The 288358-nt window shown below is 42.9% G+C and overlaps 1 protein-coding gene across 7 annotated transcripts; it reads left to right on the forward strand.

Annotated features, from left to right (window-relative positions):
* Positions 1-11224: 11224 nt before the first annotated feature.
* On the forward strand, positions 11225-195736 carry ZNF438 (zinc finger protein 438). Of its 7 annotated transcripts, none has more exons than XM_061126348.1 (8): positions 11225-11311; positions 68736-68793; positions 102278-102355; positions 116531-116802; positions 162333-162400; positions 181286-181369; positions 191694-193476; positions 194802-195736. In XM_061126348.1, exons 5-8 carry the CDS (start codon positions 162364-162366, stop codon positions 195418-195420), a joined length of 2523 nt encoding a protein of 840 aa, XP_060982331.1. In that variant the 5' UTR covers positions 11225-11311; positions 68736-68793; positions 102278-102355; positions 116531-116802; positions 162333-162363; the 3' UTR covers positions 195421-195736. The 7 variants fall into 7 exon arrangements, with proteins under 7 accessions (XP_060982331.1, XP_060982324.1, XP_060982325.1 ...); XM_061126342.1 differs by lacking the exon at positions 116531-116802 and adding an exon at positions 11829-11931 and having other exon boundaries at positions 11297-11311; XM_061126341.1 differs by lacking the exon at positions 116531-116802.
* The last annotated feature ends 92622 nt before the right edge of the window (positions 195737-288358 follow it).

Consider the following 288358-nt stretch of genomic DNA (forward strand, 5'->3'; position numbering starts at 1 on the left):
TGTTAACAAAAAACCCAGGATTTAATTGAAAAAAACCCTCTCATTATTGGTGTCATTTGAAGCACTACAATTTAGTTTTGCTTGAAGCCCCCTAACTTCCAAAGTTATTTCCTTTCCATGCAGTTATATTTTTAATGTTATCTGGGAGTTAGAATAGCTTAGTTACTGAAAGTAGCAGGGAATCCAAACTCAGTGTTAAGAGGTGAGGCAAATTTGGGGAAAGAAACATATTCTTTAGTTTTCAGTTGTTTAGAACCTTGTTTTCAGATTCCATTTTCACAATGTAGAATCTACAATCTCAACATTTACTTGTAAAGAAGACAACAATTCCAACTTTTTCAATGACTGCCTTACTGTTTTAACATAAGGATTTTGACATAATCTTTAAATATTGAATTTTTGAGTCAGAGATACAATACTTTTTACTTTCTTTTTTTTTTTTTACCTTGTTTTTACCTTACCAGAAAGAAATAATTTTGTTTTTGTTAGGTTTTCATGCAGAACAACTATTCAATTTCTATAAAGATAGATTCATGTGTTTTGAAAAAGGCTAAAGATTATTTTCATGCATAAGATAAATTCTTGGAAGAGACAGTAAAGATTTCAAAATGCACTTCATGTTCTACCAGAGCAAAATCCAAATCCTTCTTCCCTACAGTGAATTCATGGTTTCCTGCAAGATAAGATCTCATCCTGTTAACGACTTCATCTTTGAAGAAAAGAGAACATCATCTCTCAAGGGAACTCCAGGATCATAATTCACAAAATCAAATATATCAATAAACATAACTCTTACTTTAAAACAGTCATCCAAGTCTCTGGAACCTAAGAGTCTAAACTATTGATGTTAAATTATAATATTATAATAACATAAAGCTGTAAAAGAGAACAAACAATTGTTTAATTATGTAAAAGTTTTTGTTTTCATGAATAAAATTTAAATGCTCAGCAATCCTTAATTAATACATTTCCAATCCTTTTCTTAGCGACAAGAATTAACTTTGCAGTTTAATTCACCACTTTACCATGTGAAAAAGAAAGATAAAAAATAAGCCTCTTGGGAATGGGAATAAAATTTCTAGTCTCTTACCAGCCAACCAACTTTTAATGGGCACTCGCTGCCATCACCCCTTCTCCTGAAATCGCTGGCATTTCTACACCATTCCGCCCCAATTCTTTTTTACAAACATAAAACTAACTACAGATCTGAGGTTTGGATTTCATTTCACCTTCAAGTGTTTGCCTCAATTTGTTTTACTGGTCCACATAGCTGTCTAGAACACACACACAAAAAAAGATTTTTAAAAAATTATAGATTCTGCTAAAGAAATACATTATATTCTAAATAGAAGATGCCAAGAACCAAGTATAGCAAAAAATTTTTTAGTGTTTAATACTTTGCTTTTTACAGTGCCTGGGTTATCCTTGTATTTATTATTCATTCATTCACCAAAAATGTGTTGAAAATCTAAAATCCACTGAAGATGGCATACAGACCCAGAATTTAGTCTTTGCCTAAAGGAACTCACAATTTAGTAGGAGGGTCAAATAAAGTAAACAAGTAAGTTTCAAGACTAGATGGTAAATTTTCATCAAGGGTTGCATGGTGGTGTTGGGGAAACAATGAGAAGACTTCTCAGAGGAGCTGATATCTGATCCAAGGCAGAACAGAAGGATAAGCAGAAGGTGGGATATTTATCCTGGGAAGAGAGATGATCACACCCAAAGAAGGAATCTAGAGAGCTTGAGGATACAGATACATGTTGTCCAAAGGGCCGAGTCAGTGGTGACAGAGCAAACTGAGGACAGAGAGATGGATTGGAACCAGCCTAGGAAAGCCTTTGTAGGCCAAATTAGAGTTAATACTTTAAAAAATATATATTTTTTGGCTGCATCACATGGCATGTGAATCTTCATTCCCCAACCAGGGATTGAACCTGTGCCCCCTACAGTGGAAGTGTGGAGTCTTAACCACTGCAGGGACTAAATGGTCTGGAGGCAAAGAATTTTAAGCAGAGGAATGACATAATCAGCTTTAAGATGATCAGAGATAGACTCCCCTAAGAAATAGTCACCCAAACCCTGAGATTTGCATGCAGCATTCAGCTGGGAAACTGCACCTGTAAGAGAGTGAAGTGGAGGAGGGATGGGAAGAGGGGGTGTTGAGGAGCCAAGCAGATTCATCCCAGGCTGCAACTGACCCCATGGGGAGTTCGGGAGCTGAAATGCCTATTCAGGGTTATCACATCTTTTTGTTTTAAAAATTTTTTTGGCATGCCCCATGATATGTAGGGTCTCAGTTCCCTGACCAGGGGTCAAACCTGCACCTTCTGCATTGGAAGCACGGAGTCTTAGTCCTACCAGGTGGCCAGACCTCCTCACTCACAATAAGAAGTCATGGGATGTGAGCTGTCTCCAAGGAGAAGACTAGGCTTGAGCAAGACTGATTCCTGCAGGTAAGGGAAATTCCTGGTGAGGGATACAGCTGGGATCCATCCCAAGCTCGCATGTCTGGAAGCTGGATGAGTGTCTCCATCCTGCTGCTGCTGCTAAGTCGCTTCAGTCATGTCTGTGTGACCCCACAGACGGCAGCCCACCAGACTCCCGTCCCTGGGATTCTCCAGGCAAGAATACTGGAGTGGGATGCCATTTCCTTCTCCAGTGCATGAAAGTGAAAAGTGAAAATGAAGTCGCTCAGTTGTGTCCGACTCTTTGCGACCCCATGGACTATAGCCTACCAGGCTCCTCCGTCCATGGGATTTCCCAGGCAAGAGTACGGGAGTGGGTTGCCATTGCTTTCTAAAGAGGGAGCTAAGCGATGTGTCACAGAATTCACTACAGGGTTTTTCGGTTCAGTTCAGTTCAGTTGCTCAGTCGTGTCCGAGTTTTTATGACCCCATGGACTGCAGCACGCCAGGCCTCCCTGTCCATCACCAACTCCCGGAGCTTACCCAAACTCATGTCCATCGAGTCGGTGATGCCATCCAACCATCTCATCCTCTGTTGTCCCCTTCTCCTCCTGCCTTCAATCTTTCCCAGCATCAGGGTCTTTTCAAATGAGTCAGCTCTTCAATCAGGTGGCCAAAGTATTGGAGTTTCAGCTTCAATATCAGTCCTTCCAATGAACACTCAGGATTGAGTTCTCCTTTAGGATGGACTGGTTGGATCTCCTTGCAGTCCAAGGGACTCTCAAGAGTCTTCTCCAACACCACAGTTCAAAAGCATCAATTCTTTGGTGCTTAGCTTTCTTTATAATCCAACTCTCACATCCATGCATGACTACTGGAAAAACCATAGCCTTGACTAGATGGACCTTTGTTGGCAAAGTAATGTCTCTGCTTTTAAATATGCTGCCTATGGACTTTTAAAAGTTGAAATATAACTGATTTACAATGTTGTTTTAATTTCAGTTGTTACAGCAAAGTAATTCACTTATATAAGTTAAGATTCTTTTCCCTTATAGGTTATTTCTACTTTTGCTTCATTGACTACACTAAAGCTTTTGACTGTGTGGATCACAAAAAATTGGGGAAAATTCTTAAAGAGATGGGGATACCAGACCACTTTACCTATCTCTTGAGAAACCTGTATGCAGGTCAACAAGCAACAATTAGAACTAGATATGGAACTAGACTGGTTCAAAATTTGGAAAGGAGTACATCAAGGCTGTATATTGTCACCCAACTTATTTAACTTATATGCAGAGTACATCATTCAAAGCGCTGATGAAGTACAAGCTGGAATCAAGATTGTGGGGAGAAATATCAACAATCTCAGATATGCAGATGACACCACCCTTATGGCAGAAGGGGATTCCTTGGTAGCTCAGATGGTAAAGAATCCTCCTGCAGTTCAGGAGACCCCAGTTTGATCCCTGGGTTGGGAAGATCCACTAGAGAAAGGAACCACTGCCCACTCCAGTATTCTGGCCTGGAGAATTCCATGGACTGTACAGTCCATGGGGTCGCAAAGAGTTGGACATGACTGAGCAACTTTCACTTTCATTTTATGGCAGAAAACGAAGAGGAGTTAAAGAGCCTCTTGATGAAGGTGAAAGAGGAGAGTGAAAAAGCTGGCTTAAAATGCAGTATTCAAAAAATGAAGATCATTGCATCTGGTCCCATCACTTCATGCAAATAGATGAGGAAACAATGGAAACAGTGGCAGACTTTATTTTATTTTTGGGGGGGGGGGGGTGTTCCAAAATCACTGTAGATGGTGACTGCGGCCATGAAATTGAAAGGTGCTTGCTCCTTGGTAGAGAAGCAATGACAAATTTAGACAGTGTATTAAAGAGCAGAGACATTACTTTGCCAACAAAGGTCCATATAGTCAAAGCTGTGGTTTTCCCCGTAGTCATGTACAGAGGTGAGAGCTGGACAATAAAAAAGGCTGAGTGCTGAAGGATCGATGCTTTCCAACTGTGGTGTTGGGGAAGACTCTTTGAGAGTCCCTTGGACAGCAAGGAGATCAAACCAGTCAGTCCTAAAGGAAATCAACCCTGAATATTCATTGGAAGGACTGATGCTGAAACTGAAGCTCTAATACTTTGGCCACCTGATGTGAAGAGCTGACTCATTGGAACAGACCCTAATGCTGGGAAAGATTGAAACAGGAGCAGAAGGGGACGACAGAGGATGAGATGGTTGGATGGCATCATCGACTCAATGGACATGCTGCTGCTGCTGCTGCTAAGTCGCTTCAGTCGTGTCCAACTCTGTGCAACCCCCATAGATGGCAGCCCACCAGGCTCCCCCATCCCTGGGATTCTCCAGGCAAGAACACTGGAGTGGGTTGCCGTTTCCTTCTCCAATGCGTGAAAATGAAAAGTGAGAGTGAAGTCGCTCAGTCGTGTCCAACTCTTAGCGACACCATGGACTGCAGCCCACCAGGCTCCCCCATCCCTGGGATTCTCCAGGCAAGAATACTGGAGTGGGTTGCCATTGCCTTGTCCACAATGGACATGAGTTTGAGCAAACTCTGGGAGTTGGTGACGGACAGGGAGGCCTGGTGTGCTGCAGTTCCTGGGGTCCCGAAGAGTTGGACATGACTGAGTGACTGGACAACAACAATAGGGTATTTCCTGCACATATTTCAACTTTTTTCACATCCATAATTTAGTCCCATGATACCCAATTCACAAGAACTACCACATTTCTTTAATTTTTCTAAATTAAATCCAATCTGACTTAGCTTCTACCCTAGAGAGGCAGAAAATGCTACCATCAATCTACTTTCCTGGTTCCTATTCCCTCCCTTGGGTTGTACACAAACCACAAAACAATGGGGAACCATCTCTCTAGACTTCAGTGCCATGTGGCTGCCACACCTGGTCACCCCTGCCCATGGGTCTGTGCAATCCTTTCACAGATATAAAGCCTCATGCCTCTGGATCAAGTTTAACCCAAGTTTAATCCTGGGGTTAAATGGGGTTAGCTAGATATTTCCAAATTGAAACACCTAGCTTCCTTGAACACACATACTCCTTGGGGCCCTGTGTATAGGTGAGCCATTGATGCAACCTACAACTCATGTGGATCCCCCCCCAAAAGCTCCCCTCCAGCTCCCCAACTGTCAGTCCCTCTTTTGCCTTTGCAACTGTTCTTCGAGCATGGATCCTGGACCAGCTGCATCACCTGAGAAATGCTTTATGTTTTATTATTTATTTATTTTCATTCTCATTTGGCCTAGTGGCATGAGGGATCTTAGTTCCCCTCAGCAGGGATTGAACCCTTGCTCCCTTCAGTCGAAGTGCAGAGTCTTAACCACTGGACCACCAGAGACATCTCTGCTTTATATTTTAATAATTTTATTTATTTACTTGTTTTTGTCTGTGATGGATCTTTCTTGCTGGGTGGGCCTTTTCTCTAGTTATGTCAAGTGGGGGTTGCTCTTCTTTGCAGTGTGCTAGCGTCTCTTGTCATGAGCATGGGCTCTAGCATGCAGACTTTAGTAGTTGTGGCAAGTGGGTTCAATAGTTTTAGTTCCCAGGCTCTGGAGCACATGCTCAATAGCTGTGGTCCACAGGCTTAGTTGCTCTGTGGCATGTAGGATCTTCCCAGATCAGAGATCAAACCTGTGTCTCCTGCATTGGCAGGTGGATTATTTACCACTAGACCACTCGGGGAAGCCCCCCTGCTTTACATTTTAAAGTTTACACAGCTTTCAAATGTCACCAAGATGGAGAATCACTGTCCCTAGATTTAAGAACAATGATGATAATAGACATGTTGGGAATGCATATACCATGAATGCATTTTAAAGTATTTCAATGATTGACATCTATTATAAGTAGGTTTTAATTGAATTGAGAAATTATCAGTCTAGTTGCTTAATTAGCTGAGAAAATCTTCTTGGGAAAAATGACCTTTATGGAGTATAACTGCTGTATATTCTGAATTTTCTTCCTGCCAACTGGCAGGGAGGTGGGGGGGGGGGGGGGGAGGCAGTCCTGTAGCCTGGCTGCCATTTTGGATGATAACTTTGGGAATGTAGGTTAAGTATGACTGAGCAACAAAATGTGAAAAGCCTGAATCCCTGTCACCAGCATGGGTGAACTGGTCCCACTGGACTACCTACATCCAGACATTTTTACACCTTAAGAGATTATCTTCAGACTTGTTTAAACCTGTTATATCAGAGGTTTTATCTTGCAACCATACCTAATCCTGACTAATGTCAATGGCAGTCATTATCTAATCCTGACTAATGTCAATGGCAGTACTTAGCATATGATTGACTTCTCTGGTGGCTCAGATGGTAAACCATCTGCCAACAGTGCAGGAGACCCAGGTTCAATCCCTGGGTTGGGAAGATCTTCTGGAGAAGGAAATGACAACCCACTCCAGTATTCTTGCCTGGAAAATCCCATGGAAGGAGGAGCCTGGTAGACTACAGTCCATGGGGTTGCAAAGAGTCGGATACGGCTGACTTCACTTTTCACTGTCACCATATGACTAGACAAGAGAACCTCTCCCAAATAATAGACTAATTAAATACCCACATTCTATACAGCCTCAGAGCTCACTTTTAAGTATAACTTAAAGGTGATGAGACTACCATTTGTGGTATAGAACAAAATGTGAACGTGATAACTAACAAGATAATTAATTTTCCTTTTCCCATGTTGCTACCTGAGAACAGAGGCCAAGGGAAGGAAAGAAACTTCTGTGACTCTCTGCTGGGTAAGCCTGTGCGTTCTGTGAATGCAATCAAGACCACAGTCCCATACGCCCGGCCATAGTGTGCACCCAGTCTTCTATTTTGCACTTCAATTTTTCTTAAGTATTTTTTGTTGTTGTTTTAATACCAAAAAGATGTATCTTTTTGGAAAACTCTCTAATGTACAAAAAGTTTATTCTCTAGGAGACACATACAGACACAATGAAAAAAATATAGCTACTGAAAATTATTAATTCACTTAGAGCATTACTGGGTTTCTGAGCAAAGTTGCTTATTTTGCAGGTTTTATGGTCTTTCTTAACTCCAGGATACTGAGGGACAGGGAGGTCTGGCATACTGCAGTTCATGGGGGTCACAAAAAGTCAGATATGACTTAGCAACTGAACAACAACAGTAACAACAACAGTATCTTTCTTAAGCTAAAGACTTCACTCTCAAGATCTTCATAAACTCAAGTGTCTTCAGGGCCATGTGGTAGGTTAAATAGCAACCAAGTGAGGAGATGAGAAAACAGGAACCATCTATATGTCTTTGAACTGGGTTGACTGGGGGACTAACATCATCAGAGCCTTTTGATTTTTTTGGAAGAAGTCAAAATATTTGCTTTTCTTTTTCTTTTTAAATTTTCTGGTAATTAAAATTTTTAAGTAATTTATTTTAACTGGCTGTGCTGGGTCTTAGTTATGGCATGTAGTATCTTTGATCTTCCTTGTGGCAGGTGGGCTCTTTCTTAGTTTCAGTATATGGGGTCTAGTTCTCTGACCCAAAGAGCAAACCCTGGACCCCTTGCATTGGGAGTGCAGAGTTTCAGCCACTGGACCACCAGGGAAGTCCCAAGACTTGCTTTTTGAATGTTATCTTCTGATATCAATTCAAAAATTTATAAATATTTAAATCGAACCAAATGGAACACCTCAGTGAGCTAAGCCCTATCTCAGGTTTTAGGCCTAGATGCAACTGGATCTGAGTTTGTGAAATCAGATTTTAAAATCTAACTTTAATTTGGCCTTATTATATTGCTTTAACTGATTACAAATTGCCTGAACCCAACATTACAGTGTTGGGTTAGCTTCTGCTGTACAGCAAAGTGACTCAGCCACACATATACATATATTCTCCCTTCCTTGGATTTCTCCAGGAAAATATTTAACGCTGAAATTGGGAGTCAGATAACTTTAAGCTTGTGACCTGAGGCAAATACTCAACCTCACTTTTACCCTCATCTTTAAGCAAGTAAAAATAGTACCTAGATTGAAGAGTTTTTGTGAAGAGTAAATAAAGATTTCACATAGAGTACTGACCAGTGATTTAGATCTAAGTGCCAAGAAAGGCTGGCAGTTATTAGCAGAGGCAATCAATAATAGAACTTGACTTGAAGAGAGACTAGATCTTTTTTTTTAAGAGATGGGCTTCCCACCTGGCACAGTGGTAAAGAATCTGCTTGCCATTGCAAGAGACACAGGAGACTTAGGTTCAATCCCTGGGTCAGGAGAAGGAAGTGGCAACCCACGCCAGTCTTCTTGCCTGGAAAATTCCATGGACAGAAGAACAAAGGTATTTTGTATTGTAATATTTTTAGTGCATTTGGTATGTCTTCTTGATCATTTCCACTCCATCAAGACAGATGATGTTTACATATGGTACATGCCCATAGGTGTATCTTGAATCTCATTAAAAAAGAATTCCATATATATGCGTTAGTATACTGTATTGGTCTTTATCTTTCTGGCTTACTTCACTCTGTATAATGGGCTTGAGTTTCATCCATCTCATTAGAACTGATTCAAATGAATTCTTTTTAATGGCTGAGTAATATTCCATGGTGTATATGTACCACAGCTTCCTTTAGAATTTAGAAAGATGGTAATGATAACCCTATATGCAAAACAGAAAAAGAGACACAGATGTACAGAACAGAATTTTGAACTCTGTGGGAGAAGGCGAGGGTGGGATGTTTAGCGAGAACAGCATTGAAACATGTACATTATCAAGGGTGAAGCAGAGCACCAGCCCAGGTTGGATGCACGAGACGAGTGCTCCGGGCTGGTGCACTGGGAAGACCCAGAGGGATCGGGTGGAGAGGGAGGGGGGACGGGGGATCGGGATGGGGAATACATGTAAATCCATGGCTGATTCATGTCAATGTATGACAAAACCCACTACAATATTGTAAAGTAATTAGCCTCCAACTAATAAAAATAAATGGGGAAAAAAAAAGAATTCCAATTTTGGGATGATATACATAAAACATTTTATAAGCATGTAATTAATGAAATTAACAACTGAAAGTTTTCTTAAATTGTTGTTTAACAAGGAAAAATACAAATATTGCTATTTTTTCAATATGTAGAATTTTAGATTTTTTTCTAATATGTGGAATTTTGAAAAGTGCTAATTTTTCTATAACTCTGCTCCACAGAACAAAAACCTTATTTTTGTTAAAATTTCTATCTACAAACTTTATAAATTTCTTTCATGTTATGATATTGATCATTTAAACTTGTGTGTTTTAGTCCCTAGTCGTTTCTGACTCTTGGCGACCGCATGAACTACACCCGGCCACGGTCCTCTGTCCATGGAATTCTCCAGGCAAGAATATTGGAGTGAGTTGCCATTTCCTTCGCCAGGGGATCTTCCTGACCCAGGGATCGAACATGGGTCCCTGATCCTGCATTGCAGGCAGATTCTCTACTGTCTGAGCTACCAGGGAAGCCCAATTAAAACTTTGTATGATATAGTAAGGTAAACCATACAAATAATATCCAAGTCAGAAACTTTTTTAAACTTTAATTACTTAAGTGTATTTTTCCTGAATAATACGTTTATTTTTAACCAGCCCAGATGTCAAGAGTTAAAGGCTAACAGTCCCCGTCATCGTCATCACTCTTTCCTATGAAAATACTACAGTATTTTCAATGAGAGTGTAAACAAACCATTGTTTCAGGTTTTATTTACACTGGAGCTGTCTGGCAAAATTCCACGCTTGATCTAGCTATTTGTCCTGATTCCAAGTTTTAAAAAGTGATCCTTTCTCTCTTCCGTACTTCCTCCTTGGCATCTACTTCCAAGACCTCTTTTCCCCATTCTTTATTTCTCCCCAAGACGTAGTTGTTTGAGCCACTTTTTAGGATAAAGTGTTATTATTATTTTTCTTTCTGACTGTAAGACTAATAGAAAAATCCTACAAGGCAGAAATAAATGTTTAATATATTGCTGTCGGTTCTTCGAGCCTTCAGTTTTCCTTTGACTAAGCCATCTTTTAACCAGAAAAGAGCATAAAATAGCAGAGACCCGGGTTGGCGCAGGAAAATGTCACCTGGTGAGGAAGAGGTGGAAAGTTTACACGAGCGAAGACGTGTAAATATTTTGTTTATACAGATCATCGTCTGTTAAAGCCAATATAGTGGAACCTGTGCAAAAGTTGGAAATCTAGTAGGAAAGGGAAAGACTAAAAACTCAAGGAAAACGTTAGAACAGCCGCCAGGACAGGGCGGGGTCGCGCGGCGCCGGTCCTGCCTCCAGTTGGAGCCGGAAGGGCGGACCCCAGGGGGCGGGGCCAACGGAGGGGGTGGTCTGGTTGGGGAGGAGCATACTCGGCATGGGCGGGGCCGAAGCCTTGGGGCGGAGTCGGGGCGGGGCGGCATAGGAGCAAGGGCTGGTGGGAGACCTGAGCGCTCCCGGCGAAGGGGGCCGCAGCACCTGATGGAGAACAAATGGCTGCTTCCGCACGTGGAGAACTTTTAACGAACACGTGAGGGAAGAAAGGCAAAGTCTGTGGAAAATTTACTTCACAACTCTGGCGCCCAGCCCCTTGGCGACACCCTGTTTGCTGTGTTCCCAGGGTCTTTGCCCACTCCCATTGTTGCCTCGCCCCCGGCCCCACGGCTAGAGCACAGCTCTCTCAAGCAGCCCCCGCCCTCGGCGGCCTGGTTTGGGAAGCCCTCCCGGAGGCAGCCACGCGGGCCGTCTGCGCCTGCTCCGCGCCCAGGGCCCCGCGGCGGGGCGGGGCCGTTGAGGAAGGGGCGTGTCTCCCGCCGTTGCGCGGGGGGCGGTGCCCCGCGGCCTGACCTGCCCAGGCGCCGGGTCCTCTGACGTCACCTCGCCGTGACGCGTACGCGGTAGGAAAACTGTAAGTTTCTGAGGATTCCTGAAGCTGCTTGGGCCTCCGGGGCTCGCCCAGCTGTCCGCACCCCAGGAGTCGGTGGTGGCCTTGGGTTCCGCCCCTGGGGCGGTCCGGGGAGCCGCCGAACGCGGTGACGGGACAGGTACCCGCCCGGGGCGGGAGCGCACTCTCCGTGGCAGGCTGGGCGGCAGTGCGAGCAGGCGAGGCCGCGCCCTGGGAGACTCGCACGGTCTCCCTTGGGACCACAGTGGAGGCCAGAGAACGGGGAGTCCAAGGGAAGAGCCTCTTTCCTTTCTTCCTCGTAGAGAGGACTGAATTCCATCTGCCCTGGAGTTTGACATGTTGAGTCAGCGGTGCAGGGTTCCTGCAGAGACCCCCGCACATCTGGGCTTCCTTTGGGGTCCCCGCAGCTTCCAGATACAGAGGGCGAGCTGAAGGGATGGCCACTTGCTGCCTCAATTTCCTTTTTTTGTGTAAAATGAAGGCATAACGATCTCTGACCTCCCTAATGGGTATTTCCCAGGGCCGGGAGCGTTGTGAGAGGTAGCCTTGCCAGGAGAAGACTTAAGCCAGTCGGTTATTCTGAGAATGTGGTGACCAGCGGCCATCTGACAGAGGTCTTGTAGGTAGGGGAATGTTTTCAAAATTTTGCCTTCTCTCCTTCTTCCGCCCATCTAATCACGGACAACACTTGAACCGGACCACAGATCTGAATTCTTGTCTCTGAGCTTGGTGGACAGGGGTCAAGAAATCACTGGTATCAGTATCAGAATGTTCTCAGCAATTAAAACGCCCTCTTGTCTGGTGTTGTAGAGAAAGCGTCCTGGAATGAGCACAGTATACTCAACACAGACACTCTGTGTTTTAGGGATTGTTGATCTGTCAGTTTGGAATATCACCTCATCATATGTTACTGCTTGACTTTCTTGGCTTGCCAGAGGTTGGTGCATTTTTGATGAGTTAGTGTATACTATGAAACTTCTCTAATTCAGGAGCAAGTGTTTGTTAAGAACTTTGAAAGGAAGACTATTGGGCGCCCCTAGGGTGTATTTATTCAGGAAATTGAATACAAACACTTATGTAAATTCAGCTCAGGGGCCCAATACCCTTCCATCCAAGTTTGAAGAGCCTTAGAAAGCAAGGGTTCTGATTTTTGTTTCTGATTGTTACTAGCTTGTGTCCAAAGAGAAGTCACCCAAGCTGGGAACTTTCTTTTTCTCCCTAAAATGGGAGATGATAGTATATGTACTGTTTCTTTTTTGAGGCTCAGACGCAATCACGAAAATGAAAGGCTGGCTAAGTATTGTTATTAAGAAACTCTGGCCGGTCCACTGACCTGTATAGGAGATGTGTATTTTCAAAGTCAGGTTCTGAGTCAGAACTACAGATAGAGCAGCAAGTAGACAAAGTCGCCAACCTGGTGGAGCTCATGGTCCAGGGGGTATCAGGCATCAAAGAATAAGTACATAATGTTATTTCAGATGGTGGTAAGTGCAGTGAAGTCAAGGAAGATAAGAACAACAGTGGGAGTACAGAGCAGGTTGTTTGACATGGGGTCCATCAGGGAATAAATTTCAGAGGAGGTGGCTTTGAATTGATGGAAGTGAGAGGAAGAACCTGAGGTAAGAAATTTTCAGGCAGGCATAATCATAGCAGTAAACCCTAACCTAGAGCTAACTATGTGAGGCATTCTTCTAAACACTAAATTAGATTTTTACAAACTTCTGAGATGTGTGTTCATATCTCCATTTTTTGTTATAGATGAGGATACCGGTGCACAGAAATATTAGGGATATGCTCATGGCTTCCCAGGTGGCTCAGTGATAAAGAACCCGTCTACCAATGCAGGAGATGTGGGTTCTTATGCTTGGGTTGGGAAGATCCCTTGGAGTAGGAAATGGAAGCCCACTCCAGTATTCTTGCCTAGAAAATTCCATGGACAGTGGAGCCTGGGGGACTGCAGTCCGTGGGGTTGCAAAGAGTCGGACACAGCTGAACAACTGTGTGCTTGCAGACAGAGCTAAAATGTGATAGGGACAGTATTTGAATGTGGGTAGCTCGACCTCTGAGTCCAGACTTCAGAGGATTGTATGGTACTGTCTTGCGACAGGAGCAACAGCAGTGGTCTGAGGTGGCCAAGACATGGCAAGGGGAGAGTGTTTAGAACAAGGCAAGGAAGGGAGAAGGTGGTGGCAAGTGATACTGGAGGGCCAGCAACTAGGGGGACCCTTGTGAGCTAAGGGGGCAAGGGTGTGTGAAGACGCTACTCTGAATGTGATGGGAAACTACAGGGAGCCTTGCATCAAGGGAATAGCATCTGATTGCAGTTTTCTTGGAGGGAGAATTAGCAGTAGGGCTGTGGAGTGGGGAGTATTGAAAGTGGGGAGATGGGCATTTCTTACTGTCGCCTGGGGAGAGATGGCAGGGGTTTGGGCTAGGGGAGATAGTTGGCGGGATGATGGTATATGGTCAAAGTCAGTATACTTTTGATGCTAGAAGCTGGAGTGTGAGAAGAAGGAGAAGTAATGATTTCTCTGGTTTTAGGCTGAAACAGCTGGATGGACAGTGGTGCTGTTTTCTGAGAAGGGAGGAAGGGGTTTGGGAGGACAACCATGAATTCTGTTTTGGGCAAGTTATAGATGCTCCATAGACACAGTAACAGGCTTCCCAGGTGGCACTAGTGGTAAAGAACCCGCCTGCCAGTGCAGGAAATGTAAGAGATGCGGGTTTGATTTCCTGAATTGGGAAGATCCTCTGGAGGATGAGATGGCAACCTCTCTCCAGTATTCTTGCCTGGAGAATCCCATGGACAGAGGAGCCTGGAGGGCTGCAGTCCAGAGTGTTGCAAAGAGTTGGACACGACTGAAGCGACATAGCATGAACTTGCATGCAGACATAGTAACAGCAGTCCCAGTGCTGGTAATGGCAGTAAGCTCCATGTCAGTGTGAACTGTGTGCTTGGCTGGGTTTTAAGCACCTTTACACATGTGCATCCATATAATTCTTACGACAGTTGTGTGTGTGTGTGGAGGAGCCACAAAAGAAGCCGGCTGTCTTCTAGCTTGGGAGTGATGGAGCTGGGATTCAGACCCAGGCGGTCTTGTTTTAGAATCCGTGCAGTTCATCCCTGTAACTCCCACCAGATTGACACATTGAACAGGCTCTTGGATGTAGGAATATGGAACTCAGAAGAATGGTCAGGGCTGAAGATACACATTTGTATTTCTGAAAAGAAAGTCTGCTTTTGTTCCTCTTTGTGTTTATTCAACATCACATTAATCCAAGGCTATGCCCCAACCATTAATGCCGAAGAAGCTGAAGTTGAACGATTTGATTCTGGGAAGATCTACAAGACCTTCTAGAATTAACACCAAAAAAAGATGTCCTTTTCATCATAGGGGGTTGGGATGCAAAAGTAAGAAGTCAGGAGATACCTGGAGAAACAGGCAAGTTTGGCCTTGGAGTAAAATGAAGCAGGGCAAAGGCTAACAGAGTTTTGCCAAGAGAATGCACTGGTCATAGGGAACACCCTCTCCAACAACACGAGATAGCTCTACACATGGACATCACCAGATGGTCAATACCAAAGTCAGACTGATTATATTCTTTGCAGCCAAAGATGGAGAAGCTCTGTACAGTTAGCTAAAACAAGACCTGGACATGACTGTGGCTCAGATGATGAACTCCTTATTACAAAATTCAGGCTTAAGTTGAAGAAAGGGAAAACCACTAGACCATTCAGGTATGACCTAAATCAAATCCCTTGTGATCATACAGTGGAGGTGACGAATAGATTCAAGGGATTAGATCTGGTAGACAGAGTGCCTGAAGAACCATGGACAGAGGTTTATTGTACAGGAGGCAGTGACCAAAACTATCCCCAAGAAAAAAAAATGCAAGAAGGCAAAGTGGTTATCTGAGGAGGCCTTAGAAATAGCTGAGAAAAGAGAAACAAAAGGCAAAGGAGAAAGGGAAAGATATACTCAGCTGAATGCAGGGTACCAGAGAAGAGCAAGGAGAGAGAAGAAAGCCTTCTTACGGTGAACAATGCAAAGAAACAGGGAAACAATAGAATGGGAGAGACTAGTGATCTCTTCAGGAAAATTGGAGATACCAAAGGACAGGGAAGCCTGGCATGCTGCAGTCCATGGGGTCGCAAAGAGTCAGACCCAACTGAGTGACTGAACAATAACCACCACCACCAAGGGAACATTTCATGCAAAGATGGGCACTGTAAAGGACAGAAACAGTAAGGCGCTAATAGAAGCAAAAGAGATTAAGAAGAGGTGATAGGAATACACAGAGGACCCTTGATGCAGCCCTCAGGTTATATGAAACACCTCACTTCTGGAGGATCCCAGGGGACCCTCAAGAACCTTCCCCCCTCAAGGTTACTGTAGTCAGATGGTATCAACTTCCCTCTGAGGGCCAACGTTTTTATGTGGGAAGATGCTGTTGTCAAAAACTGGTTATGCTTTCTGGCAATGCACTCACCATATAGAAATCCCTATATGTAAATCCCATGTTAATTTATTAAATTTCAGTTGGAAAGGAGGCATTGTGTATGATGGAATATATGTAGGGAGTCAGGCTGTCCAGTGTGCAAACTGCAAGGCAGTTGATGTAGTTGGATTCAGAGACTAGATGAGGCATAGAATACTATTGGTATGTGTGCAATTGCATAAATATTAAATTATGTTTTTGAAGTCCATTTTCATTCCTGGAGCTCAGATTTCATTTGCTATTGCTGTATACTTTATATACCCAAGGACATCGCCTCAGGGTTGCAAGCTCTTTAAGGAGATTTTATGCTTATATCTATATTTTATATAGAAGAATAAAAATTCAGTTTACTTCAAAAAAAAAAAAAAAAAGAAAAGAATACACAGAGGAACTATAAAAAAAGGGTCTTGATGACCCAGATGACCATGATGGTGTGACCACTCACCTAGAGCCAAACATCCTGGAATGTGAAGTCAAGTGGGCCTTAGGAAGCCTTACTACAAACAAAGCTAGTGGAGGTGATGAAATTCCAGCTGAGCTATTTCAAATTCTAAAATATGATGCTGTTAAAGTGCTGCACTCAATATATGAGCAAATTTGTAAAACTCAGTAGTGGCCACAGGACTGGAAAAGGTTAGTTTTCATTCCGATCCCAAAGAAGGGCAATGCCAAAGAACATTCAAACTACTGTACAATTGTACTCACATGCTGCTGCTGCTAAGTCACTTCAGTCATGTCTGACTCTGTGTGACCCCATAGACAGCAGCCCACCAGGCTTCCCTGTCCCTGGGATTCTTCAGGCAAGAACACTGGAGTGCGTTGCCGTTTCCTTCTCCGATGCATGAAAGTGAAAAGTGAAAGTGAAGTCGCTCAGTTGTGTCCGACTCCTAGCGACCCCATGGACTGCAGTCTACCAGGCAAAGAATTGGACACGACTGAGTGACTGAACTGAACTGAACCAATCTAATGGCAGAAAGTGAAGAGGAACTAAAGAGCCTCTAGATGAGGGTGAAAGAGGAGAGTAAAAAACCCAGCTTAAAACTCAACATTCAAAAAATTAAGGTCATGGCATCAAGTCCCATCACTTCATGGCAAGTAGATGGGGAAAAAGTGGAAACAGTAACACTTTATTTTCTCGGGCTCCAAAATCACTGTGGATGGTGACTGCAGCCTTGAAATCAAAAAAGACACTTGCATCTTGGAAGAAAAGCTATGAGAAAGCTAGACAGAGTATTAAAAAGCAGAACCATCACTTTGATGACAAAGATACATAAAATCAAATCTGTTGTTTTTCCTGTAGTCATGTATGAATGTGAGAGTTAGCCCATAAAGAAGGCTGAGTGCTGAAGAATTGATGCTTTCCAACTGTGGTGCTGGAGAAGACTCTTGAGAGTCCCTTGGACAGCAAGAAGATCAAACCAGTCAATCCTAAAGGAAGTCAACCCAGAATATTAATTGGAAGGACTGATGCTGATGCTGAATCCATAGTACTTTGGCCACCTGATGCAAAGAGTCAACTCACTGGAAAAGACCATGATGCTGGGGAAAAAAGATTGAGGGCAGGAGGAGAAGGGGGTGACAAAGGATGAGATTGTTAGATGGCGTCACTCACTGGACAGGAGTTTGAGCAAACTCTGGGAGATAGTGAAGGACTGGGAAACCTGGTGTGCTGTAGTTCATGGCATCTCAAGGAGTTGGACAGGACTTAGCAACTGAACAACAACAGCAAGCCTTGAATGGCAAGAGGAGAAAGAAACACAGGCTAACTGGCCTTTCATTACTTGATTCTGTTCAGGCAGCCTGTATCCCATATTCCCTTTCTGTGAGTTTCCAGAGGGTGAGGTCTGTATTTCTTCTCCTTCTCCATCTCTAGTCCCTGCCGTGGAGTAGATATTAGGGATGACTTTATATGCAGAACATTGGCTAGGTGTGAGGAGTTCAGAAATGAATAAAACATAGCTCTCCTCTGGAGGAGCAGAGTATGAGGAAGGACCTGTGGGAATACAACTAGAGGAGGCTAAATGCAGAAATGCATGCCGATGAGTTCATCCTGGAACATGCGTGAGGGGTGGGGTGGGAAGGGGTCAGAGGAGAGAAGGAATGCCTCAGCAATCACAGGATCAATTCGAGGCTCCCCAGGAGTCTGTTTCAAGAAAAGAATGACTCGAAGCCTTGTCTAGTGTACTATATTTGCGTTAGTTTTATTTGGCAACCGTGTAATTATTGCCAAATGAAATACAATTTGATATTTGAATATCACGGTGGAGTGATGAGTTTTTCCAGTTCTATTACCTCAGTGTTGACAGGGCTCACTAGTGAATAAAGGAGTTGGCCTGAAATGTTGCAGCTTGCATAATAGAGGACCACAGAGGGGTTGTGTGAAATATTTAGGCAGGTTTCCACGGATTTCGGTGAATTGTGCCAAAGTTCTGCACATTGGAGTAAGTTTGAGTTTCTCTGCTGATCCTCTTTAACATTGAGTTATATTTTTTTGTCTGAGAAAGAGAATCTGGTGATATTTGTCATGAACAGAATTATAGATTACATCTCTTATATGTGGAACAATGTGGAAACATAGGAATTTGAACAATACACACAAAAATAGGTATCTTATTTCCATGAATCTCTTTCAGGGCATACTATAACCTACACGCATTTATCACAATTGTATTACTTCCTAATATGCATATTTCAAATTCAAACTATGAAAGATTGTATAAATTTACACCATTGTAGATTTCATGATTAATTTCCGAGCTTTTCTGTTACAACATGTACAATTATATTTTGTTTAGCTTTTTTAGCTTTCAGCAGCAGAGTTGATCTGAACAACGAAGTCTACCAGAACTCTAAACAGGAACCTGCCACAAGTTTTAAAGTGAAAGATGTGCTGTTTCATGTTGTAGCTCACAGAATTTTAACTCTGCTATTGCAGTGTCTCTAAATTTAGTGGAGTTGACATGATTATTATTATTTTTCACCACAATTACAATAGCTTCCTTTAGAACATTAGACATGGTATAAAGTAGAATTGTGTCTACAGTGACCTATTGATGGCTCATGCTTTGTAAAAGTATGAGTACTTTTTTTGAGTTCAGGCTCTGGGAGAGCAGGCTGTGGGTGCATGCTAAGTTGCTTCAGTTGTGTCCAACTCTTTGTGAGTCCATGGACTGTAACTACCAAGGTTCCTCTGTTCTTGAGATTCTCCAGGCCGGAATATTGGAATCGGTTGCCATGCCCTTGTTCAGGGGATCTTCCTGACTCAGGGATCGAACCTGCATGTCTTACATCTCCTGCATTAGGCAGGCAGGTTCTTTACCACTAGTACCACCTGGGCAGCCCCAGAGAGCAGGCTGATGGTTATTTGTATCAGGTAGCTCCCAGCAGAGGGGGAGTGGTGGTCAGCTCTTGTGTTTGATGACAACAGAAGTCACTCTCACACTGATCAGGTGAAATATATGTTTACCTAGGCAAAATTAACGGGCATCTCTGGTGGTTCAGATGGTAAAAAATCTGCAGTGCGTGAGACCCAGGTTCGAGCCCTTGGTCAGGAAGATCCCCTGGAAAAGGCAGTGGCTACCCACTCCAGTATTCTTTCCTGGAGAAGTCCATGGTTAGAGGAGTCTTTTGGGCTATAGTCTGTGGAGTCACAAAGAGTCAGACATGACTGAGTGACTGACACTTTCACTACTATGTTATGAGTACCAATGTAAGTATATGGAAATTATTTCTTGTAGAAAACCATGTGTCACACCTAGTGATGGTGTATACTAGGCATTTAATATAATTCTCAAAATTCTACTTCTTATGGTTTCTTTTTGCATTTTACCATCAACGGATATGTATTAAATATCTACAGTAATTAGCTGAATACTAATTTGTGTACTTTTACTTAATATTTTAAATCTTTGACTATGTTTAATAATTTAGATAGATAAGTAGCACTTAATTTTGATTCATTTCATATGTGATTGCTTAGAAATCAAAATCTTGAGGCATGATTTTTTTTTTTTTCCATATAATCACTAATGAATAATAATTAGTAAGTCTGGTAGAGACTAAACTTTGGTGACTGGTTAACTAAGTTGTTACCCCAAAAGAACTTCTAAGAAGGAAATTCTTAGAATTAAGCAAAAACAGAGCATGTTGATGGAAGAGAATTAAACCATAACTCCCTCCTGTACCTATAATTCTCCTATAGACAGCATTCTTTTACTGAGCTCTTATACTGCAAAACTGTTAGCTCCCAACTGCACTCTAATCTATCAGTCTCAGAATGTGGTCCACTGGAGAAGGGAATGGCAAACCACTTCAGTATTCTTGCCTTGAGAATTCCATGAACAGTATGAAAAGGCAAAAAGATAGGACACTGAAAGAGGAACTCCCCAGGTCAGTGGGTGCCCGATATGCCACTGGAGATCAGTGGAGAAATAAATCCAGAAAGAATGAAGGGATAGAGCCAAAGCAAAAACAACACCCAGTTGTGGATGTGACTGGTGATAGAAGCAAGGTCTGATACTGTAAAGAGAAATATTGCATAGGAACCTGGAATGTTAGGTCCATGAATCAAGGCAAATTGCAAGTGCTCAAACAGGAGATGGCAAGAGTAAACATCGACCTTCTGGGAATCAGTGAACTAAAGTGGACTGGAATGGGTGAATTTAACTTAGATGACCATTATCTACTACTGTGGGCAGGAATCCCTTAGAAGAAATGGAATAGCCATCATGGTCAATAAAAGAGTCCGAAATGCAGTACTTAGATGCAGTCTCTGAAATGACAGAATGATCTCTATTCATTTCCAAGGCAAACCATTCAATATTATGATAATCCAAGTCTATGCCCTGACCAGTAATGCTGAAGAAGCTGAAGTTGAATGGTTCTATGAAGACCTACAAGACCTTTTAGAACTAACATCTCAAAAAGATGTCCTTTTCATTATAGGGGACTGGAATGCAAAAGTAGGAAGTCAAGAAACACCTTGGAGTAACAGGCAAATTTGGCCTTGGAGTACAGAATGAAGCTGGGCAAAGGCTAACAGAGTTCTGCCAAGAGAATGCACTGATAATAGCAAACACCCTCTTCCAACAACACAAGAGAAGACACTGCACATGGACATCACCAGATGGCCAACACTGAAATCAGATTGATTATATTCTTTGCAGCCAAAGATGGAGAAGCTGTATACAGTCAGCAGAAACAAGACCAGGAGCTGACTGTGGCTCAGATCATGAACTCCTTATTGCCAAATTCAGACTTCAATTGAAGAAAGTGGGGAAAACCACTAGACTATTCACGTATGACCTAAATTAAATCTCTTATGATTATACAGTGGAAGTGAGAAATAGATTTAAGGGACTAGATCTGATAGAGTGCCTGATGAACTATGGATGGAGGTTCATGCCATTATACAGGAGACAGGGATTAAGACCATCCCCAAGAAAAAGAAATGCAAAAAAGCAAAATGGCTGTCTGAGGAGGTCTTAACAAATAGCTATGAAAAGAAGAGAAGTGAAAAGCAATGGAGAAAAGGAAAGATATACCCATTTGAATGCAGTGTTCCAAAGAATATCAAGGAGAGATAACAAGGTCTTCCTCAGCGATCAATGCAAAGAAATAGAGGAAAACAATAGAATGGGAAAGACTAGAGATCTCTTTAAGAAAATTAGAGATACCAAGGGAACATTTCATGCAATGATGGGCTCAATGAAGGACAGAAATGGTATGGACCTAACAGAAGCAGAAGATATTAGGAAGAGGTGGCAAGAATATGCAGAAGAACTGTACAAAAAATATCTTCACGACCGAGATAATGATGATGGTGTGATCATTCACCTAGAGCCAGACATCCTGGAATGTGAAGTCAAGTGGGCCTTAGGAAGCATCATTACGAACAAAGCTAGTGGAGGTGATGGATTCCAGTTGAGCTATTTCAAATCCTGAAAGATGATGCTGTGAAAGTGCTGCACTCAATATGTCAACAAATTTGGAAAACTCAGGAGTGGCCACAGGATTGGAAAAGGTCAGTTTTCACTCCAGTCCCAAAGAAGGGCAATGCCAAAGAATGTTCAAACTACCACACAATTGCACTCATCTCACACGCTAGTAAAGTAATGCTCAAAATTCTCCAAGCCAGGCTTCAGCAATACATGCACTGTGAACTCCCAGATGTTCAAGCTGGTTTTAGGAAAGGCAGAGGAACCAGAGATCAGATTGCCAACATCTGTTGGATCATCGAAAAAGCAAGAGAGTACCAGAAAAACATCTGTTTCTGTTTTATTGACTGTGCCAAAGCCTTTGACTGTGTGGATCACAATAAACTGTGGAAAATTCTGAAAGAGATGGGAATACCTGACCTGCCTCTTGAGAAACTTGTATGCAGGTCAGGAAGCAGCAGTTAGAACTGGACATGGAACAACAGACTGGTTCCAAGTAGGAAAAGGAGTACGTCAAGGCTGTATATTGTCACCCTGCTTATTTAACTTATATACAGAGTACATCATGAGAAACGCTGGGTTGGATGAAGCACAAGCTGGAATCAAGATTGCTGGGAGAAATATCAATAACCTCAGATATGCAGATGACACTACCCTTATGGCAGAAAGTGAAGAACTGAAGAGCCTCTTGATGAATGTGAAAGAGGGGAGTGAAAATGTTGGCTTAAAGCTCAACATTCAGAAAACTAAGATCATGGCATCTGGTCCCACCACTTCATGGCAAATAAATGGGGAAACAGTGGGAACAGTGGCTGACTTTATTTTTGGGGGCTCCAAGAGCTCTGCAGATGGTGACTGCAGCCATGAAATTAAAAGATGCTTACTCCTTGGAAGGAAAGTTATGACCAACCTAGAGAGCGTATTAAAAAGCAGAGACATTACTTTGTCAACAAAGGTCTGTGTAGTCAAGGCTATGGTTTTTCCAGTAGTCATGTATGGATGTGAGAGTTGGACTATAAAGAAAGCTGAGCACTGAAGAATTGATGCTTTTGAACTGTGGTGTTGGAGAAGACTCTTGAGAGTTCCTTGGACTGAAAGAAGATCCAACCACTCCATCCTAAAGAAGATCAGTCCTGGGTGTTCATTGGAAGGCCTGATGTTGAAGCTGAAACTGCAATACTTTGGCCACATGATTTGAAGAGATGACTCATTTGAAAAGACCCTGATGCTGGGAAAGATTGAAGGCAGGAGAAGGGGACGACAGAGGATGAGATGGTTGGATGGCATCACAGAATGGACATGAGTTTGGGTAATCTCCAGGAGTTGGTGATGGACAGGGAGGCCTGGTGTGCTGTGGTTCATGGGGTCACAGAGTCGGACACGACTGAGCGACTCAACTGACCTGAGAGAAAGAGAGAGTGAAAGTGAAAGTCACTCAGTTGTGTCCAGCTCTTTGCAACCCCATGGACTATACAGTCCATGGAATTCTCCAGGCCAGGATACTGGAGTGGGTAGCCTTTCCCTTCTCCAGGGGATCTTCCGAACCCAGGGATCAAACCCGCGTCTCCCGTATTGCAGGCGGATTCCTTACCAGCTGAGCCACAAGGGAAGCCCCAGATATGAAGTAAATACTGGAATGTTGTAATGAGGCTATAGCTCAGTGAATCTCAGCTGGGGATGACTTTGTACCTTCCCCCAACCCACCCTGGGGACATTTGCAAAGGCTGGAGGCATTTTTAGTTGTCCCAAATGTGTGTGTGTTGGTGGGGTGGGGATGGGGGCACATTGCTCCTGGCATCTAGTTAGTGCAGGCCAGGGAAACACCTCAATAACCTACGGTACCCAGGGCGACCCCAACATCAAAAAACTATTTAGGTTAGGAACTTCCCTCGTGGTCCAGGGATTAAGAATCTAACTTCCAATGCAGGGGACAGGGTTCAGTCCCTGGTCTGGGAACTAAGAGCCCACGTGCATCGGGGCGGCTAAGTTCACAAGCCACAATGAAGATCCAGTGCAACTAAAATAAAGTAAAAAGGGCTTCTTTTTTTTTTAAATTATCTGAGTTAAAACGTCGACACTGCTGATGTTGAGAAACCCTGCAGTGTATAGCTTGCTTTCTTTTTCTCTTTTTCCTGTTGCTTTAGAAATTGAAGTAGTAGTTGTAAATGGCAAACACCTGACTTGAACAAAAGATGTTGTTGAACTGCTTTTAGTTCTTTGGAGAGCTGAGGTCATTTGATTCATTTATTGCATGGAAAAGAATTCTTGTAGCTAACAGCCATGTAGTGGCCAGTGTGTCTAGCATTTGGGGTATGATTTTAGGCATGACATTTTTTTCTTACTAAAATTAATTTGATTGGGGTATTATATAATCCTGGTTTATAATAGGTTTGCTCGTATGAATCCTCTTTGTTTTTGTATGTATGGAATTAATTATCTCCCAGTTACACAGGTTTTTGTACATTTGACCAATCCTTTTCAGATTCATTTTCATATGTGATGGTTATAAATACTCTAGGAAATGTGTTAGGGTATACATTCCCCAACTGTTTGACAGATGAGGAAACAGATTTAGATCAAATGACTTGTCATGTATGTTCTTGTGTGTTAAATAGCAAGTTAGTGACCAGATCAAAGTAAGTAGAGGACTCAGAGATCTGGTTGTTAGGACCGTTTTTTTTAAATGACTAGGAATGTACATTTTTAATTAATTAATTTATATTTACTTATGTTTTGGCTGCACTGCATAGCCTGTGGGATCTAGTTCCCTGACCAGGGATAGGACTTGTGCCCCCCACGTTGGGAGCTCAGAGTCTTAACCACTGGACCACCAGGGAAGTCCCCTTAGGACATTTAAAAAATTACTAGTTATGTTTTATCTCTTTTAATCTTTCTGATAGTCCTGTGAAATAATTCCTGTTTTATAGAGGAGGAAATGGTGTTCAGAGATACTAAGGAACTTATTCAGGGTCACCAAACACATCATAGACTTTTTACTGTTTCCACCGAGCTGTGCTGCCTCTCCTTGGATTCTTCTCTGTAAGTGAATTTGACAGTTTCTGGATAAATTCACCAAGTCTCTGCCTAACCTTACTAAATTAGGCCTCTTGACCCTGCAGGTGAGGGAAAATTCTCCTCCACCCTCTTTGGGTTTCTGGCTGGGCCTGAAGATTAAACTGACGTAAAACAGATTAACAGGAGAAAAACATACACATTTTGTTAAACTTTGACATATACACAGGGGCCGTCACAAGAGAATGAAGACCTGAAGAAGTGACCAGAGCTGGAAACTTCTGCACATTTTAGACACACGATAAATTTGTGAAGAATTGACAAGACAAAGGGGGTGTGGGGCAGAGATAGTGAGTGGTGAAGAGATAATGGCAAGATAAGGGTTACTGTCATAAGATTTGTTTGTACAGCTTTCCCAGCCCGCAGTCCCCCGCCTCTGCTGATAAGAATGTCTTCCTTCCTCCTGCTATGGTGAAGGTACCTTTCACTTGGGAGTTTTATCTCTTGCTCTCAGGAAGGACAAAGGAGTCTCAGAGTGTCCTTCTGCACCTGCTATTTCTTAAATGTCTTTCATTCAAAATAATGTGTCTAGATTATTTTGGGGTGTGGTTTCCTTCAACACATAGTCAAATGTTCATGTTGGCACTTGAATCAATTAGTATTTCAGTGTTTGTAATCCTACTCTGATCAGACTTGAGTGGATGCTTCACTGAGCTTTGGGAAGCCATAAGGTAGCAGTACTGGTTATTTAGAATTTATTTTTTGAGAACACTAAGGCCAAAAGCAGCACAAAGATAGCTCTCAGCCGTATTTGAGCATACTTGGGTCATGCAGCCCTCTTGCACAATTCACTTTGCCTATCTGATTAGAGGGATTTCTATTTGGGATAGGATTCCCATTCATTCTAATAGTCTAATTAGAACCCTTATTAGTCTCTTTTGTTGTTGTTGTTCAGTCACCAAGTCGTGTCTGACTCTGCATCCCCGTGGACTGCAGCTTGCCAGGCTTCGCTGTCTTTTACTCTTTCCCCAAATTTGCTCCACCTCAACATCCATTGAGTTGGTGATGCCATCCAACCATCTCATCCTCTGTCTCTTCCCTTCTCCTCTTGCCTTCAGTCTTTCCCAGCATCAGGGTCTTTTCCATTGATTCAGCTCTTTGCATCAGGTGGCCAAAGTACTGGAGCTTCAGCTTCAGCCCTAGTCCTTCCAGTGAATATTCAGGGTTGATTTCCTTGCAGTCCAAGGGACTCTCATGTGTCTTCTCCAACACCACAGTTTGAAAGCATCATTTCTTGATGCTCATCAGCCTTCTTTAGGGCTTCCTTCATAGCTCAGTCAGTAAAGAATCTGCCTGCAATGCAGGAGACCCAGGTTCGATTCCTGGGTTGAGAAGATCCCCTGGAGGAGGAAATGGCAACCCACTCTAGTATTCTTGCCTGGAGAATCCCACGCACAGAGGAGCCTGGCAGGCTATAATCCATGGGGTCCACAAGAGTCAGACACGACTTAGCGACTAAACCAACAGCCTTCTTTATGATACTGATGTCTCACATCAGTACATGACTACTTGAAAAACTATGACTATACAGACCTTTGTCAGCAAAATGTTAGGTTTGTCGTTTTTCATCCAAGGAGCAAGTGTCTCAATTTTGTGGCTGCAGTCACCATCCACAGTGATTTTGGAGCCCAAGAAAATGAAATCCAACACTGTTTCCACATTTCCCCTATTTATTTGCCACGAAGTGATGGGCCAGCATGCCATGATTTTCGTTTTTTGAATATTGAGTTTTAAGCCAAGTTTTTCACTCTCCTCTTTCACTTTGATCAATAAGTTCTTTAGTTCTTCTTCACTTTCTGCCATTAAAGTGAAACCATCTGCATATCTGAGGTGGTTGATATTTCTCCCAGCAATCTTGATTCCAGCTTGTGAGTCATCCAGCCCAGCATTTCCTGTGATGTACTCTGCATATAAGTTAAATAAGCAGAGTGACAGTATATAGCCTTGATATACTCCTTTCCCAATTTGGAACCAGTTTGTTGTTCCCTGTCCCATTCTAACTGTTGCTTCTTGTTCTACATACAGGTTTCTCAGGAGGTAAGGTTGTCTGGTATTCTCATCTCTTTAAGAATTTTCCAGTTTGCTGTGATCCACACAGTCAAAGGCTTTAGTGTAGTCAGTGAAGCAGAAGTAGTTGTTTTTCTGGAATTCCCCTGCTTTTTAATACTCTGTCTAGGTTTGTCATAGCTTTTCTTCCAAGTTGCAAGTGTCTTATAATTTCATGGTTGCAGTCACCATCCCCAGTGATTTTGGAGCTCAAGTCTGTTACTCCTTCCACTTTTCCCCCATCTGTTTGCCATGAAGTGATGGGACTGGATGATCTTATTTCTTTGAATGTTGAATTTTAAGCCTGGTTTTTCACTCTCCTCTTTCATCCTCTTCTAGAGGCTCTTCAGTTCCTCTTTACTTTCTGCCATTATATTGGTATCATCTGCTTATTTGAGGCTGTTGATATTTCTCCTGGCAATCTTGATTCCCATGTGATTCATCCAATCTGGCATTTCACATGATGTACTCTGCGTGTAAGTTAAACAAACAGGGTGACAACATAGAGCCTTATTGTACTCCTTTCCCAACTTTGAACCAGTCCATTGTTCCATGTCCAGTTCTAACTGCTGCTTCTTGACCTGCATACAGGTTTCTTGGGAGACAGGTAAGGTGGTCTGGTATTCCGATCTCTAAGAATTTTTCAATTTGTTGTGATCCACACAGTCAAAGGCTTTAGCGTAGTCAGTAAGCAGAAGTGGATGCTTTTTTTGGAATTGCCCTGCTTTTTCTGTGATCCAGCAGATGTTGGCAATTTGATCTCTGGTTCCTTTCCTTTTTCTAAATCCAGCTCATACATCTGGAAGTTTTCAGTTGAGGTACTGTTGAATCTTAGCTTGGAGAATTTTGAGCATTACCTTGCTAGCCTGTGAAATGAGTGCAGTTGTATGGTCATTTGAACATCCTTGGGCTCTGCCTTTCTTTGGGATTGGAATGAACACTGACCTTTCCAGTCTTGTGGCCACTACTGAGTTTTCCAAATTTGCTGGCTTATTGGGTGTAGCAGTTTAACAACATACTCTTTTAGGATTTGAAATAGGTCAGCTGGAATTTCATCACCTCAACTAGCTTCGTTCGTGTTAATGCTTCCTAAGGCCTATTTCATTCTCCGGGATGTCTGGCTCTAGGTGAGTAACCACAGCATCGTGGTTGTCTGGGTCATTAAGAGCTTTTTTTTTTGTACAGTTCTGTGTATTCTTATCACCTCTTCTTAATCTCTTCTGCTTCTGTTAGGTCCTTGCCATTTTTGTCCTTTATTATGCCCATCTTTGCATGAAATGTTCCCTCTTTAGCCATTTTTTATGTCAAATTGAGACAGTTCCTCTTACTTTTTCTGTATGGTGACCTGAACCTCAAGGTGACTTGACTTTAGCAACAAACAAAATGACAATGTAATGGTTGGGCTTGTTTTCCTTTCTGAAACATTTAGAGTTCATCATACTCTACATGAGTAGATACAACATTTTTGTGAGGTAGTAGGAGCTGGGTATAGTCACTTTATTTTCTAGATTGGAAAATTTAAGAAGAGATGATCCATTTACCCAGATAATTAAATTGCAAAGGTAGGATTTAAAATTTAGGTTTTCAGATTTAAAAAAACCAAGCCACACTGTCATTTCTGTTAGATCAAAGCGAATGTCTACTTAAGTTTTTGATCACTTATCTTTTTATTTGAAGACTGTTTGATGATATTCACTCCTCTCTCTGTGTTTTTTTTTGTTGTTGTTGTTGTTTTTTTTTTTTTTTGGCTACACCATAGGATCTTAATTTCCCAATCAGGGTTCAAACCTGCATCCACCCCACTGCAAGGCTTATTCTTAACTATTGGACCACCAGGGAAGTCCCCATAATGATATTCAATTATTGATACACGTTTGACTAATTGGAAATACTAGTGTTTCATAAATTCATTGGCTGGATTTGGACCATTGATGGTATGAGATTATTGGTCTGGCAATCAGAGAAGGAAAAGGATCCCTTTGCTAGTACAGTTGTATATTGGGCAAAAATGATTATATTTAGACTTAAAAGGTGAAGAGTCTCAAGTTTCCATAAAATTGAATTATTATAACAAAAAGATTTTTCTTTCCTCCATGAAGAAAAATGCTAATAACCAAGTAACCCTCATATTTATTGTATTATTGAAGGAAGAGACCACACCCAAATGTAGCTAAATGAAAGCTGAATTTCATGCTTGCTTAACAAGGGAGAACTATGCTAGCAGAATGTGGTTCTCAAGACAGGCAGAGACTTAGGTAGGATTTTGAGTAAACATGGAGTTTTAGGATTGTTTCTTTCCAAAGTGAGTTTGAGGATTGGTTGACCTCTAAACTTGGAGCTCAGGGACTTGCAAGCTATGAAGGAGTAAGGGTCTTGTGGTTCTCAAGACAGGCAGAGACTTAGGTAGGATTTTGAGTAAACATGGAGTTTTAGGATTGTTTCTTTCCAAAGTGAGTTTAAGGACTGATTGACCTCTAAACTTGGAGCTCAGGGACTTGCAAGCTATGAGGAGTAAGGGTCTTGAAGTACATCTAGATTGGAACTGACTGTCTCAGCTGTGTACTTAAGTGGAAATATTGATTAGCATTTAAGGATTGCTTGATGGGGCGTTTTTAAAACCCCTTTTTTGTTTACTTGTTTCCAGCTTAGGACAAGAGCCAAACAATAATCTTTTCCTTTCTTGAAGTTGGAGGATAGTTACTTTACATTTTCTGTGTTTATGTCAAACCTTAATGTTACCAGTTGTGCTACTGATTGTGCTTTTCTTCTGAAATTAAAAAAAAAAAAAGTGGAATGACTATCATTTGTTTCCTGCCTACCAGTCTCAAGATTCTGTGATATTTGGGACCCAGGCAGTCTCAAGTATTTGTTTTTTATATAGTTGAAAAGGCAATAGTGATTTATGGATTACTTTAAGGCTTTAAACATTATGGTGAAAACTGTGTTAATTTTATGTTTATCTTTCTCTCGTGGGGGTGTGTTGTGTCATATATCTGCCAAAATTAGTCTTGATGGATGCTGAATTATAGATCTAAAGTTTGTTGTTTTTGCTGTTGTTAGAGGTACATCTAGAAGGGATTACCTTTTGAAAGTTAACTAGCAATTATTCTTACATTTTAGAATGTTTAGGATTATATTGCATGCCTTTTCTATAAGGTAGGCAGAATCATGTTAGTGTCTGTGAATCATTTTATCACAACTACTATATCTTAGTACCATTTTTATAAAGTATTTTGGTTTAATGTTTATTTTAAAATATTCTTCAGAATGAAATAAAGAGCTATTTATGAATATTTTCAGGAACTGTGACAAAAAAGTAGGCCTTTTTCTGAATTGATCTCTCATAGTAATATTTTAGTTTTAAAAAATGTTTTCCTATGAAGATGTTAAAGTCAGAGGGCATTATTTTTCCTAGAAGTTCAAGAAGGCAAAATAAGTTGTTGGTATACTTTATTTTTTGTATTGAAATTTTATTTAAAATATCCTACATGCTGTAAGCTCATCACACTTAAAAAAGAATGGATGTTGTGTATATTCTGTTTATATTCTGCCTATATTTCCATCCTTAACCTACAGCTTTTGTGTCTTACTTCTGCCTTGCAGATAGATACTATCCAGTGCTAAAGCAATATTTGTGATTTAGATAAAGCATATTAATGTGAAAGCTCTTTGAAAACGTCAAGCATGGTCCTTGTTTTTGTTTACAGTCCAAGTTTCTGACCTGCTGTGAGAGCTAACCTTAAGAGGTTAATCTTCATCCAGTATCAAAATTGATGTTATGATATTCTTTATGAAAGAGCTGTTGATTAACTACTAAATGATATTCAGCCATATTCATTCTCAACATTTCACTTTATAAATTTATTCTAAATAGGTATTTAAGTTTTCTGGCAGAGTCTTCTGTGCCTGGCTGTGGATTGATGTTTGTTGTTTAGTCACTAAGTCATGTCTGACTCTTTTGTGACCCCATGGGCTGTAGCCCGCCAGGCTCTTCTGTCCATGGACTTCTTCCCAGGCAAGAATACTGGAGTGGGTTGCCATTTCCTTCTCTGGGGAATCTTCCCCATCCAGGAACTGAACCCATGTCGCCTGTTTAATGGGCTTCCCTGGTAGCTCAGTTAATAAAGCATCTGCCTGCAATGCAGGAGGCTCCGGTTCAATTCCTGAGTCTGAAAGATGTGCTGAAGAAGGGATAGGCTACCCACTCCAGTATTCTTGGGCTTCGCTTGTAGCTTAGCTGGTAAAGAATCCTCCTGCAATGCAGGAGACCTGGGTTTGATCCCTGGGTTGGGAAGATCCCCTGGAGAAGGGAAAGGCTACCCACTCCAGTATTCTGGCTTGGAGAATACCATGGACTACAGTCCATGGGGTTGCAAAGAGTCAGACACCACTGAGCGACTTTCACTTCACTTTCACTCCTGCTTGGCAGGCAGATTTTTTTTACCACTGAGCCACCTGGGCAGCCTGCCTGACCATGGTTATTGGGATTATTCCTATAGTGTCTATAGTATGAAATAGTGACTTTGAAATGTGGTTTTTCTCTCTGCACATGCAGTGAATAGTTGGGCTTTTATTGCCTAATAGTATGGTCAAAAAAAGAATCTTAAGCTAGGTGATCTTTTCTAGTAAAATTGGGGAAAAAAACAGGTTTATGTGCTCTTCAGTAAAAGCTTTGTTTTCTGGATTTTGCTAACATAATGGTTATAAAATGGTTTGTCATGAGTTTAATTTGCCTTTTTTGATTACTAGTGAGGCTCACCTTCTCTTCATTCACTTGCTAGCCACATGGATTTCACCTCCAGTTGCCAGATTTAGCAAATAAAAGTACAGGACACTCTATTAAATTTGAATTTCAAATAACAGTTTTTTAGTGTAAGTATATACTATGTAATTGTCAGGACATACTTATACTGAATTTTTTTCATTATTTATCTTTAATTCAAACTTAATGGGGCATCCTGTGTTTTATCTGACCACTTTAATTTTGTTTATCCGTGAATTGTCTCCTTGTCTCTTACCCAATATTCAGTTGCATGTCCTGTCTTTTTATTGTATTTTTCAAGAGTTCTTGGTGTAGGTAGGCTATTAAATCCCCCCCACCCCTTTTTTTTAGATGTTGTGAACACGTAATCCCAGTCTTTGCCTGTTTGTTAGTTTTGTCTAGAATGTCCTTTGTTGAATTTTGAGGTCCTTAATTTTGAGGCACTTATTGTTATTACTTGTTAAATTCCATCAAAATTTCCCCATGGCCAGGTAAAGGTACACTTTAAAATACAAAGTCTTGGTTCCCTACAACAACAAAGGTTCATTTCTTGCTCATGACATGGCTGTGGCTGTGTTCCACATCCTGTGTTACATAAAGCCAAAGGAATAGGCTTTTTGGAGACATTGCTGTTCTGTGGCTGAAGGGACAGCATGTGGCAGAATCAGGTGCTGGGACATGGCATGTGTTATTTTTCTTCATACTTTATTGGCCAAAGCAAACAAAATGGTTGATGCTTGAAATCAGTCAGGCAAGAAGAATGGTCTGAAGTCACATGGCCTATCCTGATGTCATTGGGGTCTGGTGGTGGAATCTTCCTGTCTTGAGTCACATGACCTCCAGGTAGCTCACCTTAACTTGAGGGAGAGAAGGATGGACCTGCCACAGAACCCAGCAAGGGAAGGAGGAGGAATGACAAGCTTTGTATCTACGACCAGAGAAATGTGGCTGCTTTCATGTGGTGCTGACTGAAGGCAAACAGGCCTGTTGCATTTTTGAGAGGATTGTATTGTGGCATTGTCAATGATGCCACAAGTTTGACTTAGAAAACCCTGTGCTGGTTTGACATTGACACCTAAAGCAACCGTTGACCTCCAAATTGGCCAACAGCTCTTTGCCACATTTTTGGAGCACTTGCTTTCCTATACCTATTTCATATATGGCTAGAAAGGATGGGGAAACAATGGAAACAGTGACAAACTTTATTTTGGGGGGCTCCAAAATCACTGCAGGTGGTAACTGCAGCCATGAAATTAAAAGACACTTGCTCGTTGGAAGAAAAGTTACGACCAACCTAGACAGCATATTAAAAAGCAAAAGACATTACTTTGCCAACAAAGGTCTGTCTAGTCAAAGCTATGGTTATGACTATAAGTATAACTATAGTTATACTATAACTATAACTATACTATAACTATACTATATAACTATAACTATACTATAACTATAAGTAGTCATATATGGTTGTGAGAGTTGGACTGTGAAGAAAGCTGAGTTCCGAAGAATTGATGCTTTTGAACTGTGGTGTTGGAGAAGACTCTTGAGAGTCCTTTGGACTGCAAGGAGATCCAGCCAGTCCATCCTGAAGGAAATGAGTCCTAAGTGTTCATTGGAAGGGCTGATGCTGAAGCTGAAACCAATATTTTGGCCACCCGATGCAAAGAACTGACTCATTTGAAAAGACCCTGATGCTGGGAAAGATTGAAGGAGGGAGGAGAAGGGAACCGCAGAGGATGAGATGGTTGGATGGCATCACTGATTCAATGAACATGAGTTTGAGCAAGCTCCGGGAGTTGGTGATAGACAGGGAAGCCCAGCGTGCTGCAGTCCATGGGGTTGCAAAGAGTCGGACATGACTGAGCAACTGAACTGAACTGAGAAAGGATCGTGGAAAAAAAGAAAGAATCTTCCAGAGGCAAAGCCAGGCTCTGTAAGACACACTGACAAGAGAGATCCTCCCTTCTCCCCAGAGAACAGGACTGAGTTTAATTGAGGGCCTGGTTTCCCTGGTGGAGTGGGGAGTCTTTGCCTTTCCTGTCTAGCTGTATCTCATCATTGGTAGGGATATGTCTTTGCTATTCTTTTCTTTTCAGGTTGGGAGACTTAACTGCGTTCATCTTATTTTTGGTCCACTGTGTATTGGGTGTGATGGTGGTAGTGGAGAGCGAAGGATACCTGGTCTGTTAGTTTGTGGATCACTGGGTTGGGCTGGAGCCACTTTGATATCTGTTGAAGATTATGCGTTGCTCAGAGATTGTAGACTGAGCTGAATCCAGCTTATCCCTTTAGGAAGATGACTGCCCGGAGGGGAAGAAGGTACTCTCCCACCTCTTGACTTTTAGCCTGGCCGGTAGTCCCTATGTAGAAATCGTGTTTCTTAGGCCTCTTGTGGGCACATGAGACCACATGTCTGAATTTTGGCCAGTGGATGGTAGTGGAAGTAACATGTGTGACTTCTAAATCATACTTGTATTCCAGTCTGCTTTAGTCATATTCTTCTCCCCACCTCCATGAGCAAGGTGTTGTGAGTCAGCTTCTGTCACAGAGACCGAGGCAGTGTTCCCAGAAGTGGGGGGACTAGATAGAAGGAACCTCAGTGTCTGGACCTTTTTGGGACCACAGGTCTGTCCTGAGCTGTTACATGAGAGAGAAACTTCTCTTTCATCTGAGCCACTGTATTCTTGGTTTTGTCACAGCAGATTAACTTATAGCCTAGTTAATACAGATGGCAGCGAGATAAACAGGAAACAAACAGGGAAAGTTAGATTTGAAATTGTTCTTAGTGACTTTTTTTTTCAGTTGAAGCTTTTCATTAATGTATTCTTTCTATGAAAATTTATTTTTCAAATTGTTTAGCATGGAGTTTAGAAATAAGCTCTTAACTTGAACATTGTCCTCTGATGGTTATGATATATTCCTTTTTATTTCCTGTGCATATGTTTTACATATCTATATACAATTCTGTATCTTGATATTTTCATGTAATACTTGTTGCCTCTGTTGCTTTAGAGTTCTTGTACTTGCACAGTTATTGTGGTGTTCAGTTTTACTGTGCTTTAAAGTAATTACTGTGGGCTACTGTGGACTGAATTGTGTCTCCCCTCCAAGTCATGTGGAAGGCCTTAAGCCCCCATGAGACTGACTGGATTGGAGATCGGGCTTTTAAGGGGTCAGTTAGGGCTAGATGAGGTCTTCAGCGTGGATTCTGATCCTATTGAACTGGTGCCCTCACAGGAAGTGGAAGAGACCCCAGAGCTCTCTCTGCCGTGTGACAGCAGGATGGGAGGGAGGCTCTCTGGAACCCAGGGAGAGAGCTCTCACCAGGACCCACCATGCTGGGCTGTGGTCAAAAAAATACTCAGTGATGGAGGGGGGGTGGTGAGTGATGTGGAGCTGTGATGGGCTGGCGGCCTCTTCTGGGGGAGGGATAGGGTCCTACTTCTCGAAAAAGTTTCAGGTTACACAGGTGTATGCCCTTGTCAGAATTTATTAACTAGTACACTAAAGATTGGTGCATTTCATTGCATGTTCAAAAGAGGAAAAAAAAATGTAATACTCAACTTGAGTTAGGAGTTATGTGAGTGCTGAAATATTTAGAGGGAAGAGAAACATTTGCAACTTAGCAATGTATAAAATGGATAAAAAAATTCTGAATGACTTTGTAGCTCAGAAGTCACCAGGATTTTGGGGAGAACAAGTTTATGTTTGCAGGCAAAATCCAGATCTCAAAGGATCGAGTAGTCAAAGGGAGTTGTAAAAATAATGAGTTGAAGCTGTATTACTAGACACTTGGCTCTGAAGAGAAAGGGGCAAATAGGACTGTGGCAGGAGAGAGGCAGATGACTGGGGAAGAATATTAGTTTTCTTTGTTCATTTGTTTTCTTTCTCTTTTTAAAAAATAATTTATTTGATGCATTGGGTCCTAATTGTAGCAAGTGGGATCCTTGTTTCAGTGTGTGGACTTAGTTGCCCCATGGCATGTGGGATCTTGGTTCCCTGACCATGGATCAAACCTGAGTCCCCAGCATTGGGAGGCAGATTCTTAACCACTGGACCACTAGGGAAGCCCCTGTTCATTTGTTTTCTGATGGGAGAGATTTGAGCGTGTGTGTGCTGTGGAGGAAAAGCCTGATGAGAAGGGAAGGTGAAGATGAGTGGGGGGAGCTGGATCAGGGATGGGGAGATCCCTAAGGAGAGGGGCTAGATGGTGTGTTTTAGAGCTCTGGTTCAAGGTTACCTTTGGACAGGAAGAGGTACATCCTTCCTCCACGCTGCCAGGAAGGAGGTAAGAGCGGGCGTGTGGCCGTTGTTCAGGGGGATGGAGGAAGCTGAGGGAGTCTGACCTAATGACCTCTCTTTTGTTCCTGTGGAGGTGATGTCATTTACTGAGTGGACCAGAGAGTAGGAAGTATGAAGACATTGATGAAATTGTTTCTGTGGGCGGAGAGCGAGGGCCCGGATTGGGAGCCCTAAGAAATGGATGGGCTACGGATGGGGGACTGGATTGGGAACTCCGAAAAAATGAATGGGCTCCTGATAGGGGACCGTGTGTTTGCGGAGCCCCCAGTCAGCACGGCTGGGGCTTTTCATCAGACTGATTTCTGGATGGCTGGGGTGTGGGAGTAGAGAAGTAGATCCTTTGATTCGTTTAGGGGAAGGACAGGCCAGCAAGAAAGTTCAGAGTTTAGGCAAAGGAGTGGCTGTAACATGGGGTGATCGGATCCAAGATGACAGTGAACAAGAGGTAAAGCTTGGGGCATGGTTGGTGGGTCAGGAATGAAATCAGAGAGAAGTGTGGGGAAAAACTGGAGCCCTAAACATACTTCAGATCAACTATGACTTCTTCATTCCTTCATAAATATTGAACATTTTTCTTCCAAACATTGTTCTCGGTGGTCTGGCTCCTGAGATCAAAACAGAGATCAAAACAAAGTCTGTGCCCTGATAGAGCTTCCTCCTGGAAAAGGAAATGGCAACCCACTCCAGTGTTCTTGCCTGGAGAATCCCAGGGATGGCAGAGCCTGGTGGGCTGCTGTCTATGGGGTCGCACAGAGTCGGACACGACTGAAGTGACGTAGCAGCAGCAGCAGCAGCAGCAGCAGAGCTTCCTCCTAGCACGGAGGTAGAGAGAGAATTTTGGATAGTAAGACAGTATTAAAGAGAAAAATGAAGATGGGTCAAAGGTCAGCAGGTGACAGTGTGAATAGGAAGAGGTGACCTCTGAGCACCTCTTGAGGACACAGCGCGGGCAGAGCCCTGGCCAGGGTTGGGGAGCATGAGTGGAGCGCAGAGAAGTGACCAGAGAGGTGTGGCAGCCAGACTTCGGTGTGGATTTAGGATTTGATTCAGGTGTCCTGGGAAGGAGGACACCACCAATCAGAGGAGGGACCGTCTGCTTTCTGAGGGTTCATGTTGGCTGCTTTTCGAGGAATTGTTGGCAGCGGGAGGCAAGGAATCTGGGGAGCAAGAAGGAGGAGAGCCTGGACCCCGCAGGTAGCATGTGGAGTTGAAGGTTTGAGTAGCCGCGTGCTTCCAGGTGAAGGATCCCAGACTGCTCCTTTAAGCAGACGCGCCTGCTCCACAATAGGCATTCTTTTCAGTGGAGAAAGGCCTGACCCTGACCCTGACCCTGGCTTATTCCGCACCCTTTCCTGTTTTTGACTGCTCCCCGGCAGCTTCATTATTCATTCTCCCCTTTTGTCCTCACCTCGTCTTTCAGATCTGATGCACATTGTTGTCTGCTTGGCCAAGACTTCCTCTAGACTTAGGTGGTCACACGTTTTCGTTGCAGTCTGATTTCAGGCTTCAGAAGACGTCCGAGGAGGCCTAGCATGTAAGACAGGTGAAGTGCAGCGCCCGGCCCGTTCACAGCTCTTCTCTGACCCCTAGAGCAGTCCTGAGATGCCTCCAGAAAATGCCTGGCCTCCCCTTCACAGTGTGGAAAAGCCCTGCCTTGAACCGTGGTGCTGCCTCTTGCACAGGCCCTCCCTGGGGTCACCTGGGGTCATGCTCCCGGCTCAGCTGTGCCTTCTTAATCCTTAGGCAACTCCAGCCAGAGGGAGTGTGAGGACCTCCAGTTACAAAGTGGCGTGCTGAGGGCACTCAGAACTATCAAGCGGGCATGGGTGTCTTCCCAGTGTTAGTTTTACTTGCTGGCTGTTACTTGATTTACTAAATTTGCACAGTAAAGATGGATGGAGTTCTAATAATAAGCCATGAATTCTGTCTTGCCTTCTCACCAAATCCTTATATTGACCCTAATTAATAGAATGGTAAGTGCCTTTTTATAATAAAAGATCACAGACATATTATGGTATAGAATATACCATTAGTGGGAACTCTTCAGGAGAAAAAAACACCAGTTTGAGAAATTTAAAGTTTGCCTGGGCTACTTAGGGGCTGGACTTTCAGTCTTGTGAGGATTTTTTGACCCATCTGCTCTGCATTGGGAATACTTTGGTAGGCAAGGCTAGAACTCCCTTGGTTTGGTGGTGGATTTTTGTGCTGTGTTTTTGTTTTTATTTTTAATAGAGCTATCATAACATTTTTGTTTGGTATGGAGTAGGAACTGGTCAAGATAGAGTCTTGGAACCTTCAGGTTTTTCTGATTGAAGGTAATAAAAGTATGAGTATTTTCCTCCTCTAGTCAAGTTTCATTTTGACCAATATCATTAAAGTAAGCATTGCAGCATTATAAAAAGGATTTGAAAGTGATGGCCTTATTAAGGCCAGTACTCAAAACAAGGTCTATCTGAGGCCACAAAATAGTTTGGCTCTTTGGATTATTTTAAAAACCAGAATATCACCTACTTTAAAATCTGTCATGTTTCTTCTGAGTTGAGGGTGGATCTTTAAGCGTTAAGATGAAAAATTTTCTTTCTTTGGATCATTTGCTGTTAAGAAATTGATTTTGGGGAGGGATTTTTCATCGTCCTGCCAAATTATCAGGCTAATGAGGACAAAGATTTGGTCTCATGTTCACAAATGCATTCTGAGCTAGGAGTCAGTTATTGTGCCTGCTACATAACACTTCATAACACTGTACCTTTGATATAACTTGGAGATCATATTGTCTGATTATCCATACAAGATAGCATCAGGGTTGAACTGGGAGAGACTCCTTGGATGTTCTGCCCCAGTGTTGTTATCAGTATATGACCTCCTTAAGTTAATAAAAACAGGAGCTCTTGAGTCTGATAGTTCTCAAGTCTGTTTAATCCCATGACATGCCACTTCTATCTGTATAGTGGGAATAGCAACACAGCATCTGTTTATTTAGTGCAAATAGCTGCACTAAGATGAGATAAAGAAAAATTATGTATCTGATAATCTACTTGTACTCAGAATTTATACAGAATGCTTATAACTCAGTAATAAAAAGGACAGATAATCCAATTTAAAAATTGGCAAAGCTGAATAGACATTTCTCCAAAGAAGACTTACAAATGGCTAGAAAGCACATAAAAGATGTTCAACATCATTAGTCATGGGGTATGCAAATCACCACAGAAGATAGCAGCCACAGCCACTACCTGACTATAATCAAAGATAGGTGATGAGAAGGGTTGATAAGAATGTGGAGAAGTTGGAATGTTCATACATTGCTGGTGGGAATGTATAATGGGGCAGCCACTTTGGGAAACAGCATGGTAGTTCTTTAAAGGTTAAAATGTGGAATTACCATGGTTACCCAGCAATTCCATTCCTATATACCTCAAAGAAATGAAAACATACATTCACACAAATACTTGTACATGAGTGTTCATGATGCAATTATTCCTAACAGTTAAAAAGTAGAGACAACCTAGATGTCCATCAAGTGATGAATAAACAAAATATATCATGCAATGGAATTTTATTCAGTAATAAAAAAGGAAAAGTGCTGATACATACTGCAACATAGGTGACTCTCGAAACATCATTGTATATTCCTTGATTCTGTTTATACGAAATGTCTAGGATAGGCCAATCATAGGGACAGAAAGTAGATTAGTGGGCTGGGAGGCTTGAAGCAGGGTGATGTGTAAGGAGTTTCTTTTCGGGATGTTGAAAATGGTCAGGGCTTGTGGTAATGGTTGTACAACTCTGAATATACTCAAGTCAATGAAGAGTGTACTTTTAAAGGGTGAATTGTAGAGTAGGTGAGTTACATCTCAATAAAGCTGTTAAAAAAAGAATAAATGAGGTAATACGTAGGGACATACTTTGAGCTATTTGAGAAGATACTAGTAATATTATAGTTTGACTGTAAGCCTTTTAAATAGTAGCAGGATGACTTAGTTATTTTTCATCACTTGCAGGTCTGTGATTTTAGGCCATGACTCAACTTTATAAGGCCATAACTCAGCAATATAAAATGTTGAAAATGTTGAAGCATAAAATGAAAACTGCTTGGCTTACTATTTTTATTTAATAGGATTTTCTGAATCAGTTAATTGGCAATAAGTAGAATGTATCATTAAGGAATTAGGTTTTAGAGTCATAAAATTTTAGAGCTGGAAGAAACTTCAGAAGTCATCTATTTGAGCTGCCCTTATATTGTTTCGCAAGTAAGAAAACTTGAGTCCTACAGAAGCTAACTGAGGTATCCGGTCACAGAGTTGACTAAGTGCTAGAACTGAGTCACTGTTCTTTGTTGATTATTGTTGTTTAGTTGCTAAGTCATGTCCAACTCTTTTGCGACCCCATGGACTGTAGCCCACCAGGCTTCTCTGTTCTTGGGATTTCCCAGGAAAGAATACTAGACTGGGTTGCCATTTGCTTCTCCAGGGAGTCTTATCAACTCAGGGATCAAACCCCTGTCTCCTGCACTGGCAGTTGGATTGTTCACCACTGAGCCACCAGGGAAGCCCTCTCTGTTGATGACTATTGGTTTTAGTGCTACTACAGTATGAGCAGCAGCTATTTAAATGCTTTCTTTGGTGACTTCCTTGGTGGTCCAATGTTTAGGACTCCACACTTCCACTGCAGGGAGCAGGATTTGATCTCTGGTCCTGCAGAGCCTTGGCAACCAACCCCCATACCCTCTTGTACATCAAAAAGCAAAAGAAAAAAAAAAAAGAAAAAACCCGTAAATACTTCCTATTTATGTACTTTGCATTGTTGGGTACTTTATGTGTGTTATCTTGGTTAGTCTGCACAACAGTCTGTGAAGATGATTTGTTTCACCTGTGTGTGAGGGTCCTGTTGCTGCTATAACAAATGGAACAAAAAACATAATGACTTGAAACAGTGCAAATGAATTTTCTTCCAGTTCTGGAGGTCAGAAGCCTGAAATGGGTGTCCCTGAGGGTTGCTAGGGCTGCTTCCTTCCTATGAGGCTTTAGAGGAGGTCCGTGTTCATGTCTTTTCCATCCTCTAGAGGCTGCCCGCACTTCCTTGGAACACCTCCTCCGTCCATCTTCAGCATCAGCAGGAACGGGTCTTTTGAACACGGTCCTCAGGTTCTGACTCTTCATCCCTCTTCCTTTTCAAACCCATCTCAATCACCCAGGATACTCTCCTTATTTTGAGGTCAGTTGTTGGGACTTGCGGTCTTAGTTCCCCCTTGTTATGTAACCTACCATCTTCACAGGTTTCAGGGATTAGGATGTGGAAATTCTTGGGGGGAGGTGTCATCATTCTGCCTCCCACAATCTGTTACGTAGAGAGATTGAGGTTCAGAGACGTTAGGTAAATAGTCCAGGGTCGCAACTCTTGTGTATGAAAGAGCTCAGTTTAACCCAGTCTATTATGTAGCATATCTCTCACAATGACATGGTCTTTTCCAAAAATGCCATTGGATCCTTTTCCACAAATGCCATTAGGGTAAGTAGGATGGCTGACAGTTTTCAAAAGGTAAATAGCTATTTTTTCTTAAAATCAGATTTACTTTAGCAGTATCAAGAAATAGGTTGTATTACTATAAAGCAGGTAAAAGTGTGGGAAAGTCTTTATGAGTCCTCGAGACTTTCAGTTCATTACCCCGTCTCCCCCCCACCATTTCTCTGTATTGCTGAGTTCCCTCGGTCATCAGTCCTTCCTTATCCAGCCTTCTCCCACCCCAGTTCAGTTCCTTACCTGCGGATGCCCAGCATTCCTTTGCAGTCCTTTGATCTCCTCCTGTCTGGTAATTGCTCAGGACTGGATGAACCCCACTACCTGCCTGGTTTCGCATTAATGATCCACTTGGCTGCCTCACAATTGCCAGCAGTCTTCCCTGGTGTCTTGTATCTCCCTGCCCACAGCGTCCGTCCTCCGGGCTTCCAGGCCTCTCACCCTCCTGTGCTGCTAGGCGTCTGAGCAGTTCTCCATGCAGGGACCTCAGCTGCACAGTGCTTCCTTTTGGGAACCCTCTGCCTTTGTCACACCAGCCTTTCCTGCTTTCCTCCTTTTCCTTTCTGGCTGGTTCTTCCACTTGTGCTTCACTTCTCAATGGAGTTCTTCAAGGGTTAGTCCTCTTTTTTCCTCATCTTGCCCTTTTGGTTTAAAAATGATCTATTTGAGTAAGTCTTCCGTATTTATGTTTCTCACCCTCGGCACTAGTGACATTTGGGGTCGGATGACAGTCTGTTCCACAGCTGTCTTGTGCATTGCAGGATGTGTAGCAGCATCTCTGGCCTCTCCCCACTAGATGCCAGTACACCTCCCTCTGTCCCGGGTGTGACAACCGGAAATGTCTCCACTCATTGCTGAGTGTCTCCTGGGGGACAGAATCACCCCTAGTTGAGAATCACTTATCAAGCCTGAAGTCCCTTCTGAGGATCAAAAGATAATGCATTTTTGGCAGCCTTGTGCCTTTTGAATTCTCATAACAAATTTAACAGAACCAGAATGGACTCTTGTTGTTTCTGTGGATTTCCTGTCCTCTAGCTTTCCTCATTTCAGATCATTTATGACCTTGCAGGGCATTGGAGGTGGTTTGGCTTTTGTTCTGAGTGAACTTGTAAGCCCTCAGAGAGTTTTGGGCTAAGAAATGGTAGGATCTCACCTAGGTCAGACCTTTGTTGAGAGTAGACCGTGAGTTGGAGGGTTGAAGCAGGAAGACTAGTTCAGAAACCACCATGGTGATCCAGGTGAAAAGGTGGCAGGAGCTTGCACATGGTGGTAGAGGACATGGTAAGAAGTGGTATCTTCTTACATGCACCCTGATGTTCAAAGCAGAACTGTTCACAGTAGCCAAACAAGGAAGCAACCTAAATGTCCAACAACAGAGGAATGGATAAAGAAGATGTGGAATATATGTATGATAGAATATTACTCGGTCATTAAAAAGAATGAAATAATGCCATTTGCAGCAACATGGATAGACCTAGAGAGTGTCATACAGAGTGAAGTAAATCAGAGAAAAACAAAGTCAGAAAGTAAATTATCAGTTGTATGTGGAATCTAGAAAAATGATACAGATAAATATATTTGCAAAGCAGAAATAGAGATATAGAATAGAGAACAAATTTATGGTTGCCAAGGGGGAAGGGGGAGTAGGATGAATTGGAAGACTGGGATTGACATATACACACTACTATGTATGAAATAGATAACTAATGAGAACCAACGGTATAGCACAGCACAGAGAACTCTACTCAATGGTAGGGTGGTGACCTAAATGGAAAGGAAACCTAAAAAAGAGGGGAGGCATGTATACATACAGCTAGTTCAGTTTTCTATATAGCAGAAACTAACACAAACATTGTAAAGCAACTATACTCCAATAAAAATTAATAAAAAAGAAGTGGTATCTTTGGTTGAAGCCTTAAGTACCAGTAGCCTTGAGAAGAGGAATGCATTGTGTCATCATGAGATTAATATCTTCATGTGATTTGTATATCATGTTTTCTAAGATCTCAGAGGAAGCAGATGTTGGTGGATCAGAGTGGGAAGAGAGTAGCAAGAGCCCAGGCACTTACATATTTACTGTCCTTAACATGTACCTTAAAATATTCTTAATTCTGAATTCTGTTATAGAGGGTGTGGCTGTCTCAGGGCCATCTCTTAAGAGAGTGCAGAGGATACCTGCTCCAGCCGCTCCTGTCCCAACCTTGTGATGTGGTGGAATTTGAATTGAAATGGGTGAGGCATTGGGATGAAAGGGAATTCCCTGGCTGCATCTTAGCAAAGGGATGGGAGTAGGACTGGAAGAGGGAGGTTAATGATTTATGTGAATGTTTATGCACATCATGTCTTTATCAGGTCCAGCTAGTATCAAGAGCTAAGTAAGTTTAAAATCACATTTTATGACAGACCCACGGCAAAAATTATCCTCAGTGGTGAAAAATTGAAAGCATTTCTCCTAAAGTCAGGAACAAGACAAGGGTACTCACTCTTACCACTAGTATTCAGCGTAGTTTTGGAAGTTTTGTCCATAGCAATCAGAGCAGAAAAAGAAATAAAATGAATCCAGATAGGAAAAGAAGAAGTAAAACTCTTCACTGTTTGCAGATGACATGATCCTCTACATAGAAAACCCTAAAGACTCTACCAGAAAATTACTAGAGCTAATCAATGAATATAGTAAAGTTGCAGGATATAAAATTAACACACAGAAATCCCTTGCATTCCTATACACTAACAATGAGAAAACAGAAAGAGAAATTAAGGAAACAATACCATTCACCATTGCAACCAAAAGAATAAAATACTTAGGAGTATATCTGCCTAAAGAAACAAAAGACCTATATATAGAACACTATAAAACACTGATGAAAGAAATCAAAGAGGACACAAATAGATGGAGAAATATACCGTGTTCATGGATTGGAAGAATCAATATTGTGAAAATGACTATACTATCCAAAGCAATCTATAGATTCAATGCAATCCCTATCAAGCTACCAATGGTATTCTTCACAGAACTAGAACAAATAATTTCACAATTTGTATGAAAATACCAAAAAACCTCGAATAGCCCAAGCAATCTTGAGAAAGAAGAATGGAACTGGAGGAATCAACCTGCCTGACTTCAGGCTCTACTACAAAGCCATAGTCATCAAGACAGTGTGATACTGGCACAAAGACAGAAATATGGATCAATGGAACAAAATAGAAAGCCCAGAGATAAATCCACATACCTATGGACACCTTATCTTTGACAAAGGAGGCAAGACTGTACAACGGAAAAAAGACCACCTCTTTAACAAATGGTGCCAGGAAAACTGGTCAACCACTTGTAAAAGAATGAAACTAGAACACTTTCTAACACCATACACAAAAATAAACTCAAAATGGATTAAAGATCTAAATGTAAGACCAGAAACTATAAAACTCCTAGAGGAGAACATAGGCAAAACACTCTCTGACATAAATCACAGCAAGATCCTCTATGACCCGCCTCCCAGAATATTGGAAATAAAAGCAAAAATAAACAAATGGGACCTAATTAAACTTAAAAGCTTTTGCCCAACAAAGGAAACTGTAAACAAGGTGAAAAGACAGCCTTCAGAATGGGAGAAAATAATAGAAAACAAAGCAACAGACAAAGGATTAATCTCAAAAATATACAAGCAACCCCTGCAGCTCAATTCCAGAAAATAAATGACCCAATCAAAATATGGGCCAAAGAACTAAACAGACATTTCTCCAAAGAAGACATACAGATGGCTAACAAACACATGAAAAGATGCTCAATATCACTCATTATCAGAGAAATGCAAATCAAAACCACAATGAGGTACCATTACACACCAGTCAGGATGGCTGCTATCCAAAAGTCTACAAGCAATACATGCTGGAGAGGGTGTGGAGAAAAGGGAACCCTCTTACACTGTTGGTGGGAATGCAAACTAGTACAGCCACTATGGAGAACAGTGTGGAGATTCCTTAAAAAACTGGAAATAGAACTGCCATATGACCCAGCAGTCATATGGCACTCCTGGGCATACACACCGAGGAAACCAGATCTGAAAGAGACACATGCACCCCAATGTTCATCGCAGCACTGTTTATAATAGCCAGGACATGGGAGCAACCTAGATGTCCATCAGCAGATGAATGGATAAGAAAGCTATATTACATATACACAATGGAATATCACTCAGCCATTAAAAAGAATACATTTGAATCAGTTCTAATGAGATGGATGAAACTGGAGCCCATTATACAGAGTGAAGTAAGCCAGAAAGATAAACACCAATACAGTATACTAACACATATATAAGGAATTTAGAAAGATGGTAATGATAACCCTATATGCAAGACAGAAAAAGAGACACAGATGTATAGTACAGACTTTTGAACTCTGTGGGAGAAGGTGAGGGTGGGATGATCTAAGAGAATAGCATTGAAACATGTATATTATCAAGTGTGAAACAGATCGCCAGTCCAGGTTGGATGCATGAGACAAGTGCTCAGGGCTGGTGCACTGGGAAGACCCAGAGGGATGGGAAGGGGAGGGAGGTGGGAGGGGGGTTCAGGATGGAGAACACATGTAAATCCATGGCTGATTCATGTCAATGTATGACAAAAACCACTACAATATTGTAAAGTAATTAGCCTCCAACTAATAAAAATAAATGAAAAAAATAAAAAATAAAATCACATTTTAGAAAAAGGAATAGAGTGTACTCTTTATTGGATTTGTGAAAAAAAATCATTAACTCAAAAATTATAGCAATGACAAACTCCCCATAGGAAAGATCACCAGTTTGAATATATAAAATTTAATTCTTCTTCACAATGAAGAAAATAATATAACAGACAGGAGGAAATGCCCATATCAAGTGTGACTGAGGGCTAATATCTGTAATACCTGAAGGATTCTGTCAAACTTAAAGAGGAAAAATAATGTCAAGATTTAGTATATTAGTGGATAGAGAATTTTAGCAGATTAATAAGAAATACAGTTAGTGATAAAAATGGGTAATCAAAGAAATGCATTTTAAATCAGCCTTGAGTTATCCCTTCTTATCTCTCAGGAGTACTGGAAGTTCAGATAACTCCCTGTTCTAGTGAGGTTTTAAGGGACTGGGGCCATTTGCTTTTTGCTGTTTCTTGTGCTGTAGCTACTACCTGCTGCTGCCTTGCCCTCAACATGACACAGTGATTTCAGACTCCTATCTTGTCCTCTCTCGTGCCTTCCTCCTGAGCTCTTCCCTGGAGAGCAGATGGGAGAGGGGCCTCCCACCCTCGCCAGTGCTGCTGCTGAACTGCCCTCTGAGTGGGCTGTGTGAGTCACCCCTGTCACTTGTCTGGGGTTTCTTGAGCTTAGGGCTGGGCAGTTGTGCCTCAGAGCCTTGTACACAGTAGTTGTTCAATAAAGGGTGAATGAAAGGATTGAAATTTGGTGAATGTTTTATTGGACTACAGTTTGTTTTAATGGACAGTCGTGTTAGTTCCATCATTCTAATATGGTCACTGTAATTATGAGTATAATTTATGGCCAAATTTTGTAACCAAATGCAAAATGGTATATTTAGCGTGATTTCAGCTGCATTTGAAAGCTATTATAATATGGGATTACCATGTACACAATAGGCACACATTGTTATATATAAAAGAGGTACTCACCAAGGACCTACTTTATAGCACAGGGAACTCTACATCAATACTCTGTAATAACTTATATGGGAAAGGAATATGAAAAAGAATATATATATTATATATATCTGAATCACTTTGCTGTGCATATGAAAGTAACACAACACTGTAAATCAACTATCTTCCAGTATAAAATAAAAAAATTTTTAATGCTTTAAAAAAGTAATATACAAAATGAAAATGGAAAGATTTTAAATTGTAGGTAAAATTTAGTTTTTTATTTTCTATATAAAGATAACTCTTTGATCTTTATGACAAGATGCATAATTTTAAAAAATCAGCTGGCTGACTTGAACCCCTCCTCTCCCTGTCAAAGGCTAAACTCTTCGTCCTGTCCCATCATCTAGTCTATGTATCAGGAAACAACTAGGCCTCCTAGGTCTCCAGACATATTTGAACTCTTACTGTGCCTGGATGTATACAGCTTGAGAGAGATTTTCATTAAAAATTAAAAAAAGATTCCTTCTTGTCAGTGTATATATGGTACTTAGTACTTTGTAGTTTATAAAGTATGTATTTGCATTATCAATGACCAGTTTTATAGCTTTTGATGATGTCAGGTGTAAATGGCAATTGACTTTTTTTTTTTAACAGTTTAAGAAATCGTTTTATTTATTTATTTTTGGCTGTACTTGGTCTTTGTTGCTGTGTGGGCTTTCCTTGAGTTGTAGCGATCAGGGGCTACTCTCTTATTTGTGGTGCACAGGCTCCTCATTGCCGTGGCTTCTCTTGTTGCAGAGCACAGGCTCTAGGTCATGGGGGCTTTAGTAGTTGCAGCTCCTGGACTCTAGAGCACAGGCTCAGTAGTTGTGGTGCTTGGACTTAGTTGCTCCGAGGCATATGGAATCTTCCCGGATCAGTGTTTGAACCCGTGTCTCTGGCATTGGCAGGGGGACTCTTTACCACTGGACCACCAAGGAAGCCTGGCACTTGACTTCGGTAACAGGTTTTGAGTATCTATTAATGCTGTCTGCTAATGCTTGAGATACAGGATGCCTTTAGGGAAGCCCCTGTCTGGCAGGAAAGATAGACAGCCAGCATCAGTATGGAGATTATGACAAGGAGACAGGAGAAGGGTAGTTCTCAATCTTCTATTTATTTTTGCATCCTTTCCCATGTGACCCTTTCTCTGATCATCCCTAGATTATACATTGCAAAATAGATAAGACAAGCTTTACATTATGTGCAGCTCCACCCAACCTGCCACATGGTCTGTCTCAAAATTCATAGCTGTACAACTGAATGTCTCATTTTATATTCTGGGGGACAGTTGATGGTTAGAGGAATGAGATGGGCTAAGAGGTCATCACAGTGTTCTAGACAAGAGGTGACGGCTTACATTAGAGCAGAGATAACAGAGATGGATCGGAGAAGACAGTGGCACCCCACTGCAGGACTCTTGCCTAGAAAATCCCATGGATGGAGGAGCCTGGTAGGCTGCGGTCCATAGGGTCGCTAAGAGTCGGACACGACTGAGTGTCTTCACTTTCACTTTTCACTTTCATGCTTTGGAGAAGGAAATGGCAACCCACTCCAGTGTTCTTGCCTGGAGAATCCCAGGGATGGGGGAGCCTGGTGGGCTGCCGTCTATGAGGTCGCACAGAGTCAGACATAAGTGACTTAGCAGCTTAGCAGCAACAGACATAGATGGGAAGGAGTGTATCTGGGACACGTTCCTATGTAGACTTAGTGACAGCTTTGATATGTGAGGGTAGGGAGAATGAGGAATTGTGGATCAGTGCTTCTCAAATCTTAGTGTGAATGTGAATTGCCTGGGGATTTTGTTGAAAGGTAGATTCTGATTCAGCAGGTCTGAGGTGGGGCCACAGATTTTGGGTTTCCAGGAGATAAGCACCATTGTTGGTCCATGGGCCAGTCGTTAAGTGGCAAGGGTGAGTTAACTTAAGTGTCAAGCTCCAGTGACTGGAAGATGATGTGAATATCTCAGATGAGAAACACTGGAGGAAAGAAAGGTCGAGGAGGATCTGGAAGATGGAATGAAGTCCTTGTGGGACATTCAGGTTGAAAATTATAGATAGCTGAAAATTTGGAGCTTCAGGATAAGAGAGAGTGTTAGGCCTAGAGATACAAATTTGGAAATCAGTTACAGTTAAGTAAAGGCACAAGAATGAACATTACCTGCAAGAAAGAGATAAAGGTATTATTAGAAAATGTGCTTATTCCTGTTTGCTAGAATTTTAATGTTCCATTTAAGTTACTTTATTAACCAGCAACGGGAAAGAAATTAGATAGCTGAGCCTCCTGCATGTGAACCAGCTGTGGGTATAAATTCAGAAGTGGACAGATCTTCTTTGGAAAACCCCTTTAATCCTCTGTTTTGACCGTAGATCAGGTTAACTCTTGCTTGCTGTGCTGCTTCTGTTTAGTTGCTAGGTCACGTCTGACTCTTTGCAACCCCATGGACTGTAGCCTCCCAGGCTCCTCTGTCCATGGAATTCTCCAGGCAAGAATATTGGAATGAGTAGCGTATCCTTTCTCAAGGGGATTTTCCCAACCCAGGGATCGGACGCAGGTCTCCTGCGTGGCAGGCAGATTCTTTACCACTGAGTGGGAAACATGAAAAGTGGGTAGAGTGCATTGTGATTAAACAGTGGTGGGGAGGGGTAGCAGGGACCCATGACTCAGTGGGAGGACACAGGACAGCTTTCCTGTGGAAGTAGCATTTAGACTGAGACCAGCAGGCTGAGTGGAGGTGATCATGAGGAGGACAGGAAGGATATGACAGCGGTGACTTGGAGGGGAGAAGACCCTGCAGGTTGAAGGAGCACGGTGTGTCTGGACCGCAGACAGATGAGGCTGGAGAGGATCCACGACAAGGCCCATTCCCTTGGGACTTGGTTGAGGGAGGGTGGAGGGAGAAAATGATGTATTTTCCAAAGGAAAAAGTGGTTCAAACAATAGTCCTATGCATATGGTTTTATAAGGCTTTTATGGACTGGCCTAGTAATGGAATGACTCATAGAAACATGGTTCCCATTGGAAAATGTTTTTGGCTTCAAAAATTTAGTTTAACTTGCAATTTTTTTTTCACTGTTTGGAAACTACTTGCATAGGCACATACCTAGTGCTGTTTGTTATTTGTGTTCCAACCTGCTTTCTCTGGTATTTATCTGTATGGCTACAGTGTTGACTTTATACCCTCTGATAGGAATCAAAAGTATCATTCCACAGATCAAGGAACAGATTTAGAAAATATATGGAAATAAAAATAGAAAGCTTATTACAAATTGTTTGGTTTTCAGAGTTTGTCCTTTAAAGTTAAGGATTCCTCTGTAAACTGTATTTGTATAGTGTTGTGTATACGAAAATATGAAAAGTGAAACTGACATGAAAAGTGTTATAAACAGAAAGTAAGAGAGATTGGTATGGCTTCTTTATTGAAGTCAGATGGAATGCTGAAGGTAAACAGTACATGGGTAAAATACCTACCTTTTAAAAATACTTTAATAACCATGAACTTTAGCTTATCATCATCAAAATTATCATCATTATTGTCATTACTGGCTATTGTTATCACTAGAAATACTAGATTTTTTAAAGCAGAAAAGAGCTGTTAAGGTCAGTCCCTTTATAAACTAGAACTAAGTGAAATTTTAGGCTGAAACTCCTTCAGATTCCCAGGTCTTCAATTGGCTAAGACAGTAAAGAACCTGCCTGCAATGCAGGAGACTCAGGTTCGCTTCCTGGGTTGGGAGGATCCCCTGGAGAAAGGAATGGTCTCTAATAGGCAAAGTTAATTTCATTTATACCCATCTTGTGAAAATCTTTCTTTCTATATCAGAATGCTTTCAGCTGGTAAATAACAGGAGACTCAGTTGTAAATGGCTTAAAAAATAAGTAATAATCTCATATAAATAGAACTCTGAAAGAAAGATGATTTTGTAGGTTCATGTAGCAGCTAACTGCTGTCATTGGGCTCTTGGGATGTTTCTGTCTTTCTGTTCTGCCATCATGCATGAGTTAGCCTTTGTCCTCTAGCTAACTTGTTCCTTTCTGGTCTCAAGGTGGCAGACAGCTTTAGCACCAAGATTTACATCTTTGTATCAAAGTATCCAAGACTGTAACAAGAGGTGTCTCTTGTCTTAATTCTGCTGCTATAACAAAATGCTGTGTAGTGGCTTAAACTACAGACATTGTATGTCTCACAGTTCTAGATTCTGGAAAGTCCAGGATCAAGGTGCCTGAAGATTTGACTCTTCATGAGCTTGCAGACAGCTCTCTCTTTTCTAGTTTCCTCACATGGTAGAGAGGAGAAACACCTCTCCACCTGGTCTCTTATTTTATATGGACGGTGAAATTAAAAGACGCTTACTCCTTGGAAGGAAAGTTATGACCAACCTACACAGCATATTAAAAAGCAGAAACATTACTTTGTCAACAGAGGTCCGTGTAGTCAAGGCTATGGTTTTTCCAGTAGTCATGTATGGATGTGAGAGTTGGACTATAAGGAAAGCTGAGTGCTGAAGAATTGCTGTTGTTGAACTGTGGTGTTGGAGAAGACTCTCGAGAGTTCCTTGGACTGCAAGGAGCTTCAACTAGTCCATCCTAAAGGAGATCAGTCCTGGGTATTCATTGGAAAGCCTGATGTTGAAGCTGAAACTCCAATACTTTGGCCACCTGATTTGAAGAGCTGACTCATTTGAAAAGACCCCGATGCTGGGAAAGATTGAAGGCGGAATAAAGGAATGACAGAGGATGAGATGGTTGGATGGCATCACCGACTCAATGGACATGAGTTTGGGTAAATTCTGGGAGTGGGTGATGGACAGAGAGGCCTGGCGTGCTGCGGTTCATGGAGTTGCAAAGAGTCAGACAGGACTGAGCGACTGAACTGAACTGAATATTATTATGGGACTCCATGCTCATAACCTAATGAACCCTGATAGCCTCCAAAGACCTCACTTCCACATACCATTACAGTGGGGATTAGGGCTTTAACATATGGTCTTGGGGGGACACAGACATTCAGACCTTAGCATCTTTGTTTCTTTTTTGAAAAAAAAAAAAAATTATTGGAGTAAAGTTGCTCCAGTGGTCATGTACATTTGTGAGAGCTGGACCGTAAAGAAGATAGAGTGCCAAAGAATTGATGCCATTGAACTGTGGTGCTGGAGAAGACTCCTGAGAGTCCCTTGGGCAACAGAGAGATCAAACCAGTCAATCTTAAGGGAAATCAACCCTGTATACTCATTGGAAGGATTGATGCTAAAGCTGAAGCTCCAGTATTTTGGTCACCTGATCTGAACAGATGACTCACTGGAAAAGACCCTGATGCTGGGAAAGACTGAGGACAGAAGGAGAAAAGGGCGTCAGAGGATGAGATGGCTGGATGGCCTCACCAACTCAATGGACATGAGTTTGAGCAAACTCCAGGAGACAGTGAAGGCCAGGGGACCCTGGTATGCTGCAGTCCATGGGATTGCAAACAGTTGGACATGACTGGGCAACTAAACAACAACATAGTTGCTTTACAATGTTGTGTTAGTTTCTGCAGTAGAGTAAAATGAATCAGCTCTATGTTTACATATACCCCCTCTTTTTTGGATTTCCTTCCCATTTAAGGAATGACCTTTGTTTTTGTTTTTTTAATTTATTTTTAATTTGAGGGAAATTGCTTTACAATATTGTGTTGGTTTTTTCCATGCAACAGCATGAATCAGCCATAATTACATGTATATCACCTCCTCTTTGAGTCTGCCTTCCCTGCCTCCATCCCACACCTCTAGGTCATCACAGGGCACCAGCCTGGGCTCCCTGTGTTATGTAGCAACTCCTCACCAGCTATCTGCTTTACACATGGTCATAGCATCTTCCTTATGTCTTTTTCATTGTTACTGTTAAAATATTTATTTGCTGTGCCTGGTCTTAATTGCGGCACATGAGATCTTTAGTTGTGGCATGTGAACTCTCAGTTGCAGCATGGAGGATCTAGTTCCCTGACCAGAGTTCAAACCCTGGGCCCACTGCATTGGGAGCGCAGAGTCTTAGCCACTAGGTCACCAGGGAAGTCCCTTATGTCTTTTTATCAGAGTGAAAAAAAGGAAGCCTCCCTGAAGACTTGACTTTACTAGCCAAATCTACATCCTATATCCCATTTCTAAACCAGTCAGTGGCAGGGGGTACAAAAGTCCTGTGATTGGCTTTGGCTACTCAGGATTCATGGTCCCCCCGCCCTCCACCCCAAGAAGAACACAATTAGGATTCTGTTATCCCAGATGGAAAGAGGACTGGGAGGCAGCCCCTCTTGTCCACCATCCCTTCCAAGCCTGGCTTCTTTGCCTGGGCTCTGAATCTGTTCCTGCCTCTTGGAGGACCTTATTCTGTTGATCATTTTTTACTCATCTTTATTTCTAGTCTGTATTCTCTTTGTCTTCAAGCTTATTGGAAGAAGGGTCTATGTGTGCTGTCTCCATTTCTTTTCCTCCAGTTTATTCCTTAAATCTTCTGTAACCTGAGTTCTGCTGCTCCTCATAATAGACCTCCCCCTTGTCATGATCAGTGCCCACCCATTGCCCAGGCCTTTGCCAGCATCATTAACTAGTGTTGGGTGAGACCAGAGCTTCTCCAGATTCTCCAGGTTTAGTGTGTAAACAGAATCATTTGGAGGGTGATGGAAGTACAGACCCCTGGTTTCCATCCTGAGTTTCTGAGTCAGTTAAGTCTGAGCTGGGGCTTGTAGAACTGAGCTTACTTAACCTCTCTGGTGGTTTTCCGGTAGTCATGTATGGATGTGAGAGTTGGACTATAAAGAAAGCTGAGTCCCAAAGAATTGATGCTTTTGAACTGTGGTGTTGGAGAAGACTCTTTAGAGTCCCTTGGACTGCAAGGAGATCAAACCAGTTCATCCTAAAGGAAATCAGTCCTGAATATTGATTGGAAGGACTGATGCTGAAGCTGAAACTCCAGTGCTTTGGCCACCTGATGCGAGCAGCTGACTCATTGGAAAAGACCCTGATGCTGGGGGTAAGATTAAAGTTGGGAGTAGAAGGGGACGACAGAGGATGAGATGGTTGGGTGGCATCACCGACTTGATGGACATGAGTTTGAGTAGGCTCTGGGAGTTGGTGATGGCCAGGGAAGCCTGGAGTGCTCCTGTCCTTGGAGTAACAGAGTTGGACACGACTGAGTGACTGAACTGAACTGAACCTCTCTGGGGACATTGATATGGATTTTACTAACTACTGCCTTCTTTCTGAGTTTCAGAACTCAAAATGACTCTCAGACCTACAGTTCTTATTCCTCCTGTGTTCTCTTTCTCTTCTTAAAATTGATGAATGGCAGTGTTCTTTTTCTCAAGGAGGAAACCTGAAACTCATTGTAATTCTTTATTCTTCCTTACGCCCATCTGCAGTCAGTTCATGTTCCACACTCTAAATATCCCTTGAGCGCATCCTTTTGTCTGCCTCTTTATTGTCTCTGCTTTAGTTTGAGCCATTTCTTTTCACCCGTGTTGCTATCATGCTCTCCAGAAGTGCTTGTCTAGCTCCAATCTCAGACTTTCTGGTATTTATACCTCATACTTTTGCACAGTGAGTTTTTAAAAAAGATACAAGCCTAATCACATTATTCCTGAGCTCAAAATTCTCTGGCCTCCTACACCTTGCAGATAAAATCCAGACTCCCTCCCATGCAGGCTGCTGCTGCTAAATCACTTCAGTCATGTCCGACTCTGTGCAACTTCATAGCAGCCCACCAGGCTCCCCTGTCCCTGGGATTCTCCAGGCAAGAGCACTGGAGTGGGTTGCCATTTCCTCCTCCAATGCTTGAAAGTGACAAGTGAAAGTGAAGTCGCTCAGTTGTGTCCAACTCTTAGCGACCCCATGGACCACAGCCTACCAGGCTCCTCCATCCATGGGGTTTTCCAGGCAGGAGTACTGGAGTGGGGTGCCATTGCCTTCTCCGCCCATGCGAGCAGAGGGCTTCAAAACTGGGTCTCAGCCTGCCTGTCTAATGTTTGCTCCTCTTCCTTCTCCACTCTTCCTGGGCTTTAGAACTGAACTGGCCTTGATTCTGAGTTCTCTTGGGCTTTTGGACCTTTGCCTGAAATACTTCTTTTTCTCCCTTTAGTGCTTATCTTCCAGGACTTAGCTCAGGGTTACTTCTCCTATCGCCCCACTTCCCTGGTCCCTTTTCTGTCCCTGGAAATTAGATGCTCCTTTTCTCTACAGCCATGAGGTATGTAAATTGTACTCATTTAGCTGTTAAACACACTACTCAGTTCTGGAGGTTTATTTGGTGCTTGTCCTCCTGTAGACTACGATTTCTTTAAGGACAAAGATTGTACTTTTCTTGTTTCTTAATATAGCTTCTAACATCATAATTAATCAATGTTTGTTGAGTGATTGAATGTTAAAGACTATTTTCAGTGATAGAAGCTGGTCATAATACCCAGTCTGGAAAAGTTAGGACCCACTCTGGGGAACACTTTGAGGGTGACAAAAACACTGTAGACTGCATATCTAGTTGGATTTGTTCGAGATTCTGGAGGAATTGGTATTTCTTAGAGTCTGTGACAGAGTGGACATGGGAGTTGGTGATGTATTACAGCAATCACTTCAGTGATGTTGGAACATCACTTCAGTGATGTTGCCATTTTCATTTCCTTTATAACTTGGGTGAAATCTGGAAATAAAATTGTTCTTAAGAGATCTTTAGCATATTCAGAACTCTGTCCAGTAAGACAGAAAAATATGATTCCAAACTTTCCTCTTATACCTATGTCTGTATCTGTGTTTATTTATATAGACATATTTCTTTATTTCCTTGTTCTTTGAGAAGTTTATGCAAACTTAAAAACAAACTGTGGTTGTCACAAGCTGCCATCTTTGTGATAGATAAATTTTGTTTCTAAGTTTTAGATTACACCACCCTTATGGCAGAAAGTGAAGAAGAACTAAAGAGCCTCTTGATGAAAGTGAAAGAGGAGAGTGAAAAAGTTGGCTTAAAGCTCAACATTCAGAAAACTAAGATCATGGCATCTGGTCCCACCACTTCATGGCAAATAATTAGGGGAACAGTGGCTGACTTTATTTTTCTGTGCTCCAAAATCACTGCAGATGGTGATTGCAGCCATGAAATTAAAAGACACTTACTCCTTGCAAGGAAAGTTATGACCAACCTAGACAGCATATTACAAAGCAGAGACATTACTTTGCCAACAAAGGTCCGTCTAGTCAAGGCTATGGTTTTTCCAGTGGTCATGTATGGATGTGAGAGTTGGACTATAAAGAAAACTGAGCGCAGAAGAATTGATGCTTTTGAACTGTGGTGTTGGAGAAGACTCTTGAGAGTCCCTTGGACTACAAGGAGATCCAACCACTCCATCCTAAAGGAGATCAGTCCTGGGTGTTCATTAGAAGGCCTGATATTGAAGCTGAAACTGCAATACTTTGGCCACCAGATTTGAAGAGCTGACTCATTTGAAAAGACCCTGATGTTGGAAAAGATCGAAGGCGGGAGGAGAAGGGGACGAGAGAGGATGAGATGGTTGGGTGGCATCACTGACTCAATGGACATTGGTTTGGGTGGACTCCAGGAGTTGGTGATGGACAGGGAGGCCTGGCGTGCTGCAGTTCACGAGGTTGCAAAGAGTCAGACATGACTGAGTGACTGAACTGAAGTTTTAGAAATTGAATATTTAATTGACCATAAATGTATTATGGTTTTCATTTGTATTTCCCTAGTGACAAATGACATTGAACATCTTCTCATGTGTTTGTTAGCCATTTGTAAATCTTCTTTGGAGAAGTGCCTATTCCAATCCTTTGTTAATTTAAAAATTTTAAATTAGGAAAATAATTTTGATTATATAATTGTTTACCTTTTTATTAAAGATTTACAAGTTCATTATAACTGATACAAGTCCCTCTTCAGGTATGTGATTTATGATTGTTTACTCCTGTCTGTGTTTTTTCCCCCACTTTCTTTATAGTATCATTTGCAGCACAAAAGATTTTAATTTAGATGTGTCCCAATTAATCTATTTTTTTTGTCACTTGTACTTATGTTATCATATTTAACAAACCATTGCCTAACCCAAGACCGTAAAGAATTACTGCTCTTTTGTCTTCTCAGAGTTTTGTAGTTTTAGCACTTAATTTGAACTCTCAGACTTATTTCTAATTAATTTTTATGCAAGAAAATGTTCAACATTGTTATTATTTTTTGCATATGGATACTCAGTCTTCCCTACATCATTTGTTGAAGAGACTGTACTTTGCCATTTAATTGTTTTGGATGGCACAGTTTGTCAAAATAGATTATAAATATAGGAGTTTATTTCTGAATTCTTAATTCTCTTCCATTGTTTTATATATTTGTCCTTGTGTCAGTACCATACTGTATTGATCACTGCAACTATATAGTAAGTTTTCAAACTGGGATATGTGAATCTTCCAACTCTGTTCTTTTTTTAAGCTTGTTTGGCTATTCTGAGTTCTTTGCATATCTGAATTGGTTTTTGGATCAGTTTTTTCTTAAATAGCTGCAGAAAAAGGCAGCTTGGATCATAGTAGTAATTGTGCTGAATATATAAATGAATTGGGAGTATTGACATCCAAACAATATTAATTCTTAATAACCCATGAATATAGCATGTTTTGTCTATAATTTCCCTGAAATGATTTGTAGTTTCCAGTTGAGTGAGTCTTATACTATTTTTGTTAAATATATGCCTTCTGAGTACTTTATTCTTTTTGGTGTGATTGTAAATGCAGCTGTTTTCTTAATTTCATTCTTTCACTTTTGATTTGGTCATTAATGTTGTATGCAAATAGATTGAATTTGTATTTTATTCTTGGATCCTGCAACCTTGCTGAACCTGGTTACTTGTGTTTAATTTTTTATAGTAGATTCCTTAGAATTTTCTACGAAATCATGTTATCTCTGAATTGTTGTTTAGTCACTCAGTTGTGTCTGACTCTTTGCGACCCAATGGACTACAGCACGCCAGACTTCTCTGGCCTTCACCAACTCCCAGAGCTTGCTCAAACTTATGTCCATCGATTCAGTGATGCCATCCAACCATCTCATCCTCTGTCATCCCCTTCTTCTCGCACCTTCAGTCTTTCCCAGCATCAGAGTTTTTTCCAGTGAATCAGTTCTTTGCATCAGGTGGCCAAAGCATTGGAGTTTCAGCTTCAGCTTTAGGCCTTCCAATGAATATTCAGGACTGATTTCCTTTAGGATTGAATGGTTTGATCTCCTTGCAGTCCAAGGGACTCTCAAGAGTCTTCTCCAACACTACAGTTCAAAAGCATCAATTCTTTGGCACTCAGCTTTCTTTATAGTCCAACTCTTACATCCGTATATGACTACTGGAAAAACCATAGCTTTGACTAGACAGACCTTTGTTGGCAAAGTAATGTCTATGCTTTTTAATATGCTGTCTAGGTTGGTCATAGCTTTTCTTCCAAGGAGCAAGCATCTTTTAATTTTATGGCTGCAGTCACCATCTGCAGTGATTTTGGAGCTCAAGAAAATAAACTTTCTCACTGTTTCCCTTGTTTCCCCATCTATTTGTCATGAAGAGATGGGACTGGATGCCATGATCTTAGTTTTTTGAATGTTGAGTTGTAAGCCAGCTTTTTCTACGAATAGAGATAGTTATTCTTTTCCAACTCTGGGTGCTGAGTTTTTTTTTTTTTGTTTGTTTGTTTTTTCTTACCTAATTGCATTGGTTAGAACCTGCAGTGAAATGTTGAGTAGAAATGGTAAGAAATAGGACTTTATTTTCTTATTCCTAGTTTTAGGAGGGATTCATTCAGTGTTTTTCTATTTCTGGTTTGTTGAATGCTTTTTATGACAAGAGGGTATTGGATTTTGGAAAATACTCTTTCTGTGTGTTGATATGATCATGTGGTTTTTAATTTTTATTTGTATGGTTGATGGAGTGATTTTTTTGTGTTTGTTGAACTAGCCTTGCATTCTTAGGGTAAATCCCACTTGGTTGTCTTCTATAATGCTTCTTTATATTGCTGGATTTTAGTTTGCTAATATTTTGTTGAAGATTTTTGCCTCTGTAGCCATAGAGAATATTGGTAGTTATTGTATGATATCTTTTTCTAGTTTTGGTATCAGAGTACTGCTGGCCTCATAGAAGTATTATCTCCTCTTTTTTTTTTTTTTTGGAAGAATTTATCAATGATTGGTATTAATTCTCATTTAGATGTTTGGCAGAATTCACCAGTGAAGCCTTCTGAGTTGGAAGTGTTTTTAATCACCAACTCAGTCTCTTTACTTGTTATAAGTTTATTCAGAGATTCTGTTTTTCCTTCAGTTAGTTTTAGTTGTTTGTGTTTTTCTAGAAATTTGTTCTTTCCTTCTAAATTATCCAATTTGTTGGTTTACAGTTGTTCATAGTATTCCTATGTGATACGTTTTATTTCTGTATGGCTAATAGTAATGTCTTTTTGTTCATTTCTGATTCTGGTAATTTGTGTGTTCTGCCATTTTTTTCTTGGTCACTGTAACTAAATGTGGGAGACCCAGGTTTGATCTCTGGGTTATGAAGATCCCCTGGAGAAGGGGATGGCTTCCCACTCCAGTATTCTTGCCTGGAGAATTCCATGGATAGAGGATCCTGGTTGGCCATAGTCCACGGGATCACAAAGAGTCAGAAATGACTAAACAACTAACACTTTCATAACTAAAGGGTGTTAATTTGGGGGATCTTTTCAAAGAGACAACTTCCATTTTCATTGATTTTCTATCTTGTTTTTCTAGTCTATTTCATCCATTGGCACTTTGCTGCTGCTGCTGCTGCTAAGTCACTTCAGTTGTGTCCAACTCTGTGCGACCCCATAGATGGCAGCCCACCAGGCTCCTCCATCCCTGGGATTCTCCAGGCAAGAACACTGGAGTGGGTTGCCGTTTCCTTCTCCAGTGCATGCATGCATGCTAAGTCGCTTCAGTCGTGTCCGACTCTGTGTGACCCTATAGACAGCAGTCCACCACTTTAATCTATATTATATCCTTCCTCCTGCTTGCTTAGGTTTAGGTTGTTTTTTCCTTGGCTCTTAAGATGGAAGATAGGTTATTGATTTAATAAGATCATTCTTCTTTTCTAATATTGACATTTACAGCTATAAAATTTCTCTAAGCGTTGCTTTCAACACCCCATGAATTTTGGTATGTTGTATTTTAGCTTTCATTTGTCTCAAGGTATTTTCTAATTTCCTTTATGATTTCTTCTTTGTTTCATTGGTTATTTACCAGTATATTGTTTTATTTTCATGCATTTGTGAATTTCCAGAATTTCCTTCTGTTACTGATTTCTGATACGCATGCCATCGTGGTCATAGAACATTCTTGCCATGATTTTAATCACTTTAAATTATGAGGGTTGTTCATGGTCTAGAGTATGGTCTGTTTTAGAGAATGTTTAATGGACATGAGAGGAATGTATATTGTGTTGTTGGATGAAGTGGACAGATGTCTGGCAGGTCTAGTTGGCTTATAGTTTTATTCCAATCTTCTATTTCTCTATTGATTTTCTTCCTGGTTGTTCTATCTAGTATTGAAATGGGATAAAGAAATCTCTCATTATAATTTTTGAATTGTTTATTTATTCTTTCAGTTCTTCTTCGTTGTTGTGGTTTTAGTCTGTTTTGTCTGATTCTCTTATGGTTGCTTCCCTGGTGGCTCAGAGGTTAAAGCGTCTGCCTGCAATGCGGGTGACCAGGGTTCGATCCCTGGTTCAGGAAGATCCCCTGGAGAAGGAAATGGCAACCCACTCCAGTATTCTTGCCTGGAGAATCCCATGGACGGAGGAGTCTAGTGGGCTATAGTCCAAGGGGTCAGCAAAGAGCTGGACACGACTGAGCGACTTCACTTTCACTTTCATGTATCTTTTTACTTTCATCAAACCTAAAATGTGTCTCCTATAAACAACATATGGTACAGTTTTTAAAAATACAATCAGATAATCTCCAACTTTTGGTTGGATTGTTTAACCTATTCACATTTAATATTATTGATATGGTTTGATTTAAACCTGCCATTTTGCTTTTTGTTTTCCATAGGTCTTATTCCTTTCTTTGTTCTTTTTTTTTTCAATAAGTGAATCTCTTCCAGTGTGGTATCTTAGCTCCTTTAATAATTTTAAAAGTATACATTTTGAATTATTTCATTAGTGTTTGCTCTAGGACTTTCTATACAGATCTTAAAAGAATCTCCTTCTGATATTTACCTAGTTTCAGCAAAATAAACTTCTATATAGCTCTGTTTCTTCCCCCCTTTTTTGCTACTCTTGTTATTCATATTATGTCTGTATATTGTAGAAACCCAACAATATATTGTTATAATTTTTTCTTTATGTAAATCTTTAAAAAAAACTTAAGTCTTTTAAAGCAGCTAAGAGAAGGAGAGTATGTACATATTTATTGAGTCAGTAATTTTTCTATTTTTCATTGCTTCATGTATTCTGTGGATTTAAGTTACCATCTGGTGTTATTTCCTTTTGTAATGCAGCTTTGCTCTCATCTGCTGCTTCTTTTTTTTTTTTTATCAAATATATAAAACTTTATGTCTTATTAGCCCAACAATATTATTGTATGCTTATTGTTTTATTGAGTTGCTCTTTAAATCAGTTAAGAGAAGGGGAGGAAATATATAATTATAGGTTTTACATAATTACCTTTATTGGCAGTCTTGTTTTTTGTGTGGATTCAAATTACCATTTGGTGTCATTTGCTTTCAGCCTGAAGAATTCTCCAGTATTTCTTATAAAGTAGATCTTCTAGCAACACATTCTCTCAGTTTTTGTTTTTCTGGGAATGTGTTGATTTCACCTTCATAGATGAGAGATAGTTTTGTTAGACATAAGATCTTAATTCACAGTTTTTTATATTCAGCACTTTGAATATTCAGTCCTACTGCCTTCTAGTTTCTTCTGCTTCTGATGATAAGTCAGTCAGCTGTTAGTCTTATTGGTATTCCTTTTATGTGATGAGTCATTTTTCTCTTGCTAATTTCAAGATTTTTTTCTTTTTCTTAACACTTTGGTTATATTTTGTCTGCATGTAGATCTCTTTATATTTATCTGGTTTGGAGTTTGTTGAACTTCTTAATGTATAGATTACTAATGATGATTTCAGCCTTTATTTAAATCTTTTTTCTGCCCCTTTCTCTTTTTCTGTGGTGGCCTGTTCACTCTTTTCATTTTTTTCTCCCCATCCTTCAAATTGTACAATATCTATTGACTCATATATGTTGTTGAGCTCCTATAGTGAATTTTCCACTGCAGTTATTGTACTTCTTCAGTTATTGTACAATTTCAGATTTTCTATTTGGCTCTCTTTTATCATTCTTATATCTTTATTGATATTCATTGTACTTTCCTTTAATTCCTTTTACATGATTTCCTTTAGTTCTATGTGAAAGTGAAAGTCGCTCAGTGGTGTCCTACTCTTTGCGACCCCATGGACTATACAGTCCATGAAATTTTCTAGGCCAGAATACTGGAATGGGTAGCCTTTCCCTTTTCCAGGGGGGTCTTTCCAACCCAGGGATCGAACTCAGGTCTCCTGCATTGCAGGCAGATTCTTTACCAGCTGAACCACAAGGGAAGCCCAAGAGTACTGGAGTGGGTATCTTATCCCTTTTCCAGCACATCTTTCCAACCCAGGAATCGAATGGGATCTCCTGCATTGCAGGCGGATTCTTTACCAACTGAGTTATCAGGGAAGCCCAATTTATTTATAATAGATGATTTGAAGTCTGTATCTGTTAAGTCTAACATCTAGCCCCTTTAAAATCAATTTATATTGCCTATCTTTTTTCCTGCAAATGGGTTTTCTGTTTCTTTGCACATTTTGCCATATTTGTTGAAAACTGGAAAATTTAAATAACATATAGCAACTCTGTAGACTTACCACCTTGGAGCTGGGCGTTAATGTTGTTTGTTTAGTTATTTATGTATTTTTTAGTGACCTGGCTGAACTGGCAGTGTGAAGGTGTTTCCCTCAGTGGACAGCATTGGATGCCTGTACTCAAATTTATTTTCTTGTTTTTTTCTTTTACCTTCACTACTTAAGGGTCACCCCTTGGTTAATATAAACCACTTGTTGTTTTAAAGCTGTGCTTATACCCTCCTAGCCAGTTAGACTTTTACTCATTACCATTAGATGTGTGTGTTGCGAATGCTATCCTAGTTGAAAAAGTTTAGGTATTACAGTTCATAAAGGAAAGGCAGGACAAATTCTTGAGGTTTTTCTTTGACTTAATTGTTTTTAAGATAATTAATTGGTTCTCTATCATTTCTTGAAGGTGACCAAATTTTTAGAAAAATCATGAATTCTTAAATTAAACATATTTGATGAGTTTTAATCCATTTCAATTATTGTCATTAATGAAGCTCAAATTATTCCATCTTTGGCCAGTGGGAGCCTTTTGAAATTGGCTTCTGAGTCCCAGAATTAGCCATTTCTCTAAGAAGCTCTGGTCTCTAAGGAATGCTCAGTGATGCTGGTTTGGTCTTTGTAGGCCTTTTCTGTCATCAGGGCTCAGAAATATATGCACATATTTAAGATACAATAAAATACCTCACATGTTCATATTGATGCTTCCAATTAAAACTCTAGACTACAGTGCATTTGAATCTTCCTTTTATATCTCCTTTTATCTGTGCCAAGAATCCTGGTTTTGAAAGACTCAAGTGATTATAGAATTAGAAAATTCGATAATTATTCATTCATTTTTATCCCATATTACACATACAGCAATCTCAGAATGACAACAGTAATACTACTGAAAACATGATTATTGAAAACATTCAAAAACATATTTTTTATGTTCTCTCGCTATCTTTATAGCAGTTAGGACTCACAATGTCTTCTGAGACATTGTTTGTCTAGCAAAATGAAATGTTTGCCAAGCAGCACTTTAGAACACTTTCTCTTAATCAGACTTCCTGTTAGAATGGTGATAAAAAAGAGAAGGAAGACATAACCTTGTTCCTTAAAACCTGGATTGTTGGGTTATCTTATCTGGTATCATTCTGGTATAGAAAGATGTGGCCGTAAAATCTGAGGTTTTATTCTTCTTTAAAGATACTGTTAGTGATTTGACTGCATGCTTCCTGAGATGAAACTGATTCATTTTCTACTTTTATCAGGGAGCAGCTTCCATGGGGTGGAGGTGCTTGATACTTCTAATGGTCTCTTACCTAGTGTATTAGGTTGTGCAGAGAAATACAAGTAGCAGGAGATATAGCTATCTATGCTATCATAGCTTTTGTAAGTGCATAGATAGATAGATGATAGGTAGATAGACTGATAGACAGACAGACGATAGATAGGTAGATAGGTAGATAGATACACAATAGAAAGGAAAAGAGAAAGAAAGGACTTCCCTGGTGGTTCGGTGGTTAAGAATTCACCTGCCAATGCAGGTAACACAGGTTTGATCACTGGTCCAGGAAGAGCCCATATGCCACAACTGGAGTTTGCATGCTGCCACTGAAAGACCTCACATTCTGCATCTAAGACCCAGCACAGCCAAATAAATATAAAGAAAGAAGGATAGGGAGAAAGAGATTTTATGTTAAGGAACTGGCTCATGTGATTGTTGGAGCTAGCATGTGTGATACTTGTAGAGTAGGCCAACAGGCAGACATTTTAGGTAAAAGTTGATGATGTAACCTTGAGTCAAAATTTGCAGGGTAGTTCAGCAGACTGGAAACTCAGGCAAGGTTTCTTTGTTGCAGTCTTGAGACAGAATTAATTGCTTCTTCCTTGGGAAAGTTCAGTCTTTGCTGTTAAGGCCTTAAACTGTATGGATGAGGTCCCCCACGTTATGGAGAATAATCTGTTTGAAGTTAGCTGACTGTAATTTTTAATCACATCCACAAGGACCTTCACTGCAGCATTGTAGACTAGTGTTAGATCAGACAGCTGGGCATTATAGTCTAGCCAAGTTGGCACGTAAAGTTAACCACCGAAGTTGGGTTAACCATCCATTACCCAAACTGAAGATTCTTTTTTTGAAAATAAGTACTAAAAAATAATGAAATAATATGATTTTATTTGTTGATTGACAGATTATTTTTATTTTTATTTGAGTCCCATTAAGAAGTTATTTTTAAATTTATTTCTGAAAAATATTAACATATTTCCATGTTAGTATAAAAAACCCAAATCATCAGGATAAATATCAAGCAAAACAAAACTGTTTCATGTTGATTTTTTTCAACTTTAAAAAGAACATAAATAGAATTCTCAGTAAAAGTTCATATACATTATTTAGTTTCTTCATCGTAATTTGTTTGTAGTCCTGGGTCTCTGTATTTTTCTGAAAGAAATGTAGTTTTGAAACATGGTTGTATTATTTTTGTTTCCTAAAATTGTAGTCTTCACAGTTTCTTTTTTGATTACTAAACTTGAAATTGTTTATTTTTTTCAATAGTTATTACTTGCTGTAAATCATAAATTTTTTAATTTGAGAGTATAACATCTGTGTAGGTACTAAGGTACCTGGTAAGTTCAAAGCAAATTCTACTTTATTGAGGTCATTGTAAATTTTGATTTTTTAAAATAGTTTAACATGAAAATATTGTAGCCCATATATTTTCATAGGCACGGTCTCTTTTTACTCTATTTAGAGTACCTTTATTCAATGAAATTTTTACAAGAGAAAACTTGTCAGATAAGTTGTATCTATTTAGAAATCTTTTTTGAACATTTTACCAAATTTAGATGTTGCTGTTAATAGATTGTCAGCATTTCGAAATCCATTTTATCCTGGTACAAAATATAAACTTATCTAAGTAAAAAGCCCTGGTTCTCTGTGTAGATTAAATCTGAATTAAAGATTTCCAACTAACTGAACAAAATGAAGCCAATATTTATTTTTAAAATTTTTATTGGAGTATAGATGCTTTTCTGTATTGTTAGTTTCTACTGTACAGCAAAGTAAACCAGCCACACATGTACATACATCCCCTCTCTTTTGGATTTCCTTCCCCCTTAGGTCACCACAGAGCACTAAGTGGAGTTCCCTGTGCCATGCAGCAGGTTCTCATTAATTATTTTATACATAGTAGTGTATATAAACATCAATCCTGATTTCCCAATTCACTCCACCCCCCTTTCCCTCTCGTCCATATGTTTATTATGAAGCCAATATTTAAAGTGCTCAACTGAAAAAAATTCCACGCTATTGATGATTTTACTGAGTCTTAAAAACCTTAAAGATTTCTAAGATATATAGCAAAATCTGGGAGTTGGTGATGGACAAGGAAGCCTGGCGTGATGTAGTCCCTGGGGTCACAAAGAATCAGACCTGACTAAGCAACTGAACTGATAGCAAAAAGAGAAAATATGTACTGCCACATTGGAGTAGTTTCTATTCAACATCATATTTGTCAAAAAATATTCTGGTTCACTTTCTTTAACTCTGTGTGTGTGTGTGTGTGTATAAATATTTGTCAGTGTTGTTTGGTAGACTGTCCATCTTTGGTGAATATAATTGCGGGATGTGTTTGCATCTACTTAAACATCATATATTGCTATTTACATGGTATGGTTGTGAATTAGGTGTTAATCACAACCATGTTCAAGCTAATTTCTTTTCTGTGCTTTATAAATTAATAAGAACATTGATTTTTACTCTGTGATACTGTGCTCAACTAAAGTTTGTGTTATCACTGTAAAGTCAAATATAATGTCTCCTCATTATTTACAAATTCCATTTTGTGAATTCTCCCTACTCACAAAAAAATTAATTAAAAACCTCAAAGCCGTATTCTTGGCCCTTTTCTAGTTATTTAGGGCCATAGTAACAGAAAATTTGAGTTGCTCAACCTACTTGTTCCCAGCTGAGGTAAAGCAAGGCTTTTTTTCAGCTCTCACACTCTCACAGTATACACCTTTCAGGGTGCCACTTTTTTCTTTTATTTTTTTGGTGATTTCACTGTTTACAGTAGCTCCAAGGCATATGTTGAAGTGCTATATATAGTGTTCCTAAGTGCAAGAAGGCTACGATGTGATGTATTTTACAGAGGAAATACATGTCTTAAATAAGCTTTATTCAGGCACGAATTAGTGCTATGGACTGTGAGTTCAATGTTAATGAATCAATAATATATATTAAATATAGTGTCTTTATACAGAAACATGTAAAACACAAGGTTTTGTTGATCAGTTGATAAAGCTGTTGTAGCCAGAGGCTCACAGAAACCTAACTCTGTGTTTCCTCTAAGAGCAGTAGTTTGGTGTTTGCTAATTTGGTGTTCATGATGACTTTGTAGAACTTAATTGCTGTGACAAATGAGAACTAACTATAGTTTTATCTTTGTTTTTGAACTTCTTAACTAAACTGAATTAGCTATACAGTGTCAGGTGTACTACATAGTGCAGAATAAACTTATAAAAGCTCTATGTTGATTCCATAAATTGGATGAAAACAGTCAAACCATCTTTGGAATTAACTGGTTTCTTCTATTTGATGTATTAATATCTCCTGACAACGGATAGAAAGCTGGCATCATTTAACTGTGAATTTCTTCTCTATTAGAGCCAAGAGAATAATACTTGTCACTTAACTTTGTAAACAAGATACTTTGTAATCAGATCTAAGCAGGATTATCTCAAGACCAGTCATTTGATCTAAATGAAGAGTCATGCTTTGTAGATCAATATTGTATATAAAACATTTTTTCCATCTGCTATTCTTAAATTAATACCGTCAAGCTTAGTTACAGCTGGGGCAGCAACATTGACTGTTTCTCCCACCTCCACCCAAGACTGAAGGAAGGATTGAGCTATCCCTTGGCTACTGCTGTCCAAGTGCACTTCCCTTTTCTTCTCATGGTTCAGATGCTGACTTTGTGAATGAGATGTCAGTTACAGCCCATCCAGCGATGGGTTACTGCTCAGGGTCTTCACATTTAACCACAGGCTAAATTGACAACTAGGTTAACAGCTCAGGCATCTCACACCGCTCAATGAGATCAGGGCAGAGCCTGGAAGTAAATGTTCTGGCTTACTATAATGCTGTCATTGAAAATCACCAGGAAGTGGAAAACCCAAGACAAATAATAAATTGGATGGGACATTGCAACAGTGGACATAAGTTGGGACTGTCTCAGTCAAAATGACACACATAGATGCTTTACCAGGCACGTGTCTTCTCAAAAATCTCCTAACCCCCAACTCCTGGTTACTGTTTTCCCCTCACCAAGGCTGTGCCCTCAATGTGATTCACTTGTTTGTGACCAGTTAGTAATTTCCACAGCATTATGCACATGGAAAAGAATGTGAAGCATTCTTCTTAGTCAGTTTTATTCATTGTGGTACTCCTTTTTTTTCTAGAACATTTTCTATTCATCTTAAAACTTGTATTAAATTTTGCATGCCTTCATTTTTAAACTAAAGATGTAATACATTTATGAAATTGTTCCTCACATTAGTTCTTTTGTTACCTTAAAAAAATACCATACAATAATTAAGAGTGAAATTTGGGGATGAAAGGAATACAGTTGTTGCATATATTTGATAAAAATGGATTATCCGAATATGATTGTGATAACATTTTATATTTATATTATATTTAATATTTATATTTGATTTATATTCTATTACAGGACTAATGAAAAGGATTCACCATGTCTTAGGACTTTTTACTGGAGCCTTAGGACATAGGTAAGTGCCAAGCATTTTTTGAAGAGATATTTCTGAAACATTAAATAATTTGATTGCATTGGTTCGTGACAAAAATAGGCAAAGGAGTATATTTTTCTTAAGAGATTTACCTTTTATTCTTCTCAGTAAAAATATTATAAATACCATGTTTACATGAATTTAATGTAACATTCTCTGGTGTCCAATAAATCACACTTTCCAGGGAGCCTTAGATTTATTTTCTGTAATAATTATAATGAAAACATTGTTAATACGATGAATGAGTTAGGCATATTTCAAAACTTAAAGTCCTAAAAAGAAATTATTAAATGCAAAGTGGTGCCCTGGCTTGGATCTCAGGACTGAAAAAAGATATTAGTGAAAAAACAGGTGAAATCCAAATAAAGTCTGTAGTTTAGTCAATAGTAATGTACCAACATCCTTTTCTTAGTGGTGACAAATGTACCATGGTAATGTAAGATGTTAATTTTAGGTGGAATTTGGTGAAAGGAACATGGAAACTCTATAGTACCTTTGCAACTGTTCCGTAAATCTAAAATTATTCCAAGATAAAAAGTTTTAATTAAAGCCAAAAAATCATGATTTATTTGAAAATTATAGTTTAGGAGTAGCTTTTCTGTGTAACAGTTTGAAAAATCAAAATGGCTGCTTTTAGAAAAACCCAGATTCCATGCAATAGAGATGGCAGGGAAATATGGGACTATAGGTTTCAGTTTACAGTTCATGGGAGGTGTGAGATTTTGTTTTCTGGACATTGACCTGGTGTCCGTGAACATCTCCTTGAACTCAGTTATAGACTTGCTGTTCAGTTCCTTTAAGGTATGTGTGTGTTCTTCAGTGGTTTAGTACAGCTCTTTCTGTTAACATAAGCAGGCCCCTTACATGGTTCACAGAGTACTACGTTTCTCTTTTTCTTTTCTTTGGTATATCTGTTAGAAGTAAAAACACCAGTGATATGACTCAGTGGTTTGGAGTTGAGATCCTTTTAGGGTGGTTTTGTTCAGTCACAGCTACTTGAGTTTCTAGGTCAAGTGCTAGACATAGTTGACCTATCATGAAGGAGTATGAATAAAGATGAGCATAACTCTTACATAGCCATGTCTGTAGTTGAGCTGAAATAATTGATTGCTGTCAGATAATTGAAATTCTCAGTTTCCAAAATGAACTCTAGCAGTATAACTCTTTTAAATTTCTATAAATATTAAAAGACTATAAGAAAGGAGCTCTGTAGTTTGCTGAAACTATTATATAACTTTTCATTAATAAAATTAAATAGCCCTGCTGGCCTTATAAATGGTCTCCTGCTGCTGTTGCCAACTTTAGTGATTTTAGTTAAACTTAAATTTCATCAAGGGAAATAGAAATATATTGTACTTAAAGGATATAGACATTTAAAACAACAGACCCAGGCCTGAATGACTTTTGCAGAATAATTGTTGGCCTTGAAGAGTTTTTTTGCTTGATGATATTTTTCAGAATTGGTGTCATCAATATCATATCAATAGAATTTGCATCTTTACTTCCTAATTATATAACATACTTGTGCCAGCCTTGGTAGGAAAGTTTTTAAAAAGGGAAGAAAATTCTTTTAGGACACGTTGAAATTTCATTGATCATATTATAGTCCACACAGACCAAACAAACAAAAAAGTCTTTTTATTGTTCTTCTGTGCTCGAAGAGCATTAAAAGTGTTGTTTCTGGAAACATGCTTTACCATTCAGCTGGCTGGCTGTCATTTTATAGTCACCTAACATATAAATGAAGGTAGCGCATAGGTACTGCATACTTTCTATGTACGCTTTGTACTTTTTGTTTACAGTGGTCTCATTTAATCTTCACAAACACCTATGAGCTAGTTTGGAATTATCGTAGATGAGGTCAGAGGATAACAGATGTCTCTAGGCCAACCCTGAGGGTGTGAGGAAGAACGACTTGGTGCCCACAGTGTTCAGTACCTACAGTCTGGTTCCTAATGTTACCAGCTTCCAGGGAGCCCTGAGTCTAAGGACACGGGGTAAACTTCCCATTACTGCAACTCATCTGGGTTAAGGATGTCTGATCCCACTGGTGACCTAGAGCAGAATCCCCCAGGCTTACAGGCGTGGAGCGGAGTCTGCTGGTCCCCGGTCCAGCCTTGCCTTGGCTCATCCTCTGGCTCCTGAGCTTGTCAGTCGTTGTTCTCTGTCACCTGATTAATTGCCGAACACTCACTCATTGTGTGCTCCATTGATCAGATGCCAAGAACTCTTGGCAGCTCTGCGGAACATGATCTCAGTGTGCCTCCTGGTCAGTGCTGGGCAACTTGAAGTGGTTAGTGGGGGTGAGAACTTGGATTCAGAAGCCAGGACCCACGCCAGAGGCCAGGGATGGGTAATTGAGTGGCTGGCATGTGAAATTGAGCTCTCCAGACTCATCAGTAGTCTGGGAGGCAGAAGGGGAGCTGCACATGACTTTGAAAGGTGGTCTTTGAAGATCATGATGGCTGGCTGTGGATTTTGTAGTTTGTAGATATAAAATAATTCTAGTTGCTTTTTGAGGAGGAATGAGAATGTTGCCAGCTTATTCATTATACTGCTCATTACACTGGGCAGAGATCTGTCTGTAACTTTTCCCCATCAGTTCCAGCTGTGTTCTTCTGTGGTTCTAAATCTCCAGTCTGACTTACACTTGACAGCATAGCATAGAAATACAATTACAAATCTCGTTTGCAGTCTCCTCTTCTTCGTGGTCTCAGGAAGTTGGCTTTCTTCAGTCAGTCCATGACTGCTTTCTCCATTTTTTCTCTATATGAACTCATGTATCCTTCACTCTAAATATCATCTATCCCCCTCATTTATTTCTTTACCTCAATCTTTCCCATGAGCTCCAGGCTCCTATCTATGTCCCCCTGTCCAACATCTCTATTCAGAAGTATAATAAAATTTCAAACTTAATGGATCTGCATAGAACTCTTAGACCGAGACTCCTGGCTGCTGCCAATGACAGTGGGTTCTGTCACTGACAGTGTCAGGTTGAAGCTTATCAGCCTCAGCTTTTCAAACCCCAGTGTGTATGTGAGTCCCTTGGATAGTTTGTTAAAATGTAGATTTTGATTAAGTCCGTGGTGGGGCCCAAGATTCTGTACTTCTAACAGCTCCCAGGTACTGCTGATGCTGCTGATCCATGCCCCACTCTGAGCAGCAGGGAATGTCAGTGCATCAGAGTAGATGCTTATCAAGACAGGTCTGGGGCTGGGGGAGGTGAGTGGAGTCCTGCAGATCCTTCCCTCATCTCACCATTATCCCGTCCCCAGTTAAGAATCATGTTATATACAGCAAAAACTAGCACATATTATGAAGCAACTATACACCAACAAAAGATTTTTAAAAAATAAAAGTAGAATCATGTTTCTAAACACACAACTCTCAGTTATGCTTATAATTAAAAGGAAATTTAAAAAGTGGTATCCATACTATTATTTCAATTTAAATTAACAAAGATGTACGTGTATATGTGTGTGTGTGTGTATGTATATACATGTATATGCTTAGCCAAACTCTATGAGGACACATGCCAAATGTTAACAGTTTAAGTTAATCTTCTAAGTGATAGATTTACAGATGGCATATATTTTCATCTTTATATATGTGGCCTTTTCCAATTTTCAGTAGTGAGCATAATTTTCTAGATATAGTTTATGATGATTAATGTTATTACAACTGTCACGTATACCCCAGCTTAGTTCATCACAATGTTGCCTTGGAGGAAACATTTGCCTCCTACCACTCACTTACCTCTCTTCAATCTCCCCCCAAACATCTGCTCTTTTTTTTTCCTCAATAAATGTATTAGCTCTCTAATGGTTTAGTGGGGGCTTCATATTAGGGCTTTAGTTCAGTATCTACCAACACAATTAATAGAATAAGGGTAATTAAATAAGTACTTTTTTATATTCAATTTTTGTAAATTTTTTTTGTATTCAATTAAAAAAAAAAACTAAAGAAATACCTTTTTCTCGCCTCTCCCTGTCCTAGGAAGGTATGCTTAGCAGGTTTCTTAGAGGGAGCTTAGTTTTCCTTTCAACCTTAATATTCAGTAACCAAATTTAAAAGTGAAGTACCTGTCTCTTGCTATGGAACAAGGAAGGAAGTAACAAAGGTACAGGATAGAAAAGCCTGATATATTTAAAGTCTCTCCTTCTTAAAAAGGTGAATGTTGGACAGAGAAAGAATTTCTGAAATACACATAAAGGTGCCCCCGCAGGTCTGATGAACACCAACCGTGCATGCATAGGGTAAAACTTGCAAAAGCTTGTAAGGACAATCTCATGAGAAATGAAAAATTACCAGGTCACTGTAAGAAAAGCCCTAGAGTAAAGGTTCCTCTATACAAACCCTAAAAGAACTTAAAACTAAGCCTCAAAAGAATCATATTAATCCTCAATATCAACTGTCTGCCAGAAATCCAACACTCTTTAAACAAATACAAGAAATCCAGCATTCAGCCACATAAAATTCACAGTGAATTTCATCCAATCAAACATCATAGATAAACAAAGAAGCAGGAGAAAAATCCCATAACTAGGAGCCAATAGAAATAGACCCTGAAATGACAGATGATAGAACTAGCATACAGGTCCTTTAAAATAGCTATTGTAAATATGGTTCATGTATATAAACATAATGAGGAATGAAATAAAAGATAGAAAAAGAATATATTGGAACATTAGAGATTTTAAAAAATACAGTATTGGAAATGAAAATTGTACTAGTATGGGACTAAGTACAGATTAGATCTTTCAGGCGTAAAGGTCAGTGAACTTGAAAACATGGTGAGAATTTAACCAAAAGCATCGAGAGAGGAAAGTTTGAAAAAGTATGCCCATCTCCACCATGTTGCTGCTGCTAAGTTGCTCAGTCATATCCGACTCTTTGCAACCCCATGGACTGTGGCCCATCAGGCTCCTCTGCCCATTGGATTCTCCAGGCAAGAATATTGGAGAAAGCCATGCCTGTCTCCAGGGATCAAACCCAAATCTCCTGCATTGCAGGCAGATTCTTGACCATCTGAGCCACCATCTAATTCTATAATGGAGAATTATTACATATTGTATTGCCTGTTACCCAGCCAGTGTAACAGGCAATACAAAGAAGCAAATGGCATGCATATTGGCAGCATAGAAATAAAAGATCTTTATTTGCAGACAATATGATCACATATAGAGAAAATGCTAAGAAACTCCAAAAAACCACTAGTATTTGTCATTGAATTTAGCAAACTTGAAGGACACAAAGCAGGTACACAAGTGAAGTGAAAGTTGCTCAGTCGTGTTTAACTCTTTGTGACCCCATGGACTATACAGGGGTATATATAGTCCATTGGGACTGTGTAGTATGTGGAATTCTTCAGGCCAGAATACTGGAGTGGGTAGCCTTTCCCTCCTTCTCCAGGGGATCTTCCCAACCCAGGGATTGAACCCAGGTCTCCCGCATCGTGGGCGGATTCTTTACCAGCTGAGCCACCAGGGAAGCGTAAGAATACTGGAGTGGGTAGCCTATCTCCCTCTCCAGTGGATCTTCCCAACCTAGGAATTGAACCCGGGTCTCCCGCATTGCAGAAGGTTTCTTTACCAGTTGAGCTACCAGGTATAACCGAGATACACAAAATCAGTTGTAATTTTACATACCAGCAATGAAAAATTAGAAATTGAGAGTTAATATTTATATCAAAATACAATGGACCTGAAAAAAGAAAAAAAAATTTACAAGAACAGTTTTGGAAGGTTTCTAGTATCTAATCTCAGGACTTCCTCTGCATTTTAAATGTCCTTCTTTAAAGCTACAGTGATCAAGGCGTGTATATATATCAAGGTAAGCATATATATCAGTGGAATAAAATAGAGAATCCAGAAGTAGATGCACACTAGTAATGGTCAGCTGACTTCTGACAGTGATGCCAAGTTAATTCAAAGGGGACAAGGTAGTCTTTTTAACATATGGTACTAGAACACCTGAATATTCAATGTAAAAAAGTTAACCTCAACCCTTACTTCTTCTGTATATAAAAATAACTTGAAAAGAATCATGGATCTAAATATAGAAGACTAACACTATAAAACTTCAAGAAAAAATTGCAGGAGAAAATATTCGTGAACTTGGGATAGGCAAAGATTTTTTTGGGCCCAAAATGCATGAACCATAAAAGAATAATTGACAAATGGGACTCTATCAAAATTTAAAACTTCTGTTCTTCCAAAGACATCGTTAAGAAAATGAAAAGGCAATCTTTAAACGGAGAGAACATATTCACAATACATATACCTGACAGAAGACTTGTGGCCAGAGTATATAAAGAACTCTTAGAGCTCATTAGTAATATGACAGCCCAGTTAGAAATCTAGGCATAAGAAAATAACAAATGGCCAGTTTTGCATAAGAAAAGGTCTTCAACATCATTAGACATCAGAAAAATGTAAACCGAAACAATGAGATACCATCAGATATTCATCGGAATAGCTAATACTCAAAATTAAAAGAACAAATGTTAGAATGGACGTTTCATATATTGCTGGTAGGAAATCTAAATGATAAACCATTTAAACAGTTTGGCAGTGTGTTATAAAGTAAAGCATTTTAATATTGCATGATCCAACAATTTTCTACTAAATGTTTACCTAAGAGAAATGAAAACATGTTTAAACATGTTACTTGTACAGGAATGTCCAAGCGGGTTTATTCATAATGGCCTCAAGCTGGAAGCCACGTAGATGTCCATCAGATAGTGAATAGATGAGCATGTTGTGGCATATCTGTGCAGGGGTATACTACTCAGAACTTAAGGTAGTGATACATTTAGCAACATGAATGAATCTCAGAAACATTATACTGAGTTCAATAAGCCAGATGAAAAAGAATACAAGCTCTGTGATTCCATTTACTACCCACAGCTATTATACCAGAAATGCTAGGAAAAAAAATTTAATCTGTTGTGACAATAAGCAGACACATTGTCATTTGCAGCTGAAACTGGAGTGTGATTGACTTGGATGAGGCGCAAGGGGACCTTTTGATTTGGTCAGTGTATTCTATATCCTGACTGTGGTGGTAATTATATGGCTATGTATGTGTTTATAAAATTCACTGAAATGTACACTAAAAATGTAAATATTTTATACCTCTATAATGTTGTTTTGAAAAAATTCCAAAAATTTGAAAGTTATTTTACTAACAAAATGTTGTTGGTAGTAGTTTAGTTGCTAAATCGTGTCCGACTCTTGTGACCCCATGGACAGCAGCCTGCTGGACTCCTCTGTCCATGGGCTTCTCTTTTTTTTTTTTTTAATTTATTTTTTCAGTGGGTTTTGTCATACATTGACATGAATCAGCAATAGATTTACATGTAATCCCCATCCCGATCCTCCCTCCCACCTCCCTCTCCACTCGATTCCTCTGGGTCTTCCCAGTGCACCAGGCCCGAGCACTTGTCTCATGCATCCCACCTGGGCTGGTGACCTGTTTCACCATAGATAATATACATGCTGTTCTTGCGCAACATCCCACCCTCACCTTCTCCCACAGAGTTCAAAAGTCTGTTCTGTACTTCTGTGTCTCTTTTTCTGTTTTGCATATAGGGTTGTCTTTACCATCTTTCTAAATTCCATATATATGTGTTAGTATGCTGTAATGTTCTTTATCTTTCTGGCTTACTTCACTCTGTATAATGGGCTCCAGTTTCATCCATCTCATTAGAACTGGTTCAAATGAATTCTTTTTAACAGCTGAGTAATATTCCATGGTGTATATGTACCACAGCTTCCTTATCCATTTATCTGCTGATGGGCATCTAGGTTGCTTCCATGTCCTGGCTATTATAAACAGTGCTGCGATGAACATTGGGGTGCACGTGTCTCTTTCAGATCTGGTTTCCTCAGTGTGTATGCCCAGAAGTGGGATTGCTGGGTCATATGGCAGTTCTATTTCCAGTTTTTTAAGAAATCTCCACACTGTTCTCCATAGCGGCTGTACTAGTTTGCATTCCCACCAACAGTGTAAGAGGGTTCCCTTTTCTCCACACCCTCTCCAGCATTTATTGCTTGTAGACTTTTGGATAGCAGCCATCCTGACTGGCGTGTAATGGTACCTCATTGTGGTTTTGATTTGCATTTCTCTAATAATGAGTGATGTTGAGCATCATTTCATGTGTTTGTTAGCCATCTGTATGTCTTCTTTGGAGAAATGTCTGTTTAGTTCTTTGGCCCATTTTTTGATTGGGTCATTTATTTTTCTGGAATTGAGCTGCAGGGGTTGCTTGTATATTTTTGAGATTAATCCTTTGTCTGTTTCTTCATTTGCTATTATTTTCTCCCAATCTGAGGGCTGTCTTTTCACCTTACTTATAGCTTCCTTTGTTGTGCAAAAGCTTTTAAGTTTCATTAGGTCCCATTTGTTTAGTTTTGCTTTTATTTCCAATATTCTGGGAGGTGGATCATAGAGGATCTTGCTGTGATTTATGTCGGAGAGTGTTTTGCCTATGTTCTCCTCTAGGAGTTTTATAGTTTCTGGTCTTACATTTAGATCTTTAATCCATTTTGAGTTTATTTTTGTGTATGTCCATGGGCTTCTCCAGGCAAGAGTACTGGCGTGGTTGCCATTTCCTTCTCTAGGGGATCTTCCCAACTCAGGAATCGAACCCAAGTCTCCTGCATTGCACACAGATTCTTTACCAACTGAGCTACGAGGGAAGCCCAACAAAAGGTTAACTTCTGTCTAATGTTAGAAGACCTCTGTGTAAGGCTGAGTTGACCCAAAAATTCCATTTAGATAAACTAGTATACACTATATAAATAATAATACATGAGTTAAATATCCTTAAACATGAAAAGAGAGTAGATGAATCCGTTAGTTAACCTATGATTTGATACATTGGAATGGGACCCTAGCATCCTTAGAATTCTTTGACGTACCTTTTTAATTTCTTTAATTGATATTTGGTAATATCTTTGGCACTAAGAAGAATCCAGCTGAATGAAGTAATTATGAACAATCCACTCTTGGTTTTCTTTTGTTGTTCTTTTCATTTTTTTTAAAACTGATAAGAATATGTAGAAGATACTCCAGTGTCCCTTAGAATCTGTTCTTGCTTTTAGGAATAGAACTCCTAGATTTTACCTGAGCACATACATGGCTGTCCTTCTAAAATGTCCACATACATTTCTCTCCTTCTCTTGCAGCAGGGTATGGCTTTGGACTAAGGAGAGGTGACTGGTGATGTGTTTAAGGTTACCTCATTAAGGACAAGCCGCTTAACCTAGGTTTTCTCTTTTCCTTTCCTGCTGGCTAAGATGTAACATCAGGCATAGCAGACTATGTCCGTCCAGAGACAGAAGCCACGTGGAAGTTGATAGAGTTAGCCTGGGTCCCTGAATGACCTTGTGACACGTACCTCTCCCTGTACCCCACACTGGGACAGGAAAAAGAAAAGTCTCTAATTTTGTTGTATTTTTGAGTCTTTCTGTTATGGCAGAAAGTTTATTCCCTTGGACAAATTGGAAAGCATTTAAGATTTTTAAGTTTTTCTCTGTGTGCTGTTTGGTCATAGCTAATATATTTTGGTATGTATTTTCAAGTAAAATAATTTCTAAAATAGTATATGATTTCATGCCAATAGTTCTTTTTGACCTAGTAGTTATTTAGGAGAGTGTTTCTCAAGTTTATGAGTTACTTTTAAACTTTAGGTACTAATTATTAGTAAATGGAGACACAGCATTCAGCTTTTCTAATTTTTAAATGTCTTTATGGACTAATTTATGATCGATTTTGGTAAAATTCCACAGATCTTTTTAAAGAAGTTGCCTTCTTTGTAAGACACCAAAATATTTATTTATTGTGTTGCTTAACTTTTCTATAATTATTTTTTATCTAATCTGTCAAAGATTTAGAGATATAAATCAGTGATTTCTTCCATTAATTTTCTTTATATTTCTGTCTGTTCTGATATCTGTGTTCATATGTTATTTGTCAGTAGCTCAATTGAGGATTATACCTTTTATCAGAATAATGTGACTTTTTTCTAATTTATATCTTATGCTTTGTATTTTAGCTGACATTAATATGCTACTTTAGTTTATATGTCCCGATATTTCTTACTATATTTATCCTTTCTTTATCTTTATTTATATTTATCCTTTATTTATCTTTCTGTCATTTCTTTAAGATAGGTTTTCTATAACTGGAGCATAGTTGGATATTTTTAACCTATTGGGAAGAACCTTTGTCTTTTAACAGATATTATAACTCATTTATGTTTATTATCAAAATTGATCTTTAATTGATTTTATTTCATTGATCTTGTTTTTGTTATAATATCTTTGATTTTTCCATTATGTTTTAAACTTTTTACTGTTTGATTTAAGTTTTGTTTTTGTTTAATTTGGTTTTGAATTTTGCCTGCTTTGAAATATTATTTTTTAAGATTTTTTTTGAAACCTTAAATCTATATAGTACCTATGTAGATTTTTCCAGAGGGTAAAAGAAATTGAAAAAAAAAATCAAACTTGAAATTAATATATCAAATTTTATATATGGTGAGACTGTGTTTGGGATTATTAAATATAATGGATTTCATGGTGATGAGTAGGGCATATTGTTTACCAGAGATCTTGTTTTCTATGCTGTCCCTGTCATACCAATCAAGAATGAGGTGGTATCTTTTGTTGTGCCTCAGTAGGAAATGAGGAATTTAATAAGGTTTGCGTGCGTGTGTGCTTAGTCACCTCAGTTGTGTCTGACTCTCTGTGACCCTATGGCCTATGGCCTGCCAGGCTCCTCTGTTCTTGGGATTCTCCAGGCAAGAATACTGGAGTAGGTTGCCATTTCCTTCTCCAGGTTAATAAGGTTTACTTCTCTGTTTCTCAGTTTTCATTAATATCTGAGATTTTTATCTCAGACTATTATTAAATTGTAATTTTGATAATTTATAAAATATTCCTTTTGTTAACCTTTATAGTTGTAACTTTTATACATATAAAAATTATGAAAACCCTAATATTGTCACAACTTTAAATGAATTGCTGTTGTTTTCCAAGTGTATATCAAAGTGAATCTTAAGAAAGTCGTTATGCTATTATGCCATATTACACCACTACTCATTTTCTTGATCTATTTCTGTATTATAGCTTAAAAAGACACCTTCTTTTCATGATTGCCCACCTTCAGGCCATTTCCCTGCTTATCAGACCAGGTGGGGAGAAAGAAATGGAAAAAATTCAAATTTGAAGTTAATATATCAAATTTTATATTTGATGAGACTGTGTTCGGGATTATTGAATATAATGGATTTCATGGTGATGGGTGGGGAATGTTATTTACTGGTGATCTTGCTTTCTGTGCTGTCCCTGTCAGTCACTGTATCCATAGCACAGGGCATGGCATTTACACGCTCACTAATATTTGCTCAGTGTCAGAATCTGTCCTTCTGCTCGACACTGATAGGCTTTTCCCCTACCTTGGATGCTCCTAGCCCTTTGACCTTCTCAAGTGGACGTCATCTCCATTCTGTCACTATAATAAGTGTGCTTGTATATGGGGCTTTCCCATGTTTTTCAGAATATACTTGAGGACTATTTAGGGAAGTGGCTCTTGGAGGCCATGCAGCCTTGCCTTGGAAATAGTGTGGAGGGAACAAGCCTGTAGCAGTTGCAAGGGATAATATCTTTAAGAAAATAATGATGTTGCTAAGTTACTTTGCGAGGGAAGGATTGTCTTTCTCTATTTTTTTAATTGATAATCATGTAGCTGGACTACCAAGATGCAGGGAGTGAGGGGAAGCTGAGAACAGCCTCTCCAGGGCTGTGGGTCAGGGTGAAGTTCTTGGCCAGCGACTCATGTCTGTGTGGTATATGGAAAGCAAATGGGCTGAGGTGGCAGGAAGACTGTTATTCTAGCTTTGGTTCTGTTTTCCTTTGTGACCATGGCAAACCTCTCAGCTCTTCTGGGTCTCAGCTCGATCTGTTAAATGAGAAAGATGACTCTCCAAGATGCTTTCTAACTTTGAAACTCCACGCCTGACCAGGGCACCAGGGATAACCAGGGAATTTCCACTTGACAGCATTTTTATTTTTAATTTCTTTTAAGCAAGGAAGTCAGCTTCATTTCATCTGTACAGTCAAGAGGAATAAATCACTTCTCTTACTACCTTGAGTAGGGAGAACTAGAAGGATCATGTGTGACTCGTGTACTTATGACCTAACCTAATATTAGCAAGTGACACATGTTGTGGTGGACTGTCCCACTTACAACACCTGGAAGTAATCTGGTGATAGAATGACTCAGAGGAATGTGAAATTACCATCTTTCCCTAAGAAAACTAAGATATTTATTTAGACTCCCAGAAGGTTCTTGCCTTTGTCCCCGGGGTGTGTGTGAGACTGAGGGTCCTGGGAGATAGATCCGCCATGTGACCTTCAGCTGTTACTGACCATGGTTTTTGGCCTTTTTGAATCAACAGAAGTTGATAAGAGGCTAGATGAGACATTCAGGGAAGGCTTTATTGGGGCCCCTACTACAACTGAGGGCAGAGAAAATAACATGTGCCCTTGCTTGCTTCCTGAGGCGGGTTGAACTAGTCCCTTATGTGGGGTGAGGGTAGGGGCAGCAGGTCCAGGACTTGGGCCGGAGGGGTGGCTTAGGTGCCCTGCCCACCGCTTTGGTGATGCTGCGTGCAGGGAGATGTGTCCAGTACCCTGCTTTTGGTCCCAACGCCCTGCTGTTGCTCCTGGCTCCTCAAAAGTGGCATTTGGGTTCTTTTTGGTCTTTGTGTATCTTCTTGTCCATAATTTGCCCTAGCTATTTGCCACAGTTATTTTTAGTCCCTTGTAGTTTCTTTGTATTTTGTGGCTTGAGGAGACTTTTGTCCAGGTGTGAGCCTTGCAGCAGCTGTCTCACAAGCAGGCATCAGACCTAAGGTCACAGTGAAGATCCTTCATTGATGAGCTCCTGAGTGGTCCAAAAGCTGTTCACACTGAAATCTTGTTTTACACGATCAGCAGCAGGAGGCCGCCCAAGCTGGCTTTTTGTCAAAAACTGAGCTGGGCATGATCACAAGTAGGGTGGGCAGAGAGAGTTTTCAGATAATGAACATGTCACAATTGTGAAAGAGCAAGGACACAGCAGTGACTGAATGAAATCTGTGCAACTGTCAAAGGGTGACTGTTTCTGAAGAAGGGCTTTGTTTTGGCTCCGTTCTAGAGGATGATTCCCACAAAGGCGCCATCCAGAACAGTGTGGAGAAAATATCGTTGCTTCTCTTTGCTGTAGTCATCACTCTGAGAACTAAAAAGTTATTGAAGTTTTATTTCCCACTCTATCAAGAGCTTCTGGGGGAGAAAAAAAAAGAGAATCGTTTCATTTCAAAAATGCATTTTGTTTCAGTAAATAGATGCTGTGAATAAGTCAAAATAAAATGCAGAATAAATTTGAAACTTGGATAAAAAATGTAGGTGGTAGGCTTTTATTAAGTGCCACTGTGTGGTAGGCCTCTGGGGTGCAGAGGCCAACATTCAGTAGCCTCTGTTCTCAGGAAGTGAACTTGAATGAGGCTGATGGATAGATGGCTAATACTGTGTTTCCACTGGGTTTTTATAGAGCAGCTACTCTGGAGATGCTATATTATGTCAAGACTACAGGTGAAGTAGATAGAGTCTCTGTTCTCAAGACATTTAGAATTCACAGTGAGCTGCATCACCAGGTATGCAGAGCACCAGGTGTGCAGAGACATGTAGGAAGACATCAGTAGTTAGAATGCACAGGGCAGAATGATGCAGGAGATTTTAACCTGCTCTAAGAAAAGAACTGAGCAGTCTCAAGACACCTGTTCCTTCAGTGGTTGTTGTAAGCTGTGCTCATTAACTTTCTGGCCGCAGAGGTACACATTTCTGATATTAAAAGGACTAATAGCCCAGAATTGTACAATGCTTTGCTTTGTATTGGGCACAGTCTAGTGCTTTATGTATAACAACTTGTTGTTCTGTTGCCAAGTCATGTCCAGCTGTTTGAGACCCCCATGGACTGCAGCACACCAAGCTTCCCTGTCCTTCACTATCTCTGAGAGTTTGCTCAAATTCATGTCCATTGAGTCGGTGATGCCATCCAACCATCTCATTCTCTGTCACCCCCTTCTCCTGCTTTCAATCTTTCCCAACATCAGGGTCTTTTCCAGTTGGTCGGCTCTTCGAATCCGGTGGCCAAAGTATTGGAGCTTCAGCTTCAGCATCAGTCCTTCTAATGAATATTCAGGGTCGATATCCTTTAGGATTGATTGGCTTGATCTCCTTGCAGCCCATGAGATTCTCAAGAATCTTCTCCAGCACCATAATTTGAAAGCATCAATTCTTTGGCACTCAGCCTTTCTTATGGTCCAACTCTCCATACTTGACTACTGGAAAAACCATAGATTTGACCTTGGTTGGCAAAGTGATGTCTCTGTGTTTTAATACACTGTCTAGGTTTGTCATAGTTTTTCTTCCAAGGAGCAAGCATCTTTACTATCTGCAGTGATTTTGGAGCCTAAGAAAATAAAATCTGTCACTGTTTCCACTGTTTCCTATTTGCCATGAAGTGATAGGATGGATGCCATGATCTTCATTTCTTGAGTGTTGAGTTTTAAGCCAGCTTTTTCACTATCCTCTTTCACCCTCTTTAGGAGGCTTTTTAGTTCCTCTTCGCTTTTTACCATAAGGGTGGTGTCACCTGCATATCTGAGGTTATTGATATTTCACCCAGCAATCTTGTTTCCAGCTTAAGCTTCATCCAGCCTAGCATTTCGCATGATGTTACCCTGCATATAAGTTAAATAAGCAGGGTGACAGCATACAGCCTTGACATACTCTTTTCTCAGTTTTGAACCAGTCTGTTGTTCCATGTCTGATTTTAATTGTTGCTTCTTGACCTGCCTACTGGTTTCTCAGGAGGCAGGTAAGGTGGTTTGATAGTCCCATCTCTTTAAGGATTTTCACAGTATGTACATACAAAGTATACAAATTATACCTATAATTTTTTATTTGAAATTATAGGAAGATCCCTTTTGATCAAATACTCTCCCCCATTTATTTACAGAAAAAGGCTTACTTGAATTATAAATATATCTAAAAGAGATCACATTGCCTCCCACAAACACTGAATCCACAGCTCTTTGAGGTGTGGATTTCTGTTCAGCCTAATGCCCTCCTGGTCAAATAAGAGGCTGCTTTCTCTGTCTTCTCATCTGTTGAAATGTCTGTCCCTTTTTACAGCACTAGAGGTCTTTAATTTATAAGCTGGATTGTAAATTGCAGGGTCCCAGCTGGTTGGGCCTGTGGTCCTTCCATGCCTGAACCACAGGAGGCCTGCTATTTGCTCCTCTGAGGAAGTTAATAAGGGCTTTTGTGACCTGGTTTGCGTACAATTCATAGGCTCCCATTTAGGTGATCTAGAGGAAGAAGAATGGGATGAAAAAGTCAAAGTTATGATTGTGAACGAGAAGGAAAGTTAGAATTTTCAAACCAGCATCAAAATGGTACAGACAAAGAATTAGAAGTTAGGAAGAGCCTAGGAGGAGAGGTTTTTAATTAGAGCAACCCTCAAGACATTGGAAATTGTTATGATGGTTTTAAGTAGGCAACTCTGGCCTTAAAATGAATCCGCAGCTTGACTTTCTGTATGTGGTTTATGAGATATAAACACACACAAAATGTGAGGCAAAAAAGGTATCATTCATGTAAAGCTGTTTTGATGTATGACTTCTTGGATATTGAAAGCCTTGTTGGATCTTAATTAAATACATTGAATGGTTTTAAAAGTTAAGAAAATTGTAAGGAAGATTTTTTTTTTTTTTTGCACAGACAGTTATTTTTAGTGTAGTGAACATGACTATCATTAGGAACATTGTTGAAAGCAGTCTGTGATATAAAGCTTGAATGGTGTTAGTAAAGAACAGGAGCTTTAGAACCTCACTTGGACCCTATCTACAAATAAAATAAACTTTTTCATGTAATACTGAAATCAGCTGTGCAATTGAAGAGAATACAATAATACTTTGTATAATTTTATTATTCTATTTTGCTTTCTTAAAAATTAATTTTATTGATGCAAGGAATACATAATTTTTTTTTAAAGCCTTACACATCAGATTTAAGTTACCTTTGACCATCTCAGTGCCAGGGTCATCTCTTGCCATTTATTCTTCCAAATCTTTTTCTGAATACTTATATACATGTATGTCTAGAAAAGATACTTGTGTTTTGTGTAGATGTTAAAAAATAACCCACAAATGTATTATGTTTTGCTGGTTCACTTAAGTGTGACCTTCCATTATATCTTTTGTTTTTAACGGCAGTAATGTTGCTGATCACAGCTGACATTTACTGAGTAGTTACTATGTGCTAGGCAAGATATTTAGCATTTTTCATGTGTTTTGTCTCCCAGTCTTCATAATAAACTTCAGAGGTGAGTAAAAACTGGTTTTATATGAGTAAAATTCCAACTTTATTCTGTCTCACATTTACATTAAATTACTAATGTAATTTAATCATCATTCTTTAGTACAACTTCAAAAATAAAACAGAATGATTGCTTTTAATTGTTACGAATATAACTTTTATTTCTGTGAGATTCTTTCTTCTGTGCCATTGGTCTCTCCAGCCAGTCCCAGAGGTAGGTGTCTCTGCTAAGCCAGAGGCTGGGGGTGTGCTCACCTTTCAGGCATGAGCCGGTAGTACATGTGTCATGTTTGACTCATACTAAATGAAGAACAGACACCCCAGACATTTCCTCAGTAGTTAATGATTTTCAGAGCCCATGCCTGTGGTGATGTCCTTATTTGGGGGTCAGTTATAGGATACAAGTCCTAGGTGTGAGCAGGATTTTTTTTTTTAATTAATTTGTTTTTGCTTGAAGGATAGTTGCTTTTTGGTTTATGCTATACATCAATGTGAATCAGTCATAGGGTATATACAGAGGTTAAATTTTGAGAGATGCTTTTCATTGTGCTCTTAGCCATCCTGGTAAAAGGTTACAGTTGCAGAAACTCTAATCATTTTTATGGCAGTTTGTAGACAGGGAGTGGTTGTTGGGTGGGTTGAGGAAAAAAAAAATTCTGCTTATTATGTGTACTCTGACTTTAGAGTTTGGATAAAGATATTTTCAAAATTTCTTGACAAAATAAAGATCTTTACTATCTGGGACAGCTATCAGAAGGTTTAGATCTCAGCTCTGCTGCTCAACTAGCTGGGGAACCTTGAAAAGGCCTCTTTGTGATATTTCAATCAAATGGTAATAATATCCACTTGTGTTGTTCAGTTGCTAAGTCGTGTTGACTCTTTGTGACTCCAAAGGCTGCAGCACGCCAGGCCTCTGTGTCCCTCACTATCTCCCAGAGTTTGCCCAAGTTTATGTCCATTGAATCAGTAACAGTATCCAACCATCTCATCCTTTGCTGCACTCTTCTCCTTAATATCCACTTAGTAATGTTGTGGGGTAAAATTACATGAAGTGTCTTATACATTGTGATGCGTTGTGTGAATGTGTGAATATTGGATGATACTTCTATCATTTTGTCATCTGAACTGTTGTCGAGGTCATCTGCAGTTTGCCTCTCACTGTTTCCTCTGTCCTGAGAATGTAACCTGCTTTCCTCTGTCCTTTATTCCATGGAAGAGAGCACTATATCAGAGCTCTGTGATCTTCAGGGTGGAAGCTGGGGCCCTATTGCTCAATGTGAAAGTGTTAGTTGTTCAGTCATGTCTGACTGTTTGCGACCCCATGGACTGTAGCCCACCAGGCTTCTCTGCCCATGGGATTCTCCAGGCCAGAGTACTGGAGTGGGTAGCCATTCCCTTCCCCAGGGGATCTTCCTGACCCAGGCATCAAACCCAAATCTCCTACATTGCAGGCAGATTCTTTACCGTCTGAGCTACCAGGGAAGGCCTAAACAAATATTGAAGTACAGCCAGCATTTCTTCAGGCCTAGTGTTAAGAGTTGAAAAGATCATCTGCAGTAACTCAAAGAGAAGAGACATACCCAGTGTCCCAGTAAATATCTTTTCATTGTCATTAATGTATAGTGTTTGTAAACATTTTGGCCTTTTTTTTTGTCTTGAAAAGTGAACAGGTGTTAATTAATATGTCTATATAGAAAAGTATTTGTTAATAAATTCTGTTGCAGTAGAACATGGTTTGAAAAAATGACCAGAAATTACCTTGCTGTGTCTTCTTTTTGGTTGCAATACTTAAATTATCCTCAAATCTCAACATTCAAAGAGGGCGTGAGGTTTTTATGTTTGTCAGAAGGAGACATGGAGTTAAAATGATGAAGAGACCTTCCAAGTCAGCTCTCAATTCTGGATGAGGAAAGAGTGCCATTGACTTTCCATTTGGTCTTGGCTCTGATGGGAACTGATCCTTGCTTAGAAGCTGTGAAAATCTCAGTTGCTCTTTGGGTGACCTGCCGTTCACTGTGTGTGTGTGTGTCCTGTGTGTGTGGGTGTCCTGCATGTGTGTGTGTGACCTGCCATTCAGTGTGTGTGTGTCCGACTCCTTGTGACCCTTTCGAGTAACCCTTTTGACTGTAGCCTGCCAGTCCCTGGGATTTTTTTAGGTGAGAAGACTGGAGCAGGTTGACATTTACTTCTGCAGGGGATCTTCCTGATCCAGGAGTGGAACCCACATCTCCTGCATTGACAGGCAGATCCTTCACCACTGAGCCATCAGGAAAGCCCACCAGTCACCATACTGGATCACTACTGGTATAGTTTGCTACTTGAGAAAAATATGTGTGCTTTGAAGGAGGCACATTGCTGAAAAAAAAATTCTCTGGTTTTACTGTTCCCTCTTCTGGATAGTTCCAAAAACCCAAGCCTTTTAATTTTCATTGGTGATTTGCTTTGTCATCTGTGTATTCACTTTCATTGATTTCTTGACCTACTCTTTGTGACAAACCGTCCCTAACCTGGTTATGCCAGTGAAATCTTATTTCAGAGTAACCTGTAAAATTCCATTCCATACTTTAGACTTAGCCTACTGAAGATAGCACTTTTCCCCTTCATTTTATTTTATTCCCCCTATGTATTCTTACTGTCTTGAGCAGCATGGGGTTTTTTGGTTGGTTGTTGTTGTTTTATTTTTTAATGAATCTCTTTCAGACTCACCTATTTATAGAAGCTGAACATTTCCTCCTTTCTCAGAGGCAGTTGTGGCTTAGAGTAGCTTTGCTTCTTGAGATCCTAACCAGGGGGGGTCTCTGAAGAAGTCCAGAATCTGCAAGTCACACTTGCTTTTCCATAATTAGCAACTAGAAATATTTTAACGTGCCTTGACTATACCTAAGCAACTCTTTAAAAAAAGAGTTTGCAGTCAGTTGAATTCTCTAAGCTTCTGGCTTATAGTACAGAAGAAACTTCTATAGAGAGTAGATAAAGGATGGGGTAAGAATTTTCCGATTTGATTGCATATTATTTATTGTGGAAAGAATGTTTTCCCTGCAGACTGACTAGGAACAAGATGTTTAAACATAAGCCAGGGTGGAGACCTGTTTGTTTGGTCAGCTTCAGAGGAGCCACGTTTCCCTACTTGTGAAGAGTCTGCCAAATCTTCCATCCTCCCCACCCCTGCCTGATTCTTCGAGTTTCTTTGGGACTTTTACTTAGGGCCCTTGTTGGATAAGGCAGTGATGGAGTGCATATGTGGCAGTTAGAAAGGCTAAAGGCTTTTTTTCTGGAGGGACGTGATTTTATCATGTCATCATAAATTTATGCTGTGCTCTGTGTGTGTGTCTGTGTGCGTGTGTATAAAATGGCTTTTTCCCAGGCCCCCTCTGCAGTTGGCTTGTGTATGCACATAGCTGGGTGGCTGCAGGACCTCATTTATCACACAGGCAGTGGGAGCGGGCACGGAGATATGAAAGGGTTACTGTTCACATTTCCTGTGTAATTCCCTCTGATCTTACTGAGCTATAATTCCTTTCTTGATGTTAAACATTCCCAGGCTCCTATAACCTTCTCACCAGCTTGCGCTAGCCAAGTTTGTCCCAGGTGATCATGTATGTAGGTGGACCTCCTGCTTCTAAAGATTAGAAACCTCTTCTTGGTCCATGCGATAGGCTAGCTGTTCTCATTAATTTGCAGCCCAGAAGAAATGCCTTTGATTTAAAACAAGAACAGAGCACTAACGGATTAGTTTTAAAATTCACATTAGCAGCCAACAACCAAACCTGTTGTCAAATTAGATTTAAAAATCTTCTGATTCCTGAACTGGTGAATTTCTAGGTAAACGAAAGCCCTTTGGATCTAGTGAAGATTACATTTTTCCTTCTAAAAGCACATTCGAAAAGTGGGTTCTGATTGGAAAAGGGTAAATTTTGATGCCACCATCTTACTTTTAGCTTACCTGATCAGTAGAGTGTTTTAAGTTACCTCATGTAAAGCCATTTAGCTGAAATGGCAACATTTCTGCTTCAGTTCAATTCAGGAGGTAGTAGCTGAGCATAAGGTGGTATTTATTTTCTACTTTTTATCTGGTTTTTAAAGTATATAGCAGCTCATTTTTGTTCCACAACTTTTGAAACGTGCATTTTTGTGGTTGGCAAAAGATTTTCTATTTTTCCCTTTCCCCCTAAAGTTTTGGGAGCAAATGACATGTTCCTGTGAAGCACTGTATATGTCAGCAGCTACTGATGGATAGGGACACAGAGTACCTATTCCAGCCCTGGCCTCATCCCTGAGAGCTTCCCTCTAACACAGCTCAGGGTAAGTCTGCTCCTGTTGCTTGGAGCACATTGCCATGTTCCCACCCACCAACTTGGGAACCTAAGGATTCAGGGAGGGACAGAAATGAAACAATGTCTCTTTGAAGGAGTTTCTAGGATAATTAAAGTTTGCTGGTGTTTAGGCCAAAGTAGACTATTTGCATGGCTTCAGGTAGTGAGATAAAATACTTTTTATACACCTTATCTGTGGTTTCCCATGGAGGCAGGTAGAGGAGTTTTTAGATTGATTCTGTTTGGATCTGCCTTAGAAAGCCAGTGTGACTCGTTGTTTCCCATTCTCCTTTCAGTTCCCCAGAGCCTGAGGTAGCCTGTCACATGGACGGCTTTCAGTAGAGGTTTGTTTGAATAAATGTGAAGTAGACATTACTTTTGTAGATTCTGAATTGCTTTGTACGTGTGTCATTAAGCACGTGTCTAATAGTTTAACTCTCACTTTTCCTATTAGTCTCTAATGATAGATCCTGTTCAGAGTTTTTTGTTATTAGACAGTTAATTCCTCACAACAGTCTGTGTCCAAGTCCTTAAGAGCTTTCCACCTGGCTGGCTAACTGTGGCACTGCTCAGTCATAGAGAAAAATGACATTTAGTCACAAATTACTTAAATTATAGTCTGTTAATATTGCCTAAAACCAATAAGCCCATTTGTTATTCTAATGATGGAAAAATGCTTATATTTTCTCCCAAATAGTTATTCCTTACCTTAGGACCATCCTAGAGCACTGAATAGTAATGTTAATCAGTGGACAAATACCTAGAGATACTTAGAGAATGATGACACACACAGCATCGTGCCTGGTACCATGCGTTCTGCAAAGATGTGCACAACCTTGGTCCTGCCACCTCAAGTCTAGGCTTCTCCACAAATAGGAGCTTTACGCCAGTCAGCTTAAGGCCATCAGAATGGTTATGGGCTGAGAGGCCTGAATGAGAATCAGGTGAATCCTCTTTCAGTGCATTAGATGCAGGAGGTGTGGGTTCAATCCCTGGGTCAGGAAGACACCCTGGAGAAAGGCATGGCAGCTCATTCCAGTATTCTTACCTGGAGAATCCCATGAACAGAGGAGCCTGATGGGCTACAGTCCATAGGATTGCAAAGAGACTGAGCACACATGCGCATATGCACACATACTGGTACCAGGTACTCTTGCATTTATAAAGATATGAATGTCAACATGCACATACACATATACGTGTGTTTGTGTATATATGTGTGTGTTATCCCCTTAGTAACAGCTACTACCTGGTCTATACTTCATAATTTATCTTAATACACCAGTATTTCTTTATGTTCTCTTTTTAAATCACTGCTTGAGACTACTACAAATGGTATTAATTTTATATTTATAATTCTCGTCGTGTTTTAATCATGAGTAAGTGTCTAAGCATTTGTTAAATGAACTAAAGGACAACCTGTGTGTGCATGTTTTGGCTTGATTATATGCAAACAGTAGCTTATTTAGTAAGATGAAAATGGTTGGTTTTCATTGCAGTAACTTGGTTGAAGTTTGTCATGTTTGGAAAATTGCTTTATAGTATCTCAAAATATTGGCCTTTTTATCTCTAACAAATAATTGTACGTTGTAATGAACTTTGCAAATTACTTCTGAATAAGATCTGGGTTTAGACTTCCTTTTCCAGTTTGGTAGTAGAGGGGAGACACAGGACATTGTGAGTCCCACAACAATCTAAGTAAATTACAAAGTAACATTATTTTAGTGATCTGTTATTATATAATTAATTGACCCAACACTGAATGGTTTGTTCTGGATAGCTCATGGTTCTGTGGGTTGGGAGTTTAGACAAGTCTCAGTTGGGTAATTTTTCTATTCTACATTGCACTGACTAAGATCACTGGATGGTATTCATTTGGTAGATGGATTAGATGCTCTGGAGAATCTAGGATATCTTTACGCACATATATGGTGTGTGGACAAAGATAGTTGTGTCTATATGACCTTTTTAGCATAGTCTCAAGGGAGTCAGACTTGTCCTGCTGTGGCTTAGGACACCTAGAGAGAATTTTCCAAGAGATAGGAAGGGAAGTGCTATAGAGGAAGGTCTAAAACTGGAAACTGGCCCCACATCACTTCTACCATATTGTGTTGGTCAAAGCAGTGCCAGGGCCCTCCCCGTTTCAGTGAGATGGGACATAGAATGGCCTCTCAGTGGAAGAGGTATCAGAATTTGTGGCCATCTTAGTCTACTACAGTTCACCCTCTGGCCACAGATGATTTACATTCCTCCTGTATTCTAAATGTACTCAGCCCCTTCCAAGAATCCGAAGTTGCCATCCCTCTATGGCTTTACTCTCAAGCTTCAGGTCCAGGACCTTGTCATTTAAGTCAGGTCTGAACGTGCAGGAAGCTCGCCTGGTGTAGTTGCCTCAAAAGACAAGTTATTTATTCAGCACATATTAGAGAGGCAGGCATAGAATCACTGCAGTAAGCATTTCCATTCAGAATCAGGAAGCAAGAGGTGCATAGCTTTCACTGGTTCATAGTAATTTTGAAATCCTAATGCTGTCATTTCTTTACTAGCATTATTTTTACTCCCCTGGAAATGATTATCAATGACTCCTGACTTCACCCTAGCAACTCTGAGTCATCTATCATTTTATATAAGATATGGTTCATGTTTACAACTGGGTAATCTTGCCAGCCTTGCTTCCTGCTTGTAGGAATTTGAGAGTTCAGAAGCATCTTTTCAGTTTTTTTCTCTTTCTGCTCCTGTCAGTCCTATCTGACATAATTCTTTTAAAAGCTTTGTGAAATTCCTGTGTATCAGATTATAGTCCACTCTGTTACACAGAAGCCACATTCACATTTGTTTTGAGATAATGTTTTTTTCTACTTCAGACTATGAGTAAAGGTGTTATAAGATGATACCCATAAGATTCTGTGAAGCTTTTCTATTTGAAAAAGTCCAAGAGGGACACCCTCAAGATTCCTACAGGTTTTTTATCTAGAAAAGATAGTCTTACGAGGCACACTCTTAACATTCTTAGAACTGAATTAGATACAACATGTAATCATGATGGTATTTTACAGTCATACTCTAGAATTTTTTATCCCGAAACCATGCTTTACTGACAGAGGCCTAAACTTGACTTTTTACTTTGAGGCTATATCTTAGTTTTCTGTCTGGGAAGAATGGGGATGAGAAAATATTTTGTTTTTGAAAAGAGCAAGTCCTGGCTCCTTAAATTTCTGAAAGTGAAATGGTTCTTTTGTTAGCTCTAAATTCTGCTTGAAAATGGAAGAGTTCTTTTGTTAACTTATCTTTTTCTTTGCATCCTGTATTACACTAGGCTAAAAGAGACTAATACTTTGACTCTTCTGCCTGGCAATCTCCTTAGCCAAATCTACCACTTTATTGGGCACGTTTTCTCTTTTCTATTTTATGCAAGGAATAGTGTTGCACATTTTCCACCACCGTGTAAGAGGGCTTGTTGTTTCTCCATCTGTTAACATTTTCACTAAAGTCCTTCAGGCTTTCATTAACAGTGTTTTTAAGGACTTCCCTGTTTCTGCTCACCACTTGGTCCCAAAGCCAATGTCAGTATTTTAAGATTTTTATTACAGAGCCCCCACTTCCATGTCCTAGTGTCTGTTATGGTTATCTAATTCTGTTATAAATTACCCAAAAACTTACAGTCTTAGGAAAACAGTCATTTTGCTGTAATTCACAGTCTGTAAGTCAGTGCAAAGGGCAGGCTCAGCTGGTGGTTATTCTTCTCCATGTAGCATCAGCTGAGGTTAGTTGGTGGCATTCAGCTGAAGGATGAGCTGGTTGCGAGGCTCTGAGACAGCTTCATATTTACATTTCTGGTACTTTGATAAGAATCATTCAAAAGCTAATTTTGGCTGAGGCTGTCAGCCAGAGTGCCTATACCTACCTTCTGCAGGATGACAGTCTTACTATAGTTAAATGATGGTAACAGTAGCACAAAAGACAGGAAGAAAGGAATACGTATCTTCTGTTGTAAAATTCTTATTTATGAAGTGATAAAATTGTCTGAGTCATCAGGGAAGCCCAAAATATTATTAAAACTTAAGTTGTGGTAAGTTAAAGCTCTATAGTTTAAACACCAGAGCAATAAAACTGCAAAAGAAACAGGTACATCTAATAAGCCAACAGGGAAGGTAAAGTGAAATACTAAAAAATATTCAGTCTGCAGAAGAAACAGGTACATCTAATAAGCCAACAAGGAAGATAAAGTGAAATATTAAAAAATATTCAGTCACAGATAAGGCAAGAAAAAATGCGAAAAGGAAACAAAGACTAAATTAGAAAATAGCAAGATGATTATTTCAGATTCAGCCATGTAAATAGTTATATTACGTATAAATGATTTAAATGCTCTGAATACAGATCATCAGGCTAGATAAAAAAGCAAGACCTACTAACTACATACTGTTCACAAGAAATCCTATTCAAATATGAACACAAGTTATAAGTAAAAGAAGTGAAGAAGATATGCCATGCAAACACTAATCACTAAGAAAACTGGATTGGCTATATTAATTACAACATAGGCTTCAAAACAGAGACTATTAGTAGCAATATTGAGAGATATTTCATAATGATGAATCAATTTATCAAAAAGACATAACAATCCTAAATATCTATGAGTCCATTAACAGAGCTTCAAAATACTTAAAGTAAAAATTGACAGAACATAAAGGATGTTGTTGTTCAGTTGCTCAGTCATGTCTGATTCTTTGCGACCCCACGGACTGCAGCATACCAGGCTTCCCTGTCCTTCACCATCTCCTGGAGTTTGCTCAAACTCATGTCCATTGAGTTAGTGATACCATCCAACCATCTCATCCTCTGTCATCCCTTTCTCCTGCTGCCTTCAGTCTTTCCCAGCGTCAGGGTCTTTTCTGATGTGTTGGCTCTTTGCATCAGGTGGCCGAAGTGTTGGAGCTTCAGCTTCAGCATCAGTCCTTCCAATGAATATTCAGGTTGATTTCCTTTAGGATTGACTGGTTTGATCTCGTTGCTCTCCAAGGGACTCTCAAAAGTCTTCTCTTGTACCACTATTTGAAGGCATCTTTTTTTAAGTGCTCAGCCGTCTTTATGGTCCAACTCTCACATCCATACAGGACTACTGGAAAAACCATAGCTTTGACTCTACGGATCTTTGTTATTAGCAAAGTAATGTCTCTGCTTTTGAATACGCTGCCTAGATTTGTCATAGCTTTTCTTCCAAGAAGCAAGCATCTTTTAATTTCATGGCTGCAGTCACTGTCCAAAGTGATTTTGGAGCCCAAGAAAATAAAATCTGCCAATTTTTCTCCATCTGTTTGCCATGAAGTCATGGGACCGGATGCTCATGGTCTTTGTGGGTTTTTTTTTTTTCCAATTTTTAAAAATTTATTTATTTTTTATTGAAGGATAATTGCTTTACAGAATTTTGTTGTTTTCTGTGAAATTTCCAACATGAATCATCCATAGGTGTACATATATCCCCTCCCTTTTGAACCTCCCTTCTATCTCCCTCCCCATCCCACCTCTCTAGGCTGGTATAGAGCCATTTTTTGATTGTTGAGTTTTTTGCCCACTTTTTTCACTCTCCTCTTTCACCTTCATCAAGAGTCTGTAATTCCTCTTCACTTTCTGCCATAAGGATGGTGTCATCTGCATATCTGAGGTTATTAATATTTCTCCTGGCAGTCTTAATTCCAGCTTGTGCTTCATCCAGCTTGGTGTTTTGCATGATGTACTCTGCATATATTTTAAATAAGCAGAGTGGACATATACTGCCTTGTTATCCTTGAACATAAAGGATGAATAGGCAAAACTACAGTTGTAGTTAGTCCCAAACACTTCTCTCTCAGGATTTGATTTATAAGTAGGCAGAATATTAATAAAAAAGAAATCTGGAACAACACTGTTAACCAGTTGGAGTTAATTGACATTTATAGAATCTTGCAGTCAACGATAGAAGAATACACATTCTTTTCAAGTACACATGAAATTTTCATCAAGGTAGGTCATATGTTAGATCATAAAACAAGTCTCAATATATTTTAAAAGATTAAAACTATTCAGGACGTGTTCTTTCACTATTTCTAAATTGTATTAGAAATGAATAGCAATAGAATATCTAAAATTCCTTCCCCAAATATTTAGAAATTAAATAGTACACTTTTAAATAAAGCATGGTAACATGAAATCACAAGAAAAAGTAGAAAATATTTTTAACTCAATGAAAAATGAAAACACATGGGAACAATATTTATGCAGCAGAAGCTGTGCTTAGAGGAAAATGTATAGCTTTAAGATACAAATATTAAAAAAGAAGAAATGTCTAAAACCAGTTATCTAAGCTTTCACTTTGAGAAGCTGGAAAATCAAAATGAACCCAGAGTAAGTTGAAGGTAGTAAACAAGAAATAGAAATCAATAAAATAGAATATTATAAAACAGACAAATAATGGAGAAAAATTGGTGAAAACAAAAGCTGTTTTTTGTTTTTTTTTTTTAATTGATCAGATTAGTTGGCTCTCTTTAGTGGCAGTTCAGTGCCTTCCGTATATTCCTAGATATAGGAGGTTAAAATTGTCCATGTCTCTTAAGCCCTAGACCCAAAAACTGGTGTCTTGTCATATCCACCACATTTTATTGGTTAAAGAGGCCATTCAGAGTCAAAGCTTGGGAAGTAATATGTGTACCCACTTCTCGATGGGAGGAGTTTAAAAATGTTTGTGTCACTCAAGCAGAGTCATATTTTTGAAGACCTTAGAGCTATGAATGGAAAGAATACTGAATGAACTGAAGTAACAGAAATGGAAGAGCATCTTTGAGGTGAGACTGCTAGAAGTCCTCTTTCCTGAGTGTGTTTGCTCAAAATGAACACTGGCCAAGGATCAAGCTTGCTGCATAAGTGAGACTCTATGAGGGGAAAGAGAAACCATGGAAGTTTTGATGATCACATAGTCTGGCATATTGAACTGGAACCTAGGGAGGCTTTAGACACACAGCTGGTTTTCCCCATAGGTTGTTTCCCGAGCCTTGGGACAGAATGGGAAGATGGGAAGTTGAGCTGGAAATATGCAGTGATGTCTCCTGCAGTCCTGCAGTGCTTAGGAGACAGTCTCTGCATGGTAGGGTTAGGGTGCAGCTGCAATAAACACAATTAATTTCACCTTTGAGACGTTTTACACCAGAAGTAAGATAATTAGATTGAAGTGAACAGCTCCTTACCCTACCAGTCTAGTAGAGGGAAGGATGGACCTTCACTGGGAGAAAATAATGTCAGCCACAGTTTTATGGCTATTACATTAAAAATATTGAGAATACAGTAAAATGTTATTTGACATGTGAAAAGTAAAAAAAAAAGTATATATATATATATATATATATATATATGTTCAAAGAAGATAAATAGAAGCAGATCCGCCAGTGATATAGATCTAGGAGTTACCAAAGATTTTATAGTTGTTGTAAATGTGCTAAAGGAAATAAAGGAAGCAATTAGGAAAATGGATGAAAAGATGAACAGTATTAATAGAAAGGTGGAAATATTAAAAAATAATCAAATTGATATCCTAGGGCTGAAAAATATGACATCTGAAATTAAGATTTGAGTTTAAGAGCAAAGTAGGTGCAACAAAAAATACATAACTAGAACTGGTGAACTAAAGGACAGTTCAGTGGGAAAATGTACAATCTCAGAAAGCAAGAAGAATGGAAAGAACAAAACAGCTTAGGAGACATAGGATCAAGTCACTTCATCTGACATACATGTGGTTGGAGTCCCCGGAGGAAAGAATGAGAAAAGCAATATTTGAGAAGATAATGACCAAAGGTTCTCCAAATTGATTAAAGATAGCAATCCACAAATTCAAGGAGCACAGGAAACGTAGTGAACCCCAAGTAATATTAATATGAAGAAAACCACACCTAGGTACAACTTGGTGAGACTTGTGAAAACCAGCTATAAAGAAAAAATCTTGAAGCAATCAAAAGAAGTAAGCCCCACTGCTTTCAAAGGAGCAGCAGTAAGATTGGTGGCTGACTGGCTTACAGTCATTATTAAAATCAGAACATTAAGGAATGGCATCCATAAATACATGTAGAAAGGAAAAATACTGCCAACCTGAAGCTCTGTACCCAGCAAAAGTATTTTTTTATGAAGGCAGAATAAAGATGTTTTTAGACAAAAGGTGGGAGATTTTATCACAAGTAGACCCATAGTGCAATAATACTAAAGGAAGTTATTCAGTCTGGAGAAAAGTGATCCCAGATGAGCCATAGAACCTCAGGAAAAATGAGGAGCCTAGGGAAGCCTATGAATAAATATAAAAGATTTCAGACCATTGAAAGCAACAATATTAATGTTTTGTGGGGCTTTAAACGTAAGTAGAAATAAAATATTTAAAATCAGTGGAACAAAGGGCCAGTAGGTGTAAATGAACTTAAACTGACATTTTTTTTCACACCCAGGAAGTGGTAAAAGTCATCTGAAGTCAAGGAAGTATTTATAATCTCTAAGATAATTGCTAGAAATATTACAAAGATATTTAAACAAAAAGTTTACCAAAGGTAAAATAAAATAATAAAAAAATTGAATATCAAAAAAAGAAGAATAAATGAAGGAAAAAGAACAGAAGGAATGAATAGAAAATTTATAACATGAAAGTATCTTTAAGTGTAATTAAATTACATGTAAATAGGCTTCTTCGTCCAATTAAAACCAGAAATTTTTGGACTCGATTTTTTAAAAAGACAATGTATAGTTAAGACATAAGACATATTTCACATAAAAGGATATGGAAGAAAATAAAAGGTACACTATAACAAATACTGACTAAAGGAAATCTTATATGTTAATATCAGACAGAGTAGTCCTTACAGAAGGGTGAATTATGGGACGCTCTATAATGATAAATGATCAATTCAGTAGGAAGACAGACAGTGCTAAATTTATATGTTCCTAACAGCATAACTTGAAAATACATAAAGCTAAAATTGACAGAACAAAAAGGAGAAACAGACGAATCATAGTTGGAGAATTTTGCAACCTTCTTTCAACCACTAATGTAACAAGCAGATTTTTGACGTGATTGTTAAAAGTGTAAGGTGATAGAATATTTAAAAAAGGTTATTAACTTGACCTATTGCTATTTATAGAATATTATTCCCAACAACTGCAGAATACACATTCTTTTCAAGCATGCAAGGAATTTTTACCAAAATAGGACATGTAGTAAGCCAAAAAGCAAATCTCAACAGATTTTAAAAGATAACATATAGTATATGTTCCACAGTAGAATTAAGTTAGAAATATATAACTGAAACATAAAAAACCCTAAATTTGCATGGAAAAGAAATAGCATGCTTTTAAATAATCCACAGGTCAAAGAAATACAACCGTGATCAAAATATATTGAACAGTATCAAAACTTGTGAGACACAAAGTAATACCTAGGGAATATTGGATAATTTTAAATGCATATGTTTTCGACTTAAGGTATAATTTTCCATCTCAAAAAGCTACAAAAAGAAGTGCAAACTAAATTCAAATAAACTAGAGAAAGCTCAGATTAACAATATGTCTTTTTTAAAATATGATACTGTTAATTTGAGCTTTCTCTTTCTTTCTTAGTAAGGATTCATCAATTTTATTAACATTTTCAAAGGAACGCAGCATGTGAGATCTTAGTTCCCTGACCAGGGATCGAACTCAGCCGCCGCATTGGAAGCATGGAATCTTAACCACTGGACCACCAGAGAAGTCCCTATAACTTTGATCTTATCCCCAGATTTCTTCCCTTTCCTCCCCAGAAATTTAAACCTGGCTTTTGTAGGTAGTGCCAATTTTTTTTCCCCACAACCATCTCAAGAAAAATTTAAAAAAAATTTTTTCTAAGTCTGTAGATTTTAAAGGGAAGGTGATGTGTTTCTTTGCTCTCCAATGTCAATTCAGGGATCCAGATGCCACCTTTGTGCATCAGTTCCTTTTTTTCTAACTCTTATGCTGCTGTCTCCCCTTTCTAAGGCTTGTTATTGGTTGATTTACAAGAGGGCCATCACTCTAACTTCCTCAATTATGTCAACATCACACTTGAAACTGCCCTCTCCACACCACACCGTGTGATTATATCTGTGTCTTCTAATTCATGTTTTGGGATTTCTGATACTCAGAACTCATTATTCTTTAAGTTGCTTTGTTCTGTCAGTCAGAATCATTTCAAGATTTCAGATGCTGAAAGCCCCTTTCTCTTCTCTAACTTTTTTCTTTTAAAAGCCCTTAAATTCAGATATGTCTTCATTTATGTACTGTTTCTCCACCTCCCCTGCCTCCCTACTTCCTGTCTCTATCACAGTAAATGGCCTTGCTATTGACCTTAACTCCCTCAATTTTACACCCTTACACACAATAATTTTTATCTATATCCATCACCCATCCTTTCTTCCATTTCTAACCATGAAGAACAGTTTCTCCTCTTAACATGGCTAACTCTACCTTCTCTTGACTTTGCTACATTATTAATCCCTTTTCCTTCTTTTTACTCTCATTAAAAAGAAAATAGTAACTCTTATTGAAGATTCAGGTTTACTTTCAAACTATGCAAGGCCTCTTAAAAGAATAATATTTGGTAGTTAATTCCATTTCTCCTTTTTTTTTTTATTCTTCCATTTTTTTGTTTTCTTTTATTGCCCTCCTGAAATTTCTTTCTAAGATCATGAGTAACTGTTAAGTTATTCTTAGTCCTCCTTCTGCTCTGAAAACACAAGACAGGGTGCTTTGTTCTTTGACTGTTCTTCTTTGACTTCATTGATAGACATCAGTTTTTTGTGATAAGCCCGCTTATCAAATAAATAAACCTTTTTGGAGGTAAGCAGACTTCCCTATTGACTTGCTGTAGCAAGAGTGACCACGCAGATGTGGGGCAGGGGGCCTGCTTTAGGAAATGAGTGTAGGGTTTTTGTTGATTTTATTTGGGCTTTCAAGTTCTAGGGTGAGATGCTAGAAGTCAGATGAGTCTTTGGAGTGGTCCTTTTCTTTTCTTTCTTTTTTTTTTTTTTTTTTACAGTTTTCAAGGAGTGGTCCTTTTCTTAAAGGGATGCACACAACACATGGTTGTGATTGAAAGGCAAAGTCTGTGGAGGCTGAGGATGCCGCACTTGTGACTGTCTGACTGGATGGTGGTAACTGGTCCAGCCCTCAGTCCTACCTACCTGATGGGGTGGTTATTCTGGTTCTCATTTTCAAGCACACTTTTATTGTATTTTTGATTTTTTTAATTCCATTGCAGTTGCGCTGGTTTCTTCTTATCCTGACTGTTGTAGTAACAAAACAGGTCTCACTGCCTTTTCAGTCTTCTCGTAGTAACTCTGAAAGCAGAACCATCTTTCTAGGATATAAATTTGAATGAGTTTTCTACTAAAACCCTTGATGGCTCTTTTTATGTACAAAATAAAACCACATATACTGAAGGTAGTATTCAGCCCTTTCACAACAGGACCTCGAGCCCACAGTCCAGGCCTTGTCTGCTGGTCTGTGGATCTCCTGTTCCTCTCTCCCTCCTGCCTTTCCTCCCTCTTCCTCCCCCACCTACTTTTCTCATCCTCACCACCAAACTATGCTCATGTTACAGAAACATATTGACTTTCCTGAGCTCACACACTGTATTGTGGCCGCTGTGCCTAAAATAAAGTAGTTTTTGTTTCTTCTTGGAATATTGTTTCCAAACCTTACCTTTATCTGATTGCTAAAAGTCCTATCTCTTTTAAAGCTGAATTTAAGTGTCACCATTACAGAGTATGTTACTTTGCCAGGACTACATAACAAAATATCACAGACCAGTGACTTCAACAACAGAAATTTGTCTGCTCAGTCTTGGAAACTAGGCATCGGAGATCTAGGTGTCTGCAGGCTTGATTTCCCTGGGTCATCTCTCCTTGGCTTCCAGGTGTCCATCATTTTGCCGTGTCCATATGTAGTCTTTCTCCCATGTCCTCATGTGGCCTTTTTCCTGGTGTGTGTCTGTGTTTCCTAACTTCCTCCTATAGGACACCAGTCACATTGGATTAGGGCCCACCCTACAGGCCTCATTTTACCTTAGTCACCTTTTAAAGGGCCCTATCTCTAGATTCAACCACATCCTGAGGTTCTAGGGGATTGGGGCTTCAACACATTAATTGGAGGTTGGAAGGAGTTGGAAGACACAGTTCAGTCCATAATACAAAGCCGTCACATATTTTCCCTATAGTAACACCCCCCGCCCCCCCAAATCCAGTAGCACTTTGTACCATTTTTAGCATTTACTGTGTCTGCCTTGATGTGGAGTTATTCATATTTGTCTGTCTCTGGTGGTTTGTGGGTTTCCTGAGGATGGGAGCTTTATCTTACTCAACTTCACCTCTCCCTGCTCTCCATGATGTAGTACTGCATAGGGCTTGATTGGTGGGTAGATTTTAAATGATCCAGTGTAAATCAGGCTTAAATATATTATTTTCCAGAACTTTTAGGAGATTGACATAAAAACATAGGAAGGAAATGTGTTATACCTCCTAGTTTAGAAGTCTTTGAGCATAGCTTGAAATTTTTATTTTAGGTTCTTAAATTATACATAAGTATCAGTTTTATAGAACTAAATATAACTCTTAACGGTCTTTAGGTACAGTCATCTAATTAGCTTCTGTAAGCTACCTATCAATTCTTTCAGTTTCATACTTCCATTACATTTGTTTTCAGATAAAGATGAATGCCATGTCTCAGCCAACACTGAAAACGTGAAGTTTAGAAGACGTTTGCTAAGTCGAGTCAACTCACGTAAGTCTGCTCACATCGCTCAGCACCAGCTTAAGACTGATTTAAAATGTGAAGGATTAAGTTCACCACCTTTGATGATTTCTCAAGGCTCAATTGTTCACAGTATCTTATAGTTCCCTTGTATATTGAATCGCTGGTCTTGGAAGATATTGGAGAGATGATTACTCGCTAAATCTCATGTGCTTGTTGAAAATGTTTAAACTCAAGGTATTACTTTAAAAATAAGAGTAGCACCTCACGACCATCCTTGATTTATTGATACCATCTAGGTATCAATTCCCAACTATGGGCCAAACTTGGTGTTTCTAAAATGGTTTTCCATTGTAGCAAATATATTTTTAGTTTCTTAAGTCTGGCTTTTCTGACTATGTTCTTGAACATTAAAGGGAGATATTTAGTAATTATCACTGGAACCTGAAATACATAGCTATTTATCCAAAAACCTAGCTTTGAGGTGTCATCTTAACCAATCCCAACTATTACAATTACCTCCTCATGGTCTTTGTCTTCATTCTGTTGTCTATCGTATTTTTGCTGCCCTACAGATCTGCATGTAGAGCCACTCCAATAATTTTAAAACCCTTCAGTGGCTCCTCACTTACTGCTGATAGAATCCATGCCTTTGCCTGCATTCAGAGCCCTCAATCAAGCTCCTAAAATATCCCCATCATTAGCCAGCTGAGCTTTCTTCCTGTTCTCTGAAATCTCATTGTTGTTCTTGCCTCTACATCTCGACTTGGACTGTTTTTGTTAGTGTTTCTCTGTAATATCCCCTGTTCCTCCCTTTCTGGTTCCTCTGCCTGTTGAAATCTTGTGCACACCTTCAAGGCTGAGCTCAGGTGTGGACTCCTCCACGAAACTTCCCCTGATCACTCCAGCTAGAAGCACAAGCTTTCCCTCTCTCTGCTGACTTCAGCCAGGATTTTGTTTTTGTCACTGTTTCAGCATATTTTACCGTGCCACTTCAGTGTGTGTGTGTTGGTATCTGTCTTATCTCCCAGGGAGGTTATGAGGACCAGAAAATCAAACATCATGTCTAACGTAGTTTTGTCTTGCACAGCATTCAGCATAGCCTTTAACGATGCTCAGTATTTGTTTAACAAATTAAGAATGTGCCTGGGCTTTTTTCCCATCCTCCCCTCTTACATCCTTACAGACACACATGGTCCATATTCATGGCAACTATTCATTCTCGTCCTGTCCCCCTGGCAGACCTCCACACTGCCATCTTGTCCTGGGAAAACACTGGCCCTGGTGTAATTAGCGAGACACAGTCAGTTCCCAGCCTCAGAAATAAACTGTGGTCCCAAAGTTCATGTCCAATTTCGTTGTTTGGAATGCAGAAAACATTTTTCCACAAAAGCAGTTATAAATAGTCATTAAGTTTCTCAGTCTGCCCTTCCAAGATTGTTTAACTCATAAGTACTGATACAGCCACCACATATCACACTGTTTGTAGAGCAGGGATCCCCAACACGTGGGCCACTGGTCCCAGTCTGCAGCCTGTTAGGAACCGGGCCAGACAGCTGAAGGTGAGCCACGGGCAAGCTAGTGAAGCTTCATCTGTGTTTATAGCTTCTTCCCACTGCTTCTATTATTGCCTGAGCTCAGGAAAGCAAGCTCAGGGCTCCCACTGATTCTGCATTTTGGTGAGCTGTATAATTATTTCATTATATATCACAGTGTAATAATAATAGAAATAAATGTAATGTGTTTAATCACCCCAAAACCATCTGCCTGCCTCATTCTGTGGAAAAATTGTCTTCCCCCAAACCTGTCCCTGATGCTGTGAATGTTGGGGACCGCTGTTGTAGAGAACCTCTGACTCTGGATATGGAAGCATATCTCTCATGTCCTGGAAGCAAAGCAGGGACCTCTTGGGCAGCCTGAGCACTAGGAATTCTGAGCAGGGGCTCTGGCAGGGGCCCCCCATATTAAATACCCTCATGACAGTAGCTTTTGGGTTTCCAATATTTGCATAAGAGACATTTAGCTCTAGGTCACTGGTACTCTCATGAGCTCTAAATTGAGGGCAAGGAGGCACTTGTTCTCCTGACCCTCCCCACAGTAGATGAGGATGGTAAACAGCACTTCAGTTTTCCTGTCACATGGGGGGGGTCATTTTTAATTTGGATGTGTGGGAGTTGACGGTATCTTTCTTGAGCTTGGCGTGATTTGTTTTATACCTATTACACCACTTCACCCTCATTAGTGTGATCTCTTTTCTCTCACAGCCTGGCAACTTATACAGTAATTTCCCCCAGTTTGCATTTAATGGAAGGAGACCATTGTCTGCTCATGGACCAAGTCTAACTCATAATCATAACTGAAGTTATGTGCAGGAGGAATATGACCTTTAGCTTGAGCATAAAGTGTTTAATAACCACCCACACATGCAATAACATAACCCCAGTTCTGCGGGATTGTGCCAACAGCCAGAGTCACATATACCATACTTACTGGCACATAATTCTCCAGCATCTCATTGAAATTTGAAGCAGTAGTCTAAATTATGCTGTGCACTTTAATATTTTTAGCACTGAATTTGATGGTTGCTTCGTTTTTCTGGTAGCAGACCCATGCCTGCTTCCTGACAGGAGCAGCTATCCTTGCTCTGAGTTTATGCTCATCTCCTGCCCATTTCTTCAGCCCCCAACCTCCTCTCCGGGCCCATCCCCTGCTGGTGTCGGTCTATGAGCACCCCCACCCCATCCTCACCCAGGGGAGCCAGCAGATAGGAGATGAAAGGAGTTAGAATTTTAGTTCTCCTGTGAAACGGACACACCAGGTAATCCTGGGGGGTGATGTGGGACGAGAAGGCTGCCAGGGTACCCACACTCAGGAGTCTCAAACCTGGCGTTAGTGAACACATTTCTGATCTCTTTGGTGTGTTTTAAATAATCTATGTTTGGCAACAATGGGCCTTGTTTATTAGATGACAGATAATAAATTCAAGATAAGATGTTTTGATGTGACCTGTCCCCTTTAAAAAAGGATTCAACATCGTGGATTAAAAAAAAAAAAGAACCACTCTCTTGGCTGCTTTGTAATAGGACTTATATGACAGCACTTTCTGCTGTGGCCTTGTTTGCCTGTGACACTCTGTGCTATGGCCTTGTTTGCCTGTGACAATTTATTGTTGTGTTATCAATATCTCCACTTTTTTAATATATAAAACTTAGGTTTTTCACTGATCATCCAAATGTTTAATCAGGTGATGAAAGGTTTGCTTAGACTTGAGGGAGCCTGTAGGAGAAAGGGGAGAGAGGAGGACTAAAATCTATTGAGTACTGCTCTGTGCCATGTTCCCTATGTGTCTTTTAGGATCTTTACTCCATTTTACAATGGAGGAACTTGGGCTTGAGAAATGTTTAAAACATGAATCTGAGGTCGGAGGTCTAATTGGTGATAGATCTGGGTTTCAATCCCAAATCTGATCGTCACACTATTTAAACAGCCTAATCCTACAATCCCATGTGCCTTCTATTTGCTGGGAAAGATCAGTAACTTGAAATTGGAGGCTGGAGGCAGATTCGGGTATAGTAAGGTTCGCCTTCCCCACTGACAACCAAAGCTACTCTCAGGTTCAGTTCCCTTATCTGTCCTGTGGGACTAAAACCCGTTTTACTGACCATTTGAGATTGTTGTGAGAGTAATCTAGTGAATTTCAGTAAGATTTTATAGGTATAAAACCCCATGGAAGAATGAGAGATTTTTAATTCAAGAGAAAAACTAATAAAAACCTTAAAACATTGAATGAGATGACTTGGACAGATTTTGTGATATTTCACATCTTAACATTGCTTTACAAAGCTTCCAAAACAACATTTATCAGTTTTATAATCCCTACCACCATGATGTGCCAAGCTACATCCCTGAATTAGGTATCTCATCCCTGATTTAGGTATCTCAGTTGCAGCAGAGAGTCCTGGCAGCATCCCAAGGACCCCTTTTCACTCATCAGAAGAGATGATTCGTTTCTACACCATATCAAACAGGTCTGGACTCTAGTAGATACTGAAGAAATGTTTGTAGCCAGTGAGGACCTGGAAAATTCTAAGGCTGTTGAATAGTCATAGATCTACCAGACTAACAGTAATGTTAATGTTCTCAGAACAATTTATATATTTGAAGTTTTTAGTAAGCCCAATATGAAAGTCACATTTTGTAAATGTGGTTTCACAGAATTGCTGTTCTAAAGTGGTTTCTGGGCACCTTTCATAGATTACAGGATGGTGAATACTGAAAGACAGCTCTGAGCTCTGAGTGGTCATCCAGTTACACTTCTTTCAAGTATACAGAGAAGAGATAAGAAATGTAGGGAACTCATTAAGTTATAAGGACAAGACTATGAATGAAGTGTCTGTGAGCCTGAGAAGTACCAAGGTCATGTCCTAGGCTTACCCCAAACTTTTACCCCATTAAAGCCCTAAGTCTAAAGATAAATGCTTTCAGAAGACCAGCTGAGACCATTGGAAGGATGGTATTAGAACAGTGCTCAGATATGGATACAGAAGTCTTCACTCAGTCAGCCTTGGACCAGATATGTGTAGGACTCTTCTCCATCTGCCACACATCCCAAGAAGGGTCCCTCGTCCTGAGGTGCTGACTCCCACCTGACTTCTAGGGCCAGCCCTGAACCTGCTTCCTAGGTGTGGTGGATGGAGGCCTCCAGAAAGGGAAAGGAGACATAGGAAGCAAAGAACAGACACACAGCAGACACTGTGGCCCAGTTTGGTCCATCGCTATGGACCACATTTGGCTTGCACAGTGTTCAACATGAATAATGTTATTAACTGGTATTATTCTAACTAGTTCCAAATTGGACTTTCTGTTAACCCCTTTAATGTGCACATCCAGATTTCTGGGTTTTCTGGAAAACTGTAAGATGTGACAGCTTTAGGCCTGCCATTCGAGGTGACTGTCATCCATTAGAGCTAGTGAGGAGCTGCCTCTCTGAGATGAGTGAGAGCTTTCCAGTGCTCACAACCTACCCCCCTGCAACCCCTACCCTTCACTGTTGGTTTTCTTTAAATAGAATTAAGAGGAAAGTTAAATGTTACTCACTCTGCCATTTGTGTTAAAATTGAAAATAACAGGTTGATAGGATAGCATGTTTCAATATATGTGAGACACTGTTATTCTCCTAGGAGTGTTGTGTGTAACAATGTACCATAAACTGGGTGGCTTTAAACAACAGAAATTTTTTCCCTCACTGTTTTGGAGGCAAGAAACCTGAAATCAAGGTGCTGGCAGAGCCCTGCTCCTGCCAAGGCCTCTCAGGGGATCATCTTGCCTCTTCTAGCTTCAGGTGGCACCACGCATTCCTTGCTTTGTGGCTGCATCACTCCACCCTCTACCCCCATCTTCTCATTACTGTCTTCCCTGTGTCCAGACTTTGTTCCTGTAAGGACAGCCATCATATTGTAATAGGACCTACCCTATTCCAGGACAGGACTTCCCTGTTGGCTCAGTGGTACAGAATCTGCCTGCCAGTGCAGGAGACATGGGTTCGATCCCTGGGTTGGAAAGATCCCTTGGAGAAGGAAATGGCAACTCACTCTAGTATCCTTGTCTGGAAAAATTCCATGGACAGAGGAGCCTGCCGGCTACAGTCCATGGGGTCACGGGCTTATGACCTCAGCATAACATTTTGGGGAACACAGTTCAGCCCGTAACCGATGGCATGTGTCTTGGTGGAGCACAGAATAGTTGTTTAGGGCAGAGGTCCGTGGAACAGAGTACCTGGAGTCACACTTACACCTTGTTTGCTCTCTCCTCCGGGCAGTTGCTCACCCTCTCAGTGCCGCCTCCCCCTCGTCTGCAAAGTGAGGATGAGGGGACCCACCTTCCCCTACCCACCTTGTAGGGATGAAGTGAAGACAAAATGAGTTAAAACCTATGAAGCACTTGGAACCGTGCATGGCACATACTCAGTTTCAGTGAACTGAACTATTAATTATCTTCATTGTTATTTGTGTTTACTCAGACATGATTTCTATGCATACAGGGAGTTTCTGTGCCAAAAAGCTATTATTTAAGATAGCATTATGAAGCAAACCATGGAGAAGGTAGAAATAAGAGATAGAAATGCTTCATGAAAAAAAGTAAGTCAATAAAAGAGAGTGCGAGAGACTGGAATTTTAATAAGATTTATTTTTCATACAAATGAAATAATTATAATACATTAATAATGTTTAGCCTCCTCATACTATTGGATTACCTGCATAGCCTCTAGATGCACTTGAAACTGATAAAAGACCCAGATAGGAACTCTAGACTCAGAGGCTTAAACGTTGACTGTGGGCTGGTGAGCACAGTGCCCCAGAGGTGATATTGGAGAGGTTAGTCCAGGAGGAGTACCCAGAGACACATGACTTCTAAGCATCCCACCTACTTCCTTGGAAGCATCTTATTACTGTCTCCCTCTTTCCCATAAACCCTTGCATTGAAATTATCCTGGTATCCAGGCTCTAGATCAGAGATTGAGGCTGAATAATTCTTTACATATAAGCCCTACTTTTCTTCCAAAGGGAACAAATATTTTGAGATACATTATTTTGTTTTTCCACATAGCTTTTATGCAAGACAGCCATACAACTTGAAATTTATTAAAAACTAAGAGCCCTGATAGAGAAGGTTTAAAGAGATGACAAGACTTTTTGAAGTCCCTGGATGAAATTTGTTCTGCAGGTTAGGGACTATTGGGTTTGTAAAACTATAGAACATATATATATATATATATATATATATCTCTTTCTGCAAGGTACACTGCCCTGAAAAATGAGACTATTCAGATAAAATCAAAGTATCTTACCTAAATGGCGAAAGGGACATATGGGTATATGATTTGCAATTTTATTTTAATGAAAGAGGTTAGGCTGTTTAATTTTTGGCAAAGAAGTAGTGTTGTATCATTCAACTGTTAGTAATTTGGAACACTTCAATTAAATGATGAATTCACCAGAACTACTTCGGTTGCAAAGGCAGGAAGGCCAACTCAAGCCAGCATATGAAAATCAAAGCAACTTAATTGTTTATATAACTATGGTTTCCAGAGGTGCATCTGGCGTCAGGCACGGCTGCAGCCGGGAACTCAGATGATCTCAGCTGTACTCTTTCGGCTCTGCCGGTTTCTTTGTTCGTCATTCTCCAGACAGCATGTGATCAGTAAGATGACTGGCCGGCAGCAACTTGGGACTGTCATCTTCCCAGTTTAGCAGACCCAACAGAAAGAGAATTCACTGGGCCAAATGCCTCACTACCTGCCTTAAAGAAGATGCGAATCGACTCTCCTTAACCCCATGTGATGAATGATCACTGAATCCTAGCCAAGTAGAGGGGTGTGTGTGTGCCCAGGGACTGAAGGCCCCCCTTGGGTCTCCTGGAGGGAGAGAGGCTTTCTCCAAAGGAGTTCAAAGAAGGGCAATGGAAGCGAGTGCTCAGCAGACCAAAACTGTAGTGGCCTCAGACTGACACACGGCGTGTGAAGTCATGTAAAGACTGTAGGTTCTGATTTTAAGATGGCAAACAAAGAATGTTCTGCCTTCTGTTTTTACAAAATCCATCCAAAATGAAGGAAATAAAAAATTCCAGCTCTATCTTTGATAAAATGTCGATGACGTCAGTAACCCTAATCCACTAACGTGAACAGAAAGTTGTGATGCTGTGACTTAGCAGAGGAAGGTGAAAATCTGAGCTCCCACAGAAGAGAGTAACAGGAAAGCAAACAGTTTTGCCTTGCAGAACCTTGGAGGTCCCGTGATTACAGTTATCAGGTCAGGCTGGAGGAGTAGTTAGAAACACAGAATCAGTTGAAAGTCTGTAAAAGGACAAGTTGGACACACAGGTCCTTGTCTCAACCCAGCTGGACACCCACCTTCCCCAAGGGATGAGAGGTTTATTCTCTGGAGATGTTGAAACTTAAGAGAACCTAGGCTCAGGTAAATGGGAGCTCTGAGGGTGGGGTTACGTAGACATCTGCCTGGTACTTTGAGCACCAGGAGCCAAACTTTCAAGTCCCCATTCAGGTGCTGGGAGTTTCTCTAGAGAAGCTGACTGTTTGCCAAGAAACTCCTTACAGGGGTTCCCCACAAGGAAAGCCAGCTGGCTGCTTTTCAATAAAGAGTACCTTCAACAAGTTCAGCCCACAGACAGAGCTGCCATCTTGCTTTGCTAGTAATTTTCCACTTAAATGGAAGAGACAGTCAAAGATCAACAGATATTTGGAAATGCCTCCCATAGGAAAGCAGAAATAAAGAGCAACAGAGAACTCTTAAGACAGAACTGTAGAGACAGAAATAGGAAACTTAAGAAACGGACTGTAAGTACTGTCTCTGAAAATGTGAGATTTTCCATGGATAACAGAGTCCTTTTTAAAAAGGAGAAGAAAAGAAAGGAAAATTAAAGAACAAAAGTAACCCACAAAAATTAAGAATATGATGGCTGAAACAAATTTCTTACAGGGATTGCATATTTAACTTAACATGCAGAGTACATCATATGAAATGCTGGGCTGGATGAAGCACAAGCTGCAATCAAGATTGCTGGGAGAAATATCAAGTAACCTCAGATATGCAGATGATACCACCCTTATGGCAGAAAGCAAAGAACTAAGGAGCCTCTTGATGAAAGTGAAAGAGGAGAGTGAAAAAAGTTGGCTTAAAATTCAACATTCAGAAAACTAAGATTATGGCATCCAGTACCATCACTTCATGGCAAATAGATGGGGAAACAATGGAAACAGTGAGAGACATTCTTTTCTTGGGCTCCAAAATCACTGCAGATGGTGACTGCAGCCATGAAATTAAAAGACACTTGCTCCTTGGAAGAAAAGCTATTACCGACTTAGCATATTAAAAAGCAAAAACATTACTTTGCCAACAAAGGTCTGTCTAGTCAAGCTGTGGTTTTTCCAGTAGTCATGTTTGGATGTGAGAGTTGGATTATAAAGAAAGCTGAGCACCGAAGAATTGATACTTTTGAACTATGGTATTGGAGAAGACTCTTGAGAGTCCCTTGGACTGTAAGGAGATCCAACCAGTCCATCCTAAAGGAAATCAGTTCTAAATATTCATTAGAAGGACTGATGCTGAAGCTGAAATTCCAATACTTTGGCCACCTGATGCAAAGAGCTGGCTCATTTGAAAAGACCCTGATGCTGGGAAAGATTGAAGGTGGGAGGAGAAGGGGACAACAGAGAATGAGATGGTTGGATGGCATCACCAACCTGATGGACATGAGTTTGAGCAAGCTCCGGGATGTGGTGAAGGACAGGGAGGGCTGGCGTGCTGCAGTCATGGGGTCGCAAAGAGTCAGACACGACTGAGTGACTGAACTGACTGACTGACAGGGATTGAAAGATAAATCTGAGAAAGAAATCATTAGAGACATGATCTAGAAAGTTCAGTCACTTACTTAATCCAAGAGAAAATGGGAGAAAGTTATCAGAGAAATAATACAAGACACTCTCCCAGAATCCAGAGAAGAAAAATTGTCATATACAAAGTATTCTGCATAAGAACAAACAAGAGACTTCTCAACATCAGTACTTATATGTAAACATAAATTTTTGAAACAGTCTCTTAAGGGATAATTTTTATCATTAAAGTTGTAATACTGTGACTTAGCAAAGGAACGTGAAAATCTTCTTTGACCTGAGAGTTACTGTCAAATATCTCTAAATAATTTCCTTGGGACATTTAAAATATTCCACTTACAAATTTTCCATTATTTAAACTTATATATATATCTTTTATATAATCTAAAGTACACCTTCAAATTTGTGTTTTAGAGATTCAGGGTATTTTATGGTGCTTATTCTAGTTTCTTACTGTTTTATTCACTCAACAGATAATTGAATGATCTTTTCTCAAAGCACTATAGAGTTTATATTCCTTGTTTTGTATGGTAGTGCAACATCTGGTCCATAGCTTTGTAGTCAGTGACAATAAATAAAACTGATTTAGAAACTCACTGGTATTAAGGTATGTGATAGCATGATCTGCAAAATGTTGGCTGTTTTTTCTTTATCCAGCATATAGTAATTTGAAGTGACAAATGTTTGGCTCTTATTTTTATACATGTATGTTGTTATCTAGTCATGCAAATTGTGTCCATGCAATGCCATGGACTGTGACCTGCCAGGCTCCTCTGTCCATGGGATTTCCCAGGCAATAATACTGGAGTGGGTTGCCACTTCTTTCTCCAGGGGATCTTCCTGACCCAGGAGTTGAACCTGGGTCTCCTGCTTGGCAGGCAGATTCATTACTGAACTGTATAAGGTTATCCTTATACATGTATAACACTGTATTAATTATGAGTAACAAAATATCTATGTAGAATATTGGGTTTTTTTTTTTAATTTATAAAAATTGGAGGATAATTGCTTTAGACTGTAGTGTTTGTTTCTGCTTTGCAACAATGTGAATCAGCCACATATATACATACATCCCCTCCCTCTTGAGCTTCTCCCCCGACCCCACCCCTCAGGTCATCACAGAGCACTGAGCTGAGCTCCCTGTGCTATAGAGCAGCTTCCCACTAGCATCTGTTTTATACATGGTGGTGTATACATGTCCATGCTACACTATTTACAATAACCAGGACATGAAAGCAACCTAAATGTCCATAGACAGATGAATGGATAAATAAGCTGTGGTACATATATACAATGGAATACTACTCAGCCATAAAAATGAATGAAATTGGGTCACCTAGAGTCTGTAATGCAGAGTGAAGTAAGTCAGAAAGAGAAAAACAAATACAGAATATTAATTAGTTGAGAATGTAGCATGGAATATTACTTTTTTGTCTTTTATCAGTGAAGAAGACAGTCTCGAGTGTTATTTCCTTCCAGAAATTAGAAGTATCAAAAGTTGAAATTTAGCAGACATGTTTTCCACATTTTAATTAGTGTGAACTAGTTAAAAATTAATTAATTGTTAAAATTAATTAATATTTGAAAAATTAATATCTTTAAGATTCAATGAATATTGACTGTATAATAAAATACAGTTTTATGGTATTTTTAGATGGAAAGTTTTCTCCAAGTTGTATTTTGGTTTTTAAAACATTCTGAATTTTAGTTTGTAAATATTACAAAAGAATTGAAATTGCTTTTTAAAAAAAATTTTTTTTCTTTGTGTTCTTTTTTTAAAAAATTTATTTACTTTAATTGGAGGCTAATTACTTTAGAATATTGTAGTGATTTTTGCCATACATTGACATGAATCAGCCATGGGTGTACATATGTTCCCCATCCTGAACCCCCCTCCAACTTCCCTCCCCATCCCATCTGTCTGGGTCATCCCAGTGCACCAGCCCTGAGTACCCTGTCTCATGCATCAAACCTGATTGACGATTTACAGTGTAGCTCCCCTCTCTTTTTGGATTAGTTTTGAACGCCTAATGAAATGGAAGGCAAGTTTCTTTTCCCCTTAAAAAGGGCTATATTTTATTCCTTAATGTACTATAATGAGAGCATAATAATATAGAAAAATCAAGAAATGAAAAAGTGCCAAGATCCTTCTTGCCAATATAACTTTTTAGAATTGTGCTGAGTTGCTTCTGCTGTAAAAATCAGACTCTCTAGTCTATTATGGATTCTCCAGGTAATGGCATTTTGTAGAGGATTTCTGTAGTTCTTTTGGCTCAGCAAGGTCAAGAATTTTAAATTAGAATTACAGAACTGGAAGGCATCCTCATCTTCATTTTACAAATGAAGGAACTGAAGTCCAGAGGAATCATGATTTATCCAGGGTCACACACTTAATAGTGAAGGTTGGATGAGTATCATGGCCTCCTGGCAGGCAGCTCAGCGATCTTTGTAAAAGACTCTTTGGGTTTATTCTCACCACCATCACATTACGTGCAGTGTTCATAATTTATTGCATTAGACCCAAGTAGCAACTTATGAGTTTGTGTTTAATTTTCTGAAGCTAAGTGAGCATTTGGAATTAGGAATATTGACAGTGACCAAAAGAGAAAAAAAAGAAATGGCAAAAGCATTTGGAAGATCTCTCATCTAGGGTAGAAGATATCCCTTGATTAGACTCTGGCCCTGCTCTCCAAATGGAAATCCTTTGTTCATTGTTCTCTAGGACCTGAATCTCTGTCTACAGGAAGGTTCTTTGACCATCTTCTTCCAAGTCCACAGTTAGGTGGTCATTGGGAAATATACCCTCTTTGGGGGCTATTTGGGCATTTCTGGTAGCTCAGCTGGTAAAGAATCCTCCTGTAATGCAGGAGACCTGATTTCAATCCCTGTGTTGGGAAGATCCCCTGGAGGAGGGCCTGGCAACCCACTCCAGTATGCTTGCCTGGAGAATCTCCACGGACACAGGAGCCTGGCGGGCTCCAGTCCACGGGGTCAAAATGAGTTGGACGTGACTGAGCGACTCGGCATGCAGCACATACTGGGGGCTATGTAACCTTTTTCCCTACTCTCTGACCATGCAATTTTGGCAGCTTGCACATTGTTTTTAGAGTCAGCCAGTGGCTTAGAGGCAAGACTTGTGAAGTTTTGGTCCTTGTTATGCCCTCAGAAACTTAGTTGGCTTCTGATCCGCCTTCTTGTAGTTGACTCCATTTGCCAGTAAGAGAGGGACTGGGTGTCCCAGTCTGGCACGGACAGTCTCAGTTTATATTAATAGCACTCATGCATATTAAGTAATAATGCCCTCTTTCACTCTCAAAACTATCCCGGGTTGGACAATAAATTCTGTACTGTCACTCTAGCCAAAAGAGCACACCAGAGAGTCCCACACCTAATTTACTCCTTTGCTTCCTCTCTCCAGTTCCCCCATCTCTCAGCTTACAGGGGTCCTTGGTTGGCCAATTGAAATAGGTTTCACAGGAAGTTCATGTGCTCAACCTGATCGACAGCAAGGCTGACTTCCCTCCATTCACAATAGAAAATGTAAAAGGCCATTTTTGCACAAAGCCTTTTTCAGTCTCCTCTTTTACTGTGTATAGTCCAGAAGCAGTCAAATTTTCTAACTCTGGGAGCCTCCAGATTTCTGGATTCTCTGCTCCCTTTCAGTTTTGCTCTCAAACCTCTTATTTGTTTGTTGCCCATGCAGATTTCTTTCTTGTGAATTCTCAATAAATACAGTAAGTAATAATGTTATTCTAATGTTCTGTTTTCTGTCTCTTTTCCCTTACAGCTATAGTCTTAGTTGGGCTTCCCAGGTGGTACTAGTGGTAAAGAACTTGCTGCAATGCAGGGGATCTAAGGGACCCTGGTTCGATCCTTGGGTCGAGGGGTCGAGGAGGGCATGGCAATCAACTCCAGTATTCTTGCTTGGAGAATCTCATGGACAGAGGATCCTGGTGGGCTATAGTCCATGGGGTCCCAAAGAGTCAGACATGACTGAAGCGACTGAGCACACATGTGTAGGCTTAGTTAGACACTTGTTCTGCCTTTGAAGCTATCTCATGCATTTTCAGAAATTGAGGTACAATAATTTACATACAGTAAATACACAGCTTTCAGTTCAATGAGTTTTGACAATTGTATACACCCATGTAAACCACCACCAAGAATAAGATAGAGAACATTTCCATTATCCCCAATGCAAGCCGCTTTCTAGCTGTTTCACTTTGATGTGCTCCCTCTGAGGCAAAACCACTTTTATGACTTCTATCACCACGGATTCCTTTCTACAATCTAGTACTTGTATTAATATTGAAAGTTTTGTGACTGGGACTTCCCTGGTTATCCAGGGGTTAAGACTTTGCCTTTCAATGCAGGGGTTGCGAGTTTGATCTCTAGTTGGGGAGCTAAGATCCCACATGCCTCACAGTCAAAAAATCTAAACGTAAAAGAAAACAATATTGTAACAAATTCAATCAAGACTTTAAAAATGGTCCACATCAAAAAGAATTTTTTAAACAATTGATTATTTAAAAAAAGAAAATTTGTGACTGTGTGACATGACTGTTTCTATCTTTTCCTTGGTTTCTCTCTTTCCTGCTGCTGGGGCTTTAAGCAGTTCTCATCTATTTTAGATTTTTTGTTTGGCTTGCACTCCACTTAAAGGTAGCATTTTTTATGTTACTTGGGAAAAGCTAAGTGCTATAGTAAATGGACTACAAAAAACATACTAGCTTCAACCTAATTAAAATATATTTATTGCTAATGAGCAGTACACTGAACTCGTTCTTGATCAATAGGTGATGGTCTATATCTTGGACCTTTGAATCCTCCAGCAGCTGAGAAAGGAGCAGGAACCCACCATACCTGCTTCTGAAAAGCCTCAACCTGAGGTCTGACATTCAGTCCCCTTCCACTGACATTTCTTTGGGGAAAAACTATGCACAAGACCTCCTCTGGTACAAGGGAGAATGGTTTGGAATTGGAGACTCTGACTTGGCAGCTACTTGGCAATGACAGCTCCAGACCATGAACTGAAAGAAAGTTTGTTAATTGTCTACAGGTAACAAAGGTCAGTGTCAGAACTTTTATTTTCTTTTAGTGACATGATACTGTATTGCTTTTCTTTTTTTGTCATGTTAGTTTTTGTAGTATGTCTTTTTATGCTTTTCAAATAAACATTTTAGTATTAGAAAATTTTTAAAAATTGTATTGCAATCTCTACGATATAAATGTTCAAAGCAAAAGCAATTTATTTTCCTTACATTATTCTGGTGAAATTAAAATGATCACTGGCTATCAGCAGATATAATTTAACTCTTAGAAGATAAAGATCCATGATATCACCATGTCTATTCAGTATTGTACCAGAGATCCTAGCCAGTAGAGTAAAATGTTGCGGGTGGGTGAACCTAAAAAAAAAAAAAAGATATAGGAATGGGAAGGAAGAAAAAAATTGTCACTCTTGGTAAATGATATCATTGTCTATGTAGAAAATTTACAGAACTCTGCAGCTAAATTCTTAGCATTAACTAGAGAGTTTAGCAAGGTTTTTGGATACAAAATGAGTATAGAAAAGCCAGTTGCATTTCTGTGGACTGCCAACAAAAGCAAAACAGAGGAGGTAATTTTTAAGAACATTTTATTTTGAAATAATTAACATCCTATATAGCCATAGTTTAGCTTCTCATGCTAAGAAATTAACATTGATACAATAATGTTAACTGAACTGTGCCTTTATTCATATTTTCCTCAGTTTTTCTACCTGTGCCCTTTTTTCTCTTTCATGATTAAACCCCATGTAACTGTTAACTCTAGTCTATTTCAGTTTACATCAATTTCTTGCTCTTTTCTTTCTAGGACCTGGCACTTGGAAGGGCAGTGGTCTGATCTTTTGTAGAATGGACCTCAGTTGGGGTTTATGTGTGTGTAAGCACTCAGTCATGTCCGACTCTTTGTGATCCCATGGACTGTAGCCTGCCAGGCTCCTCTGTCCATGGGGATTCTCCAGCCAAGCATACTGGAGTGGGTAGCCATTCCCCTCCCTAGGGGATCTTCCCAGTTCAGGGATTGAACCTGGGTCTCCTGCATTGCAGGCATATTCTTTACCACCTGAGCCACCAGGGAAGGGGTTTGTCTGATGTTTTCTCATGATTGTATCACATCCTGTCCACATGACATCACTAGCGATGTTAATCTTCATCATTTGGTGTTGCCAGGTTTCTCCACAGCAGAGTTACTACAGAAAGGGAAATTTCAAAAATATACAGTTTTCAATAGAGGCACAATATAAACAGCATTTGAATAAATGTAGTGTCAACAACCTTTATTGACAAAGTTATAAACTTCTATTGAAATACATTAACTACAAACCAGTTTAATGGAGAGAAACACTGTATTAATGGATTCTAAAACTCAGTGTTACAAAGATGCTAATTCTCTCAATATACCTGGAATAAAATTCCTAACAGACTTTGGGGCTTTAACGTGACTACTACTAACAAAGGTCCGTATAGTCAAAGCTGTGGTTTTTCCAGTAGTCATGTATGGATGTGAGAGTTGGACCGTAAAGAAGACTGATGCTTTTGAACTGTGGTGTTGGAGAAGACTCTTGAGAGTCCCTTGGACTGCAAGGAGATCAAACCAGTCAATCCTAAAGGAAATCAATCCTGAATATTCATTGGAAGGACTGATGCTGAAGCTGAAACTCCAATACTTTGGATACTTGATATGAAGAGACAACTCATTGGAAAAGACCCTGATTCTGGGAAAGATTGAGGACAGGAGGATAAGGTGACAATGGGGGTCAAGATGGTTGGATAGAATCACTGACTCAATGGACATGAGTTTGAGTAAGCTCCGGGAGTTGGTGATGGACAGGGAGGCCTGGCATGTTGCAGTCAGTGGGGTCATTGTAATTCTGAACTATATGGTAAAGGAGTGGTCCAAAAATTGTGAAGGCAAAGTGTCTTTCTTGCCTTTTATTGTGACTTAATATGAAATTATAATAATTAAGCCAGTGTATGGTACAAAGATATACAAATTGGCCAATAGAAAGAATTGAGAATTCAGAAACAGATCCATCTATATATGGGGCCTAGATTTATAACAAAACTGGTATTATAGACCATTTGGGGAAAGGATGGACAGATTTTTCAGTGTATCAAGTTGGGGCAAGAGATGCTCATGTGAAAGAGTATGTTATTTAATTCCTATGTCATATCATACACAAAATGGGAAATGGTTCAATTATAAGTTACAAATGAATAGTTATAGTTAAGTTTAATTATAAAATTAGAGGGCTTGTCTGGTGGCTCAGACAGTAAAGAATCTGCCCACAATACGGGAAACTTAGGTTCGATCCCTGGGTTGGGATGATCCCCTGGAGGAGGGCATGGCAACCCACTCCAGTATTCTTGCCTGAAGAATCCGCCTGGGCAGAGGAGCCTGGTGGGCTGCAGTCCATGGGGTCGCAAAGAGTCGGACATGACTGAGCGACTAAGCACACACACACAAAGTCAGAAGCACAATTCAGAAAAAAACAGTTAAAGAAAAAACTACCAAAGGAATGTAAACAAGATTGGAAAGAGTGCAAAGGAAAAGAAATGACACACAAAAAAATGAGGTCATAGAGATGAGTGAGCCAAGTCAAATACACATTGAAAAGATGATGTAATACCTGTGATTTTCAAATATCAGTGTTTACAATATGCCAGAACTGCATCATTTATTAACTTTTTTTTTTATCCTCAATTACATGCCAGAAATCCAAAAGTGATCAGTTATTTCAGTGATCTGTCTACTGGCAACTCCATTACTCAGTCATTTTTGGAAAGCAAAGCGTTGGAAACATCTGACTTTGAAAGGGATTTATTTTCACTTTCTCAATTTGGGGAAGTTTATCAAAAAGGCTTAACTAAGGTTTACCAAATGACTATTTTATTTATTACTCTTTTACTTAGAGGCACCTTGTTTAGCCCAATCTACTTATAAAGTGTTATTTAGGAAAGTGAATTTTAATATATATTTACTAACATGCGGTGGATTTTTAGAGAAAGTTTTTGTCTTAACATGTATCTGAAATGTGCTTTTATCATCGGCACCTTGAAACTATAATGTACATCACTCAATTTAGGGAAAATGATTGCCATTTAATCTAATTGACATAGCTTAGTTGTCAATTTTAAACTCATCTTCCAAATCAGACTTCCTTCTGTCAGTAAAAATCCAACTTGATTTTTCAGCCCAAATAAATATATTAATGTATGTCTCCATGACAACCATCACACAGCTGAATTCTAATTCTAATATAGATAAATAGATAAGCACAGAGACTTACCACATGTTGCCTGGATACGGTGATACTGCTGCCTTCAAGATTTCTTGCTTTGCACTCACTAAAGTCTCCCAGAGTTGAGTTGTGTATCTTTTACAATAATAAAAGTATTGGAAGGTAAGGTCCTTAAGTAAAAACACTCTCACTACTGCTTTATTCTACTATGTTTCTGAATTTGTAATATACTAACATGGGCCCACATACTCTGTCCCTTAATAAAATATGTATGTTTTATGTATGATGGGGAGAGAGCAAATCCTTCTTGTGATGCTTTGATTAAAGGAGCATTTACAGGTTTGGCTTCCTGGAGGACTTTTACATTCCAGGGCAGTGCACTAGCCAGGATTAGTGAGTGGTCTTCATTCCTTTTGTAAAGTGGGTGATTCTGAAGGCGGGGTAGAGTAGAAGCCTGGCGTGGTACCTTAGCTTCAGGTACATTGCAGAAAGGATCAGTAATAGGACGATGAAGATCTGGAATTTGATTGCCTTTAAACAATCTGTGCCCACATATCTCTTAGTCATCATACGGTTCCAGTTTGTAGACTGTTGATACTGAAGACAGGAAGAGCAAGTCCATCATATTTGTAACTGTAAATGCAAGACACCCAAACTAATGAAAATAAATCCCATTTTTAGAGAGTAAGCTCTTCTGAAATAAAAGACAACTAGACCCTGCATATTCAAGGGGCATCCTGTGTGTCAGTACCGAGTAAAATTGCTGGACATCAGAGGTCAAGAGCCATTCCTTTTGGGAGCCAGGCAGATAGGTTGAAGTTTTTATAAGGGGGAAATTATATTGTCCTCAGCCTTCAATCAGTGCAAGAAAATGGAATATACTTTAAAGACTTGGAAGAAAAATTAAGTAACTTAGAGATTTTTATATCTGTCTAAACAATCCTCCAAGTAGAAGTCAACAGGCAAATAGTTTTGAACTTAAAATTTTTTCAAAAATTATTCCGTTGGGCCTTTATGAGGCAATAATAGAGAACAGATTTAAAAAACAAAAACAAAAAAACCGACTTTTCAGGATAAAGATGTATTTAGAGCTGCCAGAACAGGATCTGGCAAGACTTCGATTTCCTTGTCATAGAGTGGCGTGTGCATGCTCAGTTGCTCAGTTGTGTCTGACTCTTTGCGACTCTATGGCCTATATATAGCCCTCTAGGCTCCTCTGTCCATGGAATTTTCCAGGCAAGAATATGGAGTGGGTTGCCATTTCCTCCTCCAGAGGGTCTTCCCAACCCAGGGATTGTACCTGCATCTCCTGCATTGGCAGGCAGATTCTTTACTACTGAGCCACCTGGGAAGACTTCCTGATCCCAGTAGTAGAAGTTTTTTTATTATTTGTAACAGACTTTGACAGATAAACTCTGTGTCCTGATGGTATTACCTATGAGAGAACTTATATATTTCTCAGGCCTTTGGTTTTCTGAGAATTAGAAAAGAATCATGACTTTTCAGCAGTCTTATCACTGATGGAAAGGGCCTGAGACAGGATGTTTGAGAGGGTCAGCCTCATAAATATACTTGTTTGCATACATATCCAACTATTACAAGGATAAAGTAATTAATGTTTATGGTACCATTCTCTAAAGGTTAGTTCATGATGAAGTACAGATCTTGGGTATGGACTTTGCTGACACTGAATGCTTTTATTTAAAAAAAAAAAACTTTCTAAAATACATTGACTTTGCCTTTTTCTAGGTTAAACAAGTCAAATACCTTATACCTTGAGCACTTAATTTTGAAATCTCTAAATATGTTTGCGTTGGTTAGGAAAGTAAAATATAACACTGCTGTCCCTTTGAAACAAAACTACAAAGGTTTTGAGCTGAAGTAAGAAATAAGTATCTTCTGTTCTTTTTGAGAAGCATTATATATTTTTTCCAGTTGTCGAGAGATTCAGTCTTAAACTGAGTTTCCTACTGCCTATACTTTGGTATTTCTAGTCTCAACTTCTGTGGTTGATAGCAGGAGATGAGGAAAAATGCAAGTCTGTAATAAGTTTATCTGCAAGAGAAAAACAGTGCTCTTTGCTACTGAGACTGCAGTCAGGGTGTTGGATATTCAGGCCATGAATTGAGTTCTTCAGTTTGATTGCCCAGAGGAGGCCAACTCATATTCACAAAGCATACAGACCTGCCAGGTAGATGATGAAGCTTTATTAATTTTGCTTCCCTCAGAAGAAAAAAAGAATGGTGCAGCAACTTCTTGAGTAGAAAGTGCCTATGAAGGAAATAAAAATCAATCCAGAAAAATGTATGGACATCTAGAAAAGGAAAAAACAAAAAAGAACTGGAGTCATCTTTAGCCTAAGATCAACAATGAAAGAGGCTGAAGATCTTTTGTTTCTTTCATATGTTAGTATATCTGATGAAGGATGAAGGATCATTGATTTGAACAAGTTAAGTTTACCCAAATATGCTATATTTCTTGATCTTACTGTGAGCAACTTCTTGGATAAGGTTTCTTCAGAAGGTGTAGAAACACTTGACCAAAGAATTGTTAATGAGCCTAAGACTCTATTCCTCAGCAATGACTCAGTGGAAAAATTTAGAGCTTATTTCAGTGAGAAAATGTTCATCCTTAAGTAAGGTAGAAGTGGAAGAGGAAGAATATAAGCCAGCCATTGGTGTCAATAAAGAGGAGGAAGAGAGGCAAGTGAGGCGGAAAGTGGAAGAAAAGATGATAAAACCCAAAGGGCCTCAGACTCAGCCTTCTCCTAGTACTGATGAGGCAGAAAAAAATCAAGGAAATCACAGAAATGAAAAAGTTACGAAGCATTTTAAGTGAATAAGAAAATAACATTGATGAAGGAAAGTTAGTTTACCAAGGGCCACCCATGCAGCAGTCCATTGTGAAGGACACTAGGATCAAGACAATTCCAGATAAGAGTGGTCACATATTTAACCCCCTTCTTGCCCCATCACAGAATATACTTAAAGTGAGTGGATTAATGGAATTTTTCTGTTCCATTTCCATCATGTGTGTTCTTGGACTCTCTCCATTCCTTTATTTCACTGCCGAGTCACGGAGTCCTTGTCCCATTTTTAGAAGTTCTTGTTTTGCTTACTGTATAGAATATAAATAAATAATGAGTATTTTTTAATTGAGATTATCAATAACATACCTATTTCCCATTTTTAATAAAAGCACAACACCTAGGAATAAAATTAATCAAAGACATGCAAAAATTTCTGCTTTGGAAATAATAAAACATTACCGAGAAAAAGAAGCCTTGAATAAATGAAGCAGAATGACAGGTCTTGGATTGAAAGACTCAGTTAGATGACAGTTCTCCCCAAACTGAGCTATAGATTTAACTTAATTCCTATCATAATCCCACAGGTTTTGTTGTTGTTGTAAAATTAACAAACTGATTCTATAAGTTATATGGAAATGTAAAAGACTGAAAATATCCCATAAACAATTTCAAAATCATAGCTGAAGGAGTTGACTGCATAACATGACCATAAAGATATAATAACCAAGACAGTGTGGTGCTCCCATAAAGATCCACAGGCAGAGTGATGCAACTGAACAGAGAGGCCAGAAGAGACCCACAGTTACATGGTCGTTGGATTTCCAAGAAAGATCCAAAGCAACCCATTGGAGAAAGGAAAGTTTTTCAACAAATGGTGCTGGAATAACTGAATATCCATTGGAAAAAAAGGAATCAATTCCTATCTTGTACCATACACAAAAACTAATTTGAGATGGGTCATATTACTAAATGTAAAAACTCGAACCATAAAGGTTTTAGAAAGAAAGCATCAGAGAATATCTTCATGCTTTGAAAGTAGACAAAGATTTAAATCTAGAAAGCAATAACCATAGGGGAAAAAAATTATGACTTAGACTTTATCAGAATAAAAAAAAAAGCTTGGGCTTATCAAAAGACACTTATTGTTAAGGAAAAAAGATGAGCCACAGATTGGGGAAAATATATTCACAAAACTTATACTTGTCAAGGGACTACATAGGTAAAGAATTCATACAACTCCATAACAAAAGCACAGATGATCAGAAATGAAAAAGTGGGGTACGGGGACAAATGATTTGAAAAGACACTTTATAACACTAGCACTCCACAACGGAAGATATTGGGATGGTCAGTAAGCCTATATTCAGCGGGGAAATGATGAGCAAGTTAAAATGATGAGATGCCCAACAGCATGGCTGAAATTAAATAGCTTGGTAACACGAAATTTTAACAGGGATGTAGAGCAACTGAAAGTCTTTTACACTGTGCAGGAGGGTTAAATGGTACAATATCTTAGGAAAAAGATTTGGAAGTTTCTTAAAAAGCTAGATGTATACTTTCCTGATGACTCAGCAGTTCTACTCCTCGATACCTATCTACCCAAGAAAAAGGAAAATATAAGTTCACAAAATAAGATGTACACAAGAAGTACATAATATATGTAACTTCATTCATAATAGCCAAAAACTAGAGACAGCCCCCAGGTGTCCGTGAGTAAGAAAATGGATAAGCAGACTGGTGTACTCATAAAGTGGAGTACCACCCCAAGAGAAAGAAGGCGCTGATACCAGCAACAGCATGGATGAATCTCATCATACCTAACTGAAAGAAACCTTATTCAAAAGAATATATAGAGTGTTTCTCCATTTTTATGAAGGTTTAGAACAAGCAAAAGTTGTCTGTGAGAGAAAATAATAAGGGTGTTTGCATCCAGGGAATGGAGCAGGGAATGACTGGAATGTTTATGAAGGCAGTTTCTTTGAGGTGTGATTATGGTTTGGGTTATAAGATACATACATTTGTAAAAACTCATGGGATGGTACACTTATGATTGGTACATGTTGTATGCAGATTTTGCTTCAAAAGAGAGGGGGGAAAAACAGCTTTAAAAAATATTTCAAGGAGATACTATTTTATATCCTCCAGATTGGAGAAAGTGGTGGCAAGGCAGTGGGGCCCCCAACCCCTCTGACCCCTCTGGTGGTATCAGTTAGATCAACCGTGAAACAGTTTGTCAGTATTAACAACTTGTGCGTGTACAAACACAACAGTTCTACTCCGAGGGGTAAAAGCTGTTGCAAACATACACAAAGAAACTCTATGACAGTGTTCCTGAAAATCAGAAAGACCTTGGATAGCCATCAGCAGGAGAAGACGTAGATTGTCCCATATTGAAACATACCACCACAGATGAACCTCATGAACATATGAAAATGATATGATTTGAACTGAAATAATTCCATCCCAGATCTTGAAAAATCACACAGTAAAAAAATACCTATGGTAACACTAGAAAGGAAAGCAGGGGGATAAAGTTCAGGGTGTTTGGATAGAAGGCGTGGCAAGAAGGAGTGGGATTGGAATGGGAAAGGCCGAAAAACCAACTTCAGAGTTATTAGCAATGTTCTGTTCCCTGAACTCAGTAGTGGCAAGACAGGTGTTCATTTTATTAATTTTCTTTACAACTAACTTACACATATGTTAAAATGTTTGGTATATATATTTGATATTTAATAATAATTTCATGAAAGAGAATGTGATTTTTATTTTATTTTGAACCATATTTCTGTGTCCAGTTCAGTGTCACTGAGTACATTCACATTGCTGTGCCATTCTCACCATCATCCATTTTCCAAATTTTCACCTTCCTAAACAGAAACTCTGTACCCATCAAACACTGACTTCCCATCCTCCCCCTCCCCACCCCTGGCCCCTGGCATCTACCAGTATACTTTCTGACTCTGAACTTACCTATACTGGGTACCTCATATAAGTGGAATTGAGTAGCATTTGTCTGCATCTAATGTATAATGCATTTTTAAGGTTAACTTAGTATATGTCCTACAAACAGACTGTACCTTCTTTTTTTTTCCCTCTGTGCTCTACAGTAGACCCTAACAAGCAATCTATTTCATACATATTAGTGTATATATATGTTAATCCCGGTCTCCCAGTATCCATTTTAAAATCAAGTGATCTTTGAGCATTCTTTATTAGCAACAGTATAATACATACAATTTAAGAAGTTGTCATTCTGATATCATTAATTCAGTCATTTATTCAAATGTTTATCAAATGTTTGTACATAGCCTGATAGGGCTACGATATTGGTTAAGCCTTTATTTGGAGGCTAAGGTTTCAGAAAGTGAAAGTGAAAGTTGCTCAGTCATATCTGACTCTTTTCAACCCCAATGGACTGTACGGTCCATGGAATTCTCCAGGCCAGAATACTGGAGTGGGTAGCCTTTCCCTTCTCCAGGGGATCTTCCCAACCCAGGGCTCAAACCCAGGTCTCCCGCATTGCAGGCAGATTGTTCACCATCTGAGCCACCAGGGAAGCCCAAGAATACTAAAGTGGGTAGCCTATCCCTTCTCCAGGGGATCTTCCCAACCTAAGAATTGAACCGGTGTCTCCTGCATTACTGGTGGATTCTTTACCAACTGAGTTATCAGGGAAGTCCATGGTTTCAGAAGCTGTATCCTAAAATGAATTAGAAAAATGACTGAAATCTAAAATGATTACAGTCTTAAATAGGACAGTTTTGACCTCAGCCCCCTAATGCTAGTCCAGAGGACATCTGAAGACATGCTTTTAAAAATTGAAATGTCACCTCAGCTGATCATTGACCAGTCGTTAAATTTATCTTACAGTCAGGTTATGGAGAATGCCTCCCATAAGTTATCTTCTCAAAATGTAACTGTGATAAAAATTCTCAGGATGCTCTGGCTCACACTTAGACCTTGCTCTTCTGTTGAATCTTAAGCAGTTTGAAGGTATTTATGGATTTTTCATATCAGCATTTCCTACAAAAATTTGTGAGTAATTTTCATTAAATGAACTCACCAGAAAATAAATGTTGAACTCTGTAGCTCTAATGTGGTCCTAAATTCTTAGCCTAAAGTGAAAAGGGCTTACCCCAATCCTTTACTTTTTACAAGTGTTCAGACATTCCTTTGGATGCCAAATAATAAATTCATAGTGCTAGGTATCCAGCAAGATGACAGTCCAGTTGCCTATGTACAGTACTTAAATAAACCGATTGCAATTCCACAACCTTATTGCTCCATTTATCACAAGAAGTGCCAGAGTTCTGAAATCTTTTGTAAGGAGAGCAACTTTGCTTGTGTGAATTCTCACAGGAGTTACCAAGAATATTATGCCAATTCAATCCTAAGTATTGAAGTTAGAGTTCTAAATGACATTTAATAGTATGATTTATTTTCTATCTTAAACTTTATAGGTCACAAAAACAAGATCCTATCCTTTCATATTGCTTTTTATTGTTAAAGTGTCTGAGTGATGATAAAAATCTAAGCTTAAGAACTGCCAGATGATTTATGATATTTCATTTATTTTTCAAAGGATTGGGGTGTCACCAGTAAGCCCATTAGAATTGTAGGTTTAAAGTTCCTCGATTTTAAAAAAGACCAGCTGCATAAACAAGTGTGTTAGCTTTGTAATTTAATTCTGTGTGATTTTTTTTAATACTTCAAAGTTCCAAAGGAGGCAGCTTTTCTTAGGTCATAAATACTTATTTATGTCATTATGATTTCTAACTTTCAAGTACATTTCAAGATCTACTTTTTAAAATACTGATACGTTTTTATTGTGTTCTTTACAACCTCAAAACATTTCTCCTTCTGTCGACCTGAATCTGCCTTTCTTCATGGGCTGACATCAGAAACATGGAATGTGGATGAACTGGAGAAAAACTACTTTAAAAAAATCAGAATTCTGTAGTCAGGATGAATCATCTAAACTATCTTTTAGCGTGCGCTGTCAGCACCGTAAAGCTTTTTTTTTTTGGTTATTAGATTTTAAATTGAGGATAATTGTTAGTTCACAGCAGTTAGAAGAAATAACATGTACCCCCATGTGCAGTTTTACATGTAAGAGTTTCTCCCAAATGTAATATCCAAGATACTAGCATCAATGTAATCCAGATCCTGGGCTTCCCTTATAACTCAGTTGGTAAAGAATCTGCCTGCGGTGCAGGAGACCCTGGTTCAATTCCTAGGTCAGGAAGATCCCCTGGAGAAGGGAAGGGCTACCCACTCTAGTATTCTGGCCTGGAGAATTCCATGGACTAGTTCATGGGGGTCACAAAGGGTCGGGCTTGACTGAGTGACTTTCACTAATGCAGATCCTACTGAAATTTTCCTCATTTTACTTGAACTCATTTGTGTATGTATATATTTAGTTTCTATGCACTTTGTATCTCATGTATAGCTTCTTTTGTCTACTGTAGTCAAGACCCACAACAGTTCCATCACAAGGATTTTTCTTGTTGCCATATTATAACCACACTCACCTACCTCCCTCACTTCCCAGCCCTAACCCCTGTCAACCACTACACTGTCCTCTATTTCTATAATTTTGTCATTTCAATAATATTGTATAAATGGAATCTTAAGAGTATATAACCTTTAATATTGACTTTTCCCTGTAGCATAATTCCCTTCAGATCCATCCATATTATGTGAATCAGTAGTTTATTTCTTTTTATCATTGAGCGGTATTCCATCAAAATCTATTGTAATTTTTAGTTTTCATATGTACATGCATGTAAAATATGAGATCATTAAAATATCAGTTTAAAAGTGGTTTAAGACATGTTACAATTAACCTACCCATTAAAATTCCAGGTAAGTTTTTAGTATCCTTGTTGTCATTTCGATTGATCTTGACTGTGTCTTAATGTACTTAGACCAGGTGGATTGCCAGCTGTACACTGAAAACATAATTACAGTAGGAAATAAAAGATAGTTCTGTTCCCTAACAATAACTGATTCCAATAAAAACTGATAAGATTGGATAAAAGACGGTAGCCGATACCATGTAAGACAGGTCCTCATTTTGACTTCAGCAGGTTTACTGTTTGGTTTCTTTTTTTCTTTCATTCAGTCTATGATTACCCAACTCACTGTTTTGATAAAGCCTATTATTATACAAGTAGCTCTCCTTGCCCTTGTGCTTGTGTGTGTTAAATGTGATAAGTAAAGCTGTAGATGACATCTCCTAGGGAAAGACTGTAAAGTGAGACCCGATGTTTACCTTGAGGAGCTCTAAGACCGAATGGCCAAGAAATGGTCAGAAGGGCAGCAGGAAAATAACAGGGGCTTCTGGTTCATTAAAGCTAAGAGGAAAGAGGGTATGAAGAAGGAATAGCCTCAGTTGACTCTTCTTCCCCACTTTCACATGTGGTAACAGTGCTCTGGATCTCAGGAAGGCCTTCTGCCTTCCTGGCATGGGTTAAATGCAGAGAGCTTGCTTCTCAAGGAGTTCTCAGTGGGACTATGGAGTCTCAGGAACTAATGTGAAAGAAGATCTAGCCAGGCACACTGTGTATAAGGATAAATGTACCTGCCAGCACCTTAATTTTGGTCATGAAGACAGTTTCAGAAATCTCTCTGCATTCCGATTATTATCACTGCCATCCATGTGTACCATAGTTGTGTGGATATACCATGATATGGTTATCAATATTGGAAGAAGGCATGATGTACCAGCATGCAAATGTATTTTAAGAATCACTCCTGTGTTTCATGATGGTTACCGTGACTGCATAAGCCACAGTTCCTTCTAAAATGCCTTCATGATACTTAACTTTCTCACAGGTAGTTAGATAATATAGTTAATGTCATTAATAGGGGATGGAAAACACCCTTCTATCATTAACACTACCTTGAAATGTAAAAGTCTGAAAATGACTTATGATGCGGTATCAAGAAGTAAAATGCTTTTTTTACTTTCAGCTAGAGGATGTAGGCTATAAAGGTAGCTGTTCAGGGTGAAAATGAAGAAGAATAAGTCAGATGAGGACTAGGAGAAGCACATAGAATAATTATTTTCTGAGATTTTATCACTTGAAAGGTGTTAGGCTTGGACTTTGAGTTCTGTTTTTTTAGAAATATAAAATCTCAGCCCAAAATCAGGATCTCTACAATTTAGACAGAAACTTATGATATGTTTTTGGAGTTAAATTTTCCTGTTGCCCAAGTAAAGATGGCAGTGATTTAGTAGCATCTCATGGATGTTATAGGCTTCCCTGGTAGCTCAGCTGGTAAAGAATCCACCTGCAATGCAGGAGACCCCAGTTCAATTCCTGGGTCGGCAAGTTCCCCTGGAGAAGGGATAGGCTACCCACTCCAGTATTTTGGGGCTTCCCTGGTGACTCAGATGGTAAAGAATCCACCTGCAATGCCGGAGACCTAGGTTCGATCCCCGGGTTGGGAAGATCACCTGGAGGAGGGCATGGCAACCCACTCTAGTATTCTTGCCTGGAGAATCTCTATGGACAGAGGAACCTGGTGGGCTGCAGTCCATGGAGTCGCTGAGTCATGCTACTGAGCAACCAAGCACAGCACACAGCATGGATATTATATGTGAATTACTGAGTGTTGATTATGTGATAATCAGAACCAAAAGTTAAGCATATCTCTGGATTTGTGACCTTGATGAAATGAAAGAGGAGAGTGAAAAAGTTGGCTTAAAGCTCAGTATTCAGAAAACTAAGATCGTGGCAAATAGGTGGGGAAACAGTGGAAACAGTGACAGACTTTATTTTGGGGGACTCAAAAATCACTGCAGGTGGTGACTGTAGCCATGGAATTAAAAGATGCTTACTCCTTGGAAGGAAAATTATGGCCAACCTAGACAGCATATTGAAAAGCAGAGACATTACTTTGCCAACAAAGGTCTGTGTAGTGAAGGCTATGGTTCCAGTAGTCATGTATGGATGTGAGAGTTGGACTATAACAAAAGCTAACTGCCAAAGAACTGATGCTTTTGAACTGTAGTGTTGGAGAAGACTCTTGAGAGTCCCTTGGACTGCAAGGAGATCCAATTGTTCAGTCCTAAAGGAAATCAGTCCTGAATATTCATTGGAAGAACTGATGTTGAAGCTGAAACTCCAATACTTTGGCCACCTGATGGGAAGAGCTGACTCATTGGAAAAGACCCTGATGCTGGGAATGATTGAGGGCAGGAGGAGAAGGGGACGACAGGATGAGATGGTTGAATGGCATCACCGACTCAATAGAGGTGAGTTTATGTAAATTCCGGGAGTTGGGGGAGGCCTGGCGTGCTGCAGTCCATGGGGTCGCAAAGAGTTGGACATGACTGAGCGACTGAACTGAACTGAACTGATGTTTCAGTAGTCATTATTTAGGTCATATTTGCATACATATACATTAAAAAAATTTTAGTACTTTACAAAGTGGTGAGCTTTTTACCCAGTAGAATAAAGTAAATATTTTTATGGTTTTTACTTAAGATTCTAAATACTCTTTTTTCAATAAATGTAAGTATGACCTTCATGTTGTACAAATAATATTGTTTTGCATTTTCATCTCAAGTTTTAAAATTCATTTATCTTTTCTAAGTGTGGTGAAGAACATCAACAAATATTCTCTTCTACACACTTTGAGAGAAATAACCATAAACCTCATACAAAAATAATACAAAGATTTTATTAGAAAATTTTTGCACATTGATGTCGGAATCATAATTTCCAGATTTGCCTTATAAGGCCTATTTTTTAAAAGTCAGCATGGATGCTACTTCTAGAGTCTGTTTCATAAATGAAGTTTGTTAATCATGAAATTTTTTTTCCTATATCAGGCAAAATATGATCTTTCCTTCAAAAAGTGCTTGGGCAAACTAAATTTCAGTATTAGTTATTTAGAGTAGCATTTTCACAGTTCACTGTGCAGTTGTACTAACTTATTTGCAGGGTGTTTGCAATCATTTATTTATACCATGGCTATGAGATAGATACAAGATTAATCAGGAAAAATAGAATAGCTGCGTTTATTTCATACCTTGCTCTCCTAGAGTTCTTCAAAATAAAATACGCTTAAGGACAAATCTGAAGTAAAGACTTCGCACTGTGTACCTCTTACCATTAGGGTGATATTAAGTGGAATGGTAAACACTTACAAAGGTAAATCAACTAGACTTAAGAGCTACATAGAGCGCACTCCACTCACCACGAGCAAGGTACACATTCTTCCCAACGCATATGGCTCCATCTCCTTGATAGACTACCTATTCGGCCATAAAACAAGCCTCAATAAATATAAAAACGATCAGAATCATAAAAGTATGTTCTCTGACTAAAGTACAATGCAATTAGGAATAAATAGCAGAAGGAAATTTGGGGAATTCACAGGTATGTGGAAATTTAACAGCATTCTCCTAAGTAGCCAGTGAGTCAAAGAAGACATCACAGGGAAAATTAGAAAAACCTTGATGTAAAGTATATTAACACATTATTGACTGGGGGATTTTTGCAGAAACTAAAGCCCTTGGCTGCCAATTTGTTAACCTAAGTGACTTTTGAAACACTTCAGTCAAAGGCATTCAGTAACAAAAGATGTATTAATACCTCTCTGGCCAATAAGTTGTTACAGTGTAACCCACCAGGATTTATAGGATGCAACTAAAGAAAACAGTGTTTAGAGGAAAATCTATGGCCGTAAGTGGCTATATTTTTTCAAAGACCACCTGTTATATGATTTTATTTATATGAAATTTCCAAAATAAGCAAATCTACAGAGACAGAAGATAGAGCAGTGATTTCTAGGGACAGGCAGTGGGGCAGAGTGATAGAATATTTTGGCATTAGATGATGGTGAGAGTTGTACAACTTTGTGAATGTACTAAAAACTCCAAAATGTACAGTTTAAAGGGTGAATTTTGTGATATGCAAATTATGCATATCACAAATATGCATGCTAAGTTGCCTCAGTCATGTCTGACTCTTTGCAGCCCAATGAACTGTAGCTGTGTCTGTCCATGTGATTTCCCAGGCAAGAGTATTGGAGTGGGTTGCCATGTTCTCCTCCAGGGGATCTTCCCAACCCAGGGATTGAACCCATGTCTCCTGTATTAGCAAGTGGGTTCTTTACCACTGTGCCACCTGGGAAGCCCACAAATATATCACAACTATAAATAAATATTAAGCAAGCCCCTCCTTGGGTGTCCTGTTACTATGCCAGATGCTTCAGGTGCCATGTGAACCCAAAGGGATGTGAACTTAGCCTTCTAAAGCTGCTTGTCTGTTGCGGGTAGTGAAAGTGAAAAGTCGCTCAGTCGTGTCCAACTCTTTGTGACCCCATGGACTATACAGTCCATGGAATTCTCCAGGCCAGAATACTGGAGTAGGTAGCTTTTCCTTTCTCCAGGGGATTAGACATGAGCTACGTAAAATTACAGTTGTAGTCGGTGATCTGAGGAAAAAAGACATGTGTTCATTTTTTTTTTTTTTTTAATTTGTCTGATCCAGGTCTTAGTTGCAGCGCCTGGGATCCTCTATCTTCATTAGCTGGATCTAGTTCCCTGACCAGGGATCGAACCTGGGCTGTCTATATTAGGAGTGCAGAGTCTTAGCCACTGGATCATCAGAGAAGTCCCAGTACTTGTTCATTATTAACTGGGGTATCTGAGCCAGACGGGGTCAAAAGACAGTTCTCCTAAGGGGGAGTGATACTGTCTTGTGATCTGAAGGATGAATTCAGGTTATGGAAAAGAAAATCAGCATCACAGGGAGAGGTCCATGTGTATAGAGATTGTTGATGACAGAGCCACTGTGTGGAGACTGAGGGAAGGCCAGTGTGGCTGGACAGAGAGAATGGGGGAGAGCAGTGCAGGGTGAGGCAGAGAAGCGGGCCAAGAGCAGACCATGTAAAACCCCATGGATGTGTTAAGGCGCATAGCTGTTTTTATTCTGGGTGGTGCATGCTGTGCTGTGAGAGCGTCCCTGTGGCCATGTGGGCTGGAGGAGCAGGAGTAGAAGCAGGTAGAAGAGTATCCAGTGGTCCTGCCAGGGGGCATTGGCAGTGGATTTCAGAAGTGGAAATGTCTGAGCTGAGTGACTGACACTTTCACTCTTCACTTTTCAGAAGTGTGTGTATCTGGGGGCTTTTTAAAAAAGAGAAAATTGACATGATTTGGTGAAAGCCTAGAGATGGGAAGTGAAAGAGAGGGGTACAAGGCATGGCTTATGATGCTGGGAAAGTGAGGGTCAAAGGGCCATTTCTGAACTGAAGATTTTCCTCAGTCACACTGTGTATGAACAATTTCAAGTAACATGAATGGATACTTTTATTTTCTTTCGAGAACTAGCTCTTTCTTACCAAGGCAGTCACACATTATGTAAAGCTATGCAATCATGGAAAAAGCAAGAGAGTTCCAGAAAAACATCTATTTCTGCTTTATTGACTATGCCAAAGCCTTTGTGTGGATCACAATAAACTGGAAAATTCTGAAAGAGATGGGAATACCAGACCATCTGACCTGCTTCTTGAGAAACCTGTATGCAGGTCAAGAAGCAACAGTTAGAACTGGACATGGATGAACAGACTGGTTCCAAATAGGAAAAGGAGTACGTCAAGGTTGTATATTGTCACCATGCTTATTTAACTTATATGCAGAGGACATCATGAGAAACGCTGGGCTGGAGGAAGCACAAGCTGGAATGAAGATAGCCAGGCGAAATATCAATAACCTCAGATATGCATATGACACTACCCTTATGGCAGAAAGTGAAGAAGAGCTAGAGAGCCTCTTGATGAAAGTGAAAAAGGAGAGTGAAAAAATTGGCTTAAAGCTCAACATTCAGAAAACTAAGATCATGGCATCTGGTCCCATCACTTCATGGCAAATAGATGGGGAAATAGAGGCTGACTTTATTTTTCTGGGCTCCAAAATCACTGCAGATGGTGACTGCAGCCATGAAATTAAAAGATGCTTACTCCTTGGAAGGAAAGTTGTGACCAACCTAGACAGCATATTGAAAAGCAGAGACATTGCTTTGTCAACAAAGGTCTGTCTAGTCAAGGCTATGGTTTTTCCAGTAGTCATGTATGGATGTAAGAGTTGGACTGTAAAGAAAGCTGAGTGCTGAAGACTTGATGCTTTTGAACTGTGGTGTTGGAGAAGACTCTTGAGAGCCCCTTGGACTGCAAGGAGGTCCAGCCAGTCCATCCTAAAGGAGGTCAGTCCTGAGTGTTCATTGGAAGGACTGATGTTGAAGCTGAAACTCCAGTATTTTGGCCACCTGATGCGAAGAGCTGACTCATTTGAAAAGACCCTGATGTTGGGAAAGATTGAAGGCAGAAGGAGAAGGGGACGACAGAGGATGAGATGGTTAGATGGCATCACCGACTCAATGGACATGAGTTTGGGTAATCTCCGGGAGTTGGTGATGGACAGGGAGGCCTGGCGTGCTGCAGTTCATGGGGTTGCAAAGAGTTGGACACGACTGAGCGACTGAACTGACTGATACAATTTGCTGATAGCAAATATTTGGGGAAAGTTTAAAAAAAAATTGCGAAAACTACACATGCCAAATGAGTTTTGCCCTTGGAGTCTCTTTTGGCCTAGCCTGCATCTTCAGGGTCTTATAATGTACTTGGCCTTGCTGAGGGTCCCCAGTATGGTACAGATCATCTGTCATTTGAATTTCCTCATTTTGATTTAAGTATTGAAAATAGACTCTGAAATAATTTTCTGGCAGGTAACTACCTACCAGTGAGGAATAACTGGAATGAAATCAGTTTTAGCAATTCTTATTTCCTTGGCCAGCCAAAGTCTTAAAATGTCAGGTTCTTCAGAGATGTTTTTATTCTGCAGTTATATGGAGCGATAATGTTTTATTATAATTTCTAAAAGCCACTTCAGCAATTTAAGACTACACAGAAATAAATTTTAATCTATACCCTAAAATTTTTTTCAAATGACCTTTGAAGAGTTAGTTATTTGGGCATTCACTTGCATTTGGAATGTCAGCATACAGAACCAGCAGGCAAAACCCTGATGAAGAAAACAGATCATGCCAATAGGCTGTGATTTAAGTTTTACCATAACTATTACAAGAAAGGTGTCTCTGCTTATAGTGTTTATTGCTGTGTGTGTGTTAGTCACTCAGTCGTGTCTGACTTTTTGCAACTCCATGGACTGTAGCCCACCAGGTTCCTATACAGCCATGAAATTCTTCAGGCAAGAAAACTGGAGTGGGTAGCAATTCCCTTCTCTAGGGAGTGTTCCAGACCCGGGGATCAAATCTGGGTATCCTGCATTGCAGGCAGATTCTTTACCATCTGAGCCACCAGGGAGGCCCCATGTATTTATTGCTAATGTATCAGTAATAGACAAACCTTACAAACCTATAAATGCCCTTTGTGTGCAGCATAGCAGGAGGCAAATTTAAGTTAGGTGAATTAAAGAAAAAAGTCATTTAAAGAAAATAGTAGTGACCTACCTTTTACAATCTTCTTCCAGGGCATTTTCACTAATCTTTGTCCTCATGGGCCAACACACACAGGAGGGAGTTAGACTGTTGTTCACAAATTTTCCATGAAGCTTGCATTGATTTAAATCAAGTTTCCATTTTTCTTACTGGCAATATAGGCTCCATCTAAGGATTAGCACTTTACTGAGAAGCATTAACTGTATTGTTTTCCATGTGTAGAAAACTGTGTTGTTTTCCATGTGTTCTTATTCTATTGTGCATTTTAATTTCTGAGAATTAGACTTAAAATGGGAACTTTAAGTAAAGAAGAGGGAAATTTTGGAGGTTAGAGGCAGTTGTGATTAAAAGCAGAACCTAGCAGAACCTACTACCTATCTTGAAACCTCAGCTCTACCATTTACTAACTATGTGAACTAAGGTAAGTTATTTAACTTCTCTGTGCCTAATTCCTTATACATGAAAGGGTGATCATAACATATTCATCCCAAGGCTGTGGTGAGAATTAAATAGATTAACACACATTTAAAATACCTAGAGCACTGTTTGGAAGATAGTAAGCTCAAAATAAATGTTAGTTGCTGCAGCTGTTGTTATATTGATAGTCTTATCAATATTTAAATATTAATAGCTAACTCTCACCTGTAGAAAGAGGTGACAGAGGATGAGATGGTTGAATAGCATCACTGACTCAATGGACATGAGTTTAAGCCAACTCATGCCCTAGTGTGCTGTAGTTCATGGAGTCAGACACAACTTAGCAACTAAATAACAATAACAATTCTCACTTGAAAATTCAAATATTATAATTCAGTTATGATGGTTGTTTTTGTTGAAAATTCATATTTTCTCTGGCTGCTTTCATGCCCCAGAAGAAAGGAGAAGCTATATAGAGACTGTAAGGTTCACAAAACTGAAAATATTTACTACATGATCCTTTACAGAAAGCATGTTCTATTGCCTGGCTTGTGGGGTTATTAGTTATTGATATGTTGATTGAATGAATGAACTATCCTGCTTTGAAAAAAGATAGGAAAGTATACTTTCCTTGCATAGGAAAGTATATGACTTTAGTTATCCTTGTGGCCAGAACACTTCTTTTGATTTGATTTAGAAAAAGTATAACTTTCCAGTTTGGTTTCAATTTTGTTGAAACTAACATACAAGTTTATGAGTAGACTTAACTGTAATAGATTGCGTAAGTATAGACATGCCAAAAAATATACTTATTCAGTAAAGAGTATTATGCTTTGGATTTCTCTTAAGAATTGTCAAAACAAAAGTTCAGTTGTGTGCATGTGTATGTAAGGATATTTGCCATCTCATCAGTTCAGTTGCTCAGTCGTGTCTGACTCTTTGTGACCCCATCGACTGCAGTACACCAGGCTTCCCTGTCCATCATCAACTCCCAGAGCTTGCTCAAATTCATGTCCATAAAATCAGTGATGCCATCCAACCATCTCATCCTCTGTTGTCCTCTTCTCCTCCTGCCTTCAGTTTTTCCCAGCATCAGGGTCTTTTCCAGTGAGTCAGTTCTTCCCATCAGGTGGCCAAAGTATTGGAGTTTCAGCTTCAACATCAGCCCTTCCAATGAATATTCAGGACTGATTTCCTTTAGGATGGACTGGTTGGATCTCCTTATAGTCCAAGGGGCTCTCAAGAGTCTTCTCCAACACCACAGTTCAAAAGCATCAGTTCTTTGTAGTAGAGCCTGAAGTCAGGCAGGTTGATTCCTCCAGTTCCATTCTTCTTTCTCAAGATTGCTTGGGCTATTTGAGGTTTTTTGGTATTTCCATACAAATTGTGAAATTATTTGTTCTAGTTCTGTGAAAAATATCGTTGGTAGCTTGATAAGGATCGCATTGAATCAATAGATTGCTTTGGGTAGTATAGTCATTTTCACAATATTGATTCTTCCAATCCATGAACATGGTATATTTCTCCATCTATTTGTGTCCTCTTTGATTTCTTTCATCAGTGTTTAATAGTTTTCTATATATAGGTCTTTCATTTCTTTAGGTAGATATACTCCTAAGTATTTTATTCTTTTTGTTGCAATGGTGAATGGTATTGTTTCCTTAATTTCTCTTTCTGTTTTCTCATTGTTAGTGTATAGGAATGCAAGGGATTTCTGTGTGTTAATTTTATATCCTGCAACTTTACTATATTCATTGATTAGCTCTAGTAATTTTCTGGTAGAGTCTTTAGAATTTTCTATGTAGAGGATCGTGTTATCTGCAAACAGTGAGAGTTTTACTTCTTCTTTTCCTATCTGGATTCCTTTTACTTCTTTTTCTGCTCTGATTGCTGTGGCCAACACTTCCAAAGCTATGTTGAATAGTAGTGGTGAGAGTGGGCACCCTTGTCTTGTTCCTGACTTTAAGGGAAATGCTTTCAGTTTTTCACCATTGAGGATAATGTTTGCTGTGGGTTTGTCATATATAGCTTTTATTATACTGAGATATGTTCCTTCTATTCCTGCTTTCTGGGGAGTTTTTATCATAAATGGATGTTGAATTTTGTCAAAGGCTTTTTCTGCATCTATTGAGATAATCATATGGTTTTTATCTTTCAATTTGTTAATGTGGTGTATTACATTGACTGATTTGCAGATATTAAAGAATCCTTGCATTCCTGGGATAAAGCCTACTTGGTCATGACGTATGATCTTTTTAATATGTTGTTGGATTCTGTTTGCTAGAATTTTGTTAAGGATTTTTGCATCTATGTTCATCAGTGATATTGGCCTGTAGTTTTCTTTTTTTGTGGCATCTTTGTCTGGCTTTGGTATTAGGGTGATGGTGGCCTCATAGAATGAGTTTGGAAGTCTGCCTTCTTCTGCAATTTTCTGGAAGAGTTTGAGTAAGATAGGTGTTAGCTCTTCTCTAAATTTTTGGTAGAATTCAACTGTGAAGCCATCTGGTCCTGGGCTTTTGGGTAAATCCATGGCTGATTCATGTCAGTGTATGACAAAAACCACTACAATATTGTAAAGTAATTAGCCTCCAACTAATAAAAATAAATAAAAAAAACAAAACAAAACCCCAAAAGCATCAGTTCTTCGGCACTCAGCTTTCTTTATAGTCCAACTCTCACATCCATATGTGACTACTGGAAAAACCATAGCTTTGACTAGATGGACCTTTGTTGGCAAAGAAAGACATCTCATAATTATTTTTAAAAGATTCTTGAAGAAGAATTCTGAAACAGTGTGCTAATAAGATGGATTTTACAGTAATAATATACCTTAAAGATATCGTGTTATAATCCTATTTCAGGAGTTACTTGTAGTTAGTTTTCTCAAGGCTTTGGCTGTGTGACTCAGAACCTAGTATTTCCATGGCAGCCAAAACACTGGAAATTTTGGCAACTGAGCCTGGAGCACATATGCTTTGATTTTGTCACACGGATCATTTAAGCAAATAATCTTCTTTCTTGATGCAATTTTTGATGATGTGGATCTTTTTTGTTTGGTTGGTTATATAACCTTTATTAAGGATTTGTTTTGCTCTTGAATATCTGTAAATCTTACAACTCCTTTTGTTTAGGTTTACGTCTTTCAAAGTATATTCATCAAATACTTTTGAAAGACTTCTCTCCTCCAGGGCCCCAGGGCTACTGGGAACAGGACAGGGTTGGACCCTGCCCTTGGAGAGTGTCAGGACGATAAATGTTAAATTTATATAAGTTCCATTGGTGTTGGGAAAGAATTAAATTGTGTAATGGACTCATAAACTTCCAGACCTAAATTCATCAGGGGAAGTCAGAGAAGATTGTTTCTTTGGATTCTTAATTTTTTACATTTTTTAAAGTTTTGTACTATATTTAAAAATCTGTTCTCAACTAAATGTCTGTTACTTAAGCTGAAATTATTTTGGGTTTAGCAAATGCATTGAAATAAGAACTTTAAGAAATTAACAGCCCCCTTATGATTTAGGCACAACCTACTAATTAATATTTATTGATAGACATTAGATGGTTGAATGATGAACTTTGTGTGTTTGATTTTGACAGAAAATTTCTAATTAAGTGTAACGATTATGGTAAACTTGGAATGAGGAAAATACAAAGTGAGAAAAGAGTGCCATTTAGTTTGTTAACTACCATTTGAAAATCAAAATACCTGTTTATCCTTCTTGAACAGAAACATGTTTAAAAGTGGGATCTGTCTTAATTTTTTTCTCTCTTTTGGAATACTTTTTGTTTATAATGTAAAAATGGATGGTTACACAGTATACATATATGTGTGTGTGTGTCTGTATACATAGGCACTGTGTTTATGTGAATGTTGATGTATGTATAAACACACACACACACACACACACCAAAAAATGTACAGAAGAAAGGGAATTTTCACCACCCCAAGTCCTAAAGGTAACCACTGTTGACAATTTGATGTTTCTCTTGGGAGTACAACTCTTTTTTTTTTTTTTTTTTAAGACAGATGGCATCAGAGTATGTGCACTGTTCCACAGTTTGCTTCACTTAAGATTATTTCCTGCACGTCTTTCCTTGCCAGTGTTTACTGAAGACCACCTGCCTCTCCAGATCTAGTTCACTCTTGTTGTTGTTGTCATTGATAATGTTATTTTAAGTAGTCCATCCACAGGGTAAAATATTCAGAAGGTTTACAAAAGAGTACACAGTGGAAGTCACTCTCTCTCAAATGTGCCTCCCAGTTCTCTTTCCAGAGGCAGCCACCCTTAGCAGTTTCTTACCCTCTGGGTTCGTTCCTTTATTTTTATGTGCTTTTACTTGGTGAGCCTAAAATTAACACCCTGCCCAGTCATTTATAGGGAAACGGAATGCTTAGTGAATTTACAGCAGCAGCCCATTGATCCTATAATGTCAGTATTTAAGACTGCATACCAAAATGAGAAAAGACCCCATTAGTTGGATTTCAGTTTGGGATTTCATGCCTTGTCATTGTTTGGAGGCTGTAATCTGTAGGTGTACAGTCTTTGCCAGTGTTTTAGCTCCTTCGTGTGTAACTGAATGTTCCCAGCAGAAACCTCACAAGGCCCTACGTGGCCCAGAGCACCCCCTCCCACTTGCCCTGACCTCACCCACACACGTCTGCTGTCTCACTGTCAAGGCTGTGAATACAGCACCAGGTCTTGGGCGACCCAAGAATAAATGGCCTTGCTGCTTTTGTCTCAGAGCTAATGGAGGGATTTGTGGCTAATCTCTGAGATGCCTATGGTTAGTTTAATCTGCAACCACTTGAGTTAACTTCATTCCTGAAACTTAATTTTGATAGTGCCAGAGCTTGAGGAGGGGAGAGGTGTGGCTGGTAGGGGCAGTGGATTGACGGGGGTAGGGGCAGCACTCACTCTGCCTGAGCCAGCCTGGGGCTGAGAAGATGTTATTTCCCTGTTAACACGGGGTCTTTTTTCAGCTGCTGACACTAAAGTAGCCTTATGAACAGAGCTTGTCTAGAAACCCCTGCCTCTCTCTTAAACTGCACCAGAGAAAATGGGGTGATACATGTTTTGGGGAAATGGAAGTATAACTAGGTTCATTCTTGAGAGTGGCTATGTTCACAAGCTTATGGCCTGAGGAGCCCTAAGCTGGTAATTCCTATTTATGGGCAGTATTTACTTCTGTATAAAATATGTTCCTCAAAAAAACACACTGAAATATATAATTCTATATAAGAAGATTCTGTCACCAGAGAACGAGTTAAAAAGAAAAAATGCAGTTCCTTAATACATCATACCTTTTCACATAGATGTATGTGTAATATAAATATTATATCTTTTATAAATATTCTTTAATTTTATTATTTTTCTTTACAAAGGAAGACATATATGCCTCACTAAGGTCCACTGTGCTTCCAATATAGGTTAAAGATTTGCCCACTTAAAATGTCCTGAATGTTTGCCATCTTTGCGTAAATTTATATAGGTCACAAGGCTTACGCTCCTTGTCACTAATGTAATCACATTCACTTTTTGAAAATCGTGGGAAAAAAAAAAAGCATAACATAAATCTTACCATCTTTCCCGTCTTTAAGTGTGCAGCTCAGTAGTGTTAATTATATTCACATAGCTGTGCAGCCAATCTCTAGAACTTTTCATTTTGCAAAACTGAAACCATAGACCAATTAAACAATAAATCCCTGTCTTTCCCTCCCCACAACCCCTGGCAACCACCATTATACTTCCTGCTTATATTAATTTGACTACTCCAGATATAGCATATAAGTAGAATCACAGAGCATGTGTCTGTTTCTTTCCCTTCTGGCTTATTTCACTTAGCTTAATGTCCTCAAGGTTCATCATACTGTAGCAGGTGTCAGAATTTCCTTCCTTTTTAAGACTAAACTATATTCCATTGTGTGTGCATACTACATTTTGTTTATCCATTCATCTGTTGATAGGTAACTTGGGTTGCTTCTTGGCTGTTATAAATACAGTGCTGCTATGAATATGAGCATGCATATATCTCTTTGAGATCTTGCTTTCATTTCTTTCGCATATATGCCCAGAAGTGGAATCGCTGAAGCTTATGTTAATTCTAATCTTTAATTTTTTGAGGAACTGCCACACTGTTTGCTATAGCAGTTGTACCATTTTTCATTCCCACCAACAATGTAAAATGGTTCCAACTCCTCCACATCCTTGCTGACAGTTGACATTTTCCATTTTGGGGGATAGTAGCCTACATCTTAATGGATGTGAGGTGATATCTGGTTTTGATTTGCATTCTTCTAAGAATAAGTAATATTGAACATCTTTTCATATACTTTGTGACTGACTGTATGTATCTCCTCTGGACAAATGTCTGTCCATGTCCTTTTCCCATTTTTAATCAGTTTATTTGGTTTCTTGTTGTTGTTGAGTTGTAGGAGTTCTTTACATATTCTGGATATTAACCCTTTATCAGATAAATGATTTGCAAGTATTTTCGCCCATGCCGTAGGCTGTTTTTTGACTTTGTTGCTTTCTTCGATGCACAGAAACTTTCAGTTTTCATATAGGACAGTTTATTTGTCTACTTTTACTTTTGTTACCTATGCTTTTGATATCATATTATTCATATTTACCTTTAATCTTTTGAGCTCCACTAATTTTTCTAAAATAAGAGCAAAATAATATATTGAAATATTTAAATAATCATAAAGCCGTTGCACAGACAGAGTTGAACACAGCTTCAGAATGAACACTTGGTTGCCAGGCAGCACCATCATACACTGGCTTGAAAAATTGCTTCCCTGGTGGTACAGTGCATAGGAACCCGCCTGCCAATGTAGGGGACATAGGTTTGATATCTGGTCTGGGAAGGTTCCACATGCCATGGAACAGCTAAGCCCATGCGCCTCAACTACTGAGCCTGCACTCTAGAGCCCGCAAGCCAGAACTACTGAGCCCTCTTGCTGCAGCTACGCTAGTCCATGTGCCTAGAGCCCTTGCTTTGCTCCACAGCAAGAAAAGCCAGCACAATGAGAAGCCTGTGCACTGTAACTAGAGAGTAGCCCCCACTCTCCACAACTAGAGAAAAGCCTGTGCAGCAATGAAGACCCAGTGCAACCAAAAATTAAAATAAAATAAGTAAATAATTTTTAAAAATTGCTTCACTTGCTGATATGACATTGTATACATTTGGAGCACAAAAAGCAATTTGAGATGCAAATTAAAAAGTGTGAAGGAATAGATTTGGGGACCATGGTCAAGTACATGAAAACAAAGGATTAGAAAACACTACTAATCAGATCCTTTGATTTGGGGTTCCTGTGTGTACAATGAACCATTGTAGAGAGGCTTGCAAGACAAAAGGCTCCCCTACTTCTTTCCACACTCTTCTTTTTCTCATCTTTCCTATGAGGTGACGCCTCATAGTCAACGCCTCTAAACAAAGAGAGAGAACTCGAAAGCTTTATTCAAAGCCTAACTTTCAAATTTAGAGAAGTAGAAGATGCTCTTAAAATATTTAACTTCATTTAGCCTACCTTAAATTTTAATAAGCTGTTGCCGTTGATCAACAAGAGGATCATTAACAACCAGTTGATGGTTATTGACTGCTTGGACGACTAGCAATGCGCACAGAGTCTGTAGGTGTCTTTCTGGCTGTAGTAGAGAAGGGAAGAACTGGCTCTTAACTGATGCTCTGAGAATCTCTGAGTATCTTCTGAGATATTTAAGGAACCTGGGATTTAAGTGCTTTTTCTTTCCCTCACATGCCATTTCTCCTTCTAAAATAATGTTGCCATTGTTCTGTTTTCCTCCCACTTGCTTTTTCTTTCTTGTGTGGTTTATACTCATTCCTCTTTCCTCTGCTTGTTAGTCCCACGAGGATGCTTGTAGCTCATCTTCTTGCCTGACTTTCCCTTCCCACCCACCCAAACTCATCATTCAGTGTCCTCTTCCCTTTCTTTTAGCCTTTATAGGATTAAAACAGGCCCAATGGTGGGCTCTAGAGCCAGTGCTCCACATTGAGAAGCCCTCACGCTGCAACTTGAGAAAGCCTTCACAGCCAAAAGTACATATAAAAATTAAAAAAAGAAAAGGTTGGAAGGAGCTCCTTTAAAAGCAAAAACAAGCCCAGTGGAGTCTCCATGGATATCATTTGGATTTCTGGTCACTAGGAGACACACACAGCAAATACTTCCTAAGTACCAGGTCAGGTGGCTTCCTCTTTCACCTGGTGCCCAGGTGTTGGTCAGGCAACTACCAGAAAGTCCTTAAGCTTCAATGTGGCCTCTTGACATCTTGTCCTCCAAACATCTAACAAAAGCAGTTTGAGCCTTAGAAACTTAAGCAGAAAAAAGAAGCTACTGAGATACCCACCACCCTTTATTTTCTTTTAGATATGAAAGTTAAAGTGAAAGTCGCTCAGTTGTGTCCAACTCTTTGCGACCCCATGAACTATACAGTCCATGGAATTTTCTAGGCCAGAATACTGGAGTGGGTAGCCTTTCCCTTCTCCAGGGGATCTTCCTAACCCAGGGATCGAACCCAAGTCTTCCACATTGCAGGTGGATTCTTTACCAGCTGAGCCACAAGGGAAACCCGAGAATACTGGAGTGGATAGCCTATCCCCTCTCCAGTAGATCTTCCTGACCCAGGAATTGAACCTGCATTGCAGGCGGATTCTTTACCAACTGAGCTATCAGGGAAGCCCCTCTTTTAGGTATAAATACATCGAAATAGTTATGAGCAAGCCTTCAGTTGGTGAAATAGACAACTGAAGACAGCCCATTGCAGATAAGACTCATGGTTCAGTCTTCTACTCATCTAAGGATTTTACTCCTTAAATACAGCTTTGTAACAGACACAGAATTTTCTGCAAAAACATTCCATGTATACTTATTAAACTTCTCACTTCAGCTTTAGGTGAGTGAGGAATTCAGGTTATTGAGTGGTGACTTAGACCTAGCAGTCGTCTGGCGCATCATTTTGCTATGTGAGAGGATGCAGTAATCTTGCTTGAGAAGATTTATTCATTAACAAAAGGTACTGAAATAAATTTAGCTGGGGTCATAGCATTTAATTTAATAGTATTACAATAATAACTACCATAATTAGTTTCAGATTTGCCTACCTTCCCAGAGGACAAGATTTTTTAGTTTTTTGATGCCTATTTAAAGCATGAGAATGACAGGAAAATTAATGTCACGACCTTTAGAGCCTGTTTATGGTTTTTCCTAGTCATACCCTAAAGGATTCAGGGAGTCATGTGCATCTAAAATAAACTACTTAGTAAGGACAAGTAAAAATTGGGTTAATTGGGTTCACCTGATCCTCAGTTGTAGCGCCTCATTGAAGACCCCCATTTCATCTTAGACAAAGGACCACCCTTTTTACACTATAAAATTATCTCTTAAACTACACCTGTACATTCTGTGATGTCTTGAAAAGAAAAACATTTTTTAAAAGGCAAGTTTTCCAAATGGATAGAATTTCTTTCCCTCCTCTTAACTTTACCCAGCTTGTCTTTCTCAATTAGGAAATCACTTGTCTTTCCATTTTCCTAGCAAGAACGGGCTGACACCAACTCATGGGCTGCACTCTCTGCCCCTCATGCCCACTCCTGTGGGTGATTCAGGGCAGCCGAACGGACTTGTTTTTCCTTCTCTAGTCCATCAGGGACTTCCTGTAAATGACCACTCTTCCAGATCCTCGAGAGACGAAACTTGGTTTTCATTTTATTGTCAGAGTTTGTGTATTTCAGCAAAGAGAAATATTTGTCTATTCAACTAGAATTAAGAAAACTATCTAGGTATGCTGGAGTCTTTGAAGCTTTTGGATGGTTGATTGAAAACTTGTGGCAAATTTGGCAAATAGTGAAGACTTCCCTGCTAATCAAGTGGCCAAGACTTCACCTTCCATAGAGGGGGTGCAGGTTCTATCTCTTGACAGGAAACTAAGAGCCCACGTGCCTCATGGCCAAAAAACCAAAACATTAAAAAAAAAAAAACAACCAGAAGCAATATTATAACAAATTCAATTCAGACTTTAAAAATGGCTCACATTTTTTAAAAAATGGAAAATAGTGGTTTGGAAGCACTTTCATACGTCATTGGATAAGTCAGTACAACTTCCTTGAATGACAATATGGTAATATCCATAACAATTTTAAATTGACCCAGAAATTCTTACTGTGACTTCACTGTTCAGATGGACTCACACGTGCTAGCAGGGTTGTGAGTATATGAATGCATGCCTAAGTTTTGTGTGTAAGAGCAGAAGGCTGAGAACAGTCTCATTGTCAATTGGCAGGTGGCTGGTTAATAAACTGTGGTTCTTTGCAGTGAGGTACAATATAGCCTTTGCAGAGAATGAAGGGGATCCATGAGTGCTGACATGGAGAGCTGAAAACATATTAAGCCAGAGAGTAGTGGGTGTAATCTGCTCAACTTGTGGAGGGGAGAATGGGTGATCCAGCCTGTTTCTACACATGTTGGCTTGTCTACATACAGACTGTTACTAGAAGGATTCCCACAAAGGTGCTAAGAATTGTTGCCTCCAAGTAGGGAGGTTGGGGTTACAGGACAAGAGTCAGGCTTTTGTTCATTTTTGTTTCACTTTTTCCATGTTGAAGATAATCATTTTTGATAACCTAAGTGATAGACCATAGCCATCTGTGACAAGAAATAAAAAAATTTAGGTAATGCTGCATAGGTAAAATTGTGACTGGGGTGCTCCCGGGAAGTGGTGAAAAAAATTATTTTAGAAGAGGAGAGGCTTCCCTAGTGGCTTAGACACTGAAGAATCTGCCTGCAGTGTGGGAGACCCAGGTTTGATCTATCCCTGGATTGGGAAGATCCCCTGGAGAAGGAAATGGCTACCCACTCCAGTATTCTTGCCTAGAGAATTCCATGGACAGCGGAGCAGGCTGCAGTACATGGGGTAGGTACATGGGGTCACAAAGAGTCTGATACACTTCATGAAAAGGAAGAAAAACCATCAGAATCATTTATGAGGCAGTAGTTCACACACAAAAACCATGAAAACTACAGATCATAGATGAAGTTAGCAGGAAACAGCAGAGCAGTGGGTTTGGTTGCTTTTTTAATTGGGCAGTCTTTGTAAAGCTGATTGATGGGATTTTAATTCAGTGTGGCCTGTAGAGAAGAACAGAGCTAGAGAGAGGAAGGGGCCATCCTGGCAGTGCTGTGGGGAAGTTAGAATTCCCCAAGACAGGTAGGTGGTAGAAACATTGAGTTGGCCAAAGAGTTCATTCAGGTTTTCCTGTTAACATGTTATGGAGATACCCAAGTGATTTTGGCCAACCCAGTAGTTGTTGAAAGTACACCACTTGGTCTGTGGTGATGCTTCCAAAACTCTTTGGTGCTTGGCATCCAAAAAAGAACCTGAGGAATCCAAAATGATCTCCAAAGTCTTCAAAGTAGGTCTGTTTTCTCTAACCCTAGAGATGACTGTCACTGAAGGTAGATTAGAGTGGTGGAAATGATCATTTCAAAGTAATAAATTAAATCCCAAATGGATAAAAATACTACCACCAGGCTGATGGAAGGAAGCAAAATACTGACCAATCTCACAGTGTATGTAAGTGACAGCCTTTTTATTTGATGCCATATGTCATTTGTTACCAAATGGTACAGTTCTCTTTTGAAATGCTTTCATCTTCATCATGATGGTAACCTCACAGGCCTGAACAATCCATTCTTTTAGCATTGAGAATCCAGGCTGGAAATTCCAAAGATGCTCTGTTTGTTGTACAAAGAGGCAAATGTTTTTCTTACATCTTTATCTTTTACATTTGAATGAATAAGGAATGGAAGAATGCCTGTTTGTTAAAACTTGCCTAAAACTTGGGTCATTTTAGACTTAACTAAAATGCACTGAGGCCTTTTAACAGGAAAGCAGCAGTGTCAAATTACTGCTTTTATAGATAATTTTGGGAATTATTGTTTTCTAGGTTTATTTATTTGGAAATTATTGTTTTCAGTAGTTAATGACACTTAAAAATGTTGATATACATGAAACATCTGAAGCCTGCGACTAGAGAAAATGAAGACACTAGGATATTCTTTACCTTTGCATAATATAATTTTTAAGTCATTTTAGGAATGGTTCAAGTCCTTCTAAAAACACAGCCAGGCAATCTGTAGAGATCAAAGGAAAATGTATTACTGAAAAAATTAACCTAGTCATTTACCTGTCACTCTAAGTTATGGAAAAGTATAATAGTGGCAAAATTAATAAGACATTACTTCAGATTTCAAAAATCACTATTCATTGTAAAAATGACTCAGAATTTTAGAAGCCCGTCTGTTGAAAATAAAAGATTCAAGTGGTATGAAAAGTATTTGATGGGACCACGCAAGTATTGTTAAATAATTTTTAGCAGTCCTTATTTTTACAGGATTCTTGACATTTATTCATCCAATAATCATGTATTAAACCTTATTACAAGCCAGTCACTTCTAGGTTCTGGAAATACAAAGATAAATATGGTATTTTTGTCCCTGATGTCGTAAAACTTGCAAATTTAAATGGAATATGGACAGAGTTAAACAGATGCTACGATCTAAGAGAGCCAGTCAAAGTGTGTTGAAGGATAATGAACAGATCAATAGAAATGTCTTGAATTGGCCAGGTAGACATTGTGGAGGAAGTGAGTAGGAATTATGTAGCAAGGCAGGAGCAAGAAGGTGATTGCATGAAGAATCGTGGAGGCGACTGAGAGCTGGCCTATAACGTGACTGTTGAGATGCAGCTCTTAACAAATGTAGGGGTGACAGCCACACAGGCTAGGGTGTGAAAGCTCCGAGTGCTGGACTGAAGAGGTCTGGCTGTATCTCGTGGACAACAAGAAGCCACTGATGGACTTGAAACCTGGGGAAAACATGATAATCATTAGATCTGCATGAAAAAGACCCTTCACAGACTACTGGGTAAAGATGTCCAGGGGAACTCAATTAAAACACTAAAAGATAAAGTTAAGGGATTTTTCCAGAAAGAGCAAAAATAAAAGAAGTTAAACATGTAAAAAAGGGAAAAGAGGTTTAACAGTCCAGGGAGGGTAAACATCTGAATAAGAAGAGTTCAAGGGGAAAAGAACAGAGAAAAATATATTAGGAAGTCTCAGAAAAATAATTGAAGAAAATGTCCCAAGATCTAGAGTTTCCAGATTGAAAAGACCCACCAGCTACTTGGCAAATGGTTGAAAATAGGCTAAGACACTTCACTGTGAAATTTCTAAACTTTGTTTCCATAAAGGGAAAAAAAAAACAGATTGCATATAAAGGATCACAAATAGCTTCAGGTTCCTTAACAGAGACATTGGAAACCAGAAGGCGGTAGAAATTTCAACTTGGAATTCTATGCTCAGAAAAAATATTGAGCAAGCATGTTGTTGATTGAGGATAGAAATATAGATAAATCTTCCTCTTTCACGGTGGGTCACCAGTAGATACTGCCTAACACTGAACAGTCAAATAAGATTATAAGCATGTTGTTGACAGAATGGAGGTATAAATACCAGAACAGTCAGCTCTAAGAATTCAAAGTGCTTATTTCTGGGGAAGATAAGATGAATAAATCCTGGGGATCTAATGTACAGCATGGTGACTGCAGCTAGTAATACTGTGTCGTGTTCTTGAAATCTGCCAAGAGAGTAAACCTTAAATGTTCTTACCACAACTTAAGTATTCTTACCACGGGTTGGGGGGTGGGGAAAGTAACTATGTGAGGTGATGGCCAATTACCTGACTATGGTAACCATTTCACAAAGTCCACCTGTGTCATCACATTATACACATTCAGCACATACAACTTTGTTCGTCATTTAATTACACCTCAATGAATTTGAAAAAATTTCATTTTGGAGGCAGGAACTGCCTTTAGTTTGCAGGTAGTCAAGTGGAGCTGTGTATAATAGTAAGCTGAGAACATTTCACCCTGGAATTTGGAAACTAGAAATAGAAATTTATAGGTGTGGTTAGAGTCTCAGGAGTTGAAGTAGTTTTATAGAAAATCTGTGAAGGGAGAAAAAAAAGATCTAAGGCTAGAACATACTTTCCTCGTAGATTTTTATTAAGGTAGAAGAATGCCCTGCTAAATACTGTAACCTGCCTGGTCCGGTCATGTGTGGAGCACATGTGAAAGAGCACAGATATCTATGTGTGCTCCCACTTTATGAGGGTAAATGATTAGATCTTACCATGGAAAATGATATGATTTGTATTTCAAAGTCTGTTGTAGTATATTCCTTTGTTTTTCTTAGAAATGCCAGAGATAATAGTAACCTTTTTTTTTTTCTTTTGGAAGAATCCTGCAGAACTTGACTACCATAAGTAATAGTTGTTTTTTAATTAGTTCTTTTTTTAACCAAGTATTGTCAACACATAGTATTCTAGTTTAATCCTTTCATCAGCCAAATGGGTTAAGTAATATTATCTCTCCCTTTCTAACATAAGGAAACTGAAACAGACAAAAAGATTCAGTGACTTGTTCAGGGTCACATGGGTAAGACATTTTGGTTAAAAACATACATCTCCCTACTTGGTTTGTGGATCCTTCTACAATTTTTGAATGCATTGCACAGCTGAGATGGGACTAGAATGGGTTCCTGAAAATTAAAGGTCAGCCTTGTCTTTTTGGGTTTTGGTTGGGGAACAGCAGTGAGTATCTAGTGATACTCATGAAGCAACAGGTCTAAAATCAGGGGAAATTGGGTGACTGCCAGACTTTCCCCAACTCTCAGTAGAAAAGTTGTCTCAATTAAGGCACACCCTAACCCCAATGACTGGTGTCATAGAAAGAGGAAAGGACACACAAAGGAGGAAGCCATGTGAAGGCAGAGGCGGACACTGCAGTGATGCAGCCACTGGAACTGGAACTTAGATGCCACCAGAAGCTGGGAGAGAGGTGTGGGACTGATTCTCCCCCACAGTCTTCGGAGTGAGCATGGCCCACCAACATCTTGATCCTCGACTTCGAGTCCCCTGTGAGAGGGTACACTTCTGCTGTGTTAAGCTGTCTAGTTTGTGGTGGTTTTGTTACAGTAGATCTAGGAGTGTAACGGAGCCTTCAACAGGGAGTCAACAGTGTTTACTGAATCCGGACTGGGGAGTAACACTACAAAAGTTAGCCTTTGGAGGTGGTTAGGACTTGGTGGCTTTCACTGTGGTGGCCTGGGATCAAGCCCTGGTTGGAGAACTAAGATCCTGTAAGCTGTTGCAGCATAGCAAAAATAAACAAATAAATAAAAATAAGTTTGTATTTAAAAAAAAAAAAGTTGCCTCAGAGGGTCTTAAATAAACTAGTCCCCCAGGATGACTCTGTAAACCATTTACTGGCTGACATTCAGAAATATCTGAATTTAAAGAGGCACTGTTTTATTGAACTCTTTAGCAGTGTGCAACCATTTGTGGGGAGGAAGATTGTCAAAGATATTAATGCAAATATTAATACAAGCAGTTAATTTTCAAAGTGGGTCAGAATTTATGCTGTAGATTTTCTTTCACCTGTTCTAATTCTTTTCCACCAATTTGAGAATTTTATAATATTTGTTTCTTAAAATTATTTGTTTCTTAAATACAGATTGAGATAGGAATAAGCATTTGGTTATAACTGAGCAAATTAGTCAGAATTTGAGTACTGTAAGATTATATTATTTTGATAAAATTGAGATTTAAGATACTGGGTCCTCTTATTTATATAAAAATCTTAAGAAACTTGAATTCTATCAGTGCTTTAAAAAGGTTATTTTTTTTAAATCAATGAAATATAGTACAGCTGCTTTAAAAAACAGGCAGTTGCTTGTAGTTATATCACTCAGCAGTTTCATGCTAGGCAGTTTCACCCTAGAGATATGAACATGTTTATTTACGCAAAGACTTGGACACAAATATTTATAGCAGTTTTATTCATGAGAGCCGAAAACTGATCACAGCTCAGATGCTCAGCCATGGGTGAATGGATGGACAAATTGCATTCTGGTTGTAGGATGGAATCCATTCAGCAACAGAAAGAAATGATCTACTGATCCACATAATAAAAGAATACATACTGTTTGATTTATAGGAAATGATACAAAATTCTAGAACAGGCAAAGCAAATTCATGATGACAAAAAGCATCAGTAGTTGCCTGGGGCCAGGGAAGAAAGGTGGGGATTGACCATAAAAGAACACAAGGGGACTCTTTCAGGTAATGAGGGGACTTTTGATGTTCATGTCTATATTTCTTGTAACATACCTGGGATTTTGTTTTTATCTGGTATGGTAGGGTTACAGACAGAGCCAACTGCCTTTGAAAGAAGAAGTTATTACTTACAGTTCCCAAGAGAGGGGGTGTGCCAAGCATTCAGGGCCACATGGGAGGTTCCAGGGCTGGTCAACGGGGAGGAGGAATGGGCAAGCCTGGCTTGGTGCCTTTATCGTGGTCTCCCTGGGAAAGGCAAGGTAGGGCAAGAGAGATCATTTTAGATTGCCTAGTTTGAACAATTTCAGTGGTTTCAGGCTGCATGATAGTCCTAGTCATCCAGTGCCTGGTCCTGGGGTGGCTGAAGCCCAGGGAAATGTTGCCTCACGTGTGAAGGTCCATAGAGGAGGGGGTTGGGGATATGGACTTGGCATTGAAAGATGTGCTCCCCAGGGTTTGTCTAGGATTATCTAGCCCTGGAAGTGGCATGCTTCCCTGGTGACTCAGTGGTAAAGAATCCACCTGCCAATGCAGGAGATGTGGGTTTGATCCCTGGGTCAGGAAGATCCCCAGTGGCAGCCCACTCTTTGCCTGGAAAATCCCATGGACAGAGGAGCCTGGCGGGCTACAGTCTGTGGAGTCACAGAGTCAGACCCACCTTAGCGACAAAACAAGAACAACAGAAGGAGCACTCTGTCCAGCCAGCCAGCCCCTACTTTATCAAAACATTATAAAATGTAGAAAAAAGACTGATTGCTACACAGATATATATGTTTGCTGTATGTAAATTATACCCCAGTAAAGTTGATTTGAAAAGTTTTCTTAAAATAGTGAAATATAATGGGCACATGAAATTAAACAGGGTAGGAAAATTCATCCTCAAATGCATTAAACATTTTCAAACAATATCCAGGTCTGAAAAAGGACAAGAGCAGCCCTGAATACTTCACAGGTTTATTCGGGCTGTTCCTTCCATTTCTTCCACTGGGTCATGACCCTTTCCTTAATTCAGTGAAAAAAAAAAAAAAGGCGGCTTTTTCACTTAGATGATATCTCGGGTTATACAGCCTCTCTGAGTCCTTTCCTGCCATGCTCCTGAAGTCTGTGATGACAGTTCTTAGGGCTGGTTAGAACAGCTTCAAGTCAGCTTCTCCTTCAGCGTTTCCAGTGACAGAGTTCAGTGTTTCATACAGCACGTTACAGAGTAGTTTCCATAGTGGAGTATAAGTGGTCACAGCAAGTGCTACTTTGTGTTCACATGACATTTGTTTCTTGTAACTGGTCTCCCTTCCTGGTTGGACTGTGCACTCAGGTTACATAGGATTCCTCTCATCCTTCTTCCATGTCACTTCTCTTCAGATGTTTCAAGATGACTTTCAAATATTTCAAGATAACTATCATTTCCCGCTGAATTCTTTCATTTCCCAGGTTCACTCCTTTCCCAGCTTATCTAACTCACTTTTTCCCTTTTCCTTGGTTCCCATTCTTTCTTTCACTGATTTTCCTTTAATTCTGATTTCCAGCAACCTTCTCTCTCTGTTTCCACTGATTTGGTACACATTTGTACAGGCGTTCACGAGAGAGAAAAGTGGAGGCAAGATGATGGGGAAGGAAGACTGAACGCAGTAAAATAGGAGTGTGTATATGAGTTTAAGAACCAGACACACCTGGAGAATTGGTTTTGGCTCATCCTAGTGACCTTGAGCAAGTTACTTAATTTCTTTGGGCCTCAGTTTTTTGCTTGAAAGATTCTGACAGTGCTGATTCTCTCCTGAGGATAGAGGGGTGTGTGTCTGTGTGTTTGTATCACTTTGTAGGTCCAGCAAGTAGTAAGCACTCAGTGAAGAAGAGGGGAAGGTGTTTTCTGTAAATTCATGAACTCTAGCTCTAGCCTCAAACCTAAAATCTGTGGGCCAATCACTGTGCAGTGCTTTAAAATCCAGAGCCTCAAGATCACTGTAAAATCAAAACTGGAGGAAGGCCTGGGAGAAGAACAGCTGCCTAGTCAGTGGTAGGTCAGTAGCGTTATCTTAATATATAAAGAAGAGCCGGTTACAAGTAACCAATGGCTATACACCCAAAGACTTTTTCACCTTGTTCAATTTTTTCATGCTTTATGTTCTTCTGACCAAAGTCATTATATTATGGCATCTATCTGAATAGCAATGTTTATTCTGTAGGAAATAGTTCCCCTGGAAGTAACTCCCTAAAATTAATCAGATAATATTAAGTTCCCTTAATAATCTAGAGTAACTTGACATTGTACCTCTCTGAGTGGTGCCCAAATACACACACAAGAACACACTTTTAAACACATACTCCCACTCTGGGTTGACGGTAATAAGCTTATTGAGCATGGAGCAAAGGTTTTTCATTTAAGATTTTTTTGTGTAAGATTCTTTCTAAATGTATTTTTAGGAACCTTGTCAAGGCAGCATAGCAAAGAGAAGGCATGATGTACCTTAGGTTTCCTCAACCAGGAATAAATGGAAGATTTCCATTTCTAGCACCATTGAGCTGTCACTTCTCATATAACCAATTCACCTAATTTTCATTTTTAATCAACTCAGTTTAAAAATGACATATTAACTAAAATGAAAAGTAACCATATGAGTGATTTATAAAGCATATTATATTGTCTTGCTATAATCGATGGTGTTCGTTCATTGCGTTCTTTAATTTTTGTTCCTTTCCGATAGATTTTTCTACTTAATGTACTTTTCAGCATGCAAGTAAGAAAAGCCAGGTTATAATGATCAGAGATTCTCTGGACTGTGAAGGACACAGTGGCTGCTAGTGCTGTATCATGGTACCCTGAGTCAAGATGGCCTTGGCTTTGCTTGTGTAATATTTGAAAAACGCTGATAGAACTTAAGTGACTTTTTAATGTATCTTTTCCTCTAGAACATTTATATAATGACCTTTTATTTCCAACCCAATCAGAGGATACAATATTTTGATTATTCAGGTGCTTTTTTTAAATAAGCATTAGGTGTATGTATTACACAATTTTTTTCATTTTTCTTAATTACAATAGAATTAAGTACTATCATGTTTTATGTGGCAGAAGATAACAAACTCCATTTTAGTGAATTCCCTATTTTAAATACCATGATATTGGGGGTGTATAGTTGAAAGTATTTTAATGGCAATCCTTATCTAATAGAGCATTCCAAAGCAATTACAACTTTTTGTTCTGCTTTTTTGTCAGTTGCAGAGATAGTATTTTTTCATTGGGGAAACTTAGTAATATATCCATAAGGATAAGGAAAGTTAAAGGGCTTCCCTGATGGTCTAGTGGTTAAGAATCCACTTTCCAGTGCCAGGGATGCAGGTTCAATCCCTGGTCAGACATCTAAGATGCCACATGCTGCAGGGCACCTAAGCTCACATGAGGCAACTACCGAGCCCACACACCACAACTAGAGAAACCTGGGCACTGCAACTAGAGAGCCCATGTCCTGCAATGAAGACCCAGCTCAGCCAAAACTACAAAAAAGAAAAAAAAAGGAAAAGTTAAATAGCAATTTAATTCCTCACTCAGAGATAGCCACTTTTATTGTTTGGTGGTTTCTCTTATGTGAATATTGGGGGAAATAATTGATACCACTCTGTAACCAACCCCTCTCATACAAAAATGTGTAGTAAGCATTTTTCATAATTTTAAATATTTTAAGAAACAGTCTTTATAATAGTTTCATTATAAAGATAGATAGATATATATATGTCCTACTTTACTTAGGGACTTTATATTTTGTGTGTATATTAAATGGTACCCTGAAGAATTTTAAAAAGGTAATGAGGATGATGAGAGTGAAGATGGTAGTATATAGCTCTGCACATTTATCATGATTTTCTGAAGGGTAAGGACAGTCTGGATCGAAAGGAGTGCAGAACTGTAAGGCATAGAATGCATCTTTCAAAAATACCCCCCAGTTTGCATGTACATCTCTGCAGACTTTTTCCAAGCATGCATTTTGTTTGTTTTTGCCAATTTGTAGGCAAAGAAATTTTATTTTTGAAATTTGCATTTATTTGATTATTAGTCAAGCTGAACATTCTGATGATTACTAGTTTGTCCTCTTTCATAGTTTCTGAAGTCTGCTAGTTTTATGGTTTATGGAGTGCTTTCTCATTAATTTATTTATACCAGATCCAAGCACAAGGACCATGTCTACAATGTCCTTGTATAGTCACACCTCAAAGACTGTTAAATGAATAACTGTATAACTATATATCTGCTGTGAGTTTTCTAATTTTTCCCAGTAAATTTGCCTTAATTTTTGACAGCTATTTTAAGATGTAACTGGCATACAAAAATTACACATATTTAAAGTGCAATGTGATGCAGTTTGCTGTATATAAGTAATACCTGTGACACTGTCACCACAATCAAGATAATGAATATGTTGTTCATCCTAATGGGTGGATATATGTTCCTCAGGACCAAGTAGGTACTTCATTCCAACCCTCCTTGTCTCCTTGTGCTCAGGCAACTATTAATCACCTTTTTGTCACTATAATATGCATTTTCTAAAAATTTATAAAACTAAGGTCATAAAATATATACCCTGTTTTGTCTGTCTTCTTTCATACAGCATGATATTTTTGCAGATTCATCCATATTGTAGTGCAGATCAGTAATTTATCCCTTTACATTGCCAAGGAGTGTTACATTGAATGGATATACCACAGTTTGTTTAAACTCTCACCTGTTGTTGAACATTTGGATTGCTTCAGGTTTGGGGCTAGTATAAATAGAGCTGCTGTGAACATTCTTTGTGAACATGATCTTTTTTTCTCTTGAATAAGTAGGAAGGGATTGGCTGAATCATATGATAGGTGTATCTTTATCTTATGAAGAAAATGCCCAACTTTCTTCTACGTAATTGTACCGTTTTACATTACCACCAGCAGGGTATAAGACTTCCACTTCCTCTTCATTCTTGTCAGCACTTGGTATAGTCTTAAAAATTTTTTTAGCCATTCTAATAGGTGTGTGATTGTATCTCTTTGTGGTTTTAATTTACATTTCTTTAATAACTAATGATGTTTAGCATCTTTTTATGTCCTTATTTGCGAGCCACATCTTTTTTTTTTTTTGGTGAAATATTTCTTTAGATCTTTTGCTTGTCTTTTAAATTGCATGTTTGTTCTCTTATTATTGAGCTTTGAGAGTACTTTATTCTGGATATAAGGTCTTTCTATATGTATTATTTACACTTATTTTTCTCCCACTCTGTGACTTGTTTTTTCCTTCTGTTAATAGTGTTTTCTAAAGAGCAGAAGTCTTTAATTTTGAAGTCTACTTATTAGTTAACTATTCTGTGGATTATGCTTTAGATGTCCTATACAAGATATCTTTGCATGATAAAAAACCAGAGTGCTTTGGGAGTTTTGTAGTTTTAGGTTTTCCATTTGGATATGTGATGCCCTTTGGATTTCTGTGTGGTCTCACAGTGTTGTTGTCATTTTTTGCATATGGATGTCCAGTAGTCTGTGTTGATTTCCCTCTGCACCTTCATGAAAAATCAGTCAGCAACATATGTGTGAGTCTATTCTGTTCCATTGATCTATTTGTTTATCTTTAAACTGTCTTCATACTTTTGGCTTTATAGTAATCTTGAAATTATAGTAATATTTTCCTTCCACTTTTGTCTTATTTTTAAAAATGATTTTGGCTATCCTAAGTTCTTTGCACTTCCATGTGAATTTCTACAAAATGTCTGTTGGTATTTTTATTAAGCTTATATTGAATCTATAACACCTGTTTGCAGAGAATTACCATTTTAACAATATTAAGTCTTCTGACCTATGAGCATGGTACATATCTCTCCATTCACTTAGGTCTTTAAAAATTTCTCTTATCATTGTTTTGTAGTTTTCAGTATTTTACATCTTTTTGTTAGATTTACCCTTAGTTATTTCATATTTTTGATGTCATTACAAATAGTATTTTAGATTTTATTTTCTGATTTATTCTTTCAGTTTCTGATTGTTACTTGTATATGAAATGTAATTGATTTTTGTATATTGGTCTTGTATTCTTTAAGCTTGTTAAACTCAGTTATTTTTATAGATTCCATTGAATTTTCTACATAGACAATCATTCCATCTGCAAATAAAGACTGTTTTATGTCTCGTTTTTCAGTATGGATGCATTTTATTCATTTTCGTTTTATTGCACTGGCTGGAACTTCCAATGCAATATTGAATCAACGTTGTAATAGTAGATATCCTTCTCTTGTTTGTAAATTTAAAGGGAAAGTATCCAGTTCTTTTCTGTTTGGCATGATATTAGCTGTAGATTTTTCATAGATATCCTTTTACCAAGTTGAGGAAGTTTCCTTCTATTCTTACTTTTCTAAATGATTATTTTTTAAGGAATGGATGTTGGATTCTGTCACATGTGTTTTCTGCATCTATTGATAGGATCATACAGTTTTCCTTTTTTCACTTCACAAATACAGTGAATTACATTGATTTTCAATATTAAACAAGTGTGCATTCCCAGGATAACCTTACATGGTCAAGGTGTGTCATATTGTTGGATTTGATTTGCAGTTTTTGCATTTGTGTTAAGGAGAGATTTTGGTCTAGAGGTTTCTTTCCTTCTTGTGGCTTTTTGTCTGATTTTGGTGTCTGGATAATGCTGGCTCATGGAATTAGGTAGTTACCATTACCTCCTTTTCAGTTTTCCAGAAGAAATTGTTTATAATTGGTATTATTTCTTCCTTAAATATTCGGTAGAATTCTCCAAAGAAATTTTCTGGACCTAGAGTTTTTGAGGGGTGATTTTAACTAAAAATTTTATTTCTTTGAAAATACAGGGCTCACTTTTTGAATGAGCTTTGGTAGCTTGTGTCTTTCAGAATAATAATTCATTTTATTTAAATTATCAAATGTATTGCAGGTATTTTTAAATAGCAGTGATATCTGTAGTGGTGTCACCTCTCTCATTTAAACTGTTATATTTTAAAGAAATTTGAGTATCAAGACAAAACCTTACATGCTTACCATGAAGTTCCCATTTCCATATCAAAATATTCCTTTCTGAGTATAGATCTATATTCTAATCAGGTATCCTGTTCCTTCTGCTTAAAAGACATCATTTTACATTCCTTGTAGTTTGGGTGGGCTCATAATGAATTCCTTTAGCGTCTTTTATTTTTGAAAAATACTTTCTATGAACATAGATCTAGATTACAGATTTTTTTCTTTTAATACTTTAAACATGCTGCTCCACTTCTCTTCTCAGTTGCATCGTCTCACTTTAAATTTTTCCTTCTTTCAGTAGTTTTGAACAATTTGGTCATGATATTCATTGGTGTAGTTTACATGTTTCTTATGCTTTAGGGTTTGTTTGTTTGTTTTTAGCTTTTTGGGTATGTTTATAGCTTTATTCAGATTTGGAAGTTTCTGCCACTATTTCTTAAAAAATAATTTTTTTGACTTTCCATGTCATTCTTCTCCAGTTACTGAATCTATTAGGTGGCTTAAAGTTGTCCTAGAGCGCAAATGATGATCTGTCCTGATGATCTGGTTTTGTTTTGTTTTTTTTCTTTTCACTCCTTTCTTCCTGAGTTTCATTTTGGACAGTCTCAATTTCTATGCCTCCAAGTTTTCCAATATTTTTTCTTCCAACATGTCTAATATGTTGATAATCCTATCCAATGTACTTTTTAATTTTACGTATTGTAATTTACATCTCTGTAAACTTTATTTGGGTCATTTTTATATCTTTCCTGTTCATACTTAAATTTTTGAACATATGAAATACAGGTTATACACTTAATGTCCTTGTCTGCTAATTCTAACATCTATGTCAGATCAGGATCAGTTATTATTTTTTTCACCATCACTTGCATTTTCCTACCTCTTTGATAATTCTTCGTCAGATGTCAGACATTTTGAATTTTACTTTGTTGGATGATGGATATTTTTGTTTTTCTATAAATATTTTTGAGCTTTGTTCTTAATACACAGTTATGACACTTGGAAATAGTTTGATCCTTTTTGGTCTCTCTTTAAGATATGTTTTATAAAACCAAAGAAATGCTTGGAATAGGGTCAATTATTCCCCCTTACTAAAGCAGGATTCTCCTTCATACTCTACCCAGTGTCCCGTGACTTAGGAGGTTTTCCAGTCTGACTGGTAAGAACCAGTGGTACACCTGTTCTTCCGTGAGTGTTGGGCACTTTGGATCTTTCCCGGCCTCGGGTGGGAGGATTTCCTCCATGGTATGTGCTGATAAGTGCAGAAGTGAATACCTGATAGGGACCCTCTTCATTGCTTTCTTTCCTTCTCTCTCCAGCTGTTTTCTTCATTACTCTGGAAATTTCCATCAACATTCTCCTTTCCTATAATGTGGGTGACAGAAAACAAATGTTTTCTCTCTCTCAAAGATCAGTTTTTGTGACCTGAGGTTCACTGTTTTGAAATATTGTTTCATGTATTTTGTCTGTGTCTTGATTGTTTCAGGAAGGAGGGAAAATCTGGCTTCTGTTATTCAGTCTTGGCTGGAAGTAGAAGTCATGCCTTTTTATTTTATCTAGTTTTCTACTTTAAAAACATTTAAAATTTTCAATGGAAAAATTCATCAGTCTTTACCTTAATGACTTTGTCTTTGGCATCATATTTAGAAACATGGCAGTGTTTGAAGTGCACAAAAAAATATTTACCTGTATTTTTCCAAGGACTTTGTCTTATTTATATACACATTTGCATAGCTTATTAATATGGAACCCACATTCTAGATAATTTGGAAAATAGCTAAAATGGAAAGGAAAACAACTCTAATTACATCACCAAAAAAAACCCAAATATACATATTAACATATTTCCTGTCATGCATTTTTCTGTGCCTTTGTTTTTTAGTTGTAATCCTAGTGTGTCGGTCATTTGGTGTGTTCATCCAGTATATTATATCATTGGTATTTACCATGCTGCTGCATAATCTTCAGAATTGCATTTTAATGACTGAATTATGTTTCATCAAATGATTATATTGTAGTTATAGTTCCTTTATCTACATTGTTAAACATTTTAGTTATTTCTTAAACAGAACCTAAAATATAATTATCAGGCAGGACATATTTAGGGAACCTCAGCTTTGCCTACTTGCACATTTCCCTGACACCACGAGGGCAGGGAGGCAGACACAATTCACTCTCAATGTATCACATTACTCCTTCTCCAAACCCACACCTGAGCAGTCAGTAAAATCCTGTGTCTATAAAAATGAGAAAAGAATAAAACTTTAGTTTGTAATAGTTCAGTCCATTTCTTATTACTCATATAGGTATAAATAAAAAGACTTTTTGTTTTAGAAAAAGCTTCCAATTTATGTTTTTGTACATTTTAACATGGCATCTCAGCTCTTTCCTAATTATTACTTGTCTTGGTTGTTTCTAGGACAGCTGTTATTCAAGTCAGCGACATCATAATGCAGAGTTCATTTTCAGTACCACCGAAAGATCAAGGTAAGATAAGCTATGCCAGGGAAAATGGTAATGTGTGTGTTGTAAGGAGTTTTAATTGATACATTTAATGTCACTGCCCACTAACCAAAGGGTAACTTATTTCTGGAACTAAGAACAAAAATTCTAATTATATAAGAAAGTTTATTTATTTTGGTAAATTCCTTGAGTGTCTATGGAACCATGGTTTATAAATGACACTTCTTTACTGGAGATTAGGAAATCAGTCCTGAATATTCATTGGAAGGACTGATATTGAAGCTGAAACTCCAATACTTTGGCTACCTGATGCGAAGAACTGACTCATTGGAAAGGACCCTGATGCTGGGCAAGATTAAAGGCAGGAGGAGAAGGGGATGACAGAGGATGAGATGGTTGGATGGCATCACCGACTCAATGGATATGAGTTTGAGTAAGCTCCAGGAGTTGGTGATGGACAGGGAAGCCTGGCGTGCTGCAGTCCATGGGGTTGCAAAGATTTGGACATGACTGAGCGACTGAACTGAACCCCTTTACTGAGAGTAGGGTCATCTCATTCCACACAAAATTTGCAGAGCCCAGGCCATCAGCCAGCAGCTAACTGGTATTAGTAGATGTTAAATGAGGTTGCAGAGTATTGGCTTTAAAAAAAAAAACTTTGGTATTTTTAAAAAATATTTTTTTTAAATTTGTTTATTTTTGGCCACACTGGGTCTTTGTTTCTATGAGTAGGCTTTCTCTAGTTGCAGCAAGTGGAGGCTACTCTGTAGTTGTGGTGCACGACTTCTCATTGTGGTAGCTTCTCTTGTTGGGGAACATGGCCTCTAGGGCAAGGGCTCAATAGTTGTGACCCACAGGCTTAGTTGCTCTGTAGTGTGTGGGATCTTCCCAGACCAGGGATCTAACTCGTGTCCCCTACACTGGCGGGTGTATTCTTAACCATTGGGCCGCCAGGGAAGCCCCAGAGTATTGACTTTAATGAAGCAGAATGACATGTGTTCTAGTGAGAGAGATGTATACAAACATATATATACATATATATTCATGTACACATGTGCACACACAACATACATGTACAGAGAGGGTATTTTCTTATTCATTTTTGACCTATTTCTTCCCATATACCCATTTTTAAAAAGAAATGTAAAAGAAACAAATTCCCCCCCATATGATTTTTTAAAATGAAAATCATGATTTCTTAACAAGAGCTCCTGGACCGTTTAGAAAAGCAGTTTACGGGTACCGATAATCATTTTTGAGTAAAGAGTAATTTAATTTTCCTCAGCATGCAGAGCAAACAAAGCCTAACCTTTAAGAGAAATTCAAGTCTTTCCCCGGCCTCTGTATATTCTCTTCCATACAGAAGAGAAGTTTTGATACATGTGTGAGAAAAAAAAAAAAATGCCTTTAAATGATTCAGAATTGGGCTTCGCTTGTGGAAGATGTGGGCTCCCCTGGTGGCTCAGCAGTAAAGAATTCGCCATGCAGGAGATGCGGGTTCGATCTCTGGGTCAGGAAGATCCCTAGAGAAGGAAGTGGCAACCCACTCCAGTATTCTTGCCTGGGAAATCCCATGGATGAGAAGCCTCGCAAGCTGCAGTCCATGGAGTCACAAAGAGTCAGACACGACTGAAGCAAACTACGCAGCAACAACAGTGGAAGATGTAACTGTCAGTGCATGGAAGGAGTTTGCTTTAAAGAATCCTGAACTGGAGAAAACATTCTCTGCCAAAGTGAAAGGTAGTGTCATAGCTATGAAGAGCGTGGGATGTTTGAAAAATCATGTCTGCCCCCAAATTGCATAACCTCGGGTACATCACTTGACCTTAACTTTCTCATCTATAAATCTATAAAATGAAGATAGTAAGTCCTACCCTCTAGGTTATGTGGAGATGAAAGGAGATAATATATGTAAATCACCCCAGACGTTGCTTGCTGTAGAGCAGGCCCTTATGAGATGATGCTGGCTCCTGTTCTTAATGGTGGTTATTAATATCCTCCGCCTTTAGAGGCTGATGCAGTGAGATGGGCAGAGCTCCCTCCTGCTTGGGGTGGGTGCCTTGTAGCCTTCAGAGGCCAAGTGTGACCCTGAATTAAATTTAATATATGAATGCTTAAAGCTATTTCGGGCTTCCCTGGTGGCTTGGTGATAAAACAATCGGCCTGCAATGCAGGAGCCACAGAAGATGCAGGTTTGATCCCTAAGTCAGGAAGATCACCTTGAGAATGGCATGGCAACCCCCTCCAGTATTCTTGCCTGCAGAGTCCCATGGACAGAGGAGCCTGGTAGGCTCCAGTCCCTGGGGTTGCCAAAAATCAGACATGACCAAGCGACTTAGCACATATGCATGAAAAGCCATTTCAATCCAAAGTATGCAGAAATTAGAATTTGTATCCATGAGAAAGTATATAATTAATTAATTAAAATAAATATAAGTTAATTATATTGGTCAGAAAAAATAGTATCATACATATGAGGCCTAAGAATTGCCCAGTTATTCTTCAATTTACTCATTTATCAAATGTTTTCTGTATGTCCTAGATTGCTATTAATATTGTTTAACAAAGAAAAATTCCAGATTTTTAAATTATGGTTTTGTTTATATTTCTTTCATCAAATATAATCACTTGTGGAACATGAGAAGTTTGCTGAGCATATGTCATTTATTAATTAAATACTGAGTGATTTATGGCTGTCTATAAAATATGGTACTTTTGAATTTCAGACTTGCAAGCATGTGTGGATGCGAACACAACATGCACTAATGTATGAAATTCAAGTAGGACATCACAGCAGAGTTGTGGGGCTTAAGAAAACCCATGGCATCATTTACTATCTTCTAACAAAATTTCTTACAATGGAAGCAGATTTAATGATCACCAAGACAGTACTTACCAGGAACTATACCAGATGCTATGAGGGATGCAAAGATAAATCAGACAGAAGACTGTGCTATTATAAAACACAAAATCCTAGTAGAATACAGACATATATATAATCAAAGAGAATAAAGCATGACAAATGCTGTATTAGACCTGAATATGATGTACCTGGAGAACAGTTGATTGAACCAGAAGTTTGAGGCTGGAAACATGACCAGATGTGGCATTTGCTCAGGACATGAGCACAGGTGTAGAAGACAGAGGGTGGGGGTTAGGGGTCAAGGGACATGGATTAAAGCTGGGAAAGAACTAGATGAAACTCATTAGAAATTCCAGTGCCTTCTATTTAAATGTTTCCTGATTTTGGATAAAGAATTTTAACATTGTAATATCACTCAGATAGTTTGTACTATGTTAAAAGCTTTCCTCTATTATAATAGTGTTGATATTATCCCTTTCTGTGTGAAAATATTATTAACAGAATCTCCAGAAGTTCATCAAATGTATTTTGTTACAATTTTCTATCTTCTCATATTTTGGATTTGGAGATTTATGGTTTTCCCAAAGCTTTCTTTTTTTGTTTGACATTTTCAAATGAGGAACTAATAAAAATGTAAGGACATGTATTTTATGTTGGGAAACAGCAAACTGTAGCCAGGGATTAACCATGTTTCTGGGGTGGGGAGGGGGAAAATTACATGCTAAGGCCAGCTACAGTGGTAACCTATACTGTAACTTTGTTGAAGGAAAGAAAACACCACTGGGATTGAAAATGCAAATGGATTTGTTATTGATACAAGGAAACATACAAATGAGCAACCTTGCCAAATGGTCCTTTTAGAGGGACAGTTTATGTTTTTTATGTGCCTGGAAGACGTTGACTGTGGTTTGCCAATTAAGCATGAGTGTTAAGTCCCCATACAGTTAATTAAAACAAGTCCCACTCTTCATTGGTCAGGAAAGTCTTAGGTCCAGGGCAGGGCTGTTTTGCTGGAGTCATTCAGAACTCCCAAGACTTTTGCCAGTTTCACCCTTCAGTCTTGCTGTTTCCTAGGCAAGATGATTGTGAGTAGAAAGGTCTTACAGAAATCTAACACTTTTCTCAGCTCTGTCATAACATTTATATTGTTTAAACATATTTATCAAATTGTGTGTGCTGTTTTTATTCAGTAAGAGTAAGAATAAATGGAGCTGAGAAAATGGCAGATGCTTTGAGGCAAGATGTAGTGGGTCTTAATGACCCCCTTTGGAAACATTGCAGTTAGCTGAACATGCTCTATACAACTCCTACTAGTTTTCAAAACCTGTGCATTATTTAACTGTGAAGCCATAACCATTACTGTCTATCATGTGAATTCAGATTTAAAGCTGGTTAAAAAAAAAAACAAAAAACCCTGGATTTTCTGATTCAATAAACTTCTATAAAAAAAATAATCATATCACAGCCTAAAAATATATTCTTATGTCTTACAGACATAAAAATATGTACTTACATCTCACAGAAGTAAATGTTTTGGTATTAGTGAATATAGCATTTCAACTAAAGGAATATGTGGGATAGCTAGTTAATAATATATATATATATTTTTTTAATTTAGGAAAATAATCTTACTTATTTTAGACTCTTAATATCAGGGTGTGTGTGTGTGTTCAGTTGCTCAATTAGGTCCTTTATAAACTTCTTCATGAATTTTCTGTCTTTGGTGAGCTTTAAAGTATCCTGGCATATAGTGGTTTCTCAAATACATATTAAATTTTGTTTAAAAATGCTTTAAACTCTCATTTTTTCAAAAAATCTTATTGCCTGGATGCTATGAAAACATTTGAATCTGTTTTTTAATGAAACACCAAGCTGAACTTCTCAAGTCTATGTGTTTATTTAACAAATATTTTATTGCCTTTGGAGAGGCAAGGAACAAAGAGCGAAGAGGAAACCAAAGTACGGTCCACTCTCTTATAGCTCAGATTCAGTGAATAAAACTGGACTGTCTTTCCAAGCATTTTACTGTTTATGAGGATTTAACCTGAAAATGGTTTGTTGTCTTGTTGTCTAATCACAGTTTCATTCTTCGAACGTAGTATTGGGGCTGTTGCCTAAGCTCCTCTCCTGTTTTTTCTTCTCTCCTCCCCTCTGCTCTCAGTCCGGGGAAAGAACACCAAGCTAAGAGCTGAACTCTGGTTCTTCTGCCCTTTTTTCTGGGCTCTTTGCTGTGCTGTCTCAGTTGCATCTTACTCTTTGCGGCCCCATGGACTGTAGCCTCCCAGGCTCCTGTGCCTGTGGAGTTGTCCAGGCAAGAATACTGGAGTGGGTTGCCATTTCCACTCCAGGGGATCTTCCTGACCCAGGGGTCCACACTCCAGGGGATCTTCCTGACCCAGGGATCAAACCCACATCTCTTGCATCTCTTGCATCAGCAGGTGAATTCTTTACCACTGTGCCACCTGGGAAGCCTCTGGGCTCTGTTCAGTTCAGTTCAGTCTCTCAGTCGTCTCTGACTCTTTGTGACCCCATGAATTGCAGCCCGCCAGGCCTCCCTGTCCATCACCAACTCCCGGAGTTTACTCAAACTCATGCCCATCGAGTCGGTGATGCCATCCAGCCATCTCATCCTCTGTCGTCCCCTTCTCCTCCTACCCCCAATCCCTCCCAGCATCAGGGTCTTTTCCACTGAGTCAGCTCTTTGCATCAGGTGGCCAAAGTACTGGAGTTTCAGCTTCAGCATCAGTCCTTCCAGTGAACACCCAGGACTGATCTCCTTTAGGATGGACTGGTTGGATCTCCTTGCAGTAATCCTGGCTAAGTCAATGAGCCTCAATTCATTCTTCTTTCAAATGGGGATGATAATTCTTGCCCTGAAATAGTCAAATGAGATAAAATACTGTTGATTCTCATCATTCACAGTAGTTACATTGTGTAAAGTCACAGGAACACTGAATTAACTAATACTATACCATGGCTCCCTACGAACAAAGCTAGTGGATGTGATGGAATTCCAGTTGAGCTATTTCAAATCCTGAAAGATGATGCTGTGAAAGTGCTGCACTCAATATGCCAGCAAACCTGGAAAACTCAGCAGTGGCCACAGGACTGGAAAAGGTCAGTTTTCATTCCAGTCCCTAAGAAAGGCAATCCCAAAGAATGCTCAAACTACCGCACAATTGCACTCATCTCACACGCTAGTAAAGTGATGCTCAAAATTCTCCAAGCCAGGCTTCAGCAATGCGTGAACCGTGAACTTCCAGGTGTTCAAGCTGGTTTTAGAAAAGGCAGAGGAACCAGAGATCAAATTGCCAACATCCGCTGGATCACTGAAAAAGCAAGAGAGTTCCAGAAAAACATCTATTTCTGCTTTATTGACTACGCCAAAGCCTTCGACTGTGTGGATCACAATAAACTGTGGAAAACTCTTAAAGAGATGGGAATACCAGACCACCTGACCTGCCTCTTGAGAAACCTGTATGCAGGTCAGGAAGCAACAGTTAGAACTGGACATGGAAGAACAGACTGGTTCCAAATAGGAAAAGGAGTACGTCAAGGCTGTATATTGTCACCCTGCTTATTTAACTTATATGCAGAGGACATCATGAGAAACGCTGGGCTGGAGGAAGCACAAGCTGGAATCAAGATTGTGGTCGAAATATCAATAACGTCAGATATGCAGATGACACCACCCTTACGGCAGAAAGTGAAGCCTTTCATCAAGCCTCTTGATGAAAGTGGAAGAGGAGAGTGAAAAAGTTGGCTTAAAGCTTAACATTCAGAAAACTAAGATCATGGCATCCAGTCCCATCACTTCATGGCAAAGAGATGGGGAAACAGTGGCTGACTTTATTTTTCTGGGCTCCAAAATCACTGCAGATAGTGATTGCAGACATGAAATTAAAAGACGCTTACTGGAAGAAAAGTTATGACCAAACTAGATAGCATATTAAAAACCAGAGACATTACTCTGTCAACAAAGGTCTGTCTACTCAAGGCTATGGTTTTTCCAGTAGTCATGTATGGATGTGAGAGTTGAACTGTGAAGAAAAATTGATGCTTTTGAACTATGGTGTTGGAGAAGACTCTTGAGGGTACCTTGAACTGCAAGGAGATCCAACCAGTCCATCCTAAAGGAGATCAGTTCTGGGTGTTCATTGGAAGGACTGATGCTGAAGCTGAAACTCCAGTACTTTGGCCACCTCATGCGACAAGTTAACTCATTGGAAAAGACCCTGATGCTGGGAGGGATTGGGGGTAGGAGGAGAAGGGGACGACAGAGGATGAGATGGTTGGATGGCATCACCAACTCAATGGACATAGATTTTAATAAACTCTGGGAGTTGGTGATGGACAGGGAAGCCTGGCGTGCTGCGATTCATGGGGTAGCAAAGAGTCGGACACGACTGAGCGACTGAACTGAACTGAACTGACTGATACCATGGCTCCCAGGGGAAATGCAGGGTTAGGTTCCTGTGAGTCTCTGGTCACAATACAACATTTTCTCATCTATCAATATAAAAACTGCTTTTATGTATGTCTCTGTTCAAAGACACCTTACTGAATATATCTTGTTGATTCCTTGACATGAATTGACCTCAGAGAGACAGCATTATAACTCATGCCTGAACAACACTTATCTGACACACATGTTTTCTCCATTAGGTGCATCAGACTCTTCTAATCTGTAGGAACATGGGACAGCATATCAGCACTATTCTCTAAAGCTATTTTAGACAGTGAAATCACTAACAATGGGGAAAAAAATACCACAAAAAGGTGCCACTAAAGTAGACTGCAAAAAGAACGCTTGTTTATACCAGGGAAGCTGAGGCAAGGCAGAGTGTCCACCACCGCTGGGAATGTGACTCAGATTTGGGGACTGTAAATAAATTTTAGCAAGCAGGTAAATTCACAAATAACAGAATCTGCAAATGAGGGTCAGCTGTGTAGGAATGCCTTTTGTAAACTCTTAGAGCACAATATAAATTTCAGAATAAGTTGCAGAATAAAACTTCTTTTAGAACCCGTGCAACACTGTGCAGTGTTGATATTATCAATGTGAAGGAAATCAAGTAATAAATATGTTATTTGAGAGCAGCTACAAGTTCTTAGCCCAGTCAAGCTACAAAAGCAACTCTCACTGTGAGCTCTGGCTCTTCAGTGCTCACATTTAATGCACAGTAGCAATGAGAACCACTGTAATTTGATGCTTTGTGTTTAGTGGTTAACATGGCTTTGTGACCTCATTATGGGGAAGGGGAGGGAACATTCCCTATGTTTTACCAAAATATTATGTTTCTAAATATGTGACATTCATATGGAAGTATTTTGATCTTAACTAGCAGTGTAAATGCTGTTCTTGGCCTTTTGGTACCATTTTATGTTGCAGACCAAGTACAAATTGACATTTTCAAGCTGGTTTTGGTTAACTCCTTAATGTTGCAAATTGGAACTTTCCAATGTAATAACTTCTGCAAAATACCGCCGTGAGTATTAGTATGTTATGCTGTTGACAGAAGTACAAATGGGAAACACACACATACCTATGGAAGTTTCCTCGTAGGACAAGATGGAAATGACTTGGGTGGCTTAAGCCTTACCAGGCAGACCTCATACTGGGAGTAATTTACTCCTAGTTCAGATAAAATACTAGAGTCAAGAATGTTCTTCTTAGTAAACTTGGATTAGGACTGTTTTCATCATTGGAAATTGCCAGCCTTCCAGTGCTTCAAACACAGACTACCAGTCAGATCATCCACTCAGGCCTGGATCAGTGTCACTGTAGCCACTTGGCAGCGGAGTCTTTCGGAAACTCCAATTAACCATGTAAATATATTTCATAGCATCACATCTCACTTTGTCAGGACCCCCGCTGCCTTTCTATCATTAACATAAATGCAGGTGCAAATAGCATTTATGTACTTTGATAGGAAGCAGTTGGAAACATCTCACCATGGGACCCAACACTTTGAGATTGTGTACATCTGTTCCAATAATGTATGCAGCCCCAGCGACACGAACACAAGGATGCAAACATCTGCCCCTGAGACCATTTGCCATATAGCAGATGCTAATGTCTTTATTTATGCAGATGGCTGGTGTGATGAGCGGAGCAGGGATAAAAGAGAAGAAGTTTGACAGCAATATTTCAATGTTACGAAGCCAGGAATATAGGTTAGGCATTTTATGTTTGTAAAAGTATACTACTAATAAATGGGGGAAAAGTGGAAACAGTGACAGATTTTATTTTCTTGGGCTTCAAAATCACTGCGGATGATGACTGCAGTCATGAAATTAAAAGATGCTTGCTCTTTGCAAGAAAAACTATAACAAACCTAGACAGTATATTAAAAAAACAGAGACATACTTTGCTGACAAAGGTCCATATTGTCAAAGCTATGGTTTTTCCAGTAGTCATGTATGGATATGAAAGTTGGACCATAAAAAAGGCTGAGCACCAGAGAATTGATGCTTTCAAACTGTGGTGCTAGAGAAGACTCCTAAGAGTCCTTTGGACAGCAGGGAGATCAAATCAGTCAATCCTAAAGGAAATCAACCCTGAATATTCATTGGAAGGACTGATGTTGAAGCTGAAGCTCCAATACATTGGCCACCTGATGCAAAGAGCCAACTCATTGGAAAAGACCCTGATGCTGGGAAAGATTGAAGGCAGGAGGAGAAGGGGGCGACACAGGATGAGGTGGTTGGATGGCATCACAGACTCAATGGACATGAGTTTGAGCAAACTCTGGGAGATGATGAAGGACAGGGCAGCCTGGCGTGCTGCAGTCTGTGGGGTTGCAAATACTGCGACACAACTTAGCAACTAAACAACAACTACTAATAGGAATAGGAATTCATAAATCTTGTCATGCTTTGAGTAGAGTAAACATATTGTTGTTGTCTTTAAATTAATTGACATCAAAATGCTAAAAACATTTATAGAAATTCAAGCATCTAACTTAAATCAGAAGCAGCAATTAATGATTATTTTTATCTTGATAAAGTAATTTTAAATGGTTTTGAATGCATTTTGCTAAGAGTACTGAAAAAATAGTGCTATTAAAAAAAAGATTACAATACTATTAAGAGAATCTTGTGATGATAATTCTAAAAATTGGAGAAAAAAAATAAAAATATCATTCAGTTCAGTTTAGTCGCTCGGTGGTGTCCGACTCTTTGCGAACCCATGAACCGCAGCACGTCAGGCCTCCCTAACCATCACCAACTCCCAGAGTCCACCCAAACCCATGTCCATTGAGTCAGTTATGCCATCCAACCATCTAATCCTCTGTTGTCCCCTTCTTCTCCTGCCCTCAGTCATTCCCAGCATCAGGGTCTTTTCCAATGAGTCAACTCTTCACATGAGGTGGCCAAAGTACTGGAGTTTCAGCTTCAGCATCAGTCCTTCCAATGAACACCCAGGACTGATCTTTAGGATAGACTGGTTGGATCTCCTTGTAGTCCAAGGGACTCTTGAGTCTTCTCCAACACCACAGTTCAAAAGCATCAATTCTTTGGCGCTTAGCTTTCTTTATAGTCCAACTCTCACATCCATACATGACTACTGGAAAAACCATAGCCTTGACTAGACAGACCTTTGTTGACAGAGTAATGTCTCTGGTTTTTAATATGCTATCTAGTTTGGTCATAACTTTTCTTCCAGTAAGCGTCTTTTAATTTCATGTCTGCAATCACTATCTGCAGTGATTTTGGAGCCCAGAAAAATAAAGTCAGCCACTGTTTCCCCATCTCTTTGCCATGAAGTGATGGGACTGGATGCCATGATCTTAGTTTTCTGAATGTTAAGCTTTAAGCCAACTTTTTCACTCTCCTCTTCCACTTTCATCAAGAGGCTTGATGAAAGGCTTCACTTTCTGCCGTAAGGGTGGTGTCATCTGCATATCTGACGTTATTGATATTTCGACCACAATCTTGATTCCAGCTTGTGCTTCCTCCAGCCCAGCGTTTCTCATGATGTCCTCTGCATATAAGTTAAATAAGCAGGGTGACAATATACAGCCTTGACGTACTCCTTTTCCTATTTGGAACCAGTCTGTTCTTCCATGTCCAGTTCTAACTGTTGCTTCCTGACCTGCATACAGGTTTCTCAAGAGGCAGGTCAGGTGGTCTGGTATTCCCATCTCTTTAAGAGTTTTCCACAGTTTATTGTGATCCACACAGTCGAAGGCTTTGGCGTAGTCAATAAAGCAGAAATAGATGTTTTTCTGGAACTCTCTTGCTTTTTCAGTGATCCAGCGGATGTTGGCAATTTGATCTCTGGTTCCTCTGCCTTTTCTAAAACCAGCTTGAACACCTGGAAGTTCACGGTTCACGCATTGCTGAAGCCTGGCTTGGAGAATTTTGAGCATCACTTTACTAGCATGTGAGATGAGTGCAATTGTGCGGTAGTTTGAGCATTCTTTGGGATTGCCTTTCTTAGGGACTGGAATGAAAACTGACCTTTTCCAGTCCTGTGGCCACTGCTGAGTTTTCCAGGTTTGCTGGCATATTGAGTGCAGCACTTTCACAGCATCATCTTTCAGGATTTGAAATAGCTCAACTGGAATTCCATCACATCCACTAGCTTTGTTCACAGTGATGCTTCCTATGGCCACATGACTTCACATTCCAGGATGTCTGGCTCTAAGTGAGTGATCACACCATTGTGATTATCTGGGTCATGAAGATCTTTTTTTGTATAGTGCTTCTGTGTATTATTGCCACCTCTTCTGAATATCTTCTGCTTCCGTTAGGTCCTTCTGTCCTTTATTGAGCCCATCTTTGCATGAAATGTTCCCTTGGTATCTCTAATTTTCTTGAAGAGATCTCTAGTCTTTCCCATTTTATTGTTTTCCTCTATTTCTTTGCATTGATCGCTGAGGAAGGCTTTCTTATCTCTCCTTGCTATTCTTTGGAACTCTGCATTCAAATGAGTATATCTTTCCTTTTCTCCTTTGCTTTTCACTTCCCTTCTTTTCACAGCTATTTGTAAGGCCTCCTCAGACAGCCATTTTGCTTTTTTGCATTTCTTTTTCTTGGCGACAGTCTTGATACCTGTCTCCTGTACAATGTCATGAACCTCTGTCCATCGTTCATCAATCACTCTGTCTATCAGATCTAGTCCCTTAAATCTATTACTCACTTCCACTGTATAGTCACAAGGGATTTAATTTAGGTCATACCTGAATGGTCTAGTGGTTTTCTCTACTTTCTTCAATTTCAGTCTGAATTTGGCAATAAGAAGTTCATGATCTGAGCCACAGTTAGCTCCCGGTCTTGTTTTTGCTGACTGTATAGAGCTTCTCCATCTTTGGCTGCAAAGAATATAATCAGTCTGATTTCTGTGTCAACCATCTGGTGATGTCCATGTGTAGAGTCTTCTTTTGTGTTGTTGGAAGAAGAAAAATTGGAGAAAAAAATAAAAATGTCATTAGTTTAAATATAATGATTTGGCCAAAAAGTTCATTTGGGTTTTTCCATAAGAGGTTACAGAAAAACCCAAACAATCTGTTTGGCCAACCCAATAATTTATAAGATATTTCATGAATATAAATTCAAAGTGAATACAGTAAATTTTGAAGTGTTATGTATTTTTAATACTCAAAAATTTTTTATTTAAGCTGTATTGTAATAGTTCCAACTAATGACATTTAACTGTAATTTATATTTTTATTAGGATAAATTACCAAAAGCTTTATTTTTACAATTCTCTCCTAAGGATCTGCTTTACAGATTCTCACACAGGAAAAAGGTGAAGGAAAAACTGATCAGCCATAAATTAGACATTTCCAGATTTTATTTTCTATTCTCATTCACATACACACACACACAAAAAAATCACAGAATCTTCAAAGATCTGGAACATCAGGTTTCATCTAGTTAGCAGTTCTCAAATATTTTAATTTCAGGCCCCTTTACATTCTTAAAAACTACTGAATATTTGTTTATGTCAGTTGTATCAATTGGGATTTACTGTATTTGAGATTATAAACTGAAAAAATGTGTATTTGTGGTTTCATCTTCAAATAACAATAATCTGGGCTTCCCTGGTGGTCCAGTGATTGAGTCTGCCTTGCAATGCAGGGGACACCAGTTTGATCCTTGATGTGGGAAGACCCCACGTGCCATGGAGCAGCTAAGCTCACACACAACTACTGACACTGCCTTACAGCCTGAGAGCTGCAGCTCCTGAAGCCTGTGTGTGTAGAGCCTGTACTCCTCAACAGGAGAAGCCTCTGAAGTGAGAAGCTGCAGCTCACCACAACTAGATAAAACCCTCAAGCAGCAGCGAAGACCCAGCACAGTCAAAAATAGCTAATAATAATAAAATAACAATAGTAATCTCACTACAGCTTAACATATTTTGTGTAATTGGCTGTATTTTCCAAAGCAAAAGAATTAATGAGAAGACTTATCACTGATTTGCATTTTTTGCAAATCTTTAAAGTCTGGCTTCATTGAAAATCTTGAGTCTCCTTTCTGGTCCTGTAGCCAGTATGTTGTGATACATTGTTTATATTGGAGTGTTTGAAGAAAATCTAGTTTACAGTAACTGGAAAGTGGGTATTTTAATGGCCTTCTCAGATAATTGTGGATATTTTTCTTTGCTACTACACCAAAACATGTCAGGTAACTACAACAGAGCTTAAACAAGTCAAGTAAGGTAACAGCTTACAGTGTAACTGTAATGTGAAATTGAAACTGTATTGTAGTCTTGTATTCTGTTACATTTTGGTCTGTCTTTACACTTGAATCTTTTGCTCATTCATGCAGTGTCTATTAGAGAGCATTAGAACTTCCCTGGTGGTCAAGTGGTTAAGAATCCGCCTTGCCCTGTCAGGGGGCACCGGTTCAATCCCTGGTCCAGGAAGATTCCACATGCCAAGGGTCAGCTAAGCCCATGCACCACAACTACTGAGGCTGAGCTCTGGAGCCTGCAGCTCACAACTGCTGAAGCCCTTGTACCTGCAGCCTGTGCCTTGCACCAAGGAAACCACCGTGATAAGCCCGCACTTCCCAACTTGAGAGTAGCCCCCACTTGCCGCAACTGGAGAAAGCCCTCACAGCAGCGAAGACCCAACACAGTAAAAAATCAGTAAATAAAATTAGAGAAAGAAAACATTAGTGCAGTGAATTATGCAGGTCTTCTATATATGTCATTTTATACAGTATTTTGGAAATCTTATTTGTTAAACACCAGTCTCGTCTAAAAACTTACTAAGTATAGGAAAGCTTCAGGCTCTTGGGGATGGCTTCAAGTTTTCCAAAATTCTAATGCTGCTCGAAAGAATAATTTTTATCCTTGATTATGAATACAGCCAGATGTTTTCTCTTGTAATGACAAGCTTCACTCATCCACTTTTGAGAAAATGTCTTCCCAGTACCCAGGACTGAACATGATCTCTCAACATATGTCTGTCAGATGTTCTTTCAAGTCAGGATGGTTATTCCAATGAAGAGCAGCTAGTTCAGCTTCAAACCATCCACGAGCATTTTTCCTCGGGGCTACCACCATGCCTCAGTGTGCCACAGAAGTCATGTCATCATGCAGGATTTTATAAAGGCATGTAAGCTCAAGGTTTAACAAAACTAAATTTTCATCCTGCTTTTTTGTTGTTCTGCTGAGGGAGCCTGGTGGCAAAGAATGTGGCTGTTTGGACAGTTTGCTGCCAGGTCCTGAGTTCATCAGTTTTACCCAGTTACATCCTCTGTCCCATCAATGAATTGTGTGCAGAGGTCAGCATTGGGGAAAAGGCAAGTGACATCTTATTACGAGCAGGAAAAGAGAGTGGGGGAGCCCTTCTGGGTCAGCAGACTGTACTTTGAGAAACAATGCTCTAGTGTAATTCCCGCTTGGTAAAAAGAGGATGTTCAGGCCTGTAAGGATTAGGATCTCACTCAGGCTCATTCCAGCAATGAGTGAAAGAGCCAAAGCCAGACCTCTGCTCACATCCTCACATGTAATCTGACTTGTCTTGTTTCCCCCGAAAAGCTCCCCACCACCAACAACCAAAAAAAGAAGATTATTGGTCTATCAAGTTCACTAAAGGTACAGGACTTACTATGTGAGGAATGTGGAAATTCTTTCAGCATTTTTCAGACACCTTCATTCAGTTATAATATTCTTCAATGACCTCAGTTTGGAAGCAGATGGACTAGAATTTGAAAAAAATCTGGAAAACTTAATATTCTATCTGAAATTATAAAAGACCTTAGTAATTAATGACTTTTTCCTTTCATTTTTGTGCATCATTTAAAAAAAAAACAAAAAACCTTTTAAGTCAGTGCCTAAAAGTGTTATTAAATAGACTGTCTAATTAATGATTTTTAAAAGTTTCACTTTGGTGTAAACCTAAGCAGTTTGTTCACCAGAAGCTCTGTTAAAGAAGGCCACCATGGAGTTTGGCATCGACACATACGTACTACTATGTATAAAATAGATAACCAACAAGGACCATATAGCACAGGGGACTCCGCTCAGTACTCTGTAATGGCCTATATGAGAGAAGACTCTAAAAGTGACTGGATATATGTATAACTGACTCATTTTGCTATATGGAAACTAACGCAGCATTGTAAATAAACTATATTTCAATAAAAAATTTTAAAAAGAAAATAGTATAAAAGAAGAAGGCCACCGCCCTAGAAGAAGCCTGGCATTCAAGCACATTGTGAAGGAACTCTTTCTGTGTAAATTTCCTTAAAAATCTTAAATGTCCTGTAAATCTCCAGCAACCATGCTATAGACTCCTGTTAGAAAAGGAAGCTCTTTGTCTCTCCTGATGGTTACATTCTCTGATTGGAAAAAGTTAAAAAGACTAACTTTCTCAACACAAAGATGGATGGTGTGGCACTCACAGTCACTGGAGGAGACTGACATATTAACAGAGTCATCAGCAAACCCCTTTATATGTTCAGTGTGTTGAAATGGAAGGAGAGCAACTTTGGGGCCAGACAGACTTGGGTTCAAACCCTTCTCTCCCCTGCCAGCTTGTGACTTGCCAGAAAGATTCAGTATCTGCATCTGTGATCCAGAGAAACTATGATCAAGAGCTGGTGGAAGATGAAGTGAGATCGTACCTTGAGTACTGAATCTGACCCATGATGGAGGGACATTTTAGCCCTTCACTAGGGGGCTTATGGTTTAGGGTAAGGAAAGACACCTGTTGATAAGTGGAAACAGGGAACATATTATATACTCTACCTATGGTAAGTGTTCTCAGGAAGAAAAGAAAGGAGATAGGGCAGTAACTTGAAAGGGAGAGACAGCCCCGGGATTATTTACAGTTGTTGATTTTGTTTGTATAGTTTTGTGTCCAGCAAAAGCACAGGAGAAAGCAACACAGTGTAGCTAAGAGCTATCAGGTCACTCAGCTAGTGAACAACACATTGTATGATGGCCATGTACCAGACAGGAACTGGGGGCCAAGGTCCTGACAGTGAGCTTACCATGTAGGAGGAGGAGACAATCTCATTATAAAAATAAGCGCTGTGAAGGACAATTAAACCAGAGAAAGAAAAGAGCTGTGTGTGTGGCTGAGCACTGCCTTTAGAGGGGATGACCAGGAAGCCTCCTGACTTCGGGGGTCTCATCAATGGCGTAGAAGCCCTGAGGCCACAGAGGGGCCTGGAGACATGTGTGGGTGCAGCACAGCATTGGGAACACCCCATTTCCTGATTCAGTTCAGTCCAGTCACTCAGTCGTGTCCGACTCTTTGCGACCCCATGAACCACAGCACGCCAGACCTCCCTGTCCATCACCAACTCCCAGAGTTTACCCAGACTCATGTCCATTGAGTCAGTGATGCCATCTAACCATATCATCCTCTGTCATCCCCTTCTCCTCCTGCCTTCAATCTTTCCCAACATCAGGATCTTTTCAAATGAGTCAGCTCTTTGCATCAGGTGGCCATTTCCTAATACTAAGGCATATATCTTTTCATCTGCCTTGTTGGAGGACTTAAGATGAATGGTGCATATTTAGACCAATGGAGATGCTTGCTCCTGACCCCCACCCCAGAGAAGGTAGACTTACTTGTGTTGTATCATTAAAGAGGGGAGTGTAGAAATAGGAAGAAGGAACAGTGATCTCTCTGTTCCCCACAAGATCTCAGGCACTTTAAGCTGCTATAACAAAGTACTATGGTCAGAGTGGCCTCTAAACAGCAGAAATTCATTTCTCAAGTTCTGGAGGCTAGAAGTTCAAGATCAGGTTCTAAATGATGAGAGCCCCCTTCTGGGTAGCAGACTGCCATCATCTCAGTATATCCTCACATGGCAGAAAAAGAGGAAGAGAAATCTCTGGAGTCCCTTTTATAAGGGCATTAATCCCATTCACGAGGGCTCCACCCTCATGACCTACTCATCTCCTAAAGGTGCAGACTGTATTAGGAGGTGCCACCTCCTAATACCCTTACACTGAAGGTTAGAATTTCAACATGTGAATTTGGTGGGGGGTGGCAGGGGGAGGAGTCACCAATATTCATTTCATTGCAAGGTCAATGACAAAATCACTGAAAAGGGAGAGAGATGGGGAGAGGGTGGGGTGGGGCAGAGGGGTGAGGCTTCAGAAAGGCAACAGGAACAACCTGGCTGGTCCCAGTGAAGAACTGAAGGAAGTCTGTTAGGATAAGAAACAGACTGTGGAATTGGTCTGCAGTCCAAGACTGGAAACTTTGCATTTATGATGTTGTCCAGTGTTCACAATGGCTGGGTTTCTCTGGCTCCAGGCAGTAGGTAGTGGGAGTGGAAAGTACAGGGTGGGACCAGTCAGGGTAAGCACTGTGGAAAGACACCCGTGGCAGTCTGGGAGTATCCATGGATGATCAGGCATGAAACCTGATCTGGACGGGGAGTATCTACCTAAGCATACAAACCTACAAACTGCAGAGTCTCAGGGAAAAGAGAGCAGGTGGACTTTGTCATCATTTCATCCCCTCAGGGAAAATGAGGGGTTAACTGTTACACGTTCCTAACCTGGAGATGAGAGTAAATGTTTCCTTCAGCCAGCTCTCTAGTTGCATCCAGAGAACAATAAAGATATTGATAGAGGAGAAGCTGGGCAGACTTCAAAAGAAAAGGAATCCAGATTGGTTCTACAGCTTTCAAACTCTGATGCCTTCATTGTTATTCTTTATTTTTTTAGTGATTCAGGTCAGCATTAGCTGAACCTCACTCTGTGTAGTATATGTGAGTTAGCCCACACAGAGCTAGGCTGGTCAACCTCATAGAAGTAGTTCCCCGCAAACTCAGGATCTCAGTGCCAGCAGTGTCTGGCACTTCATTTTCTTTATTTTCTTTCCAGAGTCAGTATCACAGGTGGTCTCTCTGTGTTAAGGTAGACAGTACCTTGATTGAAGAAATGAGAAACCATCAAGACTTACTAATAAGCAGGAGTTTCAGGGAATAAGTATCTACATAATGTAGAAATACATGGTGCTGTACATTTGGACTTAAAATCATGAACTATTTGACATAAAAGTTGAGATATAGAAAAACTTGCATTTAAAAAAAAAATGTCCTAAATCTTTGTGAGTTGAAGATAAATCGGAAGTGAAGATAGAACATCTATAAAGCTCTGCCATAAAGCAGTGGAACCATTATTTCATTTTTTTAAAAATGCAGTTTGTACATTCTTTAAGAAGGTCTGTTCTATGTACATACAGCAAATCTACTTTTGTAGTAATGGTATAAAAATAAGAATATCCTTGTGATTCCAGCCCCTTGCTTTTAACTCTACTGCAGTTGAAACATTGTGATCTTCACCACTTGAGTTTCATAATCAGGGTATTTTGACCAAAATCAAGCACAGTGTGCACACACCCTAGTTTGTTCCAACTGTCTGCATGTTCTGATGTTGAAACCTTGTTCTTTCTGTTTATCCCACTAAGGAAAAGGTTTTCTTCACCAACTGTCATCCCAGATAGTAACTGTTCCAACTGATACTGAAATACAAGATGTAAATAGAAGGGGCCCGTTTTTAACTTGTTGGTGGAAGATTTCTTGCCCTGAGATACTGACTCACTAAAGCTGTCTTGCAGGAGATGTCTCCCTGCTCCCCAGTCCTGTGGAGAAACTGCTGACTCAGAAGATGTTGGAATCTCCTGGAAAGACAACTTGTACAGGTATATTTGTTTATGGGAGTTTGGACTTGAGATGAAATGATGTGCTGCTTTTGCTTTGATGAGCTTCAGTGAGCAATGCCTTCTCAGGTTCAACTCATATTCACAATTCTAGTAATATTAACAATGAAAAGAATAGTGGGGAAATGGGCTTATCAAGTTGCCTTTGCCCTGCTCTGTGTCCCTCAGTGATCATTAGCTCTTAGTTAAATTCTGATGCTGCTCAGTCATTTTTAGATTTGGGTAAAGATACCAAATCGACTGCTTTATAATAGTAAATAAAATCTTGCACACGCTACAGGGTTTTTTGTTTTTTTTTTTTTCCAAAAAAGAGAAATAACTTCATCTTTCTCAAAGCATTAAAAATAAGACTATCTCACAGAGTTTTCAACTGTTTTTCATCAGAGGCACTTGAAATTCAAAAGAGCTCCCCCTAGAAATAAGGACTGATAAAGGGGGCTTGATTAAAATGAAGGGGAAAGTCACTGAAATCGAGCATTGTTAAACTGTATTTTAAATGATAGAGCTTTTTAAATTTTCTTTTTATTTGGGACATTAATTATATGACTTGAAAAGAATAATTACCTGCTTGAATTTAACAAAAACCACATTGTGTAACGTTTTTTCTCACGTTAATATTTTAGGTAATTGGCTTTTAAACTTGTTCATAAAGAATGCTTGTTTTCTCCCAGTTCATGATGTATTTACATATCTAATTTGTTCGATTTTATGGGCTATAGTTCCTCTTTGGGTGCCAAATTCTTCTTTCTATACACAAGCCATCTTAAACATATTTCTTAATGATTTCTCCAGCAAAATACTGACATTCACAAGCGCTTTCAAACTTCTGGTTGCCCTGCCCACACCCTCGAGCACTCACATGTTTTCTCTCCCAAAATGAAAAACTGCATGTCCATTGCTCTCACCCTTCTCCCAAGATGTGACCAGAGTCCCCGTCCCTCACAGGACCCTTGAGACCTGGGCTTACCCCACGCCCTGAAGGTCTACCAGAGGAGGTGCTTTCTTCCCTGCTAAGCTGGAGAACCATTGCAATTAGTATCAGTTCTCAGTATAAACAAAAGCAGAGGAGAGTGGCCCCAGAAAACTGCTCTTTGCAATGCACATCTGTTCACTGCTATTCACTAAATACTGTTAATCTGATTAGCACTTTGTCAACTGCATGAAAAAATGGGGTGGGGGGGACGGGCAGGGAAGAGAACCTGGTAGGCTGGATCAGATGAAGCTGCCAGAGTGGGTGGCCCCAGACAGGCAAGAAAGAAATGCTTTACAGGTTTACTGGGAGAATCATTCACAAGGAATAGTTATTTCTTCCCATTTTACTTCATTTCCCTCTCAACAAAGAAATACCCTTTTAAGGATTCAGTACTATTTCCACTGGGCTTCCCTGGTGGCTCAGTGGTAAAGAATCTATCTGCCTGCCATGCAGGAGACACTGGTTCCATCCCTGAGTCAGGAAGATCCCCTGGAGAAGGAATGGCAACCCACTCCAGTATTCTTGCCTGGGAATCCAATGAACAGAGGAGCCTGGCAGGCTATAGTCCATGGGTCATAAAGAGTCAGACATGACTTAGTGACTGAACAACAACAATGCTGTTTCCATATGATTCTTGGTCAAGATTTGTGGGTTTTTTTTTTCTTTTTCCTCCCACTAAATATAAGTGTCAGGAGCCTCATACTTCTTGGCAAGAGAAAGTAGAGGACAGAGGACTTGCCTGATGGTCCAGTGGTTAAGAACCAGCCTGCCAGTGCAGGGGGACACAAGTTCAATCCCTGGTGCAGGAAGATCCCACGTGCCCTGGAGCAGCTAAGTCGGGGCACCAAAACTAGAGACAGCCCTCTTGCAGCATTGAAGACCCAGTGTAGCCAGGAAAGAGAGAGAGGGAGCAAGAGTGGAAAACTAATGTCTACTGCAAAACTGCCATGTGGTAGACCCCACCCTGGCACGTTTATGGATACTTCTTTCATTTAATACTGACAACAACCAGATACAATTATGCACACTTCATAAATAAGAACACTCAGGCTGAGAGTGAGTGACTTTCCTAAACTCTGAGACAGAGACAGAAGTTGAACCCACATCTGTCTGAACCCCTAAACCCATGGTCTTCCCACTGGAGACTATGACGGTGGCCATCACCATGGATACAGCTTCCAGGCAGCAGGTAGAACTGGGAAGAGCCTTTGGTGTCACCTGGGCCAAGCCTTGAATTCCAGTCTGTTACCTGCTGGCTTTGAAATCTGTATCTGTAAAATGCACATGAGCAGTAATTCCTAACTCAGTGGATTGTGGGGATTAAAGGAGATAATGCATCCAAAGTATTTTGCACAGTACCTGACACATGAAATATTCCTTATCATTGGATTAATGTTGAAGAAACAGCATTGGATAGTGCTAGGAAAGAAAAGGATCTCTTGTGCTCAAAAAAGAATTCTCTTCCTTGCTAAGCTAGCCGATGATGAGCAAGACAGCTCTCAAAGCCCGTGCTGAATGGAAGGTGCCAGGACATCCCTGGTGTGGCTGCAAGAGGGGAGGGAAGGGAGCTGACTGGGACCTCAGTTCAGCAAGGGCAAGTGTGCCAAGCAGAATGGACTCAGGACACAAGATTGCCAGGTGGGACTGTCTTGCTTTCTCTGTATGGTGTCGGATTTCTTCAACTAGGGGTCCTAGTAGAGTGACTCTGGGAGGTCTGAGTGCTGTGGATGTGTGGACTGGAGTGGTCTCGGCATCCTGAGTCCTCAGAAGCAAAGAACACTGTGCCTATGCTGCCAGCGTGCTTTACAGCACTGTCTCTCCTGCCAGCACTCAACACAGCCCTGCAGACGGCCCCGCAGAGCTTGGAGGCGCCTGGGGAAGCCAGTAGGCAATGGCTCCATGTGTTTATAGGTTTTTCAACAAAATTAAATTGATCTCCCCCCATGTTCAGAGGCCTTTCTTTCATCTCGGACTTCAGGGTTTCACCATACTGGTTTTAACCAGAGACCATCCTGGGAAACAGTTTGAACCCCAACTGGAACTTATTATTGGAAAGCCAAGTGAGAGAGAGAATGGGGATGCCAAGCAATAAAACTGAAAATGGAGTTTCTTGGTTTAATACAATTAAAACCTAAACAAGCCCTAAAAGTTTGGGCTCTTTTGTGGCCAAGAGTGCTTGGCAGCACTCTTGTTCTGGGCCTAGAGCCAGGGAGCTCTGTGTCAAGAGCAGGACCCTCTTTCTCTACCTGTTCACTGCTCTGGACTTAGCCACGGACCTCAGTGTCTCCCTAGATGGAGTGATGGTGGAACCATGTCCAAGCCAGCCAAGGGTCGAGTGGGAGCAACTTTGTTCAGAAGCAGCACCCTGAGCCTTGGTTCTGCGGGTGGAAATCAGGAAGTGAATTTTTGCAGCTGTTGGAGAACCGCCTGCTTCATGTGCTTGTCTCTTAACACTGTATGGGGGCATGTTGTGAAGCAGCCTGATGAGGCTAGCTTGGCTGTGGGCTCATGGACTACTGACCCGAATCTTCCCTCTGCTGCCTCTCATGTGCAGCCACACCCATCAGTTAGATGTGATGGAGGAGATGCACACAGGACCCACTTGGTCCTTTCTCCAGACAAATAGCTAGCCACCTTATTGGATTCATCAGAATCCTCTGGTTAGTAATTGTAAGCTCAACTTTGAATATCTGCTTTTACCTTCAAGTGACTCTTAGTTTTTCATCAGTTCTGTAATTAGTGGGCTGTTGGAAAGAATATTTTAATGGTCATTGAAGTTTGGGGATACAACAGCCATTTCTACTTTCACATTTTCCCCCCTCCTTAAAATTTAGAGATAATATTATATTTTAATATAATATATACATTATGTAATATAAAATATAATATATTTTGGAGTTAAGGGCAATTTTGTAAAGACTTTCCCCCTTTTCAAGTAATTAATTTTATTAATTAATTTTATTGATTGATTGATGGATTATTTTTGGCCGTGCTGGGTATTCATTGCTGCACAGGCTTTTTTCTAGTTGTGGCAAGCAAGGGCTACTCTCTAGTTGTGGTGTGCGAGCTTCTCATTTTTGTGGCTTCTCTTGTTGCGGAGCATGAACCTTAGGGCATGGACTTCTGTAGTTTTGGCTCAGACTCTAGAACGACTGGTTCAGTAGTTGTGGCCCACAGGCTTAGTTTGGATATGGGATCTTCCTGGATCAGGAATCAAACCCATGCTTCCTGCATTGGCAGGCAGATTCTTTACCACTGAGCCACCAAGGAAGCCTAAAAATTTTCCCCCTTTTGAGGGGAGGATGAAGAAGTAGAAGCTCATTGTCCACATTAGAATCAGATGGATGCGGACTTCAGCTGTTACTTAACTTCCTCAAGCCTCTTTTTGCTTAATCTGTTAAGGGGGACAGTAACACCCTCTTTGTACAGTTTGCATAAGGATTCACTTAAGAGACCCAGCACAGATTCTAGACCATAATAAGGACTCACTACCACCTCATTTTCCTTTAAGCCACAGTTAGATCAAATTCTCACCAACTGTAAATGTCACTCTTCAAAATAATTATTTTTAATACACTTAACATATTAAAAACAGCCCACATTTAAAATTGTAATACTAAGTATTTGCATTGTAGAATTGTGCAAAATTAATTTTACTGAGTGAGCCTTTCATGTTTCCAGTTAATAAAAGTCCATGTTTAGTGCCTGGGAGTCCTATGAGCCTCTTTAACTGTGTTATGGGTAATTTCGCAGGATTTCCAGAAATGATGAATGTCAGTGGAAATTTCGACTTACCATTTAGTGCACAGTTCTCTGAAATCTGTGATTTAGTAGGTGACAGGTGAGGGGTTTTAGATCACACCATCTGGGAGAGAGGCCTTGTAAATGTGTCGTGGGATAAACCACTGTTGCAGCCGCGTAGCTGTGAAAGACTTGCTACAATCGTACTGTTTCAGTGTTTTAAAAAACTTCATGGCATTTGCAGCTTCTCTAAACACTCCTGTTGTTCAAACTACTTTAAAAAAAAAAACAAAACTTGTGGTTATTATAGCATGACTGACCTTTATTGCAAATCGCTTTGTTTTACGTTTTTTAAGATTTTGTTGTTGTTATTGTGGATCACCTTTAAAGTCTTCATTGAATTTCTTACAGCATCATTTCTGGTTCATGTTTTTGGTTTTTTGGCCTCGAGGCATGTCAGGGATCCTAGCTGCCTGACCAGCACCCCTTCATTGGAAGGTGTGAAGTCCCAACCACTGGACCACCAGGGAAGCCCCTGCCTTGTTTTATTTTAAGGAGCCAAATGTTGGGAGAGATGGTTCTCAGCACTTCAGTTGTCCTTGGAAGATAATGAGCTCTGATGCTTCCCAGGACTGAACCTTGAGGGGTGGTGATGCACTGCCTGTCAGATGATTCAATTACTTCTCTTATCACTAGCAATTCTTATCCTTAAGTAGGCAAGGAAAGGAAAAACTTGAAATGTTCTCTGTGTCATCTAGACACAGTCATTTACAAACGGACGCACACTTACCCATCACCAACATCCCCAAAGATACTCCTTTTGCAAAACAGATCCAAAAAGGAAACCTTCATTTGCCTTTCATTCATTCAACAAATATTTATAGGTACCTTCCTCTGTGCTAGGCATGGAGAATATTCAGTGGAAAATATGCATTCATCTCATCCCACCCTATAGTTACCCCCCACCACTGTGCCTTTACCCCCCAAGGCCACACTAAGACTACTTTCTTTGGTTTCCTCTGAGAGATGTTCTGTGTATACATCGGAATTAGTTTGTGTGTGTCTCTCACTACTTTTTAAAAAAAAATCCAAGTGATAGTATCTCACATCTTGGAGAGTGTTATGTATCACATTGCTTGATTGGCTGAGTATTGTATTTGTACCCTGTAATAGTACTTTGTTTCTACTGCTGCATAGTATTCTGTTGCATGGTTGGCTGTTGTATTAGTACCCTCTTGCTGAACATTTGAGTAATTCCTAAGGAGTTTTTCCCTCTATTTTTGTGGACTTGCCCTCTTTCTCCTGCTATGATTTTCTTCTAATGCATCATTTCATTCCTTATCACCTCATCATTAATGATTCTGGGAGAAGAGACTCAACATCACCTTCATGATCTGTTCTATACCTGTTCCATCTGTATGGAATTCCCAACAGATCGAGTTAAGTGTGAGTAAGTTCAGTTTATCCTGTAAGGCCTTATCCTTTCACCCCACAGATTTCTTCTGATTATTGATCATGAGGCTAACTGATATACTTTTCTACCCCAGGATCTACCCCTTTGAATTTCAGGGAACCTGGGCAAAATTGACTGTGTGGCAGGCCCCGTACCTGTCACCCAGGGCTCTGTCATCCCAGGTTGCTCACTGATCAGTACTCTCCCTTGCTGGGATTGCGGTTACCCTAAAGTTTCCTTTGCTCCGGGACCACAATCGGCTTCCTTTTCCTGTGACTGTCGTTGGTCTTCATGTGAGATTTTATTTCCACTGTAATACAGGAATTTCTGAAGATTCGTTGAAGCATATCTACTTTAAATATATCATAATTAGCCCTCTCCCTCCCTTCTGGAGCAGCTCAATAAATATAACTGGTTCCATTGCTGGGAACCTTAACTGTCAGAAGATTGCTTTCTTATACTTGGTCATAAAACCTGGGGAGCCCCTTCCTAGCCAAAGTCTTTGGGGACTTTGAGGTGACCTTGACCATCAGTTGTTGCTTCAGCTGCATCTTTTGTTCTTTGTTATTTCTGCTCCTCATCATGCTGACAGAGCTATTCTCTGCTCTGAGGGTCAGTTTTTCCACTTCTAGTTTCCTCCTCTTTTTCTCTCTAATCCCCTTCTTTTCCCCTCTTTGTGTGTGTGTTTTCTTTAAAGCAATTTCTTCTTCAGAGCTTGCTTGTTTCTTTGTACCCCAATAGCATCATTTACCATTCTCTCTTATTACCTCCTCAGATGGTTAGTCATTTGGCCTCACCTCTCCCCTTTAACCTTAAAAGGTTTTTTGTTTGTTTATTTGTTTTCTTTTAAAAAAAAAAAAAAATCATGGTGCTATCCTTATTCTGATGGTGGGCAAGTTAAATTGAAAAAAAGTATTCCAGAGATCTATTCTCTATTTCTTTTTTTAATTTTCAACATAACATGGCAATGTTCAGTTTGCTTTTAAATTGTGTTTTTTTTCTTTCATTTACTGATCACTTTATTACAAGTATCACTTACAAATTTAACAAGTAATTATCAGATTTCTGAACACATCCGTAACCCTGTTCCAGGCCCTAAAGAGGTAAATAAACTCCCCATCGTCAAGGAATTCACTTTTATGGAGGGGGTGTGGGGTGGGGACTGTAGACCATAATGTAATCCATGAGATGGAGCAAGTGTGCTGGAGGAGACGGAAATGGGAAGTGGGGCAGGGAGTTCAGAATGGGGCTACACGTTTATTAAGGCTCTTCTCTTTACTAAGAGAAGAGTTTGCTATGAAGAGGCTATTTGAGCAAAACTTGAAGGAAATGCTGCAGCCCTTACTGGGGATGATCTAGGGAAGCAAGTCAGGGTGGTAAGAGCAGCATGTGTGAACCCTCTGGGACTCAGGTGTGTGGCCCCTGTGAGGATCAGCAGCAAGGCTGCTGTGCCTGGAGAGAACCCGGGAAGGGACTAGGTTGGAGCACTCCCAGGAGCCCAGGGCTCCAGGCCCTTGAGGCCCCTGCAAGGACTTAGGCTCCGGTCTGGGATGAAGAGCCAGTTGAACAGACTTGAGCAGACAAGTGAGGTGTCTTGTGCTGCAATGCATTATTGTCACATATTATTGTATTTCACGCAGACTTGAGACTAATTAAGGCCAACATAGCATCTCTTCCAGCTCTTCTTGCTATAAATACTGTGTATTCCATCACTTAGGAGTAGGAACTAAATAGAAATCACCCAGTGATAGGTTGTATAGATGCAAAGACCATTGTGATTGTCAGTGTAATTATTTAACAAGCTTTGTCACTTGGCAACCAAAAGCTGTCAATAATTTTAAGCTCTCTGTAAACTCTCTCAATCCTGGTTTAATGTATTTATTTACAGCTTACTTCAGTACTTCTTCCAAAAGGTTAAAATGAGGTTTAACATGAAAGATGTTTAAATTTAAAAGCTGTGGAAACAGAACTTAAAAAATAAATTAAACTATGCAGGAAGATGAAGCAGATATAGCCAATCAGTTTAGGTGACTATTATGAGGTGATCAACCAGTCAGTTTACCCATGAACTTTATGGTCACAAAGCCAAAAAGGAAAACAACAGATTACATAATTATCCTTGTCTGATTTTTCCGACCTTAACATGAGTCTTTTTCCTTCTTCCTCTAATGTATGTTATAATACCATGGGAAATATGTTTCTAGCATACTTTTTCTTCACCAAACAGTGATTGCTGTCTAGAATAAGTTGGTCAGTCAGTACATATTTTAACCCTGTTACGCTATTTATTTGCAGTGTCATTTTTGCTGGAAAAAAATCAATTTTGTGCTAAAATTGTTAGTTCACTCACTGTAGACATTAAAATCAAGGTTGATGTTTAATGAGCTGTTTCACTAGATTGCCAGCTAACCAAGGGAAAAGCTGTATCACTTCATCTTTATACCTTTCACATGACATGACACATGACATGGCATGAAGTAGCAGGCAGTTGTATCCAACTCCTTGCAACCCCATGGACTGTATTCCACCAGGTTCTTCTCTCCATGGAATTTTCCAGGCAAAAATACTGGAGTGAGTTGCCATTTCCTACTCCAGGGGATCTTTGAACCTGAGTCTCTTGCGTCTCCTTCATTGAGCAGGTGGATTCTTTATCAGCGTGCCACCTGGGAAGCCCTTTATACCCTTGGAAGTTCCTAAACAAATAGTTCTTTGATCCTCTTCCTATAACTCCCAAATCCAACAGGCTCTGAAAACAGAAAATGTTATCAAAAGTTGGATATTAAAACACATTCAGAGGCAAAGCCTAAACTGAAATAAGAACTTTAAAAATCATTCCCCGACCCCCCACCTTGTGAATGCTCATATATTTCACTACAGAAGTGGTAATAGGTTTAATTCGGGGTATTATGCAGACTCTGCAGGGTGTTATGTAACATCTGCTGTAAGCATCTTATTACTTTTTTAAAATTTGAAAGTGTAAATTCCAAAGCACATCTGGCCCCAGTGGTTTCAGAAAAAAAACCATGTGTGGCAGCCATCTCTAGAATAGTGTGGGTACCTGGAAAACATAAGCTGACTGACACAAGGTACCCAGAAATGAGAAATTCTTCTGCAGCCAGGACTCAGGAGCTTGAGGCCTTAGGGTAGAAAACCAATGATTCAGTCCTTAGAAGCAGTGCATGGAAATGTTTCCATAATTGTCCCCTCAGAGCGGTAATCATGGCTTTTCGGTCAGCCTAATAAATCTCAAATATGAAGTGTTAGCCTGTCAGTTAAAATTGTTCCCATCGGTGTCCTCGAAGGGCCTTTTTGTGTGATCCATGTATTTTTTATGTTGTCTCTGTGTCTTTATCACTCTGTATCTTTTTGTTTTTCTTCCAACATGTGTGTAAGGTGTCACATCAACTTTTTTAATACTGGTGATTTAATTGCAAAAGCACACATAAACAGTTTGAGAGGTGTGAGAAGAAATTCACAAGTCACACGGGGAAGCAGCCACAGAGCCAGCATTCAGTCTGGCTTGCATTGCTGTGTGTAGGACAGATGGCGCTGCCAGTGGGTCAAATGTGTCCTAAAACCAAGTGAGAAAGGAGTTTGGGACAAGAAACATTTGTTTCCTACCAGAGATACAGTGGGATGCAATATGGGCTTTGTGCTCACAGAGCATCAGTTTAATAGGGAAAGCAAGACATTTATATGAAAGAAATGAGAGTCTGCAGCAGAACATGCCAGAGGGGATGTAGGCCAGACCTCAGGGACAGGGTGGTGAGCACTGGCCTGTAAAATAAATCAGAGTGAGGTCAACGGAGAGGATGGACTTGCAGAGTACAAGGACAGTCCCAGCTTTCAGGATGCTCTGTGTTTCGTAGTAGAGATGAACAAACAGATAAATTACCATGGAAAGTGGTGAGCGTTATGACAAGGGCCATGGAACCCTGGAGAATAAGTCATCAGTTCCTGGGAAGGTGGGCAGGAGCTGACCTCCATCTTGAGGAACACTAGCTCTGTACCCAAGGGTAGGGCTGGGTCCAAGGATGCTTCCAGGCAGAGACGGTTGGATGCTTACCTGTGCTCTCACCACAGGACAGTGACCCCAGAGTGATTTTTTTTTTGGTTTAAATGTTGTGTTGTCCTTGCAGGCGAACCAAATATCCCTCCCGGGGCGATTCACGGTGGGAAAGGCCTGCAGAATAAGAGTCAGTTTAGAACCATCGCTCCAAAGATTGCGCCCCAAGTCTTGGCACCCAGAGTGCTGCCGGGCCCGGCGCCCTCACTCTCTGATCAGGCGAATCCAGGCCCTTCCCTCGGCTCCACGCCCCTGGGGATGCCCCCGCAGAATTACGCGCTGATGCAGGTGGCCGGCCAGGAAGGGACCTTCTCGCTGGTCGCTCTGCCGCACGTAGCCTCAGCTCAGCCGATCCAGAAACCCCGGCTGCCTCTGCCGGAGAACCTAAAGCTGCCCATCCCCCGGTACCAGCCTCCGAGACCCAGCAAAGGAGTCAGAAAGAAGCCGGGGCTCGGTTCCTCCTCCGAGAGGGGTTGCAGCAAACCTGCCCAAACCCAAGCAGCCCCTTCCCCACCTGAGCATCCTGAGCCCCCACACAAGCCCAGGCCACCCAAGCTGGCACCAGACCAAGCCCCAGCTGCGCTGACCAACAGGAGTGGCCACCGAGACCCCGGGCCTCCAGGGTCCAGCAACCACGGAGGTCGGACTCCTCCTGCCACCCCAGCACTGGCCACACCAGAGGAGCCCTCCGCCGAGCAGGGCCTCCCGAAGAGTTCAGGAAGAGCGAAAGTTCCAGGCAAGAAAACCCCCAGGAAACTTTCTGCTGTTGCCAGTGAAAAACCTCAAGAACCGGTCGATCCCACCAAAGCCATTTTGTCGTCACCAGGCGTCATTGGAAATGCGGTCCAGGTGCCCTCTTCCATCCCCAGAGGTAAACTGCCCATCCTGCCCTACTCGAGAGTGAAGATGGCGCAGGTTTACAGGAGTGGAGCCGCTGTGAACACTGCGCATGTCCCCTTCCCTGGGCTCAGGACTGCCAGGGACCAGACCCCCTCCACTCCAGAAGGCTTCCGTGCGGCCCCCCAGGTGGGGGACAGGGGACCTGCCCCACCTGCTCCCGGGCAGAGCCCCAGTGACACTGCCTTCTGCCCAGCCAGCAAGCCCGACCTCAACCACAGAACAAAACTGAACGGTGAGACAGTGAAGAGAAGAGGAAGAAAACGCAAGGGCCCAGACGATCTTCTGACATTTCAGGGGAAAAGGTGGAAATGTGTCCTTAGTTGTAAAGACAGCAAAGAAAGAGTCAAAAGTGATCCCCAAGAAGCCAGGAACCAAAAACCGGGGGCCGTGAAAAAATACCGGAGCATCATGCCCAAACCTGTCCCCGTCCTGCCAGCCCTGGCCTCGCCTCCAGCCGCCCTCCAGCCCCCGCCACCCGGGAGCCTGGTGTCTTTCGATCACTCCCTAGCCCCCAAGCATCTGGACTGGAAGGAGGACGGCCAGCCCCCAAAGCCCGACTCTGCCTTCAGAAATGGGTTCTCCGGCCTCAGGAAGACTTGGCACCGGAGCCACGTGTGTGACCACCCCTTCTCGTCCAAGCAGCACCTCCGCGAGCACACGAGCGCACCCCCGGACAGCCGGCCCTACAGCTGCCGGCTCTGCCGAAAGGTGTACAAGCGGCGGGGCAGCCTGAGCGCGCATTTGCGGCTGCACCACGGGGACTCCCGGCCCAGGAAGCTTGTGTGCTGCGAGTTCTGCGCGAAGGTGTTTGGCCACATCAGAGTCTACTTCGGCCACCTGAAAGAGGTGCACGGTGTGGCCATCAGTACCGAGCCCTGCCCCTGCGAGCCGCAGCCGGGGGACCTGCCGAGGACCAGAGAGCAGACCCCTTGTGAGGTGGAGGGACTGGTGGACAGGTAAGTGCGGGTGACGGGGGACCTGGCCAGAAGAAGCTTTCAGATTCCAGATCAGGGTCGGATCCCACATTCCTAAAGGTGAGTTTGGAAAGACAGCCCTCAGATTAAGATTTGAGAAGTTAACTGCTACCACTTACCTCTGTTCTGTGAAGAATGGCCTCATTTCTCTTTGGTCCCTGATCATTCATGATTTTTGACCAATTTCATCCTCCATCAGCCAGGGCACAAGGGCCAGCTTGAGAGATGCTGTAGAGATTGGGGCATGAGATTAATTTTGCATCTGAAATATGAAAGAGTAACTTAACATCTATGGTTATGGTCCTTTTGACAAGTAATTTCCCCCAAACTCATTTCCTGAGACTGTATATTGAAAGAGCACTGTTTGCCCCAAAACTGGCATACCAGGTGGTGGGGACTCAGCCCCTCCAGGGCAGACCTACCCCTCAGCACTAGGTCTGTTTCCCCTTGATGCCAGGTAAGCCGTCTCCTACATCGTTGCCTGTGCGGTGCTGCTTTCCAGCATTGTAAACAAGGCAGCTGAGTCATGTGAAAGCCTGTCAGGTGGGTCAGAGGGTCCTGAGTAAACCAAGGAAGCACCCTCAGTCTGTCCCTTTTGCTCTGAGTGACAGAGAGGGTTTCTGTAAGATGCATGCACATCAGTACCATGCAAATCAGACCTCTCCCAGCACTTTAGAACCTCGGTCCCTCATCATCACCAGTTGTTCTGATGGTTCTCAGTCCTTTCTCTTCACGTTCAACTCAGTCTCTCACAGTCACTGAAAATAAGCTACACCAGTCCTGTTTCTTCCCGGCTTTTCCGGAGTGTCTCTGTGTCTCTTTAGGCATTTCCATTCCCTTTTAGATACCTGTGCCTTTTCCTAAGGTACATAGCCACCTCCCCCAAAGAAACCTCACTTCTGAATGGTTAATGGAGTCCATTTTGATTTTTAGGTAAACTGTGCAAAGTGCATTGGGTACTTGGGGTTAGGAAGGCCCCCCTGATGGGTGGAGACAGTCATCTCAGCTGGACCCAGTGGGTTCCTGCAACGCTTGGTACCTCCTGCTCTCCTGGTGGGCACACCTGTTGCCATGGTAACCAAAGAACAGTAAGCTCTCAGAGGAGATGCATAAAGGAGGACCCTCTTTGCGAAGTGGCCCTGCTAGCCTGGGAGGTGTGAGGCCCCACCGCACAGGTCCGACATTGACCTTCACCGTGGCCTCTGTCTCCCACACGGTCTCTACTCTTCCTGCCTTTGACCTCAGGCCAGGAGCTGTCAGGAGAAGTTTTTCAGTGAGGTCTGACACATTCTCTCCCCCGTTTCCAGGGAGACCAAGTCCAACCTGGAAGAAGACCTCCTCATGAACCAGAATGATGAGGCCAGGTTCCAGATCAGATGTGGTCGCTGTCAGATCACTGCCCAGTCTCTGGCTGAAATCAAGTTCCACCTGCTTTCCATTCATGGCGAGGAAATCCAGGGCCAATTGCCAGAGGAGAGCTCACCCTCCCTGGGAAGCAGAGCAGCTCAGGGAGAACTGACTAAACAGGCTGCTCCTTTCTGGAAACGTCCTGAGAGAAGGAAGCTGCTAAGGCATCATCCCTCGGCCGGGGAGCTCTGTGCAGTCCCCAGACTAAAAAGACAACTCTACCTCCATCATCAGAACGACGTGGAAGCCCTCACGAAACAGGAACGAGCCCAGCCAGGACCCAGTGAGCCCAGGGGAGACCCCCAGGGCCCCAAGTGTCCTGGCCCCCAGGCTGCCCTGCCTCTGCCCCAGCCTGGCTTCAACTGTGTCCTTTGTGCGCAGATACTAGGAAGCAAAGAAGAGCTACTTCTGCACTGGGAGTGGCAGCACAAGTGTGAGGACCCCCCCAAACTGTGGACGATTTTCAGCACGCTCTCCAGCCAGGGAGTTGTCCAACTTTCCACTGAAACCAGAAAATGAAACACGGGGTCAGGGGTTAAGGAGAGGTGTGTGCTCAGCTGCCTCTGTTTCGTGGAGGTGCTTAAACACCAGAATCCAACAAGTTAGGATCAGCATTAAGTAGCAGGAGTGATCTTTGTACATAGTCTTATTTTATTATGGAATATGTATGTACATATGCTCTTGATGCATATTTTTCTAACATATACAGTTTTATTTGAAAATCCTATATCCTGTTAATGTCTGAGACTTATTTCAGATTCAATAAAAAGATAAATTTGCAGACCGAAATGAGTTCTATTAGCCTGTTCTTCAAATACAGTTTTTAGTGAAAACATGTGTTTGTGTGTGTGTGTGTGTGTCCTGTGTTCATTCACATGTTTTCTGTTTAAGTAGATTAATGTGATAAATTTCCAGGTGGGAAAAACATTTCAGTCTCAACCCTGGCGTACTGTTGATCTTTATCAAATTCTCTGGTTTATTTGACTATGCCATGGAGCAGCATAATTAATAAGGTTCCCATCTATCATAATTGAAAATCCATGTTTTCAGGACTTTGAATTTTTAAAATTTTGTTTTCTTAAAAGCACATCTCCCTGAAGATGAGATGCCAATAAGTCTTTATACTGACAAAGCGCTCCCTGTCAAAGTCATCAGACATTTTTTAGGACTTCAGCTAATAGAGAAACCATTTTTTGGGCAAAGAGTTATTCTCAAAAGGTCTTTTGAGGCAGAAGATTTACAACCTGGAGAATGAAGAGGGTGGTTCAGCCCAGAGGTCGAGGTGTGTCAGCAGCCTCTCCTCCCTCCCCGGGAAGTGCTGTCGTCACTGATCAGTTTTAGATGCAACTGTGCCTTTCAAGTTCAGGTTCTCTTTGAAAGTCAAGAGTAAGTGATTGCCTCTTAAATTCCTGGGAAATTACCTAGAATCAGAAAAATCACCATCTGAAGTCTCTGGCCATCCTGACTGCAAAATCGTTTTCTCGGAATGGGGGAATTGGAGCTCTCAAGCCATTCACATCCCAGCTTTTGGCTGAAAGCACCATACTCGTGGCCAGCCTGGAGCCCAAAGCTGGGCCGGGGCAGTGTCCTAACAGTTTTCTGTGTTAAAGGAAGTTATCTAAACCGAGGAAGAACTAAATTCTAATTGACAAGCTAGTGGATCTTAAGTTATCTTTCTTAGTGTCTCATTTTGTTTATTTTTAATTGGAGGATAATTGCTTTACAATGTAGTGTTACTTTCTTCTGTACAACAGTGTGAATCAGCCATAAGTATGCACATATCCTTTCCCTCTCAAGCCTCCCTCCCACCCATCCCCAATTCTACCCCTCCAGGTCATCACAGACCACCACCACCATCCATCACACTTCACCTGGTCTTAGAGAGATAATATCAGACCTACGCTGTGTGGTGTTTTTAGAACTGGGTTAGTCACAGGACAACTTTACCATTCAGCGCAGCATCTGGTTTGTTTTTGGAAGAGTGGTCTCGAAAACAGTAAAAAAAAAAAAAAAAAAAAAAGATCTACCATGAATACTACTTGAGTTCAAACCAAGAAACTTGAGTTTAGCTCTAAAGTGGCTCTTCAGCCCCTCTGTCTTCAGATGCTAAGATGTTTTTGAAATACTGGCCAAGAAGACCTCGGGCAGAGGAGTGGGTCTGGAGGATGGTGGGGGCAAAGGTGCGGGGACAGAGTATGTCCACCCCACATGTAGAGTCAAAATCCCCAAGGTTGTAGGGACTGTCTCATCTGTGGCCCATATTCTTGCAGTGAGGGCGAGACAGTGAGGGCTTAGACAGCCTCTGGAAAGAAAGAGAGGATTAGGTTAGGACGGGGCCAAGAGCGCAGCTGGGGAAATGCAGTTGGCTCATCGTGAAGTCCTCTGCCAGGTTCCCCTTCTCATCAGGATGCTCCCTGAGTTACACTGGGAGCAGCCCAGCACCGCCTATGGGGAGTCATCTCTGGCCCTTGATGGTGACACTTCCTCCATGGGAATTCTGAGAAGAGGGCGTCTGACTGAGGAGGTGGGAGAAAAGAGGGAGTGATTTAGCTAAAGAACTTTGTGGGGGAGGAGATTCCTTGGTGGCCCAGTGGCTGGGACTCCACGTTTCCCATCGGGGCCCAGGTTCGATCATCAGCTCAGATTGACAAGCCAGGGGGAGGCCTTGCCTGATAAGCCTTCCTAGGGTGCAGCTGTGTTGCTAGTGCAGCCCCTGCCTATGTACGGAAACCAAAGCCAGTAGCGTTTGGAAGGAGGTGCCATGAGCCTCACTGCCTAGGACTTAGCTTTCTGGGCTCTACTATCCGTCCGGTAAGATGGGAGACATGACCCCACCTTGAGGCATCCGTGGTGAACAGTCGAAGCCACACATGTAAAACGTCGGGCATATACTCCGGCCAGGGAGTAAGTGGTGGCTGGTATTTATTCTTCTTTTGGCCAAACTTACAGGAAGAGGTATGTGATGCCCCAGGAGGATCATTTAAAACAGCTCAGGTCAGCCTCCTGTCCAGAATTCAAGGACAAAAACAATGGAGAACCACAGAAATCTGCATCTTTAAAAGTACATTTTAATTTTTAAATAATCAGACTGGGATTTGGATCGCATGGAAGTTTGGTAAGTGTCTATTTAATCAGTGAAGTAAGTGAAAGTGTTAGTCGCTCAGTCCTGTCCAGCTCTCTGCCGACCCCATGGACTATAGCTGGTCAGCCTCCTCTGGCCATGGAGTTCTCCATGCAGGAATACTGGAGTGGGTTGCCATGCCCTCCTCCAGGGGATCTTCCCAACCCAGGGATCGAACCTGGGTCTCCCGTATTGCAGGCAGATTCTTTAAGGTCTGAGCCACAGCAAAGCCCTTTTAATCAGTACCAGAGGCAAAATTCACTGAATTATTTACATTCCAAGCTGCGTGTCGGCCACAGATTCCCTTTATGGCCTCCCCTGGTCCTGATCCGGCTGTCAGCACAGACCCCACCCAGTGTCCTGCTCTTGACAATGGTCTTCTCAGTTTCCCATGCTGGACCATAAACCTCCTGAGGGCAGGGACTATGTCTTTGCTCAGCACATAACAAGGAACGCTGCCCGGTATTTGTTGAAACAATGGATATGTGAGCAAAAGACCAACACAATCACCCCTTTCCCTTTCTATGACTAAACCCAGCTTCGGGAGCTCCTGAACTCACAACCAGGAAGGAACAGAGGCAAATTTGGTCTTAAAAGCAGCACATTCATTTCACTTAAATGTCTTTTGCTTCTTGGAAAGTTGTCCTGGAGCCAACAAAACGAGAATTATTTTTTTCTTTTTCTTTTGGCCCTGAATTATTTCTGAAAGTTACAGCGGTTTAGATTTGTATTGTTTTATTAGCTGTCACTTTTATTCATGTCCCCTTTTGTTTCTCTCTCTTTCTCTGGGCCTCTTCCGGCTCCAGCTCTGCGTCTCCTCTCTTAAGCTGTTCCTCATATGGAAAGCTGTCTCTTCATCACCACGCCATAAATAATCCAACCTGGGTGCGTTCCATTGTCTTCCCGGGCTCCACGCTCCCTCCCACCTCCCAGCTGCCCAGCTCCAGTCTTCTGTGGCCCCAGTGACAGGGTTGTTGGCAATAAATGCTCGGCTTCATTTATTTATTGGAATTCTCAGATCTAGACTGGTTTGCTCCATTCAAGCTGCTGACATGCTTTGTTAGGTACATATTTTATAGACTCCCCTCCTTTGCACTGAGCTCTAAGAAAAAGGGCCCTGGTAAGGATGAAGTGGGATTTAACAGATTTTTAGCTTCAACTTTATACTGACTTCCCTGACATTAGACAATCGGCAGCTTATCTGGGCTTGGAGTGCAATCCAATACATATTTGAACCACATCCACCTCTTCGGGAATGATCCTTGTGGAGGTGAAATGTTTATTGTAGCTCATATTTGGTCATGGTCATGGTAATCCCCATAATAAAAGTAGAACCTCGGTTTTGCAAGCGTATTTTAAACTTGTGTTTGGATGTTAGCTGAGTGGTACATCACATATTCCATGCTCTGAAGTGTGAGAATGTTTCAATGTGTTGCCTTAACCCTAGGAGAAAATTCAAAATCTATTGAAGGAAACCAAATGTGACAACTAAAAGAGAGGTAATGGTTACTTGATCTAATTTTGACGTGAAACATTTACCCAAGTTTGGGGTGTTTTTTTTTCCCCAATGAAACTTGCTTGCATGTTCAGAATTGCCCGCTATACCTTGGGGGTAGTTTAGCTGTAACGAATTCACCTGTAATTCATCCTATTGGATGGCAGTTCTTGCCTCTTTTCCTATGTTCCAGAAACAAAATTGCAAGCAATTAGCATCATAATAGATTATGTTTTGACAAATCAGCCACTAAGTACTACTCAAAAAAATAAAAGATTTTACCTTCTGTCATTAAATAGGAATTTAATCTCCAGCCAGGAGTTGCAGAGAGACTATCATCAGATGTTCTAAGGGCATTTGCAGAAATAGCAGTGAACTTGATCTCATTATTGCCTGAGTTGTCATGCAGATCTTACTATAAAATTCTGGCCTCGAAAATCCAGGTGCTCAGACACATGAGGTGCAGGACCCTCCCTAAGCTCTGGCTATTTCCGGAAGTAATCTCTAAGAGTGCGCTCTTAGGAAACTAACACACTGCCTTTTCCTAGTCTCATCGAAATTAAAGCACCATTAAATTTTTCATAAAACATTCAGTGAACCAAGCCTTTTTGACAATGGTTACAATTAAGGAAAGTTAAAATATCCAAGAAGACTAAGTTTTTTGAATGGTATTGAATGTCAAACATTGGGGTAGGGGGAGTAGGGGGCAGACGTAGCAGAAGGAACTTTCTGATGATGAAAGGCCCAGTGGGGTGCTGTAAGGGAAGTGGGGAGCCTGGATCCAGAGTCCAGGCAACAGAATGGCATTGAGAGTTTGTTACCACCTCCACAGAACAAACCAGATTTGATGTCTGTGTCTATCAAAATGATGTCCAATGCCGATCAAAATCATTTTAAAATGCACAGATCTTTTGATCCAGGGACTCCAGTTGTAGGAATCTGTCCCACAGATATCCCTGCACAAGTGCACAGACAGATGTGGACAGAGAAAGTCACCCACCGTATCAGTGAGCAAACAATATTGGAGCCATCAAGCCAGCATCCACTGCAGCCTCCCCCAGTGGTGCACCCTGAAGGGATGGAGAAAAGCAAGATACTGGCCCTAGACAGCTAAAGTGCATATCAAAGGAATGATTTCAGTGAGCCCAGACCTTGCATCTTCCCATACAGAGAGAAGTGCTAAATTCATTAACTTTGAGATGTCTGGTTTTCTTCAATTAACAGTCATCATTTGATATTCTGACAACCTGGGTTTGTTTTTGTTCTTGTTTTGCAAAAACACCTATATATCCTGATTCCTCTCTAGTAGTCCCTCTAAACAACCTGAAATTCTATCTCCCTGGCATCAGTCCTTAGTATGTCTGCCCCAAAAGTGTAATTCTCAACTTCTAATTTGTGGATTTTTTTAGTCAGCATAGCTATGTGAAGATGTTCATGGCAGCATTATTAATAAGACCAAACAGGGACTTCCATGGTGGTCCAGTGGTCTAAAGGGCTAAGCGTGGTCCATGCTGCCAATGCAGGGGTCCCAGGTTCGATCTCTGGTCAAGGAACTAGATCCTAAGTACTAAAACTGAAGATCCTGCAGGTGCAGGCCACAATGAAAATTGAAGATCCCATGTGCCCCAACTAAGACCCACTAAATTTAAATGTCCATCAGAGCTGGTTTTAAAAAGCTACAGTGCACCATGTGACAGATTACTGTGCTGCAGGAGGAAAAATGGAAGTTGCACTTTATGTGCCAAAATCTGTATTTCGTGCAGGGAGCAAGGTGCAGAACATGTGTAGTGTGCTCTCAGATGCCTTTTTACAAAGGAGGAAGTAAGTGTGGGAGAAAAGGGGTAGATGTGTGCTTGTCTTCTGGAAGGTGGCTTCAGGAAAGGGGTGCCAGGAGTTGGGAAGGAGGGACACTTCCTTTTGCATTATTAGAATGTTCGGCTGCATCTTATCTATTTTTTTCAGTTGCAAAAATGCTTCATTGGATTAAGCAGTAGCTGGGCTGGCATTGTCCGGGAAAGGCCTCCACCATGTGAAGAAGGGAAAAGCCATCTGACCCCTGAGCCAAGCCACTGCTGCCTGACAGTCCCACACCATGGCCCACAGGTATAACAGTTCAATTTCCTATAAGTGACATAGTCTATGTAATCATGTACTTTCCATCTTGAATATTCTGTTGTAATTTCTTCTTTTAATTCTGGATCCTTCATACTACATTGATCTTGTGACCCACCAGTGAGCATACGCAATCTGACCTAGACCAACTAGCCACCCCTCCCTGTCCCTGCGTGGTCTTCTGGGGTGATCTTGAATCTCTGCTCTCAGGGGCCTGATGAAGAACCCTCATCTGTCCCCAGATTTACATTGTGCAGGCCTTCTGAAGAATGGCCTCAAGCCAAAGAGATGACTAATGCTAGGAAGTTCCAAGGCTCTGTGGCCACGAAGAAGGCCTTTTGGTGCTTCTAGAAACATCTTGGAGGCTCCAGAGTGCCCTTTGGAAAAGGGTAAGGCCGTAGCTCTCCTTATGTCTCTGATTATTTATTAAAGAGAAATTCCTGGATGTATATATTTTGGATTCAAAAGACATTTCTAAGACTCTTAATACAGATTCCCAGGTCACTCCACCAAAGGGGATCACACCAATTTTCTCCATGAACAGTAGAGCATTTGCCTCCCCATTCTAGCCCTGGCCAACACAGAAAGCTATCTTTTACTTTTGTATTTTCCAATTTAATCTTTAAAACTCATTTTAGCATTATCTTGTTTTGAATTTTTTTATTATTAAGGAGGTGAAAAGTCTTTAAAATGCGTTTATTGGTCATAACATTTCTTCTTTTGTGATTTGTCTATTTTCTATTGATGCCCTCATTTAAAAATTAGGTTGTAGCTCATTTGTTTATTACCACTCAATGTTCAAGACTTCTTAATTGTCTAAATTCCTTTGTACCATTTGGTTTCTTAGCTCTTGGGTTTCAGTTATTTTATGGTCCTTAGTTAGCTTTGACTTTCTTTAATTTTCATGTCTTTTACATGTATCTTTTAAAAATAATGTCTAAGCTTTAAGTTTCTTTTCTTTTTTCTTTTCGTTGTTGTTGTTTAGTTGCTAAGTCATGTTTGACACTGTGACCCCATGAACTGCAGCACGCCAGGCTTCCCTGTCCTCCACTAATTCCCTGAACTTGCTCAAATTCATGTCCATTGAGTCGGTGATGCCATCCAACCATCTCATCCTCTGTCGCCCCCTTCTCCTGACCTCAATCTTTCCCAGCATCAGGGTCTTTTCCAATGAGTTGGCTCTTCACATCAGGTGGCCAAAGTATTGAAGCTTCAGCTTCAGCATCAGTCCTTCCAACGAATATTCAAGGTTGATTTCCTTTAGGATTTACTGGTTTGATCTCCTTGCTGTCCAAGGGACTCTCAAGAGTCTTATTCTAGTTACTTATTGTCATTGCGTCTTTCCTTTTTCTTTTCTAGTTTCTGTCACTTAGGAACCCAGGGACTTTGCCACCCAGCTGGGTCTTACCCTGAGAAACTCTTTAACGTTTGAATTGACTAGTTACTGACTCTGGGTTTGGATTGAAATTGTCTCTCATTGCTCATCCTAATTCACATAAAACAGTGTGGCAGAAATCCGGTCCTCGGAAGAGGATGCAGATTCTGACAGCGTTGGAAACTTCTGGAACCAGCAGCCTTCTTCTTCCCTCCTCCCTCCCTTCCCCGCCCCCCCCCCCCCCCACCCACCTTCCCTCCTCGCCTATGCTGAGAAGCCCATGTCTGGCCAGTCTTCCTAAGGATGTGGGTATGACCCCCTCCTTCTCATTCTCCAGGCCTCACTGTTCTGTCAGACATCTGCCATTTGCCAGGCCTGCAGTGCAGCTGGGTCCCCAGGATAGAACATGGCTGAATACAGAACTGGTTGGACTTGAAAGTCATCTGTATCCTTCCATCATCTCCAGAGACTGAGGCTGAAATTAGATCAAGGCTCATATGTCCGGCCAAACTCCTGCCTCCTCCATGTCAGACACCCAGCGCCGCCGTGAGGACAAATTCTGCTTGTCATGCATCTGTCACTTGGCCCAAACCACTCAAAGGTAACACCTAGTTAATCACCTTCTCCTGCGTGTATTCCTCAGGGGGCCATCATTCTCAGTTTCAACGTGTTGGCGTAAATAAAATCAGTCTGATTCCCCTTTTTATAGTGGCTTAAATCTGTCCCAGGTTGCCCAAAAAAGTATTTATGGAACTACTCACGGGTCCTCCAGGGAAATTTTTCAAATCAACACACAGGCCTGAGTGCCCAGCTCATGTGGAGACCTGCACCCTAGCCCACTTGGGGCTCCTGGGCTGAAAGCCAGCCTGGCCCATAGCAGCACTGGTTTGGGAAGGTCTCCTGCACTTCCGGTCACATGGGTTTACTGGGAGGCATGGCTACTGGCTGTACTTTTCCACTTACACATGGATGGCAGCATAGGATCTGACTCTCTCGTTAACAGGAAAAGACACTAGGAGAGAAGGAAATTGGCAGGTATTGGGCAATGAGCCCATGTTTTCATGTTGCTTTGATTTTCATCATTACACTAAAGCACTACCTCAAACATCTTGATCATCACAGATGGAAAATAAAAACCTCAGTAATAATTGTTATAACTCTGGGGGCCTTTATTATTGGGCAAGAAGAGGGCCAGCTCATGCCAGTTTCACAACAAACTTGTGCTTTTTCTGAGTTCAGGGGAAATCATTGGGGATTTCAGCCCAGTTACAAATGGGAAAATTTCCCTATCACAAAATTCATTGCCTCCTGGTTGACAGTCCCAGGAGGGAAATCTCTGGACCCCCAAGTTGAGTGATTGCTCAAGAATTGAGGCAATTGTAGGAAACCACGCTGTCTTGACCCAAGGTTTGCTCTCTGCTGGCGACAAGTGAGAGTTTGGGGCTGCAGGACCATCAGTGTCACAAGCAGTCAATTCAGAAATAGCAAAAGGCCTTCTGCTGTAACAAGGAATTTAAAATAGGCTCAGTCAGACTTAAGCATACTCAGGCATTAATAGTCTTTTAACTTAGTGGGGGAAAAAACCGCTGAATTTCAGTTGGTGGTGAGGCTGATAGAGGAGGTAGATGAAAGAGCTGCTTCTCCTGAAGTGAGCGTGTCTGACTGAATTTCAGGAAAACAGGCTAACGGCTCTCTTTCTACGCCTGGTGGCTGAAGGTATGATTTGCGTGGACCACGTTCATCTGCTCTGCTCCACTGTGAGGTTTGAATTAAACCTTTCACATGGGCGACTTCCCTGGCAGTCCAGTGGTTAAGACTGTGCCCTTCCACTGTAGGGGACATGGCTTGGGTTCCATCCCTGGTTGGGGAACTAAGATCCCACATGCTGCATGTTGAGGCCAAGAATAATAATAATAAAATAAACTTTTCACGCTGGGAAGTCCTACAGTCCAACTTGCAGCCAATTGTTAGCTGAGGCCTACCAACCTCCTACTAAGTACAGCCTGACATAGGTGCCCATAGAGCCAGCAGCAAGCTCTTACATCATCCCGATACTTTGTCAGATTCAACAGCATCTTCGAGAAAATGTCTTAAATGGAAAACTCTTCTAGAAGACCATTAAAATAAGATCAGCAACCACTGAAAAATCTGAAGCGTGTAGAAAATCCTCCCTCCACATACCCCATGGGCTGTATTATTCCCCCCCTTTGAAGTGGGCATTTAATCATAAAACCATGGCTCTATGGCCAAGCCATTCTGAAGACATACCAGCCAGGGAATGCAGGTGGAGACAGCTCCCTCTGGCTCTGAGAGCCCACCTTGAAGCTGAGCCCCTCCTGGCTCCCAGTCCTGTTCTCTCCTCTGTGAGAAGCACCCCTCCCCTCATTCTACTCCGCCGGTCTCACCTCTCCATCTGCCCCATGGTTCCCGTAGCCACTCACACGTGGTTGCTCAAGGTGGGGCTGTCCCCTCAAGAGGCCCCGGCTGTGCTCCCAAGCCAGCTGCAGGAGGCTGAGTCCTCCTCCTCAAACAGGGACGTAGTTTTTTACTGGGTCCCAAACTGGGAGGTAGCCTTTGATTTCTTTCAGCGATGATCTGTTCTTTGTTTAGTCTCTTTTCTGCCCACCCTCAAGTCAGGCTCATGGAGAGGTGCTGGGGCCACCCCGGCCCCGCCTCCCAGCCTCCTGTGAGCTCTGTGCCCCACGTCACCACTTCTGGGCAGGCCCTCAGCACTGGGGTTGAAGTCTAGGGGGTCACCCCCCTCCCAGGCTTGCTATCACCCCCCTGCCTGCTCAGCCCTCACTCTGATGCCCCGACACCCCCAAGACACCAGCAGGAGCTGCCCCCTTCCTATTCCCAAGCCTGTTTTCCCACCATATCTTGTGATTCATACAAATGGGCATGGAGTGGAGTCCCATCTTCATCAGTGAGTTTGTTGACTGAAAAAAAAGCACAACATGAATATTGCCAGTTATGTTTTCTTCATGGGTCTTACTGAAGACTCTAGCCCAGGGATCAGCCTGTCAGATCACTCTGAGGGACTGTAACAGAGAGGGAAGGGCAGATATATAGCTGGTTTTGTTGAAGAAGAAAACATAGTCAAACATCAAAAGATGACTTACAAGAACAGACATATCAGGTTGATGATTTTAGTGCCTTTCTGTGTATGGGAAGATGCAAGAGTCTGGAATCACTTTTCATGTGCATCTTCACTGTTAAGGGCCAGTATCTGGTTTTCTGCACCCCAAGTTTGCCTCAGCAGGGGCAGCTGCAGTAACTGATGCCTTGACAATGGGCAGTATTCCCTGTTTACTGGAATGGCAGCCAACATTCTTTGTCCACAAGTTCTAACCTCGCAAGGAAGGAAGGCTAAAATCCTCAACTGTCAAACCTTCTGTACCCGCAAGAAGCCCAGTTTGCTGAGTTTTGCAAATATAGTGCTTTCAAGTGATTTATACAAAGTTCAAGAGACAAGGTACCACTTGCATACATGTATGCAAAATGCACATTTGTAGTACTTTTAATTAAGGGGGGAGGGGCTGAAGAATGAGATTTAAAAGGAAACATTCAACCTCCACATTCCCAGGATAAAGTGGGGATGATGCTGGTTTCCAGAATAGAATGAACATTTAAGCAGTTCATCTCTCACTGGATCACCTGTTCTGGCTCCAGGAGTGCCGGAGGGTCACTTCTGGTAAATGAAATGCAGGCATATTGAAACTCCACTGAATGTCTTCATTGGAGTCATCCTGCTATGGGGGTTGAGAAAACCTGCTGAAAATTCTGGTTTTCTAGGTAAGTTGTACAACAAAGGTCTGTCTAGTCAAGACTATGGTTTTTCCAATGGTCAGGTATGGATGTGAGAGCTGGACTATAAAGAAAGCTGAGCACCGAAGAATTAATGCTTTTGAACTGTGGTGTTGGAGAAGACTCTTGAGAGTCCCTTGGATGGCAAGGACATCCAACCAGTCCATCCTAAAGGAGATCAGCCCTGGGTGTTCATTGGAAGGACTGATGCTGAAGCTGAAACTCCAATGCTTTGGCCACCTCATGTGAAGAGTTGACTCATTGGAAAAGACCCTGATGCTGGGAGGGATTGGGGGCAGGAGGAGAAGGGGATGACAGAGGATGAGATGGCTGGATGGCATCACCAACTCGATGGACATGGGTTTGGGTAAACTCTGGGAGTTGGTGATGGACAGGGAGGCCTGGCATGCTGCCGTTCATGGGGTCGCAAAGAGTCAGACACGACTGAGTGACTGAACTGAAATGTCCTGCTGGAGTTCAAGGTGCTGTTCCTTTCGTGGAACTTGATTAGCAACTAGTTAAATGGAGGAAAGAGAGTCCGCAGCACAGGTGACCAGCAGGGTTCCTGCTGCAGACAGTTCGAAGCAGTTAAATGTGTGAACCACGCTGTGTGTTTCTGGGGCTGTAAAATGGATGACCTTGCTAAGCAACAGAAAACACATTCCTCGAACACCACGGCCAAGGCCCCCTCTTTGATAAAACGGACATTCCCTTCATGAAGCAGGAAGCTTCATCAACTCAAAAGTCAGCTGAGGACTAGTTTCTCCCAGGGAGAAGAGCAGGGCAGGGCCCCAATGACCATGGCCAAGAATGATTTATTAGTGGAGGGAAAGTCGGAATTGAACTTCACCATTGGGAGTTACTTGCATTTGAAAGCAATGCAGTCAGCAGTCCATCTTTCAACACAGAATGTATTTTCTCTACTTTTCTATCTTTCTGATGAATGAAGAGCTTATGTAAGGTGAGGGATTGGAAGCATCAGCAGCTGAAGCTCTGAGTAGATCTGCTTGCCAGGTCAGGCTGGATGGAAAAACCCAGGGGCCAGTTTCACATTGTTTCCCCACCAAATTCACATCAACCATGAACCGCAATGCTCTCCCAGGTCTGCTGTGAGTGGATAGGGCGAGTTCCCCACCCTCGAGTTCTCCAGGCTGTTTTGAACAAGGTCTGCTAATTAAATTCAGTTGTTTGCAATTTTAAATATTCCCTGTTTTCCACAAAGCACAAATGTATTAAACTCATTTCGTCTGTCATCCAAGAAGAATTGGAACTTGCATTTTTATTACCAACTGACTTGTGTTCACCTTCATCCTCGAATTTTTTTGAAATGTTTACAATGTAATTAAAAACAATCAAGTCAAATTATCTGTATGAATTGGTCCCTCTGGGGGAAGATGAAGGAGCAGAAAAGGTGCCTGCAATGACATCATCTTTGCCGAGCATCGCTGCCTCCTCACACAGAAATACATCATGTAACTGGTCACCAAGAGCGTTATGTAATGTCACTGGTGATTTGACAATTACAGAATATTGTAATTAAACGTTTGAATGCTCTCATACGCTCTCCCATTGCAAATGATCCTGGAACTTGATTAATTTCGGCATTTAGAAGGGCCCTGGATTGGGTAATGTTGTTTCCTGCCATGCACACCTCCAGGGAAAACTGTGATCTGAATCCTGAAGTCGGACCCAGTTAAACTCTTGCCTCTTCCCCACTGCAGCCGTAAGACGAAGTGCTTTTTCAATCATGGCTCAAGAAGGCTTGTCAGGTGTCTCGGGCTCTGCCTGCCTACTGCCAACCATGAAAAAGCATTCCCTGGGAACAGTCTCATGATAGAGAAGAAAAATGATAAATCCGCACAGGCAGGGCCACTGTGCGAGGTGCTAGGCACAGCGCTGACTCATCACTGAGGCTTCTGGACCTGGTTAGGAGCCTGACTGCGGGCTTTGATGGTCACAAAGAGGTAGGTAGCTGGGACATCATGGGGCAGAAAATGAAACCACAGTACTGAAGCGTCAGAAAGGGAAAAAGGCTTCCCACAGAATTTGCCTTCGGGCTGACTGACTGCAGGAGCAAATCCTTAGATAAGCTGTCAAGTAAGAAATTAGCAAGCAGGGGCCACTGATCATGTCTCCTTATTTTTAAAGTTAGTTTTAATGACGCCCCAGACATATAGAAACCACGTTCATGCCTTGAGTTTCTCCTCCAGAGAGTCGAATGTTCAGTAATATTGCTCCGCAGACTTTACCCCTGACTTTGGTATTAAATAAACACCCATCAACAAAGGAAAACCTCAGGGCTAATTAAGATCAAGCAAATGAGTTGTCAAAAGAAAACTGCCTTCTCGTCTCAGGAGGATGGTTGCCAGTCTGTTTGCTTTGGAGGATTTAAACAGCTTTGCTCTACTGGGCAATAAATTCAAACCCCAGATTTGCTGCAAAGAATATTGCTTTTAAGAAGGAGATTGGGGAATTCCCTGGTTGTCCAATGGTTAGGACTCCTTCAATTCTGCTCAGGTTGCAGCTTCAATCCCTGGTCAGGAAACTAAGATCCCCCACACCACGTGAGGCAGCCAAAAAACAAACAAACAAAGGGCGATTGTTTTTTACACTTCCCTCTAACTTAAAGTAGGCACACAATATAGATGCCAACCTCTTTACCTCTCTTAATTTGTAAAGCCATGGGACGTTAGGTTCACAGTGTCAGAGGTGAGGACCAGAGGGGCCAGGCCATCACGGTAAAGCCTGCAGGACCCTGAGCCCCTCACCAGTTCTGACACCCAGTACCCCCACCCCACATGGGGTTGGCTCATCAGCATCAACTCTGCATAACATGCCCCTTCTTGTTTCTCCTGCTGCCCAAGTATTAATATATCTTTAAGATGAGCCCAGGGGCTTCCCTGGTAGTAAAGAATCCGCCTGCCAATGCATAAGACTCCAGTTCAATCCCTGGTCTGGAAAGATGCCTTGAAGAACTGAGCCCAACTACTGAACAACTACTGAACCTGTGCTCTAGAGCCCAAGAGCCACAACTACTGAGCCCACTCGCAGAGCCTGTGCTCTGCAACAAGAGAAGCCACTGCAATGAGAAGACTGCGCACGCCAACTAGAGAGCAGTCCCTGCTCACTGCAACTAGAGAAAAACCTGATCAGCAGCTTAGACCCAGCACAGTCAAAAATAAATCAATGAATTTATTTAAAAAAAAAAAAAGATGAGCCCAAACCCTTCTATACAATTCCCCCAAGTTCAGCAGCTACTGTCTGTGGGGTCACAAAGAGTCGAACACGACAGAGTGACTAACATTGTCACTTTCTTGGAGCAATAATTAGCTCATCCTTTCTCATTCGTGCTGGTCCATTATTAGCCAAGCAGAGCACGGCCACGCATCATTCTTGATGTTTACAGGGGGATGTTACATTGGATGTGACGATGCTTCCGAGGCGCTCACTTCCAAAAGGGAGGCAGCGCCACCACCCTGGGGTCAGAAGGGAGATGGCTGCAGCCTCCTGTGCTGAACGGAGCCCTCCTGGACAGGCCTGGAGCTGGACAGCCCGTGCTGTGCTCCCCCGTGTATGAGTGGGGCTGCTGGAACATTCCAGAATGTCTAGCAGCCCTGCTCTGGGGTCTGAACAGAGACCACAGGAGCACCTAACAGCCCAGGGCAGGACATGGACCATTGCCATCCACCAGGAGGGCAGGAGTCAGGGGTGGGCATCCTGGAAGGGAGGTGAGGAAAGGTCTAGGGGCCAAGTGGGCTGCCCTGGACACAAGGGAAGGCAAGGCTGATTTTGTCCCCAGACTGACGCATCTTTGAACAGGAAGCGACTCTGGCCTCCCGCAGCCTGGAGAGTCTGGTGAACCCAATACCTGAGGTTCTTGTTAAGCTGGCCCCAGTCAGCTGGCAGCCCTGGGTACCATGGGGCAAAAGCTCTGTGGAGCGCTGTGGGCAGGGGAGAGGGGTGGAAGGGGTCAGAGGATGTGGAGGAGGATCGAAAGTGAGTGGAGAAGCTGAGGGTCTCCAACAGAGAGGGTTGGGGAGGCCCAAAGGGAAAGGCTGGTTTGGAAGGACACCAGTGCAGAAGGACCCTTTATAAGGAGCTGTCCAGGCGGGGGCTCAGGACCCAGCCTCCTGCTGCTTCTGGCCCCCAGGGAATAACCAGGGCAAACCCTGCCGGACTGAGCATGGTTCCCCTTTTCTTTTGTAAATTAATTTATTTTTTGGCTGCGCTGGGTCTTCGTTGCTGTATCTGTGTGGGCTTTCTCTAGTTGCAGTGAGCAGGGGCTACCTTCTAGCTGTGGCGCATGGGTTTCTCATCGCTGTGGCCTCTGCTGTTGCGGAGCACAGGCTCTAAGGTGACGGCTCAGTAGTTGTGGCACACAGGCCTAGCTGCCCCATGGTATGTGGGATCTTCCTGGGCCAGGGATCAGTCGTGTGACCCCTGCATTGGCAGACAGATTCTTCACCACTGGACCACCAGGGAAGCCCTCAGCACTGTTTTCTGAAATAAGGGATGCTCAAGCTAAACTTCATGGCAAATAGGTGGGGAAACAACGGAAACAGTGACAGGCTTTATTTTCTTGGACTCCAAAATCACTACAGATGGTGACTGCAGCCGTGAAATTAAAAGACGCTTGCTCCTTGGAAGAAAAGCTATGACCAACCTAGACAGCATATTAAAAAGCAGAGACATTACCTTGCCAACAAAGGCCCATCTAGTCAAAGCTATGGCTTTTCCAGTGGTCATGTATGGATGTAAGAGTTGGACCATAAAGAAGAATTGATGCTTTTGAACTGTGGTGTTGGAAAAGACTCTTGAGAGTCCCTTGGACAGCAAGGAGACCCAACCAGTCAATCACAAAGGAAATCAGTCCTGAATATTCATTGGAAGGACTGATGCTGAAACTGCAACTCCAATACTTTGGCTACCTGATGTGCAGAACTGACTCATTGGAAAAGACCCTGATGCTGGGAAAGACTGAAGGCAGAAGGAGAAGGGAACCACAGAGGATGAGATGGTTGGATGGCATCACCGACGTGATGAACATGAGTTTGAGCAAGCTCCAGGAGATGGTGAAGGACAGGGAGGCCTAGTGTGCTGCAGTTGGACACGACTGAGCTACTGAACTGAACAAGCTAAACCAGATCTCCTTCTTAGTGCTTCAGGGGAAAATCCCATGAGAACCTCCAAAGCCCAGTCGGATTTATGGCTGGAGGCGGCCAGATCTGTGGAGATTGATCTGTTTGTTATGCCTGCACCTCCTCCCTACCCCCAGCCGGCCCCCAGCAACTGGCAGGTTTATGCTGAAACACCCTGAGCTGGGCTGAAGTGCACCTTGCTGGAGATGGTGGAGATAAAAAAGGATTTAAAGGCAATGCATTTTCTACTGGGCGCCCTTATCTGGATTAACTGCCCTGGGTTTTCAGCTGTGCGTGGATGTGAAGGATAATTACCGTCGCCTGTTACCTGAGATTGCAGGGTTGTGTTCCAACTAATGACGCCATGAGAACCAAGCGGTTGTTAATATTTAATCAGTCTCTGGGCTTAACAATTGGATAAATGAGGTGTGTAATTACATAATTATAAAAGACATTTCAGATAGGAATGGCTGGTACTGGAATTAATACCGAAGGTGAGAGCTGGTGGAAATACTGTGCCAGGTCATTTCAGAAATATCACCAAAGACGACCCTTCGAGGGGAGAGGCTCCCTTAGAAAATGATGAACACAGATGGAAAATCTTTTCCAGCATGGACTTTTTCTCTTCTGTTCAGACTCCCTATGTGGAACATCAGGCCAAATGTTGTATTGATGTCAACGAAAACTATCCCTGGAATATTTAAACAGACACCAGGAGGAAAGCTTCAGAATTTTCTTAATTGCATTCTAAAGGTGAGTGATGTATAATGGCTAAAGGTGCTGATGGAGTTTTGCATATCTATTTTTCATTTTTAGTTGGCATTTAGGAGAGGCTGCCCAGAAATCAGGCAGTTTGCCCCTGAGCCACCTTCCTGGGGCCACAGCTCCCCACACTGGGTGGCACCTGTCTACCAAGAGAGCAGCCCGCATTGTCCCTGCTGGGGGACGCTGCTGGCATCCTTATGTGCTCTACCTGGGGCTCCAGGTTCTCTCTTGTGCTCGTGGCTTCTAAGCAGACAGAGCCACCCTCTAACTGGGGGCCTTCCTCCACAACCAGGGCCTGCAAAACACAGTTGAGAGCCCATTAAAAGCACCCAGCACATTTTAGCACCCAGCTGGAGCTGTGATCCACCAGGACGATGGCCGTTCCATGATGTGAGTGTGAGTGTGTGTGTGTGTGTGTGTGTGTGTGTGTGTGTGTGTGTGTGTGATTCATTATGGGAAAATCCATAGTCCTCTAGGGCCATTTGTCAAAGTTGCAAGCTCAGCCCCTCCCCTGGCTGCATTCCTGCATTGTTTTAGGAATCACCCGGATCCACCTGGGCCAGCACCCTGAGGTGAGTTATCAGCAACTCAGTCCACCCATCCCACCCTGCCCCCAGTCTGGCAGCCCAGCCTCCGTCCCCCCTCCTGGGCTTGAGGCACCCAGGCTATGCCTTTCCTTCTTCCTGACCGTGGGAAGGATGATTCCTAAAATCTCTTTTGTGTCTCACCTGTGTAGCAGTGTCCATCCATGTGTTCCAGGGCTGGGTGGGAGCAGAACCTTCTTTGATTGCAACATCATGACTCCAGAGGTAAGAGATGGTGCAGAGGAGGAGGCTGGAGGAAGGAAGTCTCTGATCTGTGATTCCAGGCCTTCCCCGGCCTCTCTACAGAGACGGTCCATCTCCCCTTGCTCTGGACCCTGCTGCCTCTGTGAAGCTGAATGGTGCATTTAAAAACTCCGGGGTCGAGTGGAGGCAGACAGATCCAAGTCTGGACTCAGACTCTGCCTCTCACTGTTAGTGTGAACCAGGAGGTGGCTTTCGCTCCCACGCCCTCACTTCATCTGCCTTAAGGATGGGCTGATTCTGCCTCAGTGAGAGACTTATGGGGGAGAGGGGGTGCGGGGAAGGAAGCCCAGCCCTGGGGCAGATGCTCTGGAGACCTGGGATTTCTTCCCTTCTGCTGGCTGAGGTTGTGTATTGGTGCCACAGATGATGAGTTTCTTCAAAGCAAGGATGCTTGAGTGCCCAGTCATATCCAACTCTGCGACCCCATGGACTGTAGCTCACCAGGCTCCTCTGTCCATGGGATTTCCCAGCCAAGAGTACTAGAGTGGGTTGCCGTTTCCTCCTCCAGGGGATCTTCCCAATCCAGGGATCGAACCTACATCTCCTGCACTGGCAGGCAGGTTCTTTACCATTGAGCCACCTGGAAAGTCCTCCAAAGCAAAGATGGATGGCTGTTTATCACACCTCTTCCAAACTGCCTCTTTGGGCATCATTTAAGGGATCAGCATCCTTTGCCTGTTCCTGATGATCAGCATCTTCACCAGACAGGATGCCAGTGACAGAAACTCAAATCAGACTGGGGGAGAGTTAGGGGAGGGGTTGCCTCACCCAACTGGAAAATTCAGGCAACTGCCTCCAGATGCCTGAGTGACTTTTTAAAATTCATTTGGCTGTGCCAGGTCTTTGTGTAGGCACAGGACTTCTTTGGCCTGAGGACTCTCAGTTGGGGCATGTGGTATCTAGTCCCCTGACCAGGGATCAAACTCAGGCCCCTGCATTAGGAGCATGGAGTCTTAGCCACTGGACCACCAGGAAAGTCCCCTGAGTGATGTTATCAGGGCTCTGTCACTGGTTCCCCTCTGGTTGGTTGTGTTTATTCTCCAAACAGTGCATGTGGCGCTGGGATGAACCAAGGCTTAGAACTCACAGCTATGTGAAGCAGCTTCCTAGGAGGCCAGCAGAAGTGCAGGGGAGGATCTGGGGTCTTGGCTGTGGGTTTGGGCTACTGTTCCTGATCGCATGGCTGCTCTGGGTCTGGGATAGGATGGGGTGAGCAATTCAGTTCAGTTCATTAGCTCAGTTGTATCCAGCTCTTTGTGACTCCATGGACTGCAGTATGCCAGGCTTCCCTGTCCATCACCAACTCCCGGAGCCTACTCAAACTCATTTCCGTCACGTTGGTGATGCCGTCCAACCATCTCATCCTCTGTCATCCCCTTCTCCTCCTGCCCCCAATCCCTCTCAGCATCAGGGTCTTTTCCAATGAGTCAACTCTTCACATGAGGTGGCCAAAGCATTGGAGTTTCAGTTTCAGCATCAGTCCTTCCAATGAACACCCAGGACTGATCTCCTTTGGGATGGACTGGTTGGATGTCCTTGCAGTCCAAGGGACTCTCAAGAGTCTTCTCCAACACCACAGTTCAAAAGCATCAATTCTTCAGTGCTCAGCTTTCTTTATAGTCCAACTCTCACATCCATACATGACCACTGGAAAAACCATAGCTTTGATGAGACGGACCTCTGTTGGTAATGTCTCTGCTTTTTAATATGCTGTCTAGGTTGGTCATAGCTTTTCTTCCAAGGACCAAGTATCTTTTAATTTCATGGCTGCAGTAACCATCTGCAGTGATTTTGGAGCCCAAAAAAATAGTCTCTCACTGTTTCCATTGTTTCCCCATCTGATTGCCATGAAGTGATGGGACCGGATGCTGTGATTTTAGTTTTCTGAACATTTAGTTTTAAGCCAAGTTTTTCACTCTGCTTTCACTTTCATCAAGAGTTCTTTAGTTCTCTTTAGTTCTTCTTCCCTTTCTGCCCTACGAGTGGTGTCACCTGCATATCTGAGGTTATTGATATTTCTCCTGGCAATCTTGATTCCAGCTTGTGCTTCATCCAGCCCAGTATTTCACATGATGTGCTCTGCATATAAGTTAAATAAGCAGGGTGACAATATACAGCCTGGACATACTCCTTTCCTGATTTGGAACCAGTCTGTTGTTCCATGTCCAGTTCTAACTGTTGCTTCCTGACCTGAATACAGATTTCTCAGGAGGCAGGTCAGATGGTCTGGTATTCCCATCTCTTTTAAGAATTTTCCACAGTTTGTTGTGATCCACACAGTCAAAGGCTTTGGTGTAGTCAATAAAGCAAAAGTAGATGTTTTTCTGGAACTCTCTTGTTTTTTCAACGAACCAGCAGATGTTGGCAATTTGATCTCTGGTTCCTCTGCCTTTTCTAAATCCACCTTGAACATCTAGAAGTACACGGTTCATATACTGTTGAAGCCTGGCTTGGAGAATTTTGAGCATTTCTTTGCTAACGTGTGAGATGAGTGCAATTGTGTGGTAGTTTGAACATTCTTTGGGATTGCCTTTCTTTGGGATTGGAATGAAAACTGACCTTTTTCAGTCCTGTGGCCACTGCTGAGTTTTCCAGATTTGCTGGCATATTGAGTGCAGCACTTTCACAGCATCATCTTTCAGGATTTGAAATAGCTCAACAGGAATTCCATCACCTCCACTAGCTTTGTTCGTAGTGATGCTTCCTAAGGCCCACTTGACTTTGCATTCCAGGATGTCTGGCTCTAGGTGAATGATCATACCATCATGGTTATCTGGGTCATGAAGATCTTTTTTGTATAGTGCTTCTGTGTGTTCTTGCCAGCTCTTCTTAATATCTTCTGCTTCTGTTAGGTCCATACCCTTTCTATCCTTTATTGAGCCCATCTTTGCATGAAATGTTCCCTTGGTGTCTCTAATTTTCTTGAAGAGATCTCTAGTCTTTCCCATTCTATTGTTTTCCTCTATTTCTTTGCACTGATCACTGAGGAAAGCTATCTTATCTCTCCTTGCTATTCTTTGGAACTCTGCATTCAAATGGGTATTTCTTTCCTTTTCTCCTTTGCCTTTAGCTTCTCTCCTTATCTCAGCTATTTTAAGGCCTCATCAGACAACCACTTTGCCTTTTTGCATTACTTTTTCTTGGGGATGATCTTGATCCCTGTCTCCTGTACAATGTCACAAACCTCAGTCCATAGTTCTTCAGGCACTCTATCAGATCTAATCCCTTGAATCTCTTTGTCACTTCCACTTTATAATCGTAAGGGGTGAGTAGAGAATCCCCCCAAAGCACACAGGAACACACGCGTGCTGGATACACAAAGTCAGGTGTCCGTTCCGGTAACACAGTCACCTAACTTTACTTGGGTCCTTGCATGTAGGACAGATTTCAGATGTGAGGATTTCATCTTGCCTAAGCAGGGAGACTCCAGTTGGAAGGCCCTGGGTGGGGTTTGGAGGGTGGAGGGGAGGAGGCCCTGATTTCATGAATCTTTTTTTTATGAGCGTGGCCACAGCTGTGGCGTCTCTGATTCTCCCAGGGCCCCGGGAGGGACTGACAGCCTCCGCCTGGAGACAGGGCCTGGCTGTGGGGGCCTGGGAGCTGGGGATAGGCCTGAGATGCCTCCACTCTGGGGCCGGCTCCAGCCCGAACCAAACTTATCAGTCAGATCCTTTTTCTCTCTGCTTGAAATATTTATCAGGTTTGTTTTTTTTTTTCCAAGGCCACTGGAACTCTGGAAATCTTTCCCAGCACCCTCCCCTGGGGCCAGAACCTCTTATCATGGAGCCTTGCTCTGGGGCAGAGCTGCTGCTGGGGCTTGGGTGCTGCCTCCTGGGGCACAGCTGGTTCCCGGGCCTGTGGGTGGCGTGGAGGTGGCACCCCTAAGGAAGCAGAGAGGCTTCACAGGCCCAGTGTTGCGCTTCAGGGGAGCTGCGCGGATGAGGCTCCAGTGCCAGGGGCTGACGAAGACAAGCTGACGAGATGGACTCTGACAGGATGGGGCTGTGATGCCCGTGGGTCACCCGCGGAGCAAGACCATGCTTCCCTTTGTTTCCGCTCTCCTCTCTGTACCCATCCCCTCCCCATCAATGACACCCCCTCCCCCCACCCCGAGGAAGTCAGAAAGTGTGATGGAAAGTGAGGATCCTGCTCTCCCGCCTGGAAGCTGGTGGGATATGGGGATGCTGGGGCTAGCAAGGCTGGGCCGGTCCCCAGACAGTCCTGTGTGAGCCGCCTCCCCACCCTCAGCCCCGCCCATCCCGCTATAGGGAAGCCACGCTTAAACCCTGAGAGGTGGACCAGACCACACAAGCAAGGAGCACAGCAAGGAGCCACCCTGCAGGGCAGAGCCCAGACCGCCTGCGCACCCACCCCCAGGCCGGCCCCTCTTCTCCCCTCAGAGCCAATCAGAGCAGCAGAGGAGGTGCCAACGCCATCAAATATGTGCTCAACTAAAACTGTCAATTGTAGGACTTCCTTGGTGGTCCAGGGGTTAAGACTCTGCGCTTCCACTGCAGGGAGCATGGGTTCCATCCCCAGTTGGGGAACTGAGATTCCACGTGCATGCCACGCAGCTGGGGGGGGGGGGAAAGGGGGGAGGGGTGGAATTGTTCCAAGGATGCTGCTTAGTACAATACATTTCATGGGGCAAAGCACTAGAGCAATCGATGTGCTTCCTCGTTTTGCATGGTCTTTGTAGGTATTCACTTTATTCCAGTGGATAATATTCCACTGAAACACACACGGTGGCAACCCCCACACTGTTTATGCGCCTTTGGACACAGGACTCTTCAGGATGAAACCTGTCCCGTAGCAGGACAGGGATAAAGGGAAGAGCCTACAAGGGGAACAAGCTGAAATGGACCGCATCACCTGAAAACTCAGCACAGGGGAGCCAAGCTCTGTCCCTCTGATGGACGAGGGCGGAAACCAGCCCTATCTGTTGGGGAGGACTCGACTCCACAGCCCAAAGGCTCTCCCAAGTTGGTTCCCACCTGCCCCTCCCCATTCCTCACCTCCCCCTTTCCCATGTCACTGTCCCCATCTTCTTCTCTCCCTCCATCTTCTTTAGAGACCTTTTGACGCCCAAAGCTGGTGGTGGCAGCCCCTTCCACACCCTCCTTGACTGTAACCTGCATCGTCTTTTCCATCCGATGTCCATAGACGAGATTTCCTCCATATTTCTCTCCACCGCCGCCCAACCCACAGCTGTGGCCTCCGCCTCTTCACCAGCCAACACACCGCCCCCTAGCTCTTGAAAAATGTTTTACAGGCAAAATTTCCCAAGAATTCTCAAAAAATAGTACATCGCTAGTCACCCAAAGAATCTAGGAAATTTTCTTTGGTTCTTTGATAGAAAAATTTTACTGCCACGGTCAAATCATTTACTTGCTTCTCATTTTTCTCTTCATGCTAGGATATAAGTGCCCAGAAAGCAGCCCATTTGTTCCACTTCACTTCTGTGTCCTGGAAGGTGCCCAGCATAAAGCAGAGCCTAGTACTATCTGCTGAGGGACAGAGGAAACTTATCTTGACTTGGGTCAAGTTCAGTAGCCCTGTGCATTTGAGACCACTTTGCTCATTTGAGACGTTGCTCTCCACACAAAATGTGGTGATGCAATACTGCCTCTGAACTTGGGTGAACTTGGAATCAAAAGGAAGCTGTCCCCTTAATTTCCCATAACACAGAGACTTTGCTCCTTAACTCTGGCCATCCATCATTGGCGTCCCACTCTGCTGGGGGGGGGCGGGGCAGATAAAATGCACTTGGCAAAGAGGGTCGGGTGTCTGTAGACCATCTGCAGACCTTGCGGCGGGAGTTAATAAGCCACACTAACCAAGTTAGTTCTGGGCCTTTTGCTTTAAAAGTCTCATCCCACTTTCAGTACAGAAGACCCCAAACAGGAGGCAAATGCTCATCTGGGAATTCCTCTTGAAATTCTCCAGGAGTTGGTTAATGATAAACACAGCCCTAGCGAGTAATGGTTCAAGGAATGCTTTCTCCATCACATATGTTACTGGGTTGAATGTTTCTGTTTGCTCTGGCTTCTTGAAGTTGGTTCCTAAAAAAATCCCCAAATATATTAACAGAGGCAAGACTCTGAGTAAAAAGATCAATCCAAAAAGGCATTTAATCAAAATCTGTTGCTTTCTAGGCTGGAGACTGAGAACATGGCCAGGGAAGGGGGAGAGGGGAAGAGTGGATTCAAACCATTACCAACTCCAGCTCATTTTGGTAAAAACAGGCAGGAGGTTGAAAGCAAGTTTTAAAACTGAATTCTCTCAACATGACTCAAGGGTCGTCATTCTTGTGCCAATTTGCAATTTGTTTTTTAATAGGCAGAGGAAAGTATAATCTCCAAATGAAGAATGAAGACATCTGACATAGCATGTGAGCATGAAGTTGAAAGGGGCTCTTCACCAAAATCTGGACAAATATTGGAACACATATTTGGGACAGGGAGGTAATTTCCAGTGGATCTGTTGTATACTGCATCTGTGTAGTGAGGGTAGGGGAGGAAATGGGATTTAAAAACACAACCATCTACTTCAGAGACTTGGGTTATAAAAGCATAGGTTTCTCTTTCAGGAGTCTCTGAAGTTGGAAAGTATGAATTACATACACTCATTAAAACTTTTTATGTTAAATTCAAAGAGTAAAATTAGAAGCCATGTTAATGATCCCGCCGTCCAGCAACTGGCCAACAGATGTCGGAGCCTTATGGTTAAGAGATTACATGCTTCGAGCCGACGATTTACTGTATGCGTCCCTGGCCGAGAGGAGGTGTAACAAACATATCATCAGACACAGAAAATATGCAGCCCTGGGAAAGGGACGTGCAAATCGGACTGCCGGTGATACTTTCAAAGCTGCACATTTTTCCACTAACCCGTTATTTCGGAGAGTTAGTGGTTTTTTTTTTCCTTTCCTAAGAATGAAGAGTTAATCTTATCCAAGCTTAGAGCCAGAAACCTGTCATATGAAATCCCAGTGAAGACCGACATTCTTTCCAACTTCCTTACTCACCGTGGAGTGGAGTTTTCCAGTGCTGCCCAAGCTAAGTAGCTGTCGGACGAAACGGAGCCATATGTCACCGCTCTGGGGGGCTCTGGGACTCCAAACTGGGGACAGCTCTCCTGGTGTGTGGGTTTCTTGGGGGGTGGGGGCAGTGCGTGGGGATTGCACTTGGGGAGCATGAATAAGGAAACCTGAAAGGCTGGGAAGGGCCGGACAGCTGGGGGTCCCAGTTTCCAGGACACCAGATGGTCACAGGTTTGGTCTTCTGTAAAGGTGCCCAGCACACTGATGGAAAGTGTCTTGGGCTTTAAGCCCCATGCCTGCACATTGGATGCCTCCCCCTCCATGACACAAACCTCTAGGGAGAGGAAAAGCTGCAAGAGAGCTGTGAGCAGAGGTGTGCCCACGGGAGTAGGAGAATGCACTCACCTCCCCATCATCCAGGGATGAGCGCAGGGAGATGGACGCAGGCCACCCCTTCCATCCCGTCTTCCTACACGAGCACGGGAGGGGTGCGGGGACACGACTCTGCTTGGTCTGAGCAGCCAAGCGCCTGTCCCTTCTCCAGATTGCCTGCAGCACTTTCATTCTTTCTTTGGGGAACCAGGAAGGGCTCCACTGTTTTTCTGGTTTCCAGGGTGTGCTCCACATGTTACCCAGGGTGGGTGGGAACGAAGCCACTCTGCAGTGTTCTGGCAGCAAACACAGCTGCCTGACCTCTTGGGAATGGAGAGAATGGTAGATCCAAGAAACCAACCACAAAGCAAAATCTGGGGTATGCACCCTCCACTCACACACCTCCTGCAGAGGGGCTGCTCAGTCTGGAAACGCGCAAATGAGGAAGTGTACCCAGGGCCAGGGGGTGAGTGCCTGCTCTCCTGACCAGCATCTAACCAGTACCCACTGTGCCAGCTTCTGAGTCAGCCCCTGGGCAGAGAAGATGTTCCCCTACCCAGGGGGGGTGCTCGCAGTCTGGTGGGGAGACACACCTGACACCGGGGTCCCCCCTCCCCTGAGTTCAGTGCTTCCCACCCGCCATCTGAAGCCCCTGACCCAGCCCATCACCTGCCAGCCTCCAGTGGGCAAGCCTCCAGTTGCCCTGTCACCTGACTGCTTCTCAGGATGCTTCCCTGGGGTTCCAGCCAGAAGAGGAGACAGTCCTCACGTCACCGCTCAGATTCCCCCAGGTGGTGGTCCTTCCCCCTGCCCATCCCCCCGGCCCCCAATGGCTGAGATCCATGAAGCTGGGACAAAGTAGAGAGGTGAGCTTCCTGGGGACCTGGGATCTAGTTTGAAAACTGTGAAGCAGAATCTTAAGAGGCCCCTGGGTTTGAAGAGTGCACTTCTCTATAATGCCCAGGATAGGCAGGGTTTTCAGGAGACAAACCTGCATCAGTACTTACTCGGTGGCAGGCGGTGGGTGCCCAAGTGGAGAGTGAATGGATGGGTGAGAATCCTTGCTCCTCCTCCCAGGGAATCAGGCAGATGATGAAGGCAAAGAAGGAAACCATGTAGTTTATTAGAAGGGAAAGTGCTACAGAGAAAGAGGAATCAGGCCAGAGGGACAGGATGTGGCATAGTCATTATAAGTGTGACCGTGAAAGTGGCCATTAAAGCACAAACTTGGAGGTGAGGAAACAGTCACGCAGGTACCCGGGAAGCTCATGCCCAGTGGAGGGACAGTGGCCCTGAGGTGGAAGCCCCATGGGCTAGGTGGAGGAGGGGAGAGTGTAGGACACAAGGCCAGGGGTGCAGCAGGCCAGCTGGGGACCTGAGCTCTGAGCCAGGTGGGGCTTCTGGGGGGGCGGTGAGGGGATGCACAGGGTGAGGGCTGGATCTGTGGAGCGGGCAGCAAGGGCAGGCCCCACAGCAGCAATCCCAGCAGGAGGAGGCTCCTGATCTAGATGCCAATTCATGGTAGACTGGATGTGATGAGTGGAAGAAAGGAAGAAATCAGGGACAACATCCAGGGCATCAGCCTGGGGGGTAGGTAGATGGGCTTGGCATCAATCAAGGGGGTGTGGCATCTTGTGGTAGTGACTGGGGTGATGTGAGGCACACATTAAATACCCAGGTGATAATGTCAGGTGGGCGGGGGTCTAGAACAGACAGAGGCTGGACTTCACAGGAAAGAGATGTTTGTCAAGCCCCTAGAGGGCTGAGCTCACAGGGGAGTGGACATGCTAAAAGAAGCCAGAGGAACCTGGAAACAGATGGGGTTAGACTCCCTTTATCCTCCAGTGTCCAGAGAAGTCTCTTCAAGGCTACAGAAAGGGGTCTCCCAGCTCCTCGGGCTGGGAGACAGGTCCCCAACCCACTTGGTCTTTACGGGGCTTCTTCCAGGCCAAGGGCAGCAGTGATGGCCTGTCACCGTATGTCCCAAGGGACCCGGGTGGGCAGGACACTGCACGCTGACCCACACAACCCCCAGAGCTGCCGACCAGACAGCAGCGCCCAGTGCAGCCGCATCCGGCCTGGGCTCCAGGAACCGCAGGTGGCAGGTGGCGGCGGTTCTGCACAGAAGGGCCCTGTTACAAGCTGGGGTTCTTAAGCAGCCGGTCAAACGGGCTTCCCAGCAAACCTCCAAACCCGATTTCTTTCCTGGGCGAGATACCATGGGGATACAGGTTCCAGAAGATTCCTTCACCCACCCATCCTCTCCTCACTGGTGGCTGGGAGCTTGGGCTACATTCCCAAGTCCAGTTTCCTGAGGCATGAAGTCATGTTTCTCCATCAGACCCCTGGAGATTCGTCTAGATTCTTCAATTCCCACGTTGTTCTAGAGGAAACTCTGGGTCCCTCAACCCACGCTGAGAATTCCTGACTGTGGACGTCCACATGTTTGATGTTGGCTTTTGTTTTTGTGATCATGACACTAGAAAGGCTTTAGGTCCTTGAATGTTTTCCCTGGGGTGAGAATGGTGAGTGACCCAGGCTTCAAGAGCCCAGTTCTGAGTTTCCTTCACCCCTCAGTCGGGCCTCACTCTTCTCATCAATGAAATGGGAATAATAATCATCCCTGGTTCTTGGGGTCAGATGAGTTAATAAGTAGCAAGTTCTTAGAATAGTACCTGACACATTGAGCCCTCATGAAATCCCAGGGACTATTATTAACCCCACAGGAGCGTGACAAATGGGCAGAGCCCTCTTGCCTGAGCTAGGTTGGAGCTATAGTCAGAAAATAGAAAGTTCTGCATTATTTAAGCCTGGCCACCGTGCATGCCAAAGGCTGTGTCATGTCAAACTGCAGCGCTAAGGGATCAAATGAGGACTTCTGTTGAGGGACTGAAGTTTCTCTCTCTTACGCTTTGAACCAGGTGTCCCGGGAGCAGGATGGATTAAGATAACTCAGCCAGTGAATGAAATCCAGGGTTTGGAATCGAAAGGGACAGAAGCCAGAGCATCGTAAGGCAGCTGGACAGGCAGAAAATTGTCCCCATTCTGGCGTTTTCTTTTCATCCTCAGACTTCCCTACATGTCCTCAGGCATCTGTCACTTCTGGGGACCATCAGACTTGGTGGGAGAGACACAGTCCTTGACATAGGAGTCTGAAGACTCAGGGAACACGTGTTCACTGCTGTTGTTCTGAAAACCAGGTGAGCTTCTTTGCGCTTCATCCCCCCCAGCTGCTGGCTGGAGGGGATTCAGCGGGCTGGAGTGTATGCCAAGCCTGTGACCCCACAGCCACACGTCCCTGGCCCTAGGGAGCAGCTACCTCACAGAGTTGGGGGAAATTCTGCCCTGGGGAGATCCTTGACTTTTCCTGGGTGTCTATAACTACCATCATCTCACAATTGTCATTTCTGCTCCCACCTTGTAGATTTTAACACCCAAGCCTTTACCCAAGCCCCTGGGACCACCTGTGTCAAACTCCATTGAAACACAAACATGCAGGAAGGCATAGATTTGAGGTTCTATTCACATTTTTTTGAATAAATGTAAAAAACATAAGATTGAAATTAAAAATGCTTGTCTGGGCAACACCAAGGCCACCCAGCTTGCCTTGAATGGCCCCTCATCACACTCTGGAACAAGGAAAGTAAACACGATGGCACTGTGGCCAGAGCCAAATAAGTGTCATCTTTCTTAACACGGTAAATTTACCAGGACTTTAAAGAGCTAGTTCTTCATGGCATTCCTTAATAACTTAACTTCTGTGTTCTTCGAGGAGATAATAATGTCATTATTGATAGAATAGTGGTTTCTGGTTGGGTATTGCATTTTTATGCCTAAATATATGTTTTCATATATAAAAAAAAAAACCCACTGGTTTATTTTTTTTTTTTTTCCAGTGGGTTTTGTCATACATTGATATGAATCAGCCATGGATTTACATGTATTCCCAATCCCGATCCCCCCTCCCACCTCCCTCTCCACCCGATTCCTCTGGGTCTTCCCAGTGCACCAGGCCGGAGCACTTGTCTCGTGCATCCCACCTGGGCTGGTGATCTGTTTCACCATAGATAGTATACATGCTATTCTTTTGAAATATCCCACCCTCACATTCTCCCACAAAGTTCAAAAGTCTGTTCTGTATTTCTGTGTCTCTTTTTCTGTTCTGCGTATAGGGTTATCGTTATCACCTTTCTAAATTCCATATACATGTGTCAGTATGCTGTAATGTTCTTTATCTTTCTGGCTTACTTCACTCAGTATAAGGGGCTCCAGCTTCATCCATCTCATTAGGACTGGTTCAAATGAATTCTTTTTAATGGCTGAGTAATATTCCATGGTGTATATGTACCACAGCTTCCTTATCCATTCATCTGCTGATGGGCATCTAGGTTGCTTCCATGTCCTGGCTATTATAAACAGTGCTGCGATGAACATTGGGGTGCACGTGTCTCTTTCAGATCTGGTTTCCTCAGTGTGTATGCCCAGAAGTGGGATTGCTGGGTCATATGGCAGTTCTATTTCCAGTTTTTTAAGAAATCTCCACACTGTTTTCCATAGCGGCTGTACTAGTTTGCATTCCCACCAACAGTGTAAGAGGGTTCCCTTTTCTCCTGGTTTAAAAAAAAAAAATGCAGGCACCTTTCACTGCCAGAACTGGTAGAGTCCTTAAAAGGTCACAGAACCCTGTTTGAGACATGAGTAAGTGAGGCCCTGGGGCAGCTGAAGGGGACTCCACATAAAACAAAGTGACCCACTGACTTCCCCTGCAGGCCACCCTAGAAACAAAAAGGAGACGGAAACCTGGGTCCCAGCCTTGCACCAGCAGCATTTGGCTTCTGCCTGAGTCATCACCCTCTTTGGGCCAGGGTCCCCCTCAGGACCTTCCTGGAATTGTAATTCCAAAGATGAGAGGCCTTGGTGTCTGGCAGAGGGAATCCACAGGAAAAGATGTCCACTCAGTTTGGGGGGATTATTAGATGCTCCAGAGCTGCGGCTCTCTGAGGCTGGTCCCAGAAGTAGGGGTCCATGAAATGTTAGTGTTCCTTGAGATGGTCTGGGAGAAGCAGGCCCTGTGATCCCACAATTGGGATCCCACAGGCCCTGTGCCCCAATTGGGGCAACAATGTTATACTGTGTTGGCTTATGAAGGACTCCAAGGAATCCTAGATTTGAGGAGTTTCTTCAGGCCAGCATTTTGCCATCTTATATGATCACAGAATCCTTTCCTGGCATACAACATCCAGAGGGGATGGAGAACCCTGGATTCTATTGAGGTCCAGCTTGATTCCCCCATATCTCATTTCCTCCAGTCTGGTGGCAAGGTCTCAAAATTTGGGACAGATTGATATTTCAGGGACTATAACAATTTCTGATAATTACTAGAAGCTTTTCCTCCCCCCTGTCTCCCATAAGAAACTTAACCACAGGGGAAAAAATAAATTTCTGGCCTCAAATGGAAGTCAACAGCTGAAACTGATGAATTCCAGAAGCAAGTATTCCTCTAAGCATCAGAGAGAGAGAGAGAGAGAGAGAGGGAGAGGGAGGGGGAGGGGGAGGAGGAGGGGGAGGGGGAGGGGAGGGGGAGGGGGAGGGGAGGGGAGGGGGAGGGGGAGAGAGGGAGATGGGTACCACGGAGGCTATGTAAATAGAATTATTTCTAAGTAGAACACCTTCAACATTTTCCATTTTTCTGTTAGGTAGCAGGGAGGTCATTGTGAGGCCAGTTGTCCAAATATGGCCACTAATTCCTCTGAGTCAGTGAAGTATATTTAAGAAAAAAGAGCTTTGGGAGAGAAATTTCTTGCCACATACTCTAGTAAGTGTCTCCAATTGTATGGGATATTATATTTAGGGCTGTGGTTTTCAAACCTTTTCTCAAAGCACAAAAAATTTCTCCTTTTCAAGGGAAATCTTATCCAAAACCCCTTCCAGCAACCCCCAGGCCAGCCTCCGAGGCAGCCTCAGGAAATCCCAGGAATCAGGTCAGTCACCTGTGGTCTCTGGCCTTGATGCTCAGAAGGCAGGCCTCAGACCGGAAATTTCTCATCACCTGGTTCCCTGGGAGAAGTGTGAAACTTCTGGGCCCACCCAGACCTGCTCCATCCAAGGCTGCATTTCTACTCTACCCCTACAGAATCTGTGTGTGTGGCTCCTCTGTCCATGGGACTCTCCAGGTCAGAGTACTGAAGTGGGATGCCATGCCCTCCCCCTAGGGATCTTCCCCACCCAGGGATCGAACTGGCATCTCTTATGTCTCCTGCATCAGCAGGTGGGTTCTTTACCAGTAGTGCCATCTGGAAAGCCCTAAAATTGAAGAGGTAGGTCTAAGAGATTTACTCCTGAAGATTTCTTCCTCTGTTGGATCACTCTGAATACCTGGACAGGGCTTCTTGAATATTTGTCTGAAAATGTTCGGCTCCCAACCCAGTGACCACCCTAAGTAGGGTAATCCAAGATAGTCATGTCATCGGCTTGAGGCTTCTTTCCTGCAAAATCTGATGTGTACCCCTCCCCTCACAGAAATGGCAAGAAAAGAAGTGAGGGCAGCCTGCCAAGAGGCAGGAGAAAAGAGAGAGAGAAATGGCTAAGAGTAGAGAATGTGAACCAGGATTCTGGGGCTTGAAACCAACACTCCCACCCCTCTTGGGTGAACTCAGGCAGGTTAATTAAGCTTCTGTCCTATTTATCCCCAGGGTCAAAGGGTGAGGGATAGAATATAATGATGGGTCTGATGGTACCCAGATGATGAGGATGCCAATGATAATGATGGTGATACCTTGATAATGATGGTGGTGAGGGTGGTGACAGTGCCCAGATGGTGATGGTGGTTAGGATGATGTGCTGATGGTACCCATGATGATGATGGTGGTGAGGGTGGTGAGAGTGCCCATATGGTGATGGTGGTGAGGATGATGTGGTATGATGGTACCCATGATGATGATGGTATGGACAAGGATGGTATTAATACCTATCACAGGACTGATAGGCAGGAAGCACCTAGAATTGCCTAGGCAGTTGGTCAGGGTTTCCCCTCCTGAGCCAGTAGGCTCTAGACCTGTGCCCCCAGTGGTTTTTAAGCACTTGAGGTGTGAGCCCTACCAGGCTTGGGGGTGCAGCCAGGGCCTGAGTGCACGCAGGCACCCCCCCCCCCCCCCCACCCACCCGGCAGCCCCTCTGAAGGGCGGCGCTGGCCTCAGGGAGGCTTTCTGCATCGTGCTCGGAGCCTCTGCAGCCTCTCTGGTTTCTTGGCACCAAGAACCACTTGGTCTCAGTCCAAGGATTTGGTCTTATAAACAAGAGAGGGAAAAAAAATAGAAGAGTTGTGGAAAACTGACACAGGGATAGGTCACCCTAGAAATGCTAAGACATCAGCAAAGCTCTTGATTAGCAGGATTTCATCTGGGGACCTCTGATGGCCGACAGGCCTCGGTTGTGCAGGCAGAGAATTCCAGACGGAACAGGCAGGTGGGTGAAGGTCAAGGTGATCCACCCTCTGACCTCTGCCTTTCTGCCACAGAGGGTGAGCTGCAGGGCCTGCCCCAACAGCTGAGTGCCTTTATCTGGGATCTGGGAGCTTGGGATTCTGATGTCGGCACTGCCATGAGGGGGAAGCAGGCTGCCCTTCCTCATGCCAGTCAGCATCTAACTCTCCTATGAGCAGAATGTTGAGCTGCCCTCCCCTCCTTCAGGGACCTTATGACTAGACTTTCGCTTCCTTGGTTTGAAGCCAATGTGTTCACAGGGATGGAACAGTCATCACAATTTGCCCTGTAAAAAAACGCCTCAAATGATGAAAGCTAGTCTTCCACTCTGCTGTAAGCCTTTAAGCCACTTATCAGACTATTTTTACCATAAATGCCTCTTTGCATAGACAATCACCTGCTGTAGGAACACATTTACACCCTGGAGCCATGGAATGCATTTTAATTGCGTTAATAAGAGCTGGGCAGGAGCTAAGTGGTGAGGCCCTCTCTGGCTCAATTAAAAGAGGTTGGATGAGCCTGGAGCAACGGGTGCCCAGCAGCAGGAAAAGGGATGCTGAGACCCATCCTGAGTGAAAAGGGGAGGCCTGGAAAGGGGGCTTATAGGTGCTGGTTGGATCTAACCAAAAAAGGAAGCAAAGGGAAAAAGGCTTGTGATGCAGTGGAATGAGCTTGAGATTAGCTCAGAGGCAGGTTATTTTCCTGTTTCCTGTAAAATGGGTGCAGTGATATCCATTGACTCATGGGATGAAGATAAAAAAAGAGATGAGGTTTCCAAATCCTTTAAGCACCACATCACATGGTATCTGCTGTTGATCAGGAACTGACTAGAGATGAATCCTGCATTTACAACAACCCTGGAGGAAGGCAGGGCTGGCTGTGCCCGCTTTACAGATGAGAAAAGCGAGGAAGGGCCCTCACTTGCCCAGGGCCGTGTGACCGGCTGGTGGTGGAGCTGAGCTTTGAATGCCGGGCTACCTGGCTGCATCTCCACCTCAGGAAAGATGTGCCCGTGCTATGCTTCCTGGTGACTGTGACAGGACAAACCCACATACCTGAAAACAGCAGCCCAAGCCCTCCTCCTCTGCACAGCAGCACCCCTGTGAGTACCCCCCACCCCCTCCAGTGCCCACCACCCAGCAGTGGTGAGCTCTCTAGTTGCTCTTGCTGCCAGCCACCCTGAGCCAGGATATCAAGGAGGCTGACTTCCCTTCTCCTCCAGAATCCTGTTTCTGGCTGCGTAGTCCTCAGGTGGGACCAGGATGCTGAGCATCCCTGCCAGGCCCCACCTGGTAGCTGCCGCCTCGCTGGGTCTACACTTCCAGAAGGGAGAATGCAAACCTCCCTCATGTGTGTTTAAGGTGGAACAACCCATTGTCACAGAGATTGCAGTCCCTCCCCAAGTGTGCACTGAGCCCACTTCTTCCCAAAGGGATTTCAAATGAAGAGAACCACTACCCACACCTCTGTTCTCCAAGTGGAACCTCCCTGATCCCTTACCGACTGGGCTTGTGGGACCAAGTTCTCCAAGCTTCTGGCTTCCTGCATCCAGAGCTCCTCTCCTTGTCCTGTCCACCCCCATGTCTGGTCTCCATCCTTCCTAGCAGAGGACCTAGTGAGATTACCAACATTTCTCAGCCTCAGCTGTCTTTAAAATGAGGGGACCACACGGCCCAAAGGTGGGAGCACTGGGGTTCTTGTAGGCAAAGATCTTGGCAGCTCCCGACCCTTGGAGATCTGAATAATTAGGAAATTCTGTTGTTGCCAGGTTCATGATCTGGGAGTGAAAATGGGCTTTTCTGTAATTGTTCATATAACATTGCTGATTCTTCATCTGCATCTGTTGTTGTTCATCACTCAATCACGTCCAACTCTTTGTGACCCCAAGGACTGTAGCCTGCCAGGCTGCTCTGCCCGTGGGATTCTCCAGGCAAGAATACTGGAGTGGGTTGCCATTTCCTTCACCAGGACATCTTCCCAACCCAGGGATCATACCCGAGTCTCCTGCATTGGCAGGTGGATTCTTTACCACTAAGCCACCAGGGAAGCCCTCATCGGCATTTATAGACCCCCACTTCCAAGAAGTTCTGAAAATCTGGAAATGTATCAGTGATTCCCTTTCCTGAGCCAGTGGGAACATCAGAGAACAAAGCCGCCAGCCGGGCCCCATGGTCCACAGGAGTACTTTCTGTGGGAGGTGGTGATGCTGATGAGGGTACAGAGAGAGAGAGAAGGAGCTGGAATTCAGCCAGACCCCAAAGCCAAGGCCCTTCTTCAGTCATACCCCCAGCGCTCCAGTCCTGAGCCATCTGTGTCCAGGTCAGATGGGAGGGGTGGTCTGCGCCCCTCCCTGGGTCCGCCCTTGTTAAAGCACAGTCACGGAACTAACACAAGTCAGGTGCGTTCAGTTTGGAAATTCTGGGCACCTGCGGTGCTGACAGCCTGAGGGTCTGGCCTGCGCGGAGGGTTGGACTCTGTGCGGGCCGACCCTGCCCTCCCAGAGCCTGCAGTCAGGACTCTGGGGTCAGGCTTGGGGGTGCTCCAGAAGCAACCCTGTATCCTCTCCTCTGCTATTCATGTTCCTAAGAAACAGCTCCCAAACCGAGGGCTGAAAGGAAGGGTCCGAAGAGAAGAGAGCAGACACTGTGGGAAGGCTGGCCGACATCATGTGGATTCCAGTAAACTCCAGCTTTAGCTCGGGTCGGGTCGTGAGTTAATTCCCGCCTCCCAGACTGGTTCATCAGAGGCAGACCCCACAGGGCCCCTGTTGGTGTAACCCTTTTTTTTCTCTGGGGGGCAGGGGGGAGCCGGAACCCCATGAGAGACAAGGAGCGACCGCCCATGACAGGGTTCTCCCGGCAAACTGAGGGAGATAGGGTTCAGCGTCAGAGCCCAGAGCCGAGATCCTCACCCCTAATTGCGGGAACACGGGCCCCTTGCTGACCGCGCATGCTCGTTTGCACCCCAACGCCTGTCCGTGTTATCCGCACCGGCTCAGGGAGGCCGGAGGAGGGCAGGCCTGGCCCGGGTTCTGCTGGCGTCTGCCCAGCCTCACCCCGAGGTGGGGTCTCCCTCCCGTCTCCCCGCGTTGCTTCTCCTCGTCAGGGAGGGACCCGGCTCTGACTGCTCGCGCTACATACGTGACTTAAACAATTGTTTGTATTTCTTTTCTGCTGCTGATTCCCAAAGAGCTGGAGGCCCCAGGGGGAATTCACCATGCCAGATCGTCCGTGGATGGGCCCAGGGGCTGGTACGCTCCTGACCGGCATCCCCGGGGACCATGGCACCGGATATGGGGCCGCCACATTGGTGTTTGTGTGACTCCACTTCGTGGCACAAGAAGCCATGAGGGCGTGAGGCCTGAGCCCTGCCGGCCTCTTCCCTCCTTCCCCCAGCGCCTTCACCGAATCCACTCCTCCGAGGACCATCCTTCCTGCCACCGCGTCCTCACACCGTCAGGTACTGTCTTGATCATTTTTGCTGTTTCTGCGTACCACATGCCATAGTCTGCTCTTTACTCCATCATTGTTCCTTAAGTGGACAGACATTTTTACTTGGATAAATCGGTTTATAAGGAAGTTATCTCCTGCTGCACTAAAGCGGAGAGTGGTATCATTTGTGGAGGTTACCATATAAAATGCCACGAAAACCACGGTGTCCTCAGAGCATAGCTGCTGTCTGGGCCTGCTCTCTGCCTCTCAGGGGGGAGGGGCAGTGTGTGTGTGTGTGTGTGTGTGTGTGTGTGTGTGTGTGTGTGTGGCGGATGGGACACACTGCGCGTGTCAGGGCTCCTCTGATAGCCCCATGCGGGGCAGGAGGTATCTCTCACCAGGGATGCAGGGTCCCTTGGCAGGTCTCTGGACTCCTGATGCTGGGACGGTTCCTCCCTGCCCCCCTCACATCACCACAGGGTGGCCTTGGTCCTGGCGGCCATCAGAACCCCCTGGTCCTCCAGGTCTGTGTCTTCCTTGCATCCTCATCACACCGCTTCTCCTTGCTGCAGCATCCAACATCCCTCCGCTCTAGAAAACCCTTTCCTGGGCCCTGGCATGTCACCCTGCCTTCCAGAGAGTTCCTCCTCTTCACCCCATTTGAAATTCCGCCCTTCTTCCCTGTTGTTCGTGGACGCGTGCTGCAGAGGGCAGAGAGCCACGTGGTCACCTGCAATCAGGAGGACCGCGGGGCGGCCTCATTGACCCAGCGTCCCCAGCTGTTGCTCCAGGTACAGATGCGGGGCTGGGATGGCGGGTGTCTGTGGGCGCCTGGAGCCCACAGCCAGGTCAGTGTGGTACCAGGTGGTCGGAGGGCCTGTTGACGATCAGGGCCTGGACTTGTGGCTTCCAAGACACTGGGTGCCCAAAGGCCAGGGCAAGCTTGGCGTGGTCGGTGCTGGCAGGGCTGTCCCTGAGGGTCACAGCGCACACTCCAGGGAATCAAACGTTGCAGCCTTTCGCCTCCCACTTCCCTACGCTGGACCTGGGGTTGGCCTGGGGCAGGAGCTGCCCATCTCCCTGGGTCTGTGTCCTGCTGGGGGCCTCAGAAGTGTCCCCTGGTGCCGCCCCTTCCTCTGCCCCAGCCCTGTCTCAGGCCCTTCTTTGCTGGCAAATACAGCTGCTCTAAGGTTTTCATGGGTGTCGTGGTGTCCATCCCTGTGTCTGCATGCTCGCTCAGTCATGTCTGATTCTTGTGACCCCATGGACTGTAGCCCACCAGGCTCCCCGGTTCAGGGGATTTCTCCAGGAAAGGATACTGGAGTGGGTTGCCATTTCCTTCTCCAGGGGATCTTCCCGACCCAGAGATGGAACCCTCATTTCTTGCATCTCCTACATTGGCAGGTGGGTTCTTCACTAGCCCATCCCTCCCATCTCCCAAATGTGTGTTTAACCTGGGGCCCCTCTGGGGGCACAATCTTGATTCCAAGGTGAGGAGGTGGACCGGGTCCGGATGCAGAAGGTGGGGAGGAGGAGAGCCAAGCCCCCACCTGGACTGTCCACTGGCTCCGTGGCCGCTGTCCTCTGCCTCATTCCTCCTGCTGGCCATCGGGGCTGCTGTCTGACTCTGAGACCCTCCCGAGGGTGAGAAAGGCCCCTCGGCAAATACCTATTTTCAGTTTCTCCCAGGCTTAACTCAGGCGGCACTAGAGGTGATGCTGCCTCTTTGGAATCCACTTCTGGGTGTGACTGTGCAGTGTGTCTGCTGAGATGAGCAGAAAAAGCCAAAACCCACGTGCCTCTCAGGGTGGGAAATGCGGGGAAATAGCACTTGGGACCTGCCTTCAGGGGAGACCAGAGTGATGGGGAATGCAGACAGGAGTTTCCACCGCGCTGAATGACACCCATCTCCCGAACCCCCTTGGCTGCCCAGGGCCAGGAGGATGGTGAACTGACCAGTCATGCCCAAACTCAGGGCATCAGACTCCCAGGCCAGAGGTACTCACTATGGTGAGAACAGATTCCTTCCAGTACACGTCGTGTTTTCACACCCGTTGAAATGTGAACAGTCTTAGATTAGATTAAGATGCCAAGTATTATAATTAGATTGACTGTACTCTTTCTTGTCTGACAGCTTCTTTTGCTATACTGTCCTGGCCCCTGGGTCCCAGGGTTCCACAGGAAACAGAGGGAACAAAAGCCAGGCCTGGAGACACAACTTCTTTTATTTTTTTTAAGTTTTAATTTCTCCTGTACAGCAAAGTGATTCAGTAATACATGTATATATTCTTTCTCATATTCTTTTTCATTGTGCTGGTGTGTCATCGGTTATTGAGTCTAATTCCCTGCTTTTTTCGTTTTTTAAATTTTATTGATGTATAGGTGTTTTATGGTGTTGTGTTCACGGTTCTTGGTTTGAAATGGAGACTTTGACAACAGAGCAGAATAGTGCTTCCCCATCACGGGTAGTGTAGCCCTTGGCCTGATGTTGGAGGGGTCCAACAGATGCTGGGGTCCTGAAATCTGTCTGGCAGGGAGACGCAGGGCACTGAGAATGGGGGCTCCCCTGGGTCTGTCCCATCACAGCCATCCCCCTGTGCCAGTGCATCTTCAGACTTAGTTCTTGGGACCCTGGATGGACTCAAAGCACCCCCAGGATGATGGAGCCACACAGTGCCAAACTGCAGGTCTGAGAAAGGAGAGCAAACAAACCTTCAGCCGGGCGGATGTATCATCCTGAGACTTTAACAAAGAAGCTATTGACTCAAAACATAGGAATGGTTACTTGGACCTGTTTCATTATATCATGTCACCTTCTGCTCTTGGAGATGTTACAAGGCTGTGAGGGACAGGGTCCAGAGTCTAGTTTTACAAGTTCGTTGCTTAGAAGTGCAACTGTGTGTTGGCTCAGCCGATGCACAAATCTTTGGAGGCATTTGGGGGGAAAAAAGATTAAAGTGACTATAAAACCACAAACTATGTACAAAATGTATTATGAACTTTAATTTGCAGGTTCTTTTCTTGGTTTTTTTTTTTTTTTTTTGCCTCCTGTAGCTTGAGGCAATGGTTTCCAGAAGAGTCTGTTGTTTGGATTTAAAACTGCTTTGTGAAAATACTCCATTCTCCAAGGTTCTGTGGGTCACAGAACAGTTGGCTGGAATCCTGGCGGGGCCCCGAGAGGCTGGTTCTCTGGGTGATTCAAGTAGGGCCGGGCCTGGACTAGGGGCTCTGGGAGTCTTGCCTGGGTCAGGATGGAGCTGGCCAAGGTCAGCCCAGAAGTTGAAAACGGAAGTCCAGGGCCTTATTTATTTCTTGTTTTCTTGCCTAACTCTGAGTTAAAGAAACTGGTTCCTAGTGGCTTCCTTGCTGCCTTTGTTTTGTCTTGTCCAAAAGAGTTCACATCCCAGAGTGGGCCATAGACACAAACCTCATCGTGACCCTGACCTTCAGAGTTTCCAGCTGCTTCTGAGTCTGGGGTGGTTTTGACCAAGGAGCACAGACAAGGCAGGGGGCCTCTGTGGATGGGCCTCCCCTTTGCTGTGTTTCGTGGGTGGGGAGATCCCACCCACAGTGGATCGCCGTTGCCGATCACCCCAGGAGTGTTTCTTATTTCCTACTCAGAGGGACGAGCTCCAGCAAACCAGACTCCCATCCCCTGCAGCTCCTTTGCCCTGGTGGTAAGAGGATTCAATACATAATGTGTGGAATCTAAAATACAATACAGATCAACATGTCTACAAAACAAAAACAGTCTCACAGAGAACAGACTCGTGGTTGCCCAGGGGGAGGGGTGTGAGGAGGGAAAGAGTGGGAGGTTGGGATTAGCATATGCAAACTATTACACACAGGATAGGTAAATAACAAGGTCCTACTGTACAGCTCAGGGAACTGTATCCAATCTCCTGTGATAAACCATAACGGAAAAGAATATATATGTGTGTGACTGAATCACTTTGCTGTATAGAAGAAATTAACATTGTAAATCAACTACACAGTTGGAAAAATGTATACAAAACAAATGTATACAAAAACAAAAAGTACACAAAACAAATACAATTTAAAAAATGCGTAATCTGGATTGCATTGGCAGTCACAGACCTGGCATTCTGGCCTCAGACATCTGGACCTGGAGGAGGCATATAAGAACAGCAAAATGTCTGAGATGAAGGCACTGGTCACAGAGTTGCCATTTTGGTCTTAATAGAAAGAAATTCACTCCAGCACAACATGATCCTTTAAGGCCACCATCCTGTCCCACCTCACACACAGGTAAGGGGTCTTCAGGACCCATTTCCACCCACACCTCTAACTGGAGATGTAAGCAGCTCACAACCCTTCAATTCAAGCCTGAGTCCTGATCTCAGCTTTGCTTGGGATTCAAAGCTAAAGGTAGTTCTGTCCGTGAAGATTATGGACCCCTCTGTGCATAGAGAGTCCAGAAGTTCGCTAACTATGGCAGCTTCTACTAGACACATGTTCCAAGGCCTCAGTCTTGGGCTGGGAGCCAGGACACCCGGGTTCTGGCTCTGCTTCTCACTTAGAGTAGGGGGCAAGGGCTGCCGTAACACAGAACAACAGAAAGGTATCACCTCACAGCTCCGGATGCTGGGGCCAAAATCAACCGTGCCTCCAGGGCTGGCTCTGCTGAGGGCCAAGAGAGAGGATGCTCTCCTATTTTTCTGGCAATTTGGTGGCAATCTTTGGCTAATCCTCAGCTATGCTGTTTGGTTTATAGCAGCATCACCTCCATCTCTGCCTCTGTGTCTGCATGGCATTCTCCACGTGTGCAGCTCTGGGCCCAAATGGCCCCTTTTTAAGGAAACCAGCCATATAGGATCAAGGCTACCCTCATGACCTCATCTGTTGTTGTTTAGTCATTTCAGCTGTGTCCAACTCTTTGTGACCCCATGAACTGTAACCCGCCAGGCTTCTCTGTCCATGGGCTTTCCCAGGCAAGAATACTGGAGTATTCATTTAACCAGTTACACCTACAATGACATTATTTCCAAAGAAGGTCATGTTCTGTGGAACTGAGGGATTAGGATTTCACCTTATGGATTTTGAGGGGAGGGGTGGGAGGGACACAATTCCACCCATCACCCCACCCTGCATCTTGGACCTTGGGGAAGTGGGTAAGTACTTCTGAACAACGTTTTCTCCAGCTGTGGCATTGCTTGTCTTTAAGATTCTTTCCAGCTTTTAAGCTCAGTGATTCCAAAATTTTCTAGCAGATGATGGTCTGTTTCATTTCCTTTCTCAATGGTTTTAGAGCAAGCAATTCTTTTCACTGAATGTCATTTTTAAATGCACCTTATCAGGGCTTTAAGAAATGTATCATTTTCTGCCTTTGACCATGGTTGTTTGCATGGATGACAATAAGTATACACTTTTTTTTTAATTTTTAAAAATTTTCTTTATTTTTGACTGTGCTGGGTCTTCATTGCTTTGCACGGGCTTTCTCTCGTAGTGCTTGGGCTCCTCGGAGCAGGAGCACAGGCTCTGGAGCAGGCAGGCTTCAGCAGTTGTGGAGCAGGGACTTAGCAGTTGTGGCATGCAGGCTTAGTTCCCCCGAGGCATGTGGAATATTCCCAGACCAGGGATTGAACCCATGCCCCCTGCATTGGCAGGTGGATTCCTAATCACTGGAGAACCAGAGAAGTCCAATGCTAAATATCTTTAATGAGCAGTACACAGGCTCCCAATGAATCAAATGGCCCCTAGCTATTACAGCTACATATTGGTGTATATTGGCTGAACCCCAGCCCTGGGCCTTTCTGTATTTGTCTCATCTCTTGTTTTATACTTAATATTCTTCTTTCAAAAAAAATTTTTTTTTTTCTGCTTTTAAAATAGACATATAATCGCTTGAAAATTTTAAGGAACAAAATTCGAAAAACCTAAAATACCTCTTCTTAGAGATACATTCTAGTGTTGGAGCAGGTTTTTGTGTGTATCTTTTTTTCTTTTTTTTTACATTTTATCCTAGATATTTTTCTGTGTATTAAATACTTTTTGAAAAATAATTTTTATTTTTGCAAAAAAGTTCCATTCTATGGATGTGTTGTTCCCAGCTTTTAATATTATAAATCACCCAATTTCTAACATAATGATGTTAAGTACAATGGTATTCAATCTTGGTGCACGTCCTAATTGCTTCCTTAGGGGAAGCTCCTGAGTGTGGAATTACTGAGCCAAAGTTTATACATATTTTAAATGCATATTGTCAAAATACCCTCCAGAAAAGTGCTGGAGATGAATACTGTCACCAGCAATGTCTGAAATCACCTTCATTTCCTATAGGGATACTTAGTCTTTTCTTATTGGTTTGTCAGAGCTCTTGTTATACTTAAGATATTGGATCTCTTCCCAGCACACATGTTGAAAATATGGACTTCACACTTCTTAAAGGTCCATGCCTTATTAAATGTGAATCTCATAAGGTCAAGTTCCATGACTTGTGCACAGAAACACCCAATCAGTATCCACAGGATGTAAAGAGAGGATGTCTGCCATTAAGAAGTGTATGTTGCATCCAAAGGAATCTAAACAGTACAAAAAGCAAAGTGAAACACATGCTATAATGGAGGTGCTAGATATTGTGAGATCAAAGAGGAATGTGTGGTCCATTCCAGCTAGAAGAATTGGGAGGTCCAATCTCTTTTAGGTCTCGAGTATAATTTTTTAAAATAATTGTATTTATTTATTTTTGGCTGCACTGAGCCTTCGTTGCTGTGCAAGCTTTTCTCTAATGGTGGAGAGAGGGGGCTACTCTCTCGTTGTGGTGCACGGGCTTCTCACTGCAGTGGCTTCTCTTGTTGCCGAGCCCCGGGTCTAGACACACGGCACATGCAGTGTGTGGGATCAGTGGGTGTGGGGCATGGGCTTAGTTGCTCTGTGGCATGTGGGATCTTCCCCGACCAGAGATTGAACCTGTGTCCCCTGCTTGGCAGGCAGATTCCTATCCACTGGACCACCAGGGAAGTCGTCGAGGATGATTTTTTTAACCAGAGAAGAAAACATTCTAAGCTGAAGGAGCAACATAAATACAGCACACGGCATGACAATGCCTGATTGGTGTGATAGAGAGAGGGGTGTTCATGCCTCCCTATGCTAAGAGGATCTTGACGGCTACAGGACTTTCCTTTTTTTAAAAAAAATTTATGGAGTAGAGTTGCTTTACAATGTTGTGTTCATTTCTCCTGTACAGCAAAGTGAATCAGCTACATGTACACACACATCCCTTCTTTTTCAGATTTCCTTCCCTTTTAAGTCTCTACAGAACACCGAGTTCCTTGTGCTGTATATACTGTAGGTTCTCATTAGTCATCTACTTCATGCATAGTATCAGTAGTGTATACATGTCAGTCACAAGCTCCCAATTCACCCTATGTCCGTATGTTTGTTCTCTACATCTGTTTCTCTGTTTCTTCTTTGCAAATAGGTTCACCTGTACCTTTTTTTCCTAGATTCCACATTTATGCATTAATATACAGTATTTGTTTTTCTGACTTACTTCACTCTGTATGACAGTCTCTAAGTCCATTCATGTCTCTGCAAATGGCACAATTTTGTTCCTTTTTATGGCTGAGTAATATTCCATTGTATTAATATATATGTACCACATCTTCTTTATCCATTCCTCTGTTGATGGACATTTAGGTTGCTTCCATATCTTGGCCATTATAAATAGTGCTGCAATGAACTTTCATTTGGGTACATGTATATTTTGGGATTATAATTTTCTGTGGGTATATGCCCAGCAGTGAGTTTGCTGGGTCATATAGTAGCTCTGTTTTTAGTTTTTTAAGGAACCTCCATTGTCTTCATAATGGCTGCACCGGTTTACACTATCACTAACAGTATATATAGGGCCTTCTATAGATAATGGTCTATAATTTGCTGACAAAGGTCCATACAGTCAAAGCTATGGTTTTTCCAGTAGTCATGTATGGATGTAATAGTTGGACCATAAAGAAGGCTGAGCACCAAAAAACTGATGCTTTCGAACAGTGATGCTGGAGAAGACTCTTGAGAGTCTCTTGGATTGCGAGATCAAGTCAGTCAATTCTAAAGGAAATCAAAAATTGAATACTCATTGGAAGGACTGCTACTGAAGCTCCAATACTCTAGCCACCTGATGCAAAGAGCCAAGTCTCTAGAAAAGACCCTGATGCTGGGAAAGATTGAGGGCAGGAGGAGAAGGGGGCAACAGAGGATGAGATGGTTGAATGGCATGATACAATGGATGAACTTGAGCAAACTCTGGGAGATAGTGAAAGACAGAGGAGCCTGGTGTGCTGCAGTCCATGAGGTCACAAAGAGTCAAACACAACTTAGTGATGGAATACCAACAACAAATTGACGGTGGGACTGAGTGAAAAATACTCTGCTCTGATCTGTATTTGGGAAATATGGTGCTGGCATCTGTGTGGATGAGAGAAGGGAGAGACCATTAACTTGCTTTAAAGGAAGCTTTGTGGGACTCCAGACCAAGATGGCAGCATGGAAGGAAATTTAGAAATTTTGATTCTATGCCACTTAGTTTGGCAGCTGGAAGACAGTCCTGGGGTGGGGAGAGTCCCCTTCCAAGGCGCTGTAAGAGGACAGGGTTGTTTCTCTACAGGGTAACCAACCTTTGTCCTTGAGGCAGACAAGTTGAAATGTCTATACGGGAAACACCAGAGCAGGCCTTGTTACAAGATACCCTATTAATTTTATGAGGTTCTTTCCACATTCAGGAAAAAGAAAATCTTTCAAATGGAAACCATTGCCATCTGATGTAAAATAACAAAATTAGAAGAATAGGCAGATACGGTTTTGCCTGGCTGTCTGGGCTCAATGGGTTGAAATGCAAAGGAGCTAAAAGAAGTTGTTCTATTATTCATGGCACAGTCCATAATACTCAAGAAAATACTGTTTTCAGGTTTAAATTTTAATGAATTTTATTTTTTATTTATTTATAGTGAATTAAACTTTAATGAATTTTAATTCACATTTAGGCACTAGCAAAAATCCTCCTTTTTTTTGGAGATGGTATGATTGAAATGAACAAGTGGTGAGTTATGAATTTTAAACAAGGGTACTTCTGTCTTGGCCTCTAAGGATCACTCAAGAATATCCCTAGATGCAGAAAAAAAAGTGTCTTTATGGATTTCAGGAGTTTCTTTAGTCACCCTTCTTTCAGACCCCAAGGAACATTGGTTCAAAGTGTCTCTTCTGGCCTCTGTCTCCCCTCCCCCCTCCAGAGGGACTGAGAGATAAAGTCACGACAAGATGTAACTGATGCTCATGGCAGGTGTGTGCCAACCTGGGGTGTTGGCTTCTTTTGGAGTGGGGACCCCCATCACTAGGAAGGTGATGTCCCAGGTGTCCTGTCTTTGTGAGGATCTCCTTATCTCCCTCCTCCCTTGATGCTGTGTCTCCATCCTGAACTCTCAGCACCCTCCCCCTCCCCCACAGCATACAGTGGGCAGGGACCGGAAAGTGGGTCTGGGGTCAGAGGACTGGGGTTTGGACCTGCCATTTTCTTTTCTCTTTTTTAAAAAATTATTTATCTATTTACTTTTGGCTGTGCTGGGTCTTCAGGGCTCTGTGCGGGCTTTCTCTAGTGGCCGTGAGTGGGGGCTGTTTTTGGTTGCGGAGGTTATGCAGTCTTCTCCTGGCAGTGGCTTCTCTCGTTGCAGAGTACAGGCTCTGGGGTGCACAGGCTTCAGTAGTTGCGGCACAAGGACTCAATAGTTGCAGCTCCCGGGCTCTAGAGCACACGCTGAATAGTTGTGGTGCGTGGGCTTCATTGCTCAGAGCATGTGGAATCTTCCAGGACCAGGGTTCAAACCCATGTCCTCTACGTTGGCAGGCAGATTCATATCCACTGCACCACCAGGGAATGGACCTGCCATTTTCTTGTCAATTACTAAATCTCCTGTGGCTTCTGGGACCTTAAACTGCAAAATGAGATCACAATGAACCTTATCCGATTGCAGTTAAACCTGCTGATGAGCGCAGTGCTAGGCATAGAAGAGGCAGGCAAGCTGTGTGTCCCCTCGTCCCTGTATCTGTTAGTGTGTTAGTTGCTAAGTTATGTCCAACTCTTTGTGACTCCATGGACTGTAGCCCACCAGACTCCTCTGTCCATGAAATTCTCCAACCAAGAATACTGGAGTGGGTAGTCATTCACTTCTCCAGGGGATCTCCCTGATCCAGGGATTGAACCTGGGTCTCCTGCATTGCAGGTATATTCTTTACCATCTGAGCCACCTGGGTACCTGCTGTTTCTAGAGGCAGGTAATTACCCTGTCCCCTGAATTTCCAGGAGACATTCAGTTTACACTCTTGCATCATTGAGGACTGTCCCTGCCAACAGAAACCCCTCTATTCTGCCTTCCCTGTCATCTCACCACTCCCACCTGAGGCCTGAGCCCCCTGAGGCTACACAGAGACTTTCTGCATCTGGGTGACAGATGACTCTCTTCTCTGGCCTGGGGAGGGGGACCACAGCTTAATGTTACCAACTGCGATGAGTATTCAGATGTAGAGACCAAAGCCACTGCCTGGATCAGCTGTTTTCCAGGATTCTTGTGTATTTGCATTCTTTCCTTTCATTTTTTTCATAGCTAACGGCTTGGGGAGGGATTCCCTAATTTATCTGTGCACCGTTTCATGTGCTCCAAGGAGAACGAGAATGATGAACATGCTGCGGTTAGTGGAATAAATAGTTCTTGTAAAGCCAGGCAAAGTACGGTGATTTGCAATATGGATTTTCCCCCCTGAGTTATTAGAATATGTTCAGTCAGCCCATGCGGGCTCTGTGTCCAGCGATACATTAAATGAACAGCATCACCACCAGCCCGGCTCAGGTTGTGGGGAAAGTCCTCATTCGTCCGGGAAGGTCCGGCAGAGGAAAGCAGGGCCATGGGGAGAAGGCTCTGGAGGGATGTGCCTCCTGCTGGCTTGAGAACAGAGCTGTGTACCCAGTGGTCTCCGGGCATCCCTCCAGCCTGCACCTCAGCCCCTCCCCACCACAAGGCTTTGCACTCAGCGGGTGTGAATCATGCAGCCTCCCTCTGCCCCGCAGGCCTGCCTGAGAGAGACCACAGGTACCCATGAGAACTCCCAGGGGACCAGCCTGCCAAGCTGGTTAGCTAATGGTGTTGGGGGAGGTTCTAGGTAGATAGTAAAACACAGCTTGCAAATTCTTAAACAAGAAAACCTGCTATAAAAAGCCCTGCTCGGCTCTAAAACAACCCCCTCCATAGCTCATTCTGGAATCTGTAAGATATACGGAGCTGGAACCCCAGGGGTGGGTGAGTGGGAACCTGGGTGCTGCGTCTCTGGGCTGATAACCCATCCAGCACCATGTCTCCCATCTCTCTGGGATGGGTCAGACTGGGCTCTGACCACCAGCACCCCCACCTTCCAGCCTTGCTGGATTCTGTGCCAAGTTGTTGGCACCATGGGCCAGAGTGTCCTGCGCTTTCCTTTGCTTTAAAATGAAACAACATTACAAGACACACAGCATCACATATTTACACATTTTTAAACATTGCCGGGAGAAATATCAATAACCTCAGATATGCAGATGACACGACCCTTATGGCAGAAAGTGAAGAGGAACTAAAGAGCTTCTTGATGAAAGTGAAAGAGGAGAGTGAAAAAGTTGACTTAAAGCTCAACATTCAGAAAACTAAGATCATGGCATCCGGTCCCATCACTTCATGGCAAATAGGTGGGGAAACAGTGGCTGAATTTTTCTGGGCTCCAAAATCACTGCAGATGGTGACTGCAGCCATGAAATTAAAAGACGCTTACTCCTTGGAAGGAAAGTTATGACCAAACTAGACAGCATATTAAAAAAGCAGAGACATTACTTTGCCAACAAAGGTCCGTCTAGTCAAGGCTATGGTTTTTTTAGTGGTCATGTATAGATGTGAGAGTTGGACTATAAAGAAAGCTGAGTGCAGAAGAATTGATGCTTTTGAACTGTGGTGTTGGAGAAAACTCTTGAGAGTCCCTTGGGCTGCAAGGAGATCCAACCAGTCCATCCTAAGGGAGATCAGTCCTGGGTGTTCATTGGTAGGACTGATGTTGAAGCTGAAGCTCCAATACTTTGGCCACCTGATGCGGAGAGCTGACTCATTTGAAAAGACCCTGATGCTGGGAAAGATTGAGGGCAGGAGGAGAAGGGGACGACAGAGGATGAGATGGTTGGATGGCATCGCCGACTCAATGGACTTGGGTTTGGGTGGACTCCGGGAGTTGGTGATGGACAGGGAGGCCTGGCGTGCTGCAGTTCATGGGGTTGCAAAGAGTTGGACATGACTGAGAAACTGAACTGAACTGAAACATTTACACCAGGAAGACCACCTGTGACTCTGAGGGTTCACGTGTGAGGCACCCACTTCATAAGTGATTCGAGAAACTCACCTTCGACCTCTAGGGCCGTTGCAGGTTTTGCTACAATCCTATCCTCAGGATCCAAGGCCACGAGGGCTCCCTTGAAGCAGGAATCTTCTCAGCGTGTTTGGCCCAGCTGCTGGAAGACCACCTTTCCTTGTACTGTGGGCTCCGCCATCAGAGCTAGCCGACAGGTGACATTTGGACAGAGACTCTGGGGGAGATGTATGGATATCTGGAGATGCTTTCCAGGGAGAGGAAGAGCCAGCACAGAGGCTGCAGTGGGAACAAGCTGACCTGGTGGAGAAGGGGCTGGGGTGGAGCCAGAGGGGCGCCTGGGGGCCATAGGAGCACCACCAGTTTTACTGGGAGGGAGGAAGTGGCTGGGAGTCATTGGTTGCAGGGGGCAGGGCGGGGGGTGATGGTTGGAGCAGAGGAGAGGATGATGACGTGTGGCTTGTGTGCAGGGTCACACACCAAGGTGAGCTCATCCAGGTCTCAATATGGGCCAGTCTGAGAGTGCACGTCTGAGTGCTGGTGAAGGTCACTACCTGGGCACTTAGACAACAGTGGGACCGAGGTCACAGATGAGACAGGGCTGACGGCAGGCAGAGAATCCGAGGCACAAATGCACTTCCAACCTGCAGACAGCCCAGGCAGGATGCCCAGGCAGGACACCCTGGCGCCCAGGGATTCCCCAGAGCTGCCTCAGCCCTGCACTCACATGGGGGGCTGCCCACTCCCCCGGAGGGTGGGTGCCCCTGCCCTCCTGTCCTGCCCACAATGTCCAGCCCAGAGCTGTACCTCGTAAACCCTGCCCTCGACAGGCATGGCCATAAAACTTCATCGTTCCTGATGGCAGTAGTCTGTTTTGTTAACCTTTGGCTTCTCTTTTTTTTCTGGTACTTTGATACATCTGGTTCTGGTAAAATAAAAAGATTCACTCCATTTACAACGGTACTTCCTGTTCTGGTCTGGGCTTCCCTCCTCACCCCACCCTCCCAGCTGAGGTGAATGAGACCAAGACCCTCCACGGGCAGGATGGCTCCTGGGGTGTCCCCGGGGCCACTAGAAGCAGACCCTCTCTCCCTGGACCTGGCTCCCTTGACCCCACAGAAGTCGCCACTTAGGAAGGGACATTCCTGGAGGCCATACTGGTGCTTAGGGGCTCACTCAGGCTTTCTAGGGTCCCAGATGTGACAAGGACGCTTTCTAAGAATGTAGGTTTTTTACTGGTCCCCCTTCATCTACGGGGATACAGTCCAAGACCCCCAGTGGATGCCTGAAACCATGGATAGTACTGAACCCCAGGTATACTAGGCTTTTTCCTATAGTACTTATACACCTATGATGCAGTTTAGTGTATAAATTACACACAGGTTAACCACCACAACTGAAAATAAAATAGAACGATTATAACAATGCGTGCATGTCTGCTAAGTCTCTTCAGTCGTGTGCGACTCTGCAACCCTATGGACTGTAGCCCATAGGCTACAGTCTCCTCTGTCCATGGGATGCTCCAGGCAAGAATACAATACATTGCACTAAAAATCAGCTGAATGTGATCTCTCTCACACTCTCAAAACATCTTGTGGTACAAATTTCATGCCTTTTTCATCTTAATGAAGCGCCTATCACCCACTGTCGCCCTCCAAAGGGGACAAAAGAACCCACATTCTCAGGAGGGATCCTAAGGGGTGTGGCGGTTTAAAGTGCAACAACAAAACTAGCATGAATTTTATCTTCCTTCACAATTTCATGAATAAAAGATTCATTCTGGGCTTGTTTACTTCTGGAATTTTCCATTTAATATTTTGAACCACAGGTACCTAAAGCCTTGGAAAGTGAAGCCATGGATGAGGAGGTGTAGGGGCAACTGTCCTTACTGCTTTCTCTCTGCTGCATGTTTGCTGAGGTTCAAGCTAGATGCAAAGCCTTCCGTCTCAGGGAAGCCTCCTACCTGCCGGGCTGCACAGAGCCTGCACGCAGAAAAAGAGGAAGATGCCAGACAGAAGGTTGTGCAAGGCCCTGGGGGAGACCACTCGGTGGGGCGGGGAGGGAACAGGACGTTAGGACAGAGGCTCCAGGGCTTGTCGAGGCGCTTCCTCAGACCCTCTCGCTGCCAGGGACATACAGGGAAGGCCCCCGACCCGGGCCGGGCCCCGGCCTCCATCAGGTCTCACGGTCATGTGCTCCAGCAAGATTCCCGCAGGTGTAGCCATGAAGCAAGCAAGAGCCACCATGCACCCTGACCCTGACCACGGCGCCGACCTGACCGGGGACGGGGCTGCCGTCCTGGCTTCACCCAGGAGGAGCCACCCCTCGATGTCAGTCGGGGCTGCCGTCCTGGCTTCAGCCAGGAGGAGCCACCCCTCGATGTCACTCCGCGCGGTTCCGCTGACTTAAGGGGCTCCAGACCCCCGGGACCTCGTGGACACAGAGCACCAATGCGCACATGCCCCCACACCCCACGCTGTACACACATCACACTCCACCCAGACCACATACCACACATTCTACACAGCACGCCACAACCCCGCACACGCTATACATACACACACACTCCACACACATTCTACATGGCACGCCACAACCCCGCACACGCTATACACACACACACACTCCACACACACTCCACCCAGACCACATATCACACATTCTACACAGGCACGCCACAACCCCGCACACGCTATACACACACATACACTCCACACACATTCCACCCAGACCACATATCACACATTCTACACAGCACGCCACAACCCCGCACACACTATACACACACATACACTCCACCCAGACCACATATGATACATTATACACATACACTCCACAACACCCCCCCCCCCAGACTATACACACATATACACTCCGCCCAGACCACATATCACACATTCTACACAGGCACTCCAGAACCCCCACACACACTATACACACACATACACGCCACACACGTTATACACACACTCCACAATGCCCCCCCCAACACACACTATTCACACACACACATACCACCCAGACCACATATCACACATTCTACACAGGCACACCACAACCCCCACACACACTGTACACACACATACACTCCACACACACTCCATCCAGACCACATATCAGACATTATACACATGCACTCCACAACCCCCTATACACACACATACACTCCACACACAGGCACACACTGTACACACATGCCACCCAAACCACATGTATTCCACATATACATTATACACACACTCCACAATCTCCTCACACACATTATACACACATATACATTCCACATACATACCACCCAGACCACATATATTCCACACACATTATACACATGCACTCTGCAACCCCACACACACTATATACACACATACATGACACACACACATGCACACTGTATACACAGTCCACACACATACCACCCAGACCACATATCAAACATACACTATACACATACAATTCACACACCCCAAAGACCCCATACTATACACACACACACTCCATACGCACACACCACACCATACACATACACCCACCCCACATACACTCCACACACACACCACACTATATATTCTCACACACACAAGCACACACCACAGCGACACATTCCACACAGATGCAGACACTCATGTATGTTCCACACACCCCACATGACACAGCTCAGCAAGCACCCCACACACCTCACCATACATGCACACACACACAATATCCACGTCCAAAAACATGACAGAAAAGCAAAAAGATTAAAATCCTCAGCTGGACTAGTGTTCAAAGAAATATGATTTAAAAAATAAGAAATTGGCCACATTCAACAAAGTCCTGCTCTGGTGTTGAGAGCACGGGCTCTGGCATCAGGTGTCAGCTCCCTGCTCACATCCTCGGGGACAGCGGGCAAGTCAGTGACCCTTGGTGCTCCCTTCAGCTCCCCTGGGAGGAGCCCCTGACAGCACTGACCTCAGAGCGGGGTGTGAGGATTTAATAAGTAAAAACACATGGGGTGCTGGCAACAGAGCCTGCCACATGGGGGGCCACACGCACCCACTGTTGTCACCACCCTGACTGCTACAGCTGCTGTGGTTGAGGGGCCACGGCCTGAGCCCCACACCCCTCCTGGTAGGGCTCCATCTCTGGAAGGCAAAGCTAATCCACATCAGATCCTGAAAACCTATCCCATCATGTGACGCAGCAGCTCCATAATCCCTAGGACACAGCAGAAAGGCTCCCATAGATGTGTGTTTAAGGACGTTCCCTGCAGCACTGTAAGCGGCACGAGAGGGGAAAATGGAGACAGACTGAAGCTCCCACACCAGGAAGTCAGCCCCAGGACCACCTGGCACCCAAGCCAAGGACCTTAACATTATCTTTCTTTCCTTCTTCACGTCCAGTCCACAACCAAGTTCTGTCATTTCTCCCTCCTCCCTTAGGAGTCTGGGCATTTCTGGAATTCACCTGTTTGGACTTCCTCAGAGAGGCTTCACCATCCCCTGCCTACTGTGGACCCCTGGTATGTGTCGGGTATGCATTGTCCCTTTCCCCAGGGATCACCACCTTGGCAATGACCAGCTCCCCACTTTCGCCTCCCCAACCAGGTGAGGAAACCCCCGAGGGCCGGCTGGCTGTCTTGTTGACAATTATGTCTTCACAGACTGGCACACTTCATCCTTCCTGACTGAGGAACAAGCCAGTGAAAGAAGGCATGTGATTCAGCCTTAAAGCCCTCTTCTCAACAAACCCATATGGCAAAATGCTCACCATTCAATAGTAAATGAGAAAGGCTACAAAACTGGATCTATAGCATGACATTAACCTCATTATACATAGATGTGTAAAAACCCAGACAAAAGGCACTGAATTGTTAGCTGCAGTTATTCCTGACCATTTAAATTTTTTAATATATGTGTATGCCTGTATTTTCCAGATATTTTACAATAAACATTCATTTCCTTTATAATCACGAAAACAGTGGGAAGATAGATGGATACAGCAAAAGATTCAGGGTTGGGGGGATTAACTGTAATTGGAGTCCAGGGTCTGGATGGTTGAGACAGCCTGAGAGACATCCACATTTGAACTTGGCCAAGATGTCTGTCTATTAAGGCATCATTCCCAGAGCAGTTCTATATAATCACCAGCGATCCCGCTAATAACAGGAGCCTTCCTTCCTTGGGGGCACCCATTAGGCCAAGGGCATCGGAGGTGACAGACAGTGGTTTCAGAAAGATAACAGTAATGTTTTTCTTTTTCCAAAAAGGAAATATCAGAGTAAAGGAGTTTTGTTTTTTTCTTCTTCTAAGTCATCACACTACGCATTCAGGAGAATGTTGTTAGAGGCTGTTACAGGAGGACTTGTTTTTATGTCTATGCTTTTTACTATTTGCAGTAACTGTTGAGAGGTACTAAGGTGACAGCCCCCACAGTGGGGCCCAGCAGAGCGTCTCTAGGCCAGACCTTCTCAGGCCTGCACAGGCAAAGGGACCCATCACACAGAGAGGTGGTCCCTGGATGAACCCAGGGAGGATGGGACCTCGCAGGAGGGTCATTGGTGGAGCTGGGGACTGGTTCCTGGATTGATCTGGACCCTGGATTTCTATTACCCAATTGCTCAGCCCCTTGGTTTTCCCATTAGTCAAACTGGAATGTGTGTGCACCTCTCTGGGACGGTTGTAAAAAGCAGGGACATGTAGAACACTGCCTTTGCAGGATATGTCCTCCTGACCTTCTGCCCACAAGTCTCTTAAGCAGATCACCAAACGGGGAACAGAGTGGAGAGAAGGAGGGCTGTTCAGCCTGGAGGTATTTTTTTTTAATTTTTAAATTTTTTTTTTAAAGGACAGGAAGTTGGAGCATAAAAATTGTCATATGCACGCAGGACAGATTTGTCCCATGAGGCTTCCCAGTGCAGAACTGGAGCCACTGGTGGAAATGATAGAAAGTCAGATTTCTGCTTCCCTTAAAAAAGAAAAGAAAGAAACCAACAAAACCTTCTAGGAACAAAAAGTAATCCAAAAGGTTATCCTGTAGGGCAGTACTGAGTCACCCAGCACTATGAAGATTTCAGTGAGGCTGGTGATCAAAGTGCAGCTTGGGAGAGGGATTCAGTGTTAAATTGAAGACGAGACAAGACAGGTAACCGCTAACATTCCTCCCAGCTCTAAGAACCTATGTTTCTGCCATTTGGCCTTTCTGATTTTGGAATTGATAGATGATAATATCTAATTCCTCCCAATACTATGTGATCTAGGTCCAGCCAGAGCCACGGGTGCCAGAAGGCTCCTCCTCCCACTCACCCTGATGGTGGAAATCCATCTTGTTTATGACTGTATATCCTCCTTACAGAAAAAGCTCTCTAGTCCTGCCTTCCCAGAATAAAAGTCTGAACTCAAATTCCTAGCCCTCCCTGCGGGAAGGAAGGATCAAATCCTTGGCCCTTGAGATGTTCCCATTCAAGATCTGAATTTAGGAATGAGTAGCCTGGGGTGAAAAGAAGAGGCTGAGCAGATGAGGAAGGAGTTTCCGCCTGGGGCCTAAATACTTAAGAAAGTATTTAAGAAAAAAGTGTTTGGAGTGACGGCAGAGACATCTGGCTTGCAGTGGTGGGAGCTGTTTCCCAGACATGGAAAGGTCAACCCTGGGACTGAAGTTTCATTAGTGTGAGTAGTGGTGGTGTGTACAACCAAACAGGCATCTGGAATTAGTGGCTCTGAATGCAGAGGCCACCACAGCCTGTTCATGGAGTCTGAGACTGGGGTTTGGGAATGCTTCTGGAATGCTCCTGTAAGAGCCTCCGCTCTTACCCCACCTGCCTGTGACTCTGTGTGTTCTAACATCACCTAAGAGAACGGCTAGATGCTCACCAGACCCATTTTCTCTTCATCCTTGGGCATCCATGGAGCTGGGCTGCTGGACCGCCTTTCCCAGCCTTCCTGGCTTTGCTGCGTGGTCACATGACTGTGTTGTGACTAATGGGGATGGAAGTGATGGACTTCCATGCCTTGTCCCTAACCCCCCCTCCATGTCCCCCAGTGCAATCCTCCATGCTCTTACCTCCCAGGAAGGGCAGAGGATGCAGTGGAAGACACAAAGACCCTGGAAAGTGGTGGAGCCAGGAGAAAAAAAGGAGCCTGAGCCCTTGAGTCCCCCCTGACTGTGCTGTGAAATGAGCCTCTTATTGTGTTAAGCCACTTTGATTTGGGTGCTGAGATAGGGTTAGCTCATCCCAACTAATACACTTAATAAATCCAATTTCTGCTGAACTAGTCAAGGAAGATTTTACTTTTTATGTCCAACAGCTCTGAGTTTCACTTCCCAACCTGATCTACCCTCAAGAGGTCTGATATGAGAGGCGGTCACATGTGCAGGTAAGCTCTGGTTCCCTCAGAACAGGACGCAGTCCCCCTTCCCTCCTCACCCTCCTCAATCCCCACCCTTCCTCAGACCCAGGCCACAAACCTCTTCCTGAGAAAGCTGGCTTCACCTCCTCCATGGTCTTGGTGGAGTCTGTGACTTCACTGCTAACTCACTGAGAGAAGGCAGGCATGTTCTCCCTGGCAACCCTGGGCTCCGTATAAGGAATCCTGCCCTCCTCTTTAGTATAAGGCAAAGCTAGCTGTGGGACAGGTGCCCATAGAGCCATCTCTGAGGAAATTACCCTGCACCTGGTTAAAATCTGGCTCGGAATTAGATAAGTACATTGTTGTTCAGTTGCTCAGTCATATCTGACTCTTCACAACCCCTTGGACTGCAGCAAGTCAGGCTTCTCTGTACTTCACCATCTCCAGGAGTTTGCTCCAACTCATGTCCATTGAGTCAGTGATGCCATCCAACCATCTCTTCCTGTCATCCCCTTCTCCTCCTGCTTTCAATCTTTCCTAGCATCAGGATCTTTTCCAATGAGTTAGCTCTTGGCATCAGGTGGCCAAAGTATTGGAGCTTTCAGCACCAGTCCTTCCAATGACTATTCAGGGTTGATTTCCTTTAGGATTGACTGGTTTGATCTCCTTGCAGTCCAAGGGACTCTCAAGAGTCTTCTCCAACACCACAGTTCAAAAGCATCAATTACTCAGTGCTCAGTCGCTTTTATTGCTCAGTTCTCACATCCATACACAACTACTGGAAAAACCGTAACTTTGACTATATGGACCTTTGTAGGTAAAGTAATGACTCTGTTTGTTAATAAGTTGTCTAGGTTTGTCATTGCTTTTCTTCCAAGGAGCAAGTCGTCTTTTAATTTCATGGCTGCAGTCACCAGCCACAGTGATTTTGGAGCCCAAGAAAATAAAGTCTGTCACTGTTTCCATTGTTTGTCCATCAATTTACCATGACGTGATGGGATCCAACGCCATGAGCTTCGTTTTTTTAATGTTGAGCTCTAAGCCAGCTTTTTCACTCTCACCTTCATCAAGAGGCTCTTTAGTTCCTCTTTGCTTTCTGCCATAAGGGTGGTGTCACCTGCATAGCTGAGGTTATTGATATTTCTCCTGGCAGTCTTGATTCCAGCTTGTGCTTCATCCAGACCAGCATTTTGCATGATGTACTCTACATATAAGTTAAATAAGCAGGTCACATGTGACAGAAGGTGACAGAGAAGTACATGCCGTTTGGCATGTCTGGTCGCTCCCACCCCTTAAGTAGTCCCTACCTCCAGGAATGGGCCCTTGGCAGCCATGTTTGTATCATGTGACTAACTCCTCACAGCTGATTGAGCCAGGACCAGGCACGGTGATCGAAGGTGGGCCAATCCGAGGCTTGTGCCTGAAACCAGGCCATGCAGTCTCATGTGGTCTGCCCTGAGCTCACCTGTTGAGAGGGACCCTCTTCTGTGCCAGGTAGACTGAGAAACAGGTCGAGAGGAAGCCAGTCCACGAACAAAAAGCAGCAGAAATAGAGAAGAAAAGGTGAGACAAGGAGAAACTAGGAGCTTTCTGAGCCTGGCACATCCTAGATTGTGGGTCCAGGAACAAACCCCGTATCCGTCATATATTCTCTAGTTTGCTTAAACTAGCTCAAGGTAGTCTGTAAAATCTAAACTTGAGTCTTAACTGATACCGAAGGAAGTAGAAAATATCACCCTGCAGATTGCCACCTCATGGAAACCAAGGTACCTCCTGGCTTGTCATGAACTGGGAAACCTAAAAACATTCAGAGCTAGGGAAAATATGGCAGCTGGCTAGATCTCTAGGGATTTATCATCAGTGAAAAGTGCCTGACTGATTTTCCAGCCCAACAGCATCACATCAGAGCAGAGCAAAGGCAAGGAACCCAGAGAGGTGGGAGGGACTTACCCACGCTCCCTCCCACAGGCAGCCAGCCTTGGGGCTAGAAGCCTTGTGGCCGGAACCTGAAACTCCCTTTAGAATTAGCATCCCTTTCACACTTGGGGCCCGGGGCGCAGGGCCAGGCGGGAGCCATCGGGATAAATCAGCACGTGTTGCTAGGCTTGCGGCAAATGACGCGGCTAATTCCCGGGCCTCTCAGGTCCCCGCGCCGCGGAGACGCGCGCTCCCCTAGCACACGTGCGCACTCGGCCGGCGCGGGAGCAGCTGCAGAGGCCGGGCCTGGGCGGGGGTTGGGGGAGAGACCATCCGGGCCCGCGCCCTCCCCACCCACCCCTGCCCACCGCACCCCTGCACGGCGGGGAGGGCCCAGCCAGTCGGGCCTTTCAGAGTTAATTAGCCTTCATGCATATGGATGGCACCGCCGATTGAACGCGGTGGAGGGGTCGTGACCTGACCCGGGTGAGGCGAGCAGAAAGAAAGGATTGCTTTCCCCAGCTCGGTCCCTAATTGAAAGCCCAGTTGCCGGGCGCAGCGCCGGGGTGTGATCGCCGCCGCCCCATTTCTCCTGCAGAAGAAACATTTGCGGGGGGTGGGAGCTGGGGGAGTCACTGTCCCCGGCGCCCGGCCCCCATTAGCAGCCATCCCCCTGATCTGTCGCCGTAATGAAATCTGCGCTGGGAATTGACTCCGCAGCTTTCCTTTTCCGTGATGGTTTTCATTTCCTGTCATTTAAAGCTGGAAGCCTTTATGGAATATCACATGGTTTTCGTTTACACAGGAAATCAGCTGCAGTTGTGAGAAGATGCCGACTTACTTTTTTGTTTGTTTTTTAATCCTCCCTCCCTTAAAAAAAAAGGGGGGGGGGGTGGGGGGGAAAGCGCCAGCTTGCAGTATTTTGTTTTGTTTTGAAACAGTTTTCCTTTTCGATCCCAAGTCCCAGTTCTCCGAAGTGGTCTGTGGTTATACAGAAAAGCGGCAGTTTCTTTCTGACACGTGGTAATCACTTTACGTGAAGAAAGCCCAGCGCCAGGGGATGCTCTGGCTTTTTCCAGACCAAGGTGGGGGCGGGGGCGCCGCGGGACCCGCTGTGATCCGCTCTGGGAGCCGTGGACTCGGCGCCGCTCCTGGAAAGATGGCACGTACTGCCCAGTGAACGTCCTGGGACCCCTCTGCCCGAACCCGAAAAGAGCGGTGTCCTGCCTCACCGCCCGCGTCCTCGGGGACCACAATTCGAAGTCTTTGACCCGGCCCCAACCCCTCATCCCAGGAACTGGAGAATCGCTGGGCTTTATAACGGGGATTGAGGATGGCATGGAAGAATTCGCGCTTCATTCTTTAAACGCCGCCCTCCAGTTACTACTGAGTTAGGAACTCCAGACTGGAAGCACCCCGAATCTCCAAGACCTCACTTCGCGGTTACCCTCTCTCCACCCGCGTTACCCATCCACCCCGCCCGGAGGGCAACTAGACGGCCCTGGGCAACAGCGCCACCTGGTGCCCAGCGTCCGTCCCCAAGCGATTTGTTTTCCGGGATGCTGAACAACCCACTTTTAGAGAGCAAGGGTGCAGAGAGTGGATTCCGGGCTACAGAGCAGCCGCCACCGGGAATTGACGGGGTCCCCAACTGCTTTCCTTTTTCCTGAAGGAGCTTAGAGTGCAGGGGACAGGAGTTTCTCCTTTCCTGTCATTTCCTGAAACACTCCTCAATAACAGACCCATTCCTTTGATTTCAGGCTGAGTCCTCAATTCAATGGGAACTGCCCTTGAAGAGATGCGACTTAAGCGGCTATTTTATTTTATTCTTTATTATTTTTATTATTTATTTATTTCCCCTTGGCTGTGCTGGCTTTTCTTTAGTTATGGCCAGCTGGGGGCTACTCTCTAGTTGTGGTGTTCAGGCTTTTCATTGCAGAGGCTTCTCGTTGAGGAGGATGGGATCCAGGGTGCACAGCCTTCAGTAACTGCAGTGCTTGCGCTCAGTAGCTGTGGCTCCTGGGCTCCAGAGAGACTCTTTGAGACCCTATGGACTGTAGCCCGCAGGCTCCTCTGTCCACGGGATTCTCCAAGCAAGAACACTGGAGCGGTTGCCATGCCCTCCTCTAGGGGATCTTCATCACCCAGGGATCGCAGACCAGGGATCAAACCAGTGTCTCCTGCATTGGCAGGTGATTCTTTATCACTGAGCCACCAGGAAATCCCCAGCACCTATTTTAGAGTGAACCAATGTGTTACCTTTTCCCAAGGGTGAGTGGGCTTCTACAGAGGGGAGAAAGCGAGGAGGCTGGGGGCCCACTGTGAGTTGGAGAGGGCAGGAGCGAGCACTGGGGCCATCGTGTGGTGGGACCAGGTGGTGGGGAGATATTGGCTCTGGGAGGCAGGGTAAGGACAGGTCTGCGGGCATTTTGTGGCTGAGCAGGGGGCCCTCACACAACGTCAGGCGCCCAGGACTCAGGTGTTCCCCTCCTGATTGCCGTGTCCCTGGCAGCTGACACCCATTTAATTGAGACTCTCAGGCAGCCTGCCCATGACCGTCCTCTCCCGCCCCTCTCCCCCAGCCCATAAAACCAGCAGCCCTCTGTGTGAACATGAGCCCCACGTTTTTATGGGCTGTCTGCTGGCGGCTGGGGGACAAGAAGGGGACACAGCTTATTGCTGCAGCCCTTTCAGCCTCCAAATATTAAACCGTTGTAACGTGACCCCTTCTCTGAAACCAAATATTTGCAAGGATACCCAGAAGCCACCTGGCTACCAGATCCCTTGATCAGGCAGGTCATTTGTGCTGAGAAAATCCCACCTGGGAATTTCTCTTGGCTTCTGAGGGTCGGCAGGCAAAGCAGCCCTCCGTTACGCAGGGAAGCCAGCCTGGATCGGGGTGTTCAGACAGTCTCCTGCAGGCCTGTGAGCCGAATGAAAGGAACCCTGTTCCTTTCTGCTGCAGCAAGCAGCTCTGGTCTCTATCCGAGGCACTGAACTGTTTTCCTCCCAGGAAGCTGCATTTGTCCCCTGTTGCTTATTGCCTAATTGGCGAACTGCTGGAGCAGCATGAATCTGCCTTCAGGTTCTGCAGGGTCAGGATTCACTCGGCTGGGGGGACCAGTCCATCCCAAGCCAATGCCCTGACCCCCCGACCATCCTGAAATGTATCTTCTGGCTCCTCTGTCCCCCACCCAGCACTCCTTTTTTCCTCCCCTTTCTCTGGAAGTATGGAGTTTATTGGTCTCCACATGGGGGTGTGTGTGCTAAGTTGCTTCATTCATGTCTGACTCTCTGCGACCTCATGGACTGTAGCCCACCAGGCTCCTCTGTCCATGGGATTCTCCAGGCAGGAATACTGGAGTGGATTGCGATTTCCTTCTTCAGGGGATCTTCCTGACCCAGGGATCGAACCCGCGTCTCTTTTGTCTCCTATGTTGGCAGACAGGTTCTTTACCACTAGCACCACCTGTGAGATGATCCTAATTAATAAAAGGTCCAGCCCCGGCCTGGTTGTTTTGGTTTTAGGGTGGTTCCTAGTGAGTCACAAAGGCACTCACATGGCATATCTTCCGGACTCTTCCTGGTCCCCTTACCTGACCACCTAGAAAATCGGAGGAGTTTTGGAGGGAAGTTTAGGGGAGAAAAATCAGATGAATAAAAGCCTTTCTCAGCCCTGCAGCTTCTGAGAGATCCACTTTTCTGGCCAAGTGTGAGTCCTGGTCCCCCCACCCCTCCCCGAGAGGATGCCTCCCCCAGGGAAGACCTTTCCTGACCCCTCATGAGTTGCCCTCCAGGACTCACTTTTAAATAGATCAACATTTCAATGTGTATTTTTTTTTTTCTCCTGTTGCATGAGGGGAAAAAAAGTTCTGGTAAGGTGCCAGAATGAGATACATAATGATGCTGTTTATCGGCAACTGTGTCATTCCGTGTTGTTGACAGTAAAATAAATTAACATAATAAACACAATTTGCTCAAAAACAGCTAAGGAAAAGCAGATGGTTAGCACATTTCGGCAGGACCTGTTGGTCCAAGTTTGCACGGATGTTTAGACGCTGCACTGCCTGTAACAGCTGCTCAGCCCGGCCCCCACATGATGGGCACAGGCGACCTGCGCTGGGGGAGGGGCCGGGGGAGGGCAGTCCCACTGCTGCTGGGAGCATCCGGCCCAGGCCCAGGGCCCTTCCCTGGAAAGGGGGGGCTCCCATGCCTGGCCCATTAGCATTCACAGCCTGTCACCCGCCCAGCGTCCAGCCTTTGTGCTCCTGAACAAGCCAGCTTTCTTCCGGGGAAGGATGGCGCCAAACCTCTCAGGCTCCTGCCTGTCAGCTTCCCAGGGGCTTCAGGGCATCACTTGGTGCTCAGAATGGGTGCCCTGTGGTGCTCAAAAGAGAAGAAGAATTCATTTTCACAGCAGCAAGCAGTGCCTGGGCAGCCGTGGAGTGGCGGGGCAGGGGGCCCTCCCCCCGGGTTGGAGGAGACGGGCCCTGCAGGTCACTGCTCTCCCAGATCCTGGTGGCCACACTCAGCTTCCACCTCCAGCTCGTCTGTGGCTGAGGGTGCCAGGGCTGTCCCTGAAAGGGGACTCTTACCAGCGCTCAGACGAGCCCAAGAAGGTCCCGGAATGTCTGCTGCCCAGGCCCTTCCGAATGCTGGACCCCAGGATGGATACTGGAGACTTCAGAGGTGGTTCAGATGTGATTTCTGATAGGAAAGAGTTTAAAGTTTCCGTGTAGGAAATCAGCAGGAAGAGGGGGGCGTCCTGTGTAGGTTGACTTACATGCCCGCTGCACCCCGGTCTAGTGGCCTGACACTGCACAGGGACCGGGAGTCCAGCTTCTGGTTCCTTAAGTGGGATTGTTCTGAAGACTGAGTATAGGGGACAGTTATGGCGTGGTGAGCACACGCGGCGTGTGCTATGTGTCCGCTCACCAGCAGCCGCTGTTCATCCTGACGGCGACGTCCAAGACGGCTTTGTGGGAAAGGCAGCATTTGCCCCGGGTCCGGGGATAATTAGGACCTCATCCAACTGTCTAATAAAGCCCCTCAGACAGAGCACAGCCAAGACTTATCCATCCATAGATCTGCTCCCGAGCGCCCCTCCCCATCCAACTGATCTGGCCCATCCCCACTCCTCCAAGCTGGATACAGGATGGACTGCTCTGTGCATGCTCTTGGGCCAGGTTCTCTGGGAAGCAGAGGAGAGATGGAGTTAAAAGGCTCTTGGGGGCGGATCGGAGGTGGGACCTGTGAAGGGTAAAGGGGTGAGGGATCACGGGGAGGCCAGGAGAGCCTTCAGACCAGCATGCAAGTCTGACACCTGGGAAAGGAGACAGGGAGGAAGATGGGGTTGCAAGAGCCTCAGACATGGATGCAGCTCCAGGGAGTTCGCCCCAGCCCAGAGGTGCTGCTTGTGAGCCTTGCCTCTGCTCTCCTGGACACCTTGAGCACGTCCGATAGGAAAATCCAGTGGGTGGAGTGTTCTGGAAAGCCAGGGGCACCTCATACACAGCAGGTATTTATTCTTTATCTAAACATTTTAAGGCTTTTAGCATCACAACCACTGTGATGTGCTAACATTGCTGGTGAATGATGGCTCAGCATTAACATCCGTTCTTTCTTTGTAGCTTTGAAAATCCTTTAACACGAAAGACCTGCTTTCGTTTTCTAGCCCAGGAGCCTGGCTAAACCATTGGCAATTTAGTTGTTACCAGAGGACTTGGTTCTAGAATGTTCCAGAAACTTGCTCTGTGACTCCGGGCACTGTGCTAGCATAATTCTTAGGTCATTTTGTGGGGGCAGTGGGAGGGTCTATCTGGACAAAGTTCTCCTTGCTGATGTTTATAAACAAATGTTTCCAATTGAGACTTACATAGCCCACATAAGCAACATAGCTCCCTAGAACCATACTCCACCACAACCTTAAAAACCCTGAAATGTCTGCTGATCCAGGGGCCTCCTGACTAGCAGGATGCAGTCCTGTCAGTACTGCATGTATCGTGCCAGCCAGTCATCCCCCAACTATTGCAAAAATCTCTGTGGGCCGCAGCAGCTGGAGCACAGATGTCCTGCACAGTGGTTAGAACCTTGCTGCGTATCCATCAACACCATCTCGGAGACATGAAACGCAAGGATAAGCTAGAAGCTGCCATAACAAGAGCCCTGCAGACAATTCAGGGGAAATGGACTCATGCTCAGAACCCAGGGTAGGCCCTTCCATCCCACGCGGAAGACTCACTTTCAGAGCATGCGCTAATTTCGGTGCTGAGTTCTGGCAGGACCTAGGCTTGCATCTCTGTGCCAAATGGCCAGTCTGCTCCTAGAGATGGATGCCTGGAGTTTGTGCTAAACCTGAATACCCCAGTTTGTGGTTCTCAAGCCCTGGGTTCATCCTCCGGTGTGTGTCTAGTAGACGGCTCCAAGTTCTAACCCAGCACACGGCCCCGTGAAGCCGCTCAGACTGGGCTGAACTCTGGCTGTGGGCAGGCCACAGCCAGTTTAAAAGGAATTTCTCCCAACGAGATACCATCTCTCTAGGATCCCCAACTGGTGTCTCCCTGCACTCCTTTCTGCCACAACAGCTGGCCTTTAAAGATGACCGAACACCGAACCTCACAACTCACCAAGGTTCCTTGGAGGAGGAGGATGGGGCAGTTTACCTGCCCACCCGCAGGAGGTGCTGGAGCCAGTGCCATGTGTGGAAGCGCCACTGGACTCGAGCCTGGAGGGTACCTACGAGGTGGCCTGCCTAGCCCTCCTTCTGCAGATGCGGAAACTGGGCCAAAGCGGTGATGTGACTATCCAAGGTCACATGGACAGAACTGACCCCGGGCCAGTCTAATGTTTGAGGCCAGCACCCACTCTCATTCACTCTGCTGTTCTGTTTCATCTTTTAAGTGTAAACCATTGGGGGGTGGGGATCAATATATTCTCAATTAAAGTAAAATTCTTCAATAAATATCTGACATTTTAAAAAAGTCAAAACAAAGCCATACATAGATTCTGAGACCCTGACCTTGTAATGTGGGAAGGACACAGGAGGACAAAAGGTTACAGATGAACAAACTCCAGGGACATTGGTCCTGGACAGCAGGAGACTAGGGGTTCTGATTTGGCTCCTAAGGGGCGAAGATGCCAGAAAGTCTTGCTTGAGTCTGTCCCTGTGTCCTCTGGGGTGAGCACAATCGCCGTGTGAGTCAGAGTGTGTGTGTGCTGCTTGGATGTCGGGGTGCAGGTGGACACCCTGCAAGGGCAGCAGTGGCAACCTGAGTCAGGCCCCCTGGGCAGGGCTTTGCTGAGCCTCTTCTGGTTGAGACCAGAAGAGTCCCCTACGTGGTCTACTCTGACAGGTCTCCCGTCGCCCCTGGTGCCATGTGGAAGGCCACTTCCAGGCCCACTGGGGTCCTGACCCCACCTGCCCTGGCTCTGGGTGGAAGCCCCCTTTCAAAGTCACTATTTCACTGTCATCAGGCCATCTTCCAGAAGACAGCCAGGTGGGCCCTAAGGAGGTCAGGGATCCCTGGCTGTAGGGGCAACGAGGCCCCAGCTCTGCACTCCCTGAGGTCACCAGGTCCTCATGCATCCTGTCTCGGTCAAGGTCCTGCAGACAACAGCATCTTGTTCATTTAGACGTTTGCTCAACTGTCCTTTGCACGATCATTCTTCTAAGGGTCATCCACTGGGGATGAACCCTCTGACAGCCCTGCAGCTGAACATTTGCTCACATGCTGACGTGAAACTTTCATGAAAACAATTTCAGGACTTTTTACAGACTAGTGAGATTCTGCAAAGTTCTCCATTAAGTTTCACATTCCCTGTTTCAAAGGAAAATTCTTTTCCAAAGTGACTGGGGGAGTCAGTGCCTGGTCTGGGGTCAAACCTTTCAGTCCCAGCCCCTGCCTCTCTGGCCTCATGAGCAGCTTTGGTGAACAAGAGCAGAGCAATGAATGCCCCAGTGACTCAGGGCCCACAGGGTGGCCGGTGGGTGGTGAGAAAGAACAGCCATCTGTGTGGGGACAGTCCTCTCCCATCTGTCCATCTTCTCACCTATGACAGCCCCAGGGTGGACGGGGTGCTGGGGCCCCAGTACCCCGCTGGTTGATGCTAAGACTCATCAAGGCAGGTCTGGGAGCATCCGTTATTAGACTGGACTTTGTGCAGCATCTCCCATGTTCTAGGCATCCTGCTTGATGCTGGGGCCACAGGAACTGGGAAGCAGGCTGCCACACCCGTCCAGGGCAGATTCAGGAGGGAGGGTGTTTCTGGTCCATGGAGAAAGGCCCCAGGGCAGGGGAGGGGTGGTGAGCTTTATGAGGAGCATCTGGTGGTGGGCCTGGGGGGTGGGGGGGCACTCCAGTGAGCCTGGCAAGGTGGTGGATGCTGGTGGGAGACCCTCTCACCTTGGTTCCTCCTCTGGACACACAGGGAAGGACAGGAACAGAGTTGCTGGCCTGGGCTCCTTGTCACTCCCATGTTTGGCCAGATTCCCACGCCTGACTGTGTTTCGAGCACTGTCTCAAGTATCTGCAGGCCCACTGGGCCCTGAGGAGGCAGGAACAGCAGCCAGGGCCCTGCCCTCCTCCCTGGACCAAGTGTGCTGAGGCCAGCGGTGGGATGGGGCAGGTCCCCACATCAGCACCTCTTCTTTCTTCCCGAGCCCTTCCTGCTGATTGTGCAAAAAGGCACACTGGGAACACCCCTGCCCCAGGCAAGGCACGCCTTGGCGGTGCTGGGTTTTCAGGTATATTAGATGAAATGGGGGCTGGGTTATGATAGAGACTGCGGACCTGGACAGGAGATGCAGTGCCCAGCCTTGCCCAGGTCTCTGGACAGATACTCCTCTGAGCAGCCAAGGGAGCACCCACCCCCCAACACACATGTTCCCTCAAGCCTTGTGGTTTAAGAAATGCCATTTACGAATAATGAGAAACGATTGATAATTAATTTCAGAAGTAGCCCTTGCCAAATAACTCATTAAACGGAATCTCACCGGGTGTCAGTTCAGCTCATCATCAGCTCTCCAGCGCTCAGGGAAGGCAACGCCGAGTTCAGCCCAAGTTTCCAGTCTGACTCTTGGTTGTTTTCAGCCACTTTCCTGACTCATGGGGACTCTGATGTCCTAGTTCTCTGCAGATGGGGACTGCAGGGGGATGGTCTTGCAGGACATTGGGCTGGGGGCACCTTGGGTTTTTCTTCCAAGTGACCACAGGCAAAGCCTGAGAAATTATCATTTTTTATGTTTGTATCCACCCTGATCTTTGTTCCCCAATTGTTGGGCACAGATATGGAGCAAAAGCAGCCCAGATGTCTTCCCTAAGCCTCAGCGCTGGTCCCGGGGCAGAGCAGAGCCGGGACTGCACAGGACACATGGCCAGCCCAGCAGGTGGGGCCTGGGGCTCTGTCCTCAGGGTTGACAGTGGCACAGGAGGTTCTCTGAGGCGGTTTACACCAAGGAGAGTCTACAGGTTGAGGGAAAGAGCTTGGAATGGGGGCGCCTATGCCAGGAAGTGGGCAATGGGCCAGAGGGGGTGGCTTGGTGGGCTGCATTTTTCTTTCCATCCTGACCAGCCTTGGCTCTGCTTTTGCTGGGTGCGTGGCCTTGTGAGAACAAGACTGCCATGACCTTGAGATGCAAACACGTGGTGGGTAAAAGCAACAAAACCTCTGTGGACCGTGGCGGGTGGAGTCGAATGATGGGTTGGGACTTCCTCTTGTGGAAGGCAGGAGAGGCAGGGAGAAAGCCCTTTCGTGGAGATCTGGAACTTCTTCACCCAGAAGTGATTTGAGCTCTGTCAGGAAACCATGGTAGAATTTGGGAGAAGGTGTGTGCTGAGGGTGGGGGCAGGCTCAGGTGCGTCCACATTCACCGGTGGACATGGAGGAGAGGGGGCTCAGGTCCACCTGGAGAGATGGGTCAGGGCCTTGAATGGAAGAATTTAATATGATAGAAAATTTGTTTTGAAGGAAGTGATAGATCAGAATGCGAGTCCAGGGCTCTTGCAGTGGAAGGCATTGTAGGGGAGGTGTTGTCAGTCCTTGTATAGTGACACTTCAGGAAATTCTGTCTATGAGGTGCAAGATGGATGGCTGGGGAATAAAACAGTCTCCACAATCTGCACCTCAGCTCCCAGAGAATACATTGTACCCCAAACTACTGTTAGGCTGCAAGTGGTAGGAAAGCCCCAAGTAATGACTACTTAAGAGCTGTCAATTTTTTTCTCTCACATTTTAAAAATTGAGAGGTAGACAGTTAAGGATTGAATGGTTTTCTTTGGATTCAGGGACACAAATTGCTTCTAGTTGTTAATCTGTAGTACAGGCCTTTTACTCCCAACAAATTCTCATAGTCCAAGATGGCTGCTGCAGCTCCAGCCTTCACATGTCACTCCAGGAAACAGAAAGAAGGAAGAGATGAAGAAGGAATATGGAAGACTAAAGATGGCCGTAAGTTCCTTGACAATTGTCCCACTGAGAAGTGGGGGTTTTGTCCCCTTCCCTTGAAGGAACTACTGTGTCCTCTACAAAGTGGCAGTTTCCAAACCCATGTCTGAAGAAACCTGGCAGCTTACACAGTCTCTAGGAATATTCTCTGTGGAAGAATGAGCTCTCAGGTGATGGAACTGAACATCCTGTGTGGGACTCTGGTAACAGTCTCTGTTGATCCTGGCCATCCCACCATCCCCACCACCATGTCAGCTGTGTGGCCCCTGTAGACCAGCCCACTCACCAGCTGCATGTCACCAACTGACCCAGTGGAGGAAAAAACAAGTTGTGAATCCACAAAATTGTGAGAAACAATAAAAGTTATTGTTGTTTTGAACCCCTAAGTTTGTGGGTAATTTGTTATGCAGCCATACATAACCAGAACAAAATTTGATACCGGGAAGTGGGTTCCTGCCATCACAAAAACTTAACACATGTGCTTGGCTGGATTGAAGCATTGGGCAAAGCTGGGAAGGCCTTGAGAAGATTGTTAATAAAAGCCAGAAGGACCTCAAAGAGCCTTGATGAGAACTTGGAGGACAGATAATGAGGAAAATGTTATTTGGAGGCTGAGTTTAGCAACACCATCACCCTTAGTAACATGAAAATAGACAGGATACTCAATGAACTCAAGAGTCTGGTTGAGAATACTCCAGGTGAAAGATGGAACATACCACTGTCTTCTTCCAGCTGCCTATGAAAAACTACGCAAAGCGACTAATGGATTAAGGTAAAATAAAGGAGCCGGGGCTTTCTGGGTGTGATAATGAAACTGTCTGTGTTTCCCAGTGAAAGGGACTCGTGATAAGAAATGGCTTCAGGACAAAGATCAAATCCAGGGCACTGTATGTGCAGCACGGCTCCAGGGTGACCATCCCAAAGTGTGGTTCTAAGACTTCTTTCCAGACCTTAGAAAGATGTAAGGATATATCTTGCAGGGTTTCTAAAAGTCTTAGAGGCAGGTTTACAGACTTTCTTAGTTAGGTCATCGTTGCTCCATGGACTGCAGCACGCCGGGCTTCTCTGTCCTCCACTGTCTCCTGGAGTTTGCTCAAACTCATGTCTACTGAGTGGATTATGCCATCCAGCCATCTCATCCTCTGTTGCCCCTTTCTCCTCCTGCCCTCCATCTTTCCCAGCATCAGGGTCTTTTCCAGTGAGTCGGCTCTTTGCATCAGGTGGTCAAAGTATTAGGAGTAGGGCCTTTAGGAATTTTAAGGACATTGCCCCCAACAGTTCCTGACTAAGAGCCGCTGGGAGCCCCTCCCCAGGAGCAGGACCTGGCTCTAATCAGGGAACCGGAGACCCGTGCCTGGCTGGATTTCCAAATCACTGTTGACCAGTCGCTGATACAGGCTTTGGATGGAGGGTGTTACATGGAACTTTTCTACCTGGATATTATGTTGTTTGTTGCGTGGGTGTGTCACAGAACTTTTTCTTTGGCTCACAGGTTTTCAGAACAAGAAGAACCAGGCTTGAGTTTCTGTTTCCAAAGAAATGCCCCAGTATACTTGGGGTTGCTTTAGGAAATGCACTGGGGGCTGCAAGCCTGTGCCTGAGCTGTGATGAGGAGAGACTTTTGGGGGGATGGATTCTGCATGTGGAATGAATATAAGTGATGCATGCCAGAGGGCGGTCTGTGGTGGGTCAAGTTTTTCAATGGTCATGCTGTGGGTCTGTATCACAAAACTAGCTGGACGTGAAGGGTGTTCATTGGAGGCGACTTTCTAGTCCAGCTGAAATGCAAGTGAAAACATGGCAGGTTGGTCCTTGGGGATCAGCACATCAATTCCAGAAAACCCACACTGGACTCTGAGGGGTGATAAATGGACGACATTATTACATGGGAGTGGGGGCAGGGCTGGGGCGTGAGATAGAAGTAAACAGAAGAGACCAGATTCCAGGCCGCCTTGCCTGTTTGCAGCTTCTACTGGGGACACGGAGGGTGCCCCTCGCTGGGGAAGGTGACACCATATCATGGTCTCTGTCGTGACCCTCTAAGGTCACACGTGGAAGGACCGAGGCGGCAGGGAGGGACGAGGAGCCCATGGTGGGAGGCGACTCCCTTGATAGCTGGTGAGAAATTACTTAGAAAAAGTGGGTTTCCGAGCTCCCTGGAGACGCATCCTGAGTTCTTTCCTGTGGGCGGTCACCGTCCCCCAAGGAGGTAGCTAGCCCAGGGACAGGGCAGCCCTGTGGGACCAGCTTCCATCTTTCCACACGCTCCCATTACATTTTCCTTGTAGCTCTGTGATTACATCTAATTTTTTACACTAAGCTGTTCTTCTGAAAGTCATGCTTACCTCTGTCTCCCAACAAGCGGTTTAAAAATGATGGTTAAACTAACCTCCAAGGTCAAGGCCCACATGAGTCCCACTGCGGAGCAGGATGAATGGATGCAGGAGCGAGTCCCCACAGGTGTGTTTGACTCCCCTTCTGGAATGCCCCTCTCTCTGCACCACATATGCCAGAAACTTTGCGTTTGCTATCTAGGCTCTCCCTTGGAGTAACTGAACCGAATGGATTCTGTTGCGTGCAATCATAACTGCCTCGACTTAAACTGTTAAGAGTTTTACTGCTCTTCTGCAGTTTGGTCATAATAAAGTCAAGCGGAGTGTGCCGATTGAGGGCCTGACTAGGCTCCTTTGGGGACAAAGGCTGCAGCTGTCAGACACCCAGTTGCTAAGTCATCACTGTGCTTCCCCTTGTAGGAATAGGGCAGCCGGGGCCTGGGGTGCTGCAGATGGGGACGAGGTGGGGGTCAGGGGGAAGCAGGAGGCAGGGGCCAGTTCCGGAGTGGAGGGCTGGGGCACGTAAGACCTGGTGCCCGAGTCCAGGCCTTATTTTCTCTTCCTAATTTTTTCCTAAATGAGCAAATGCCCTGCTCTAGAAATGTCAAACATTTTCCAAAAGATGATCCAGGTAGTCTCGCGTTTCTGAGAAAGCACTTAGGAACAAACTTCAGGAGCAGATGTCAGCACTCTGGTCTCTCCCGATGTCCATCATTATAGGTGTGGGTGGACGGGGCAGGAGCTGACCCCCGTGGTGGGCATCCCAGTGCATTATCATCTAAAACACCCACTAGGGTGATGGGCCAAGCCTGGGGAGGAGGGGGCCATGTATTTGAAAACACTTGTTTCTACTCCAAATTATGTGTGGATCCCATGACAAGAGGGAACAAATGGTCCAGGCTGCTGATCAGGACCCCTGGTGGTGGGGGATGGCTCCCTACACCTCCCCTGGGCTGGCTGGGAGCCCATGTCTGTAGTTCACCCTTGCACTGATCTCACCAGCCTTCCAGTGGCACCCAGGGACCCCAGCCTGGACCACTCTCTCTGGGCTGCTGGGTTGCAGGAGTAGAGCTGTGTGGGCCTCCTGGGTGGGGACTGAGCCAGCGCCTCGCCCCCTCCCTGCCCCCCACCCCACGTCTCTCACTGCCTGCCTCGGTGGGCCGTCCTGTCCTGTCCCTCCGACCAGGCCATGGTGGGCAGCAGGTCCGCCTGGAGTAGGGGTGGACTGCAGATCTTGTTTCAGGAAGCAGCACAGCCTCCCCCCTAATTGTAGGGGTGGGAACAGAAAGGCAGCCACAGGCCTTCCCTTTGCCAACAAAAAGGCTGGAGTTCGGTCCTCCTCCCAGGTTTTCATTTCAAAGAAGGCTAAAAAAAAAAAAAAAATTCCCTCATTTTGCCTAAGTGCTGCCTTCGCAGAGTGAAAATGGAGAGTTTTATTTGTCTCTGCCCACCGCTTTCTCCACCCCACCTGCCTCTGCGGTGGTCTAAGGGGTAAATCACTCACTCCCACTAATCAGTTCCAGGGCCTTGGCAGGAGGTGCAGGGGGCAGGCACCGCAAGGGGGGTGCGGGGGGACAGCGCTGGACTGTGGCTTCTCCTGGGGCAAGGCCGTGAACGTGGCACCCTCTCCACCTCTGGTTAGGCTCTGGCCTCCAGCTGAGCACTTTCTGGGGAGCACTGATTGGGCTCAGCTGGGGCTCATTTGGATGAAAACTATCCTACTCTGGCCTCTGGAACTGGCCATGGGGTCTGGCCTGGGGCGGAAAGGAAGCCAATCCTCTCTCCCAATCAGCTCCCGGTGGGCAGAACTGGGCCACAGGACCTGCATGACTCAGCTGGGCTGTATTAGCAAAGGAGTACTTGGTTTATTAAAGCTAGAAAATTAGAAAATCCAGTCTTATTTATGCTTTAAGTTCAACTTTTTAAACAAATCTAGTATTCATTTTTAACTGGAGATGTTCAATCCCGTTGCAAGCTGTCCTCTCACCCAGCCAGTCCCTTTAAGTTTGGAAAGCTTCGTGGATCGTCCATAATGGTCTTAGCTCTCCCCACAATTCAGTCCAAGTAGTTTTCTTCTCTGTCTCCGTTTCCATCCAAATGCCCCATTATCTTAAAGGGAAAGTATGACTTGGGAAATCGTGTTCAGATGTGAACTTTCTTCAGATGTAACTCTGGAGACTTGGTCCTCGGTGTAGCCCATTCTTCTATAGGTGCTTTGTCTCTGTGACACGTGGAGGTTTAGAGTCCAGGGCAAGCTGCCTCTTTCACCACTGAGGCCAGAACATTTCAGGAAGAAGCCCTCTCTCTTTGTCTCTCTGAATTCTCTCTGGAAAACAGGCTCACGACACCCGTGAAGGTGGGGCTGCTGACCCCGCACACCTTCCCTTCAGAAGCCTGGTGGCTCACTTAGAGCACCTCCACCTGTCCATCCCTGAGCTGACCTGAGGGCCCAGCACCACCCTCAGCTGCTCGGTCTTATCCAGGCGGGGAGTAAAGTGAGAATGACTTGCTCATCTGGGGGCGGTACCAATGCCCCGCCCCCAATGTGTTCTTCTGGACCTCCCTCCCATCTAGACCCCAACTCAGATCTGTTATTCTATACTTAAATCTCATCAGTACATAGCTAGTCTTTTAGGATCTCTCCAGCCAAATATGTATTTCGTAGAACTGTTTTTGTATCGATGGATACTTCCACCAGAGTTAGTGATGGACAGGGAAGCCTGACATGCTGAGGTCCATGGGGTTGCAGAGTCGGACAAGACTGAGCGACTGAAATGAACCAATAATTCTATAAGAAGTGATTTTTCAGGTATGACTTGCAAGAAAACTTTATTGCCAGAAAGTTAGGGAAACTTCCAAGTTTAAACACACACACATCATGAACTTTTGCAATAATAGATTATTAACAGTCTTTGTAGAGTTTTCAGTGAGTCCCCTTCTCATGTTGTCTGTGGCCTATAAGCAGTGCTCATTAACAACAGTCAGGGGACTTGAGTTCTTGGCTAAAGGCATCTCACTGTGCCCGCCGTTTACAGGCCTGAGCCACACCAGTAACAGAGTTAGCCATGAGCAGCCTCAGCTGCGCTTGTTGAAAACCAGTAGTGCTGTTACACTCTGACCAGGTAATTTGAAAGTTGCCCTTTGGGATCTATATATTTTAATTTCAAGACCTTAATTCACGAGCAATTTTATGCAATGAGGAACAGGCATGGGGGCTTGTGCAGAGCTAAGAAAAATGTCCACCAGGCCAATTACACCCACTCTGGACCTTTAACATCTCTGGTGCTGGGTATGTCATGCCTGTAAGAAAGTGCTTGTCATTGTCCTGGTTCTCATATGTGTCAGGAAGTTGGGATTTCTGCTTTCACTCGAAAGGATTTTTCTTTTCCTTGGGCTTCCCTGATGGCTCAGATGGTAAAAACAAAATCAAACCTCCCGTCAGCCTTTGGAACTTCTGGGAAAGTCCCTTTGCTGAGGAGTGCTGAATCTGAGAAAAGTCAGGAGCAGAGCTGGAAACCACTTTTCCACAACGCTTTCTTTCCTGGGGTGTGTCTGGGTGCCCACAGGCTCCTCAGGATGTCGTGGGTGAGCAGGAGGCCAGTCAGCAAAATCAGCCAAACCAGACTGCGTTTGTGTTGGCTGGAGGCATGATGATGGCGTGAAAGGACAGCTGTATCATAATGGGGGTGAAAGTTTCCTCTTCACCTCCAGTTACAAAGAAAAAAAATAATTAAAAAGTGGGTTTTTTTTTTTTTTTGGTCCATGGGGCTTCCCAGGTGGCACTAGTGGTGAAGAACTCTCCTGCCAATGCAGGAGACCCAAGAGATGCAAGTTCAATCCCTGGGTCGGGAAGACCCCCTGGAGAAGGGCATGGCAACCCACTCCAGTATTCTTGCCTGGAGAATCCCATGGACAGAGGGGCCTGGCGGGCTGCAGTCCATGGGGTCACAAAGAGTGGGACATGACTGAAGCGACTTAGCATGCATGCATACAATATGAGTCCATATAGTGCAAATTTACCATCTTAAGCTTTGAAGGCCAAGCACAAGACTTTGAGGCAGTTTCTGATTGTAACTCCACCTCAGGGGAGTTAAAGTGGTCGTGGTAAGGATTCTAGTCCAGCAAAGTGTCTTGCAGCCCTGAATTGGGGCTTATGCTAGGTGAGGGGCCTCATTAAGATGAAAGAGAAACAGGATCTCCTCAGTGGTCCAGTGGTTCAAAGTCCACCTGCTAATGCAGGGGACACGGGTCTGATTCCTGGTCTGGGAGGATTTCACCTGCCATGGGGCAGCTAAGCCCACGCACCACAACTGCTAAGCCCATGAACTGCAACTACTGAAGCCTGTGCGCCTAGAGTCCGTGTTCCACAACAAGAGAAGCCCCCGCAATGAGAAGCCTGTGCTACACAGGCTACCACAATTAAAGAGTAACCCCAGCTCACTGCAACTAGAGAAAAGCCTGTGCAGCAATGAAGACCCAGAACAGTCAAAAATAAATTTTATATATGTATGTGTGTATGTATATACACATATATATGTATATATATGTATATATGTGTATATGTGTATACACATATATGTACATGTGTATATATGTGTATATATATACACATAAAGATGAGAGAGAAACTTGGTTAGAGTTGGTTTGTATATATATATGTACATGTATATACATAGGTATACATATATATGTGTATACATGCATATATATGCATACATATATATATGTATATATATATATACACATAAATATGAGAGACAAACTTGGTTAGAGTTGGTTTGATCAGGGAGAAACTGTGTCTTGGGCCTCCCTCTCCACCAGCTGCCCGCATGGGCTTGGCTCTGCCCCTTCATCAGTGTCATAGAGGACACTCTACCACCTTCTGGGTCTTGGATCCAAGGCCTGACCCTGACAGGGCTGCAGGGACTTACAGACTCATCCTTCCCCATAGCTGCCTCTCCCTGGGGCTGCTTGGGCCACAGAAGGGGTGTACAGAGTGAGGGCCATAGTGGCCTTCAAAGCGTCCAAACGCTGGGCTCCGTGTGGCCCCTGGGGGTGAGGAACCATCCATCTCTTCAGACTCCTGTCTCCTGCTTTTGTTAACTCATTTGCACTGCTCTCAGTTGGGTCTTGAGGAGACTGTGGTGACGGGAGAAAAGACTTCCAGATACTGACCAAGAGAGGGGCTTGGGGGTCAATGGGGGCCATTCAGCATTGACATGGGCCTCTTAGGCAGGTAGGAGATCTTTAAATGGTTCCTCGTGCATCTCACTTTAGCATCCATGGTCAACCAGTGGTCACCCCAGCACTCTCCCCTTCTAAAGTCCTGCCCTACTGGCCATTACTGCCCACAGTTCTTTTCTGCATTGGACATTGCTTGGAGACTATGCCAGATCTACAGTGGGACCATGTTCTGCTCATCTGTGGCTCCCCTCACCCCTTCCAACTCCCCAGCCTCTTAAGGCCCAGCACAGTTCTCTGAATTCTGAAAGTAAATGAAGCCGTGCTGAAATTTAAAAAATAAATCTTTTTTATTTTATTTATTTATACCCACCTTCTTCCAGAAGGCATTTGAGGTGACTCACATGCATATAAGATGCAGCTAGATGGAGTAAGTTGTTTTTTGAGTAAATGAATTCTAGATCTTGTCAGATCTGAGAATCTAAGTGTTGACACATACAAGGTCCCTTCTACATAAAAATATACACATAAAGGAGAAGTCCTGAAATAATACACACGAAGAAGTGGTGGGAGGACCATACTCTTGAGTTTAAAAAGAAGGTCCATATCCGGGTGCCTCCCACTTGGCTATGCAATGACTTCAGGGTTTCATGTATATAAATCACTTTTCCTCATTGGAATATGTGGCACTTGAAGAGAGGTATGGCCAGCTACATTTTTGTCCACCAAAGGGTAGGCTAAAACTTAGACTCACAGGAGATGTGTAATTGAAACTTCAGCCTGAACTGAGGCCAGCCCCAGAGATAGTTGCGCATAAAGGCTACAGCAAATGGTATAACGTTTTCCTTGCTCACCCCCTTGATGGGGCCAGTTGCTACATGCCCTTAAGTCTTTTTAAATGTGTGGAGCATTTAACAGGATATACAATCTCTGTACCAATTAGGGATCTGGATTCCAAGCCCAGAAACTGAAATGGAAAGTTAGGTGATAGGTCACAGAATCTGCAGGAAGCAAGAATCCTGGAAACAAGGGGATTGGTGGGGGGGTGGGGGTGGCAGGTCACATATGAGGACTTGGTCCTTTGCTGCTGCTGATTTACTGTGACTGACGCTAAGCTTGCTCTGCTTGCTACATGACGTCAGTAAAATCAGAGATGAGGTGTTGAGGCAAGGAATATACGACTTTATTCAGAAAGCCAGCTGACAGAAGATGGCAGACTAATATCTCAAAATAACCATCTTATTGGGGTCTGGATGCCAGGTTCTTTTATACTACAGAGGTGGTGTCATAAGGAAATAAAGTAAAAGGGCCATTAATCCTGCAAATGTCTCTTAGAAGGGCCAGCTTTGGGGAGGGGATGTGTCAATTCCTTCCTGTAGCCATCCACAGGTGGACATGGTGCTGAAAAAAAGGCACTTTGGTTTAATATTCAGGTGGAAGGGCAGGGTTCCCCAAGGTAGGCCATTATGTATGGGTAGTATCCTTTGAGTGAACAAATGCAATGGGAAGCAAAGATTAAAGTAGAAGAAACAGATCCAACATGGGGTCATAATTTGCTCTTCCCTGTAGTATTACCACCAGCAGGTCCTCACCCTTGTCACAGTGGAGCCACAAAACTGCCCCCAGTTTCTCACATGTCTCAATTTGTGCTTCACTCCCTCGAGAATTAAGTCCAGGACTTCAGTCCAAAGTGAGTGACCTGACTGTCTTCTTGTCCAGCTATGCAGTTCCATTGTAAGCAGCCACCTCATCCTAGAATGCTGGAAACCCTGGTCACCACCCTAGGCAGGCCCAGCCCTGTCCCCCGAGCCCTGCCCTCCATGAGCACTTGATTCCTGAGATGCCATGTCATCATTTAGCTCTTTTCTCACTGTGGTTCAAAATTCCACCACTGAGAAAGTGAATGGCTCTGCCCTTGGCCAGATAACAGTCCAGGGTCCTTCCTATTTCCCTTAGACTTGGCATTGTCCCACTTGGCACTGTCTCACCTATTAGACGATCAGCTCCAGGAGGGCAGGGAGTCTATCAGTCCATCCATCAGTGTGGTGCCACTGACTAGAACATTGCCAGATGAATGTGTGGAGTGAATGAATGATATATGGTTTCATTAGCTCTCTATTGCAGAGCTCTGCTTGGGAAATTCTTTCCTGGAATTCTAAAATCCTCCTTGCACAGGCAAGATCAGCCACCAAAGAGCAGTGTCTGTTTTTTTTTTAGGAAACAGCAGGATCAGAGGCAGGATCTTTGACCCTCTCTTGGAGGCTAGAGAGTAACCATCTTCCAGTTGTAACCTTCAAGTCCATCAGTGTCTCAGATCAGTGATGGAGCAAGGGATGTGTTTGATTACCTGGACTCATCCACCCTAATTTGGGGTGGAAACTTTCTTCTAACTTACATTCCTCCTCAAAGTGAAGTCATGAATGGCCTGGACCTGTGGATCAAGATGGAAACTTTTAGCCCTTCCTGCTACACAGTGGCTTCTGAGTGACCAATTCAGGGCTGCATTTGTTCAACTCAAAGGATACTATCCATACATAATGAATGGCCTGCCTTGGGGAACCCTGCCCCTCTACCTGAATATTAAACCAAAGTACCTTTTTTTCAGGACCATGTCCACCTGTGGATGGCTACAGGAAGGAATTGACACATCCCTCCCCCCAAATCAAATAAACACCTATGAACACTGTTTGTGATGTTTGTAATGTTTGTACACAGTGTTTATGAACCACGGGCTCAGAACTGAGGGAATTATGTTTGGGCAATTTCTAAGCAATTATTTGAAAATAACCACTCAGTAAAGACTCAACAGAACACTAGATCCACCATTTATCTCTAAAAATTTCTAAGAAGAGCCCTTCAAAATAATCACAGCCAGATTTAGCCTAATTGATAGCAAGAAAGGGTCAGATCCTCTGACCTGAAAGGGACCTTTGACTTTTTTTTTTTAATTGGGGTACAATTGCTTTACAATGTTATGTTAGTTTCTGCTGTACAATGAAGTGAATCAGCTATATGTATACATGTACCTGTATGTATGAAGTGAAGTTGCTCAGTCGTGTCCAATGCCTTGCGACCCCGACTGTAGCCCACCAGGCTCCTCCGTCCATGGGATTCTCCAGGCAAGAATACTGGAGTGCGTTTCCATGTCCTTCTCCAGGGGATCTTCCCGACTCAGGGATCGAACCCAGGTCTCCCGCATTGCAGGCGGACACTTTAACCTCTGAACCACCAGGGAAGTCCAGCTGTATGTATACATATGTATAAATATGTCCCCTCTCTCTTGGACCTCCCTCTCACCCCACCCAACATTTTTTTTAATTGAAACTATAGTTGATTTACAATATTGTGTTAGTTTTAGGTGGACAGCAAAGTGATTCAGTTATACTTATTGATTCTTCTTCATTACAGATTATTACAAGATATTGAATATAATTCTCTGTGCCATACAGCAAATCCTTATTGCTTATCTATTTTATATAGAGTGGCATCCCAACTTAAGAATCGCATGCCCAGACAGAGCCTTAAAGAAGTAGGCTGGGCTGACACCAGGGTCTGCCTCCTCCTTGCAAGAACTTAAGCTGGTCCATGCTGGGTCTGGCCTTAGGCTAAGAAATTAATGACAAGAGGAACTCTGAAGCCTGGCTGGGTCTCAGCACCTTGGAATACTCCACGGTGTCTCTTCTTCCGATGTTTGCTCCTGGATGTGGCTGGGCGCTCAGGGGTGGGGGTGTGGGGGCAGTCTGCAGCTGGCCTCAGCCCACCTGTTCCCCTCTGCCTGCTTCCCGGATGCCCGGGTGGTGGGAGCGGAGGGACCCACCAGCAGCCACACAGCTGTGATTCATTCTGTACAAGCCTGGGGCAGCAGGCCTGGCCCAGCCCAAAGTGGAAACTCGCTCTTCATCATATGGGAGCCAGCTCCCTCTGCCCCACACCTTCTTCACACGAAATGTTCTCCCACTTTTTTTTTTTTGGAACGTAACTTTACGCGAGCCCGGCCAAGCTAAGGAAGGGAGCTAACGGAAGTTTAGCATCGGCCCATGGGGAAGCAGGAACAAAAATGAAAACAGCAAGAGACTCGATCCTTTTGCCCGTTCCAGCCCCGATTCCACAGCTTCCAGCTGGAATGGCTGCAACAGCTGGGACTTATCAGTGGCCCCCACATTAACCCATTGGTTCCAGGAGTTGGGATTTCCTGGACCCAAAGCACTAATTTTTGCAAGTTTTTTTAAAAAAAACCTTTCTTTTCTTTCAAGGAAGTGGGGAGCGTGTGTGGGCGAGGAGGCCAATTTGGGCAGCAAGTTGTTTCAAGTGAACCCAGCAGCTCGGACTAAGGAAAAGAAGCTCAAACGGCCCTTGTTTTATTGTTCCTGGAGGGCCTGCTGGGGTCCCCGTATTCCAGCCCCACACGACACCTTTTTGTCTTTGGCTTTTGGAAAACAAAACCCTGACCGTCATCACCCGCTCCTGAACTAATGAAATAAAACAAACGTGGGAATCTAGGACTGGAGAGGTGACACTCCCCTCCTTCATGGGGGCACCTTCAGGTCCCCAGTAAGCTAAGTGCCTTCCTTCAACCAGACTCACGGAAGCGGTGGGTGGGGCAGGGGCCCGGCCAGAGGTGTTAGCAGAGGCCAGAAAACAAGTCAACTTCTAACTTCCCCCTCACCACGGGTTGCATGTTTCTCATGCCCCTCTTCAGAGGCTCACCCACAGGAGCCAGCTGGTAGCTAGGCTACGAATGGAAAGTCAAGTCCAGCAGCTGAGGCGACGCCGAGTTCCACGCTTACTGCACGCTGCTTCCATCCGGCCAATCAGCACCAGCATCCGTTGGTCACGTGGTCACCGTGCACATGCGCACACGAGAGAACGCCTCATCCGGGTCCTGGTGTGGAGGAGGAGCCCGGCCATAGTTGTTCCTGCTGCGTGTTGAAACTTTTTTCCGTCTTGTGTTCTCGCGGGAAGTTTCCCTGTGAATAGTTCCACCAGGTACGTATGTGTCGGGTTTGTGTGAAATGACAGAGATGTCAGTAACCTTGGTATTTTCCAGTGGGTTGCCAGTGTTTGGCACCCAGAGGCCTAGGGGCTGCACAAATCAGAAACACAATTCTCCCCTCTCCGCCCCTCTCCTCGCCAGCCCGCTTCTCCCCAGGGGAACCCTGCCTCAGCCCAGGAGCTCAGAGACCTCCTGTTCAGTTGCACTTCGGCTGTAAGACCAGCCGCAAGACCTTGTAAGCATCCCTCCAGAGCCCCAGGGGAGGAGGGTGAGGTGCCTAGGGTTTGAGAAGAAACAGCTGAGGCCACGGTAAGGTACTGGCTTGTGGACTTGGGGGCAGGGATGTTTTCTCACAACACGTGGGACCTTTTCTAAACTGGTATTTGCAATCTTGGGGGATCAGCACCCAGATTCTGAGGGAAGGCAGTCCTCAGACCAGGCTGAGGGGAAGGCGGGGGAAGAAACCCCATCTCCTGGCTGCAAGCCTGGGGCAAGGAAGCAGGGAGGCCAGCAGTGTCTGCACGCCCAGCAGGGAGAAGAGAGGACGGTGGCTGGGCATTGCCGGTGGGCCCACAACGGAGGCTTCCAGAATGTTACAGGTTCTGTGACAGTTGGGCCCAGGACAGGGCTTGGTCCCATCCTCCTTCTGGCAGTGGTACCGTTTGTCCGAGTTGCACGGTGTTATATCCTGTGAAGGGCACGTTCCCCAGGAAGCATGCTCTCTCAAGGTTTATAGACTGGTTTCCTGCACGACGGGAGCCCCTTGGGTTCTGAGGAGCAGGAGGAAAAGAAAGGAGGAGGAGGATTTTTGCAATTATGTCCTCGGAGGCACAGAAAGCAAATGGCAAAACGGTCTTTAAAGGAGTAAATATGATAAAGACAGGAGGATAACTAATACGCTTTCCCATAGACCTGGCTTTCATTTGCTTATAAACACCCCAAGAGACAGCCCAGATTTATTTAAATAGCCCGGATGATATATAAGGCAGTGGAGAGGCAGGTGGGAAATTGCACTCAGGCCGGCTTGGAAACAGATGAAAGACACAGGCCCACGGCTGCAGGGAGGGGACCGGTCCCTGGGGAGGCCTGGGATGGGGCCCCGGGGGAGTGCCGACAGCACCTAAATGCCAACAAGAGAGATGGTGCCCACGTCATGAGGCCCAGACGGCTGCAGGGCAAGCCTGCAGGGCTCCTCCCAGAGCAGCTCTGATGGGTGACAGAGGGGAGAGGTAGAGAATATTGAATTTCAGATCAGACTGCAGGCTGAGCTCTGATTCCTTATCGGCCTCAGCTCGTTTCTATGACGGGTGAATAAATGATTGCTATCCACATGTTGCTTAGGGTGAAAAGGGCCTGGCCTGTGGTAGGAGCTTGACCAAGGCAGCTAATTTGTGCTCTACAGTAGTGGAGGCTCCAGGGCCATCTGGCAAAACCAGACCTGGGCATGTTGTGACTACAGGTCGCCAGACATCACCCTCTGCTGCTGAGGAGGGTGCGGACCCCCAGACCCTCTAGAAGGAGGGGACACAAAGCCGGGTGTGCCAGGCCCCCTTCCTCACAGGTGTCCTGTGTCCAGGGTTGCTGGTGGCTGTCCTCTGTCCAGGCAGGGCCCCTGCTGGGTTGGGCCGCTTTACTGTTTGGTGAGCGGATGAGCAGGCGTCTTGCTCAGTGGAGCCTGTCACATCACTTCTTGTCCTGCTGTTCCTCCCGGCGCCGGCTCCAGACCCAAGGGTAAGTAGCAGGCTGCTCTCCAGGGCTGGATAGTACAGGCGCTGTGCTGCGGTCACGTTGCATTTTCTCGAACTGTCACATCTCAGAGGCTCTCAGCCATTGGAAGACTCTGCTCCCTGGAGTGGGAGGTCTCAGCCTTGCCTCCACGGTTTCCCCGAGGTGGCCAAGTGGCTCTAGCTCCCTCACTGCAGCAGGCCATCACTGAGCCTGGGTGAAGTCGGGGTGGGGGTGGGGTGGTGCCTGCCAGCTGCCTGGCCACTGTGCCTGGATCCCTTCCCCTGCCTCCCTTCCTCAGCACATGATTTCAGCTTCAGGATGACCAGCGGGCAACCCAATACAATGACGAGACCCAAGCAGGGGCTCCCAAAGGCTGACTTGAGCTCTGTGGGCCTTGGCACGGCTGGACTGCCTGGCCCTGCGCCCTCCCAGCCTGTAGTTTCCTTCCTCTGGTTTTGTCCTCTCTGTTCACTGCCAGACACTCTCCATTGTCTGTGACTTCATCGTGGACACAAGCCTCCGTCAGTTGGCAAGTGGGGATGAAGCCAAATAGTTTTGTGATCAGCCTCATCCCTGGCGTGCTCTAGGCAGCTCTTTACTCTTCCCCACTGCTTTCCTTGCTGCAGCACTAGTTCCTGGTAGCCTGGGGCCCCCTCTGCTGGCGGCTGGGCTCCACGGCACCTCCTGAGAGGCCTCTGGAGGGGCGGCTGGCGGGGCTTATGTACCAGGGAAGCCAGTTCTGGGCTAATAGGCATCTGTCTTGGCTCCTGCAATAATCAGTGATGGGAAAGGAGGACAGAATTGGTCCAGCTAGTCATGCTTAACTGGGGACATCTGCTTGCTTGAGCTGAGCCAGAAGCCGTGTGTGTGTGTGTAAGTTTAGATCATTGTCACTGAGGTGGGGCCATCTGCCCATAACACAGGGCACAGCTTCCCACGATGCTCCAGTGGGCTTGATTGTTCTAGGTCAGTTTTCTTCTTCTTCGCCCTGAGATCCAGTGTGGGACCTGGAGCTCTGCTCCTAGCAGCCATACAGCTTTCTGAGTAAATATGAGAGTGATTCTCTGAATGAGTCAGGGAGCACTGTGTCACTCTAGGGGAGAAAGCCCTGCTCTACCAAGATACTGAGAAGTAAAAAGGCCTGTGATCTTACAGCCCACAGGCCTGGTCACCAATTTCTGTCTAAAGTCGTTCAGTCTGGGATCTCCCAGCAGGCTGCCTGTCTCCACAGCCTGACCTCTGTTAACAGCCCATCAGCATCTGCAGGCTAGACATTTCTAGCATCTTCCTGAACCCCCGTCTGGTTGAAGTTCTGTCCGGTGGACAGCAGTGGAGGCAGGCCATGCAGAATAAAAATAGACTGATGACCTACACAGGGGTTTTTTTTTTTTTTTTTTTTCGGTTGCCTCTTGGGCCGGATTTCCTGAGGAGTGGGAGTGTGAGAGGCGTGAGCATTTGTCACTTGGCGCAGGAAATCCTGACTCCCCAGATGGCGAGGAAAGCAGACACCTCTCTGAGTCGCCCCGCCCTTCCCCCCAACCTGAGACAGAGGCTTGTCACAAGTCCCTGGCTTGCTGTCCGTTGGGGGCTGGGGGCAGGTGACTGGCTGGTGTCACCTCTGAGCAGAGCAAGGCTCAGGGTCGCTGACCGGCCTGCAGGAGCCCGGCCCACCTCCGTACCCAGGTTTGTGTACGTAGTTCCTTTCTCTCACGACCCAGCTTGTCTGTGGTCAGCAGTTACAGGTCAGTTGTCAGGACAAGGCCATCGCTGGGGAAGGCCCTCCTGTAGGTCATGGGGGCCTGTTGTTCCAGGCCCATGTCCTCACTCTGGCTGGGCCTGCAGGCCTCTCCAGCCCCAACCCGCAGGGACCTGCCCTGCCTGGCTCCTGGGCCTGACTTCTTCCCGGGTCCAGCCTCCTCTGTGGGCTCCCCGAGGCCTATGTGCTGCCCCCTCCCTCTGTAGCCCCTCTGTCACCTGTGTTGTCTCCCTCCGGGCCTTTGCACTGGTTATCTCAGTGGCCATTCCTCACAGGGCCTTCCCTCTGTTGTGGTTACCTTGAAGACTCTGTATCCATCTGTCCCCATGTGATTGGAACCTCATCTCAACTCCATTTTCATGAACCCCTATGCCTCTTAAGTCTAGACTCTGGCCCTGGCTCTGTTCTCATCAGCCTTTGACAAATTGCTCTGCTTCAGGGGGTTTCAACTTTGGGGTAACATCCCCTCCAGGGTACATTTGATAGCATCCAAGATTTTCTTGGTTGTCACACCTGGGAGAGTACCTCTGGACTCTGCTGGGTAGAGTCCAGGGCCCCTACTGAACCTCCCCCTGGGGAACAGGGCAGCCCCCCTCCCCCAGCAGGGAAGTGTCCACCCTGAACAGTGATGACTGCTGAGAACCCAGCCTGTGTCTCCTCACCCTTGAAAGAGGAGGGTTGTGAAAAATCACCTGGGATGACCCGAGTGAAAGCAGATGGAAGGTCAGTGCCCTTCATATCCTGCCATGTCTGCTCCTCTGCAGTTGTTCATTCTGTGAAGCGGGGACAGTGTGTAGTAACCCCCAGCATCTACTTGTGCTTCTGTGGGTTATCCCCCTGATCCTCGTGGAAACCCACTTGCATGGGGCTAGTGTGAACCCTACTTTCCAGGAGAAGACGTGGGCTATCGGAGCTGCTAGGAATGAGCCAGCCCGAGGGTGCAGTGGAGCTGGATCTCCCAGCCCCCACTTAAATGCCCAGGCTTCCCTGGTGGCTCAGTGGTAAAGAACCTGCCTGCCAGTGCAGGAGACACCAGTTCGATCCCTGGGTCGGAAAGATCCTCTGGAGAAGGAAATTGCAACCAACTTTATATTCTTGCCTGGGAAATCCCATGGACAGAGGAGCCTGGTGGAGTACAGTCCATGGGGCCACAAAAGAGTCAGAGACGATGGAGTGATGAAACAACAAATTCAAGTCCCTGGTCAAATCACCTTGAGACAGTGTTTGTAAAAGCATTCAAAAATGGCCAGACCCTGTGCAAACATGATTATGGTTCTTTGTCTGTAACTCCATGTGCACCACTGCCTCCCACAGGCTCACCTCTGAGACTCAGTCAGTCCTCAAAGATAAATCCGATGTGCATGACACTGGTGAGTCAGGAGAGGCTGTTGTGCGAAAACTTGGAAGCTGCTTGAAGCTGGGAAGAGTCTCCAGGGAGTCTCCAGGGCTCTAGGGAGCCTGCAACCTAGTGAGTAGTGGCCAGTCACAGCCAGTGCCTGGCCCAGCTACCATCTGCGGGGACATTGAGCCCGTCACTGGACTGGTACACATATGCCACTGGCCAAGGGCACCGGTCACCAGGGTCTGGGGCAGTTAGCCTTGTGGCAGCAGCATGGTGGACACAGCATGACTCTGTTCTATCTTAGTCATCAGGGAGAAGTGGCCAAGCTCCCTGGGGGACACATGTCTAGGAGCATGGCAGGCCCAGCCTCACATCATCTACCAAACCACAGTCAACCACTGTGATCTTATATTTAAAGGGCAAAAAAATAAAGAGCAAATCCAGTCAGTGTGGCTCACCTGTTGTGCCCTGGCTAACTTTAGGGGAACAAATTACTTGTCATCATCATCATTTCTTCTTTGTTTTTCAATTTGGTAAGTAAGAGATTAAATCTATCAGTGGAAGTCTCTTTCCCAGGTTCTCCCCTAAAAATAATCCTGAGATTAAGAATGGTTACTCCTGCTTCCAGCATTAACGCCGATAAGACTCAAGACATTGACAAAATTCTCTGAGCAGCACACAAGAAGTAACATAATCATTCTGGTAAGAAAAAAAACATCAGCCTAATAAGAAGATAAGATATTGCTGTAAATAAAACAGGTTCCATCACCTCTTCTGCCCAGGAATGATGACCGATTTATCAAGTGTACACTGAGTAATGATTTTCCATGGGGGCAGCAGCTCTTATGATAAAGTGTTACTGCTCCAGCTGCATTATTATAAACAACATCCAATTTATGGTGTTAGGGAGCAGATGCGTGTCTCAGTAATGTGTCACCATCATCTAGAACGAGCCATAAAATCTAGGCTGTCATGTATTTTCTGGCTGCACACTTCAAACAATTAATATTCCTATAAAACAGTCTTGATCACAAGCCCAATTTAGAAATTAGTTGTTCAATAAAATGATTAAATTCCTGAGCTGGAACTTGCTGTGGCCAAAGGTGAGTCGCCAAATGTACAAATCTCGTACCACTTCTCAGGCGGAAGGAGCTGTTGGAGACACTGGGGATTTTTGGTGAATTTTAAATGAGGCACCTTCACCTTCGGAGAATGCCCCGGTCCTGCCCACCTTCCAGAGGAAGATGAGTCACTGATGTCTTCCTGTATCCACCAAGTCAGTCTATGGAGGCGGCAGACACATGCCCAGAGGAGTGTTTCACCTTGGCGCATGGTAGAGTCCACCCTGCTCTGCCCAGAAGGCCTGAAATGGGTACCTTCTTCCCCAGCTTGGGGAAGCCAGACAGAGCTGCAAGACTGGGGGACCCAGAATGAGCACTGGGAGACGTAAAGTTTGGATGATGTCCGTCTAGAGTCTACGCCACCAACAACTGGGTGGACAGTGACAAGCCATGGGAACATTGTAACTAATAGGTTATTTTAAACAGATGGGCAGAGCCAGGCCCAAAATTTTCATCCATACTTTGTCAGAAAAATAGCATCATTTAATCATTTAGTTTGCAAAACCTGTTTTAGCATTCAGTTCACATTTAGGCATGTCTCATGTTTCCTTGGTCATTTCAGCAGTGCTGTCTTTTGTGTATCTGTAGGTCCCCAGCATGGAGATGAATTCCACTGTATGCAACACAGCCCATTGCATTTAAAAGGGAAGAGCAAAGAAGAAACCACCAGTCACTGGTCTGGGGAACACAGATGGCTGGCCATAGACACTACTCGGGAAGGTATACAGGAAACTTGGGGAAGACAGTTTGGCCGTAAGTATCCAAACCTGTGTCCTCTGACCCAGCTGTTTCACTTCCAGAAACTTATCCTCAGGAAGAGAGTCAGGGGAGGGTTACTTAACAGAGCATCCCTTGTGTGCCCAAATGTCCAGTGTAAGGAGATTGGCTAAGTGAGTTTTGGGGCATCCAGGTGATAAACAGCCATGGAAACGGGGTTATGGAACATGTGGTTCATCTAATGTTCAGTGCAGAGAGTCACCAAAAAAGCATATCTCATATGACCTCAATTTCATATAAAAAAAGGTATGTTACTTATGCTTGGGGGAAAAGAATTGCCAAAATATTAACAGTGATTATCTCTGTAGGTGGGAGTGAATGGGTATCAATTTTTCTTCTCTGCGTGTTTCTGAATATTCTATATTTGTTATCATTATATTTATGTTATGCATTATATTTGTTATCGGAGAAAAAGAATTCCTGTGACTGTTGAAGGACATTCTCCAGTTAGCAGAATTCTTATGAATACTGTGAGAATTGGTATGGTATACTATATTCTATTGTGTTACTCGATAAAAACTGTGTTATACAATAAAGTTCTGTTTGTCACCAGGGGATGTCAGGGGGCTTCTTGGCAGTTCTGTTTATGATCAGATGATCTTGAAGAGAAGTAGAAAAGGAAGAACCAGGGCTAGTTGAACACAGGACATTTTCTAAAGAATATTATGTATGATGACATCACCTTGGAAAGAAGATGTAAGATGTGTCCTGGGTACATTTCGGTTTGAAGTTCACCATAAATTGGAAAGAAAATGGTCACCTTAGCCCATTCAGTTCAGTCACTCAGTTGTGTCAGACTCTTTGCGACCCCACAGACTGCAGGATGCCTTTCATACTGTTCTTGGGGTTCTCAAGGCAAGAATACTGAAGTGGTTTGCCATTCCCTGTCACTGTTGCCACATCTATTTGCCACGAAGTGATGGGACCAGAAGCCATGATCTTAGTTTTCTGAATGTTGAGTGTTAAGACACCTTTTTCACTCTCCTCTTTCACTTTCATCAAGAGGCTCTTTAGTTCTTCTTCACTTTCTGCCATAAGGGTGGTGCCATCTGCACATCTGAGGTTATTGATGTTTCTCCCAGCAGTCTTGATTCCAGCTTGTGCTCCAATGGACCATGTTTTGTCAGAACTCTCCACCATGACCTGTCTGTTTTGGGTGGCCCTACAATTGGAAGGAAAGTTATGACTAACCTAGATAGCATATTAAAAAGCAGAGACATTACTTTGCCAATAAAGGTCCGTCTGGTCAAGGCTATGGTCTTTCCAGTGGTCATGTATGGATGTGAGAGTTGGACTATAAAGAAAGCTGAGCGCCGAAAAATTGATGCTTTTGAACTATGGAGAAAATTCTTGAGAGTCCCTTGGACTGCAAGGAGATCCAACCAGTCCATCCCAAAGGAGATCAGTCCTGGGTGTTCATTGGAAGGACTGATGCTGAAGCTGAAACTCCAATACTTTGGCCACCTCATGCGAAGAGTTGACTCATTGGAAAAGATCCTGATTCTGGGAGGAATTGGGGGCAGGAGGAGAAGGGGACGATAAAGGATGAGATGGCTGGATGGCATCACCGACTTGATGGGCATGGGTTTGAGTAAACTCCGGGAGTTGGTGATGGACAGGGAGGCCTGGTGTGCTGCAGTCCATGGGACACAACTGAGCGACTGAACTGAACTGAACACAGCATGGCTCATAGCTTCACTGAGAACAGATACCACACTTGATCTTAGCTAAAAGGCTGAGAAGCAATAGTATAGCTAAACCCATAGCATAGCTTAGATTCCTGGTAACATTAAGTTGCCCGTTCATGTAAAATGGAGCAGTGAAGTCAAGACCAGACCCTCCTCCTGCTCAGGAGAGTCTGGTGCCCACAGAACCAATAAGAGAGGAGCCTGGCCTGGGGAACTGGAGTTGGTGAGGTCCACTTCTTTACCATCATGGTGCCGTGAGACCCAGCCCTAAACCTTCAGGGTTCCCCAGATGGAAGCCATGACTGGGAGAGTGAGGATGATCGGCCTTGTCTAGGACCAGCCAGACCACCACCCTCTTTGTCTTTCACAGTCTGTGTGCACATGTGCCAGCCAGAGATCACCCACGTGTGTATTTGTGCCAGCCATTGTCCAGGCTGTGAGCTCCTGCTTTGTTCAGGCACAAGGACTGGTCAGCGCAGCATAAGGCAGCTGTAGGTGCCCTGCTTTGTTCTCTGTGTCTTAATAAACAGCCACTTCCTCTTCTCATGGTATTAGGGGCTCAGCTCCTTAGAATTGTGGGCTGGGGGGGCTTGTTTAGGGGGATATATAACTGTCTTATGCCATCCTGCACTCAAGATTCCTTTTTGTATTTCTGAACAGTGGTGCTGTTGGCATTGAAACAAGAAAAAATGTCACATGGGTTTGAACCAATGCTGAACTTGAATTTCTTTTAGTTTTCCCTGAGAATTCCTCCAAAGGAATACCCATGGGGCCCTTTCTGACTCTGTGATCACCAACAACACCCTCACCACTCTTCAGAGCCACTCCAGGAACCATTCTGAAATCAGAGGTTTACTCCCCAAGGGGAATTGGGGTGATGCTCAAAGTCTTTGGCCCTGACTCCCCTCCCCACCTGTGCCCTCTCCTCTGGAGAGTGGCTTTGCATAACCACACGTTTGTGTGATGACTTGCCTGTTCATTCTTCTGGCGTTCTAATACCCCATCCCTCTCGTAATTGCCTATCTCTGTACACATGTAGAACTTGTGGCCTTGGCCTATTTTTGTGAGACCATGAATCTTGAAATATCAAATGAGTCAGGCTCTATATCTCAACTCATTTCATTCATTCATTCAGTTGATATTTGTTAAGAACCTCTTTCTGTTTGTTGGGCAGTGTGAAAAGGGGCTGGAATACACTAGTGATCAGAGAAGTCAATCCAGCAGTTAGATGACTGATGGTAAGTTGTAAACTGAGATGCATATTCTGGGGAAGGAAAAGAGTAAGACTGAAGTGGGAGTCTGTTATAAATGTCACACTTAGTCTGAGCAACCAGGGAAGATTTTCAGTGAAAGGATCCTTGAACAGAGTCCCAGATGGGTCATCCAGCATGGGATGGCTGGATGAAGGGATGGTTGTGCTGGACTTTGATCCTTCTGGATGTGGGGAGTAGGATATGCAAAGGCTTGTGTTAGAGCCACCAGACCTGGTAGGGGACACAGAAGCCAGGGTGGCAGAGCACAGAGAACAAGGGCATCTGACTAGGGGCCTGGGAGGCTTATTAGAGAATTGTTTTGTTTTGTTTTTAATTGAAGTGTTGTTGATTTACAGTATTGTGTTAATTTCTGCTCTCCAGCCAACTGATTCAGTCATATATATATATATCCATTTTTAAATGTTTTTTCCATTTTGATTTATAACAGAATATTGAATAGAGTGCCCTGTACTATACAGTAGGACTTTGTTGTTAATCCATCCTATATATCATAGTTTGCATCTGCTAACCTCAAGCTCCCAATTCATCTCTCCCATCTCCTTCTCCCACCTACCTGCCCCCACCCTGCCGCGTAACCACAGATCTGTTCTCTATGTCTGTGAGTCTGTTTCTGCTTTATAGAGAGGTTCATTTGTGTCATATTTTAGATTCCTCTTATAAGTGATATCATATGATCTCTGTCTTTCTGCTTTCTTCACTTAGTGTGATAATCTCTAGTTGTATCCATGTTGCTGCAAATGGCATTATTTTCCTTCTTTTTTATGGCTGGGTAATATTCCATTGTGTACATGTATCACATCTTTATTCATTCATCTGATAATAGATATTTAAGTTATTTCCACATCTTGCTTATTGTAGATAGTGCTTCTATGAACATAGGGGTGCATGTCTTTTCTAATTATAGTTTTGTCCAGATATATGCCCAGGAGTGGGATTGCTGGATCATGTGGTAGCTCTGTTTTTTTTTTTTTTTTTTGAGGTACCTCCAATACTGTTCTCCATAGTGCCTGTACCAGTTCACATTCCCACCAACAGTGTAGGAGGCTTCCTTTAGAGAACTGGGTTTTACCTTAAGACCCTGGGAGCCCTTGGAGGGCTTCAGATAGGGAGAGCTGATTGCAGCCCTGCATTTTGAAAATATCATTGTAGATGTGGCGTGGGGCATCAGATTGGAAGAGAATCTGACTGGATCCTAAGAGGCAGCCACCATGGTTGGCTGGGCGAGAGATAAAGGACTAAGGCAGCCACCGAGGAGGTGGTGCACAATGAGTGGGTTTAGAGATACTGAGGGGGTGAAATGGTTGGCACTGGCTGATGGGTTGGTGTGGGTGGTGAGGATAAAGGAAACGATAAGGATGACAGTTTTCTCGTTGTGTCACTTCAGTAATGGAGGTGGATGCCATTCACTGATGTGGAACTTTAGGCGTGGGGGTCAGTGGGTGTTGGCATCTGGGGCTGGGAGGAAACCATGAGCTTGCTTTTGGACAGTTTGGGTTTGAGGTATCTGAGATAATTGGAGGAGATGTCAAATGGGGAGAGGCTTTGAGATGGGGGCACAGGGAGGAGACTGGAGAAGATACTGCAGTGAGGGGCTTGAAAATCTCTGTGAATGTTCATTGTCCCTTGTGTCCTCCTTTCCTTAATGGTTGCATCAGGTGCCGGGGGGCTGCTCGGTGTGACAAGCTCTGAGATGCTGGAGTCTTGCTGGCATCTCTTGAAAAAACCAAGAAGAAACTCGAACTTCTCTTTAAATAAAGACTGTTCAAAGTGGTGTTAAAGAAACAGACTTAAAAAACTTAGAGAACAATCTTATAATTGCCAGAGGGTAAGGGTGGGAAGTGATAGTTAGGGATTTGGGGATTGACATGTACACACTGCTATATTTAAAATAGATAACCAACAAGGAGGGAACTCTTCTCAATATTCTGTAACAACCTAATTGGAAAAAGAATAGAGACATGTATATGTATAACTGAATCACTTTGTTGTACACCTGACACTTAACACAACCTCGTTAATCAGCAGCACTCCAATATAAAATAAAAAGTTGAGGAAAAAAGAAAAAAATGAAAGGTAATATTTCATCCTTTGAAAACCTCGAATAATAGCATACCATTCACATAATCTAGAATCTTTATAACAAGAAATATTTATGAATTAGGAAGTAAAGTTTTAGGAAAAAAATTGAGAAACATTCTCACT

This window comes from Dama dama, chromosome 23 (assembly GCF_033118175.1).
Source record: "Dama dama isolate Ldn47 chromosome 23, ASM3311817v1, whole genome shotgun sequence".
NCBI lineage: Eukaryota > Metazoa > Chordata > Mammalia > Artiodactyla > Cervidae > Dama > Dama dama.

Excerpts from the sequence above, each read along its gene's own strand:
- ZNF438 (XM_061126348.1), top strand. The coding sequence starts at position 162,364 with ATGCAGAGTTCATTTTCAGTACCACCGAAAGATCAAG. Across the intron at positions 181,370-191,693 it reads TGGAAAGACAACTTGTACAG|GCGAACCAAATATCCCTCCC; the intron begins GTATATTTGTTT and ends TTGTCCTTGCAG. Across the intron at positions 193,477-194,801 it reads GTGGAGGGACTGGTGGACAG|GGAGACCAAGTCCAACCTGG; the intron begins GTAAGTGCGGGT and ends CCCCGTTTCCAG.